Raw genomic sequence first — 288,358 nt, forward strand, 5'->3', positions numbered from 1 at the left:
TGAAAGTCCCTCCTCCATCTTGTTTTGTCTTGTCTAAGTACTTATATATACACATATGATATTATCATGAAGAATTACCATAAAAACTGTCAAGTTATCTTGGCTTTTCTCTCCATCCCTTCTTGACCCTTTTAGTCTCTATCTCCATGGTTTGACACTTGAATGTACCTGTTTTGGTCCCTTGAGTAAGGGTGAGGGGTTGGATGGTTCGTTAAAGTCACATTAGTTGTAGAGGAATTGAGAGGGAAAGCTTCAAAACGACTCCAGTAGTCAACGTTAATCCACACCACTTCAGGATAATTCTTATTGGAGGACGAGCTACTGTTTACCAGGGGTTGGAACCAACCAAAATGACTTTCCAATCATTTCGTTCTGAACAGAACCACTATTTATTGTATTCAGTTCCACTGTTCTGACCAGCAAAATAAAGTACTGAACCAGTTAGAACCCCCAAAAAGTACTGTTTTCTATCATTCCTTTTTGGCCTGTGGAATGAACATTTTTTTTTTTTTTAACATTTAGTTCATTAAGTTACCAATCAGTGCAGATAGAGCAGCTTGCTATGGAGCGGGCAAACTGGTTGTTTAAATGCGTGATGGACAGACAAGTGCAGGGGGCGAGATGCGATTCCCCCGGGTGGGGAGAGCGAGAGGGTGGAGGAGGAGGCTTGGCTTGTTATGACATGCATTATCCGAATTAAACCCACCAAATTATACCCTACCTACAGAGGAGCTGTTTCTATGGATGCGCTGGGCCTTGGTGATCGGTTGGGCCTTGGTGATCGGTTGGGCCTTGGTGATCGGTTGGGCCTTGGTGATCGGTGAGTCCGGTCCACTCTGAGAGTTCCGAGGGCTGGCTTAATGCTGGACCAGAGCTAGTTAACAAGCTTGTTTGTGCAGAGCGGCACCAGAATTAAAAACACGTCTTCCTTTTCGTAGTTAATAAATCCAATGTAAAACGTGATAACTATAGTATCCTTAACTAGCATTGAAAAAAGTGAATCAATTCTTCTCTAGCCAATAAAAAAATCTGTCCCCATCTTCTGAATCACCCTTGTAATGTCAGCACAGTAGCCTATGCTTCGGAGGGGCAGGTAGCCTAAACACGCACCGGCAAAGATTCCCAGCTTGCAGGCAGACACCGGAATACGTTTCTGAGTGACAGAGTGAGGGCTTTGCATAGGCTTTTGGTTACGTTTCTGTGTGTGCCTGGAAAAATCCCCCGAAACAGAAAATAAGCTTATTAACCGGTTCCCATGCTTTTAAAACAACAGGTCTGTTCTAGAACAATATAGATCATTTCCTCGCTTCTGTTTCACAAAAATGTTGTTATTTTCCGGTTTTCGGTTCCAACCCCCTGCTTGTTACAGTGGTCTGTACTTGAAAACACCTTTTTTGCTCCAAAAACCTTTTAGTCAAACAACTATAAACGCTAGCCTTTTCTCCCAATGGTGTCCTTACACAGATTTACCCAGTCACTTCCTCTCTCTCTTTCACTCACACACAAGCACACGCATGTACACACACACACACACACACACACACACGCACCACATAGTTCACAGCAACAAAATACATATAATCATGAGTACCAATATGCAGGGTCTTCGGCGACAAGAGGTGAACAGACATTCCATTATGCCTGCAGGGGCCAGGTTATGTGATCTGTGTCAAATAGTTATCAACACTCTTCAAATCCATCCAAAAATTACTCCAACAAAGATCTCTTAATGATACAATTTCCTTCCTTCAATCATTCCTCTGAATGATTTCTGATTGAAGAGGCATTTTTTTTTTTTTATACAAAAAACCAATCGACATGATGCTCATAAAACAGACCCTCAATTCCCATATAATCACGGATGATTTGCAAGCGGGACATGATCAGGGTGGAAGAACAAATGACTCACTTAACTATCTCCCAAAATTCTCCCATTGTGCAATCATCTCTGAAATGTCAAATTATGATTTAAACCTTTTGCCCGTAAGTAAAGTATTTCAATCATTTTTGACCTTCCACCTACCTAGGCATGCGTTGCTTTTTTACATGAATGGCATGTCAAGAGAGCTTGATGGCTTCACTCAGCAAACGCTGTGCATCCAACGTGGAAGTTCCTTTGGAGTATCTAAAAGCAAAATGTTACCAAGGTGTTTATCTTTCTCTATATAGGCATGGAAGCATTATCAGAGGGAATTTGTCATTTCATAAAACAGCACAATATAAACACAGTTTGGCTCCAACAGAGGACGACATGAAAGGAAATGTTCAAGCATAGAAATAAACTGTTTTAGTAGAGAGGGGAGGGGTGAGCCATTCATTTGGTTGATGCTTAATAACAATAAAAAGCTTTAAACTGATCATGAGCGTTACTGACAGACAGTACCGCTGTGCCAATGATATGAGGAAAACAACAACCAAACAAATACAATATACAATGTCCACCAGGTAAGCCTGCCTCTCTCAGCATCTTGGAATATCTCTATCCTGTCCAATGCGCCCAAAAAAGCCTCCACTGCCAGTCACTCAGTTTAGGTTACACAGTATGAAGCGGAATAGGAGGAGAATGGGGACTGGGAGAGTAGTACGGACACTGGGTCGTCTATGGGGACACAGTGTGTTTATGTTCACGGGCCTTGGTGATCGGTGAGTCAAGTCTACTCCGGTCTGCTCTGGGATGATCCACTCCTGGTCCTACATTATACTGACACTGCGGTTGAGCTCACTGAGGGCATTGTTGTTGTTGACGTTAGGGTTGGGGTTAACATTGGGGTTTCTGCGGCTCATGTTGGGGGTGGTGAGGCTGCTGCTGACCGGGTCATTGGGGCAGCCGTGCTGGAGCAGGATGTCAGAACACTCCTGGCTTCCTGCCCGCCGGGCGCAGGACAGCGGCGTCTGGCCGCGCGCGTCCCGACTCTTCACGTCTACTCCGTACTGAGGGAACAGATGAGAGGTGTGAGGAGGAGAAGAAGTGGACTGGACAGAGAGAGGTGTAGCTGACATTGTGGTCTAGCTAGTTGAGCAGATTCACTCAAAGAACTCCATTTTCCTCAACAGCCAGGAGTTTTTCCTGGTCATGTCAACATGCTTAGGAAACACTCCTGGCCCTGACCATAACATTTTCCCTATCTATCTAACTTTTTAACCATCTTATCCTATTCATTATCATTCAATCTTTATTCAACCAGGAAGATAATCAACCTTTAATCAAGGTTGAAAACCATCCCCTCTCAAACCCCCAACCTACTCACCCAGATGAGAAGCTGGGTGATGACCACGTTGGCCATGGCACAGGACAGATGCAGGGCGGTGCGTCCGTCCCCGTCTCCGTACGTCTCGTTGACCTCCTCCTTGGTGCCGTGGGCCAGCAGCAGCACCACCAGCCTCAGGTCGTCCTCCACCACGGCCCGGAGCAGCTGCTGCCCCAGGGGCACATCCGACTGGGGGAGACCCACCAGGAACAGCTTCTGCTCATACTTAGCCCGGATCCACCGCTCCCTCTCCTCCCTGGTGGTGAGGAAAGAGATATGACATAGAGGGTTAAAGAGGGTCAGTGAGGTTACAGAGGACCGGAAAACAAGAAACAATGATAAAATTGTGAAATGGGATTTTCTATTAAATAAATAGATAGTTTGTAATCTAAAGCCATGATAATTATTCACAAGAGGACCTTGTTTGATCGGCGGGAGGGTAGGGATCCAAGGAAATTCTGGCAGGTTTTGAAGTAACTGTATTCCGCAGTACTCATAGGGCCTAGACCACATGCGGCCACTTAAGAACGATCCTTAAGAACAATCCTAACAGTCCCGCCATTGTCTCAATCATGTATTTTCTCTAATTGGGAGCCTAGTGTAGCCTCTGAGTGTCAGGACACTGACGATGAAAGGGCTCAGTGGTAGGGGCCAGATGCTGAAACTGTATCCCACCTCCACTGATAATCGTCTGCAGCAGGAGAGTTACAGTCTAGCCAGCTATCTAAAGGTTACACATTGTGAACAGCATGTCTGCTGTGGACAATACAGGACAGGAGGAAAGGGGGACATGTTTTTATCAGTGCTGTCAGCCATCAGTCGGAAAGGGATAACTGGAGGATCCCCCACAAAGGAGACTTCCTGCGCTTGGACCCCGGCCTCCCCTGGGGTGCCCGGGATGGGAAGCCGATCGATGGGCCTGAATGGCAGACAGAGAGGCGGACTGGAGCTGGGGCTGGGCCTCCTTCAGTTATAGAGCCAGAGAATGGAGAGGAGCAGAGGAGGAGGGATGCATCTCCCTCCACTCTCTGCTAGTCAGACTTCTATCTCTACATCGCTCTACATCTTGAATCTTGACTCCCCAGGTCTCTTTTCTCCCACCCACACACAAACTGCAATACCATCCAAATAGCATTGGATTTAAAAACATAAAAATCAATACAGTGAATGGCTGGGCATGCTCAGTGTGGCTCTGACCCCGCGGCCCCGTCAAGCGGAGTGATAAGGGAAGTAGAAAGGGGCTGTTGTTTGGGCGTCTGGGTGAGTGACAGAGAAAAGGGGCTCACACTGATATGGTAAAACGACTCTGTCGCTGGTTGGAGTGACAAGGATCCCCCAGGACACTGACTGCCAACGAGTCTGTATGGACACTAACGTCACTTTACACTTCAAACTATCAGTAAGTAAGCCTAGAAAGCAGACAAAATTACAATAATTACAAATAGCTCATGGCAATGTGTTATGTTGGAATGACGCCATCGGTCTGAAGACACACCATCAGAAATCCATGGCCAATATGTTGCTTTATTTTAAGGGGTATGCTAGTATGGATATTGGACCAAAGTTTACAGCATACAGTGCATTCAGAAAGCATTCAGACCACCTGAAATTTTCCACATTTTGTTACGTAACAGCCTTATTCTAAAATGGATTCAATTGTTTTTATTATTATTATTATCAATCAACACACAATAACCCATAATGACAAAGCAAAAACAGGTTTGTTGATTTTTTTTTGCAAATGTAAAAAAAATGTACAACTTAAATATCACATTTACAAAAGTATTGAGACCCTTTACTCAGTACTTTGTTGAAGCACCTTTGGCAGCAATTACAGCCTCGAGTCTTCTTGGGTATAAAGCTACATGCTTGGCACACCTGTATTTGGGGAGTTTCTCCCATTCTTCTCTGCAGATCCTCTCAAGTTCTATCAGGTTGGAAAGGAAGCATCAGGTCTATCAGGTTGGAAAGGAAGTCCGGGCTCTGGCTGGGCCATTCAAGGACATTGAGAGACTTGTCCACTCCTGGAGCCGGTTTTCATCAAGGATCTCTCTTTACTTTGGGCCGTTCATCTTTCCCTCGATCCTGACTAGTCAAATCAAATCAAATGTATTTATATAGCCCTTCGTATATCAGCTGAAATCTCAAAGTGCTGTACAGAAACCCAGCCTAAAACCCCAAACAGCAAGCAATGCATGTGAAAGAAGCACGGTCTCCCAGTCCCTGCCGCTGAAAAACATCCCCACAGCATGATGCTGCCACCACCATGCTTCACCCTAGCGATGGTGCCAGATTTCCTCCAGACGTGATGCTTGGCATTCAGGCCAAAGAGTTCAATCTTGGTTTCATCAGACCAGAGGATCTGGTTTCTCATGGTCTGAGAGTCCTTTAGGTGTCTTTTGGCAAACTCCAAGCGGGCTGTCATGTGCCTTTTACTGAGGAGCGGCTTCCGTCTGGCCACTCTATCTTAAAGGCCTGATTGGTGGAGTGCTGCAGAGATGGTTGTCCTTCTGGAATGTTCTCCCATCTCCATAGAGGAACTCTGGAGCTCTGTCAGTGACCAACGGGTTCTTGGTCACCTCCCTGACCAAGGCCCTTCTCTCTCGATTGCTCAGTTTGGCCGGGCAGCCAGCTCTAGGAAGAGTCTTGGTGGTTCCAAACTTCTACCATTTAAGAATGATGGAGGCCACTGTGTTCTTGGGGACCTTTGGTTTTTGCTCCGACATGCACTGTCAACTGTGGGACCTTATATAGACAGGTGTGTGCTTTTCCAAATAATGTCCAACCAATAGAATTTTCCACAGGTGGACAAACATTTTTATATATATCTTTTGGGGTGTTTTCTTAAAACTGCATTGTTGGTTAAGGGCTTGTAAGTAAGCATTTCACTGTAAGGTCTACACCTGGTGTATTCGGCGCATGTGACAAATCAAATGTTATTTTATTTGAATCAAGTTGTAGAAACACCTCAAGGATGATCAATGGAAATAGGATGCATCTGAGCTCAATTTCAAGTCTCATAGCAAAGCGGTCTGAAAGCTTATGTAAATAAGGTATTTCTATTTATTTTTAATACATTTGCAACATTTTCTAAAAATCTGTTTTTGCTTTGTCATCATGGGGTATTGTGTGTAGATTGGTGAGGAGTTGTTTTTATTTAATCCATTTGAGAATAAGGCTGTAACGTAACAAAATGTGGGAAAAGTCAAGGGGTCTGAATACTTTACGAATACAATGTATAGTACAATATGTCACCTGCCAGGCCCACTAGCTATAAGCAGCATCAGTCTTACATAAGGGGTTAATTAGCCTACCTCTCCTCTCCACTGACAGACCTGGCCCACATCACAGCTGCCTTTGTCAGTGCCCGCACGGAATTTGATTAACTGCTAACCACCATTAATAGATCCTAAAGCTCAGCCTGGCAGATAAAGCAGTCACCCTGAACTCTTGCATTGTCCTTTACTCATTCAAGGATTGCTAATTACACTGGGAGAAGGGAAATTGTTTTTATGTTTAGTGAGGAGTTCAGTAATACCACAAAGCCTGCGTACATGCTTATAACCAGTTATAAAGCATTATACCTCAAGGTTAAGTTAAGTGTTACTTATGCGATTCTTCAAAATTAGCTCAATGGTACAGGCATAACTCTAAACTCGCCTTACGACTTCCTGTAAAGCATTAACACAGTGGAAAAAGGATCTCTCCCGTGGGTGAATAACTATTTTCTTAAGGATGGGCGATTGGAGCAGCGATTGGAGCAGCCAGCAGTTTTATGGTGTAAGCCCTCCATCAAACCCCAGTCTGTCATTATGTGAGAACAAGGCTGGTAGCGGATCAATGGCAGACCAGAACCAGCGGATTGCTCTGGTTAGGAGGCTGACAGCCCCACCCCCCCTGGTTTCCACTTTCGAACACAGGAACCAAGTCCTTTTAAAAACATTCCCCAGGCTTTTTCTGAGACCGAGAATCAAGTATGTGTCAAACGTTAAACTATATGTGATCGATTTGGTAATAGTCAGATGTACTGCTTAATATTTTGTTTTGGTAGAATCTGGAATTTGTGATGAAGTCAAATCGGGGCAGTTAGCCAAGGTTTGCCTCAGAGAGCTAACCCACTGAATGAATGGGATCCCAGATCTAGGGAGGAGAGCCCAGTGAATTGACATGAGCTAAATGAGGCAGAAAGTTAGCGCCAGGATGTGAAACAAAAAGGCTGAGAACCATTAAGAAGATGTCAGGTCCAAGAAAGGAGCCCAAGGCCCATACTCACAAAGCAGTCTCAAAGTAAGAGGGCTGATCTGGGATCAGGTCCTCCCTGTTAAATCTTATTCAATACGATCTAAAAGGCAAAACTGATTATATATCCTATTTGTGAACACAGGCCTTGAAGCCACAAAGAGACCTCAATCCCAGTAGTAGGGGTCCAAATGTAACCACGCTGGTACTATAGAGTTCCGTTTAAGAAAAAGGGAAGTGGCCAGTGGTGGTGACTCAGATCCTCAGCTGCTACACCACTTGAAAGGTAGTCTGTGAAAGGAAGTGAAATGGTAATCCCGCCTCTGTCTTTTGTTTGAAATAGAACAACAATCCAAACATAGGCAGGGTTTAGGCAGTCAGGGGGAAAGCCGAGATCCTTGAAAAGGACACTTCCTCTCCGCAGGAGGAAGAAAAATAAAATCGGCAGATTTAGCATGTCAAAGCGGGAGGAGAAAAGAGGGGGAGAAAGAGAGGGAAAAGGAGAGGAGATAGAGAGTGAACTTCGTAAGCAGGGGATGATATTCAGGAAATCAAGCCGATGGTTACCCTCGACACACGCACACACCGTGAAACACATACACTCACGCATGCACACACACACTGCTTTCGCCACCCTTGCACACATACTTGCTAAAAAAAATCCTCTGTTGCTTAGGGGACAGAGGGGACTTGCAGAAAAGAGACAGAGCAAAGATCTCAATAATGTATCTTTAAACGATAAAGCATTACTGCTTGGAGCAGCATGAACTTCCTCAGTAAGTCAGTGTTATATCTGTGTGCGATGACTATATTTTCTTTACCACCTTATAGCTGACATTTGTTCCAAAAGTTTGCTAAGAAACAAAGCAGAGATTACAGTATCAAGACTAAAGTCTAAAGGCACAGAGGACACAAAACTGTCAAATAGGCTGTTAGATTCTCTACTTTTCAATCCTAATTCTTAATTTATATAAGAGCGGCATCAGTTGCAGAATAACCTGTGTGAAAATAAGTGCTGAAGCCCTTTTATAATTCTATACGAGTTCTGCACGTTTAGTTCCTGAGCTGGGCACTGGATTCTGACCTCCCCTTAATTAAGTGGCAAATGGCGGAATGATTCTCCTCAACCCAGTCCACGAAGTCAACAACACATGACTGCATCCACATAAAGAGGAACAAACAAGGATAATTAGTCAAGCTCCAAAGACAAAGACAAATAGGGATTTATTGAGGGAAAGAGAGACTGAGACAGAGGGGGCGGGACCATGGTAGCATTGAGTAAAATAGTAGTGAATAGACAAAGACCAGAGAATGACCACTCCAGGCCTCCTTTAATAAAGGTGCCATTGATTGGTCCACACATTAAGGGAGGAATCAGGATGTCCGTCCCACCATTACCACCACCAAACGCACCCACATGCACACACACACACACACACACCACCCCATCCTTCAAACACAGTCTGTTCCTCCTAAACAATCAGGGTAAGCCCCAGCCCCCTACCTCCCTCCCTCCCTGCCTCTCAACATTCACTGCGGACACATCAAATAGATTCACTGAGAGTGAAGGAGTGGTGGAGGGGGGGACTAGGCAATCTAAACACCCCTCGCAGCGGGAGGGGGGCGGCTTGTATAGGACAGATTCCCATGCAACAGCCGGCCATTTCACTTCCACATATTGAGAGAGAGAGAGAGAGAGCTGGGCGAAGGGGACAGAAAGAGAGAAAAACAAAAGGGAGAGAAAAAACACAACAGAGCGAGAAAGCAGGGCCCCAGAGCTTCAAAGGTTGCTAGGGGCGAAAAATGAGAGAGCAACCCAGTAAATGAGACTCCCTACAGTCAACAACAGGGGTACAGTTTAGACGTTATCCTCAACCAAGAATAACAACTACATAACAAACATGATCTAGAATCTAGCTTTCTAGGTTAAACACTCCTTTACTCATGTACATACTGTAGAATGTTGGGCCAGAGATAGTGGTTCTATAGTATGGTTCTAGAATGAGACTGTTGTTTTGTTTGGGTTGAGCAGTCTGGTTGAACGGTCTGGCCAGTTGTTCTATTGAGAGGCCAGTAGAGGAGCATCTGTGAGCCTTGGGCTAGCAGCAGACAGGGCAGGACGAGTTGAATATATTGTGACATTAATGAGGTTGTCACCGTCCCCATGATGGAGCGGCTGTGTTTTTGTGCCAGAGAAGACTAACACCCTTAAATGCTCTCGTTGTTAACCCCCTACTGCCCCTGTCCTCTCCAACACAACGCTGGGACAATGACATGTACACCACACATGCACCCAGTCACTTACGACAAACACCACTTGCAGAATGAATTCATTTCACCCAGCTTGACACAAATGAGCCTTCCTTTAATCAGATGGATTTGAAATGAAATGAGTCATCAAATGTAGTTGCACTACATGACCAAACGTACAGTTGAAGTCGGAAGTTTACATACACCTTAGCAATTACATTTAAACCCAGTTTTTCACAATTCCGGAAATTTAATCAGAGTAAAACTTCCCTGTCTTAGGTCAGTTAGGATCACCACCTTACTTTAAGAATGTGAAATGTAAGAATAATAGAAGAGAGAATGATTTATTTCCGCTTTTATTTCTTTCATCACATTCCCAGTGGGTCAGAAGTTTACATACACTCAATTAGTATTTGGTAGCATTGCCTTTAAACTGTTTAACTTGGGTCAAATGTTTAGGGTAGCCTTCCACAAGCTTCCCATAATAAGTTGAGTGAATTTTGGCCCATTCCTCCTGACAGAGCTGGTGTAACTGAGTCAGGTTTGAAGGCCTCCTTGCTCACACACGCTTTTTCAGTTCTGCCCACAAATTTTCTATAGGATTGAGGTCAGGGCTTTGTGATGGCCACTCCAATACCTTGACTTAAGCCATAACGATGGAAGTATGCTTGGGGTCATTGTCCATTTGGAAGACCCATTTGCGACCAAGCTTTAACTTCCTGACTGATATCTTGAGATGTTGCTTCAATATATCCACATAATTTCCCTCCCTCATGATGCCGTCTATTTTGTGAAGTGCACCAGTCCCTCCTGCAGCAAAGCACCACCACAACATGATGCTGCCACCCCTGTGCTTCACGGCTGGGATGGTGTTCTTCGGCTTGCAAACATAACGATGGTCATTATGGCCAAACAGTTCTATTTTTGTTTCATCAGACGAGAGGACATTTCTACAAAAAGTACGATCTTTGTCCCCATGTGCAGTTGCAAACCATAGTCTGGCCAAACCACTTTTTATGGCGGTTTTGGAGCAGTGGCTTCTTCCTTGCTGAGCAGCCTTTCAGGTTATGTCGATATAGGACTTGTTTTACTGTGGATATAGATACTTTTGTACCTGTTTCCTCCAGCATCTTCACAACGTCCTTTGGTGTTGTTCTGGGATTGATTTGCACTTTTCACACCAAAGTACGTTCATCTCTAGGAGACAGAATGTGTCTCCTTCCTGAGCGGTGTGACGGCTGCGTGGTCCTATGATGTTTATACTTGCGTACTATTGTTTGTACAGATGAACGTGGTACATTCAGGCGTGTGGAGGTCTACAATTGTGGAGGTCTTAGCTGATTTCTTTTGATTTTCCCATGATGTCAAGCAAAGAGGCACTGAGTTTGAAGGTAGGCCTTGAAATACATCCACAGGTACACCTCCAATTGACTCAAACGATGTCAATTAGCCTATCAGAAGCTTCTAAAGCCATGACATCATTTTCTGGAATTTTCCAAGCTGTTTAAAGGCACAGTCAACTTAGTGTATGTAAACTTCTGACCCACTGGAATTGTGATAAAGTGAATTATAAGTGAAATAATCTGTCTGTAAACAAATTGTTGGAAAAATTACTTGTGACATGCAGAAAGTGGATGTCCTAACTGACTTGCCAAAACTATAGTTTGTTAACAAGAATTGTGTGGAGTGGTTGAAAAATGAGTTTTAATGACTCCAACCTAAGTGTATGTAAACCTATGATTTCAACTGTATGTGGACACCTGATCGTCGAACATCTCATTCCAAAATCATGGGCATAAATATGGAGTTGGTCCCCCCTTTTGCTGCTAGAACAGCCTCCACTCTTCTGGGAAGGCTTTCCACTAGATGTTGGACTTGCTGACTGCAGGGACTTGCTTCCATTCAGCCACAAGAGCATTAGTGAGGTCGGGCAATGATGTTTGGCAATTAGGCCTGTCTCACTGTCAGCGTTCCAATTCATCCCAAAGGTGTTCGATGCGGTTGAGGTCAGGGCTCGGTGCAGGCCAGTCAAGTTCTTCTACACCGTTCTCAACAAACCATTTCTGTATGGACCTCGCTTTGAACACGGGGGCATTGTCATGTTGAAACAGGAAAGGGCCTTCCCCAAACTGTTGCCACAAAGTTGGAAGCACATAATCGTCTAGAATGTCATTGTATGCTGTAGCGTTAAGACTTCACTGGAACTAAGGAGCCTAACCCGAACCATAAAAAATGATTCCTCCTTCACCAAACTTTACAGTTGGCACTATGCATTTGGGCAGGTAGTGTTCTTCTGGCATCTGCCAAACCCAGATTCGTCTGTTGGACTGCCAGATGGTTAAGCATGTTTCATCACTCCAGAGAACGCGTTTCCACTGCTCCAGATTCCAATGGCATCCTATGATGTGGACTCAGCAACGAGTGTGGCTGACATAGCAGAATCTACTAATTTGAAGGGGTGTCCACATACTTTTGTATATATAGTGTATATGTTGCTTTAATTATACTCTATAACGTAGAATAGAAGATAAAACACAAAGTAATTTGCTTCAGTTGGCCTTGCTGTAAACTGTGTACGTAACAAATAAAATTAGATTTGCTAGTTAATTTCCCCTATATACCTGGCTGGTGCTGAAACCCGTGACATGTTGGGTAATTAGTGACAAATCATTTCCAGGGCAGGCTGGGCTAATCAGTGACCTGTGGGTTTCATTTGGAGAGACTGCCACGGCACGGTGCTGAACTGGACGGGAGACCCCAGCTCCGCTCATTAATTAGTCTAAATGAATTACCCCACCTCCACCAGGGCTCCTGGCAAGGCCAGCTATTCTAAAGCCTCTTTGGAGAGTTGGATAGTTGCCGGTTGGCGCTCCTCGCACCCCTAACCTGTGAGTATCCGGAAAGGCTCAGCGCTCTTTGGTTTAGGGACTGGGGCTGTTCGACAGGAGAGAGGTTAAAGCTGGCTCATTATAGTTTGGATCCCTGAGCAGGCTAAACCACAGCCCTTTCTGCCATCCACACTGGGTTGGTGGTTCTAATAACAGCTGAGAATTAGGGATGAGAATGAGGGAAGAATATGAGGGTTGACAGTGGAGGGATGCAGTATCAATTCCATTCTCCCAGCCGTGTATCCATCCAGGAAGGACGGAGTTAAAAAGAGGGAGCAGTTTTGGAGAGGTTAGTGGTGTGATTCATTTTTATTACCGTGCAGACCCTGCAGGCGGCATGCAGGAGCGGCAAATTATTTCTGAAACAAAGTGGAGGAGGAGGCGGGTTCTTTTACTCGCTCTCTCTCCACTCCTCTGGTCGTCAGAGCAGAGCTATTACCTGGCCGTGGCCGAGGGCGCCGCGCGGCACAACAACCGACAGAGGGGTGACAGTGAGGTGGGCAGCACCGGTGAGGGATAGCCTTCCACATCCGTCTACGCTCCCAGACATCTTCCATCCCCAAATGAGACATGGGGGAGGAAGGAGAGGTTTGTGTGTGTGTGTGTGTGAGGTGGAGCCCCCCTCTTCCTTCCCCGTCAAAATAGTCAGTAGTGTTTTCCCTCACAAGTGTGTGTGTGTGTGCGCACATAATGTTTTCTCTCAGGAGTGTGAGTGTATAGTGTTTCCTCTCACATGTGTGCCAGACAATTAGAGGTGGCGTGGAAAACACGCCGACTGGCAGACACTAATTAAAGGAACAACTCCCTTCCAATATGCTGACTGGAGAAAGATTGCATTTCTCTATGAGATTTATGGCTCAGAAGAAATGTATGTCATCAAGATCTATTGATGTATACACACGCCTTTTATGGCACACCAATATCTACATCTTTCTTATTCAGACTTCATTCAATTATTGGGTGATACATTTTAAACTCTCTCTGAAAGCTGTTGATGGCACTGGAGAAGTCTGATCAAAAATACAAAATGCATTTTGGTTCTTTAAAGATACAAGCCACTACAAAATCCCACCACAACATTAGCCTACACGATGAGTACCGATATCTACATAAATCTGACTACAAAGCAAATCTGTGCAGACCTCTTTCACATAAGAATTCCTAAAAAGCTAAACTAATCTTGTGGATGAACACCTTTTAAGTTAACATTTCAAAACGCGAGCCGGCAGAACTAGTGTAGCAGGAGACATTCAATCAGATGTGAGGCTCGTCTTCAGGTAGTTACTGAGTCGTTTAGATTAGGTGTCACTAATGTTTAGGAGGAGGTGGGGTGGGAACGCTACACCAGCTGCCTGGATGCCATCACAAAGCTGCTCCATGTCACCACGGTGACACAATTAACATCAGAACCACTTCAAGTCCAGGGGGAGGAGCAAGTGTGGAGACAATAGAGATCTGTATATTTAATCTTAACGTTTCATCTGTATGGATGAGACAACAAAGTAACGGTGGGGATCAGAAGCAAGATAATATATTCATTCCCCTTTTTGTCTCCTAAATTTATGCAAGAGATGCTTTGAGGTGATGTAGAGGCAGGGCCAAGATAATGGTACCGCCTTTCTTCATCAGATTTCTGATCAAATAAATGATTCCTCGTTCGTCAAGCAAAATATATATCCGGATTTCGATCGATGATTACCGATGAGATTATGACAACAACCTCTTTCCTCTATGATAATAATGGGATTATTATCGTTATTTGTTTGACGGACTAAACAAAGACGCATGTGCTCACACAGAATGAGATGTGATTTTCGTGACAATGAAAAACATTCCTACCCAGGGCGATATAGGAACAGTGACAGAGGTGAGACAGAGGAATCAGTATCAATAATCTTTCATCAAGTCCGGGGTGGCGGAATACTGGAGCCCACAAACCATTCAATACGTAATCGTGGGTCATCACTCAACTCAAAGCTGCCCTGAGTTGGGTAGAATGGATCGAAGAGGATACGACATCTTTCTATGGACACAGATAACACACACACACACACACACACACACACACACACACACACACACACACACACACACACACACACACACACACACCGAGTCTATATTACTGCTTGGTATGGCAACAGCACCGCCCTCGATCGCATGGCACTACAGAGGGTGGTGCGGCTAGCCCAGTACATCACTGGGGCCCAGCTCTATGTCATCCAGGACCTCTATATCAGGCGGTGTGAAAGGAAGGCCCGGAAAATCTTTAAAGACTCCAGCCACCCAAACCATAGCTTGTTCTCTCTACTTCCGCACAGAAAGCGGTACCGGTGCATCAAGTCTGACACCAACAGGCTCCTGAATAGCTTCTATCCCCAAACCATAAGACTGCTAAATAGCTAACTAAAGGGTTAATTGGACAATTTGAGTTAACCCTTGTATTTTCTTATTTTCTTTTGCACTGTCTCTATGTACACTCCCAGGACTGTACACATGCACACTGACACTCCAACACTCCAACACACACACACTCACTTAATTTGCTCTCTCTAAGAGCTAGACCTCAGCTGAATCTGGTAATGAATGGTGTGGCAGTAGAACAAGTTGAGGAGACTAAATTACTTGGCGTTACCTTAGATTGTAAACTATCATGGTCAAAACATATAGATTCAATGGTTGTAAAGATGGGGAGAGGTCTGTCCGTAATAAAGAGATGCTCTGCTTTTTTGACACCACACTCCAAAAAGCAAGTCCTGCAGGCTCTAGTTTTGTCTAATCTTGATTATTGTCCAGTCGTGTGGTCCAGTGCTGCAAGGAAAGACCTAGTTAAGCTGCAGCTGGCCCAGAATAGAGCGTCACGTTATGCTCTTAATTGTTATCAGAGGGCTGATATAAATACTATGCATGCCAGTCTCTCTTGGCTAAAGAGTTGAGAAGAGACTGACTGCATCACTTCTTCTTTTTATAAGAAACATTAATGTGTTGAAAATCCCCAAATGTTTGCATAGCCAACTTATCCCACCAAACATGCCACCAGGGGTCTTTTCACAGTCTCCAAATCCAGAACAAATTCAAGAAAACGTACAGTATTATATAGAGCCCTTATTGCATGGAACTTCCTTCTATCTCATATTGCTCAAATAAACAGCAAACCTGGTTTTAAAAAACAGATAAAGCAACACTTCACGGCACAACGCCTCTCCCCTATTTGACCTAGATAGTTTGTGTGTATGCATTGATATGTCGGCTACGTGACATTAAAACTAACTTGAAACTTGAAACATATGTCCACTTGATACGCAATTCCAAGCAACAATAGTTGTCATCACCTTTATTACAAGAGCCTTTGAAGGTACATTTACAAGTTAGTTTACTCTTCTATAAATTCAAGTTTTATTGTCACATGCACAAGTTCATTGACATGCTTAACTTGCATGCTCTACCCAACCGTACAGTAATTAATATTAAAATAGTACAACTAATAAAAACATTTATTTAATTATATATATTGTGTATACTGTATATATATATATATATATAAAATCTCAGTAACTGCAGTACAATTTTTTTTTACAATGAGACCAGCAAATCAAAAACCAAGCCGTTTATCACTTAAGTAGTATATATTACATATTCTCTAAATTTAGTTCACCAACAGTACAGACACTACAGACCTGTCTTCTACAGTGGGACAGAGAGAGTGATGGGGGGCCTCTGTGTGATAGATATGTGACAGGGCCCTTCTGGGGCCAGGGGCTTGGCCCCTGGGGTGGGCTTAAACACCATAATGGGCTCCTTAATTACCTGCTCATCCACACACAGGGTCATTAGTCAGAGAGACGCGCTGGGCCTTAACTGTCACCCAGAGACAAACAACCCTCACTGGGGAGAGGAGACCAGACCTGGGTGCCCCAGCAGAGAGGAGAAGGAGGGGTGGGAACCAGGGTCTGCTCTAGGGGAGACCAGCTCACTATGTGGGGATTTTCAACCAGTTTGTTTCAAAATCCCTCCAACAAAGCTGGCAAATGGCAGATGGCAAACAAACACACACTAACAGAGAGATGTGGGGTACTGACCTGGTGCTGTCAGCGCCCACCTTGGTGTACCCCTCCAGGGCCCCCTCCCAGACACTGTTGGCCATAGCGTTGCCTATAGCCATCATCACCATGCTGAGCCCCACGGGCCAGTCATCCAGGTCCAGAGAGCGGACCCTTGACAGGTGGGTCCCCAGGTTCCTGTGGATCCCTGAACACTCGATACAGATCAGAGCCCCCAGGTTAAGACTGGCCCAGTCCGGGTCTGGGAGAAGGGTAGGAGGAGGAGGAGGAGGAGGAGGAGGAGGGGAACAAAATTAGCCCTATGTTAGTTACTAATAAGCAAGGATGATATCTGGCTCATCGCAATCTGAAGACATCATGTTATATACAATACGTGGCACGTAAAGTAGTAGGAATCATTGACATATAGCTTGGATGTTGAGAAAGTACTGTACTCACTGGCTGCATCACAGTCCACACAGATGCTGTTCCCTCTCACGTTCCTTATGGACTGAATGGACGCTGCATCACTTTGGCTGCCTAACCGGGACTTTGGGGGAGCAGAGAGAAGTTATAAACAGGTAAGCAAGAGGGACTCCGTGTGTGAGGCATCATTGCTTTGCAGTGAGAGAATGGAGGAGACCGGATTTCAGCTGGCTACACAGCACAAAACAGAAGGGGAGAGGGGAGGGGGGACTAGAGGCTTTGAAGGCCGAGTGATCATTGAGAGAGAACAAGGGTAAAGAGAGGGGAAGAGAAGAAAGAGAGGAGGAGAGCGAGCGAGAGAGAAAGAGAAGAGAGAGTGGGTATTATATGAAATTGAGTCGGTGTTGCATTGCGTCTCCTCCCCTGTGTTCTGACACAGGCCGTGTTCCCATCTCTGATGTCTGTCAGCTCTAATAAGAGCTCCCCCACGCTGCACTGCACCTGTCTGACACACAGCCCAACACATGGCAGCTCAGAGAAAGGAAGGATGGGGAGGGGATAGAGAGAGAGAAAGGGGAGGGAGGGCAAGAGAGAAGGGTGTGGGGAGAGGGGGGAGAGAGAGAATTTTGCATTCACACATCCTGATTAGCAACCAGAGATTTTCATAGCCAAGTCACGTGGTCAGGAAAAATTCCTGACCCTGAACTAATCATGACTCGACAGGCCCACAGTTTCCTCACTGTCTCTCATGCCCACCTTATTCTTCATGCTCTCGCAGGACTGCAGGCTGGCAAAGATCTGGCTCTCGATGGCTGTGACCCACAGCTCCCTCTCCTCAAACGTAGACGCCTCGAAATGCCACATCTGGCCCGTCAGAGACACGATGATGAACTCAAACGACTCCTCCGACTCTGGAAAACATAAACCCACATATACAGTGCATTGAGAAAGTGGTCAGACCCTTTCACTTTTTCCACATTTTGATACATTACAACCTTATTAAAAATGGATTAAATAAAAATGTTACTCAATCTACACACAATACCCCAACATTGCTATGAAATTTAGGTATGGTGCATCCAGTTTCCAGTGCTCATCCTTGAGATGTTTCTACAACTTGATTGGAGTCAACCTGTGGTAAATTCAACTGATTGGACATGATTTGGAAATGCACACACCTGTCTATATAAGGTCCCACAGTTGACAGCGCATGTCAGAGCAAAAACCAAGCCATGAGGTCGAAGGAATTGTCTGAAGAATATGTTTGGAACCATCAAGATTCTTCCTAGAGCTAGCCGCCCGGCCAAATTGAGCAATCGTGAGAGAAGGGCCTTGGTCAGGGAGGTGACCAAGAACCCGATGGTCACTCTAACAGAGCTCCAGAGTTCCTCCGTTGAGATGGGAGAACCTTCCAGAAGGACAACCATCTCTGCAGCACTCCACCAATCAGGCCATTATGGTAGAGTGGCCAGATGGAAGCCACTCCTCAGTGAAAGGCAGATGACAGCCCCCTTGGAGTTTGCCAAAAGGAACCTAAAGATTCTCTGGTCTGACTAAACCAAGATTGAACTCTTTGGCCTGAATGCCAAGTGTCACGTCTGGAGGAAACCTGGCACCATCCCTACGGTGAAGTATGGTGGTGGCAGCATCATGCTGTGGGGATGTTTTTCAGGGGACTGGGAGACTAGGTAAGGCTTGAGCGAAAGATGAACAGAGCAAAGTGCAGCGAGATCCTTGATGAAAACCTGCTCCAGAGCGCTCAGGACCTCAGACTGGGGCGAAGGTTCACCTTCCAACCGGACAACGACCCTATGCACACAGTCAAGGCAACTCGGGAGTGGCTTCGGGACAAGTCTTTGAATGTCATTGAGTGACCCAGCCAGATCCTGTAATCTCTGGATATGGAAATGTCTGCTCTACCCAAAATTACAACCAACTAATTGCAGCATTACCGCAAAAATGGAAGAGGCAAGTGGAAGGGGGAAACAGTAAACAACTTGTCTGTCGGCCCTACATTAAAGACCAAAATCGATTAAGGACAATTGGGATAAATACAAATATATACCAGTCTCCTTTAAGGACCAAAACATTGACAGCTGTGCTACATAAATTGCAAAATAGTTGGGAAGAGATTTTCGATGTACCGATTCCATGGCACATGGAAAACGACACCGGACTCAAAACATAGAATTTTTTAATAAAAATGTTATACAAAATTCTTGCACCCAATAGAATGTTATAAATATATGGGGGATACAACCATCCCAGCTCTGCAGATTTTGCTGCGGGGAGGCAGAATCATTAGATAATTTATTTTGGTATTGTCCATATGTAGCTTGTTTTTGGTCACAGGTTCAGGAATAGCTGACGAATTACAACATTTACCTAGAGCTAACGCTGCAGGTAGCAATACTGGGTGATTTGAAAAGTCATAGCCAATCAATAATATAATAATTATTTTAGCAAAAATGTTTATCTTGAATTTCATCCATGGGAGCAATTTCCAAACGCCTTAAGGTACCACTAAAATACTGTAAATTACAATTTCTTCTGTAATTGATTGTTTGCCATCGATAATAATAGCCTAGTAATAAATAGTGAATATCATGTAGCAAACACTTTTATCCAAAGTGACTTACAGCGACAATACCCACTGAAACCAGTATCAGTGTTCCTTTAGCTACTCAACACTGATTGTGTACTCTTGAAAATAATGGCAATCACTATAAATTCAAAACAGATTTCAACACAGTCTAATCAAAAATGCTCTGTGTATTTATTCTAGTGGATAATTCTCATAAGTATATACTGTATTTATACTATATATTAGTCTATGCCGCTCTGACATTGCTCGTCCATATATGTATATATTCTTTTTTCCATTCCTTTACTTAGATTTGTGTGTCTAAGGTATATGTTGTGAAATTGTTAGATATTACTGCACTGTCGGAGCTAGAAACACAAGCATTTTGCTACACCCGCAATAACATCTGTTAAACACGTGTATGTGACTAATACAATTTGATTTGATTTGAATACATTGTTCACGATGAAGCAGGCTTTATGAAAATGTCACCTGTCATCTGCCTGGGCAAGGGCTTTGAAACAACATATGCTATAATACATGTCATAATGCCTCCCCCGTTTACAAGTAATTCATTAACACAATGATAATACACTAGAAAATGACTGATGTAAATCGTCTAGTCCTCTGCACATGCTTTATCTCATAGCCAAACGATTTGTAATTACCTAATTATGGCTATGCAAATATAGTGGGCTAATTTGCATAACGCATGTTTCCCTGCCTCCAGCAGGAGACTGGGGAGGAGGCTACAGACAAGGGGGGATTGGGCTCCTCCAACACATCTCCCATCAGCCCTCTCTTTGCACACCCAGATTGTTTATTGCATACAGAGTTCACAGTCGTATAAAGAGATCAGAATGGCAAGCTCTGGTAAAATCAGTGTGTATGTAAAATGGGCTCGTGTGTGCTGGAGTTGGGAGGGAGTCAATACTGAGCTATTATCTGTAGACACCGGACATTTGGAGGTTGGCGACATGGACTCGCTAGTCTATCATCATACCCATTTCAGACAGAAGATGTGGTATGTTACCTTTTCAAACCGACTCTTATTTACCAGTTATTTGCAGGTATACCATTTTATACATATCAGTGGGTAACTGGCAAATTGGCAAGGGTGTTGGGTGTTGTTAAACCATGGGGGCTGTTTGCAGTTCAAATTAGGGAGGTGTTAATGAATTGTGACCAGTTTCAAGAAGCTAGGCATATGTCGCACATCACTACTTCACAGGAGAGGTATAAGAATGTACTTTTTTTTTTAAAATCAAAATGCTTTTTTTTTTGTTGCCAGAAATGCCTTCTGGAACATATGAACTTTCATGTGCCTTAATAACAAATGTGCATGCCATCTGTAAATATGTGCCTTAATAACAAATGTGCATGCCATCTGTAAATACAAATAAAATTGTTAAATTAGGAGCCTAGTTGGTTTTGCCAAAGAAAAAGTGAGGACCCTTCCCACTAGCCATGATTGGCTGAGATATCATGTAGAACTGCAAAAGTGTTGCTATTGCTCTCAACATTGCTGCCCTGAATTTAACAGGTGCTATCGACAAAGATCATTGAGAAGATGTGATGGACTACATTCTGGAGGACGATCGTGCCAAGCTCACTCTCTCTCTGAATCTGAAAATTAATCAGACGATGAGGGAATCCCTGATTTAGGTAAAATCATTTTTATTGAACCAGACATTGTAGAGTCTTCTGATGACAGTGATGGGGAAGAAACGTCAATCAACATTCCATGCACTCATGGCTCTGCATAATACTCTACTTCTCCTTGAATTTGTTCTGGACCTGGATACTGTGAAAAGACACCTGGTGGTATGCCTGGTTGCATAAGTGTGTGTGTCAGTGTTGTGTGTAAGTTGACAACGCAAACAATTTCCAACACATTAATGTTTCTCGTAAAAGCAAGAAGTGACGCAGTCAGTCTTTCCTCAACTCTTAGCCAAGAGGGGCCTCCCGAGTTGCGCAGCGGTCTAATGCACTGCATCGCAGTGCTAGCTGCGTTACTACAGATCCTGGTTCGATACCGGGCTGTGTCGCTGCCGGCCACGACCGGGAGACCCATGAGGCGACGCACAATTGGCCCAGCATCGCCCGGGTTAGGAGAGGGTTTGGATGGCCAGGATGTCCTTGTCCCATTGCACTCCAGCGACTCCTGTGGCGGGCCGGGTGCATGCACGCTGACACGGTCCCAGGTGTACGGTGTTTCCTCCGACACATTGGTGCAGCTGGCCTCCAGGTTAAGCGTACATTGTGTTAAGATGCAGTGCGGCTTGGCGGGGTTGTGTTTTGGAGGACGCATGGCTCTCGAACTTTGCCTCTCCCGAGTCCGTATGGGAGTTGCAGCGATGGGACAAGACTGTAACTACCAATTGGATATGACGTTTGGCGTGAAAAGGGGGGTAAAAGAAAAGTAATATTTTTTTAACTCTTAGCCAAGAGAGACTGCATGCATAGTACTAATAATAGCCCTTTGATTACAATGAAGAGCAAAACGCACGGCTTTGTTCTGGGCCAGCTGCAGCTTAACTATGTCTTTTTTGCAGGACTTGACAATTTGACAGGACACAATAAGATAAGATAAAACTAGAGCATGCAGGACTTGCTTTTTGGTGGGGTGTCAAAAAAGCAGAGCATCTCTTTATTACGGACAGACCTCTCCCCATCCTTACAACCATTGAATCTATATGTTTTGACCATGACCACGTTTACAATCTAAGGTAATAACAAGTAGTTTAGTCTCCTCAACTTGTTCAACAGCCAGACCATTCATTAACAGATTCAGCTGAGGTCTAGAACTAACAGTTGAAGTCGGAAGTTTACATACACTTAGGTTGGAGTCAATAAAACTCATTTTTCAACCACTCCACAAATTTCTTTTTAACAAACTATAGTTTTGGCAAGTCGGTCAGTACTTCTACTTTGTGCATGACACAAGTAATTTTTCCAACAACTGTTTACAGACAGATTATTTCACTTATAATTCACTTTATCACAATTCCAGTGGGTCAGAAGTTCGTATTCACTAAGTTAACTGTGCCTTTAAACAGCTTGGAAAATTCCAGAAAATTATGTCATGGCTTTAGAAGCTTCTGATAGGCTAATTGACATCATTTGAGTCAATTGGAGGTGTACCTGTGGATGTATTTCAAGGCCCACCTTCAAACTCAGTGCCTCTTTGCTTGACATCATGGGAAAATCAAAAGAAATCAGCCAAGACCTCAGAAAAACAATTGTAGACCTCCTCAAGTCTGGTTCATCCTTGGAAGCAATTTCCAAATGCCTGAAGGTACCACGTTCATCTGTACAAACAATAGTACGCAAGTATAAACACCATGGGACCACACAGCCGTCACACCGCTCAGGAAGGAGACATGTTCTGTCTCCTAGAGATGAACATACTTTGGTGCGAATAGTGCAAATCAATCCCAGAACAACAGCAAAGGACCTTGTGAAGATGCTGGAGGAAACAGGTACAAAAGTATCTATATCCACAGTAAAACGAGTCCTATATCGACATAACCTGAAAGGCCACTCAGCAAGGAAGAAGCCACTGCTCCAAAACCGCCATAAAAAAGCCAGACCACGGTTTGTAACTGCACATGGGGACAAAGATCATAATTTGTGGAGAAATGTCCTCTGGTCTGATGAAACAAAAATAGAATTGTTTGGCCATAATGACCATCATTATGTTTGGAGGAAAAATGGGGAGGCTTGCAAGCCGAAGAACGCCATCCCAACCATGAAGCACGGGGGTTGTGGGGGTGCTTTGCTGCAGGAGGGACTGGTGTACTTCACAAAATAGATGGCATCATGAGGAAGGACATTTATGTGGATATATTGAAGCAACATCTGAAGACATCAGTCAGGAAGTTAAAGCTTGGTCGGAAATGGGTCTTCCAAATGGACAATGACCCCAAGCATACTTCCAAAGTTGTGGCAAAATGGCTTAAAGACAACAAAGTCAAGGTATTGGAGTATCCATCACAAAGCCCTGACCTCAATCCCATAGACAATTTGTGGGCAGAACTGAAAAAGCGTGTGCGAGCAAGGAGGTCCCCAAACCTGTCTCAATTACACCAGCTCTGTCAGGAGGCATGGGCCAAAATTCACCCAACTTATTGTGGAAAGCTTGTGGAAGGCTACCCGAAACATTTGACCCAAGTTAAACAATTTAAAGAATTTAAAGGCAAATACTAATTGAGTGTATTTAAACTTCTGACCCACTGGGAATGTGATGAAAGAAATAAAAGCTGAAATAAATCCTTTTCTCTATTATTTTTCTGACATTTCACATTCTTAAGATAAAGCGGTGATCCTTACTAGGATTACATTTCAGGAATTGTGAAAAACTGAGTTTAAATCTATTTGGCTAAGGTGTATGTAAACTTCTGACTTCAACTGTATGTAATGATTTGTACCAAATACAATGCTCTTAATTTAAGAGATATTCAGGACCAGTTTATTATTGGTCACCCATTCCAAAAGAGACTGCAACTCTTTGTTAAGGGTTTCAGCGACATGGACACACATGCTTTGTTTAATGCCAGTGGCAGGTCATTGGTAAAATTAGAAAAGAGTAGAGGGCCTAGAGAGCTGCCCTGCGGTATACCACACTTTACATGTTTGACATTAGAGAAGCTTCCATTAAAGAAAACCCTCTGAGTTCTATAAGATAGATAGCTCTGAGGATGAAAAGACATAACAGATAAGTTTTCTCAACAACATGTTATGGTCAATAATATCAAAGGCTGCACTGAAATCTAACACTACAGCTCCCACAATCTTCTTATTATCAATTTATTTAAACCAATCATTAGTCATTTGTGTCAGTGCAGTACATATTGCTTGCCCTTCTCTATAAGCATGCTGAAAGTCTGTTGTTAATTTGTTTACAGAGAAATAGCATTGTATTTGGGCAAACACCAATTTTTTACAACAGTTTGCTAAGAGCTGGTGGCAAGCAGATAGGTCTGGTGTTAGAACCAGGAAAGGCCTCTTTACCACTCTTGGGTAGCGGAATGACTTTGGCTTCCCTACAGGCCTGAGGACAAAGATTTTCCTCTAGGCTCAGATTAAAGATATGATATAAAGGACTGGCTATAGAGTCAGCTACCATCCTCAGTAGCTTTCCATCGAAGTTGTCAATGCCAGGAGGTTTGTCACTATTGATCGATAACAAAAACATTTCCACCTCTCCCACACTAACTTTACAAAATTCAAACTTACAATGCTTTTCTTTCATTAAGAATAATTGGCAACATCAAATGGTTTTGTGATGAATAAGCCATCTGAGTCTATGAAAGACGGAGTTGAATTTGTCATTTTGCCCATAATTTAATTTAAACGTTTTTTGATCTTGGCTTCATAATACAGATTTTTCTTCTTTTTGTTGAGTTTAGTCACATTATTTCTCAATTTTCAGTAAGTCAGACAGTCTGATGTGCAGACAGACGTATCAGCCACTCCCTTTGCCACATCTCTTTCAAACCTACAGTTTTTCAATTCCTCATCAATGAATGGAGCGTTAACAGTTCTACCAGCCAGTTTCTTAACAGGTGCAGGTAAATCAATAAATTCATCAAGTGTAGCATCTGGATGCTCCTTATTAATCACATCAGACTAACAAATATTTGTTAACTTCAACACGACTCATAGCAAAACATTTTGTTTGATCTTTTATACACTATTTTAGGCCCAGCTTTTGGAACTTTGGCTTTCCTGGATATAGCCACTATATTGTTATCACTGCATCCAATGGGTACGGATACAGCTCTAGAACAAAGTTCTACAGTATTAGTAAAAATCTGACCGATACATGTGATTGATCTTGTTCCTGTAGTGTTTGTAAACACCCTGGTAGGTTGATTAATAACCTGAACCAGATTACAGGTACTGGTTACAGTGAGAAGCTTCCTCTTGAGCAGACAGCTTGATGAAAACCAGTCAATATTCAGGTCCCCAAGAAAGTAGACCTCTCTGTTTACATCACATACATTTCACACATCAAGCATTTCACACATATTATTTAGATACTGACTGTTATCACTTGGTGGGCTACAGAATCACCCCAAAAGAAAAGGCTTTAGATGTGCCAGGTAAACCTGCAACCACAACACTTCAATAACACTTGACATAAGATCTTCTCTAAACATTACAGGGAAATTGCTTTTTTACCTTGAACCGACCTAGTCATGATTGGGGTAAAGTTTTTTACTAGGCTGTTACCAGAGTATATATATATATATATATATATATATATATATGGCTCTGGCTGTTACCATCCATCTGGCAGTTCTAAACTTTGCTAGGCATGTCACTTCACCCATTTCATTGCATAGCCCACCACATGCACTGTTTTCTTAACCACAAATAATTACTGTGGAAATAAATATCACTGAATGACAAAACGATTATAATAAAGCGGGCTAATGCAATTGAAGGCATCAAACTGTTGCTTACTGAAACTCCCAACGTCATCCAATTGTTCTAATACATTTGAAGCAATAGCCTTCCTGCTGTTTCAGCACTGATTCACACTGCTTTGAGACAATGCCAGATTTTCCGTTTTACTGAATAGCCGTTTGAATATTGGTTAGGCTACAATTAGGCTGAATAAATCTTAGCTAAATTGAGGTGAGTGCTGCTCATGATCATCTTGTCTAGTTGGCTCATTTATAAGCACTGATGACAACATTTTGCTACCATGTTATGTAGCTTAACAAGTGGAGTCTTTTGCTCTTTACTCAAAGATGTTTAGTAGCCTAGGCCTATTACTGACCAAAAGCCTGTGACTTGTCTTAATCAATCAATGTGATTTTGTTTCACTGAATCTCTGTCCGTATATTTGGTTAATTCTCTGGCTGGGCAAATAAGTGGAGGTGGTATAGCTCAACTATTCGTTTTCTCATCTACTACTGATCACAAACATTTAGCATGCAATAATGTAGCCCAAATAAAGTGGAGGACTATTATTTTGCTCGATTGAGTATAGGCAAGTCCCCGCGGTGAAATATGAACACGAGACTCACATGCTTTTAAAAACATGATTGCTATTACTTCCTATCAGTATTATGATGAAGATACTCTCAATGTAAGACCCTACGCCTGCTCTCTAACAAAGCGGAGTGAGGGTAGGACAGAGATGAAACGTGGATTCTGTTCCAAAATAGTTGTGTGGGAAAAATATTATTTGTATTTTATTCTGTTATTCCATTGTAATCTTAGCCTACAAAAACATATATTTGTGTTGACTGTGATCAGGGTAAGCGTGTCTTGTCTTTTTAATGAACAAAATAACAATTGATTTCCTGTGCATTGCGCAGCCATGTAGCCTATAGGCTGCACAGACCAGTAACATAATTAAATTCAAAATATGCTGTTCTATTCTATTGAAAATACATTTTATTAGACGTATAATGTTTCTTAGGACCTGCCTAAACAAATTAATAATGCATTTCTTTGTGATGGTGTATATTCAAAGGATTTATTAAAATAGACGTCCACCCACATCGGCCCACATTTACACCCACTCCTAAACTTGCCGGCATGTGCATGGGCGGTATAATAGGCTTATCCCACCCATCAAATCTGTCCCCTCTCTGAATCGTGGCATTGAACGCTTTAGCAGGATTCATTCTCTTCACAACTGGCTACTTGATTATTGCAGCTCAATGGGTGTAATTTTTGTTGACAATTTCGGTACCTTTTGGAAACAAAACACGTTTTATAAGGAAGATGGGATCCACCCAACTCATTTGCATTCCTGGATCCTTTCACAACATTATAAGGCTGCATTGAGACAATGACTTATCAATGACCCAAGCCCAGCTCAGTTAATACCTACCATTGTGATGAGTTGTCATAATGCTTCAGCAAATGTACATTATACCAGGGGCATTGGTAGACACAATGTAAGTAACCTAATGTATGTCCCTCTAACTGCCCTGAATGCCTCAACAGCTAGTGTATACAGTAATCATGTGTCTATTGAACCTTTCTTTAATTAACTAGGCAAGTCAGTTAAGAACAAATTCTTTACAATGACGGCCTAGGAACAGTGGGTTAACTGCCTTGTTCAAGGGCAGAATGACAGATTTTTACCTTGTCAGCTCAGGGATTTGATCTAGCAATCTTTCGGTTACTGGCCCAACGCTCTAACCACTAGGCTACCTGCCGCCCCTATGAACCAGAAATATACTGTTGGTACTGAGGCGGTGTGCCCTAGTAGGAAGTCCGCTGTGTGCAGCTCACCCTGCACTAACATAAATGACATCAGCATACCTACTTCTGCTAAGCTTCCCAGTAAAGCAATGAAAACAAGTAAGCATCCAAGAAAAGTGCTCAAAATAGCCCATGTTAACATACAGTACCAGTCAAAAGTTTGGACACACTTACTCATTCAAGGGTTTTTCTTTATTTTTACTATTTTCTACATTGTAGAATAATAGTGAACAGATCAAAACTATGAAATAACACAAATGGAATCATGTAGTATTTTTTTTTAAACAAATCAAAATATATTTTAGATTTTTCGAAGTAGCCACCCTTTGCCTTGATGACAGCTTTCACACGCTTGGCATTCTCTTAACCAGCTTCACCTGGAATGCCCACATATGCTGAGCACTTGTTGGCTGCTTTTCCTTCACTCTGCGGTCCAACTCATCCCAAACCATCTTAATTTGGTTGAGGTTGGGTGATTGTGGAGGCCAGGTCATCTGATGTAGCAGTCATCACTCACTTTTTTGGTCAAATAAGCCTTACACAGCCTGGAGGTGTGTTGGGTCATTGTCATTGTCCCGTGGATTGATGAGGAATTTAAAAATTGTATGGTTGAGATGGATGAGGCAAAACGAATGGCAAATACGTCTGGCAGCACAACTGATTGGCAAACATAAGGCAAATTGAGAAATCATGTGACTAAACTGAATAATAATAATAAGAAAATACAATATGAAACAAAGATAAATGACAAAGAATGATAGTAAAAAGCATGGGAGTACATTAAATTACATTTTGGGAAAAAAGGCAAACTCAGCTCATTGAATCATTCATCACAAAACCGACTGATATTGCCAACTACTACAAAAGCTGGCACTACACATCCAAGTATATCTGACCAAATGATGAAAGACAAGCATTGTAACTTTCAATTCTGTAAAGTAAGTGTGTAAGAGGTGAAAAAATGGTTGTTGTCTATCAACAATGACAAGCCACCGGGGTCTGACAACTTGGATGGAAAATTACTAAGGATAATAGCGGATGATATTGCCACTCCTATTTGCCATTTATTAAATTTAAGCTTACTAGAAAGTGTGTGCCCCCAGGCCTGGAAGGAAGCAAAAGTCATTCCTCTACCTAAGAATAGTAAAGCCCCCTTTACTGGCTCAGCCGACCAATCAGCCCATTAACAACACCTAGTAAACTTTTGGAAAAAATTGTGTTTGACCAGATACAATGCTATTTTACAGTAAACAAATTGACAACAGCCTTTCAGCACACTTATAGGGAAGGACATTCAACAAGCACAGCACTTACACAAATGACTGATGATTGGCTGAGAGAAATTGATGATAAAAAGATAGTGGGGGCTGTTTTGTTAGACTTCAGTGCAGCTTTGACATTATCGATCACAGTCTGCTGCTGGAAAAACTTATGTGTTATGGCTTTACAACCCCTGCTATATTGTGGATAAAGAGTTAACTGTCAAACAGAACACAGAGGGTGTTCTTTAATGGAAGCCTCTCAAACATAATCCAGGTAGAATCAGTAATTCCCCAGGGCAGGTGTCTAGGCCTCTTACTTTTTTCAATCTTTACTAACAACATACCACTGGCTTTGAGTAAAGCCAGTGTGTCTATGTATGTGGATGACTCAAAACTATACACGTCAGATATTACAGCAACTGAAATGACTGAAACTCTTAAAGAGCTGCAGTTAGTTTCAGAGCGGGTGGCAAGGAATAAGTTAGTCCTAAATATTTATAAAACTAAAAGCATTGTATTTGGGAGAAATAATTCACTAAATCCTAAACCTCAACTAAACCTTGTAATAAATAATGTGCAAATTGAGCAAGTTGAGGTGACTAAACTGCTTGGAGTAACCCTGGATTGTAAACTGTGATGGTCAAAACATTTTGATACAACAGTAGCTAAGATGGGGAGAAGTCTGTCCACAAAAATGCGTTGCTCTACCTTCTTAACAGCACTCTTAACAAGGCAGGTCCTACAGACCCTAGTTTTGTCGCACCTGGACTACTGTTCAGTCGGGTAGTCAGGTGCCACAAAAAGGGACTTAGCTCAGAACACAGAGATAAAACATTAATAATATGCATGTCAATCTCTCCTGGCTCAAAGTGGAAGAGAGATTGACTTCATCACTACTTGTATTTGTGAGAGGTATTGACATGTTGAATGCACCGAGCTGTCTGTTTGAACTAGTGGCACACAGCTCGGACACCCATGCATACTAGAGGTCGACCGATTATGATTTTCCAATGGCAATACCAATACCGATTATTGGAGGACCAAAAAAGGCCGATACCGATTAGTCGGCCGATTTTTTGAATGTTTTGGGGGTAATAATGACAATTACAACAATACTGAATGAACATTTATTTTAACTTAATATAATACATCAATAAAATCAATTTAGCCTCAAATAAATAATGAAACATGTTCAATTTGGTTTAAATAATGCAAAAACAAAGTGTTGGAGAAGAAAGTAAAAGTGCAATATGTGCCATGTAAGAAAGCTAACGTTTAAGTTCCTTGCTCAGAACATGAGAACATATGAAAGCTGGTGGTTCCTTTTAACAGGAGTCTTCAATATTCCCAGGTAAGAAGTTCTAGGTTGTAGTTATTATAGGAATTATAGGACTATTTCTCTCTATACGATTTGTATTTCATATACCTTTGACTATTGGATGTTCTTATAGGCACTTTAGTATTGCCAGTGTAACAGTATAGCTTCCGTCCCTCTCCTCGCTCCTACCTGGGCTCGAACCAGGAACACATCGACAACAGCCACCCTCGAAGCAGCGTTACCCATGCAGAGCAAGGGGAACAACTACTCCAAGTCTCAGAGCGAGTGACGTTTGAAACGCTATTAGCGTGCACCCGCTAACTAGCTAGCCATTTCACATCGGTTACACCAGCCTAATCTTGGGAGTTGATAGGCTTGAAGTCATAAACAGCGCAATGCTTGAAGCACAGCAAAGAGCTGCTGGCAAAATGCACGAAAATGCTGTTTGAATGAATGCTTACGAGCCTGCTGCTGCCTACCACCGCTCAGTCAGACTGCTCTATCAAATCATAGACTTAATTATAACATAATAACACACAGAAATACGAGCCTTTGGTCATTAATATGGTCGAATCCGTAAACTATCATCTCGAAAAACAAAACGTTTTTCCTTTCAGTGAAATACGGAACCGTTCCGTATTTTATCTAACGGGTGGCACCCATAAGTCTAAAAATTCCTGTTACATTGCACAACCTTCAATGTTATGTCATAATTACGTAAAATTCTGGCAAATTAGTTCGCAACGAGCCAGGCAGCCCAAACTGTTGCATATACCCTGACTCTGCGTGCAATGAACGCAAGAGAAATGACACACTTTAACCTGGTTAATATTGCCTGCTAACCTGGATTTCTTTTAGCTAAATATGCAGGTTTAAAAATATATACTTCTGTGTATTGATTTTAAGAAAGGTATTGATGTTTATGGTTAGGTACAGTCGTGCAACGATTGTGCTTTTTTCGCAAATGCGCTTTTGTTAAATCATCCCCCGTTTGGCGAAGTCGGCTGTCTTTGTTAGGAAGAAATAGTCTTCACAGTTCGCAACGAGCCAGGCGGCCCAAACTGCTGCATATACCCTGACTCTGTTGCAAGAGAAGTGACACATTTTCCCTAGTTAAAATAAATTCATGTTAGCAGGCAATATTAACTAAATATGCAGGTTTAAAAATATATACTTGTGTATTGATTTTAAGAAAGGCATTTATGTTTATGGTTGGAGCAACGTGCACCTAAGCGATTATATGCAACGCAGGACAGGCTAGATAAACTAGTAATATCATAAACCATGTGTAGTTAACTAGTGATTATGATTGATTGATTGTTTTTTATAAGATAAGTTTAATGCTAGCTAGCAACTTACCTTGGCTTTTTACTGCATTCGCGTAACAGGCAGGCTCCTCGTGGAGTGCAATGTAAAGCAGGTGGTTAGAGCGTTGGACTAGTTAACCGTTAGGTTGCAAGATTGAATCCTCGAGCTGACAGGGTAAAAATCTGTCGTTCTGCCCCTGAACAAGGCAGTTAACCCACCGTTCCTAGGCGTCATTGAAAATAAGAATGTGTTCTTAACTGACTTGCCTAGTTAAATAAAGGTGTAAAAAAAAGAAAAGTTTTTTAAAAATCCGCCAAATCGGCGTCCAAAAATACCAATTTCCGATTGTTAAGAAAATATCGGCCCTAGTTAATCGGCCATTCCGATTAATCGGTCGACCTCTAATGCATACCCCACAAGAGGTCTCTTCACAGTCCCCAAGTCCAGAACAGTATATTGGAGGCGCACAGTACTACATAGAGCCATGACTACATGGAACTCTATTCCACATCAAGTAACTGATGCAAGCAGAAAAATGTGATTTAAAAAATATAAAAATACACATTATGGAACAGCGGGACTGTGAAGCAACACAAACATAGGCACCAAACACGTACATACACACACACACACAAGATAACATACACACATGTACACATGTATTTTGTATTGTAGATATGTGGTAGTGGTGGAGTAGGGGCCTGAGGGCACACAGTGTGTTGTGAAATCTGTGAATGTATTGTAATGATTTTAAAATTGTATAAATTATGTACATTTTGCTGGACCCCACGAAGAGTAGCTGCTGCCTTGGCAGATACAAATACAAATGTTGTAAAAATGGGACTGTATGAATTGGGTTCTTAAAAATATTATTTCAACAGGTTTGATTCTTTTTACAGGCACACTACATGACCAAAAGTATGTGGACACCTGCTCGTTGAACATCTCATTCCAAGATAATTTCAAAATCAGGGCTCTGTGTAGGCCAGTCAAGTTCTTCCACACCGATCTCGACAAACCATTTCTGTATGGACCCAGCTTTGTGCGCTGTGGCATTGTCATGCTAAAACAGGAAAGGGCCTTCCCCAAACTGTTGCCACAAACTTGGAAGCACAGAATTGTCTAAAATGTCATTGTATGCTGTCGCGTTAAGATTTCCCTTCACTGGAACTAAGGGGTGTAGTCCAAATCATGAAAAACAACCCCAGACCATTATTCCTCCACCAAATGTTACAGTTGGCACTATGCATTGGGGCAGGTAGCGTTCTCCTGGCATCCGCCAAACCAATGGCTGCGAGCTTTACACCCTTCCGGCAGACGCTTGGCATTGCGCATGGTGATCTTAGGCTTGTGTGCAGCTGCTCGGCCATGGAAACACATTTCTTGAAGCTCCCGACGAACTGTTATTGTGCTGACGTTGCTTCCAGAGGTAGTTTGGAACTCGGTAGTGAGTGTTGCAACAGAGGACAGATGATTTGTACATGCTACGCGCTTCAGCACTCAGCGGTCCCGTTCTGTGAGCTTGTACAACCTACCACTTCGCGGCTGAGCCGTTGTTGCTCCTAGATGTTTCCACTCAACAATAACAGCATTTACAGTTGACTGGGGAAGCTCTAGTAGGGCAGAATTTTGACGAACTGACTTGCTGGTAAGGTGGTATCCTATGACGGTGCCACGTTGAAAGTCACTGAGCTCTTCATTAAGGCAATTCTACTGCCAATGTTTGTCTATGGAGATTGCATGGCTGTGTGCTCGATTATATACACCTGTCAGCAACGGGTCTGGCTGAAATAGCCAAATCCACTAATTTGAAGGGTTATCCACATATTTTCGTATACATAGTGTATCATACCGTAAAGTCAGTGGTGGAAAAAGTACCCAATTGTCATACTTGATTAAAAGTAAAGATAACTTAATAGAAAATGACTCAAGTAAAAGTGAAATTCACCCAGTAAAAACTACCTGAGTAAAAGTCTAAAAGTATTTGGTTTTAAATATACTTAAGTATCAAAAGTAAATGTAATTGCAAAAGTATAAATCATTTCAAATTGCTTATATTAAGCAAACCAGATAGCACAATTGTCTTGTAAAAAGAGCGTGCCCCTGGCTACACTCCAATATTCAAACATAATTTACAAACTAATTTCCAGTTAATGAGTCCGCCAGATCAGAGGCAGTAGGGATGACCAGGGATGTTCTCTTGATAAGTGAGTGAATTGGACCATTTTCCTGTCCTGCTAAGCATTCAAAATGTAAATAAGTACTTTTGGGGGTCAGGGAAAATGTATGGAGTACAGATACAGATACCCAAAATACGACTTAAGGAGAACTTTCAAGTATTTTTACTTAAGTACTTTACACCACTGCATAAAGTCTGTCTGTAAAAGGTATAGGTCTTTAGGTGGCTTTTATTTTTCCATGTTTTTTACCCACTACCCCTTTCAGATATACAAACAAGCTTGGTAAATTATGCAGGCATGGTAAATTAGTGGGATTTGGGTCTGTGTATGAAAAGGATAATAAGACTATACATCCGTTCCCAGAACCAAAAGTAAGTAGTTGGTTCTGGCTGTGGGGATTCTAGCAATCCCAATGCTCTAGTGGAGGGTCTCCTCTTCAGGGGGAAAGCTATAATCCAATTAGCTCGACACCAACTTCAATTATCTGATCTTGTTTGAGATATCGACTACAGGTAACAGAATCAATAAAGACCTCAGAGCTTCTTATTTAAACATACAGTACAGTTAAGGGGTGTTTACATATGGAAGTCTGGGTTTCAGTAATGTTACAATGACCCTCAAAGGCTTAGACTAACATGATGTGATGCTTAGTTGGTGTCTTACTGAGTTCCTTTTGGTGTTAGAAGGTCCTATTATCATATCAAGAATCATTTGTTAAGAAAACTGAACAAACGATAAGAAATATATGATTGAATAAAGAAATTCAGACATTCAGTCAGTTTTATACAAGTATTGTACTTTAAAGAGTTCCTCTTTCTCCTCAACTGTCCCATAATTGTTCATTTAAAAAAAGTATGCCATTTAGATTTGCAGCCTAGTTTTCCTCAGAGTCCAATGACGTTACACTTCTACACTCAGCTTCTAAAAACCTGAACAAAGCTAATTATTTAGTTGACTAGCAATAAATTGGAGGCATTAAAACACGTTCATTACTGAGATTAAGAAATCAACAAATCGCTGATTTCTTAAACTGTTGAGGATACAAATTTAGCTCTTCATGCGCGGAACAGAACAGTACAGGTAAGACATGAGCACTAAAACGGCCAAACCACCAGACAAAAACATTGACCCAACCAGATAGTAGAAAAGGCAAATCCCCTAAGACCCATTGACTTGAATGGAAATATCCATTCACATAATTATATTTCTGTGGTAGTATCATAGTATCACGGTGGCAACAGTAGTATTATGATATGCTTATACAGTATGTTGATATTGCTTTTTAATGCAGGACCTGTCACAGCCTCACTGGAGAGGTAATTCCATTTTGTGTGAAGCAAAGTAATTTCGTTCCATCTAAGCATGACGATTAAGGTCAAAATGTCCTCCTCCAAGACGATAAATACCAGGCGTGAACGATACAATGAGGTATTACGGCCGCTATTTCAGAGGCAGCTGCTGCCATGATGATGACTGAGACAGCTAGCGCTAGGATCATTAGCACTCCTGATGTTCCCCAATGGGTACAGTTAGCCCACGGCTAACAGAGGAACGAATGGGGAGTTCAGTCACACATTAACACCAGCAATCAGCATTAACCCCGTGATCTGACAATATTTATCCAGCAGCTACACAATGAACAAGTCCTTTCCAATTAGATGTGGCCAGGTCAGTGGGTGGACGTGGAGCAACGTAATATGAATCCAATAGGAGGGAACAACTGTTACTGTGGAGAATCAAGAGGCAGATACGATGATTTTCCTTAATTAACATGACCACAATAAAAAAGAAATTATAGCCTAATGGCTGTGGTGACGTGGAGTGAAGCAAGGAGCGAAGGCATCTTCTCCTACAGTCTAGACTATACACGTAACTCCCCAAATAATGGAAACACTTAAGTAAATGAGGGATACAAAGTATATTGAAAGCAGGTGCATTTACACAGGTGTAGTTCCTGAGTTAAATAAGCAATTAACATCCCATCTTGCGTAGGGTCATGTATAAAAATCTTGGGCAGGCCATTTTTTTATCCCAATGGATAACAACGCCCCCATCCACAGGGAACGAGTAGTTGCTGAATGGTTTGATGTGTGTGAAAAAGATTCAAAGCATATGCCATGGCCGTCTCACGCACAAGATCTCAACCCAATTGAACACTTATTGGAGACTCTGGAGTGGTGCCTGAGACAGCGTTTTTCACCACCATCAACAAAACACAAAATTATGGAATTTCTCGTGGAAGAATTCAAGTGGTTCTGGCTCGTAGTGGCGGTGTTTCCTTTATTTTGGCAGTTACCTGTATGTCCTCCTGTCCACCATTTACCATGCATCATAAAACTGTTAGAGGGCTTTTTTACAGAGTCATGATTCATCAGCTGTTCATCAGACTGGATGTCTCAATAACAAATACATAACATTTATAAATAACATAAACTGCATATTTGGTAAATCAAGAAATTACCAAATTGGTATCGTTACAGATCAATGAAGAAGATCAGACCTCTGAGCATAGATATTTAGAGATCATTGGTACAGGTTTGACACAGAGCTGTCTCTACTCCTAATGATCGTCCCTCCACTCCACAGCAGATGCTCCACGGGAGAAGTGAGGACCGGAGGACCAGATTAGCACCTCTGGGGTTTGGGCTGAGCCCAGCTGAGCTGTCTACGGCAGGCAGAGAGGCAGGGCCAGGGAGAGACACATCTATCCTCCCTCACACTACCTCTCTCTGGAGAGATCGATTCAATGACCGCCTCAGCAAGGCCTCAAGGTGTGAGTGTATATGTGTGTGTGTGTGTGTGTATGCGGGTGCAAGTGTGAAACTAGTGCGTGTGTGTATTTGGACAATATATAGTAGAGACTTTGAGGTGGTGGGGGTGACATGTCATCCAAGGTGGGGTTTTGTATGTGTGATGGTATGTATGAGGTCTTGTGCTGGGTTGTGTATGTTGCACGCATCAGGCGGTCACTTAAAGAAGTGCTTTCTGTTCTTCTGAATTAACGAGCAGTTGGGAAGAACAGGCCAAGGCGGTGCCATCTGTAAATGTCACAGGCACTGCTTGCTCATTTTACACATCATTAAAGCCAATATTCCTAACCTGTATCAGAGCAATCAGGAGCAGGCCATTACTGAGACACACACGGGCCCCGGGGGGACCGCACCGCACCAAAACGCAGAGCGAGAGGAGAATACTGACACACACATAGGCGCACATAAACAGACACGCACACAAGCCACAACCTAATAGCAAAACTACATTTAGCGATACGCGAAAAGAAAACACTGTCAATTACACGGCGTATCTGTGGGCAGTGTGTTGTGTACAGAGGCGCACAAATGAGAATCTTATTATTCCTTTCTCTGCGACGTGCATTGGGTGGCGTTTGGTTTGGAAAGCCGAGGAACCATTACTGTAGCTGCTCTGGGCTCCAGGGACAGCTTTGCGAAATGAAACAGAGATGTACGGTATTGTCCGGGGAGGGAGTCAATGACAAAACAAAGTATTGAGATAAATACCCACTATTAGCACAGGGCTGTTAAACCTCCATTTCCTAATCCTCTGCTGGACTCCAGAAGACATTAACACACTGGTGGAGGAATCTGGGTATTTATGTACTATACTGTATAACCTTAAACATACTGAGGTAGAGAGTGGGAGTGGAGGAGTCTGAGCATCATAGTATATAGTGTATACTTTATATATAACCCTTAACACACTGAGGTAGTGGAGGATATTATTGAATGTACTTTATATCCTAACCTCACTGAGGTGGAGTTAGGGTTAGGGCTAAAGGATTAGGAGGGTTAGGGATTGTTGGCAGGGGATGGTTTTTCTCTGTGAGATGATGCAACCACATCAAGGTTTCTTCTGAACGCCCACTCTAAGAAGAGCAGGACATTTGCAACGGACATTTCTCACACCGACTCATTTTCATACATCAAGTTATACATCTTTCTCAAATTCACATGCAACTGACACGACACAACACGTTAAGAAATAAAAGTAACTTATGAAAAAAACAATTAGAAAACAATTTTAAAACTATTAAGAGACAAACTAAACACAAACAAACTAACAATTAAAACATTACTGCTATGTCCTTGACGAGAGCAAACGTCCTCATCTACAGTGTAAAACTGTGAAGGATCTGAACCTCCTTTCCTTCTCTCCTCATTTCCTCCCGTCTTTCTCCCTCCATCTCTGCTGCCACTCCCCACTGAACACGCTGAACCCCCCATTTCAAATAATGAACATTTGATACACTTTCCTTCCTTCTTTTAAAAGAGAAATACATTAATGAAGCTCCCCTCCCTGACAGTCTGCATTAATCAGAAGGGCCTCCCCTAGAACACAAGTCTTTATCGCCCATCGATTTTCCAGTGGGTTTTTTAGGCAGGTGGCATGCGAACGGTGTGCGAGTGGCGCGTACAGAGAGCCCCGATGCCAGGCGGCTGCTGAGAAGCGCATTAAAGGGCTGTCAGTTGTCTCGCTATGCATCCTGCATCATTCTTTAAGCACATGAGAAGTTCATTACACTGCACACGGTTCTGACAGTGCACTAGGATATTAGGGGCTGTGTCCATTGTGCACTTCCTCTGAGGAAAGCGTATAGTGGAAACGTAGCCGACACAGCAAAGAGAATTCACATTGCTGCCTCTGCATGTCATGCCTATACAATACTGATTTGGAGATGTATATGTTGAAAGCTAGATGCCATTGGAACTGCTCTTGACTTACATAGGAACAACTTGACTTTCAATCAATTGACTCACAATGCAGAAATTACTTTCCTGACTAAAGTCGCCCAAAATGAACCCCGGATTTCTTACATGGATCTGCGAGGTTCTGTGCTAACTTTGCCAGTCTGTCTCTTCTCTCTTCAATTGAAGGTTGGGAACGGAATTAGGATGTATGCCCTACTGTTATTTGTAGGGACCACAAGTTTTTCAATGGAAAAACTCTGTGGAGCCAAATTGAAGTCTAATTAAGGTTCAGTGGTTTTCCTGGTCATGTCACGTGGTCATTTACTAATTTATAAACATAACTGCCTGGCTAAGATATCTGCTTGGCTACAGCTCATGGTACAGACACACTGAGAAATCGGACTGCCGATAGGTATAGCACAGTAGGCCGCTCCTTCTCTTGCTAGAATAAAATGAGTCCATGCTGTGTACCGACTTGTTAACGACGAACCTGCCGTTTCTACGTGTAGAATCGCAAAGCAATGAACTTGACAATTAGAGAGCACAAACCTCCACGTCAGGGAGCCGACAGAAGTGACAAGAAAGATTAAACAAATGGGCACTTTTCCCAGTGTAATCCACCACCTTCTCATCAGAATTGTTTTTACTAAAACAATATAGCTGCATAAAATCTAGCTTTAGCTTTATGCTTGAAAAAATATTTGTCGGTTAGGTTCAGTTTGATCTTGTTAGTTAGCTCATTAGTTAGTTAGCTAGCTAACGTTAGCTTGCTAACTGAGCCAGGCAGTCACACACACACTTCATATAGATGAATGGGGTGGTAAATGTAGCACAATGCACACAACATTAAATGCTTTACCAAGCTAGCTATCTAGCAAGATGAAGATCCTTAAATTCAATCTCCATTATCCCATACTGAAACGGTTAGAATCGTCATTTAGCACAACATAGTTAGCTACTCCACCGACTATCCACAGCTAACATTTACATTTACATTTTAGTAATTTAGCAGACGCTCTTATCCAGAGCGACTTACAGTAGTGAATGCATACATTTCATAAAAACATTTTTTTCCCCCGTACTGGTCCCCAGGCAGCTGCTTCAATCAAAAATTAATCCATTGTGATTTTTATTATAATGTTGCTAGCTTTGCTAGTTATCTAGTTGTGGCCATCTGGTTAGTATCAACAAGGGTTACTACAAATTCTAGCTAGCTAGCAACAACATTAGTTAGCTAACATTAGCTACAGCAGGCACAAGCCAAACAACCTACTGCCACCTTGTGGCCTGGAGTACTTAAACGAAGCAAATCGGAGTTAAAACTGTTCTATGTGAATAACAAAAAGTTAGCTGCCGACACTGGGCAGATGTGCTAAGTACCTTTTCGGCAGTCAGATTTCTCAGTGTGACTGACCCTCTCAAGGCTCCCTCACACATCCTGTTCTTCCCATGTTGACAAAACTGATTGCTCACCTTAAAACGCTCATGCCCCTTTGATTTATGATGCTTCACAACAACTAAAATTCAATTTTGGACTGTATTCCAGGGCTCTGATTGCCCTGTAAATGAGATAAACTGATAGCAATTTATTCAAGGATCCAACCTCTCCTACCTTCCCTCCCTCCCTCCCTCCCTCCCTCTCCCCTTCATTCAAGAGACACAACCTGCATCCTACACTTGAGTGATTTCGATATTTAAGCAATATGTCTGTATTCCGGAAGCGTTCAGTAGAACAGACAAGCTGATGCTAATAGAAAATCTTAGAAGAGAAGGAGGTGTAAAAAAAAAGTAAGAAAAACACGTGCTTCTTCGACAGACAACAAAACTTTCTGAATCCGCACGTTTCCATTGACACCACACGCTGAACAGCATTTACAGGTCTAATTATGATCACTTATCCACAGTTAGAGCAGAAAGTTCGTCATATTAAAAGACGTGGACACATTTCAATGATTCCAAGCTACTGTATATGGAACAGAACAAAAGGTTGGGACGGACGTTGAGACGGGCTAATATCCACTAATGATTCCCTCAATGCAATGTGACGAGGTGAATCCCCCCAGTTTCCCAAGTCCCTAATGACAGCCATCACTCATTCAAGCCCCTGAGACCATTATTGGAGTGATTCTGATAGTGTTGGTCCATTAGGGTCTAAAATCTTGTTTGGTTTCTCTTTCAGGATGATACAGGGCATTGTGGGTAAGCTTACTTAGGAACAAATGGGGGCAAAATCATGGTGATGTGAATAAGGCTTATACACTGAGTGTACAAAGCATTGCGGACATCTTCCTAATATTGAGTTGTCTCATTTTATCGGGGCATGGACACACACACTGAACAAAAATATGAAAACGCAACATGGAACAATTTCAAAGATTTTACTGAGTCACAGTTCACATAAGGAAATCAGTCAATTGAAATGAATTCATTAGGCCCTAATCTATGGATTTCACATCACTTGGAATACAAATATGCATCTGTATAGTCAGATACCTTAAAAAAGGTAGGGGCGTGGATCAGAAAACCAGTCTATCTGGTGTGACCACCACTTGCTTCATGCAGCGCAACACACCTCCTTTGCATAGAAGCTGTTGATTGTGGCCTGTGGAACGTTGTCCCACTCCTCTTCAATGGCTGTGCGAAGTTGCTGGATATTGGTGGGAACTAGAACACGCTGTCGTACACGTCGATCCTGAGCATCCCAAACATGCTCAATGGGTGACATGTCCAATGGGTGACATGTCTGGTGAGTATGAAGGCCATGGAAGAACTGGTACATTTTCAGCTTCCAGGAATTATGTTCAGATCCTTACGACATGGGGCAGTGCATTATCATGCTGAAACATGAAGTGATGGATGAATGGCACGACAATGGGCCTCAGGACCTCTTCATGGTATCTCTGAGCATTCAAATTGCCATCGATAAAATGCAATTGTGTTCATCGTCCATACCTTATGCCTGCCCATACCATATGGAGCACTCTGTTCACAACCTTGACATCAGCAAACCGCTCGCCAACACAGCACAATACACGTGGTCTGTGATTGTGAGGCTGGTTGGACGTACTGCCAAATTCTATAAAACGACGTTGGAGGCGACTTATGGTAAAGAAATGAACATTCAATTATCTGGCAACAGCTCTGGTGGACATTCCTGCAGTCAGCATGCCAATTGCACCACCCCTTAAAACATCTGTGGCATTGGTTGTGTGACAAAATTGCTAATTTCTTAGTGGCCTTTTACTGTCCCCAGCACAAGGTGCACCTGTGTAATGATCATGCTGTTTAATCAGCTTCTTGATATGCCACACCTGTCTGGTGTATGGATTACATTGGCCAATGAGACATGCTTAGTAACAGGGAAGTAAACAAATTTGTGCACAGCAGAATATATATATATTCTTTCTTTTATCTTTTATTTTAGTTCATGAAACATGGGACCAGCACTTTACATGTTGTGTTTATATTTTTGTCAGTGTATTTATAATTTTGAGTTGCACCCCCCCCAAGTTACACACGGGAAACTGTTGAGCGTGAAAAACCCAGTAGCATTGCAGTTCTTGGCACAAACCGGTGTACCTGGCACCTACTACCATACCCCACTCAAAGGTACTTAAATCTTTTGTCTTTCCCATTCACTCTCTGAATGGCACACATACACAACCCAAGGCTTAAAAATCCTTCATTAACCTGTCTCCTCCCATTCATCTACTCTGATTGAAGTGGATTTAACAAGTGACATCAATAAGGGAACATAGGTGATCATCTGGATTCACCTGTTCAGTCTATGTCATGGAAAGAGCAGGTGTTCTTAATGTTTTGTACTCTCAGTGTATGTTAAATACTGTCAATTCAATACAAAGCATTCCTATCTACTCCTACGGAAAAAAGGGGTAAGAATGATGCAAGACAGGCCCAAATATCTGAGATAGAGAAGCACAATGACCACACTAACCTATCTTTGACATTGAAACTACTGTACCAACATATCAACAACAGTGCTGGTGATCCGTGCTTGAAACGATGTGGTCAGTGGTCCCATTCAAACTGGAATGGGCGTGTGTCAGTGAAACCATTATAAAAGCGTAATGATTATAAATACTAAGCGTCATTAAGGAGGCGTCGGTGCCAATGCTGTTGCTATGCAGCGTATCAATCATGTTGATTGATCATCTCTGGCTCCAGTGACATCAGTTTTATGGCCTTAGAGATGAGACTGTGTTTTCACAATGCCATCCAATTAGAGCTGTCCATTCATCATCAGACTGGAGAATCATTATTAATTGGGCAGAGGGGTGGCTGCCACTCCCCTGCTGAGCTGAGGAGAGATCCACAGCTTCTGGAGCTCAGGGCGGTTGGTTCACACTATGGCTAAAGACTGGAGAACATTAGGGGCGACTATACATAGACATGCACTTCAATAAGGTAGGCTAACCAGATGTACTAAGTTTGCACCTTTTTTTTCAGGAAGCTTGCCGATTCAGAATGTTTTAACTGGTTTTAGATTGTTTTGACGAGTTTGCAGAATGAGTGTCTTCTAGAACTCCTAGCCTAACTTCTGGCTTACCTTCATTGCCTGCAGATGGCCCGTCTGGCTTGGTGATGCCCGTGCTCTTTTTCCGTCTGTGTTTCTTGCGGTTGGCGTGAGGTGAGGGGGGAGGCTCCAGCTTGGGACTGGTGGCACTGCCCACTCCAGAGCTGCAGGTTAGGGGCTCGCTCATCCCGTTGGCTGTGGAAAGACGGAGAAAATCACTGATCAGTAAGAGAAACCATAATCAACTATACTTTTGACAGGTTAAGTACAAGATGTTTGATACTGTGTAAATAAACACACAGAAACATACTACATTTGGATTTCTAGAAGGGAAAGATGGAAGGCTATGATTCATGAGATATTGACTAGTGATAATGTACCATGTATCATAAGAAATACCAGACAGTGTTAATTCATACCAACCAAATGAATGCAAAGTGATCACAATGAAAAAGATGTCAACCCAGCACTCTGGTACTAGCGGTCCAAAAGTATCAGTACTGCTGTGGCTTTAGAGCAGATGAAGGAAAGACAGACAGGTATGGGGGCAGGTCAGCTAACAAATGGTTAGTTAGGTTAGCCTCAGGCCAAGCTCTCTATATGACTGTCAGTGAGTGACAGGGGGATAAGAGCCAGCTTAGTTTCTGGTAAGGTATTTTATAAATGTGATATTAACCTGCTCCACCGTTGGGCAGAGATGAGAGAGAGGGATAGAGGGCTGAAGGGATGGAGGGGGGTGTCAGCTTGCCATCTTTCTGGTTTCCTGACATTTGACATCACTTTCCCTTTTCTTTTCCCCCTCAGGATGCCATTATGAGTCCTGGGAGAGATGGGGGGGCCGGGGGCCTCAGGGGTCGGAGAGAGGGAGGGAGGCAGCGAGGGCCGGGGCAGTTCATGAGCCCCATATTGCTCTCCTCCTACCACCCCGTGTGGAGAGCAGGCAGGATCCTCCATTGTCTCCCATCAAAAGCTCATTGTAGTGTGGCAAACGCCATTCATTTTCCCTTCCCTCTTCCCTCCGCACCTTCCCAGCCGCAGGGGAGGAGGGCGGTAGACAAGAGAGAAGGCGGCTTGGATCAGGGATTATTGCTGTTGTTGTTGCCAGTTGCACATACTCTAATGCCGCCACTGTCGCTGGTTGTGCCATTAGCCACTAGTGTACAACATCAGACATTAGGCCTAATTTGGTCATTACCTTACAGGAGATGGGGCTGTGTTGGAGGGAGGAGAGGGATGTGGGTTGGGCTCAGCAGGGAGTGAAGGATGTTAAAGTGGAGGATACTGGAGATCTTTAAAAGGCCTCAGGCGGCCAGGTTGGAGCGTGGGATCACAAATATAGGAACTAACACACTACTAGGCATACATATGCTTGGGATTCTTTTAGTTATCATTGATGTACATCAAAAAACGATGCATCATGTGTCTCCACCAATACAGCCAGTATGCCTGCTAGTATAGTATGTATAAATGCTAGTTGAATTATCCGAATAATATTTACATTTCGATTGTTCTTGACCTTATTTCACATAGATAAGTCAAACGTGGACACATTTCTAGAGGAAAGACACAAAAAACATAAAAAGACGGATTATTGATTATAGCACCTTAATAGATGCCGCTGGTTTAATAAAGCATATAGTGACTGTAACGCTCAGTGCTGGCCTAGCCTACTCCATCACCAGTCCTCTCCCTCACTCTCCCCTCCTCTCCTCACCGGGTGGTTTTGAATGGCAGCAGAGCCATACATGTAGCCGTGGCGTCTGTTTCAATTTCCCTGCTTCTCCCACAACAGCCCCCCTGAGACCAGTCATTAGCTGGGCGCAGACAGCTGGGGGCACAGGGGTCCACAGAGTACCCCCCTCCCTCCCTCCCCCTTTACCCCAGCGTCTGTCCCGCCAGCACAGCTCCGTATGGCAGCTCTGAGAGGAGAACGAAGGGGCCCCAACCCTCCAACCTTGTCCAACTCTGGATGATGACGGGCAGCATTTGTTTAATGTGGCTTGAGGTGAAAGGGGAGGCCTCCCCTCTGGGGGCCCCGTCGTGTCATAAATACTTCTAATTATCAATTTTTGCCCCCAATGTTGTGGAACATGACTCATGATCCGCTGCTCTGCCTGCACCTGAAACATGGGTCATATTCATCAGGGCACACCGTAGCAAAACATTTTGCGACAGAAAACAAGTATGAGGTTGAAATACATTCCCCTTTGTCTTTGGCTCAGACTTTCCTGCCACTGACCCAATAGGTGAAATATGTTAATCTGTCAAGCTACATCCATTGGAGCCATATGATTACAAACTATTATAAAGCCATTGATAGTTGTGTGTAGACAAAATGCTATTACTCACTGATAAGAGGCTGTTAAACCACGCATACATATAAATGAGCAACGCCGTGACCCCACTCTCCGAGGGTCTCTCAGGGAGAGTTGTGACATGCAAAAAACGCATTTCCAATACACACATGCATATTAATACACACTTGTACATTATTATTTTTATAGTGCAGAGTGAAAGTAAACGCACACATTGTAGTCTTCACATTTAGCTGCCTTAAAATGTAATCTAAAAAGGGACCTACTCCACATTTTAAAAGTGAAAGAATGTTATTGAATGTAAAAAGAAATATTATAAACTAAGATGTCTTGATTGTTTTCAGACGGCTTTCCTTTAACTTTTCACCTGGGCTTTGCTCCTTTCATATTTATTTTGATCCGGACAAACTCCCCAGTCCCTGCCGATGACAAGCACACCCATAACATGATGCTGCCTCCACGATACTTGAAGGTACAAAGGGTTTCACTCTGTGTTGTGTTTTATTGGATTTGACTCAAACCTGTAGTTTTTAATTGAGGCCAAAAATGTATTTGCGGTGTTGTCTTCCAGTATTAAATCAACTTTTATTGGTCGTGTACATAGATGTGCAGAGATAAGCTAATGTTTCTAGCTCCAACAGTGCAGTAATATCTAGCAATACACACAGAATCCAAAAAACAAACAAACTACAGTATTAAGAAGTATCAGAATGAGCAATATCAGAACGAGTAAATTCAGAGACCTGAGTATATGTATGTATGTATGTATGTATGTATGTATGTATGTATGTATGTATGTATGTATGTATGTATGTATATACAGTACCAGCCAAACGTTTGGACACACCTACTAATTCAAGGGTTTTTCTTCATTTTTACAATTTTTCTGCATTGTAGAATAATAGTGAAGACATCAAAACTAATCAAAATATATTTTAGATTGTAGATTAATCAAAGTAGCCACCCTTTGCCTTGATAACACTTTTGCACACTCTTGGCATTCTTTCAACCAGCTTCATGAGGTAGTCACCTGGAACGTATTTCAATTAACAGGTGTGCCTTTTTAAAAGTTAATTTGTGGAATTTCTTTCCTTCTTAATGCGTTTGAGCCAATCAGTTGTGTTGTGACAAGCTAGCGGTGGTATACAGAAGATAGCCCTATTTGGTAAAAGACCAAGTCCATATTATGGCAAGAACAGCCCAAATAGGCAAAGAGAAATGACAGTAAATCATTACTTTATTAAGACATGAAGGTCAGTCAACACGGAAAATTTCAAGAACTTTGAAAGTTTCTTCAAGCGTAGTCGCAAAAACCATCAAGAGCTATGATGAAACTGGCTCTCATGAGGATCGCCACAGGAAAGGAAGACACAGAGTTACCTCTGATGCAGAGGATAAGTTCATTAGAGTTAACTGCACCTCAGATTGCAGCCCAAATAAATGCTTCACAAAGTTCAAGTAACTGACATCTCAACATCAACTGTTCAGAGGAGACTGCGTGAATCAGGCCTTCATGGTCGAATTTCTGCAAAGAAACCACTACTGAAGGACACCAACAAGAAGAAGAGGCTTGCTTGGGCCAAGAAACACGAGCAATGGATTTTAGACTGGTGCAAATCTGTCCTTTGGTCTGATGAATACAAATTTGAGATTTTTGGTTCCAACCGCCATGTCTTTGTGAGGCGCAGAGTAGGTGAACGTTCCCACAGTTGTCAGTGCATGTCAGAGCAAAAACCAAACCATGAGGTCGAAGGAATTGTCCGTAGAGCTCCAAGATAGGATTGTGTTGAGGCACAGATCTGGGGAAGGGTACCGAAAAATGTCTGCAGCATTTAAGTTCCCGAAGAACACAGTGGCCTCCATCATTCTTAAATGGAAGAAGTTTGGAACCACCAAGACTCTTCCTAGAGCTGGACACCTGGCCAAACTGAGCAATCAGGGGAGAAGGGCCTGGGTCAGGGAGGTGACCAAGAACCCGATGGTCACTCTGACAGAGCTCCAAAGTTCCTCTATGGAGATGGGAGAACCTTCCAGAAGGACAACCATCTCTGCAGCACTCCACCGATCAGGCCTTGTGGTAGAGTGGCCAGACGGAAGCCACTCCTCATTAAAATGCACATGACAGCCCGCTTGGAGTTTGCCAAAAGGCACCTAAAGGACTCTGACTATGAGAAACAAGATTCTCTGGTTTGTTGAAACCAAGATGGAACTCTTTGGCCTGAATGCCAATGTCACATCTGGAGGAAACCTGGTACCATCCCTATGGTGAATAATGGTGGTGGCAGCATCATGCTGTGGGGATGTTATTGAGCGGCAGGATCGAGGGAAGATGGGAGACTAGTCAGGATCGAGGGAAAGATGAACGGAGCAAAGTAAAGAGAGACCCTTGATGAAAACCTGCTCCAGAGTGCTCAGGACCTCAGACTGGGGTGAAGGTTCACCTTCTAACAGGACAACGACCCTAAGCGCACAGACAAGACAATGTAGGAGAGGCTTTGGGACAAGTCTCTGAATGTCTATGAGTGGCCCACCCAGAGCCCAGACTTAAACCCGATCGAACAGCTCTGGAGAGACCTGAAAATAGCTGTGCAGCAACACTTCCCATCTAATTGGCGTGAGAGGATCTGCAAAAATACAAAAAAATCGGGAAAACTCTCCAAATACAGGTATGCCAAGCTTGTAAATGTGATATGTCAGTTTTTTTGTTTTTAAAACATTTTCTTTTCTAAAAAACGGTTTTTGCTTTGTCATTATAGGGTATTGTGTGTAGATTGATGAGTGAAAAAAACAATTCATTAAGAGGCTGTAACCTAAAAAAATTTGGAAAAAGTCAAGGGGTCTGAACATTTTCCGAAGGCACTGTATTTATATATATATAGTGTGTATAGACAGTACGGACAGTATATGAATAGAAAATGTGTTTATGGCAGTAGTTATATTGGATGAGTAATGACTAGAATACAGTATATACATATAAAGTGGGTAAAACAGTACGTAAACATTAGTGACCAGTGTTCAATGACTATCAAATCAAAGTTTATTTGTCTCGTGTGGTGGGTGGCGGGACACAATGCAGATAGCCCGGTTAGCCAATGTGCGGGAGCACTGGTTGGTCGGCCCAATTGAGGCAGTATGTACATGAATGTATAGTTAAAGTGACTATGCATATATGATAAACAGAGAGTAGCAGCAGCGTAAAAAGAGGAGTTGGGGGGGCACACAATGCAAATAGTCCGTGTAGCCATTTGGTTACATGTTCAGGTGTCTTATGGCTTGGGGGTCAAAATTGTTGAGAAGACTTTTTGTACTAGATTTGGCACTCCGGTACCGGTTGCCATGCGGTAGTAGAGAGAACAGTCTATGACTGGGGTGGCTGGGGTCTTTGACAATTTTTAGGGCCTTCGTCTGACATCACCTGGTGTAGAGGTCCTGGAAGGCAGGCAGCATAGCCCCAGTGATGTACTGGGCCGTGACGAGCTAAATCGGGTTCAAGTCCGGGCTCTGGCTGGGCCACTCAAGGACATTCAGAGACTTGTCCCAAATGTATACATAGTCAATTAATGACTATGTCAGTGGTCTCTAAGGTGCAGGGTAGAGTACCGGGTGGTAGCCGGCTAGTGATGAATGTTTAACAGTCTGATGGCCTGGAGAGAGAAGCTGTTTTTAAGTCTCTCTGTCCCAGCTTTGATGCACCTGTACTGTCTCCACCTTCTAGATGGTAGCAAGGATGAACAGGCTGTTGTTCGGGTGGCTGGGGTCCTTGATACTTAACATTACAATTTACATTTTCACTGTCATCCAAGCCAGTAATGTGGAGTGAATGCAATGTTGTCGATCCCTAAGTATTTTCAAGTATAGCGGTGGCGGCATCACGTTATGGCTATGCTCGTCACCGACAGAGACTGGGAGGTTTGTTAGGATCAAAATAAATATGAAAGGAGCAAAGCCCAGGTAAAAAGTTTGAGGAAAACCCGCCTCAGTCATCAGGAAACTTAACCCTGGAATTATGCCAAAGACATAACAGAATGGCTTTCCAAGAGGTATTGAGTGTTCCTGAATGGTCCAGGTTTGAATATAGCTGTCCATCAAGGATTCCTAACAAAAGTTTGGGACAAAAACAACAGATATACAGTATGTTGCCCTAAGAGTTGTGCAAGGTTGGTAGAATCTTGCTCAAAATGATGCACAGCTGTAATGGCGTTCACATGTGATTCCACCAAGTATTAACTCTAGGGTGTTCAGACACACACAATCAATACATCCTCATTCTATATTTCTTAGTCATTTTGAAAATGTTCTATCATTTTTATTACACTTTGAAAATGCGAATTAGGTTGTGTAGATCTGTAGGAAACAAATATCCCTTTTTTGATCCCATTTTAAGGCAGCAAAATGTGAAGACTGTGCAAGGGGTGTGTAGGCTTTCATTAGCGACGGTATCAGGGCCAGCGCCAGAACGAATCAGTTGGACAGCCATTTGATTTCCATACTAGAACCATTGGGCCCCGAGGGACCCCCCTTCAAGCTAATGAGCAGTCATTCTGACTGCAACATTCTAAAAGTGTAATTAATACATTTCATATGTGCTATCGCAAAAATAATATGGTTGTGTTTATGAAGGTCTTAAGTAACATTAGAATACAAAATACATATATTTCAAACTTCACAAATGATGAAAACATCAGCAGCCAAAACATCAGCAGCCTAAACATCGTCATAAGCGTCAAGCGCACTTGATAATAGTGAAAATCTGCACCAAAGCAATAATGGCATTATAATGAATATAAGTGTAGATATGACAGCAGTCAAAAAATGGTCAATTATTGTCAGCTCGTGCTTACATGGTGTATGTCTTCACACAATGGCATCAGTTGGAGTGTGTCCACGTCACATAAAGAATAAAAGCTGGTGTGTGCATTGTCGATGTAGTTTTTTTAATTAAGACGTACGGCATGCTCTTTCAGTGATGATATTTTGGGCTGATAATTGTCCCGTAACATTGTCACCGGCTTTTTCTATCCAAGCAGTACCGTCCCTTCCTCTCTCTTATCTCATCGGTGGTGGCGCGGGCAACTGCTCAGTGTATACCGTTATGGCTTTTTAGCGCTTAGGCTTCGGAGGTGTAGGTTCAGGCTCAGAATCATCAGAGATGTCATAATGATTCATTTCTTCCCCACCATCGGAGTCATTTTCATTCAGATTTTGTAGCATGCTAACGCAGCATGTGCATCCATTTGTGTTGGTCTTGTTGCCATTGTAAATTATGCACATGTTCATTGTGTACTACAAGTAGGCCAGAGTAGACTGATAAGACTGCATGAATCTGGTGGACTGATATAGGGTACATACCATTTTCAGTTATAATTAGAATAGATCAATACAATAGAATGGCCCGCCCTGCTCTTCATTCACAATGGGCGATTACATAATTATGCATCGTTCACTTCCCCTCGCTCATCAACTCACCAATTCTTCTCCTTTCTCCTCATCATACTTTACTTCATTTATTTAATCTGTCGCTATATGTGTGAAATTAGTTTTGGTATAGTTTAGGTTCAGTTTTGAGGCAATTATCTGCGTGATTATCAACTGGGCACGGCACCTTCAACTATCGGGAGAAGGAGAGGAGCAGGCCCTATTGTCGTAAGGAGGAGGGGCAATGGGGGAAAACCATTTTAAAAAACGACATGCCCTCCCAAAACTGGTTATAACAACGAAAGTGTGTTTTAAAGAGAAGTCAAGGACAGAGTGGGGCATGACTTAAAAAATGTCAGAGTAATAAAAAAAAACAATGAGCAGTCCAACTGACTGCTTTAGTGGTTCTAGTGTGGGTTTTATAGTAAATACATGTCATTTAACTGTCAAATTACCTTTTAATGTGGCATGAACCCAACCAGTCATGATGGTCAAACACAACCAGTCTGGAGGTCAAACAAATCACTTCAAAAAGTAGGTGACCTTCGCACGTTTGTCCAAAAATAATTCCAGCGTCTGAACGCACCCACCAACTTTCCTTCAATTCCAATGTGGCTGAAACTACTATCTCACCAGAGAAAGCATCTGAGAGAGCGAAACAGCGCCCCTCTGTCTTACTATATGTAACCCATGTATCTGATGCTGTATGGACAAAAAGAGTATGATATGTTGCCGTCCTTAGCGTTTAATTAGCATACTTTTTTCATCCAGACAGCATCAGATACATGCGATACAAATACTGACAGAGGGCTGCTGTTTTGCTCGCCCTGATGATTTATATGAGATTGATGCGTATTTATGTCTGCGCGTATCTTGGTCAAATAAATAATTTGATATATTTTAATAATTTTATTTGGATGGGCAAAGAGATAAGGTAGAGCGGGAAGGGCCCTTTAAGGCCCTCCCATAACGCCAGCCCTGAACTGTATCAGAGATTACCTGGCTCATCTGAAGTCCTCCTCAAATCAAAGCGATCCAAATCTGATGGATCATATTCAATTTACCATAATAAAACTTAGCAGGAACGGCGCCGCCGACTGGCTCTCTGTTTAAAATGGAGGTCCTGTAGCCTACTGTTATGAGCCGCTCAGAGAGTTCACTTTGGCGTTATTAGCTAGTGGTTATGAGGGGCTGTCGGGAGCGAGAGAGCGAGGAAGCGAACAGCGGTAATGAGGCGCGCTGAGGATCAGGAGTCTCTCTCTCCTCTCAGCTAAGTGCCATGCAGCCTCTCTCAGCTTCTCCTCTGCTCTCCTCTCCTGGGCATGCGGGTACTGTGGAATAGGTATCAGGGCTAACCTGTGATTACAGTTTATTACACTCCCGCCAGGGACAGTTTAAACATGCTTCATGATGAAGACTGCGGACGAAACAAAGAGAGGGCTAACAGCTCGCTAACTGCCATAGAGAGTTGGAAAGAGAGAGAAAGTGAAAGAGAAAGATAGAGGGACAGAATGAGAGAGAGAAGTTTTCATTTCATTTGTAAACTCGTAATTCGAGAGGCTCTGGGAGCACTGTGATTTTGCCGGTAGGTCACTTGACACAGCAGCAGCTCACTGCCTGTCCTCAATCAACGACATCGGCTGCAATTAATGGCAAAAATTAGAAACAATCACCGCTTCCCCCTTATTATCCTCAATTAGAATTCACTAATCAAGGCCTGATCACGCTCTGCTGCTCTCTTAAAACTAAATGTAAAACTTCATCACGGACCTGGCGTGGAAATCAAACTCCACATGCAACACGCTCTCCAGTACCCGATGGGAGGGCAGAGTAGAGATGCAGCAGTACACAGTGAGGGAACATGACGAACAGAACTGCCTGGTCCTGCATTCACTTACGCATTGCCTTCGCACTGAAATACCTTCACCAGAGAAGCCTGGGTGAATATACCTTTAAAACATACACCGATGGTGTATACACCTACTTCAGCGTAAAAAAAATATAACTCTCACACCCTCAGACTTGGTCAAACTGTTTCCTGTTTCCCAGATGCTCCCTGTTAGCAGGACGCTTTTTGTACAACAAAACTTTGACAGGGGGTCACTGTTGGTAAAAATATCACAGTGCTTAGGTGCCTGTTGAGTCTAGTTCTCATTGAATCTAGGCGTAAAGGATGAAGTATATGAAGGAGGGAAAAAACAAGCCTTGTGCCGGCCCAGATTAAGAGTGTTCTCTTTTGAATTGCGAAGCAATAGACAAAATGGGGCTGAGATTTAATCAAAAGGCTGCGTTCAATATTCAAGAGATGTAGCTAGCTCCCCATGCGTCTCCTTCTGCCTCTCCCTCAATAGGTTTACAAATGAGGACATTCTTTAAATAATATGGAAATGGTTACCTGGGCTAAGATACATTTTATACTTCAGCCTATCTGCTTTTTTTTCTATTTTCATTTGGCTTCTCAGAAGAACCATGTTTTATGTTAACTTGAAACCGTGACGAAGGATAATGGAGTGATTAGGGGCGTGTTGACGTCTATTCAAATAGTAAAACATGAAGGGTCTGAACGGTGGACCGCCCACCTATTGATTATTGAAGAAACCACTAGGGTGAAAAATAAAGGGGCCACAATTAAATCAAGTATTATGTTGTTACCTTCTAGTCCTCCAGTCACATATCATATTAGATGACTGCATCCTGCTACACGTTTTAATTCAGATTCTCTATTTATAGGGGAGGCAAATAAATGAATGGCATACTCAAAGAATGCTTGTAAAATGTCAATAAAAACACACAAAAAATTATCCTTAAAGTCTACTTGTTTTCACGTTCTAAAGCCCTTCTGAATTTCCCCATTGTATGGAATAAGGCAATGCAAGAACAGGGGACAAAGTAACATATTTACCCTTTGATGTGACTTCTTTAAAATATCTATCATTTTCAGCTCATTTGGCTCATTGGTGGTTACCTTAAAGAGAACCATTTAAATAATTGAAAAAAAAGAGAGTAATGGAGGGAATTATAAATCTGGTCTAGGAGAAGTCTAGATAGTAGCTAATGAGTTATGTTAATAAGAAGTCAAGTCCTCTTAGTTTACCAAACAAGGAAATAGATTTTAGCTGGCTGTTTAGTAAGTAGACTGTCCATAGATTGGGATGACAGCACAGTGCTTGGCAATACACATATACAAATCACATCAACATTCACACACCACATTCACCAGACACGTGCTTCTTTCCTAAACAACATACACAAAGCATGTAGCCTAGAGTACAGACACAAAAACACATGCGAAAACACACAAATATGCACGCACACTCACAGCCACACATTTATTTGAGAGGACCCCACCACGCTCTCTCTTCTAAGTAATTCTGCTTTGGGCATGCTGCTGATGGGAGAGGAGAGGAGTAGTGGGTGATGATAGAAGTGCCTGCCTTCCTGCGTCCAGGCAGAATTGATCGTTTGGCAGTTCCAAATGAGAGACGGGGCTCGTCTGCGGAACCACGAGGCCGTACGCGCAACGCAGCGTTGGACTCCAGCAGCGCTCGTAAAGAGCGCTCTTTAAACTGCCGGGGCCCCTGGGAGCCCGTGGGGAGAGGGCCGCCGCCGCAACCGCACTAATGAGAACTAGCAGAGTGCAAACATGCATGGAAATGACTGTTATTCTGTTGATGTGCATTTAAGTGCTTTTTTACTGCCAACCACAAAGAGAGGGGAAATAACTGGTGATGAATGGTACCCCGGAAAGCATTCATTTTCCTATTGCGGAGAGAGAGAGGGGAGGGGGGAGAGAGAGCGCGAGAGAGAGAGAGGAGCCGACACGCATAGCGAATGTATTATTTTACTTCACTCAAGTGCGCTGACAAGGCTCTGTGATGGGGAGGGAGCGGAGTGAGGGTGCCGGGATGGCAAATAACCTTCGCTCACTTCCTCTCTTCCGCCGTCGTCTTTCGCTTCTGTCAGATAACAATATGCGGAAAAAGTCACAGCGACCAAAGCCCTGATCACCTCATTACGAAAACAAGCTTTGTTATATTCCACCAATTCCAGGTCCTATTTATTAGGCACCAAACGGAAGAAAACTGACTGAAACAAGGAGGGACTACCTGAACTTGCCCAATGAGAAATGCTCATTTTAGCTTTCTGTTGCAAAACATTTTGCTACAGTGTGGCCTAATGAATTCGACCCTGTGCACAGCTGTTGTACCAACACTGACATGACTGTACCTGATCTGTTCTGGATGTTTTCTATTGTTCGTTGTGTGTCTATCTATATCAATTACATTGAGTGGCTGAGACTTCATTGAGTAAATAATGGGAGTGGAGATGAGGAAGATAGAATGAGGGAAGAAAACAAGGAGAAAGGATGGAGAAAGAGGGCAGGGGGGTGCTCGTCAGTCTCACCGGCCCCGGTGCTTGCACTGGTGTTGATGACGGCCTCGTTCCATTGGTCGGCACTGGAAACAGAGAAGGAGCGTTGGTGCATGCTGTCCTTACTGCCCCCGAAGCCCACCAGACCTCCTCCGCTGACCGAACGCTCTGACTGGAGGGATGTATTGCTGTTAGAATGGGGCGCACCTGGAGAGAGAGGGAGAGAGAAAGAGGATTTAAAATAATGTAATGCATCATCATCTCATGTACCTGTACATGGAGGTGCATTTCACTGAAGTTACAAGTCTCTTTTGTAAATCCAAGTGTATGTCGCATCAAAGAAGCCATATACACTGAGTGGATAAAACATGACATAGACTGACAAGGTGAGTCCAGGTGAAAGCTATGATCCAGTATAGTAAAATTGCACAATGCTGCCGCCACCTTCCTTGTGTTCTTTCTCTGTGTTACATGTGTAAACCCTCCTACCCCGTCTGCCTCCCCTCATCTCCCCCTCTCCCTCCGCCTCGGTCTCTAATTAGCCCTTAATTAACAAGATACACTGATCGCTAATTATCTCGCCTCATCCTTCTGACTGCCACATCCATCTCTCCCGCCGTCGGCAGGCAGGTCCCCTCTTTCTCACCGACTTCCAATCAAGCAAGCCACGGATGCCTCCCTGCCTGCCTCCCTTTACTAATTCATGGGATAGGCAGCGCAGTGTGGGGTCCTTCCCTCCTGTTCCAGTCTCGACAGCCACACAGCACAACAGATCCTGACTTGACTTCTTCTACAGTTACAGCTATAGTTCCACAGAATGCATATTTTCATCTAGAGTGTATATATATAAATATATATATATATATATATGTTTATTTTTTATTTTATTTATTAAATTAAGCCTATAATAATGATTTTCTTTTGCAACAAAATGATGTCAATTAAAACTTAATTGATTAACTATTCCCGACACTAATTCACAATCAAAATAACCAAAATAAGTCCTCCTCGGTTGATTAGGTAAATTATCTACAGGGTATTCATCAGTAAATCAACAGCCTTATCAAGTATGGGTTTTTATTGTCAGAGCTGCAATAAAGAATAAATACATACTAGAAAAGTTGCCCATGAGAGTTTGTTACCACACACATTAAGCCCAACTAGAGATAATAGAGTGAAAGTGTAACAATATGACCTACTCTTTAGGCTGTACTAAAAACAAAAGAGAGTAATCAACTGTACTATAATCTCTACTGGATATTCTCCAACAAAAATGATAGACTAGAAGCAATAATTTAGCAACAGACTAATATAACTTAATCTACTCAAAGCAAAGACTTACGAGAGGGTAGCAGTCAAAAACGTTGTTTTTGGTAAAAGTAATATACTTGTTTTATTAAATTGTAATAAGATGACTGACAAACAGCACACACATCAGGGCCTTTTCATTTCACAATTACAAGACTTTATATATAAAAAAAAATGTTTGATTGAGGTTTAACAACAAGTTGCGAGATATACTGTAATGTGTGCCGTCTGAAAAGTAAACTAAGAGGCGCTGCGCTCTTGTTAGGATAATACGTCCTTCTCATTAGCGGGAGTAATAAGTGTATCAAATTCACATAATCATGTCTAATTAGTATCAGTGTTTATCTTGTTGGGCCCGGGAATATTTATCTTCAGGTCCCAGAGGGGAGGGAGGGATTGCAGCGAAAGAGGGAGTAGAGAGGGGGGGGAGAGGGAACCATGCTGGGGAGCGCTGGCTGAATTAGCATCCCCAAATCAGGGCATTGGAGAGAAGAAAGAGAGGGAGGGGAGTTTGAACCCCAGGAAACATTTATAAAAAATTTAACTTTCTAGACTGTAAGTGATAGAAAAATCATCACATTTAGTGAACAGGATAGAACACATTACAACAGATTAGAACAAAATGCCTTAAAATTTGCCTGGAAAATAGTGCCATCATTGAACAGTGCTTAGTATTATTAATGTGCAGTGCATTCAGAAAGTATTCAGACCCCTTGACTTTTACCACATTGTTACGTTACAGCATTATTCTAAATAGTTTATATTTCTAATCAAATCTACACATAATACTCCATAATGACAAAGCAAAAATAGAATATTGTACAAATGTATATAAAAAAATTGGAAATATCACATTTACATAAGTATTCAGACCCTTTACTCAGTACTTTATTGAAGCAGCGATTACAGCCTTGAGTCTTCTTTGGGTATGTCGCTACAAGCTTTGCACACCTGTAGTATTTGGGGGGTTTTCCCCCTTTTTCTTTGCAGATCCTCTCACGCTCTGCCAATTGGATGGGGAGTGTTGCTGCACAGCTATTTTCAGGTCTCTCCAGAGATGTTAGATCGGGTTCAAGTCCGGGCTCTGGCTGGGCCACTCAAGGATATTCAGAGACTTGTCCCAAAGCCACTCCTGTGTTGTCTTGGCTGTGTGCTTAGGGTCATTGTCCTGTTGGAAGGTGAACCTTTACTTTGCTCCGTTCATCTTTCCCTCGATCTTGACTAGTCTCCCTGCCGCTCAATAACATCCCCACAGCATGATGCTGCCACCACCATGCTTCACCGTAGAGATGGTGCCAGGTTTAGTCCAGACGTGATGCTTGGCATTCAGGCCAAAGAGTTCAATCTTGGTTTCATCAAACCAGAGAATCTTGTTTCTCATGGTCTGAGAGTCCTTTAGGTGCCTTTTGGAAAACTCCAAGCAGGCTGTCATGTGCCTTTTACTGAGGAGTGGCTTCCGTCTGGCCACTCTACAACAAAGGCCTGATTGGTGGAGTGCTGTAGAGACGGTTGTCCTTTTGGAAGGCTCTCTTATCTCCACAGAGGAACTATATAGCTCTATCAGAGTGACCATCGGGTTCTTGGTCACCTCCCTAACATCCCAAGAATGTTTTTGATAACAAAATGTTGTTTTTTTCATACATGTTTTACAATGAAATATCCTTGGAATGTTATGTGCACAGCATCTGTAACAACCACCACAGAACATTCCCCACACATTCTCATTAGGTTTCCAAGTATCTTAATAACACAATGTAGCAGTAATGTTTTTAGAACATACTGTGAGAGCAATCGAAATGGTTCTGAGAAAGCATTACGGGAACATTCTGCTAATGTTGATGGAGATATTATTAAAATACACTCATAACAACAAGTAGGGAATATTCCCACAATGCTCTCATTAAGTTATAGTGTGACATTATGACATGATTGTTCCAATAACGTTCCCTAATCATTCATGTCTGGATTCAATTAAATTGGTTCTGAGAAAACATTACTGGAATGTTCCGACAACATTAATGGATATGTCATCCGAGACACCTATATCAACAAGCAGGGAAGCTTAGATTTAGTAGGATCTCTATGAAGGGCAACTTTCCCCATTACTCTTATAAAGTTACAATGTGATGTTATGAAATGATTGTTCCAATAACGTTCCCTAGACATTCTTCAGCAATCATGTCTGGATTCAAATAAATTGGTTCTGAAAAAACATTACTAAGTCTAAAAGTATCTGGTGTTAAATGTACTTCAGTACGTACAGTGGTAGAAAAATCACTCAATTGTCATACTTGAGTAAAAGGAAATGGTATACATCAAATTCCTTGTATTAAGCAAACCAGACGACACGGTTGTCTTTTAAAAAAAATTATTTACGGACAGCCAGGGGCACAATCCAACACTCAGACATAATTTACAAACGCAGTATTTGTGTTAAATGAGTCCGCCAGATCAGAGGCAGTAGCGACGACAACGTGTTATATTGATCGGTGCGTGAATTAGACAATATTGCTGTCCTGCTTGAACATTCAAAATATAAAGAGCACTTTTGGGTGTCTGGGAGTAAAAAGTACATACTTCTTCAGAAATGTTGTGGAGTAAAAGTAAAAGTTTTCCAAAATAAAAATAGTAAAGTACAGATACCCCAAAAAACAAATAAAGTAGCACTTCAAAGTTTTTACTTAGTTACTTTACACCAATGCTGCAGGCTACTAAGTCTGGTGCGCCACCAGGATCCTATTGTTTCTAGTGGATTTCCCTTTGTACAGAAATTGGATGGCCTCAAAGCTCATCACTAAGCTAAGGACCCTGGGACTAAACACCTCCCTCTGCAACTGGATCCTGGACTTCCTGACAGGTCGCCCACAGGTGGTAAGGGTAGGCACCAACACATCTGCCACGCTGATCCTCAACATGGGGGCCCCTCAGGGGTGCATACTCAGTCCCCTCCTGTACTCCTTGTTCACTCATGACTGCATGGCCAGGCACGACTCCAACACCATCATTAAGTTTGCTGATGACACAACAGTGGTAGGCCTGATCACCGACAACTATGAGACAGCCTATAGGAAGGTGGTCAGAGACCTTGCCATGTGGTGCCAGGATAAAAACCTCTCCCTCAACGTGATCAAGACAAAGGAGATGATTGAGGACTACAGGAAAAGGAGGACCAAGCACACCCCCATTCTCAACAACGGGGCTGTAGTGGAGCAGGTTGAGAGCTTCAAGTTCCTTGGTGTCCACATCACCAACAAACTACCATGGTTCAAACACTCTAAGACAGTCGTGAAGAGGGCACAACAAAGCCTATTCCCCCTCAGGAGACCGAAAAGATTTGGCATGGGTCCTCAGATCCTCAAAAAGTTCTGCAGCTGCACCATCCAGAGCATCCTGACTGATTGCAACTGCTCGGCCTCTGACCGCAAGGCACTACAGAGGGTAATGCGAACAGCCCAGGGCCAAGCTTCCTGCCATCCAGGACCTCTATACCAGGCGGTGTCAGAGGAAGCCCTAAAAATTGTCCAAGACTCCAGCCACCCTAGTCATAGACTGTTCTCTCTACTACCGCACGGCAAGCGGTACCGGAGCGCCAGGCCTAGGTCCAAAAGGCTTCTTAACAGCTTCTACCACCAAGCCATAAGACTCCTGAACAGCTAATGGCTGCACAGACTATTTGCATTGCCACCCCACCCCCCTCTTTTAAGATGCTGCTACTCTATGTTTATTTCTATGCATAGTCACTTCAACTCTACCTACATGTACATCTGACCTCAATTACCTCGACTAACTGGGGCCCCCTTCACATTGACTCTGTGAAGGGGACACCGGTTAGTCGCAAATGTCGAAGAGTTAAAGCAGTTCTGCATAGAAGACTGGGCCAAAATGTATCCACAGCGAAGTGAGAGACTGATCAACAACTACAGGAAGCGTTTGGTTGGAGTCATTGCAGTTAAAGGTGGCACAACCAGTTATTGAGTGTAAGGGGGCAATTACTTTTCAGACAGGGGCAGTGGGTGTTGCATAACTTTGTTTATGAAATAAATTAAATAAATATGCAATTGTTGTGTTATTTGTTAACTCAGGTTACCTTTATCTAATATCAGGTTCTTTATCTAATATCAGGTTCTTTATCTAATATCAGGTTCTTTATCTAATATCAGGTTCTGGTTGAAGATCTGATAACATTCAGTATCAAAAAGATTCAAAAGTAGAGAAAATTAGAAAGGGGCCAAATACCTTTTCACAGCACTGTATGTCTTAGTACATATGCACATGCATGTACACCTTACCACAATCTGCTTTCCTAAGTTTGTAGGGAAAATAAGTCAAAAACTCCCAACTTTACAGTATACACTTTAAACAGGATTGGTAGAGTAATAGAGGATACTTATTTTTCTAGATTTAGTTATCCTATATTTTGAAAGACAAAGGATATGAAGCAACACACTTATTTTTGTGTTAGTCCCATCCCAGTGGCACAGGAATGTACAATAAATGTCTAATAAAATGGCATGCAATTCCAAATAATTGCCATATATGTTTCTACAGTACATGGGAGTGTTGTACAACTAACTTCATCAACAGTAAAATAACACTAACACATTAAGGAAACCTCCATGGACTGTTCAAAACAAAAATAGAAATCACATTCTAAGAACACTGAGGGAATGTTTTGTACACCCGGATACAAACATTGCAAGAATGTCATCACAACTGGACACATTTTGTGTTGTGGGAACCTAAAGAAATGTTTTACAAACTTTTAAATAACATAAAAAATGTGTTATGGGAACATTCTTTCAACAAATGTTTTTACAACCAAATAGAACATTTGTAATAATCAGCACAACTGAACAGTTTTTGTGTTTTGGGAACATATCTTCCCACCAGACTGTTCCCACAACCTAATGAAACATTATGGGAACCTTTAAAGAACAGACAAAATGTGTTCTGGGAACATTCTTGCAACAACAGGCAAATGTTTTATACAAACACTGTATAACCATCAACACAAGTGGACAGTTGTTGTGTTATGAGAACATTTGCCGCAACCTAATGAATGTTCTGGGAACTTTCACAAAACCAATTTTTGTTTGCTGGGATGATTGACAATTTTAAATCTGAAGTTACCTTTTTTGGCGACATGACTAAATTCCCATAGAAATGTGAGTTAACGATCTGTCATTCTCATTGAAAACAAATCTAAAAAGTGGTAGATCTGTTCTAAGTGTGTTATTTCTATGATTCCTGTTCTTACGTTTAGTTTTTGCATCTTTTACTTTCAGTTTTGTACACCAGCTTCAAACAGCTGAAAATACAATATTTTTGGATTATGGAAAAGATATTTCACAGCGGTTTAGATAGTACATTGATTCTCTACACTATTTTGTACTTGCTTGTTTTTTCCAATAAACTGAAATTATGCAAACTATTCAAATTTTTGCAACCAGAAAATGGTGGACCGATATCTGCATAGTGCATCTTTAAAGCAGAACAGAAAAACAACATTTACAACCTTTGATATTTTGACAAGACATAATACTGTCTAATAGGTGTGCTAATACTATTTCTATGGGGCAGATAGAGAAGAGTTCTCCCCTGATGCGACCAGCTGATTATAGCTCCAGTGTAATTACATTATCCGCTGCTTTATGCAGGAATGGTCTAGGTATACTCTGTGGGGACTAATTGATGAATACATGTTTAATTCATTAATCATTAGCATCACATTTGACAATTAGACATGATTGTTACTTGAATTTTAAATATGAATCCAAGCAGGGTTTGTGTATTTATATAGCGGGGGAAAAAGTCCCCTTTTGGAAGGCCAAGAGTCATACTACTTGTTAGAATGTGTCGGTGGCCTGTGTACTATCACTAAGAAAATATCTAATGAAAACATCAAAATCCTAGCAGAAGTACTTTGCCTTGTTAATCTGTTTCTGTGGTTCTGGTGTTGTTGTCGTGAATGTTAAAATGGTACACTCTCTATCCATGTTAGAATGTTCTATTTTCTAACACATTTTCTACACATTTCCAGACTGGCAATGGGGTATTCCACCTCCATGTCAAGAAACAATACAGCATTTAATCATGGTCATTTTGTCATTCTGTACTGTAACACATTGGAGGTGAACCCACCTAACTTTTATTGCCCCGGGCACTATTTCCAAACGTCCATTCTCCATTGGTAAATGTCTGGAGGTAAGTGTTTGTAGTATTGAAATACAGCACCATCCTGAGACAATCACACACCAATTACCTGTCAAAGCTATTCAACTGGCTATTCATATAGGCTGAATTTACACAAGGTACATTGCCTTCAGAAAGAATTCACACCCCTTGACTATTCCCACATTCTGTTGTGTTACAACCTGAATTTAAAATTGATTCAATTGAGATTTTGTCACTGATCTACACACAATACCCCATACTGTCAAGGTGGAATATTGTTTGTCTCATTTTCATTAAATTAATAAAACATGTAAAGCTGAAATGTCTTGATTAAATAAGTATTCAACCCCTTTTTTAATGGTAAGCCTAAATAAGTTCAGGATTAAAAATGTGCTTAACAAATCGCATAATAAGTTGCACGGACTCATACTGTGTTCAATAACAGTGGTTTACATTATTTTTGAATGACTACCCAATCTCTGTACCCCAGATAATTGCAAGGTCCCTCAATCAAGTATTCAATTTCAAGCACAGATTCAACCAAAAAGACCAGGGAGGTTTTTCAATACCTCGCAAAGAAAGACACCAATTGGTAGATGTGTAAAACAATAACAGAAGCTGAATATCCCTTTAAGCGTGCTGACGTTATTAATTAGACTTTGGATGGTGTATAAATACACCCAGTCACTACAAAGATACAGGCGTCCTTCCTAACTCAGTTGCTTTGTTGATTTTAAAACACTTAAGAGTTTAATGATTGTGATATGAGAAAACTGAGGATGGATCAACAATATTGTAGTTACTCCACAATACTAACCTAAATGGCAGAGTGAAAATAAGGAAGCTTGTACAGAATAAAAATATTAAGTAATACTGAAAAGAATGTGGCAAAGAACTTAACTTTTTGTCCTGAATACAAAGAGTTATGTTGGATTTGCCCCAAACATAATGTAACCGATGTGAAATGGCTAGTTAGTTAGCGGTGGTGCGCGCTAATAGCGTTTCAATCAGTGACGTCACTCGCTCTGAGACTTGAAGTAGGGTTTCCCCTTGCGTTGCAAGGGCCGCGGCTTTTGTGGCGCGATGGGTAATGGTGCTTCGCGGGGTGTCAGTTGTTGATGTGTGCAAGGGTCCCTGGTTCGAGCCCGGGTTGGGGCGAAGAGAGGGACGGAACCTACACTGTTACAATAACACATAACTGAGTACCACTCTTCATATTTTCAAGCATGTTAGTGGCTGCATCATGTTATGGGTATGGTTGTCATTGGCAAAGACTAGAGAATTTTGGGGGATAAAAAAGAAACCGAATATATAAACCTAGCTATAAGCTATAAGCCTACAGGCAAAATCCTAGAGGAAAACCTGGTTCAGTCTGCTTGCCAACAGACACTGGGAGACAAATTCACCTTTCAGCAGGACAATAACCTAAAACTCAAGGCCAAATCTACACTGGAGTTGCTTACCAAGATGATATTGAATGTTCCTGAGTGGCCTAGTTACAGTTTTGACTTAAATCAGCTTGAAAATCTATGGCAAGACTTGAAAATGGTTGTCTAGCAATGATTAACAATCAACTTGACAGAGCTTGATGAATTTGAAAAATAATAAATGGGCAAATATTGTATAATCCAGGTTTGCAAAGCTTACTGAAACTCCCAAAGTCATCCAATCGTTGTAATAAATTTGAAGCAATAGCCTCCCCACCTGTGGTCACTTAGATGATAGTTTCAGCACTGTTTTGATTAGGACAGCACGCCATCGTGCTGCTTTGAGACAAGTGTGTGGTCTCATCTTGATAAATCAATCAATGTCAGATTTTTGTTTTCACTGAATTGCCGTTTGTATTAGGCTACAATGTCACAAATATCTTCGTCTTCTGACGATAATGCGAAATCGTCATCGGAAAAGGTAGACCAATACGCAGCAGGTGTGCAGTTGTTCATTTTGAACATTTAATTAAATCAACACGAATACAAAACAACAAACAAGAAAACAAACGATAAACTGACAGTCCTGTTAGGCTTACTTACGCTAAACACGGAACAATCACCCACAAATAACAAACACAAACACACCCTAATATATGGGACTCTCAATCAAAGGCAGATAGACAACACCTGCCTTCAACTGAGAGTCCCAACCCCAATTAACCAAACATAGAACACACTCACCAGACTACACATAGAAATACATAAACATAGACCATCAACCAAAAACCCAGAAATACTAAATCAAACACCCTTTAAACAACCACACCACCCTGAACCACATAAAACAAATACCCTCTGCCACGTCCTGACCAAACTACAATACTAATTAACCTTTATACTGGCCAGGACGTGACAGTACCCCCCCCTTAAAGGTGCTAACGCCGGAAGCACCTTTAAAAAAATAAAAAATAAATAAAAAATAACAACCCCAAACAACAAAACAAAAATTCCCCTCTACTAAAGGGAGGGAAGGGAGGGTGGCTGCCGTCAACGACGGCACTGTGCTACACCCCCCCCCCTCCCCAACCCACCTATATCAGGAGGTGGCTCCGGTTCTGGCCTTTCCCGAACTGCCACTCTGGCAGTTCGGGGCAGTCTGGCCAGTCTGGCAGCTCGGGGCAGTCTGGCAACTCGGGGCAGTCTGGGCAGTCTGGCAACTCGGGACAGTCTGGGCAGTCTGGCAACTCGGGACAGTCTGGGCAGTCTGGCAGCTCGGGACAGTCTGGGCAGTCTGGCAGCTCGGGACAGTCTGGGCAGTCTGGCAGCTCGGGACAGTCTGGGCAGTCTGGCAGCTCGGGACAGTCTGGGCAGTCTGGCAGCTCGGGACAGTCTGGCCACTCCGGCAGTTCAGGGCAGTCTGGCCACTCCGGCAGTTCAGGGCAGTCTGGCCACTCCGGCAGTTCAGGGCAGTCTGGCCACTCCGGCAGTTGGGCAGTCAGGCAGTCTGGCCACTCCGGCAGTTCAGGGCAGTCTGGCCACTCCGGCAGTTCAGGGCAGTCTGGCCACTCCGGCAGTTCAGGGCAGTCTGGCCACTCCGGCAGTTCAGGGCAGTCTGGCCACTCCGGCAGTTCAGGGCAGTCTGGCCACTCCGGCAGTTCAGCGCAGTCTGGCCACTCCGGCGACTGTTGACTGGCGGGCAGCTCCGACGACTGTTGACTGGCGGGCAGCTCCGACGACTGTTGACTGGCGGGCAGCTCCGACGACTGTTGACTGGCGGGCAGCTCCGACGACTGTTGACTGGCGGGCAGCTCCGACTGGCGGGCAGCTCCGACGACTGTTGACTGGCGGGCAGCTCCGACGACTGTTGACTGGCGGGCAGCTCCGACGACTGTTGACTGGCGAGGCTGGGTTTACGCACTTGAAAGCTAGTGCGGGGAGCGGGAACAGGACGAGTCGGACTGGGTTGTCGCACTTCCGGGTCCGCACGAGAGACAGGAGCTGGAAACCCAGGGCTATGGAGGCGCACAGCCTGTCTCGATCTTACCTCTTGCACAACCCGCCTTGGCTGGATGGAACTAGTAGCCCTGTACGAGCGGGGTGCTCGTACAGGGCAGACTGGGCTGTGCAGGGGCTTGATGGTAGCCGTGCGTAGAGCGGGAGTTGGGTAGCCTGGTCCTCGGAGGCGTACCGGCGACCAGATGCGCTGCGCAGGCATCCTCCTACCAGGCTGGATGCCCGCTCTAGCACGGCACCTGCGAGGGGCTGGAGTAACTCGCACCGGACTGTGCGTGCGTATGGGTGAGATAGTGTGCTTCTCAGCGAAACATAGCGCTCTCCACCCCATACGCTCCTCCATATAACCACGGGTAGCTGGCTTCCGGCTCTTCCTACGCCTAGCCAAACTACCCGTGTGCCCCCCAAAAAAAATGTCTTGGGGGTGCCTCTCGTGCTTCTCCCTCAGCGCGTCCATGGCCTCGTACCTCCGCCTCTCTGCCTTGGCTGCCTCAATTTCCCACTGCGGGCGGCGATAATCCCCAGTATGATGCCAAGGTCCGGCCCCGTCCAGAATTTCCTCCCAGGTCCACTTCTCCCGCCAGTCCAACTCGAATTCCTTCTGCTCCTTCCTCTGCTGCTTGGTCCTTGAGTGGTGGGTGATTCTGTCACAAATATCTTCGTCTTCTGACGATAATGCGAAATCGTCATCGGAAAAGGTAGACCAATACGCAGCAGGTGTGCAGTTGTTCATTTTGAACATTTAATTAAATCAACACGAATACAAAACAACAAACAAGAAAACAAACGATAAACTGACAGTCCTGTTAGGCTTACTTACGCTAAACACGGAACAATCACCCACAAATAACAAACACAAACACACCCTAATATATGGGACTCTCAATCAAAGGCAGATAGACATCACCTGCCTTCAACTGAGAGTCCCAACCCCAATTAACCAAACATAGAACACACTCACCAGACTACACATAGAAATACATAAACATAGACCATCAACCAAAAACCCAGAAATACTAAATCAAACACCCTTTAAACAACCACACCACCCTGAACCACATAAAACAAATACCCTCTGCCACGTCCTGACCAAACTACAATACTAATTAACCCTTATACTGGCCAGGACGTGACATACAATGGGGTAATGGGGTAATGTTAGCTAAGTTGAGGTGAGTGCTGCTTATGATCATCTTGTCTGGTTGGCTAATTTATTACAGCATTTTGATAGCATGTAGTTTAACAAGTGGATTACTTAGTAGACTAGGCCTACGCCCGAACAAAAGCTTGTGACTTTACTGACTGATCTCCATCAATGTGATTTTGTTTCACTGAATCACCCTCTGTATAGCTATTTGGTTAATTGGTTTCTGGCTGGGGAAATAAGTGGAGGTGGAATAGCTCATCTATTACAAATTTTGTTTGCTCATCTATCACTAATCAGAAACATTTAGCTGGCATGAATGTAGCCCAAATCAAGTGTAGGCCTATTATTTTGCTCGATCGAGAATAGGCAACTCCAAAACCCCGAAGGGGTGACAGCGGTTCCACACGTTCCCGTGACACAAGTTGTGTGGGAAAATATTTTTTGTATTTTATTCTGTTATATTCCATTATATTCTTACTACAACATATATGTGTGTTGACTGTGATCGGGGGTAAGTGTGTCTTGTCTGTTTAAACCTTTTCATGCGTGAGTTCCAAATATCTCTAACGGTCACCCCAGCGTGAGTTGTTTTATGCACGTGATGTCAGAATGCACTCACTGTTCCAAAATGAGATTGTTACACAACAGGACAGTGCTGTCTGCTATTAATCTATAGGCTATGTTTCAACTTGTCAATTTCAAGTTTTATTTTCTAACAACAGTTGGAATTGAGGTGTGTTCCGCCTCCTCATTAATTCACATAGAAGTAGCCCATTTCACTGTTGCGGACAATTTATGCTTGAGGTTTTACTGAGCCAGACAAACTTCTCTCTTCGAGGAGACCCCAAGCACTTCCCCAGTGTTTCCGCAGATCAAGTATGCAGACATTTGCGCAGTCTTGCACAAGCGTTTTCCTCGTAGCACATTTTCTGTCTGATGCTCACATTGCCTTCATTCTTTTTTTACATACAAATAATAACTTTGGACATGTGTGCGTTCCTATCAAAGTAAGTGCCTTATTTTCTGTATTTTGTTGTTGTGTCTACTGTAGCATACAGTATGTGTGAATTTATGTAGCATAATGTATTTACAGTTTTATTCACACGTTTTCAAGTACTGGTGACAAATAATGCATTCTGATTGTAATGGACACCTATGGATGTGTGTAAAATCATTTTTTGAAGGTTGTACTGATTATGATGAGCTAATGATACGCTATTTGCCAGCTATGTGTGTGGCGCCATGTTTGTTGACATTATACAATGAATTCTGGATGTCACGTAAACATCTGTCAGACCAAAGATGTTATAATGAGGTGAAGGAATGGTTCAAGTAAACTTGCAGAAGTGAATAAAGGGAAGTGAATGATCGTAGACGACACACCCCCTTCAACATGCATACTGCAAACAGACCAAACTCATCTAGTCTCCACTTCTTATCTTTGGTTGACGTGAAAAAACAAACATGGTGGTGCGCACAAAATACTCATAATCGGATTACTTCAGATTTTGTGAAAGTGTTTTACTCAATTATTTCAAGGAATGGTGAGCTCACCCATGATGTGATGAATTGTACATAGTAATTGCTATTAGATCATTCATATTGTGGTTTCTGTCAGCCAAGAGTTAGCTAAATATGACAGCTTGTGTTACGTCAATCTTTCCTCAGTTAGCGCTAGGGCTGAAGTAGCCTACATTTTCCGGTTTGGATGATTGTGTTATGCTGTTGCTACTTCTATGTATGTCTGAACATTGCATCCAAAAATAAACTGGTCACATTCAGGACATAACTTTGTAAGGACTGGGTTTGTGCAAAATGTTTCTGTGAAAAAACAGTGTGGCCAGCTCAAGCGCCGGATGTTCTAAATAAGCGCTCTCATCACACCGGTTTGAGCGTAAGCTGCAAGGACGACTGTAGAATGATCAAACCCGTTCGGTGGTACGTGTCAAAGGGTTAATGAACAAAATAATTAACTATTGATTGAATTCATTTGGACGTAACATCATTTCAACTCAAAATATGCCATTCTATTTTAAAATACATTTTACTAGTCTTATAATATTTCTTAGGACCTGCATAAACTAATGAATAATGGATTTATTAATATAGACGGCCAACCACATCGGCACACCACAACAACCACTAATCGCCGGCATGCGCACGGGAGGTATAAAAAGAGAATGCAGTCAAGAATGAGGTAAAAAAATAAAATTTACAGGCAAAATACCATCAATTCTATGTGAAAGCAGCATAAGATTGCTAGTAAACACCTGCAAGTTAATAGAAATGTCCAAAATCTCTACAGCGATCATGTAGGCCTATACCGGTATTTAAAACAATTATAGAACTATGTTCATTTGACATGTTCATTTGACAAATATAAGTGCGTGGCAGAGAGAGAAAAGGAATGGTTTCCATGCTGAGTAGGAGCAGCAGCAGCAGGGCTGGCTCTTGCTGTGGCTGTTAGCTAAGTAGAAGCGATGGATTAGCGAGTAGCTACAGAGCGGCGGTAGCGGTAATGTCGTCTTGACTCTCATTTCTCTTTGGGCCGGCGCGACCATGCATGCCCTCAGAGGGCTGATGAGTCGTGACGCCGAGGCCTGACCCAACCGGGGAGTTGTTGCCATTATGTACAAGTAGAAGGATAACGAGGCATTAATGCTAATGTGGGGGACCGAAGGAGGGAGGGAGGGAGGGAGGAAAGGAGGGAGGGAAGCAGCACATCATCAACGGCTGTGGCTGTGCAATCCACCACCACTATCATCACTATCACTACACACTAACACCGCCTGTCTGATCGCCCGCCACCACCACCCCACACCCCCCTTTATGGCTCAGCCCTGTCATCTAACTATCCACCCCTCCTCAACCAGCCTCATCCTCTTTAGGAACCAGTAGGGGCCAGCCCCAGCCTCCACACCCACGCCGGGCTGGTGGCCAGTGAGACCGAGGCATGGTTGTGGTGGTGGTCAGTAAGTCAGTCCGTGCCCACTGGTTGGACTGTATGTATGTGTAGCCCAGAGCAAGAGGAAGAGTGGTTTACAATGTATAAGGAAGGAGCTGTACAGCGAGCAAACACAGGCACACACCAGCCCCTCCCTGCGCCTTTCCCACAGACGGTACATCTCTGCCGCCCATACGATTGATTAAAACTGATGGGCCTCATTAATACTTTGATACAATGCATCTGTCGTGGGTGACACCATCGGATGCGTATTAACGGAGAGGATCATATTTAAAACGGTTCCGCTGAACACTCAGAGAGAGGAAAAGGAATTAAGGTTGCACACTCTTTCACTCATAGACACATGGGTTCATTCATTTACTCTCTTTCTCTCCATCTCCTATCTCCCTCCCTCCCTTCCTCCCTCCACCCCCTGTGATTATAAAAGGTCTTTAGATCCATGGAAGTGAATGAATTACCAAAGGCAAAGACAGGGTTGTGATTCAGACGCCATGAATGACAAATTACCCCTTTGTTCCCTTCATCAATTGCATGCCTAATGAAATCAAACTCACGCCGATCGCATCAGGAGAGGAGAGGGTGCTCCAAACGGGAGAAGACCTGCCGTGATTTGTAACCTTTCTCCCCTAAGTGGAGATTAACGCAAATCGTCTTGTATTGTTCCCCTCCCGGATGCAAAAAATTGAACCTCTAGAATGGGGTGTCACAAAGATATCCTTTACTAGCTCTGCATTTACAGCTGAGTGAAACTACACTGAGTGGACAAAACATCTTTCCATGACATAGGCTGACCAGGTGAAAGCTTTGATGTCACTTGTTAAATTCACTTCAATCAGTGTAGATGAAGGGGAGGAGACCAGTTAAAGAATACATTTTAAGCCTTGTGACATGGATTGTGTATGTGTGCCATTCAGAGGGTGAACGAGCAAGACAAAATATTTAAGTGCTTTTGAATGAGGTATGGTAGTAGGTGCCAGGCGCACCGGTTTGAGTGTGTCAAGAACTGCAACGCTGCTGGACTTTTCACGCTCAACAGTTTCCCATGTGTATCAAGGATGGTCCACCACCCAAAAGACATCCACACAACTTGACACAACTGTGGGAAGCATTGGAGTCAACATGAGCCAGTATCCCTGTGGAGTCCATGCCCCGACGAATTGAGGCTGTTCTGAGGGCAAAATGTGGGGGCGTATATACCCATGCAAATACAGTAAAATAGTGAGAGAAAAATAAGAATTCATTATATAAGACAAAATCATTTTTTGTGGTTTTCCTCTTTCCGGCCCCCAGAACCACTCCTCTCCCTATCTCTCCTCTCTCCTTTCCCTCCTACAGATACATGGACACCTCTGCTCTCTTCTCCTCTACCTTTATCCTGAAGGTTAACTCTTGACCTCCACCCCCTGTCCTTCACTCTGTAAACTCCTATATCTTCTCTACCATTTGACTAATTAAGGTGGTCCAGTGGGGTCCTGATGTTCAAATCCTGGCCAGGACCCAAACAAATAAGAAAAGGCTGGGCCACAAGTGTTCTCTGCTGTCTGGTCTGTCTTTTCCACTACTGCACACTCCAATTAGCTACAGCCATGGCAGGAGGAAACATGGACCCCACTCCTCGGCCGATAGAGGACGCCCTCGTTACACACACCCCCCCCTACGCCCTCGCTATCCCCCCTCTGGGGACCACTCTGCTAATTAGTATTAATTACTCTTAATCCTAACCCCTAAATCTAATCACTGGCTTCTCCTCGCCTCTCTGGGCCTAGCTGCCAGAGCAGAGTAGAGCAGAGCAGAGCAGGCACCCTCGTAGCCAGCCATTCCAACCAGTCAGCTAAGTCTATTTATAGGCCTGTGTGGACTGGAAGGAAGGCATTGGTATTGGCAGGACACGCAAGTCAAGCCCCAACCTGATCATTGTTCCTGTGACATTACATACAACCTTGGCTGACGGAATTTAGGTCACAGCAAAAATATTACATCTGGACAAAATAAAATGTCTCTCGATGGATAATTCTTATTTTTTCTTTGAAATTGATTATTATGAACAAATGAATTCTATTTAACGGGGATCTCATTCATCAATTCCCTATTTAGTAATTGAAGGTAGATTCTAATAGCCTTACAAGCACTCCTTCAGTAATCCTATCATTGTTTTTATATTGTGTTGGCTCACCTGCATAATGAAAAATCATACATTGAGACAACTGGCTTGTAGGGACTCATTTTATGACATTGTACCATAATCTAAAGAGCTTTCACATAATTACAGCAACAAAATACATATTACATACATAAATTCACCTGTTAGGAGTATACTTTATTGTACCCTCTGGGCAGTGAATGGTATTAATGTGAAACCCCTCTGAATACTTTAGTGTCCCTAGTGTCTCTTTCAGTCCATTGAATAACCTCTATTGATTGTCTGTTGGACTGGACGTGAAGTCGATAGAGGTTTACACACAATTGGACTGGGCATCAGGTTGCTTAGCTTAAGCTATTCAGTTGATGTCCTGCAAATGACTTGGTCTGTGGTTGTTCACAGTGCTTGGTTGGGGTTTGGCTCGAGGTAGAAGTTGTTTCCTATAACCGCAGACCTAAAATCAGATGACCTTAATCCCAAACCTGACCATAACCGTTACGAGGAATATCTCACCCCCCGTTTCAGTCATTAGTGGGGAACTTCTACCTTCTCAGTTTGTCCATGTTAAAATACACCACATGACCAAAAGTATGTGGACACCTGCTCATCGAACATCTCCTTCCAAAATCATAGGCATTAATATGGAGTTGGTCCCTTTGATGCTATAACAGCCGCCACTCTTCTGGGAAGGCTTTCCACTAGATGTTGGAACATTGCTGCGGGGATTTGCTTCTATTCAGCCACAAGAGCATTAGTGAGGTCGGGCACTGATGTTGGGCGATTAGGCCTGGCTCGCAGTCGGCGTTCCAATTCATCCCAAAGGTTGTTTGATAGGGTTGAGGTCAGGGCTCTGTGCAGGACAGTAAAGTCCTTCCACACCAATCTTGACAAACCATTTCTGTATGAACCTCGCTTTGTGCATTGTCATGCTGAAACAGGAAAAGTCCTTCCCTAAACTGTTGCCACAAAGTTGGAAGCACAAAATCGTCTAGAATGTCATTGTATGCTGTAGCTTTAAGATTTTCACTGAAACTAAGGGGCCTAAACAGCCCCAGACCATTATTCCTCCTCCACCAAACTTTACAGCATTCTCCTGACATCCACCAAACCCAGATTAGTCTGTCAGACTGACAGAATGTGAAGCGTGAGTCATCACTCCAGAGAATTCGTTTCCACTGCTCCAGTGGAGGCGAGCTTTACACCACTCCAGCCAACACTTGGCATCGGGAATGGTGATCTTAGGCTTATGTGCGGCTGCTCGGCAATAGAAACCTATTTCATGAAGCTCCCAATGAACAATTCTTGTTCTGGCGTTGCTTCCAGAGGCAGTTTGGAACTTGGTAGTGAGTGTTGCAACCGAGGACAGACGATTTTTACGCGCTACCCGCTTCAGCACTATGTGGTCCTGTTCTGTGAGCTTTTGTGGCCTACCACTTCACGGCTGAGCCATTGTTGCTCTTAGACATTTCCATTTCACAATAACAGTACTTACAGTTGACCGGGGCAGCTCTAGCACGGCAGAAATTTGATGAACTGACTTGTTGGAAAGGTGGCATCGTTAAAAGTCAGTAAAGCCATTTTAATGCCAATGTTTGTCTGTGGAGATTGCATGGCGGAAGTGCTCGATTTTATACACCTGTCAGGAATGGGTGTCCACATATGAATGCACTAATTTGAAGGGGTGTCCACATACTTTTGTAGATATAGTGTACATTTGTCAAACACTTTCAAGACACTTCAAAGTATTTGAGGTGTGCTTCAAGCTTTTGGGATTATTTTAGTTGTTCTATTGTAACATGTAAACTAAATCAAAGCTAGCTTGACATATGTTTTTGACCCAGATCTGGTACAGAGGTCTAGAATGGACCCACGGTGTGGGGACTAGGCAATCCCTCTTACCTGTGGTGCCTACGCCCAGCTGCAGGGTGCTGCGGTCCTTGGTCAGCCCGTTTGTCTTGGGGCTGGCGGTGGGGGCGATAGTGGTGACCGCTCTGGGTGGTCGTTTCCCTGGCACCTTGACCGTGGTCCTCAACAGGTCAATCTCTTTCCCGTGCACGTTCTGCATGTAGTCCTGGAACACACAAACATCACAGAAACATACAGAGTCAATGTCGTCACTCTAAAACGTGGAGATTTCATTAAAAAAAAGAAAACGCAAACTGCCCCATTAGCCGACAAGAAATAACATCTCACTTTTGTTTTATGATATGACGCATATCTTTCATCCACTTCAAAGCAAAATAAAAAGTACCAAAAGCGACTGATCGACAGCTAAGAGAAGTCTCAGAACATTAGGTATCACCTGTGCTCATGCTGCCTCACAAGCTAGCTTGCTTTTAGAGGCTTAATGAGTAGACTAATGAACACAAACAGTCATTCTCTTTCAATTTGGTCATTTGATTTCCATTTAAAACAACATCACCATCCCAAGTGGATGAGGAAGGAAAGCCAAGGTGAAACGCATTGATATCAGCAGATATCAACGAGGAGAACTCTGCGCTCTGCTCGGCCTTTTACTGGGTGTGCCCCCCCATCTCTAAATCTCTCTCTTTTCCTTTATCACAGTGCCATAAAGCACTCATCTCTTCCCCTGCCTCTTCTCTAATTACCCAGCCAGCTAGCGCTCCTCATTCTCATTTCATTTTATTGCTGGAATTAACAGCCAGATCGAAGCGTGCAAAGCTATTAAGATGTGTGATTAAGCCACATTCAATTAGTTTCTACAAACAATTTAATTGATGTAGCAGATAGAATTAACAGAAGGTGATTGTGTGGATGGCTTGGCTGACTGCGAAATTAAAGGGATCCTCGCTCTCTCGTTCCATGTCTCGCTCTCCTACCCACCTTCTCTCTTTCCAGTTCGCTCTCGCTCCCAACCCACTCTCTCTCTCTATAACACCCTCTGTCTCTCTCTCTCTCTCTCTAACACCCTCTCTCTGTCTCTCTCTCTATAACACCCTCTGTCTCTGTCTCTCTCTCTATAACACCCTCTGTCTCTCTCTCTATAACACTCTCTCTATAACACCCTCTGTCTCTCTCTAACACCCTCTGTCTCTCTCTAACACCCTCTGTCTCTCTCTAACACCCTCTGTCTCTCTCTCTCTCTAACACCCTCTGTCTCTCTCTAACACCCTCTGTCTCTCTCTCGATATATAACACTCTCTCTAACACCCTTTGTCTCTAACACCCTCTGTCTCTCTCTCTAACACCCTCTGTCTCTCTCTCTAACACCCTCTGTCTCTCTCTCTCTAACACCCTCTCTTTCTAACACCCTCTCTTTCTCTCTCTCTAACACCCTCTCTTTCTCTCTAACACCCTGTCTCTCTCTCCCTCTCTCTCAATGCCCTCTCCCTCTCTCTCTCAATGCCCTCTCCCTCTCTCTCTCAATGCCCTCCGTCTCTCTCTCTCTCGCTCTATAACACCCTGTCTCTCTCTCTCAATGCCCTCTGTCTCTCTCTCTCTCGCTCTATAACACCCTGTCTCTCTCTCTCAATGCCCTCTGTCTCTCTCTCTCTATAACACCCTGTCTCTCTCTCTCAATGCCCTCTGTCTCTCTCTCTCTATAACACCCTGTCTCTCTCTCTATAACGCCCTCTGTCACTCTGTTTCTATAACACCCGCTGTCTCTGTCTCTCTCTCTCCCCTTCTCTCCCTCCCCCTCTGTCTGCTTGGTTGCTCAGAATGGGAATAAACAGGTGTCTAGTAATGTAACAGCAGTTCCTGTTCTGCCTCACCTCTGCTCAGTAAGTTAGCAGACAGACACTCCAGACAGAGCTTATAGACATCCCTCAGGTGACCTACGACCTATAATGATCTAGATCTACAGAGCTGCTAACTAGTCAATTACATACGGGTAAATTCTAAAATAAAGGAAACACTTGAGTAAATGAGGAACACAAATTATAATGAAAACAGGTACTTCCACACAGGTATGGCTCCAAGTTAATTATAAAAATGCCCAGTTGTTCTTTATTTTGGCTACCATGGATAGAAGAGAACTCAGTGACTTTGAATGAGGGGTCTCAAAGGAGCAGAGGGGGTTTAAAGTGTATGTGTGTGTGTGTGTGTGTGTGTGTGTGTGTGTGTGTGTGTGTGTGTGTGTGTGTGTGTGTGTGTGTGTGTGTGTGTGTGTGTGTGTGTGTGTGTGTGTTTCAGTCACCAGATCTCAACCCAATTGAACACATGGGAGATTCTGGAGTGGCGCCTGAGACAGCGTTTTCCACCACCATCAGCAAAACACAACATCTCTAGTGCAAGAATGGCGTCGCATCCCTCCAATAGAGTTCCAGACATTTGTAGAATCTACGCCAAGGTGCATTGAAGCTGTTCTGGCCCAACTCCCTATTTTGTCAGTTACCTGTACATCACTGTAATGCTACATTGCTCTGCTAACAATGGCTACTAAATAAATCCATTATCATGTCACGAGAAGAATATCATCAAATCAAATTGTACTAGTCTCATGCGCCGAATACAACAGGTGTAGACAGTGAAATGCGTACTTACGAGGCCCCTAATCAACAATGCAGTAAAAATGTTTTAAATAAGACATAAAAGTAACAAGTAATTAAAGAGCAGCAGTAAAATAACAATAGCGAGACTATATACAGGGGGGTACCGGTACAGAGTCAATGTGCAGGGGCACCGGTTAGTTGAGGTATTTGAGGTAATATGTACATGTAGGTAGAGTTAACTATGCATAGATAATAACAACAGAGAGTAGCAGCGGTGTAAAAGAGAGAGGGGGGGGGCAATGCAAATAGTCTGGGTAGCCATTTGATTAGATGTTCAGGAGTCTAATGGCTTGGGGATAGAAGCTGTTAAGGAGCCTTTTGATCCTAGACTTGGCACTATGGCACCGCTTGCCATGCGGTAGCAGAGAGAACATTCTATAACTAGGGTGGCTGGAGTCTGACAATTTTTAGGGCCTTCCTCGGACACCGCCTGGTATAGAGGTCCTGGATGGCAGGAAGCTTTACCCCAGTGATGTACTGGGCCGTACACACTACCCTCTGTAGTGCCTTGCGGTCAGCGGCCGAGCAGTTGCCATACCAGGCAGTGATGCAACCAGACAGTCTCGATGGTGCAGCTGTAGAACCTTTTGAGGATCTGAGGACCCATGTCAAATCCTTTCAGTCTCCTGAGGGGGAATAGGTTTTGTCGTGCCCTCTTCATGACTGTCTTGGTGTGCTTGGACCATGTTAGTTTGTTGGTGATGTGGACACCGAGGAACTTGAAGCTAATCTATGATCATAAAACCAGATTTAGTCTATTTAATGTATGTTGCAAGCAAATGACAATCCTTTTTCTAGTATGAATGTCTTTGCTGAGAAGTGTTTTCAAATTGGACTCTAAGGTCAAACAAATCTGGAGTTAATGTGTACAAATACTTCTCCAACTTTCACTAAACATATGCTAACATATGGAATTGTTTTAAGATGGTCCTACAATGGATCATTTAGCTATTTGAATTAGAGTTTTGGGGGTTATTTGATAAAATATTGAATTTGGCCTTTACTACTGTAGCCCATAGAAACGCATTCAATAACACATTCATAAACGGAAAAAAAATACAGCCAATAAAGAAATCCCCAGGAATACGGTTTGGAAGTGTGTGTCATATATAGGAGATTTACACTACCGGTCAAAGTTTCAGAACACCTACTCATTCAAGGGTTTTTCTTTATTTTTTACTATTTTCTAAATTGTAGAATAATAGTGAAGACATCAAAACTATGAAATAACACATATGGAATCATGTAGTAACCAAAAAAGTGTTAAACAAATCAAAATATATTTTATATTTGAGATTCTTTAAAACAGCCACCCAATGCCAAGAGTGTGCAACGCTGTCATCAAGGCAAAGGGTGGCTATTTGAAGAATCTCAAATATAAAATATATTTTCATTCAACACTTTTTTTGGTTACTACATGATTCCATATCTGTTATTTCATAGTTTTGATGACTTCACTATTATTCTACAATGTAGAAAAAAGTAAAAAGAAAAGAAAAACCCTTGAATGAGTAGGTGTTCTAAAACTTTTGTGTAAGTGTAGTGTAAGAAATCTCAGGAAATATGTATTTTTTGACACAAAACTACTTCCATCCTTCCCTCCGTTTGTATGAGTTACCTTCAGACGAGTCACATGACACTTTTGGAACTCGTCCATGTTCCTCAGTCTCCCCTTTCCATAGAGTGGTCATAACAGTTAGTAGCTCAAACGGTTTGGACGCTCGGTATCCCACTGATGCGAATGCGGTGGATTGAGACGAAGCCCATGCCAAAAACCTGATCTCTCTCTAGCTTAAACTGACGGATTTTGATAGGGATTTTTTTTATTATGTTGTTATGTGTCAATAGACTCTTAAGGATTAAATGCAAAGGCGAGAACTCATGAGTGGGAGTGGGAGGGGTTAGAGGTCTGTAGACCGGGACAAGCAGGGCATGAGGCAGCCGTGTCGTGCTGTGGGGGGGTCCTGACTGAGCTGTCTGCCGGCAGGCTGCAGCGGAGTGTTTAAGAGGTATTAGTGGCCCAGCGGGACTCTGACAGAGACGGATGTGGCAGGTCCCTCAGCCTCCAACAAGCGCCACGCACAGTGGCGAGCGCCATTATAAATACAAGCTAGCGTGGTGGCCCGGGCGTGGCAGGCACACAGCAGCTAGCGCCATGCATGTCTCCATTACCATAACTCCAGGACCGGGTGTAGCACGCGTGATATGAACCCGGGTCTCCCACGGGAGCAACCAACATCTTAGACTTAGACCACTAGACCAAGAGGGCAGACACTGGTTTTGCAGTTCGCAGGAAGGGCTACCTCATCACGTGACCATGAGCAACCATGCCCGACTCAAGCCCGCTACTCGGGCACCACAGAGGTGTGGGGGGGTCGAAATGACCACCATCTCTGCCTCTCTGTCCCCTCCTCCACCTTATGATCGTAATAACAGTCATCTAAGATGGACTTCTTATAATCAGAGGCTGAAAGATCTCTGCTAGCTTTTGTGTCTCCCTGGAAACCGTGTTTATAAATGTATCAATATGTGTACATAACGTTAATGTTAAATGGTTCATTTCAACTTTTTGTGAGGGACAAGCATGCACGTTGTCGTTTCTCTATTCCCTACATAGCTAAAACGGTCCACTGCAAACGGAACTATACCAAATGCAGGGATACTCACATGTAAACTTGGGTGGTAGGTGAGGAGGCCGTTGTCACAAAGTGTGACGTATTTCTTCTTCCACTCCTTATTCAGGGACTTCCCACTTCTCTTCAGAAGGATGCCCTGGAGGAGAGAGAAGAGGAGAATTAAAGGGTCAGAAAATGTCTTCCTCCAGCTAAACACAGTGGACTAAAACATATACTGCAACAAACTTGGGATGACAATGAGAACACTTGCTCTATCCTTAGATCTGACCAGAGGAGTGATTTTACAGGAGCAGGTTGCTTGTATGTATGTATGTATGTATGTATGTATGTATGTATGTATGTATAACCTTTTTCAACCTTCCAACTTATGATTCTCATTGGTCACTGTAACCTCATGGTCAATGCAACTCAACAGCGGTCACTTGAACCTTCATAATTGGTCCTGTCCTATCGCAAACTACACTCTTACAGTCAAAGTGAGCAGAGACAATCCAATTTGCCCCTTGTATGCATTCATCCCCATGTCCTGACCAGTTGAACTTTGGAGGACCTCTCCATCGAGGGATTAGGGTGTGTGATCTCCCCCTCTTCAAAGGCCTGACTTAGTCCCTCTCCTCTATTCCACCACCATTATCTTCTGGAGCCTCTTAAATCCTCAGATGGTTGGCCTTATCTGCTTGGACAATCCAGGGTAAACAATGGCAGTTCCTCTGCAGGAGTTGGCCAAACACTGGGCTCTGTGGGACTGTGAGGGTTCTCTGGGGGTATGGACCAGGGAGGACCAGGGGAGGGGCACGCTTAATTAGGGGATTACCAGGGGAGTGTTTGTGCTTTTACAGCCAGGGTTGTGTGTGTGTGTGTGTGAGTGTTAAATAGGGTAACCTCACCCTCCGATATTGTCCTAGGCTGGGCCGTCCTGCAGAGCTGTATAATTCTGATTAACACATCAGGAGCTGACCCTTGCTGACCCAGGCACCAGGCTGGGGGCCGACAATCATCCTAATCCCGGCCCCGCTCCCCCTGCCTTGATCTAGCCCTGACCTACTCATGCTGGGGCCCCAGGACAGCCTCTGTATGCCCAGAGAGAGGACCCCTATACCCTGCTGAACACATCCATAACCCCCCCCCCCACACACACACACACTGGAGGGCCCTAGCAGGCCTCTGATCATCACTTTGTGTGATGGTCTTTTCTTGAAGTTTGATAACCACTACCCAATACCTGTTTTGCCATTTTAACAATGACATACTGTTATTTGGGATACGTCAAAAGTATTCTCATGTGCAAAACCTGGTGTTTCACATACATACTGTTCATGATTTGGTCTTTGTGACCCGAAAGCTTGGTATATGAAATGACTGAAATTGATCTTAACGTGCACAGACTCTTTTCTCCATGATTTGGTCAATAAAAGAACTGTAAACACAATATAATGGCCTTATGATCACATGAAGTAAATGGTCCCGTCACAAGGCTTCTGGCGACGGCGTAATGCATGTTTTACACACAAATAATGTTATACATCTCCTGTCCTTATTGAGCCAGCCATAAATCTATACATGTAATCAGTGGACCAACATAAATTCATCACTGGTTTGAAAAGATCAATACTAATACTGAGAAGTAGTCCAATGTAGGGACTTTATACAACCCCTTAAATTCATCTGACTGTCAGAAACAAAAGCAGAATAACATTTTTTTTTAATCCTCTAATATATTTGATCAAATTGAGCTTCCATTTAAAACAATTAGAATAATTGAGTTATAATTCACATTTATATTAGAAGAATGATTTGATCACTTACAGCAACTACAGTGTTATTTTATCATGACCGAAATAGAGTCAATGGGTGCATGTCGTGAAGCCTTTTTTTATTTTTTTTAAAATTGCGTTTCACCTTCTGTCTCTCCTTCCTTCCCTCCCGCTCTCTCTGACTCACACTCAACCATGATCCCCATGTTCAGGCCTTGTGACAAAGGAGACCCGGCCGATCGCCAGACGCACTCTCCGTGTCCAGATAATTGCCATATCTACACAGAGGAGATAGCGTCTTCCCTTTCCATTGTCACGCTCCTGGAAGAAAAGCTGCATCCTGCCACAGTGGCTGAGTGATAGCCCGGGCCCTTTGTGACAGCCAGCCGGAGGAGAAAAGGAAGAAGAGAAGAGGGGTTTGGGAAAGGGGGAAATAGAGAGAAGAGAGCGAAGGCCAGAATAATTTTTTTTTTTAAAGTGTTGACAGCTCCACGGCAGTGAGTGTGTTGTTGCCTTTATTTCAAATGTTTACAGATAGGGAGGGGGCTCAGGGTCAGTGGATTGAGGGAGGGGAGGAGGTGGGGTGGGGGGTCAGTGTATAATTTGCCCAATAGGGGTAATTAAGGTAACATTGGCACTTTGATTTTCCGTATTGTACAATTGACTGGCCAAGGCAGGCCATAAGCTACTCTTAATAGCCCCCACCCACCCACCACTCTTGGGTAGATCATGGGACGAGAGTCTTATCTTATCGTCTTATTGTAAGTTGCTATGATACCTACCAAGGGAAGAGGCCCTACTTCAGGCCATCATCATATGAGTAGAATGAATGGCAGAGCTCACAGTAAGTATCTTTTGGGGGGGGGGGGGGGGGGGCGGGGGTGATCTTTAAGATCTCTGTCAACTGACCTCTCTCTCACCTGACCCTGCTGGTCTAATCCCCTTAAACCTGACTTAACCCTGGTCAATGATATGGAGGGAATTGCAATGGTCATTACAGTTACATTCTGATTGGGATCAAATGAGACTCAATAAAAAGGTTTGCATACATTATATTTGGCTTGTTTGGCAATGTTTCGTTGCCGATTTATTTATTTGGCCATTTCTACTATGTGTTTCATCTGTCATCTTATACTTGTAATCATTCTAAATGTACAGGAATGTGGACAGTGTCCTGAACAGCAGAGAATGCTTGGCCTACCACGTTGAAAGCCAAGTGTATACTTTGACCGTTCCCGTAATTCCCGGTTAAGAAGGATAATGCTAGGATTAGGATACTGACCCTTGCTGAAAGCCCTCATATAATCAGGAGAGAATAGTAATCAATGTGTCAATCACGCCTCATCCTGGTTCTTAGTACAAATTATGCCAACTCAGTGTGATGTTTGATTCCACTGTACTTCATACAGGCTATTTAGCTTCACTTGAAAGGAAAATGTATACTAAAGACTATTTCTTAACGTTTTCTGTTGAAAAACAACATCCAAAGTATAAAGTCGATGTACCTTTGAGAAAGACACTTAACCCTAATTGCTCCTGTGGCGGCAGGTAGCCTAGCGGTTAGAGCATTGGGCCAGGTTTCTGGATCGAATCCCCCGAGCTGACAAGGCAAAAACAAAACCTGTCGATCTGCCCCCTGAGCAAGCCAGTTAACCCACTGTTCCCCGGGCGCCGAAGATGTGGATGTGGATTAAGGCAGACCCCAGCACCTCTCTGACTCAGAGGGGTTGGGTTAAATACGGAAGACACATCTCAGTTGAATACATTCAGTTGGACAACTGACTAGGTATCTCCCTTTCCTGTAAGTAAGTAATGTGTACACACTTAAGGTTAAAAAAATATGTTGTTTTGAGCAAAATTGTTGTTTTTTTTTTAGACAACTGCAAACTTTAAGAGTTGGCAATTCAAGGAGTTGGTCTGATGTCGTCTGCCACCCTCCTTACTCGTGGGAACAATAGAGGAGTAATGGAGGAGTAATGGAGTCCACCCGACCACCTTGTGCAACGTCATGTCATACCTGAAACATCTATTGAGATGTGCCTTTAAGTAAATCAGGTGATCAATGAGGCGAAAAGGAGACTGGAGTGCATATTCAAAGACTATTAAAACTATATTTGAAGCTTGGTTACATAGACAAGCTTGTGATCCTTACACTTGCGTCGACAGTTTTCAGTGTTTTATTGGAATATTATAATTACTCAAAGTGTTTTCGGGAATTTATTTCTGGGGATGAGGAAAATATGGTGATTTAGAAGCTTACGTTTTGTTGGGAAATTAAAAGACAACAAAGTGAGCATTTTTCTAATAACATTTGAAGGTAAAATAAAATACATCGGATGGATATAACAAATACTGCCTTCAACCAAATTACAAGCCACAATCTCTAATGCTGAAAATAATGCCTTGTCAATATGACACCTAAATACTACAATGCGATTGCATAATATATTACAAATATATTACAAATATACAAATGTAGAGTCTAAATCTTCAAACCCATCCAACCTAACAGCTACACATCCAGAAAGGAAGTAATCTAAAGATTATGATCTGTATGTCTTGATACTTTGCAGGGAAATTCTCCTTTTGATGTTCCTTTTCCTTTCATTCTAAGAACCCTCAGGGCTCAGACAGCACTACTTGCAATGGGATTCTAATGATTACAAGCTTTAATGCTTTCTTTCATTTGTAATGTGGTATCACATCGCCATCTAGTGGTTGTAAAGTTGTATGATTCAGCCCACCCACAAAGCAAACATTACCTCAACACTAACATAAACACACTGGCCAGATAAGGAATAGTATGCTCAAAACTTTAAAAAATATACATACATTTTTAAATACACTCCCCCCTCCGTATGTGTTTGGACAGTGAAGCAAAAATGTCTAATTTGGCTCGATACTCCAGCATTTTGAATTTGAGATCAAATGTTGCATATGCAACAGTACAGAATGTCAACTTTTATTTGGGATATTTTCCATAGAGATCCTATTAAATTACAATTAAATGTAGTATTCTAATTCCTATGGTATTTGGACCAATTCACTCATACTGTATTAAAGTAGTCAAAAGTTTAGTATTTGGTCCCATTTTCCTTGCACACAATGACTACATCAAGCTTGTGACTCAACAAACTTGGTGGATGCATTTACAGCTTGTTTTGGTTGTGTTTTTCCCAATAGGAAGTGAATGGTGAATAATGTACTGTGTAATTTATGTAACTTTTATTGGAAGTAAAAATAGAAGACTTTTGTGAACAATTCTACGTGAACGTGGATGCTACCATGATTGTGAATAATCATCACTGAATAGTGAATGATGAAAGTTACAGAGGGACAAAGATCATATCCCTGAAAAATGCTAACCTCCCCCATTATTGGTAATGGTAAGAGGTTAGCATGTTTTGTTGTAGCCTCCGTAACTTTCTCACTCATCCTTATTCATGATTCATTCATGATTTTTCTTAATCATGGCATTATCAGGATTATTTAGAAGAAGAGTTCAGAAACATCTAATATACTCACAAAGAAAATGACTCCAGTCATCATTCAGTTCCTATTGGGCAAAACATCACTCCAGGTTAATTGCGTAATGCCGGTTCTCTGAGAATATGAGTGAGATGTCTCACTATGGAAGAACCAATCACACACATCTGCCGGAGTCACACATGTCGAGTGGCGAATGAGCTGAGCCCCTCCCTCTTTATAAGGAGCCACGTGCACTCGCCCCACCATCTGGTTATTCTCTCTTCCTTGTGCTCTTGCGAGCAGGGAAATGCGGTGCGACATCTCACTCATGTTCTCAGCGAACCGGGCTTACGCAAGTAACCTTGAGTTCTCTTTCAAATACTAGTTTCAATGTCTCACTGGATACAACCAACTCCCATATAGCAGACTCTCCGAAGCCAAGGCAGTCGCTACAGTCACCCCTCAAGAGGCTCTGACACTGAAGACTGTATGTGCCAAATAAGGTGCAGTGAAACTTTGTCAGTAAAACTGAAAAAATATATGCAGGGTGGCCCAACATGCCGCATCATAAATCTCTTGTACAGAAATGCCTTTGAAGAGTGCACAAGAGGTAGCGATACCTCTGGTGGAATGAGCCCTCAGGCCCTCTAGGGGCTGTAAACCCTTGCAATTATAACCCAGTATAATAGCCTCCACTATCCAATGGGATAGTCGTTGATGAGAGAGGAGCCTACCCTTGCAGGGAGGTGCCCAGGACACAAAGAATTGATCGCTCTTTCGTAATGCTCTCGTTCTATCCAAGTAAATGTGCAAAGCGCGAACTGGACACAAACGGTGGAGACGCTCCTCCTATGTAGAAGAGAAGGGCGGAGGGTGGAAAGCCAAAAGCTCTTGATGAGGCAATTATAAGTATTGCCGACCTTAGTCATAAAGGTGGGGTTAGGTAGAAAAGTCACCTTGGAAAACCCTGGGGCAAACTGTAGGCACAATTGGTGGAACTGACAGCGTGTGCATCTCACTCACTCACTTTGCAGACGTCAGGGCAATCAAGTAAAGCAGTTTTGAAGGAGATATTTAATCGACATGCTTTCCTACACCTCTAAAGGCTGCTGCGAAATACCCTGAAGCACAATAGACAGGTCTCAAGACAGGGCTAAAGGCTTGGAGACTGTAAGCGACGATCCCCCTTCATAAAACAGTATTGGTAAAGGAATGATCTGCCTTAGGTCACACCACTTCTCAAAACCGCAGCACTTGTTAACATACAGAGCATGTAGAAGGGGCTCTGGCACTCTGGACATTCTCAATGACTGAGTGGCAAGCTTGTCACATCACATTCAGATCCATCGTCTTACGGGCCAGGACCATATGGCCAGGGTTTCAGGGTGAGGGTGGTCAATCTCTGTTCTCTTAGGTCAGAAGATCCCTGCTTAACGGTAGCTGCCAGGGCTGGTCGTAAATAAGGAGAGTGATCTCTGCTAAGCAGAGCATCCCTGGCCATTGAGGGGCTACTAAGATGAGGGATAAGCCTGGTTCCCTCGCTCTGACTAGTATCAGGCATAGAGGAGGAAAAGCGTAGACCATCACCTATAGCCCGAGAGGGGATGGCCTTGCCGTGTTAGCTAGTCTGTTTTACGCTGTCTCGTAGACTGGATCACAGCAGGTTGGGACTGGTTCAGTTAGTAGGCACCAAGCAACTTAATACTAGGCAAACGAAATATGAGAGCTAATCTAGCTATCGGCAGATGGTCGTTAGCTAGCTAGCATTCGCTGTGAGGGCTAGTAGTGTAGCTAAAGCTTGCAAAGGCCGGTACTCGGTAAAACCTTACAACACTCGCAGGACTCGTTTGAGCTGCATAAGCATGTTTGTTTCCCATGGCATACGGGGGCCCATGATAACTCTGGGAGTAAAGTATTCAATTCAAATCAACTCAAATTGTATTTGTCACATGCACCGAATACACATCACCTTTCAGTGAAATGCTTACTTACAAGCCCTTGCTAACCGGGTTATGCGTGTGCGAGTCGACGCTTGGCCGTGATGTTAGCTAGCAAGTGTTCCCCTTGTTGGCTAGTGCCGCGGATGGCGAAGAAAACCATTTGAATAGCACTATAGAATAGATTATTTTTTTATCATAGCACATTGAGGTGTAACTGGTCAGTTTAGCCAACAAAACGAGTGAATGTTAAATGCACAAAACGAGAGAAGAAAGCTGGCTTTCCAGCATCATCGAGTCGCAAACGCAAGGGGGTTCAAGTGCCTGCCTGAGGCGGATTAGCAGTGGCCATAATTCATTGAACCAGAGTCTGACTGGTTTGCGGTTAAGCCACTGTTACCCTTCCTTTGGCCCTAATTCGTGGAAAAAGGCCTGCTAATCCAGTAGTGCCTGCTGCGAATTTAGCCTTGATAGGCATGAGATAGCTCATTAGATGCCTCGGGGTTAATGGCTAGCTGAAGTGAGCAGTGTGTATAAATACTGAAGTTGTGGGGCTAATGTAGGCGTTGGTTAGCTTGCTAACGTTCGCCTCATGGGCCAATAGCCTAGCTAGTTTAGCACAATGCTAGCAGAAGACAAGCGTGTTGCAGCGAAGTTCTTCGGTGAACATAGCGACTCGCTTGACCATCAAGCTGTAAAGCTGGGTCGGTCAGTTTAGTCAACACAAAATGAATCAACGTAGGTTGAGCTAAACGAGAGAGGAGAGCTAGCAATTCTACCGTCTGTACAGGTAGTAAGAGCAAGTGGTGGTTAGCTAGGCCTTGCGGCTTCAGCTGGACAAGTCTCAGTAGCTGGCCACAACTGGAGACTTAGAGCAAGTAGAAAATAGCAAAAAGCTAATTCTACTCTAAGCAAAAACATTCCTTTTGGTCAGTACTCAACATGAAGGTCGAGAGCGGGGGCACTACGTTGAGCATCGTTAACCTCGGGGTTCGCCTGAGAACAGTTAAGCAGGAAGACAGTGCTCAAGTCGAGCTGAAGAAAGCTTAGCGATCTTTGCAAGGAAGAGAACGAGAGTAACTAGAGGGTGGGGCGATGGGCGCCTTATAAAGAGGGAGGGGCTCACCTAATTCGCCACTCGATCTGTCTGTCTCCGACAGACGTTGTGTGATTGGTTCTTCCATAGTGATCCACCTATTCAGCGAATCCCAGAGTGAGACATCAAAACTAGTATTTGAAAGAGAACCCAAAACACAACCAAAACAAACTGCAAATGCATCCAACAAGTTTGTAGAGTCACAAGCTTGATGTAGTCATTGTGTGCTGGGAATATGGGACCAAATACAAAACTTTTGGGCTACTTTAATACACTAGGTAAATTTGTCCAAATACTTATGACTTCTTCAAATCGGGGGAGTAGATTTAGAAATGAAAACACTTTATATATGGTAAATCAGATCTGTATGAAAATACCCTGAAATAAAAGGTGACATTCTATATTGTTGTCTCATATGAAACATTTCATCTTAAATCCAAAATACTGGAGTATATAGCCAAATAAAAACATTTGCATCACTGTCCAAATACATACAGAGGGGAGTGTATGCACTAAAGGGTAGAAATGTCCTACTTACACAGTGAATGTGCTATACTTACCTGAATACCATTGGTGATCAGAATGTGGCACCCTAATCAATAAAGTGCACTACTTTCGACCAGGGCCCTGAGCAAAAGTAGTGCACTATATAGGGAATAGAGTGTGATTTCAGACACAATCTATGACTAGCGTAGGAGTAGAGAGACACTCACCTGTTTGATGGGTATGGCCCTTCCACTGCCTATGCTATCTGTTTTACTGTCAGTGGTCTTTGCCTGTTCACTGTTGGCTTTCCGTGACTGCAAGGAAACAAGAGAGTCAGTCGGTCACTGGAAAAAACATGCAGGGGGGGGGATGATGGGGAGATGGGAGTTGAGTAAGGTGCATGTATCAAGATGAGCATGTGGGTCAGAGGTAAGAATGTTTGGAGGTTGGGTTGTGTGGGATGTGTGTGTGTGTGTGTGTGTGTGTGTGGAGAGCGGTTGGGAGGCGAATTCAACGTGGCAAAACAAAATTCTCAACAACAACAAAAGCTTTGAAAATAAACAAACAAGCAGACCAGCGTAACATACAGCGGTAACATTGACATGCGTGCAGTAATAAAAAAAGACCAGACCAGAACAGACCAGACACTGAAGAAACATCCCAACACATAATAGGTAGTAAACCAAAAGACGACCACACATTGAGTCATGACTCAGTCCTGTAAACCCATGGGAGATCCATCCCTCTGTTAGGCCCACAGTGGACCCTTCCAGATCATAGAGGAACACCCCTCTCTTAGGTCCACATTGGACCTTTCTAGGTCAGTCCAAATCAAGTTTTAAGGCCCAGCTGGGCCGTTTTGCATAGATACATTGACAAGTCAAGTTGAAACGCAATAAAAAGGAGAAAAGGCAGGTTGGGGGGGAAAAGGTTATTATGAAGAAAGTTATCATATAGGAGTTTCATATAGGAGTTTCATATAGCGTTTCCCTTCAAATTCCTCTGAAATTCCTATTGGAACACCAGGAGGGAAAATACATTTCAAGGCATTCACAGTGTTAGGGTTAGAAGTACAGCTGCAGTTGAACATGGTCATTACAAACAACAGTGGAACACATCAGTGAACAGGTGCAGCAGCACATTTCACCAACATCTGCTGCAAACACATTACATTTCATATGACAGACTGTGGAGGGAAAAACAGTCGAGCAGTGAAAATAAAGTATTAACCTATTTTCTGACAAACACAGTACTTGTACACAGAATATCCCCAAAGCACGGACTAACAGGTGAAATACAGGAAATGTCACTCATAACCAACAGACAAGACTGTTATGGTCTCACTCAGAACAGGATGAAGGATGCCCAATCAATCACCAATGGAGAGAGGTAGAGTCTGAGTTCAAGTAAACCAACTCTGGTTTATCATTTTCAACATTTTATTTTTTTATTCGGATTATTTTTGTTTCTATACAGACACCATACAAATCAAGGTCACAGGTTTCACTCCCAAATAAGATCAACAGAATGAGCCAAACATTGCAGTTCCCACAAAATATAGGATGGACAATAAAGGCATTATTTTTATATATATTTCATATATGTATATAATATACTTTCTATAGAGTACCATTGTAAATAAAATACAATACAAGATATACAGAAGTCTTATATTTGTCAATCCGTAAATTATATAAAAGCGATTATGGAATAAGTTCATAATCTTCATACCAAACCCAAATTGAAATATATAAAAAATAAAATAAAGTAAATAAATAGCAATAATAAAGGATGGAGAAATGGATAATTCCAAATCATAGTCAAATTAAATAAATAGACACTACATTCATACAAGTCGGTGCAATCCATTTGCCATTAGTTATTCATTATTCTGTATGATACCACTTGTGCCTGACGCCCTACTCTAATTTTTATGAAGGCCTTCATAAAACTACCCAACTTCACCTAACATACCCTTATTTAAGTTTGCCACATATTCAAGTCCATTCAAGACTTTCCCTGAAAAGAAAGAGAAATGAAAGAAAAAACGATGAAAAGAAAGGGGGGTGGGGGGGGAGTAAACCACAATGTACTTGGCACCTCTAGTCCTTGAGTCCTTGTTTTATGGCAAAAGGCAGTGTGATGTCATGTAATGGGGCCGTGTCCTTTGAGTGGTTGAATTATAATTCCAAGCGTGACTTGACTGTACTGTACACAGACTGTTTGTAAGGATGTGAAGCAAGGTGGGCTTGAAGGACGTGGGGGGAGGGATGGGGGGCATTTCCAGCAGAGAAGAGTTCCTACAGTCTGTCACAATCCAGAGGGTGAATTTGACTGTTTTTACTTTGAGCATGAACTGACTCCCAGATCTACTCAGCAACTACCAATGTTACATGTTGCTTTTTTTGTCACAAAGTTCTATGGTTTCCATAGCGCACCTCCCGACCGAACATTTACGCAAAGGGGGCACTAGGGCAAAGCAGCAAAAACGCTCTAGTCCCCAGTCATTTCTCCTCCCTATTGGGTATGACAGGTCAGAGGGACAACTCATTGGGGTGAAATGTGCTTTTTTGGTAGCACAACGCTCTTAATGCGGAAGGAGTTGGGAAGCCCTTTTTGTCGAAGAAAGGTTGGAAAATTAGCACGGATCTGGAAATATCAACAACAACAAAAAAACATTCCAGGAGATTATTTTTTTGTTTCCTTTAGAGTGGACATCCAGTACAAAACGAACTAAAATGGCTGACAATTATACATGGGAGTTGATGGATATGGGATTTAGATGTGGCCAAAACAAATTGTAAAAAAATATGCAAGAAGGTATTGGTCATGATGGTGCTTTTGAACATAGCGAAAGAAGAAAAATGCCTCAAAACACCCCAGAAAATATATGAGATATGCCAAAACCTATTGATATGGTTACTAAACCATGGAAGCACTAGGAAAAAAATGTTTGTGTACTCAGCTGACACCTAGTGGCCATTACTAATCATGACAAGTGGGCTGAGGGTGATGATAATGGCAGGTGAGACTGACTGGTGATGAAGGTGGTGAAAAGACACGGTGGATAAGCCAACGTCTTTATGAGTAAAGCTTTTAGGATCTTTGAGAAATAAAAGCTCCAAAAGAGGCAGATTCACCAGTCAATTTGCAATGCACTATATAAAGAACAATATTTAAAAAGAATCAAAGTAGCCTCAGCTAATTCTAATATTCCAATGGTACCCAGTGCCCACTAAATCTATAGTCAGTAACCTAAATAAATTAGATTCATATTTTAATTATAGTTCAACATGAGTTGTTGGCAATAGCCTACACTTTAAAAAAAATGGAGTTTTTGAAATTAGTCTACTTAAAAGCACTTCAGACACCCAAATCTGACTAGAGAGCATGACATCTAATTAGATCGTGCACTGGGATACAGAGTAGTTTATGTGGTCACTGTTAGTACTCTGATTTTTTCCCTCAGCCACCTTCGACTACGCATGTAGAACAGTAATACATTGTGCTTTAGAATGTATCATACAGCCAATACACGGTCTTATCTAAACTAAAATATATCAAACAGAAAGAATATTGGGAAAATGTTCCTGGCATATTCTAACTAGCAATACTGTGAGTACAACACCTTGTGGATTCATGAATAGGACCGCAAAGTTAGCCACAGTGTTGTTTCTAATTAGTTGAGTGTGTTTTTGAAAGGTCTTTCTATCTGGTTGACAAGCCCACAAAACCCCTGAAGAGAAGGAAAGTGGACCCAAAAGGATTAGGAGAGAAATAGACACTACTGTGTTGTATTTTCTATCAAAATAACCCGCGACGTTAAGGCTTCTTCTCTATCCTGACTACAACTCTCCGACTGAATCAAAAACGGTTAGGGATCACAACTACCCAGTACTCTGATTAGAAGAGGTGGCATTGCAAGTGTTATAATACTGACTTGCTAACTATTTGTGGCCAGAGAGAGAGAGATGTTCAAGACTACGGTGATGTGTGCGGCGCGTTAATAATTCTGTTTCCTCAAGAGGTATTCCAAATTGAGATTGATGAAAAAGCAAAGTGAGAAAGAACGGATAGTCTTATCGTGGATGCAGCTTGGTTAACAAAACTTTAATTTGTCTCTTGTATTGTAAAAAATGGCAAAAATCCTTCCTCTCCTGTGCTCTTGAAGTGTCATTTGGAATATGGAGAGTAGTCGACCCCCCCCACCCCCCCACCCCACCCTCTGTTTCTCCTCCCTCCACCCATCTTCTGCCCCACCCTGTCCCGGCTTGCCGCTCCTCAGAAGGTCATGAGCTGAAACTCCCGCTCAGCCTGCCAGTCGGGCACCCACACGGGATAGGTGGCATGCTTGGGCATCTCCATGATGCGGACAGGCAGAGGCTCATGTCTCTGGTGAACAGGGTTAGTCACTACCTAGCAGGGGGAGGGAGAAGACAAGGGGAGCTACTAACTGACAGACAATCTGCACTGCTCTGCTGCCCAGAGCCCCGCGATGGCTACCACAGTAGCTGGGGTAGGGGGAGATGGGAGAGGTTAGAGGAAGTGAGGCGGGCTGGGGTAGGGGGAGATGGGAGAGGTTAGAGGAAGTGAGGGGGCTGGGGTTATGGGGTAGAAGGGAGAGGTAGAGGAAGTGAGGGGGCTGGGGTTATGGGGTAGAAGGGAGAGGTAGAGGAAGTGAGGGGGCTGGGGTTATGGGGTAGAAGGGAGAGGTTAGAGGAAGTGAGGGGGCTGGGGTTATGGGGTAGAAGGGAGAGGTAGAGGAAGTGAGGGGGCTGGGGTTATGGGGTAGAAGGGAGAGGTAGAGGAAGTGAGGGGGCTGGGGTTATGGGGTAGAAGGGAGAGGTAGAGGAAGTGAGGGGGCTGGGGTTATGGGGTAGAAGGGAGAGGTAGAGGAAGTGAGGGGGCTGGGGTTATGGGGTAGAAGGGAGAGGTATGAAAAAGGGAACCTGGGAAAGGGATGGTGGTAGGTTGGAGCAGGAGAGGCTGGGGTAGAGGTAAGAGAAAGGGAGGCTAAGGATAGAGGGGAAGAGGTAGAGATGGGGTAGCTGAGGAAAGTACAGCGGTTAGTGAAAGGCTCTCATAGGTAGGGAAGGTTAGAGCTGCGTCACGGGATTGAATAAGGGAAATTCAGGTAGAAGCTAGAGTAAGGACAGAGGTTTAACTAAGGCTATCAGAAGTATGGGTAATTGGAAGAGGGTCGAGCGGGGCAAGCTGTGGTAAGTACACTGGTTAGTGGCCAGAGGACAAAAGTAAGAGCTGGGATATCTGGGGTTAGGGCAAAGGTTAGAAAAGGGATATCTAGAGTAAGGTAGGGGCGGAGGGAGAAGCGAGGGAGAGCATGCATTATCTGACTCTGTAGTGACTGAAAGGGTTATAGTCTGTCCCCGACTGTTAGTTTAGTGTGGTTGGGTAGGGTAGGGGGGAAGTTGCATTGCTGGCTTTGCTGGGGTGTAGCCTTGCCTCACCCCTTCTCTCCCCCAATAGGGAGTCACTGCAAAGAAAGGATCTAGTAAAAAATAAGAGGGGTAGGGAGGGATGCCAAAGATTGAGACAGAGGGGCCAGGAGGAGGGGATAAGTGAAAGATGAGTAACTCATGAGCATTTACTTTCAATTGGAAAGGAAAGGGATACGTTACCAACATAACAAACGTTTTAAAAAGCTGAGATATTTTTCCACAGTGCTTATAGCTTTGATATTTGCTTTAAAATAACAAAACAAAAAAATAAATGAAGCATTTTTTTCATAGTATGGGTTCAAAATATAACCCAGGTGGCAACCATCAACTGTTATCCTTATAATTCTTTCTCTCCTTTGCCCATTTTTGTTGCTTGTATAAGGAGTAAACCAGGAAGGCTTTCTGTGCCTGTATCTGATACAGCCAGGAAGTGGGCGGCTTTGTCTTTGTCTCCCTCTGGTGGACAGTGTGTGTGCGGTACTGCGCCCTCTAGTAGTGCGAGTGGGTGTTGCTCTGCATCAGCTGCCGCATACTTACTGTGAAGATGTTGGAGCGGCGCTTGGACTGCTTGCGGATGGGTGTGGGCGTGTTGGAGGCGGCGATGGTCTCGATGCGCATCTCCCTCTGGCTGATGCTGGGAGTGGAGGGCACCGAGGAGGAGTAGTCGCTGAACGCACCCCCGCCGTTCGCCGCCTGGAAGAGGAGAGACGGAGACGAAGAGAGAGAGAGAACAAACTAGTCAGTTAAAGAAGGTAGGATCTGGGAAAACTGAATCATAATATATAGTTCATGAAGGCTACTGTACGCTCTGTATTTTCAGTAGTTTACAGCCTATGACTTGCTGCATGCGCCAATTGCACAGAAGAATCTCATTGTTTTTCCCGACTACGTAACCTGACAAGTAATATCCTAAAACTAGGGCCCTGAATTTTTTCTGGTCAGGTCACGTGGTCAGGAAAAACTCCTGGCCCTAGTTAGAAATATTCTGGTAGGGGGTGTGGCCTCACCTGGTTAATATGCACAGAGGGAAGGGATGCGTTGGGGACTGATGAGTGGCTAGGCGAGTTGGGAAGGGACTTGCACGGACCAATAGACAGCTGCTGCTTTTTCCTCAGAGCCACCACCTTCTGGGCGACTGGTGGGAGAGAAAGAGAAACAGACAAACAACAGAGGGTTAGGAATCAAACACAACATCAACAACAAGTCCACTGATATTAACCACGTCATAGCAATTCTCTTTTCAATCAGGTAATACATTACATATGGGGAAATCAACCTTATATAGTTCTCCAGAGATACAAAACGTCTCCATTTCCAAGGGAAAATACTCCTGCCATATGATGTTCAGAGAAATGAGCCGGTCTTAAGCCCAGGGAGATATGTGGTGTGATGTTAACCAAATGAGACTGTCAGGTTTAGTACAGAGGGACCTGATTGGCCATGCAGACAGAGTAGGCAGCCGCCCGTCACTTCGCTGTAGACTCCAGCAGGAGCGGGATCTGTGATTCTGCATGACGTGAATGAGGGCCGAGGGAGAGAGAAGAGTTTAAGTCTGTCTGACAGCTGGGGAACATTTTGGTATTGATAGCTAAAGTAGCATGGAAAAAAATGGGGAACGGAGGAGACGCTCGATCTCCAGACACAAACACTTTCCGTTTTTTGTTTGTTTGTAATTCTTTCAAAGCAAGCAATTAACACAGCGGGGAGACCTGCAAGGCTCCGTGTGTCAACAAGCAACGAAAGTGAAAGCTGCGTTATGTATTCATAAAGTTTGGGAAAGAGAATGTTTGGGGACTGTTTAAAAGTTGTCGTTAAAAAGATGTACTGAACCCGGCAGGGTATTGTAGTGTGGCAATCAGGACAGGATGTTGTTCAAACTAAGGTTGTCATAAAGTTCAGAGATGTTTTCTCATTGAACACACACGTTTCTCTCTCTTAAAGCAGACATGAGTTTCTTCTTGGCTCTTGGCACTGTGTTGAAAATAGTCATATCTTTCTGCCCATTATACATTTCTTACCAATAGCCTTTCCATTGACATCACATTGCCATTTATAACATGAAAGGCTCAAGCATCTGCTAGGGAAGGTTGGATACTGGATAGCAGTAGAAACACTATGGGCGGACATTGGCCTATACAATGATACACTGTAGACCATTACATTGTGATCCTGATCGCAAGGATCCACAGGGGTCCACATTCTACTCAGAGAGGTTGGGTTAAATGCGGAAGACCCATTTCAGTTGAATACATTCAGTTGGACAACTAACTAGGTATCCTCCTTTCCCTTTCTAGTCCCAGCCCAGCACACTGACACTTCACATTCAGCTTATCAAGGGGAGATTCATTAGTTAATAGGCTAGCTACATTATGTCCCCAATGCCCCAGCCCTTACCATCTTGGAAGACTCTCTCCACATTGAGGCCGTAGGTGGAGCAGGTCTCGTAGTAGGTGGAACGCTTCAGGTCGTTGGACAGCTTCCTGGCCCGTGAGTCATCGATCACTCTGGGGTTGGCAGCACTGATGGCATCTGGGGAAGGACAAAAAGGACCAACGAGAATGTAATATTGTTCTGAGAACATGTAATTTGGGGGATTATGTACAGTGCATTCAGAAAGTATTCAGACCCCTTGACTTTTTCCACAGCCTTATTCTAAAATGTATTAAATCGTTTTTTCCCCCTCATCAATCTACACACAATATCTCATAATGACAAGGTAAAAATGTTGTTAGAAATTTTTGCAAATGTATTAAAAATAAAAAAAGTATTCAGACCCTTTACTCAGTGCTTTGTTGAAGCACCTTTGGCAGTAATTACAGCCTCAAGTCTTCTTGGGTCTGACACTACAAGCTTGGCACAGCTGTATTTGGGGAGTTTCTCCATTCTTCTCTGAATATCCTCTCAAGCTCTCGTCAGGTTGGATGGGGAGCGTCGCTGTACAGCTATTTTCAGGTCTCCCCAGAGATGCTCGATCAGGTTCAAGTCCGGGCCACTTAACGACATTTAGAGACTTGTCCCGAAGCCACTCCTGCGTTGTCTTGGCTGTGTGCTTAGGGTCCTTGTCCTGTTGGAAGGTGAACCTTCGCCCCAGTCTGAGGTCCTGAGTGCTCTGGGGCAGGTTTTCATCAAGGATCTCTCATTGGAAAGGGTCTGAATACTTACGTAAATAAGATTTCTGTTTTTTCTCAAAACCTGTTTTCACTTTGTCATTATTGGGTATTGTGTGTAGATTGATGAGGAAAAATGTTAATTTAATCCATTTTAGAATAAGGCTGTAACGTAACAAAATGTGGAAAAAGTCAAGGGGTCTGAATACTTTCCGAACGCACTGTATGTGAACATCCACACTAAAGTCTCAAGTCGATGCTAAAACTAAGGCCCAGAGTTCTTCCTGGTCAGGGCACAAAGTCAAAACTCCCAGCCTACTTACATCTTCATGTCTATTTATGTCAGGTGTACGGTAACAACTGGCTACCTCCAACCCACAAACTACCACTATGGTAACAATCCAAACAATATCCATCCATTAAGGAACTGGCTAGTTAAATCAAAGTTCAATAGAAATACCTTGCGTCCCGACCAGGACCATGGGGACCTCTGCTGTGTTCCTGTAGCTGGACAGACGCAGGAAGTAGTTGTAGACCGTCTGGAAACTGATCTCATCCTCCAGACTGAAGACAAACACCACAGCGTCTACCCACGCAGCAAACTGCAGGGGACACACAGACAGAACACAGGCTTGATAGGATTCCAAAAAACACCAACATACTGAATGTGTGTGTTTGGGTGGGTGGGTGGTACTGTCTGGATGTGGGAGGACCGGAGTGTGTGGCCGAGAGGTGCCGGGTAACCGGATCGGCTTCACTTGTGTATAAGATGTGTATTTATTCATTTTTGATGTCAAAGAGAGAACCAGCTTGTGAGAATAGAAGAGATAATGCCGTTTTTCCACGCTGAAATAAATCTAGCCCTATTGAGCTGTTTACATAAAAATGAATTTCAATCAATTGATCATGGTGAACCAGAACCACCTGAAACATAATTATATTATGAATCCCCTGATTGTTTTTTTTTTATTAAATAACCACAGCAATTTAATGTCAACTTAATGAACAAGTGAAGCTTAATGAATAAAGTTCCTTTGTAACAGATTTGAAATATGCATTACTCTTCTGACTCATTATTATTATTATTATTATTATTATTAGCATGCCAACAGTGGAGGCTGCTGAGCGGCTCATAATAATGGCAGGAATGCTGCAAATGGAATGGCATCAAACACTTGAAAGCCACGTGTTCGATTAATTTGACACCATTCCACCGATTCCGCTCCAGTCATTATCACAAGCCCGTTCTCCCCAATTCAGGTGCCACCAACCTCCTGTGCATGCAAAACAATTCCCTTTTTATATTTTTATGGGAGTGGCTTCAGTTCCATATCTGTGCAGGAGAGGGCAGTGTAGCAACAGCATTGTAATGACGGGGCCTGTGTTGCCAGTTACTAGTGGGAATATCAATGAAATCTCAAACAGGGCTATTACAACCCAGTGTCCCATGTTATCGGAAGATGGAACCTGTTTTCCCCTGCACCATTCCACAAACCTAATCTCCTAGTGCATCACCAGGGAGAGAAGAAAGGAAGAAGGGTTTCCCTTGGGCAGCAGAACAAGGTAATCATAATCACAACTGCTTCTGAGAAAGTGGTTAAGGAGGAGAGCGAGCCCAAGCACTAACAGTGTATCAACCTTCACCTCCCCCTGCCTCCATTTAGTCATTCAGCAGCGTTCATATCTGTGGAATTAATCACACCTGGGTTTAAATACTACTTGAAAGAATGTATCTGTGCTTGATTGAGCTTACCTGTTGCAATGGAACCAATAGAATAGTCACAAAAGAACAAACCCTACCCACCTGGCACTTCAAGCAGGTAAACACCATAAAAACACTAAAAACTCCATAAAGCAAACACTAAACGTATTTTGGAAGATTTCAAAAAGTATTTGAACCCAGGTCTAGAATGGATGGGGAGATCAAGTTTTCGGTTTAGAGTCACAGCTTCAACTGAGCCTCCAGTAAGTGGGAACGTAATGAAGGCCTTTAATTATGCTGCGCTAATTACACCCAGCTAGGAACGAAGCTACAGTCATTTCCATTCCAATCTCTGGGACTGGGAGCAACATTAGCATAATGCTAGCATAACTCTGCCTGTGAGCTAACCTTGCTAAGCCAGGGAGAGGGCAGGTATCAATGACTGTTTCATCATCACAAATCCCCAACGGAGGGGTTGGAGTGCCAGGATGCTTTCACTCCAAGGCCTCTCCAGAGAGATTCCAAAAAATAGGAAAATGAGACCTCCAGAGAGAGAGACATGAAATGGCTCAGCCAAGAGCATCACCACACCATGTTTTCCCTAATTACTGAATGAGTACCTGGCATAGAGGCACATTCGCTAGTCCTATCAGACATTGTAATTTGTATCATATAAAGAACAAAAGCTAGAGTCTAGTAACCATATTTATTTTAGAAATGTTTAGCTTGGTATTTCTTTGGTTTGGTAATGCCAACCTAGCCTCGTGAGCCATCCGGATTTTGCAAGGTTAAAGCCAATTTATGCTTTATCTGAAAATGTGTTCGGAGGCTCCATATTGAGAGTGTGACACAATTGCGGAACCTCCAGAGACATGCAGAGGCCAAATTGAGCTCCTTACCGCATCGTGCACCTACCAAATTTAGTAAAATGCGGAGGGCTCCATATAGCTCCGCATTGACATAATTGGCTGATGGTAGGCAGTGGTGGTTCTAGCTTGTATGGCTCCCTGGGCGAACCCCCCCCCTTCAGCACCCCCCAGGCAAAACAAAAAATGCACCATTCTGCACTAACTGTAATTGTTATTCAGACATTTGGAACAACACAAACAAATAATCATAACATTTAAAACTATATAAATATAATAATATATACAAAAATAAGACTCATAAATATCAAAAAGAAGTAACAAAGACAAATAGAAACACATTTGTGTTGATTTGGCACTCGAGCATCAATACATTACCCATCCCCCAACACTGTCAACCATGAGTCAAGACTAAACCAATTCACCTTGGTGGTGTGCAGACTGGTTTTATATTATTCTTAACAATTTTGCTCAAACCAGAAGAAAATTCAACAATATGTCTGTGAAACTATATATTCACAGTATTATGAATGAATTGTGGTTTATTTGGTAGCATTTCGTAGTGTGACTGATTTTACTAATTGCATTAGTACTGTACAAAGTTAGAGGTGCGCTGTTTGATAGATTTCCCCGCTCCCCCTACCTCAGGCTTCCAGTGGGGAGATCTGAGGTCAACCTACCCCCACCGCCCTCCCCATCTCGTACTTCTGAGTGGGAGACCCTCCCAGGCAGTAGCCTGCCTAGCTCACAAACTAGAATCAGGGCGCCCACTCCGACAAGGTTAACTGACCCACAGTCCCACATGGTGACATGATATCATTGACGTGACGTGCAAATGAGCGATAGGAAACTGAATGAGCAAATGTCACCATTCCCCCCAAAAATGCGTGCGGGCGCCCCGTGCCGCCCCGGCACGATGCCGCCCAAGACTGCTCCTACAGTCTTGCATCGGTAATGCAGTTTAACTGATGCCTGGCCCAGAAAGACAAAATCCATAGACTGCCACAACGAGAGAAATCCTAATAAGACACTTTAGTCATCACCTTTGTGCACAAAATATCCATTAAATTATTCAAATAATTGTAATTCACAGCCGAAGATATTAGCATTTTATTTTCATCCAATGTCTGCCATGTTTTTGGATGACGTGATGACGTCGTCGTTGCCCCCTGTGCGCACTGAGTGCTGGGGCGCATTGTGATGTTGGTCCGTGTAAACCGGATGCAACCTGGATATAGACAGTCCATGAAGGATATACAGTGGGGGGAAAAAAGTATTTGATCCCCTGCTGATTTTGTACGTTTGCCCACTTACAAAGAAATTATCAGTCTATAATTTTAATGGTAGGTTTATTTGAACAGTGAGAGACAGAAAAAATCCAGAAAAACGCATGTCAAAAATGTTATAAAATGATTTGTATTTTAATGGAGGGAAATAAGTATTTGACCCCTCTGCAAAACATGACTTAGTACTTGGTGGCAAAACCCTTGTTGGCAATCAGAGGTCAGACGTTTCTTGTAGTTGGCCACCGGGTTTGCACACATCTTAGGAGGGATTTTGTCCCACTCCTCTTTGCAGATCTTCTCCAAGTCATTAAGGTTTCGAGGCTGACGTTTGGCAACTCGAACCTTCAGCTCCCCCCACAGATTTTCTATGGGATTAAGGTCTGGAGACTGGCTAGGCCACTCCAGGACCTTAATGTGCTTTTTCTTGAGCCACTCCTTTGTTGCCTTGGCCGTGTGTTTTGGGTCATTGTCATGCTGGAATTCCCATCCACGACCCATTTTCAATGCCCTGGCTGAGGGAAGGAGGTTCTCACCCAAGATTTGACGGTACATGGCCCCATCCATCGTCCCTTTGATGCGGTGTTGTCCTGTCCCCTTAGCAGAAAAACATCCCCAAAGCATAATGTTTCCACCTCCATGTTTGACGGTGAAGATCGTGTTCTTGGGGTCATAGGCAGCATTCCTCCTCCTCCAAACACGGCGAGTTGAGTTGATGCCAACTGATGCCATCTGACCACAACACTCACCAGAGTCATTCAGATGTTCATTGGCAAACTTCAGACAGGCATGTATATGTATTCTTGAGCAGTGGGACCTTGCGGGGGCTGCAGGATTTCAGTCCTTCACGGCGTAGTGTGTTACCAATTGTTTTCTTGGTGACTATGGTCCCAGCTGCCTTGAGATCATTGACAAGATCCTCCCGTGCAGTTCTGGGATGATTCCTCTCCGTTCTCATGATCATTGCAACTCCACGAGGTGAAATCTTGCATGGAGCCCCAGGCCGAGGGAGATTGACAGTTCTTTTGTGTTTCTTCCATTTGCGAATAATCACACCAAATGTTGTCAACTTCTCACCAAGCTGCTTGGCGATGGTCTTGTAGCCCATTCCAGACTTGTGTAGGTCTACAATCTTGTCCCTGACATCCTTGGAGAGCTCTTTGGTCTTGGCCATGGTGGAGAGTTTGGGATCTGATTGATTGATTGCTTCTGTGGACAGGTGTCTTTTTTACAGGTAACAAGCTGCGGTTAGGAGCACTCCCTTTAAGAGCGTGCTCCTAATCTCAGCTCGTTACCTGCATAAAAGACACCTGGGAGCCAGAAATCTTTCTGATTGAGAGGGGGTCAAATCCTTATTTCCCTCATTAAAATACAAATCAATTTATAACATTTTTGACATGCGTTTTTCTGGATATTTTTGTTGTTATTCTGTCTCTCACTGTTCAAATAAACCTACCATTAAAATTATAGACCGATCCTTTCTTTGTCAGTGGGCAAACGTACAATATCAGCAGGGGATCAAATACTTTTTTCCCCCACTGTAGACGGTCCATGAATTGGCGTATACGAACGCGAGTAGATTACCTTGAAAACAACAGTCGGAGATCTTGGACGCAGTCTCCAGGACTTTATACCTCAGTGGTTCTGCTCACCAGTGGGCTCCTCCTCCTAGTAGGTGAGTTTCCACCTTTAAATGCCCAGGTGGCTCGCCTCTCATTAGGTTCATCTCGTTTAAGGGGTGGGGTGTTTCCAAAGTTGATTGTAAACGCTCATGTTTGAGCATATTTTGTCTTTGTTTTCAATGACGTGTAAAGTATTGACCATTATTCTGAAAATGTGTGTTAGTGTCGTTTGAGAATGTAGCCTACCTTTTTTAAAGGGTCGGTGCTATTCGGGATCCATGGGACGTCCCAACTCTGAAGTTACCCGATTGAAGTTGACATTTTAAATGATTTAAGGTAAGGCTTCACGTTAGGTAAGGGTTATGGTTGGGGTAGGAGTTAAGGTTAGGGATGTCCCAAGGATCCCAGGTAGCACTAACTCTTTTAAAAGGTGTGACTGGTTTATGCCAGATTACCGCTCTCCTCATCCATCAGAGCTATTGGGCATGTTCCTCTGCCCAGGCGTTGCTGACGCATGCCAGATCTTACAAATGCCTGGATAGATTATTATAAGTATCAGCTAACCACATCATATGTTGTAGCAATCTGGTTCCCGATGCACAGTCAATGATGCAACCATTGGTCGATGCATGCAACGTTTGAGCAAGGGAACGCGACCGTTGTGTTAGTGAGTTAACATGTTGTTACAGAGCCCTGACAATTTATACACAAATGTGTGCGTTTTATGGGAATTTTTCTCTGTGTTTACGGTGCATTTGCCTTTGCACTCCTGTTGAGTTATTGCAGTATTGGCCAATTAAGTTCAGTGTTTATCAACTAAGTATTTTTGCCAATTCCTTGTCATTATCTGTATATTTTGTGTATAAACACTCCCACTGGATCTAGTCTTCCCTCCATCACCTGCACTGTAAATACCACCTATTTTCTTCCTTGAATGAATGACTCTGGCTCAACGCTTGATGCTCCACACCAACTAGGCTGCTGGGTCCTCTATCTTAACAAGAGTGTGTCTGTTCTGTCTTGTCTTTCCACTATAAAATGGCTTTTAGCTAGGTTTAATTGTTGGTAAGTTCTCAGGGCACGATGACTTGGTAAAAAGCAGTTTGAAGCACTGCTGAGAATGGGAGCGCTGTGCGGCATTGAAACGAACCCCCCCAACAGAGAAGTGTTTATTAGTTCGTCTGGTTGTTGTGGAGGAGATCTTGCAGACGTTAAGTGGCATTAATTGGCTGCGCTGAGGCATGCAGGATCAGAACGCAAGCTGAGCGTACGTACCTGCAGCTCCGGGGGGCCTCCCTCGTCTCTGATCAGCAGCAGGTAGCTCTGTCCATCAACCACCATCTCCTTCTTGAACCGACCACCTGAGGAAGAGGAGAGAAATGTCAGGGTGACTTATTTGGTGGTGCATTGCCTAGAATCATGCTTCGTCAGTATTAATACAACCAATGTGAACTGATCTACTTCACCCTGCCTATTGAAGGGGTTGGCAAAATGAAGGTAGAGGGCTAAACACAGGCCCAAAGTGGTGTAAAGCACTTGCTACTCTACTCATTGTCACTGAAAACGGGTTTGGTTTCGCTACAGCTAAATCACCAAAATGCAATATTAATTCCAATATACTTCACCAACACAAACCAGTAGACCTAAGCATGAGTCAAGACTTAGAACTTCCCATTTATGACTTTCCATTCTGATAAGGGTTTGATGATGGTCCATCCTGCATGTGATTGTGAATATGCTGCGGTTTGATTTGGCCCCGCTATCTCAATAAAACAAAAAAAATCAGAAGCTGGGGAAAGAAAACTGGTCTCTAAAGTCAATTACAATGCAGGGAAACTGCCATTTAGAAAGTTTAAACGCACACAGCTGCTGAGAGAACCTGCTCCACTATACCATCACAGAGCACCGCCACAAGCCTTAGACCCAGCCCCCCCCCCCCATCCAAATTCACTACACAACCACCAGCTAGCCTAGCCTAGAGATTCGTCATCCATCACTGACGCAGAACTCCATAAAATATAGGATAGCGTGCTAGTCTATTAGCCAGCACAGCAGGCAGTAAGGAAGTGATAAGGCACATACACTAGAATGGACGTAGCCTGGAGTCTGCGATGGAGAGAGGGAAGGAGGGGATGGAAGATAATAGGAGAAGAAAAGAGAGAAATCTAAAGTTGGTGTAGTTCATGGCCACAAGATAGTGGAGACTAGAGAAGCTCTACAGTAGAAGGGTAGCTACTATAGTCAGCCTTGACTTTTTACCCCTCATCTCTTTGAACGCATGCTCGTATTCCTTGCCTCTGGCAAGGCTGGCTGCAGATAAAATACAGACCGATGGGAATACCTCGCACTAAATTGGATTTTGCATAACATTGGAATAGTTTGAGATCCTGCAGAGACTTCAAATATTAAAGTGAGAAAGTTGGGGAGCTAGGCAAAATAAAACCTTGCTTTTTCAAAAGCAGAAAATCTGCTTCAAGCCATCTCAAACAATATTGAATAATGTACGACTGCCATGAAAGGAGTAAGAGTGGGCATATTAACGTATATCAAAAAAACTACAGACACAAAATAAATATCTACCGCTGCGGCAACACCCGATATTTAACAATCGGCCGTGTTATCTGAACTCCCTGACACTTTGATGTGCAGATCCCACCTCTGCAAAAGAGCGAGCGAGGACACAGCGACTGGCTCCGCCTGCAGTCTTCAAGGGATAGGTAGGCAGTGTTCTAGCTAGCGCCAACATGCAATACAGATCCACTTGAGACACACTTGCTACCCATTAATTCCACTTTAGCCCAAATGGGGAAGGGGGATTCTCCCAGACATCAGTTGAGTTGTGTAAGAGCCAAAGAGAGAGACTCAAGGAAGCCAAGCCAGCTTTCCTCCACTGAAGTAACAGAGCTTGGAGCGCTGATCGGATTGATGAGTCGCCATATGCCAGGAAATTCCCATTTAGAGGAAATGTCAGAAAAGTGATACACATAGTAATACCCAGTATAGTCATATCTTATGAGAAAATGACTGTATCTGGACCAAAAGGTCAGACTTCAGAGGACATTTGAAATGATTCTGGAGGATATAAATGCGAATAGCCCTTAAACTGTACAATAAGAGTGTTATACCAAATAGCATCTTCTGTTGCCATGGTATGAAATGGATGTGCATTTAAGTAAAGACCTACATTTAGATTACATAACATCAACATCCTGGCTGTGTCTGTGACTGTTCACCGGCAAGCATAGACAAAAACATATCCTGAGGTCGGAGGAGAAACCATCTGTACTGTGAAACGTCTGTTGAATCTCAGTGCCAAACGAATTAAGCAAAACTACAGTAATTGTACAGCAATAATGAGAGACACTCAATCTGTATTAGGGAGGCAAGCAATTTAAAGTATAATGATTTTGACTGGACGTGGCTAATGAATAGAGTGTTTATAGCTTTTCTATCAAGCTGTTGTCCAACACACACAGTCACACACACACACACACACACACACACACACACACACACAGTCACACAAACACACACAGTCACACACACACAGTCACAGACACACACACACACACACACACACACACAGTCACACAAACACACACACACACACACACAGTCACACACACACACACACACACACACAGGTTCTGAGATGGTAGCTGAAATGGTGGGCTTGGTGAGCAGGCAGTAGGCAATAGGCATATCCAACTCTAGAATGGAATGTGGATGCTCAGAGACCTTGACACGGAGCCACAATTCAAACAGAGCCATTTTCGCTGTCGCCATGGCAACACCTCCCTCCCCGTCCCGATACTGCCTTTTTTCAGATATCACAGCAACTAGCAACATAGTAGAATGAAACACCGTAAAGTAGAACTGCTGGGTTAATGAATGGTACGGACAGAACAGACAACATTAGTACCACTACCAACTCTTCCCATTAGCGAGATAGAAACTGTAGATTTAAAAGAGGCTATCTGGGCTAAGCAACGTGCTAGAAATGAGACTAAAAGGAGACCCTTTGCCACCTGTTATGGATGGATGTTGTATCACAGCAACAATGCAGTGATCTGTATAAAATGTTTCCAGAATTACCAAAACCAGCACTCAGGTTTTTTCATTCCAGCATTTTTGTCATTGACTTCTCTAGGCCTAATTAGACATTGAGGATTGTTTCTTTCCCTCGGTGAAGCAGCATCTTAATGCCAGGAACTCATTATGCGCTTCATGTCTCATCATCCTCAGTATACAGTAGTTACATAAAAACAGACACTACAAACCATCCAAAACCCCCTCCAAGATTGTCACTTGACCCTGGCTTTACCAACATCTTCACGGGTTCGGACAGCCTTCGCTTCGGATTTCCGCCTGATAATCAAAATGGAGAATTCTTCACTTTTGATTCTGTGAAGTCATAGCGGAAGGCTCCAACTGTAGAAATAAATACAACCTTCTCACTGAGCTACGACCTCTCGTTCAGAACCTCACAGCTCCCTAAACAGAAACTTGTTTATGTTCATGGCAGCAACTATAATCCCCTTTCTCTCTGAAATGAAGGGTTATAGTAGGATTTAGTGCTTTAAGCCCAGGTCTTAGTTTTACCTTGATGTGTTTGGGAATGATCATTCTAACGCAGCACCCCTCTCTCTTTCATAGACAATGCTTTGCTCTAGCTGTCATTCATTTATGCTAACGGATAAAAAAAGCCAATTATCTCAGAGTCATCTCTCTCCACACATCCTTGGGTTTGAGATAAATCGGACACTGCGTCGACTGATACAAAATAACAACAGAAAACACACCAACGCACCTGGCATACCGTTAATGATAAGCAACGATTTATCTTTTCTCTCCATACACCATGTGGAAAACACTCAAACTAACTGCTAATTATGAATTGACTTCCTCTTTCTTACTGCAAGCATCAACCCTGTCTTTGTATTTTGTCAGTATCTATCCCCAGCTAGAATAACATCAGCCAAAATGCAGACTGGCTTGCCAATTGATCATTCCAGGTGGTATTTCAACAGGTTTTGGGCAGACAATAATCTGGTAAAACCTTAAATAACTTTATGAATTATTATAAAGATCTCAAATGACATTTACATGTGATGCAGCAGGGCCAGCAGATGGACCAGATTAGCAAGATATCCTCACAGCTATAAGAAGAAACAGACAGCTCTGTCTCAAGTGATGTGTTCATGTGTTGACTGACAAGACCGTCTAGTAAAGTTGACAACCTTTTAGTTTTTTTGAACGTGTGATGGTGCTCTCCTCCCTCGGGATTTCAGCAGCAGGCTCTGTCTCTTACCTTCAGGGGATTCCTCCTGCACGTACGTGCCTGTCAGGTACCGGTGGACAAGGGCCGATTTCCCGCTCGACAGATTACCCACAATACCCTGCAGAAACAACAAAAACACATGACACCACACTCACACCTAGTTCATTCCAGGACATGTATGTTGTATGGATGGTTACACCTGCAATCATAGCCAGAGCCTCTACAGCTTGACCTATATACAGTACAGATGATGATTGGTGAAACAGCAAGACAGCAACATACTAGTACTATTAAAAGTCTAGTAACAGGACTAGTAAAATGTTCAGTTGGTGGCGGCAATATGTTGTAGAGACGGTTACACTACTAACCAATGCCAAAGGCCTCAGCCTATGGACTTTCACATGAACAGATGGTGTTTATAGGGTAAAGGTAAGACACCAAGGGAACAGTACTGTATATGTTCAGCTAATGTTTTCCCTACTCCCCCTGGTGGGTGTCTAGGCCAAGGCCCCAGCCCTGACTGCTGTTTGCCCCCAGGGGTAACCTGACGGAGGGTGGGCTGGGGCTGGGCCACTCCCAGGCTGGGGTGGCTGATGATGCCAGGGTGTCTGGGGGAAAACAAAGGCTCCTCCAACATGCCCTCATCCCCCCACACTCTTCCTTCATCCCCCTCTTCTTTAGATCATTAGTGGGTGGTAAAGTCAGGATTGGTTTAATTACAGCGGACTGTGTGTGTGTGTGGTGGGGGGGGATTAAGCTACCTATCCTCTCCCTCATAATACTTATGTTCTTCGTAAGGAGGAAGTTGGCTTTGGAGAGGACATGAAGTAGTAGTCTATCAAGAACAGAAAAATAGGCCGAGTGGCGCAGCAGTCTAAGGCACTGCATCTCAGTGTTAGAGGCATCACTACAGACCCTGGTTCGATCCCGGGCTGTATCACAACTGTCTGTGATCGGGAGCCCCATAGGGCGGCGCACAATTGGGTTAGGGGAGGGTTTGGCAGGGGTAGGCCGTCATTGTAAAATAAGAATGTGTTCTTAACTGACTTATCTAGTTAAATAAAGGTTAAATAAATAAATACAAATAACAAGCTAGGAGCTACTCATAACCAAAACTAACTACAAAAGGAGCAGGGTTTGTGTGGGAACTGTAAAGCTTTGTAACCTGCTGGGTTGTAAGCCCATCATTAATAAGGCTGCTTTATGAGCATAGTTCAGGCAGATGAAAGCAGAGCGGGCACTGTGTGTAAATTCCAGTAAATGCTTTTTTTTAAGGATCAGTCTGTGGGTTCATTATCAAAGTCCAGGTTTGAATACGATGTTTTTAATGCAAATTTTGGGGAAGCCCCTACTACACAGTATCAGCTCATGTCCCCCATGAGCGCAATAGCCTACATGTTGAAACGATAACATCTGTCCATGCTTTTGGGAAACATAACTCATATGAATGAACTACTTCTGTCCAATACTGCCATATGGAACTGTGGAAGCAACTGAAGTTCTGTCCCTTCTCTGACAGCAGTCCTTGTCTTTTTCCTGTTGAGTTCAGCAGCAGTTCACTTAACCTCTGAAGTGTGTGGCGCTAATGAACACCTTCTACTATATAAAAGACAATGAGCTCGATCAAAATCTCCCTGTTTAGAAAGCATGTTCTTCATAAAAGTTCCCCCATCTGATTTGTCTGATTCCCATAGGATCTTTCTGATGTGATGCACGACCCTAAACAATTTATAGAAGACCAAATTACTATGAATACTACTACAGTATTTAACACCAGAACGGTGGAATGAGGCTTTGTGGTAATATCCCTATTTATTATGTGAGTCAAGCATCCCTTTCTTCAAGTGAGGACGTGAGCAGTGTGTGTGTGTGTGTGTGTGTGTGTGTGTGTGTGTGTGTGTGTGTGTGTGTGTGTGTGTGTGTTTGGCAGTGGTAAGAACTGTTGTGCCAGCGGCTGGATCAGACCCAGGAAGTGTCACTCGTCTAGCCCAAAACCGTCACTCATCTCTTAGTCTACTGCAAGCCACTCCACTCTCCGCGTCACCATGCCAACGCAAAAAAAACCCCGCATCATTAAAAATCACCCACAATCTCGTTTGGTGCCAGGGAATATTCCAGCCAATTTCTGTACTCTACTCTCTCTCTCTCATGCAGAATGAGAGGAAATGTGTTTGACATGCATAGAGCATGCACAGGCATTGACGTTTAAATCAATCCAATGCTAATGCTGAATTTATCTTCCTCTTGCGATACCAATGTCAGCCGATTAACACGGGCTGAAGTTATGATGAACACTACTCACCACTTTGAGCTCTGGCACTGATCGACTCAATGTCCATTCTTGGCTGTTGACGAAAGAGTCTGGAAGAGAAAAAGACGCAGAACAAACAGCATTTAGTTAAGGTTACTGAAGGGTAAAGCAGGGTGTTGAATCCCGATCACTGTTTCGAGTCATCACCGTTTATTTCAGTGTTCTGTTGAACCAGAGGGAAAAAAACATGCTCTGCTCCCCCTCCTTGACTCTTTGTCCAGACAATGTTTGATGTTTGTTTACATTGCACCGAACATGTACTGTCTGTGGCTTGAAGGGAAGTGGTGCAATCGTGATTTAAAAAGAGACCTCTGGCGCACGCAGGAACGAGCAACCAAAAACGCACACAGCGAATTCAATTTAATAGCGAGAGAAAACCAGACTTGTTCCTACATGTTCATCTATTAATGGCAACACATATGGACATTTGACTGGAAAAATCACCATTTAAAAACTAAGTCTAGAAACCCATTCAAGAGAACAATTACAAACTGGGCGAAAGTCAGTAGCATTTTTCAGGTCATAACCAAATACACAGAGAACTCTTCTCCCTCAGGACATTATAGTAAAAGACTCAGGATCTGTCACAACTGTTTGACAAAATACCCCCTTCCTGTTTCGGGTCGCAGACCCTCTATTCCAAGCTAGCGACCCCCATGGAGATACCATCAACAACAGAGAAAGGTGGTGCCGGTGCAGACACACTGTCTCCAGGCAACAAGGGGCAAAACCAGGTGGGACCCAGTGTCTACACCAGGATAATGAAGACCTACAACACCAAACAAGGCAGCATCATTTAAGTGCACGTTTGGTGCAGCAACAATGTTTTCTCGTCTTGCTCAAAGCAAACAAAGAACATTGATCATCCAGAACAATAATCCAGAAAAATGTATTGAGGATAAACCAATGTTTCGATGACTGGAAAATATACAGTTGAGATTGAAATCATTTAAACAGCCTACAAATAGCGTTTTCAAACTATTTCATAATATCTGGAGATTAAACATTTAAAAAAAGAAAAACTTGGTTAATTATTTAAAAATGTGTCAACTTAAAAAAAATATATATATTCGCAAATGTTGTAACTTAGACTCATTCTAAGGTTTTTGTGTTGTGCCCAGCATCGGTTCAGACGCAACATTTGCATTTATTATGGATCCCCATTAGCTGCTGCCTTCTTCCTGGGGTCCAGCAACATTAAGGCAGTTACACAATAAAAAAAGAAAATATATATACATATATAGAGATATGTGTGTGTGTGTGTATGTATATATATATATTTTTTTTTTTTTTTGAGCAGTATATATATATATATACTGCTCAAAAAATAAAGGGAAAACTTAAACAACACATCCTAGATCTGAATGAAAGAAATAATCTTATTAAATACTTTTTTCTTTACATAGTTGAATGTGCTGACAACAAAATCACACAAAAATAATCAATGGAAATCCAATTTATCAACCCATGGAGGTCTGGATTTGGAGTCACACTCAAAATTAAAGTGGAAAACCACACTACAGGCTGATCCAACTTTGATGTAATGTCCTTAAAACAAGTCAAAATGAGGCTCAGTAGTGTGTGTGGCCTCCACGTGCCTGTATGACCTCCCTACAACGCCTGGGCATGCTCCTGATGAGGTGGCGGATGGTCTCCTGAGGGATCTCCTCCCAGACCTGGACTAAAGCATCCGCCAACTCCTGGACAGTCTGTGGTGCAACGTGGCGTTGGTGGATGGAGCGAGACATGATGTCCCTGTCGCGCTTGTCGTTGGAAATGGAGGACCAAAACGCAGCAGGAACATGTATACTCATCTTCTTTATTTATGGGAAAAGAAGGGAAAAACCAAACAAACACGTATACAAAAATAACAAAACGATGAACGACAAAATAACAGCCTTGAAGGCAACACAGCAATCCAAGGACAATCTCCCACAAATGCACAGACAAACACACCCAACTAATATAGGACTTCCAATCAAAGGCAACACCAAACAGCTGCCTTCAATTGGAAGTCCACCCCAATTAACCCAACATAGAAACACACTCACTAGACTACACATAGAAATACATAAACATAGACCACAACTCAAAACCCTGAAATAATAAATCAAACGCCCTCCTAACTAACACACCACCCTGAACCACATAAAACAAATACCCTCTGCCACGTCCTGACCAAACTACAATAACAATTAACCCTTATACTGGCCAGGACGTGACAGTCCCAGATGTGCTCAATTGGATTCAGGTCTGGGGAACGGGCGGGCCAGTCCATAGCATCAATGCCTTCCTCTTGCAGGAACTGCTGACACACTCCAGCCACATGAGGTCTAGCATTGTCTTGCATTAGGAGGAACCCAGGGCCAACCGCACCAGCATATGGTCTCACAAGGGGTCTGAGGATCTCATCTCGGTACCTAATGGCAGTCAGGCTACCTCTGGCAAGCACATGGAGGGCTGTGCGGCCCCCCAAAGAAATGCCACCCCACACCATGACTGACCCACCGCCAAACCGGTCATGCTGGAGGATGTTGCAGGCAGCAGAACGTTCTCCACGGCATCTCCAGACTCTGTCACGTCTGTCACGTGCTCAGTGTGAAACTGCTTTCATCTGTGAAGAGCACAGGGCGCCAGTGGCGAATTTGCCAATCTTGGTGTTCTCTGGCAAATGCCAAACGTCCTGCACGGTGTTGGGCTGTAAGCACAACCCCCACCTGTGGACGTCGGGCCCTCATACCACCCTCATGGAGTCTGTTTCTGACCGTTTGAGCAGACACATGCACATTTATGGCCTGCTGGAGGTAATTTTGCAGGGCTCTGGCAGTGCTTCTCCTGCTCCTCCTTGCACAAAGGCAGAGGTAGCGGTCCTGCTGCTGGGTTGTTGCCCTCCTACAGCCTCCTCCACGTCTCCTGATGTACTGGCCTGTCTCCTGGTAGCGCCTCCATGCTCTGGACACTACGCTGACAGACACAGCAAACCTTCTTGCCACAGCTCGCATTGATGTGCCATCCTGGATGAGCTGCACTACCTGAGCCACTTGTGTGGGTTGTAGACTCCGTCTCATGCTACCACTAGAGTGAAAGCACCACCAGCATTCAAAAGTGACCAAAACATCAGCCAGGAAGCATAGGAACTGAGAAGTGGTCTGTGGTCCCCACCTGCAGAACCACTCCTTAATTGGGGGTGTCTTGCTAATTGCCTATAATTTCCACCTGTTGTCTATTCCATTTGCACAACAGCATGTGAAATTTATTGTCAATCAGTGTTGCTTCCTAAGTGGACAGTTTGATTTCACAGAAGTGTGATTGACTTGGAGTTACATTGTGTTGTTAAAGTGTTCCCTTAATTTTTTTGAGCAGTGTATATATATAATGAGAGATTGACATGCATATTATTATATATATATATACACTGTGTGTGTATATATATATATATATATACACACACACACACATACATAGATATATATATATATATATATATATATATATGTATGTGTGTATATGTATGTATATATATATATATATATATATATATATATATATATATATATAATATATATATATGTGTGTACACACACACATACATAGATATATATGTGTGTGTGTGTATATGTATGTTTTTTATTTTAACCTTTATATATTTAACTCATTCTTATTTACAATGACGGCCTACCCCGGCCGACGCTGGGCCAATTGTGCGCCGCCCTATGGGACTCCCAATCACGGCCGGTTGTACAGCCTGAAATTAAACCAGGGTCTGTAGTGACGCCTCTAGGACTGAGATGGAGTGCCTTAGACCGCTGTGCCACTCGGGAGCCATTCACAACAGATTTCACAACACATTAAGTGTGTGCCCTCAGGCCCATAATCTACTACCACATATCTACCACACAAAATCCATGTACATGGTATGTGTGTGTATAGTGCATATGTTAGTGTGTGTTTGTATGCATGTGTCTGTGCCTATGTTTGTGTTGCTTCACAGTCCCTGCTGTTCCATAAAGTGTGTTTTTATCTGTCTTTTAAATCAATTTTACTGCTTGCATGAGTTACTTGATGTGGAATAGAGTTTCATGTAGTCATGGCTCTCTGTAGTACTGTGCGCCTCCCATAGTCTGTTCTGGACTTGGGGACTGTGAAGAGACCTCTGGTGGCATGTCTTGTGAGGTATGCATGGGTGTCCGAGCTGTGTGCCAGTAGTTAAAAACAGACAGCTCAGTGCATTCAACATGTCAATACCTCTCATAAATACAAGTAGTGATGAAGTCAATCTCTCCTCCACTTTGAGCCAGGAGAGATTGACATGCATATTATTAATGTTAGCTGTCTGTGTACATCTAAGGGCCAGCCGTGCTGCCCTGTTCCCTCGTTGTGGTACCTGACCACACGACTGAACAGTAGTCCAGGTGCGACAAAACTAGGGCCTGTAGGACCTGGCTTGTTGATAGTGCTGTTAAGAAGGCAGAGCAGCACTTTATTATGGACAGACTTCTCCCCATTTTAGCTACTTTTGTATCAATATGTTTTGACCATGACAGTTTACAATCCAGGGTTACTCCAAGCAGTTTAGTCACCTCAGCAATTTAGTCACCTCAACTTATTCTTTACAAGATTTAGTTAAAGTTTCGAGTTAAGTGAATAATTTGTATCAAATACAGTGCTTTTAGTTTTTGAAATTTAGGACTAACTTATTCCTTTCCACCCATTCAGCTCTTTGTTAAGTGTTGCAGTCATTTCAGTCGCTGTAGTAGCTGACGTGTAAAGTGTTGAGTCATCCGTATACATAGCTTTACTCAAAGCCAGTGGCATGTCATTAGTAAAGATTGAAAAAAGTAAGGGGCCTAAACAGCTGGACTGGAGAATTCCTGATTCTACCTGGATTATGTTGGATAGGCTTCCATTAAAGAACACCCTCTGTGTTCTTAGACAGGTAACTATTTATCTACAATATAGCAGGGGGTGTAAAGCCATAACATATATGCATTTCCAGCAGCAGATTATGATCGATAATGTCAGAATCCGCACTGAAGTCTAACAAAACAATTTATTTATCATCAATCTCAGTCAATCATCAGTCATTTGTGTAAGTGCTGTGCTTGTTGAATGTCCTTCCCTATAAGCGTGCTGAAAGTCTGTTGTCAATTTGTTTACTGTAAAATAACATTGTATCTGGCCAAAAACTATTTTTTCCAAAAGTTTACTAAGGGTTTGTAACAGGCTGTTTGGTCAGCTATTTGAGCCAGTAAATGGGGCTTTAATATTCTTAGGTAGCGGAATTACTTTTGCTTCCCTCCAGGCTTGAGAGCACACACTTTCTAGTAGGCTTAAATTGAAGATATGGCAAATAGGAGTGCTCTTGAATACAGGGTGGTTGTCATGTTTTTGCTGACAAATGTACTAAAATGGGAATAAAATAGACATTTCAACTTTCAAATGGTACCACAAAGATGGTTGGAGGTCCACACATCAGAGAATGTAGACTTGAATGGGAATATCTGTTGTTTTAAATTATACTGTCAATCCTCCATAGGAAACCTATTGAAATCATAGAAATATAGATAATAGAATAGACATGACCATTTATGTTGACATTCAACGGTGGGTGGACCGGCAGTCATCTTTGTGGTAGTAATTAGAAGTTACATTTCAATTAAATTTCAAGGTGTACTAACTCAATTTCAGTGGTCTGAAGCGATATATAATTAATAGAACAGACTTTTCTATGATTGAAATGACGCCGACCCTGTATTCAAGAGCATATTCTGTCTCAACTGATGGAGGGCACAACACAAAAACCTCAGATGATGTGAAATACGGTCTAAGCTACAACATAATTATTATGTGAATTTTCTGTCAAAAAAGTGATTTAATTCAAATGGATCAACACTTGAAAATAATTTCCTATTTACCCTTGAAAATAAGTACCTATTTATAGGCATCTAAGAAGTGCACTTTGCCATAAACAAAATGTTTCATTATTTGAAAGCGGTTGTCCAATCCATAAGTAGTCGTGTAAATCGAGAATAAGGGCCTCTTACATGATAATTAAAACATTTGCAGGATGTAGGATCAATTGTTGAAGAACATTGATTTTGTGTTCCTCCAAGGCTAATCGAAGCCATTCCAAAACACCATTAGACTTCACTTGAGCCCCTTTTTCCAATTAAGAAAGTAAATAGATTTGTTCACTAGATTCTTCCTTGACAAATGTAGTTTTAGAAGCAATAAGGTTGACTTAATACACTGACAATACTCCTGTATACAATAACAGGCCTCGTTGTTATGGTTATTTCACTTTAGTTCAAGATTGAGGAGTGCATCACCCGAGGTGGATTCAATCTGTGTTACACAGAGTGGTTCTGAATAGCAGTCCTTGTGTTGCTAAGCCCTCTCACTACCAGTTTGACTATCTTCTTGAACATGTTAGTACATGCTCTTCAAGGCCGATTTATACCCTACAGAGACGGACCATACGGAGCGTAGCGCAGCGTCGCAATGTCGTTTTTCCTCACAAAATGGGCGGCTCCTTGCAGCGCACTCCGACATTCAACGTACTCCCGTGCCAAATGAAAATTGGAACTTGCTGTATCATTCCTTGCGAAGCCGTGGAGGCAGTGTTGTGTAGTAGGCAATGAAGCTCGCTTGGTTCCTTGAATCTATAGGCTGATTCTGTTTGTAAGCTTTTAAATGATATCAAAAAGTCAACCATTTATATTTTCCAGTGATGAAGACATGAATCTCATGGTATGGTGGATATGCAAAATGGGTCAACTTTGAGCACCTTTTATCTCCTGAATGTTTTGGCATTCAGGTCCAAAAAGTAACTTTCTGACCACTTCTACCATGGGCAAACATGTAAGGAAAGTTTTGTTTAAATCAAAAGGTTTTCTGTCAAAAAGTGATTTAATTCAAATGGATGAACCCTTGAGAATAATTTCCTGTATTCAAGTACCTATTTATTGGCATCTAAGAAGTGCACTTTGCCATAAACAAAATGTTTCATTATTTGAAAGCGGTTGTCGAATCCATAAGTAGTCGTGTAAATCGAGAATAAGGGCCTCTTACATGACAATTAAAACATTTGCAGGATGTAGGATCAATTGTTGAAGAACATTGATTTTGTGTTCCTCCAAGGCTAATCGAAGCCATTCCAAAACACCATTAGACTTCACTTGAACCCTTTTTTTCCAATTAAGAAAGTAAATCGTTTTTTGTTCACTAGATTCTTCCTTGACAAATGTAGTTTTAGAAGCAATAAGGTTGACTTAATACACTGACAATACTCCTGTATACAATAACAGGCCTCGTTGTTATGGTTATTTCACTTCAGTTCAAGATTGAGGAGTGCATCACCCGAGGTGGATTCAATCTGTGTTACACAGAGTGGTTCTGAATAGCAGTCCTTGTGTTGCTAAGCCCTCTCACTACCAGTTTGACTATCTTCTTGAACATGTTAGTACATGCTCTTCAAGGCCGATTTATACCCTACAGAGACGGACCATACGGAGCGTAGCGCGGCGTCGCAATGTCGTTTTTTCCTCACAAAATGGGCGGCTCCTTGCAGCGCACTCCGACATCCGACTACTCCCGTGCCAAATGAAAATTGGAACTTGCCGTACCATTCCTTGCGTAGCCATGGAGTTTTTATTTTATTTACTTCTTTCACCTTTATTTAAACAGGTAGGCTAGTTGAGAACCAGTTCTCATTTGCAACTGCGACCTGGCCGAGATAAAGCATAGCTATTCGACAGATACAACAACACAGAGTTACACATGGAATAAACAAAACATACAGTCAATAATACAGTAGAGCAAAAGAAAACAAAAAGTCTATATACAGTGAGTGCAAATGAGGTAAGTTAATGCAATAAATAGGCCATTGTGGCGAAGTAATTACAATATAGCAATTAAAAACTGGAATGGTAGATGTGCAGAAGATGAATGTGCAAGTAGAGATACTGGGGTGCAAAGGTGCAAGACTTGCGTTTAAGAGCAGTTGGAGGCCACGGAAGGAGAGTTGTATGGCATTGAAGCTCGTCTGAAGGTTAGTTAACACAGTGTCCAAAGAGGGGCCAGAAGTATACAGAATGGTGTTGTCTGCGTAGAGGTGGATCAGAGAATCACCAGCAGCAAGAGCAACATCACTGATGTATACAGAGAAGAGAGTCGGCCAGAGAATTGAACCTTGTGGCACACCCATAGAGACTGCCAGAGGTCCGGACAACAGGCCCTCTGATTTGACACATTGAACTCTATCAGAGAAGTAGTTGGTAAACCAGGCGAGGCAGTCATTAGAGAAACCAAGGCTGTCGAGTCTGCCAATAAGAATGTGGTGATTGACAGAGTCGAAAGCCTTGGCCAGGTCGATGAATACGGCTGCACAGTAATGTCTCTTATCGATGGCGGTTATGATGTCGTTTAGGACCTTGAGCGTGGCTGAGGTGCCCCCATGACCAGCTCTGAAACCAGATTGCATAGCGGAGAAGGTACGGTGGGATTCGAAATGGTCGGTAATCTGTTTGTTAACTTGGCTTTCGAAGACCTTAGAAAGACAGGGTAGGATAGATATAGGTCTGTAGCAGTTTGGGTCTAGAGTGTCACCCCCTTTGAAGAGGGGGATGACCGCGGCAGCTTTCCAATCTTTGGGAATCTCAGACGATACGAAAGAGAGGTTGAACAGGCTAGTAATAGGGGTTGCAACAATTTCGGCAGATAATTTTAGAAAGAGAGGGTCCAGATTGTCTAGCCCGGCTGATTTGTATGGGTCCAGATTTTGCAGCTCTTTCAGAACATCAGCTATCTGGATTTGGGTGAAGGAGCAATGGTGGGGGCTTTGGCGGGTTACTGTGGAGGGTGCCGGGCAGTTGACCGGGGTAGGGGTAGCCAGGTGGAAAGCATGGCCAGCCGTAGAGAAATGCTTATTGAAATTCTCAATTATAGTGGATTTATCGGTGGTAACAGTGTTTCCTAGCCTCAGAGCAGTGGGCAGCTGGGAGGAGGTGCTCTTATTCTCCATGGACTTAACAGTGTCCCGGAACTTTTTTGAGTTAGTACTACAGGATGCAAATTTCTGTTTGAAAAAGCTAGCCTTAGCTTTTCAAACTGCCTGTGTATATTTGTTCCTAACTTCCCTGAAAAGTTGCATATCACGGGGGCTATTCGATGCTAATGCAGAACACCACAGGATGTTTTTGTGCTGGTCATGGGCAGACAGGTCTGGAGTGAACCAAGGACTATATGTATTCCTAGTTGTACATTTTTTTGAGTGGCGCATGCTTATTTAAGATGGTGAGGAAGGCACTTTTAAAGAATAGCCAGGCATCATCTACTGACGGAATGAGGTCAATGTCATTCCAGCATACCCGTCCAGGTCGATTAGAAAGGTCTGCTCGCAGAAGTGTTTTAGGGAGCGTTTGACAGTCATGAGGGGTGGTCGTTTTTTAAAACAATAAACCAAACAACATTGTAGCCTTATTAGAATCCCCCCCCAAAAAAGTATTTTACTGATTGACTACCTAAAAACAGCCATAAACCATGTACTTTTTCTTCCTGAGCATAAATGATGGCATTCTATTTTTAGCTGATATGGGTGTGAATACATTCCAGCAGCATATTAAACTGTGATGATCCTGTAGGTAACACTGGCAAGTAAATAATATTTGATATTTGCATATTATTTAATGATACATCGGATTATTTCATATAGGGGTGATGTGGGAAGCTAAAAGGATAGCTTACTTGCTGTTTTTAGCCATTTCATTGAAATTAGCTAACAGTGGTGATGTTTTAAACATGATTCTTCTTTGCTTTTACCACACATGGGAATACAACAACAAGAAAATCTCTCTCTGCTATTGCCCCCTTGTGTATGTTGCTATTGGGGGGGTCTAGGATCACATGGACCAGCGAGGGTATCATGTTACAGAAGGTGCATGTTGTTCCAAAAAAATCGGAAAACTTAAGGCTCTGCAGTTCTGAGTGAGGGAGTGTTTTTCACAAGTGGTAGAGAGCAGTTTAAATGAGGTTGCCACTCATTTTGTCAAGATTACTTAATTTAAAAAAATATATATAGACAAGAGGACAAATAAAAACACTGATTGTAGCTTTTTTACGCAACTCTTCAGAAACCTGTTACAAGAGCACTCTGACTTGAAGAGCTTTGTTGTAAACCGCAACGGTAGATTCCACTTTTCTTGAATCTCTGAAAGAGAGAGGGCCAAACACACAAAAGAAGACCCCGGAAATAGACAGCCTATCCAGTGGAATTAGGGGTCATCATACAAATGGGTCTCTATAGTGTTGTTGACCACTTAGAGAGTTAGGAGACTGGGGTGCCACACCAGAATGGAACCTTACGTTATTACTGACCATAACACCACCACTCATTTTTAAAATAACTTTAAAAGGCATGAAATACAGAGGGCAGAAGAACAGAGGAGAAATGGAAGACAAGTAGCAGTTATTCACTCAAAGCTTTACCTATCTATCTTTTATAAAACCATGCGACACATTGTTTGTGCTACACATGTTACATACTAGGCTGATATGCTGTGGCTATCCAGATTGTAACATACAGGGTGGCAAAAAAAAAGCACCCCATCGCTACCCAGAATGCCTGTGGAAACAGAACAGAACGAGTCCCAACGTCAGTGATGCACCCTCCAGAGGACACCGGAGCCCTTGTTTGTGTGAGATGGAAAACTGCAACCGCTTGTTTGTCGTGTTGTTTTTTTACCTCACCGCTCATGTCCACTCTAATAAAAATTACTATTCAATCCGAGGGCAGTGAGGCACGATTAGTACCCCCCTAATTGAGTTCTGAAAACAGAGGGAAGGAAAATGTGAGGAAAATACCACTCTGTTTGAGTGTGTGCGTGCGCGGGAGTTTTGTGTGTGTTGTGTTGTCGTCAGTGGGGAATGAGAGGGGAGGACAACCATGAGGTCTAAACCTCCACGCCGCTCTGAGGCCAAGATATTTTTTCCCACCAGCTAGAAATTACAGAGTGTGAATTTAGCTTGGAATAAGTATTTTTACATCCTTCATTGGTAACCACATAGTGGGTTGTTACCCACTGCCATTGCCTCTGACTAGGCCTAGGGTATAATTACCCTGAGCAGCAGCTCCATTGTCATAATTGTTCCTGAATCATATCCCTATCTTGTAACTGTTATGGCTCTGCAGCCCAATTCACAAAGCTGTCGACTCAATTCTGCTACGGCTCTTATCTGTAGAGCTCTGTAAATCTCTGAACAGCAGAATGTAATTTCACTCTAAGGGGATAGGTAAGTGACAAACAGAATCACTAGTGATGCAGACAGAGCGGTGGATGAGGTGGATGCTTGCCGACCTATCTATCCCATTGTGGAGGGCTATAGCAAAGCTGACTTAAGGGTCTCATCTAAGCTTTCTGTTGCTGAAGGCTTGGTATCAACCATTTCCTCTGAGCTAAATTGGACACCGGTGTTGATATGAATTCTTATTTAACCCGAGGTAGACAAATTGGATTTTTGAGAGATCTTTTGTTCCTTGGGTTCAGTCTTAGCTGACTCGACTTAGTAGAATATGTAGCAATGAAAGTTAAATTGCCATATAAGCTAACATTTTCTGTAACCCCAACCCCACGTTAACAACATACCATAAACATGGTTATGCACAAAGGAGGGTTGTCCAACTCTCAATCAAATCAAAGTTTATTTGTCACGTGTGCCGAATACAACAAGTGTAGACCTTACAGTGTAATGCTTACTTACAGGCCCTAACCAACAGAGCAAATTTAAGTACAAAATAGGTATTAGGTGAACAATAAACAAGAAATAAAAAACAATAGTAAAAAGACAGTGAAAAATAACAGTAGCTAGGCTATATACAGTAGCTAGGCTATATACAGTAGCTAGGCTATATGCAGTAGCTAGGCTATATACAGTAGCTAGGCTATATACAGTAGCTAGGCTATATACAGTAGCTAGGCTATATACAGTAGCGAGGCTATATGCAGTAGCGAGGCTATATGCAGTAGCGAGGCTATATACAGTAGCGAGGCTATATACAGTAGCGAGGCTATAACAGTAGCGAGGCTATATACAATAGCGAGGCTATATACAGTAGCGAGACTATATGCAGTAGCGAGGCTATATGCAGTAGCGAGGCTATATGCAGTAGCGAGGCTATATGCAGTAGCGAGGCTATATACAGTAGCTAGGCTATATGCAGTAGCGAGGCTATATGCAGTAGCGAGGCTATATACAGTAGCGAGGCTATAACAGTAGCGAGGCTATATACAGTAGCGAGGCTATATGCAGTAGCGAGGCTATATGCAGTAGCGAGGCTATATACAGTAGCGAGGCTATATACAGTAGCTAGGCTATATGCAGTAGCGAGGCTATATGCAGTAGCGAGGCTATATACAGTAGCGAGGCTATAACAGTAGCGAGGCTATATGCAGTAGCGAGGCTATATGCAGTAGCGAGGCTATATACAGTAGCGAGGCTATATACAGTAGCGAGGCTATATACAGTAGCGAGGCTATATACAGTAGCGAGGCTATATGCAGTAGCGAGGCTATATGCAGTAGCGAGGCTATATGCAGTAGCGAGGCTATATGCAGTAGCGAGGCTATATGCAGTAGCGAGGCTATATACAGTAGCGAGGCTACATACAGACACCGGTTAGTCGGGCTGATTGAGGTAGTATGTACATGTAGATATGGTTAAAGTGACTATGCATATATGATAAACAGAGTAGCAGTAGCGTAAAAGAGGGGTTGGCGGGTGGTGGGACACAATGCAGATAGTCCGGGTAGCCAATGTGTGGGGGCACCAGTTCGTCGGGCTAATTGAGATAGTATGTACATGAATGTATAGTTAAAGTGACTATGCATAATAGTCCGGGTAGCCATTTGATTACCTGTTCAATGCAAATAGCCTCAGGAACTCAACTTTGACCTGTGTACTGATACAGAAAGGCAGTTCTTTAAACCCAGCCTTTATGTCTATTGTGCAATTCTGTCATCACCATAAAATTAAAGTGGCAATCAGCAGTTGAAAAAATAACAAAGCATATTCACCGCCCCTGTTTTGATAAAATGGTGAGGGATGGGGCTGGAGAAATGTAACCACTCTCAAATTCATAGACAGGGCTATGGATGCAAGGACTGACTATCCATGATAAAAACAAGTATAGTTTTTGTTTACATTTACCTTGTTTACAAACATTGGAGTAAGGTTCTATTTTGTTTTATATATATTTTAATATTTTATACAAGTTTATATTTTGGGTTCTGATAGGGTACAACAGTGGAACTATGCTCCTGAGCCATTTATAAGTTATATTCTTCAGGAATCAATGGGTACATATCATTAATTTTATTAGTGCAAAAAATGGATGTAGCAACTTCAGATTGGCCCTTTAAACACCCCTAACACATCATTTGGGAGTGGTCTCTCAGACTCCAGCATGTCAATGGGTTTTGATAACTTGATTCTGAGAAGCTATTTCCCCTGAGAGGTGAGTTGCAGCAGCGTAGTTTGAGTCTCAAGCAGTCCTGGGGAGCAGAAAAATGTAGCTGGGGATCTGTGTGGCAGCAGACGCTCAAATAAGGAGTCATATTCAAGTATTAACGGGAGCCTCCATATCCCATCTCCTTCTCGACTGTCTCTGACTAACTCATTCAAACCCCCTCCCCCTCCCTCCACTCCTCTCCCAGCAGGTGGGTTTGCATTATCACACTGTCAGTGCTGTTTTGCTTGGGAGTGACACATTCTGTTTGTCATAATGGTAAACCTAATCAGTAGTGAGGAGCTTGGCTCAAAAAAAGGTCTGCTGAGGGAATTCAATAAATCATATACATCTTTCACACAACTCTGACAGAGAGTCTTCAGAGGTCAGATTCAAACTCAAGAATAGTAGAAAGACAACATTTAGGGAAACAGAAATGCTGTGGGCCATGATTCACAATGGCTGAACATTTTGTATGAACAGAGACATCACTCCAGATTTAAGTTGACATTTTTCATATTTGCAGGTCTCAGGACATCAGGAGACAAACCTAAAAACATCCACAATGAGTGCCCAGAGTTGGGATTGAACCAATGATACAGTGCATTCGGTAAGTATTCAAACACTTTGACTTTTTCCAAATTTTCGAACGTTACAGCCTTATTCTAAAATGGATTAAATCGTTTTTTTCCCTCATCAATCTACAAACAATACCCCATAATGACAAAGCGAAAACAGGTTTTTAGACTTTTTTGCACATTTATTAAACATATAAAACAGATATATTTACATAAGTATTCAGAACCTTTGCTATGAGACTCAAAATTGAGTTCAGGTGCATCCTGTTTCCATTGATCATCCTTGAGGTGTTTCTACAACTTGATTGGAGTCCACCTGTGGTAAATTCAATTGATTGGACATGATTTGGAAAGGCACACACCTGTCTATATAAGGTCCCACAGTTGACAGAGCATGTCAGAGCAAAAACCAAGACATGAGGTCGAAGGAATTGTCCATTCAGCACCGAGACAGGATTTGAGTCGAGGCAAAGATCTGGGGAAGGGCACCAAAAAAGTTCTGCAGCATTGAACGTCACCAAGAACACACTGGCCTCCATCAAAAGATGAATGGAGCAAAGTACTGAGAGATCCTTGATGAAAACCTGCTCCAGAGCGCTCAGGACTTCAGACTGGGGCGAAGGTTCACCTTCCAACAGGACAACGACCCTAAGCACACAGCCTAGAAAACGCAGGAGTGGCTTCGGGACAAGTCTCCGAATGTCCTTGAGTGGCCCAGCCAGAGCCCGATCGAACATCTCTGGAGACCTAAAAATAGCTGTGCAGCAACGCCCCCCCATCTAACCTGACAGAGCTTGAGAGAATCTGCAGAGAAGAATGGGAGAAACTCCCCAAATACAGGTGTGCTAAGCTTGTAGTGTCATACCCAAAGGTGCTTCAACAAAGTACAGAGTAAAGGGTCTGAATACTTGTGTAAATGTGATCTGTTTTTTAAATTTGTATTACATTTGCAAAAATGTCTAAAAACCTGTATTTGCTTTGACATTATGGTGTATTGTGTGTAAATTGATGAGGGGAAAAAAGAATTGAATCCATTTTAGAATAAGGCTGTAGCGTAACAAAAATGTGGAAAAAGTCAATGGGTCTGAATACTTTCTGAATGCACTGTACATATAAACCCTGGATTTCTGTTGCTATGTATTGGTCAGTGAGAGGCTTTGAAGCCACCGGTCGGCCATGTTGGCACACCCCAGAAGGAGCAGTCTTACATAGATATTAATGGGATTCTACAGTATTTCAAATAAATGTTTCATGGACCAAATTTACATTTATACTGATCAAAAATATGAATACAACATGCAACAATTTCAAAGATTTTACTGTTACAGTTCATATATAAGGCAATCAGTCAATTGAAAAAAATGTGTTAAGCCCTAATCTATGGATTTCACATGACTGGGCAGGGGTGCAGCCATGGGTGGGAGCCAGGCCCAGCCAATTAAAATGTGTTTTTCCCCACAAAAGGGCTTCATTACAAACAAAATACTCCTCAGCACCCCCCCAACCCCCTCAGACAATCCCACAGGTGAAGAAGCGGAGGTCCTAGGCTGGAGTGGTTATACGTGGTCTGCGGTTGTAAGGCAGGTTGGACGTACTGCCAAATTCTCTAAAATAACGTTGGAGGCAGCTTATGGTAGAGAAATTAACATGAAATTCTCTAGCAACAGCTCTGGTGGACATTCCTGCAGTCAGCATGCCAATTGCACGCTCCGTAAAAACTTGCTACATCTGTGGCATTGTGTTGTGTGACAAAACTGCTCATTTTAAAGTGGTCTTTAATTGTCCCCAGCACAAGGTGCACCTGTGTAATGATCATGCTGTTTCATCAGCTTCTTGATATGCCACACCTGCCAGGAGGTGGATGGATTATCTTGGCAAAGGAGAAATGCTCACTAACAGGCATGTAAACAAATTTGTGCGCAACACTTGAGAGAAATAAGCTTTTTGTACACAAAGAACATTTCTGTTTTATTTCAGCTCATGAAACATGGGACCAACACTTTACATATTTCTGTTTTTATATAGTGTGAACAGTCACATTAGAACTTTCAAAAAATTATACTTTAAGGAAAATGTTGAAATATATTTTTACATTTCTATGTTAACTCACATAATATAATTTAAAAGTATGCATTAAGGTGTCTGTAATAGAACAAATGTAGCAAAAACAAATCTAGACATTAATAAATGCATTTCTATAGCTTCCAAAATAGTTTTTACAAAGGTGGGGGAGTGCCAAGATGGAGGTGCTGTACCTTCAAAACAGCACCTCCTGTCTGTCATCTAGTGTATATATATGAATAATTGGATTGAACTCGCAGTATATGGAGCAGGAGCTGGCTGATTAGACCGCTGCGCCATCTGTCCACAATGAGTTAGAAAGGCCAATCTTAATTAATGGCTAAACTTAACCGTGGAGTTGTTTTCTGTTTTAACCCTATTCTAAACCTGCAATAGAAAAACTTTTCATGAATGAACTTCAGTTCTTCTGTGGGACTAAAAATAATAAATGCCAGGGCATTCTTAAACGCTCCACAAACAATTTAATGGATCTCTTAAAAGAGAGCAGTCATGAGATGAACGAATAGAGACTGCACATTGACACACAGGAGACTTTCGACAAATCTCAATGAGTCATGTCAATTCTAGGCAAGATAAATGTACCACAGTGAACATTTTGCCAGCCTGACTAGACCTAAAAAACAATGACGCGTACGGCATGTCAGATAGTCTAGTCTAAAGCACATTGTGTTTGATGGAGCAGGCCTGGGTTCAAGTACTATTTGAAATCTTCCAAATACGTTAAGCATTTGTTTGAGTCTGCCTGGAGTGTCAGGTAGGCGGGGTTCACACTTTTTTTTTTTTAGATCATTCCATTTGTTCAATTGCTGCAGGCAAATCCTATTTGAACCCAGGTCTATGATGGAGTGCAGTGTTGACTGACTTATGACTTCATTACACACCACCCCTCCTTTTGAGTGGGGACAGGGGCTTCAATACCTCAGCCATGGTGTGGGGTTACACCACCAAAGGGAAAAAAGGCATCCTGGAAAACAGCTCATCAATAGCCAGAGAAATGATATTGTAATGCCGACTAATGTGGCTATTGCAGTTGTGTGTGTGTGTGTGTGTGTGTGTGTGTGTGTGTGTGTGTGTGTGTGTAACTAAGGACTGGACTTCAGAGCTCTTAGGATACATTTTGCAGCCATGCAGGTAAGGTTGTCAAACACTTAGGCAGGCAGAGACAGGCAGTTAGGCCCGCCCTTGGCTTTGAACACTAGCTTGTAGTCAGTGTGATCGACACACCTACATTCCTACTGCCTGACCGACTGCCCTCTCCAAGTTCGACTACACTACATAGACAGTCACAGATATCACTAAATGTGCACTTAACACTACTACAAAGACTTTGGAGACCTTGGTAAAAAATCTTACAGGGAAAACAAAGAAAATTGCAAATCATGACGTGTGCACCCTTATTAAGAGCCAAGGATCAGAAGGGAACAAACCTTTGCTAAAGCTTATCAATCCAAAGTACTTCTAACGTTTTCAGGCTTGGTAAGTGTTTTTTTTCCACAGAGAAAGTGTGCATAACAAACTAAGACATGCTTCCCTACAAGTTTTTGTTTTCAATCTGAACTTCACCAAATTTGAATAAACCTTTCAAACTTTCATCTTTCATCCTTCACTTGTAGATTACCGAGGTTTGAGTGGCGGGTTTTGCTTAATTATGTAAATATGATGTAACACTAGAACGTGTGTTGTGTCATGCGACGCATTTGGAGCAAACCTGTCAGATACAGGTTTTCAAGTTCAACATTGTGCAACGTGTCATCTGCTAATGCCTTTATGAAAAGAGCAATGCTTAATTCAGATTTTAACTAAACTGCAAGGGATATACAGCAAACATAAAGTCTTTTCAACACATGGACAAATCGCTATAGCTCATTGTTGCATTTCTCATTCAACTTCGATGAGTAACTTCTCAAATGCACACTGGATCCCACATTGTCAACGCTAAAAGAGCAGCACTAGGAGACTGAAAAGATTTGGCATGGGTCCCCAGATCCTCAAAAAGTTATACAGCTGCACCATCGAGAGCATATTGACCGGTTACATCACCGCCTGGTATCACAACTGCTCGGCATCGGACCGTAAGACGCTACAGAGGGTAGTGTGTACAGCCCAGTACATCACTGGGGCCAAGCTTCCTGACATCCAGGACCTATATACCAGGCGGTGTCAGAGGACTCCAGACTCCAGCTACCCTAGTCATAGACTGTAATCTCTCCTGCCGCACGGCAAGCGGTACCGGAGCGCCAAGTCTAGGTCCAAAAGGCTCCTTAACAGCTTCTACCCCCAAGCCATAAGATTCTGAACAATTCATCAAATGGCCACCCAGACAATTTATATTGACTATTTACACTGCTGCTACTCGCTGTTACCTATCTATGCATAGTCACTTCACAAATTACCTCGACTAACCTGTACCCCCGCACATTGATTCGGTATCGGTACCCCTGCATATAGCCTCGTTATTGTTATGTAATTTTCTTGTGTTACTTTTTGATTTTATTACATTTCTTTAGTTTATTTTGAATTTTTTTTTTAACTCTATTTCTTGAACTGCATTGGTTAAGGGCTTGTAAGTAAGCATTTCACCGTAAGGTCTACACCTGTTGTATTTGGCGCATGTGACAAATAAAACTTGATTTGATTTGGGCTAGCTAAACACAGTGCTTAAAATGTCGCTCTCTCAGTTCCCCATCATTACAGTGTGTAAGCCCTCTTAATTTAGCCCTGGTTGGCTGCCAAAAGCATCTCGATGGCACGTCACCACCGTTGACCATTTTAATGCCTCCTGCTTTTAGCTGTGTCCCTACGAGGCCAGCGGCATTAGCTAGGGCATGCATTACCAACCACACTGGCTCGGTCTCTGGGAAAGCAGACTGTATAGTACTGTACCAACCACCCATACTGTTACTAATCAAACAGCTAATGTTAACTTAAAGCATCATAAAGGCAAACTCATATGAGAGAACAGGCAGAAGTAATCCAAATGACATGCATACACTCTATGATGCAAAAAGTTTTCAGTGATTACTAGCCAAATAAGAACACAACTGCATTTGAAACGGAATGCACGGAGGGAAAAGTAAATGAACAAAACACAAAAGCTAAAAGAGGAATGGTTTCTAACCTCTGGGGCCCGAAGCCTTGAAATGCCACCTCAACCTAAAGTTTCCCTTCCATGTGTTTTCAATTTGCCCTTTTTCCTAAGCGCAGCATACCCCTGTTCTTGTTGAACTATAAAAGGGAACTTTTTCACAGAGTGGTTGAGGGGGGGGGGGCTGTACAGAACCCGGGGCAATAAGTGCTGGAGAATATATTCATCAATCTTACAGGGAATCTTACCTTGACCTTTGCTGCAGTCGATGCCTGCCAGAGTCTCTATGGAAACTAACTGAGGCTTCTTATTCCCAGCCAGGGGATATTTGCCAGTCTGAGTCTCTTTGCTCGGGGGTTGGGGCTGGAGTTTACATTTACCGTTGGGCGGTTGTTGCTGCTCCTTCCTCCTAAAGCGGCTGGCTATGAGCTGCCACACGCTGGGCTCCTCATGGGCTGGTTTAGTGGAGGATGACAGTCTGGCTGGGTAGAGGGGCACCTCCATCACCTTGACCTTGCCCTGGCTATGGTACTGAATGTTCTGCATCCCTCCATCATTGTCTCTCTCGTAAGGGGGTGGCAGGGACCTCCCGGTGAGGTAGGAGAAGGGCCGCGAGGGGAGAGATGGCTCTTGCCCGATACTTTTAGTGCGTGAGCGTTCCTCTGCTGTCACTTGGGATATTTCCACTCTCCCCCGCGGCCGGTTCCTCCTGATCCGCAAACTGAGACTCCGGCGTAAGGAGCTCAGGGTCTTCTTGGGGACGTCCAGCCTGCTGGGGGGCTTGGAGCCTAGGGCTCGGGCTCCCTCCTTATCCTTCTCCTTGTCCTGGGCTGGTCGGCCAAAGAGCCTCCAGCGGCTGAACAGACCTCCCCCCTGGCTTCCCCTATGGCTGTCCAGCTCGTCCTGAGACCCAGAGGCCTTCTTCCTCAGCTCCAACATTGTCATACTGACTGGTCTCTGTTTCCAGGTCTGCTGCCGGACCCTAGAGACCTCCTTCTCCTCAGCCACTGTCCGCTGAGGGAGCACCCCTGGCTTGAGGCCGTCCACCGTCCGCAGCTCTGCCCTCCTGGTCCAGCACTGCTGGGGGGGACCGTCCAGAGATCCTGTAGCCACCCTTCTGAAGCTCTGCTGGGAGTGGGACCTGTGGGACCCGGGCTGCAACAGGGCAGGGTTGAGGTTGGGGCCTCCCAGCATGCACACACTCCTGGGCCTCCTGGGTTTGTCTGTTCTGTCCTGGTCACTTAGCGAGCCTCGTTGCTGCCCGGCTGGGGCTCCATACATGCTCACCACCCTCCTGCTGTCTGGCGCAGCACTGTCCTGGGATGGCTTCCTGCGGGGCACAGCCCGGGGTAGACGGCCACCACCAGCCAGAACACCACCATTATGCCCAGGGGGAGACCCTTCGTACTGGGGAGAAATGTCCTGTCCCTGGGTCTCTACCTGGGTCTTCTGTTGCTCTGGAGCTGCTGTGCCTGTATCTACCTCTACTCCTACCGCTGTAGTCTCCCAGTCTGACTGAGAAGGTTGGGCTGCTGCTGGAGCTGCTGAGTTATTGGAGGGCTGTTGCAGTTGGAGAAACCGGTCTGTTGTCATTTCCCCCCCATCCTCCTTCTCTACCTCCTCCTCCTCCTCCTCCTGCACTGCATCCTCCCTCCTCCTCTCCACTCTGCCTGTGTGGCTCAGGGAGGGCCACCTGCCAAGATCCTGCCGTGTCCTGCCCAGGCTGAAGCGTCCCTCCTCCCCCTGCAGCGCCTGCTGTCGTGCCCTAGTGCTCCCGGCTGCAGGATGACTTTGCTCCAGTGCGGCATATCGGGCGGCCTGGCCTGCCACCACCCTCGAACCCACCTCCTCACGGCCCAGAGTTCCATTCAGGATGACAGAAATGTGGTCCACCGTGGTCTTACCTCCTCCTGACTGGTGGGCTGTTCCAGCTTTACTTGTGGCCCCGGGGATAGTCCGCTCCGTTGCCTGACTGCTCAGCAGTAGCATGGCACTACCCTGCACTCCCCCACACACACAGGCATGCACAATCTAGCCCAATTGAAACACACACGCATGTGCACACATACACGCGCACACACACACACACACACACACACACACACACACACACACACACACACACACACACACACACACACACACACACACACACACACACACACACTCACTCACACTCCTCTCCCCGGTGTGGTGGTGTTTACGGTTGCTCTCCGAGTCCCTCACTTCCAGGCTGCATTCCAACCCCAGGCATAATCTTTAACCTTTGACATGAAAAAAAAAATAAGTCAAAACAAGCCTGAGCAAAGCTTCTGTGCCACCTGCATAACCCTAGAGCCTTATACTCAGCATTCAGCAGCAGCACTGCAACAGGCTGCAGGACGGTGGGTCGCTGGCTGCACTCTCTCCTCATTTCTACTTTGTTCTACTTCTACCTGTCCGACGTGAGGGTGAGCAACAGCTAAAACAACCATTCCAGTGTTTGCTTTGGAACAACCAAATGCATGTTGGTCATACCTGCGAGGCCTTGAGCAAAATTTGAAAAACTGAGACATCCTTCTTGGCAAGTTATGAGCAATCCTTTTTCTGCCGACCGGTGCAGACAAAACTGTTCATCTCTGAGCCCTTGCCTGCCGTACATAGCTTGAGGGAGTATGTCTGTTTGAACTTTCCAGCAGCCTCCCTACCCGTCGGGACAGTTGGAAAACAAGGACCGGATCCAAACGGGGTCGTCGCTCGGCATTAAAGCACACTAACTCCCTGAGCCGAGTTTCCCCTCGGGATCTCTAGAGGCATTTCAGTCCCCACAGAGTAAAATGGACGACGGTGAACAGTAAGAACAGGATCCAGGGAAGAGGGAGCTTAGCATCCGCTGCTGCTGCAGTCAACAAAGACAGGATCCCCAAAACAAACTGCTATGAAAGAGAACTCTGTGTCTCCAGGGCCTCTCTCGGCCTCCCTCCCTCTCTGCCTCTCTCTACCTTCCCCCGTCTCCTTTTCGCTCTCTCTCTCCCAGTCTCCCTTTCCATCAAGTACTCTACAACCAAACAAACGGGGAGAGGGGACACAAAAAAGGCAGAGATTTTCCCATGGCTCACAAGAGAAACAGGGAGTGGAAGTACCAGTGAATTCCTGGCACACAACTTCCATACAGCCAGGTTTTAGACGTTACTTAAAGCACTGCTAATCCTAGGGTCCGCCAAAAGCAGACCACATGGGTTGCACACAGGTGGGTCGGATAGCTTTAAAGGGCAAGACTGGAAAAAAAAAATCTGTAGCTCTCACTGAAAAAACAAACTAGGAAAGCTCAAGGCAGAGGAGCCTAATTGTGTGAAAGTAAGATTAAATCGCAGTCACCTAACCTGACAGCACTAAACGTAGATATATTTTATGGCAGGGGGCATTTTATTTTTCACAGTTTTGTTAATTACTGAAAGACTTTGTTTTCATAGAAAAGTCATCACTAACTAACTAATAATAATCACAAATCTGGTTTTGGGACCATCTCTGACGAAGTAAATTAACCTTTTGAGCGGGAACAATTAATAGCTCATAAGTCATTGTTAGGAACAGATTGGTTGCAATAAACTTGTTTTTTTAATGTCATTTCACTGATTAATTTGCCACATTCCAGCACTACATTCTGCTTTGGCAGAGCTTTGGTGTTCAATTAGGCTTGGTCAATCAAATGGGAACCAGTCAATAACGGCACAGCACAAATTCCGTGAGACACTGAGGCAATTGATGGTGCAGTCAAAAGCAGTGCACTATGTGGTTACAGAGATAAACATACTGTTGAGGGCCACTAGAAAATAGCCTCACTTTAGATTAAGCCCCTTATATGTAAGCTATAACTGCAAAATGAGGTACCTGATTTAGGAACACACCTTGAACATTCTTCTAAAAATCCATACATGGCACCAAAAAACAGATCAATATATTATGGTAACTCTTTAGTTGCTTTTATACCTTTGTAGTTACATTGCAATTATACTAGTAACAACATTATATGAACATGTCGTTACAAAATACTATAGTAATTAGTCCTCAGAGCACATGTAGAGAACCAGGGTTGTATGAGGCCATGATTCTGACAGGACATCTGCACAGATTATATCTGACTGACTGACTGATGCAAAACAGCACCCAGACATCATGTGTCAACTGAATCACACAAAGGAAAACAACCAACTGTTCTCTATACAGAAAAACACAAGGCCTTCGAAAGATTCAGACACGTTCTCAAACGGTTGCACTACTGTATTCAAAATAGTAATAGCCTCATTTTCCAAAAGGTGACTTTAAACCTAACATGGAAACTCTATTTCTCCATCTTGGTGTTAGCAAGTGTCGTTTTTGCATAACACGTGTAGATACTGAGTATGAGAATGAGTGTGGTAGAAGTAGTGGATGTTCTCACACTCATACAGTACAATGGTCACTGTCATCTCATACACTGTCATGCCATTGTCTAGTACAGTTTATTGATATTTGGTGAAGGCCCCCTTCAAGACCTCCCAAGCATATTTCCAGGAAGTCTGGGTTGTGGATACTGTCTTTCAGACAGGCTTCTCAAATACGAAACAAGCCAAAGTTTTCTGATTTGGCAAAAATAGCCTCACAAAAGCACAAGGTAAATGTTTAAAAAATGGTCAGAAACAAATTAAATGAAAACACTGCTCAAATAATAGCTAGCAAATAGATTCATACTCCAGATAAGAACTGCTTTGAGAACTTGCTGCTTCAACTCAGCTGTTAGTCATAACGATCTGCTGACCTGCTGCTGAGCAGTGTGTAGTGTACAGGTTTCTGTTACCTGTGTCCAGGTAGGCAGGGTTGGAAATAACCTGAGTCTCATTAGCCAGTAGACAGTCCTCTTCACTCCAGTGGATGTGGTGGTGCCTGTTCCGTCTACGGCCCCCAAAACACAGCATCATTGTCCCAGACTTTCAAGGGGCACAACTTAACTTACTTGTCTTACTCCTTCAGCTCCTAGTGGAGCAAAGGGCCCACAAGCCACAACCTAGCCATACAAATCCACCTTCCAACCCTCACGCTTCAAAATGACTGACAACCCAGCTCATATTTTCCATCATCATCTTGTTTCTTTTTCCTATTTTCTTTAATATTCTCTCTCTTTCCTCTCAGGTTTGTATTTCAACTTCCACTGGAGACAAATTCTGGATCCAAAAGATAGTAATTGCCCTGGTCCTGTGTATGATGTAGTCGCAGGAGACTTCGTGGCAGACAGCCCTGAAGTGTTGTGGCTGTGCTGAGTTGTATCCTAACACACTGACCTGGTCAGGAAGACAACAACCATGCATCAGGTGATGGAACTCCTCCTGGTAATCCGCTGAGCTGAGGAGGAGGGGTCTATAGGTCCTATACCTAAAACAACACTCTGATTGGATTATTAGGCTAATCCTTTGCCCCATGGCCAGAATGGACATTCATTAAGCTCTGGTCAGCCATAGGATCTCTCAGTCTTAGTTCATTCCCTCCGGGCTGTGGTAACAGGAAAAGCTGTGTTGTGTGTTTCTCTCTCTCTCTCTCTCTCGCTTTGTAGACAGAGTGCTGCTACACACATCCTGTAACTCTTGATTGACTGGCCATGTCTGGGGGTTTTCAATGAGAGTCAGAGTGTGTGTTAGTGTGTGTGTGTGTGTGTGTTAATGTCTGTGTTCTCATGTGTCCTAGTCACTAACCACGTTTCCATCCAACAATTTCACGCGGATGAATTACCTGGACGCATGAAACAAAAGTAATGACCGGGCTGATGGAAACATGAAATGCCGGTACAATTTTATAAACGCCAACAAACATTTTGTTCGACATAGTGGGATATTTTTGTGTAGGTAAAATGTATTATGCAGGTAAGGGAGGTGGAAGTGCCTTTATGTGCAAATATTGATATAATAACCATCATATCGAAGTAAACTTGGAGTCAAACAATGATATGTTGTGTGGTCCTCCCACTACGACTCGGGAAAGCATGTCGTTTATTAGGCTACAGATGATATGTTGTGTGGTCCTCCCACTACGACTCAGGAAAGCATGTAGTTTATTAGGCTACAGATGATATGTTGTGTGGTCCTCCCACTACGACTCAGGAAAGCATGTAGTTTATTAGGTTACAGATGATATGTTGTGTGGTCACTACGACTCGGGAAAGCATGTAGTTTATTAGGTTACAGATGATATGTTGTGTGGTCCTCCCACTACGACTCGGGAAAGCATGTAGTTTATTAGGTTACAGATGATATGTTGTGTGGTCCTCCCACTACGACTCCGGAAAGCATGTCGTTTATTAGGCTACAGATGATATGTTGTGTGGTCCTCCCACTACGACTCAGGAAAGCATGTAGTTTATTAGGCTACAGATGATATGTTGTGTGGTCCTCCCACTACGACTCGGGAAAGCATGTCGTTTATTAGGCTACAGATGATATGTTGTGTGGTCCTCCCACTACGACTCGGGAAAGCATGTCGTTTATTAGGCTACAGATGATATGTTGTGTGGTCCTCCCACTACGACTCAGGAAAGCATGTAGTTTATTAGGCTACAGATGATATGTTGTGTGGTCCTCCCACTACGACTCCGGAAAACATGTAGTTTATTAGGCTACAGATGATATGTTGTGTGGTCCTCCCACTACGACTCCGGAAAGCATGTAGTTTATTAGGCTACAGATGAAATACATTATGAACTTCACAGGGTGGTGAATCTGCAAGGCTTGATGCTCTTTTCCAATAAATATCGAAGGTCTTAATCTGGTGACGTGATGATCGATGCTTGGCTGCCGCTTGACAAATACTAATTATATCACTGTTCTCCATAATAATCTCAAAATGTAGGTAGCCTACCTGCACTGTAGCTGAGAGCTGTTGGTTAAAGTGCCAAGACCAGAGTGGGCACATTTGCTATATATAACCCAACATTTTTTGTGATACAACTATCATTAGAGTTGAAAATGTGATGGAAACCCATTTTAACTTGTATTTTTCTTTCGGTACATGGGAATTTAGTGGCAGAAGTTATTTTTATGTGCACTAGATCATCACGAACAGACTTTTATCCGCAAAAAGTCTGTTTGATGGAAACACATCTCTGGTGGAAAATGTGCATATTGTTTGATGCAGATTTTTGAATATTGGCATGAAAACCTATTGTAAATTGGATGGAAACCTAGCTATTACGATGTCTACAGTGTATAATAGCTGACACACCGGTAGGACTGTCAAACGTTTGCCTGCCGACAGAACTAAACACCTCTAAACAGAGTGTTGGCAGTCAATCTCGGTGTTCACGCAGCAAAGACCATGAGGTCGTCAGCCACTCAGCCTTGTTAAAATATTCCAAACCAGAAGGTGGCAGTAGCGTAGTTTGGCAAAGGAAGTCCATGTGTGTTGCTTTATGGTCTAGTCAATGTTAGCTAGCTAGCTGTGCGAATGTTGCTATTGCTGTAAAAAGTAGAGGTGTGCCAAGTAGTCAGACAAAATGAGTAGAGCATGGTGTTTGCAACGCCAGGGTTGTGGGTTCGATTCCCACGGGGGACCAGTACGGGGAATTTTTTTTTTGAAATGTATGCATTCACTACTGTAAGTCGCTCTGGATAAGAGCGTCTGGTAAATGACTAAAATGTAAATGTAAATATATGGCCAGTTTTCTGGATCCGATTATGATCAGAGTATTTTTTGCAATTATCCGTGATTTAAAAAAACAACAGGATTTTCAGATGTCAGCACGCATCTTTCTCATGTCAGCCAGTCAAGTGAGGTGCTGCGTGGTCTAAATAACTCAACTGGCTAGTTTTCCTGTCTGTAAAGAGAAGGGTGGGCAGTGGTCTAAGGCACTGCATCTCAGTGTTAGAGGCATCACTACAGACACCCTGGTTCAAATCCAGGCTGTATCACAACCAGCCGTGATTGGGACACATAGGGCGGCGCACAATTGGCCCAGTGCCATCCGGGTTTGTCTGGTTGTAAAAGAATAAGAATTTGTTCTTAACTGACTTCCCTGGTTAAATTTAAAAAAATTAAACGATCTTGCTGGCATGATTGGATAGAGTGAAGCAGTATTTCTCTGTCCACCTACACTGAACAAAAATATAAACGCAACAATTTCAAAGATTTTACTGAGTTACAGTTCATAAAAGGATAGCAGTCAATTGAAATAAATTCATTAGGCCCTAATTTATGGATTTCACATGACTGGGAATACAAATATGCATCTGTTGGTCACAGACACCTTCAAAAAAAAATATGTGCGTGGATCAGAAAACCAGTCAGTATTTTGTGTGACCACCATTTGCCTCTTGCAGCGTGACATCTCCTTCGCATAGAGTTGATCAGGCTGTTAATTGTGGCCTGTGGAATGTTGTCCCGCTCCCATTCAATGGCTGTGCAAAGTTGCTGGATATTGGCGGGAACTGGAACACACCGATCCTGACCATCCCAAACATGCTCAATGGGTGACATGTCTGGTGATAAAATGGAAACGTGTTTGTAGCTTATGCCTGCCCACACGATAACCCCACCGCCACCATGGGGCACTCTGTTCACAACGTTGACATCAGCAAATCACTCTCCCACACAAACACACACTGTCTGCCATTTGCGCAGTACAGTTGAAAGTGGGATTCATCCGTGAAGTGCATACTTCCCCAGCGTGACAGTGGCCATCGAAGGTGAGCATTTGCCCAATGAAGTCAGGTACCACACCAAACTGCAGTCAGGTCAAGACCCTGGTGAGGACAACAAGCACACAGATGAGCTTACCTGAGACGGTTTCTGACAGTTTGTGCAGAAATTCTTTGGTTGTGCAAACACACAGTTTCACCAGCTGTCCGGGTGGCTAGTCTCCGACAATTCCACATGTGAAGAAGCCAGATGTGAAGGTCCTGGCCTGGAGTGGTTACACGTGGTCTGCGGTTGTGAGGACAGTTGGACGTACTGCCAAATTTTCTAAAATAACATTGGAGGTGGCTTATGGTAGAGAAATTAATATTAAATTCTCTGGCAACAACTGTGGTGGACGTTCCTGCAGTCACCATGCCAAAGCAAAAACAAGGTTTTTAGAAAAAGAAAAAAAAACTGAAAAATAACATTTTAAAAAAGTATTCAGAACCTTTACTCAGTGCTTTGTTGGAGCACCTTTGGCAGCGACTACAACCTCGAGTCTTCTTGGGTATGACGCTACAAGCTTGGCGCACCTGTATGTGGGGAGTTTCTCCCATTCTTCTCTGCAGATCCTTTGAAGCTCTGTCAGGTTGGATGGGGAGCGTCGCTGCACAGCTATTTTCAGGTCTCTCCAGAGATGTTCGATCGGGATCAAGTCCGGGCTCTGGCTGGGCCACTCCTGCATTGTCTTGGCTGTGTGCTTAGGGTTGTTGTCCTGTTGGAAGGTGAACCATATCCCAGTCTGAAGTTCTGAGTGCTCTGAAGCAGGTTTTCATCAAAAATCTCTCTGTACATTGCTCTGTTCATATTTCCCTCGATCCTGACTAGTCTCCTAGACCCTGCTGCTGAAAAACATCACCACAGCATGATGCTGCCACCACCATGCTTCACCGTAGGGATGGTGCTAGGTTTCCTCCAGACATGACGCTTGGCACTCAGGCCAAAGAGAGTTCAATCTTGGTTTCATCAGACCAGAGAATCTTGTTTCTCATGGTCTGTGAGTCCTTTAGGTGCAGGCTGTCATGTGCCTTTTCCTGAGGAGTGGCTTCCGCCTGGCCACTCTACCATAAAGGCCTGATTGGTGGAGTGCTGTAGAGATGGTTGTCCTTCTGGAAGATTCTCCCATCTCCACAGAGGAACTCTAGAGCTCTGTCAGAGTGACCATCGGGTTCTTGGTCACCTCCCTGACCAAGACCCTTCTCCTCCGATTGCTCAGTTCGGCCATGCGGCCAGCTCTAGGAAGAGTCTTGTTGGTTTTATAGCTACTGTTTACAGGCCTCCTGGGCCATATGCAGTGTTCCTTACTGAGTTCCCTGAATTCCTATCGGATCTTGTAGTCATAGCAGATAATATTCTAATTTTTGGTGACTTTAACATTCACATGGAAAAGTCCACAGACCCACTCCAAAAGGCTTTCGGAGCCATCATCGACTCAGTGGGTTTTGTCCAACATGTCTCTGGACCTACTCACTGCCACAGTCATACTCTGGACCTAGTTTTGTCCCATGGAATAAATGTTGTGGATCTTAATGTTTTTCCTCATAATCCTGGATTATCGGACCACCATTTTATTGCGTTTACAATTGCAACAAATAATCTGCTCAGACCCCAACCAAGGAAGATTAAAAGTCGTGCTATAAATTCTCAGACAACCCAAAGATTCCTTGATGCCCTTCCAGACTCCCTCTGCCTACCCAAGGACGTCAGAGGACAAGAATCAGTTAACCACCTAACCGAGGAACTCAATTCAACCTTGCGCAATACCCTAGATGCAGTTGCACCCCTAAAAATTAAAAACATCTGTCATAAGAAACTAGCTCCCTGGTATACAGAAAATACACGAGCTCTGAAGCAAGCTTCCAGAAAATTGGAACGGAAATGGCGCCACACTAAACTGGAAGTCTTCCGACTAGCTTGGAAAGACAGTACCGTGCAGTATCGAAGAGCCCTCACTGCTGCACGATCATCCTATTTTTCCAACTTAATTGAGGAAAATAAGAACAATCCGAAATTTCTTTTTGACACTGTCGCAAAGCTAACTAAAAAGCAGCATTCGCAAATGGAGGATGGCTTTCACTTCAGCAGTAATAAATTTATGAACTTTTTTGAGGAAAAGATCATGATCATTAGAAAGCAAATTACGGACTCCTCTTTAAATCTGGGTATTCCTCCAGGGCTTCATTGTCCAGAGTCTGCACAACTCTGCCAGGACCTTGGCTCAAGGGAGATACTAAAGTGTTTTAGTACTATATCTCTTGACACAATGATGAAAATAATCATGGCCTCCAAACCTTCAAGCTGCATACTGGACCCTATTCCAACTAAACTACTGAAAGAGCTGCTTCCTGTGCTTGGCCCTCCTATGTTGAACATAATAAACGGCTCTCTATCCACCGGATGTGTACCAAGCTCACTAAAAGTGGCAGTAATAAAGCCTCTCTTGAAAAAGCCGAATCTTGACCCAGAAATTATAAAAAACTATCGGCCTATATCGAATCTTCCATTCCTCTCAAAAATTTTAGAAAAAGTTGTTGCGCAGCAACTCACTGCCTTCCTGAAGACAAACAATGTATACGAAACGCTTCAGTCTGGTTTTAGACCCCATCATAGCACTGAGACTGCACTTGTGAAGGTGGTAAATGACCTTTTAATGACGTCAGACCGAGGCTCTGCATCTGTCCTCATGCTCCTAGATCTTAGTGCCGCTTTTGATACCATCGATCACCACATTCTTTTGGAGAGATTGGAAACCCAAATTGGTCTACATGGACAAGTTCTGGCCTGGTTTAGATCTTATCTGTCGGAAAGATATCAGTTTGTCTCTGTGAATGGTTCGTCCTCTGACAAATCAATTGTAAATTTCGGTGTTCCTCAAGGTTCCGTTCTAGGATCACTATTGTTTTCACTATATATTTTACCTCTTGGGGATGTCATTCGAAAACATAATGTTAAATTTCACTGCTATGCGGACGACACACAGCTGTACATTTCAATGAAACATGGTGAAGCCCCAAAATTGCTCTCGCTAGAAGCCTGTGTTTCAGACATAAGGAAGTGGATGGCTGCAAATTTTCTACTTTTAAACTCGGACAAAACAGAGATGCTTGTCCTAGGTCCCAAGAAACAAAGAGATCTTCTGTTGAATCTGACAATTAATCTGGATGGTTGTACAGTCGTCTCAAATAAAACTGTGAAGGACCTCGGCGTTACTCTGGACCCTGATCTCTCTTTTGAAGAACATATCAAGACTGCTTCAAGGACAGCTTTTTTCCATCTACGTAACATTGCAAAAATCAGAAACTTTCTGTCCAAAAATGACGCAGAAAAATTAATCCATGCTTTTGTTACTTCTAGGCTCGACTACTGCAATGCTCTACTTTCCGGCTACCCGGATAAAGCACTAAACAAACTTCAGTTAGTGCTAAATACGGCTGCTAGAATCCTGACTAGAACCAAAAAATGTGATCATATTACTCCAGTGCTAGCTTCCCTACACTGGCTTCCTGTTAAGGCAAGGGCTGATTTCAAGGTTTTACTGCTAACCTACAAAGCATTACATGGGCTTGCTCCTACCTATCTTTCCGATTTGGTCCTGCCGTACATACCTACACGTACGCTACGGTCACAAGACGCAGGCCTCCTAATTGTCCCTAGAATTTCTAAGCAAACGGCTGGAGGTAGGGCTTTCTCCTATAGAGCTCCATTTTTATGGAATGGTCTGCCTACCCATGTGAGAGACGCAGACTCAGTCTCAACCTTTAAGTCTTTACTGAAGACTTATCTCTTCAGTAGGTCCTATGATTAAGTATAGTCTGGCCCAGGAGTGTGAAGGTGAACGGAAAGGCTGGAGCAACGAACCGCCCTTGCTGTCTCTGCCTTGTCGGTTCCCCTCTTCCCACTGGGATTCTCTGCCTCTAACCCTTTTACAGGGGCTGAGTCACTGACTTACTGGTGTTCTTCCATGCCGTCCATGGGAGGGGTGCGTCACTTGAGTAGGTTGAGCCACTGACGTGGTCTTCCTGTCTGGGTTGGCGCCCCCCCCTTGGGTTGTGCCGTGGCGGACATCTTTGTGGGCTATACTCGGCCTTGTCTTCGGACGGTAAGTTGGTGGTTGTAGATATCCCTCTAGTGGTGTGGGGGCTGTGCTTTGGCAAAGTGGGTGGGGTTATATCCTGCCTGTTTGGCCCTGTCCGGGGGTATCATCGGATGGGGCCACAGTGTCTTCTGATCCCTCCTGTCTCAGCCTCCAGTATTTATGCTGCAGTAGTTTATGTGTCGGGGGGCTAGGGTCAGTCTGTTTCATCTGGAGTATTCTCTTGTCTTATCCGGTGTCCTGTGTGAATGTAAATATGCTCTCTCTAATTCTCTCTTTGTTTCTTTCTTTCTCTCGGAGGACCTGAGCCCTAGGACTACCTGGCATGATGACTCCTTGCTGTCCCCAGTCCACCTGGCCATGCTGCTGCTCCAGTTTCAACTGTTCTGCCTGCGGCTACGGAACCCTGACCTGTTCACCGGACGTGCTTGTTGCACCCTCGACAATTACTATGATTATTATTATTTGACCATGCTGGTCATTTACGAACATTTTAACATCTTGACCATGTTCTGTTATAATATCCACCCGGCACAGCCAGAAGAGGACTGGCCACCCCTCATAGCCTGGTTCCTCTCTAGGTTTCTTCCTAGGTTTTTGGCCTTTCTCAGGAGTTTTTCCTAGGGAGTTTTTCCCAGCCACCGTGCTTCTTTCACATGCATTGCTTGCTGTTTGGGGTTTTAGGCTGGGTTTCTGTACAGCACTTTGAGATTTCAGCTGATGTACGAAGGGCTATATAAATAAATTTGATTTGATTTGATTTGGTTCCAAACTTCTTCCATTTAAGAATGATGGAGGCCACTGTGTTCTTCGGGACCTTCAATGCTGCAGACATTTTTTGGCTCCCTTCCCCAGATCTGTGCCTCGACACAATCCTGCCTCAGAGCTCTACGGACAATTCCTTCGACCTCATTGCTTGGTTTTTGCTCTGACATGCACTGTCAACTGTGGGACCTTATATAGAAAGGTGTGTGCCTTTCCAAATCATGTCCAATCAATTGAATTGACCACAGGTGGACTCCAATCAAGTTATAGAAACAACAAGAATGATCAATGGAAACAGGATGCACCTGAACTCAATCTCATGTCTCATAGCAAAGGGTCTGAATACTTATATAAATAAGGTGCTTCTGTTTTTTATTGTTAATCCATTTCTAAAAAGCTGTTTTCGCTTTGTCATTATGCGGTAAAATGTGTTAAAAATTTTCGTTATTGTGTGTAGACTGAGGAAAATGTTTTATTTAATCTATGTTAGTATAAGGCTGTAACATAACAAAATGGGTTCTGAAAACTTTCTGAATGCACTGTAGGTATTTTGCCAACATCTACTTAGGCATTTTAAAGCATTTCATTTTTTTCTGATCATGAGTATCACGATGATCAATTGTCAGATATTATAACGAATATGAGTATGGCCATGTCGACACGCCCTTCTTGATACTAGCCAGATGGCCACAGCTAGATAACTAGCTAGCAAGTTGACAAAGAAAATTGAATTCACTATCTATAATCTTATATAGCCCATATATATTTTTAGCTTGCTGGCTAACGTTAGATAAATTGTTAGCATGATTCACCAGCTAACTGTTATGCTACCTAGGTAAAGTAAAAACACTGCATTGACTATCCATTGTGATTTAATTATAACGTTACTAGCTACAGTTTCCAGATAGATAGCTTGGTAAAGCATTTAGTGCTGTGTGCTGCACTTATTACTGTCCCATTAGTTTCATATGAAGTGTGACTGCCTTGCTCAGTTAGAAAGCGAACGTTAGCTAGATGGATAGCTAGCGAGCTAACTAATAAGCTAGTGCACATTATCACACAAAAACATTTTTCAAGCACAAAACTTAGACGGCAAAAATTAAGTAGAAACGGCAGTTTCTTTGGTACCAGGTCGGTACACGGCAGGGACGTCTTTTGTTCTAGTGTAACAGGGTTAGTTATGTTTCCACTTGACACTGCAGAAATATGTATTCAATGTTTACAGTATGTTTTCCTATTGGCTGCTTGCAGATAGGGGGAGATCGTATGTGTATGGTGCCTGTTAGATATTGGGGGCATCCTGGGATGTGCTTTTGTATGTTATTGCTGTATGAGCAAGATAGCTAGTATGCTCTAATTGTAATTGTCGCATTAGCTCCCTGCTAATTCAGTTATTTCCATGCTAACAGATAAATCACGAATCTACAGCCATTATAACATACTGTTATCCTGCACATCTATTGTGCTTCCTTGTGTCTATCATCAGGTACTTAGATTTATTGTATTTTGAACAATTTTCATCATTGTTGTTTGATTACTAAATCCCCAGTCTGATATTGACATGCAAGCAACGAATCACAAATCTCCAGCCATCAACATACTGTTGTCCTCCACATCTAATGTGCTTCCTTGAGTCTATCGTCAGAATAAACACCAATCTACTGGGATCGTAGGCTGGACAGTCCTTTCTTTAAAAACACAACGCAAGAGAGTTACAATGTATGATCACATCTGTTACACTGGTCCCGAGACCAGTCTTCTTCTCTTCGCTGGACAGCTGTTACACTAGCAAGAGAAGGAACAACCTCAGACTGTGATAACTACCAATAGACAATCTATAGGCACTCCGATTATCCTTGTTTCATGCTTAAGGTTACCAAGGTAAAGCTTTTGTTATGCATACATGTTGGCCTAATTCTCTCCATCGCTCCTGTGTCACTTTCTAGGTGCTAGATTATATAACACTTCCTGGCCAAAGGCAAGACTCATTTTTGGTTTAGAGACACTCTCATAGAGACACTAAAGACATAACAAACACTAAGCATATAATAGATAGCTATATAGATAGTTACAGGGCCTTGCAAAAGTATTCACCCTCTTGGCGTTTTTCCTATTTTGTTGCATTACAACCTGTAATTTAAATGGATTTTTATTTGGATTTCATGTAATGAACATACACAAAATAGTCCAAATTGGGGAAGTGAAATGAATTATTTATTTTTTAAATGTAAAACTGAAAAGTGGTGGGTGCATATCTATTCACCCCCTTTGGGAAACTGGTCAGAATTGAAGGAATGATGGATGGCGCAAAATACAGGGAAATTCTTGAGGGAAACCGGTTTGTCGCCCAGCGATTTGAGACTGGGACGGAGGTTCACCTTCCAGCAGGACAATGACCCTAAACATACTGCTAAAGCAACACTTGAGTGGTTTAAGGGGACACATTAAATGTTTTGGAATGGCCTAGTCAAAGCCCAGACTTCAATCAAATTGAGAATCTGTGGTATGACTTAAAGATTGCTTTACACCAGTGGAACCCATCCAACTTGAAGGAACTGGAGAAGTTTTCCCTTGAAAAATGGGCAAAAATCCCAGAGGCTAGATGTGCCAAGCTTATAGAAACATACCCCAAGAGAGTTGTAGCTGTAATTGCTGCAAAAGGTGGCTCTACAAAGTATTGACTTTTTGGGGGGGGGGGGGGGAATAGTTACGCAAGCTCAAGTTTTCAGTTTGTCTTATTTCTTCTTTGTTTCACAATAAAAAATATTTTGCATCTTCAGAGTGCTTGTTGTGTAAATCAAATGATACAACCCCCACAAAAAAATACATTTGAATTCCAGGTTGTAAGACAATAAAATAGAAAAAATGCCAAGGAGGTGAAAACTTTCGTAAGCCACTGTATATTGTTTAAGTTTTATCATTACCAACAGCAATGCTTTAGTCAGTATTAGAAGTGGTGGTGGTAGAGGGAATGAGAACACTTTCTAGAGTTTAGACTTACTTATTTTTATTACTTCTGAAGTAATAAAGTACAAAAAAATTCAAGACGTGCATCATTATGCACAGCATCTCATTATGTTCTTAATAACTATGTTAGGACTAGGGAATGAACGTTTAGACAGCCAAATGAATTTCAATTACCAATGAAATAGACGTAAAAGACAGTATTGGCCTGGCAAACTAACTCCCTAAAATAAATTTATATTTACAGTCTGCAAACTGTACCTCCAATTAAATTATGGAATCTGTCAGAAATAAATGTCTCTCTCTGAAGGAAGACAGTTTTCACTTTGAACCAACTTGAGGGCTTTGGGCTATCTTCAGGGAAATAGCATCTCCTGCAGTTAATTCAGCACAGGTCTAATTAAATAGTTATATAAAAACTCATTATGGCCCTCTCTCTCCTCTCTACTATGTGAAATGCCAGGCGGGAGCAGTACATCTCACCACCAGAGGGCAGTCACATCCCTCTGACTCCTGTTGGATCCAGTCTTCTTCTAGGGCAACTCTGCTGCTTGAGACACTTCAAAGGCTTCTGTTCTGTTACATAAGCCCACCCTTTAACAGTCTAGGAGGCTCTGCTCTGCCAAGGATGAGAATCTAGAGCATGCAGACAGTTTGCACAGAGTTGAGTTGAGAGTCATGACCACAATAGAAGAGAAGCCAGAGGGTGAGCAGGTAGTGAGGTGATTTTACAGTGCCTTCAGAAAGTATTCATACCCCTTGACTTATTCCACATTTTGTGTTACAGCCTAAATTCAAAATCGATACAAAAAAGTATCACCCAACTACACACAATACCCCATAATGATAAAGTGAAAACATGTTTTCAGACATTTTTGCAAATGTATTGAAAATGAAATATATAAGTATTCACAACCCTGAGTCAATACTTTGTAGAAGCACCTTTAGCAGTGTTGCCAGCTGTCTCTTTTTTATTTATTTGTATTTATTTTTATTTAACCAGGTAGGCTAGTGGAGAACAAGTTCTCATTTGCAACTGCGACCTGCCCAAGATAAAACAAAGCAGTTCGACGCATACAACAACAGAGTTACAGATGGAATAAACAAACATACAATCAATAATAGAGTAGAAAAATCTATATACAGCATGTGCAAATGAGGTAGGATAAGAGAGGTAAGGCAATAAATAGGCCATGGTGGCGAAGTAATTACAATATAGCAATTAAACACTGGAATGGTAGAATGTGCAGAAGATGAATGTGCAAGTAGAGATACTGGGGTGCAAAGGAGCAAGATAAATAAATAAATAAGTCTCTAAGTAAGTCTCTAAGAGCTTTCCACACCTGGATTGTGGAACATTTGCCCATTATTCTTTTCAAAATTCTTCAAGCTCAAATTGCTAGACAACCATTTTCAGGTCTTGCCATAGATTTAAGTAAAAAATGTAACATTCACTGTCTTCTTGATAATCACCTCTAGTGTAGATTTGGCCTTGTGTTTCAGGCTATTGTCCTGCTAAAAGGGGAATTCATCTCCCAGTGTCTGGTGGAAAGCAGACTGAACCAGGTTTTCATTTAGGATTTTGCCTGTGCTTGGCTCAATTCCATTAATTTTGTATCCTGTAAAACTCCTCAGTCCTTAACAATTGCAAGCATACCCATAACATGATGCAGCCACCACTATGCTTGAAAATATGTGGAGTAGTACCCAGTAATGTGTTGGATTGTATTTGCCCCAAACACAAAACTTTGTATTCAGGACAAAAAGTGAATTACTTTGCCACATTTTTTGTAGTATTACTTTTGTGCCTTTTGGCAAACAGGATGCAAGTTTTTAAATATTTTGTATTTATTTTGTGAAGACTTCCTTTTCACTCCGTCAATTAGGTTAGTAATGTGGAGTTACTACAATGTTGTTTATCCATCCTCAGTCTTCTCCTATCACATTCATTCAACTCTGTAACTGTCTTAAAGTCATCATTAGCTTCATGGTGAAATCCCTGAGCGGTTTCCTTCCTCTACAGGAACTGAGTTAGGAAGGACACCTGTATCTTTGTAGTGACTGGGTGTATTGATAGACCATCCAACGCATAATTAATAACTTCACCATGCTCAAAGGGATATTCAATGTTTTTTTCTTCTTCTATCCATCTACCAATAGGTGCCCTTCTTTGCAAAGCATTGGAAAACCTTCCTGGTCTTTGTGGTTGAATCTGTGTTTGAAATTCACTGCTCGACAGAGGGACCTTACAGATAATTGTACGTGTGGAGAGATGAGGTAGTCTTTAAAAAATCATGTTAAATACTAATATTGCACACAGTGAGTCCATGCAACTTATTATGTGACTTGTGAAACACATTTTTACTCCTGAACTTATTCAGGCTTGCAATAACAAAGGGGTTGAATTCTTATTGACTGAAGACATTTCAGCTTTAAATGTTTTATTAATTTGTAAACATTTTGGAGAAGAAAAAAAATCCACTTTGACATTATGGGGTATTGTGTGTGTGTGTAGGCCAGTGACCCCCCCAAAAATCTCAATTTAATATTTTTTTTATTCAGGTTGTAACACAACAAAAAAGTGGAAAAAGTCAAGGCGTGTGAACACTTTCTGAAGGCAGTGTAAATAAGGCGATCCGAGAACTTCAATGGAATTTGAAGCTACCAGAGTTCTATCACAGATAAATCCTACTTCCTGGGGATACAATCTGTGAAGAGCACCCTCCTAACCTTTTAGTCAAAGGTTTTCACTGGGTGGAAGGATTAAACTGCCAGTTTAGTATTATGATCACATCTATCCATCTCATGTGCTACTCATTGAACAGGCTGATCTGATATAACATAATGTGGGTCTAACACTTACACAGCACAATGTATCCCTTTTATATATCCAATACTATACAGTAGGCTATAACTCATATGCAAAGCCTCAGATCAACCAGCAGACACAACATTCTGGTGGTTACAGGCCATAGATGCTACAAATGTCTACAACTGTAGTCTAGCAGATGTATGACGTGTTCTCTCCTCGCGACCCTCAGTTTTAGGATGATTTGAGTCAGTGTGAAAATGACAGACACACGCTGTTCCACTGACAATCAACAGCAGGCTGCTTCCTGGCCGGGTGGGAGAGGAGACAGTCTCTTACTCATCATGGCTATCAGTATTCAGCATCCCCCATTAGCAGCATCATCATTATGACCAAGAGGTACTACATATGTAGACGTTGATCCCTCATGCACTTTTTCTCCTAGCTAATGACTGACCTCACACACCTGTACAGTGGTAGGCTGACTACTGATGGAACCCATACAGTACATTACAATTATCTGAATTTCAGAAACTCAAGGTTACTTTTGTAATCTCGGTTCTCCAAAAATACGAGTGAAATATCTCACTATGGGATTCAGTCCAGGCGGATCACTACTAGGACGAACCAATCACACAACGTCTGTCGGAGACAGACAGGTTAAGTGGTGAAATAGATGAGCCCCTAGATGAGCCCCTCCCGCCACCCGTCCCCTGGTCATTAAATGTTTTTTTTTAAATATGTATTCTTTTTTTTGTTGGGGAAACTGGATGGTCTGATCTCCTTCTGTTTTTTATTATTTTCCTGACAGGACAGTAGGAAGCAGAGAGAGACAGGTATGTACAGGGAGACAGAGAGGAAGGGCACAGACAGTTGCCGAGCCGAGGCTCAAACCCCCGTCACCAGGGTCGGCAATGTGGTCGGCAGGGTTGGGTAGGTTATTTTCAAAATGTATCCGTTAGTTACTAGTTACCTGTCAAATTGTAATCAGTAATGTAACTTGGATTACCCAAACTCGGTAAAGTAATCTGATTACCTTCTGTTACTTTTAAGAGGCATTAGAAGAAGAAAAACATGAATATTACCAATTGAATGACATCTATTGCAGGAAACATCTATGTTAGAGTTTACATAGCTGACCATAAATGGATGTTGCATTTTGCTTTATAGGTTGGTTATGTAGGCTTCTTCTAACCCCTTGCTTTCTACTACAGATAATAATATGATTAGGCTGTAAGCCTACCTTCAAATGAAAAACCAAAGTCTGTCAGATTTCCAGTCATTCAAATTAACTTAATACCCCTTGATCTTCAAGAATAGGACTTGGAAATATAGAATTAGTTAGTGTTTTACTTGAGCATAACCCCAAAACTGAGGACTTATTAGCCTACTCTGTTCTTTCTGATTTTTCTGATTGGGCTCATTGCTTCAAGATTGAAAAATATATACTGCTCTTGGAATGGCATGCTTTGAGCCCCACCTAAGTGGGGCTCATATTTGCATGTGAAAAATGCAAATATGATGCATTTTCTATAGGCCAATTGATAAAATTTCTGTTGGTGACACTTAGATATCACAATAATTGGCTACTGTTTAAGGTCTATCAAAAGTGTGCAAGTTTGAGCATGCGTCCATTAGGCCTATTAATAAAAAAATTTAATCAGCACAAATTAGATTGACAAATACAAGTCTGACTCTAGGTCTCCTTAAATTAAACTCAATACCAATGGAGGAGTTTAGAAGGGTAGAACTCCCACAAACATTTATTCCATTGCTGGGATCAGTATTATTCAGCTGTTGCAAGAACACATTTTTCAATGGCTGTCCACTGGTCACGAAATCAATGATTGACAGGCAGACTAAACTTCTTAAATTCAACAATTTTGGGGTTAAAATACAGATATACATGTGAACAGCCATCCACAACAACCACAATCCATAAGGTGCAAATAGCTCAATAAGACAGCAGCAGGTTGATTCACATCAATGCGCTATATAGTTAGCAATTATAAGTGATATCCGTATCACCCATAGGCTACATCACTGCTGTCGTCCTTACCTCCAAGAGTTTATTCAAGTTGGATAAGCTTTGGATGCCGACAGCAGTCGCACCATTAGAAGACATAAATTGGACTGTAGCCTACAAAAGCTTGTTCTTGCTCCTTTCCTGCGATCCATCAAACACATTTGGTGTGTAATCATAGGGATCTCTGACTTGTGATGAGACTCGCTCAGGCGGAACAAATTTAAACGCCCTTTTTAAATGCTGATTTGGATGACATGGAGAAAAAGTAATCATAGAAATAATCATCTAGTGTTTTGATAGTATCTGTAATCTGATTACAATATTTTTGCTGGTATCAAAGGAGCTCCATTTTGGTCTCATCTGACCACAACACTTTCACCCAGTTGTCCTCTGAATCATTCAGATGTTCATTGGCAAACTTCAATGAACATCTGGTCTTGGCCATAGTGGAGAGTTTGGAATCTGATTGATTGATTGCTTCTGTGGACAGGTGTCTTTTATACAGGTAACAAGCTGAGATTAGGAGCACTCCCTTTAAGAGTGTGCTCCTAATCTCATCTCGTATAAAAGACACCTGGGAGCCAGAAATCTTTCTGATTGAGAGGGTGTCAAGTACTTATTTCTCTCATTAAAATGCAAATCAATTTATAACATTTTTGACATGTGTTTTTCTGGATATTTTTGTTGTTATTCTGTCTCTCACTGTTCAAATAAACCTACCATTAAACTTATAGACGGATCATTTCTTTGTCAGTGGGCAAACGTACAAAATCAGCAGGGGATCAAATACTTTTTTCCCTCACTGTACTTTACACCACTGTTCACTTCTTATTCCCCACTAATATGTACCAAAGTAGTGCAGTGGAGGTACAGTGCATTTGGAAAGTATTCGGACCTCTTGACTTTTTCCACATTTTGTTACGTTATTCTAAAATTTATTACAAAATAATTCTCATCAATCTACACACAATACCCCATAATGTCAAAGCAAAAACAGGTTTTTAGACATTTTCGCAAATGTATAAATATATATTTTGTTAAATATACCATTTACATAAGTATTCAGACCCTTTACTCAGTACTTTGTTGAAGCACCTTTGCCAGCAATTACAGCCTCGAGTCTTCTTGGGTATGACGCTACAAGCTTGGCACACCTGTATTTGGGGAGTTTCTCCTATTCTTCTCTGCAGATTCTCTCAAGCTCTGTCAGGTTGGATGGGGAGCGTCGCTGCACAGCTGTTTTTAGGTCTCTCCAGAGATGTTTGATCGGGTTCAAGTTCGGCCTTTGGCTGGGCCACTCAAGGACATTCACAGAGACTTGTCCTGAAACAACTCCTATGTTGTCTTGGCTGTGTGCTTAGGGTCGTTGTCCTGTTGGAAGGTGAACCTTCGCCCCAGTCTGAGGTCCCGAGTGCTCTGGAGCAGATTTTCATTAAGGATCTCTCAGTAATTACTCCGTTCATCTTTCCCTCGATCCTGACTGGTCTCCCAGTCCCTGCCGCTGAAAAATCTCCCCACAGCATGATGCTGCTACCAACATACTTCACCATAGGGATAGTGCCAGGTTTCCTCCAAACGTGACACTTGGCATTCAGGCAAAAGAGTTCAATTTTGGTTCCATCAGAACAGAGAATCTTGTTTCTCATGGTCTGAGAGTCCTTTAGGTGCCTTTTGGCAAACTACAAGTGGGCTGTCATGTGCCTTTTACTGAAGAGTGGCTTCTGTCTAGCCACTATACCATAAAGGCCTGATTTGGTGGAGTGCTGCAGAGATGGTTGTCCTTCTGGAAGGTTCTCCCATCTCCGTTGGGTTCTTGGTCACCTCCCTGACCAAGGCCTTTCTCCCCTGATTGCTCAGTTTGGCCGGGTGTCCAGCTCTAGGAAGAGTCTTGGTGGTTCCAAACTTCTTCCATTTAAGAATGGAGGCCATTGTGTTCTTGGGGACCTTCAATGCTGCAGACATTTTTTGGTGCCCTTCCCCAGATCTCTGCCTCGACACAATCCTGTCTTGGAGCTCTACGGACAATTCCTTCGACCTCATGGCTTGGTTTTTGCTCTGACATGCACTGTCAACTGTAGTGCCTTATATAGACAGGTGTGTGACTTTCCACATCATGTCCAATCAATTGAATTTCCCACAGATGGATTCCAATCAAGTTGTAGAAACATCTCAAGGATGATCAATGGAAACAGGATGCAATTTCAAGTCTCATAGTAAAGGGTCTGAATACTTATGTAAATAAGGTATCAGTTTTTATTTGTAATACATTTGCTATTTTTTTTAATATTTAAACCATTTTAGAATAAGGCTGTAATGTAACTAAATGTGGAAAAAGGGAAGGGGTCTGAATACTTAACGAATGCATTGTATATGACGTTTCAGTTAATTAGGTTCATGGAACAGATCATAATGTTTAGCTTAAAATGTTTATAAACTATTATTTCTTCATATTTTAGGCACAGCAATGTACTGACGGCGGTAGACCTTCGCGTGAATGTTCCAAAGTGAAAACATGTTTTTAGACATTTTTGCAAATGTACTGAAAAGGAAATACAGAAATATCTAATTTACATAAGTATTCACACCCCTGAGTCAATACATGTTTAACAGCGATTACAGCTGTGATTCTTTCAGGGTAAGTCTAAGAACTTTGCACACCTGGATTGTACATAATTTGCACATTATTCTTTTTAAAATTCTTCAAGCTCTATCAAGTTGTTTGTTGATCACTGCTAGACAGCCACTTTCATGTCTTGCAATAGATTTTCAAGACAATTTAAATCATAACTGTAACTAGGACACTCAGGATGAGTCAATGTCGTCTTGGTAAGCAACTCCAGTGTATATTTGGCCATGTATTTTAGGTTAATGTCCTGCTGAAAAGTGAATTTGTCTCCCAGTGTCTGTTGGAAAGCAGACTGAACCAGGTCTTCCTCTAGGATTTTGCCTTTGCTTAGCTCTATTCCATTTATTTTTATCCTAAAAAAACCTCCCTAGTGCTTGTCGATGACAAGCATACCCATAACATGAGGCAGCTACCACCATGCTTGAAAATATGATGAGTGGTACTCAGTGAGGTGGGTTACAAGGGAAGCCGTGTCTCACACTGCTTGCTCATGTCACGGGGAGCAAAGCAGGTAATCGTCTATGCAGGGGGAGACTCTTAGTCCCCTGATTCGCAGAGGTGCTAGAGCCGCCTCCACACTTGCTGAATGTCAGGGGAGCTTGTTACCTAAAGCCTTGCAGCGTGGGCTTACCAAGTCTTGATAGCTAGCCCATGCGATGCTAGCTACTACTGGAGACTGATAAGTAGAAACCAAATTCTACTTGAAGTAAAACTTTCCTTTCGGTCAGTACTCATAGCCACGTGTGGGTAGACCATTTCAGATTGTCAGTGATGTGTACCCCTAGGAACATGAAGCTTTTCACCTTCTCCACAGCCGCCCGTCGATGTGGATGAGCGCGTGCTCCCTCTGCCATCTCCTGAAGTCCGTGATCAGCTCATCTGTTTTGTTGACATTGAGGGAAGAGGTTATTTTCCTGTCCCCCTTCTGCCAGGGACCTCACTTCTTTCCTGTAGGCTGTCTCGTCATTGTTGGTAATCCGGCCTACCACTGTTAGGTCAACTACAAACTTGATGATTGAGTTGGAGGCATGCGTGGCCATGCAGTCATGGGGGAACAGAGAGTACAGGAGGGGGCTGAACAAACACCCTTGTGGGGATGTTGAGGATCAGAGTAGTGGAGGTGTTGTTGCCCCCAAAAAATTTTTTACCTTTATTTAACTAGGCAAGTCAGTTAAGAACAAATTCTTATTTTCAATGATGGCCTAGGAACAGTGGGTTAACTGCCTTGTCCAGGGGCAGAACGACAGATTTTTACCTTGTCAGCTTGGGGATTTGATCTTACCAACCTTTCGGTTACTAGTCCAACGCTCTAACCACTAGGCTACATTCTTACATAGGTATTCCTCTTGTCCAGATAGGATAGAGCAGTGTACAGTGCAATGGCGATTGTATCATCTGTGGATCTATTGGGGCAGTATGCAAATTGCAATAGGTCTAGGGTGTCGGGTAAGGTGGAGGTGATATGATCCTTAACTAACCTGTCAAAGCACTTCATGATGACAGAAGTGAGTGCTACTGGGTAAAAGGTTGACACGGGAGTGAAAATTAATTCCTGTCCCGTCATGTTAATCTTTTTCCTGTACTGATCTCACAACAGTTCTATAACACCTGAACTTTCCTGTCCATTCCTGATAAAAGTCAGTCTCGTCCCGTGCTCATTTTTGCGCGCAGAAATATGAAGGCTATTGTGTTTGTTTAGGAAGTATTAAAAATGATTTCTTATAATAATAATAATAATCGTAACTATTTTCGTTAAATGCACTGACTGTAGGCGTGAGTCGCCTGGATAAGAGTGTATTCTATATTACCTAAATGTAGATCGATTTAGGCTGGAGGATGAGGACAGAGATCCCAGCAGGCTTGACAATAAAGTTGTTAGGAGTAGAGCAGCTATGCCGCTTCAGGCCGCTTGTCTATCACTTGCCCGGTTGGTAGCCTATTTGATTAAAGCGCAGATTTTTTTTTACGGCATTTAAAACGTCGCTCTATCCTTAGCTCTAATGTTAATGATGGGTCCTTGGCTGCAACAAGACATTGCAATTCCTCTATTGAAGGCTTCTTCATTTAGCCTACTAATGTAGGTTGGCATCTGAGGTCAACGGAAAGTTGAGTGAGTCAACGGAAAGGGGAGGGGGAAATAATACATTTTTTATATATTTTTATTAAGTAAACTATATTAGGCCTAGGCTACACAGTTGTTGTTTTTATGAAATGTTCCACCCATTACATATTTATACCGAAAAAAACCCTCACCTTTACAACTATTCCTGTACTGCCCGTTGATGTAGACTGTTGATCCTGTCCCGAACTTGACTCTAGAACTTCACTCCAATTCCTGCCAGAATCCCACAAGACCCACAGGAGTCCTGTTCCCATGTCAACCTCTACTATTGGACGATAGTCATTTAGTTCAGTTACCTTCGCTTTCTTGGGAACAGGAACAATGGTGGACATCTTGAACCAAGTGGGGACAACAGACTGCAATAGGGAGAGATTGAATATGTCCGTAAACACTCCAGCCAGCTGGTTTAGGGATGTCATCTGGGCCAGCAGCCTTGCAAGGGTTAACACGCTTAAAATGTCTTACGTTGGCCACGGAAAACGAGAGCTCACAGTCTATGGGAGCGGCCCGAGGCCCCGGCACTGTGTTAACCTGAAAGCGGGCTAAGAAGATATTTAACTTTGTCTGCGACGTGGCTGGTTTTCCTTATGTAATCCATGATCGTCTGGAGTCCCTGCCACATACGTTTGGTGTCTATCGTTTTGCCTGTTTGATTGCCTTACGGAGGGCATAACTGGACTGTTTGTATTCAACTATATTCCCAGTCACCTTGCCGTGGTTAAATGCAGTGGTTTGAGCTTTCAGTTTTGCCCGAATGCTGCCATCTATCCAGGTTTTTTGGTTTGAATAGGTTTTAAATCGTCACAGTGGGAAGAACACCCGATTTTAGGTTGGGGGAACAAAAGGACTTGAGTTCCTGTACGTTACCACAATCACACCATGAGTAGTTAATCATGAAACCTACACCACCACCTTTCTTCTTCCCGGAGAGTTCTTTATTCCTGTCTACTGAGAACCCAGCTGGCTGTATGGACGGGGACAGTATATCTGGAGAGAGCCATGATTCCATGAAAGAGAGTACGTTACAGTACCTGATGTCTCTTTGGAAGGAGATTCTTGCCCTGAGCTCGTCTACTTTATTGTCCAGGGACTGAACATTAGCGAGTAATATACTCTGAAAAAAGTCCAATCTGCAAACCTCTTCTTCGCTGGCGGCGTCTTGGAGCAGCCTCTGGGATAAGTACAATCGCCTTGGGGGGTACGAACAAAGGATCCAATTCAGGAAATTCGTATTGCTGGTGAGTTACTGCCGCTCTGATATCCAAAAGTTCTTCCTGGCTGTATGTAATAATGCAAAAAACTTTCTCGGCTAATAATGTGAGAAAAAAATATATATATAATAATAATAATGCAAAGTTGCTTAGGAACCAGAAACAGAGCGGCCATGTCTATCAGCGCCATCTTGTATTTTATGAGTGTGTTTCCTCCTCCACTACAGCAATATGTGCATCAAACACTACTCACACACACAGAAAGTCCACAACACACATTCCCACACAATGTACAGCCAACAATTCTCTACCCAGACAAACCCACCCACGCACACAGCACCAAAATAAATAAAAAATCTCTACCCCTAACCAACCAATCTGGAGAAAATAAAAGATCAACCGTGTCATTGATTGCACACTGACCAGTCAATTCGATAATCAATGCGGCAGACTTATTAACATAATTCTGTCCGTTGTGCATTTACACCGAATTAATGTAGGCACATGAATAAGTCAAAATACCGATAAACAGAGACAGTTACACACAGCAGAAGGGGGCTACGGAGCAAAGTTTAGGATAATGATGCTTGCAGTAGTGATATCGAGCGTGGGTGTGTGCGGCTTTTTAAAATTCAGCTGCACCACAGACTAGCGTTCATCACAATTCTTCCACTGCAGAGAAAATTATAGGTTTGAGGAAGTCTGTGGGAGGCTGCTGCGGAGAGAAGAAATTCCAGACGCTTCTCTGTCTCTGAAACGTGCTTAGATTTGAATGTGTATTTAGCATTGTGTGTGTGTGTTAGTGTACATGTACTGTTCTTGAGCAGATAGATGCATAGGTGGGGTGGGGGTTGGGGGGGCGGGGGGCAAGAATCGGCGCCCAAACTCCCTCTTCATAACCATCAAACCACCACACTCCGTGCCTACTGCGTCAGCTGATTACATTCAGTACCATATCTACAGTTCTGGGTTGCTTAAAAAACATGTTTATCTCACTAAGAAGAACAAGACAAAAAAATCAGTGTTGTTTTTAAGAGAGAGAGAAGGGTTCAAATCTCCTTGAATGCTTGGTTGGTTGGGGCTGAGGGCTGGAGCCTGACGGGGAGGTGAGGCTTTCGGCTGGTCTATGGAGGGAAGCTGCTAGGAGAACAGCCAGAGGACGGGGGAGGATTCCATCTTGAATGCACAGTATTCACAGCTTTGGCTGCGTGGGCTGGTGGCTCCCAGTCCTCCTCCTCCTCGCTACACTACAGCACTTAGTTTTTTTTTAGGTGTGTGTGTGTGTCCTCCTCGTCCTCCTCCTCGCTACACTACCGGCCCCGCTTCAAATCAAAGCCTCTTAGAAGAGTGAGACAGAGAAACACACAGAGAGAGAGAGAGAGAAAGAAAGAAAATCCTCAAAAACAACATTCTCAGCCATGTGTGGGGATGAAAAAATAACATTATTTTGAAATCAAAAGGTTCTTCACACCAAAACATTATGTTGAGGCCTTCAGATGCTACTGAGAAATAATGATGTGAAATACCTTTCCTTTTCTGTCCATGCCCTGTGAGGTATGATGAGATGGGCGGTAACCATTGACAACCCTGACCTTCACATGAATGTTGCTGGGAGGACAGAGTTCGGACACGGTCCCAATGTATTCTCAACGTACAGTATTTCAAACATATTCTCGGTCATTTCAACACACACGGGAGAAAGAAGACCGAGTCACAGCACACCAGCGGTTATGAAATGTGTTTAAGGCTGTTCTTCCTCTTAAATAAAAACGTTCTGTCACAACAACATTTATTGATGCCCTTCCCTTTCTGACAGCTAGCAATGTTTTCCTACCTATAGGACAGCTAACCAACTAACTGACGAATGAATGATATAAAGAGCTATATATACATATATAGCTCTTTATATCTGTCTCTTTCAATCCCTTTCAAGGTTTCAGTGACGCCTGAAAAGGATGCCCGGAATAGCTGTGCGAGCATATTTTGTCTGTGTCCCTGTGCCGTGCTTTGCCACCCACCCACACATGTCAAGACAATGAGCTGGGTGCATCATTATGTTAGCTGACAACAGTGTTCACAACCCGTGCTGAGTTGCGGCTAGGGTTGGGCTGTATGCAGATTTTCAAACCGTTCCTGTACCATACCGGGGTATACGGTATTAACGGCAGTGCACACAACCGCCGGTATTTCCCCCAAAATTAAATGAGATATATATGACACACACACACACACACACACACACACACACACACACACACACACATACACACACACACACACATACCAGTCAAACGTTTGGACACACCTACTCATTCAAGGGTTATTTATTTATTTTCCTATTTTCTACATTGTAAAATAATAGTGAAGACATCAAAACTATGAAATAATACACATGGAAACATGTAGTAACCAAAAAAAGTGTTAAATAAATCAAAATATATTTTAGATTGCTTAAAGTAGCCACCCTTTGCCTTGATAACAGCGTCGCACACTCTTGGCATTCTCTCAACCAGCTTCATGAGGTAGGCACCTGGAATGCATTTCAATAAACAGGTGTGCCTTCTTAAAAGTTAATTTGTGGTATTTCTTTCCTTCTTAATGCGTTTCAGTTGTGTTGTGACAAGGTAGAGGTGGTATACAGAAGATAGCCCTATTTGGTAAAAGACCAAGTCAATATTATGGCACGAACAGCTCAAATAAGCAAAGAGAAATGACAGTCCATCATTACTTTAAAACATGAAGGTCAGTCAATCCGGAACATTTCAAGAACTTTCAAAGTTTCTTCAAGGGCAGTCGCAAAAACCATCAAGCGCTATGATGAAACTGGCTTTCGTGAAGACCGCCACAGGAAAGGAAGACCCAGAGTTACCTCTGCTGCAGAAGATAAGTTCATTAGAGTTACCAGACTCAGAAATTGCAGCCCAAATAAATGCTTCAGAGTTCAAGTAACAGACACATCTCAACATCAACTGTTCAGAGGAGACTGTGTGAATCAGGCCTTCATGGTCGAATTGCTGCAAAGAAACCACTACTAAAGGACACCAATAAGAAGAAGAGACTTGCTTGGGCCAAGAAACACGAGCAATGGACATTAGACCGGTGGAAATCTGTCCTTTGGTCTGATGAGTCCAAATTTGAGATTTTTGGTTTCAACCTCCGTGTCTTTGTGAGACGCAGAGTAGGTGAACGGATGATCTCTGCATGTGAAGCATGGATGAAGAGTTGTGATGTCGTGGGGGTGCTTTGCTGGTGACACTGTCAGTGATTTTATTGAGAATTCAAGGCACACTTAACCAGCATGGCTACCACAGCATTTTGCAGCAATACGCCATCTCATCTGGATTGCACTTAGTCCCACTATCATTTGGTTTTCAACAGGACAATGACCCAACACACCTCCAGGGTGTGTAAGGGCTGTTTGACCAAGAAATATTGTGATTGAGTGCTGCATCAGATGGCCTGGCCTCCACGATCACCTGATCTCAACCCAATTGAGATGTTTTGGGATGAGTTGGACAGCAGAGTGAAGGAAAAGCAGCCAACAAGTGCTCAGTATACGTGGAAAATCCTTCAAGACTTTTGGAAAAGCATTCCAGGTGAAGCTGGTTGAGAGAATGCCAAGAGTGTGCAAAGCTGTCATCAAGGCAAAGGGTGGCAATTTTGAAGAATCTCAATATAAAATATATTATGATTTGTTTAACGCTTTTTTGGTTACACCATGATTCGATAGTTCTGATGTCTTCACTATTATTCTACAATGTAGAAAATAGTAAAAAATAAAGAAAAACCCTTGAATGAGTAGGTGTGCAAACTTTATATAGGTACATTTTTGATGTTGGACGCACAAAATCAATTTAAACACCAGGGATCTTGATCCAGGAACTGATTGATTGCGTTAACCTATAATTTTCTATCTTGCAATCTAGCCACTAGCAAGTTACCAAACCAAACACATAGCTGGAGCCCTGAACGGAAATTATTTTATATATCTGGTACACCTTAGATAGTTATAGTTAAAAGCAGTGGCGTAGCACACACCCAATCAAGCTATTGTTGACGCCATTGACATTTATACCGTTAGCATTTCATAATACCCCAGTGTACCGCCCGAGCCTAGTTGCGGCACTACAAATCAGGAGGAATCATATAATTACTAGCCCATCCTCTTCATGCACTTAACATAGAGATCTACAACAGCAGCTTGTCTGGGAGACACGGTGCTACGGTGATACGGAAATGCAGGTCACGCTATCAACAATAGGCATCAGGTGCCGTCATTTATTGTAATGTGGTTATAATGCATCACAAGACTTAAGCATCAATGACCACTTTAGAATGTGTTATTATCATCTCATGAAATCCTGACAAATAACAGCTACTTTCAGTCAGTAGTAATAGTAAATTATAAACATTATAAGGGCTTATACCTGAAGTATTACAAATATGCATATTTGTATTCATGTATTATCCACTGAGGATGCTTTGTATTGATCACATGATAAAAAAACACATTTAATACTAAACCAAAAATATAAACGCAACATGCAACAATTTCTAAGATTTTACTGAGTTACAGTTCATGTAAGGAAATCAGTCAATTGACATCCATTCATTAGGCCCTAATCTATGGATTTCACATGACTGGGAATACAGTTATGCATCTGTTGGTCACAGATACCTTGAAAAAAAGATGGGCGTGGATCAGAAAAGCAGTCAGTATCTGGTGTGACCACCCTTGCCTCATGCAGCACGACACATCTCCTTCGCATAGAGTTGATCAGGCTGTAGATTGCGGCCTTGTGGAATGTTGTCCCATTGTGGCCAGTGGAATGTTGTCCCACTCCTCTTCAATGACTGTGCGAAGTTGCTGGATATTGGCAGGAACTGGAAAACACTGCCATACACGTCGATTCAGAGCATCCCAAACATGCTTAATGGGTGACATGTCTGGTGAGTATGCAGGCCATGGAAGAACTGGGACATTTTCAGCTTCCAGGAATTGTGTACAGATCCTTGGGGCCATGCATTATCATGTTGAAACATGAGGTGATGGTGCCGGATGAACGGCACGACAATGGGCCTCAGGATCACGGTATCTCTGTGCATTCAAATTGACATTGATAAAATTAAATTCTGTTGGTTTTCCGTAGCTTATGCCTGCTCATACTATAAACCCACCGCCACCATGGGGCACTCTGTTCACAATGTTGACATCAGCAAACCGCTCGCCGACAAGACGCCATCTGCCTGGTACAGTTGAGAACCGGGATAAATCCGTGAAGTGCACACTTCCCCAGCGTGCCAGTGGCCAGCGACGGTGAGCATTTGCCTACTGAAGTTGGTTACGACGCTGAACTGCAGTCAGGTCAAGACCCCGGTGAGGACAACAAGCATGCAGATGAGTTTCCCTGAGACGGTTTCTGACAGTTTGTGTAGAAAATCTTTTGTTGTGCAAACAAACAGTTTCATCAGCTGTCCGGGTGGCTGGTCGCAGACAATCTTGCAGGTGAAGAAGCCGGATGTGGAGGTCCTGGGCTGGCGTGGTTACATGTGGTCTGCAGTTGTGTGGCCAGTTGGACATACTTCCAAATTCTCTAAAATGACATTGGAGGTGGCTTATGGTAGAGAAATGAACATTAAATTCTCTGGCAATAGCTCTGGTGGTCATTCCTGCAATCAGCATGCCAATTGCACGCTCCCTAAAAACTTGAGACATCTGTGGCATTGTGTTGTGTGACAAAATTGCACATTTGAGAGTGGCCTTATAATGTCTCCAGCACAAGGTGCACCTGTGTAATAATCATGCTGTTTAATCAGCTTGTTGATATGCCACACCTGTCATGGATTATCTTGGCAAAGGAGAAATGCTCACTAACAGGAATGTAAACACATTTGTGCGCAGCTTTTGAGAGAAATAAGCTTTTTGTGTGTATGGAACATTTCTGGGATCTTTTATTTCAGCTCATGAAACCAACACTTTACATGTATTGTTTATATTTTTGGTTTAGTTTAAATATGCAATCAAATTCAACACTCCAAATGTAAATGGTTTTCATATGAATTAGAGCCCTGGCTGTTGCGTAATTATTTTCAGAATGGAAAAGGCTCTTGGTTTTCCAGCTGCCCATTTAGTGGTGTATTTCATGCTGCGTTCAGGGTTGTTGTGCTGCTGGCTTTTAAACGTGGCACATCTGTGAATGATAACAATCCTCAACCATCTCGAAAAGAGGAGCTGAGACTAATTTGGTTTCACTTAATTAGTTCCATAGGTGACTGACAGTACTGATACACTATGCTGTAAGTCACACACACAAACTCTCTATGGCGTAGCCTTAGTGGCGGCATTATGTTAAATGATTAAAAACAATTATCATGGCCTAGGGTGAGTGATGGGCGAATAACAGCAGAGGACAGCTCGGTAAATATATAAATAAATGTGATGTCCAGGGCCTCTGTTCAATTCCTTCTCTAATGATATCTGAATATCAAAGACACCAAATCAACAGATGCTTATTCCTTATTCCTCCATCCTCCAAAAAGCATAAAATCTCCTCCAGGCTGCTAAGCAGAGGCATCTGCCCGCCCCGCCATGAAATTGAATAACCCCCAAAATAATTTAGTGGAAACTCTAAGCATCTGTCCCACCAAGATGACATGGCATTACCCTGTCTATTATAGTCTTAATGATGGGTATCATCATCATCATCATCATCATGCCCCATAGCACCATCAGGACTGACATTTCCTGACTCCAACACAGTATTACTCATAGTGACTGACAGTCAAGGTGATTTAACCAGAAAAGAACATGGTGAAATCAACAAACCTACAAGTGACCATTGAGTTACTGTATTCTGGCAGGTCAGAAGACTTTATCCTAAGCGGGTGTAATACATAACAACATGGTGCCAGTAAGAAAGTTGCTGCTCACTAAAAGATTGTTGCTGCTATGTGATTTATAATCTGATTGGAATGGAAATGTGATTGTAATGCTGCTTTAAGGAATTACCGTATCAATGTTATGCCATCAGCAATTTTCAAATTCATATGCTGATGTCAAAAAGACCTTATGCTGCAGAACAGTAAAAAAATCGCTGTCGTCACAGTCTTATAGAGGACGGTGACATCGATGAGAACATTGACATCATGGACAGAAGGGTACCGGTCATGTGGCTAGTAGTACACACTAAAACAACATTATTGACAACCTGATTTGTAACTTTGGAGATCGTTTCAAGGCCTAATTCATTTCATTTCTTAGGCTACTCTATCATTAGATCCCTTAAAGTATTATTATTATTGTTATTTCATAGACTACAGACAAAGGCAGTATTTTTTTAATCAAATAAACCAACAAAAAGAACAGAGAAATCGAATTTGTTCGCTAAATAAATAAATTAAGCGTTCAAAGGGACGAACAGCATTAGTATCCTGAGAAGATCATAAACCCGGCCGTGCCTCTCTAGTACACCATTCCTCTCTAGTACACCATTCCTCTCTAGTACACCATTCCTCTCTTGTACACCATTCCACTCTAGTACACCATTCCTCTCTAGTACACCATTCCTCTCTAGTACACCATTCCACTCTAGTACACCATTCCTCTCTAGTACACCATTCCTCTCTAGTACACCATTCCTCTCTAGTACACCATTCCTCTCTAGTACACCATTCCACTCTAGTACACCATTCCTCTCTAGTACACCATTCCTCTCTAGTACACCATTCCACTCTAGTACACCATTCCTCTCTAGTACACCATTCCTCTCTAGTACACCATTCCTCTCTAGTACACCATTCCTCTCTAGTACACCATTCCACTCTAGTACACCATTCCTCTCTAGTACACCATTCCTCTCTAGTACACCATTCCACTCTAGTACACCATTCCTCTCTAGTACACCATTCCTCTCTAGTACACCATTCCACTCTAGTACACCATTCCTCTCTAGTACACCATTCCTCTCTAGTACACCATTCCTCTCTAGTACACCATTCCACTCTAGTACACCATTCCTCTCTAGTACACCATTCCTCTCTAGTACACCATTCCTCTCTAGTACACCATTCCACTCTAGTACACCATTCCACTCTAGTACACCATTCCTCTCTAGTACACCATTCCTGTGTACTCAAACAAGAGAGAAACGCATGAGGATGAATTTCCTTCCGGCAATTTTGCTTCATATATTCTGACAATCGTCGAAAAATAATAAAATCAAACTACTTTTCCCAGGAAACATCCTAGACCTAAAAGAGACAACATCAGAAAATCTAAAACCGCTTGAATCAAAAAAACAACAACTTTTGAGTTACACCAGCCCCCCTGCCAGCCGGGCGGGCGGGCTGTCGGGATTGAATTGTTGAATTGTTCCAAATGCTGACCAGAGCAGTCAGCTGTATTGCATTGGAGGGAGAGGTGATGTCCCCTTGGGTGGTGTCAAAGCATTGCCAGTTTAATGGAAGCACAGAGCCGCCGTGCCAAATAGACTTATGTTATACACTGTGCTGCTCCAAGGCAAGGCACAACACCGAGACCGACAGCTGCCATAGAGGCTATATTCCAATGACCATACTAGCACAGGCCTACTACTTAGCATGCGTACCCAATACTCCTTAGAATTCATGCCCAATAGTTTGCTCATTCTAAGTAGCATGCTAGTGTGGACGTGCTTCTACACCTGCATTGCTTGCTGTTTGGGGTTTTAGGCTGGGTTTCTCTACAGCACTTTGTGACATCAGCTGATGTAAGAAGGGCTTTATAAATACATTTGATTGAAATTTGATTGATTAAGACAAAGAGTTGCGAATCCACAGAGCCACACTGGCCATAGTAAGGACGTGCCGCAGTATATTGGACCCTATATATGCAAATGAGGAAACTATTTTGCCCTGCACTGTGAGTGTATTTAAACTATTTGATATTATGCGTCTACCTGAATTTGTTTGATGATGACATGCCGCGGGAACAAATTGCCTGCTGGGGGACAATAAAGCAGGGCTCTACAGAGAGAAAATGTGCTGCACTGAAGATACCAAGCTCCCAACACACACACACACACACACACACACACACACACACACACACACACACACACACACACACACACACACACACACACACACACACACACACACACACACACACACACACACACAGAGAGACCCTTTGAACACATTCAATGCCACTGATGTGGTATGCTGGACAAGTAAAACACTACTTAGTCTACCCATAATGCCTTATTTGACATGTCATCACCTCCTACACATACTCTGGGGTCCAATCTCTGTTAACTTTTACGCAACAGATTTTTATACTTCACTGACGAGTAGTATGCACACACACACACTCCCGCAGACGCAAACACACACACACAGTGATCCTCCTTCCTACAGCAATCCGGAGGGAGCGACACGGGCTAATGAGCAGAGAAGTTGGGCCACAGGAAAAAAATCTTAGGCAGCAGAAATGAGATCAGAACCTCTCTCTCTTTTCTCCCTCTCCATCCCACCCTTCATACACCTCTCTCCATCCTCCCCTTACTTCCTCTTCCCTCCATCCTACCAGTCTGATGAATACTGCATCAGCAGCACCTCAGGAGAAGGGGAGGAGAACTGTTCTTGACATTCACTAGATCATTAAGAACTACCTATCAGCCCAAACCCAAAGAAATATCTAACCAACCAACTTTATCATAATTAAAAAGAACTACCAACCCAAACCAAACCACAAAAGATGTCTACCTAACCGACTTCATGAGCAATATACTATTGTACGCGATCCTGTCCCCTTCAAGAGAGAGATGAGATTGAATAAAGCGATTCTGTTCTGTAATCTAAGCGTGATAAATAACTGCAGCAGACATTCTAGAAGAATAACTAATGTATTCAGGGAGGCCTGGGAAGCCCTCTGCACCGCCTGTGTCAAGACAGCAGGGATTGTTTCAGCAGTTTTTACTCTGGCATCTTCACAGGTCACATGGTTATGGGCCATTGGTACCGCCACACTGCTGTAGTGGGATATTTCTGGGGCTCTGCCAGGATACTGGGCAGGAGGGCAGAGATGGGTGTGAGGGCACGTGTAGGGAGGAGTTGGAGGACAAACCATGGAAGGTACAGTACTGAAGCACTCCACCCTGCACCACTAGGGCCGAACGGTAGAAAGATGCCGTGCCCAAGCATAATTGGGATACCAACCCAATTACAGTACTTTGCTTTCTGCTTGCGTAGCCAAACCAGGGGCCAATTTAGTAAAGTGAAATGTTCAGAACATTGCAGATATAAATGCTATGTGCTAAATAGAGCAGAAATCATGATCGCTTACTATCCATGACAAATAGTCAGGGTCACGTTCTGTAGCGCACACTAGGGAATACAAAAATCCGTGTTACATTTAGTCAAGTTTCGGTAGGTAGTAGCCAACCTGTTTCAAAACGTTTTGTCCCATTTCATGCCTACTGAACACGACCCAGGTGCTGCTTAAAGTGATGAGAAGTGAAGTGGGGGATAAGTGGTTAATAAGTGGCAGTGCTGTGGCTAGCCCACCGTTGTTTCTACATATTCCCCTCGGCAGTATTGTCTGTGACCGCTGGGCTGAATGCTGAAATCTGCATGCCAATGAGATGAGCACAGTAGTCGTGTCAGTCTCACAGAATGACGCCTCATGTCATGGCAGAGAGAGCAACAGCTGCAGGTCCACTGGCGGGCAGGCTGGCAGGCGTCACCCCACACTGACCCTACCTCAACAGCCTCTCTCTCTGCAGTGTGCCCCCACCCAACCCCGACAGCCATTCTCTGCATGCCCCAGTCAGTCAGTCAGTCTGTCAGTCAGAGGACCGCATCACCCCGTCTGAACCCCATCCCACCACAGGCACAAACCCGACAGCGTGCGCCCCACTGCACCCCATCCTGACAACCTCTCTCTCTCTCTCTCTGCGTGCCATGCCCCAGTCAGTCAGTCAGTCAGTCAAAGGACTGCTAGGCTGGTGGCCTAATCAAGACAGAGAGAGCTAAGAACATAATTAAATACAATAAAAATCTCTCTATAGGCTTTTACTCCATACTTCCTCGAACTTTGAAAGTATGGAATCACTATCAAGAGTTATAGGCCTAGATGACAACTTGCTCCGAATCCTGTGCCAACTTGATTTCAAACTTCAGGAACAGAAAAGAGCTAAGGGTGTTCAGAGTTTCCATTCCCTCAAGGACAGATATTCAATAAGATTGGTGTATTAGACTAATATGCCCACAGGAAAAATGTGTTTGGCCATTTACAGTAGCTTCTGAAAAACCTTGACTCTGGCACATCCGAGCCAAGACGCGACAGTCACAGACAGCAGAAGTTTTCAATCAGTTTTCAAGAGATAAAACTAGACTGACTGTGAATATCTACTGCTCCATTGAAAGGGATAGCAGCAGGGGAGAGGAGACACAGCCTCTCGTGAAGTCTTTGCTCAGCATACTGTACAACAAAGAAGTGTTCAAGCCATTATTTTGCCGGCTTGTGTTCAGCAATCTAGTGCACCAGGTACCAGTGACTTGGTCGGCTGAATTTAAAATAGCAGTTGACACCCAAAATCATTTCTGGAGTTTACATCCCATGCCATCTGTGTAGCTCCTCCTAAAGAACGTGTCAATCCCAAATGAAGTTGAAAGATATGCATAATCTTGAATACAAAAATGGCGTCTATTTTCCCCATTCTTTTCAGATTGGAGCATATTGCTGGATCTACCTAAACAGATGGCATGGGATATGGACTCCTCTAGATATAACATGGGTATTGTGATCTGAAAACATCTGGCGTCCTTGGATTTCGCAATGAACCATCACGTCAATATCGAAGACCATCTTTTCAGGTTGCAACATGCCACCGTCACCAATTAACAGTCTGAACTGGTGAACCCCGTCACCCAATATCTGGTAATAACAGACAGGAAAAACAAGGGGCAATGAAAGAGAAATGAGTGATAATTTCAAAGTCGGGATCATCATCACTGCCTCAGCCTACTATTGTGTCGCTGCTCATATGTGAATTGGGACTAACCTAAATTCATTTTGTTCTGATAATTGAGTGTAATTATCCTGGTGATGATAACGTGCGTGCTCCATGCTCTCGAGTGGCTCAAGGCCCAAGGCCAAGAATAAGCTCTTAGATAATGGAAGGTAATGGAGCCCCAGTGCATGTCAGTGATTGAACACTTGTTTTGTCCACGGTGGCCCTGGTGACGGAGATAACAGGATTTTAAATGGTACGGGAATGACCTCAGGGATGGTCATCTGATGATCTCATGACCGTATTTGACGAAAAGCAGCTAATATACACCAAACGCTCACCAAGGCATGATCAGGCTGGGCGTGTGTGTACATTGGAAAGAAACTACATGCCAAGGCATGATCATATATCCTGTCGAAATGATCTCTGACGCCTCTTATCAACAGTGATGCATTTGGTTATTCGTGTCTAATGTATTTCAACACGAAGACAAGTCAGCTGGTGAAACGCTTGGTCATTGGTCAGCTGCTTTCGCAGTATAGGCCTAGACTTATGGATAGTGTAGCTACCTTCCTTCTGCATCGGAGTCCCTTGAAAAGGTTCAGTTCAGAGCACTTCTTCCACAAATGAACAGTGACACCAGGCCACTATACACCATTCCAATAGATCTGATATGAAACAAAAAGACCCATTCACTTTACTTTCTCTCTCCTCCATTGTCGTGGAATAGGCTAAGAGCCAGCTAGTCAAAGGCTTGGTGCGGTTGTGTTATTGAGGGGGGTCGGTGACCCCGCATGGACTCATCTGACTACTCTAAGAACAAAGGCAGGTACATGGGGACAGTGAGAGAGAAAGAGGGAGGCAGCAAGCAAATTGTTTTCCATGAGTACACACTGCGCTGCCTACCAGTTTCACAGGTGACTCAACATCTCCCGCTGCTAGTCAGCAGCATCGCAGGTCAACTGCACAGAAATGTGAGCATGAGGAATTCCCACTTCTATATCAGCAAACATTGACCTGGAATAGCTGAATCATTGTTTTCACAGTGGGATGAAATAAGTGATGTGAGTCAGCTAGAATGGCCAATGTTAAATGCATGCACATTAAAAACGCAAGTCACTGCAAATCATGACAGTCCCGAGGAGATGAAAAATGACAGTCCCGAGGAGATGAAAACTGACAGTCACAATCACCAAGTGAGAGGGTAAGGAAACAGCACTTCACAGTTTCACTTTGTGTTTTGGAAAGATCACTTTTCAAACTACAGAAATAGGTGACACCGGGAAAACAAAAGTATAGCGGCAGTGTGGCACACACCGTAGCCTTTTGCAGCGGTGCAGCAGAGACCAACAGATACGATCCAGAGAAAATAACTTCAAATCATAGCAACATCTCCAGCCCGCTACAGGCTCCCAGAGGGGAGGACAGCTGAGCTGAGGAGGGTAGACAAATAGCTAATCTGACATTAGTCAACGATTGAACGCTGCCGTTGCCGTGACACAATAAACGGAGGAGATCCAGCTAAATCTCAACGTAAGCTCTCTCTGCCCACGTGGAGCACAGAGCCAAAGCACGACAAAACAACACACTTTCTGCAGTGGTTCTATAATGGTCTCTCCTTACATACTGCTGGATAGCAGCCATTCTAAGTCTGGAATTAGAGCATCGTTCAGGAAGATGATGCTCTTATAGGACTGCATCAAAGCTGGACCAGTGGTGTTGTTACACACTAACCAGAAGGTGTCGCTGTTGCTACATGCAATTAAAAATCACATTGTTCAGTTACAAATACAGCACGTTTCCTCCTAAAGAAGGACAATGATGTTTAATGGCAGTTCTAGGAAATCGGAAGAATGACTTCAGCCTAAATCAGGGTGGCAGGGAGGGTTTGTTCACAGCATTTCTCTGTACGTGGGATAATTAAGTGTCAGTCAGACACCCCTAACTAGCAGAAGTAAGGAACACATTCCAGTCAGGATGAAAGAAAGCTAGGAATTCATTTATTTATTTTTTATCTCCCATCTCACAGACATCACCTAATCCATTAAATAAGGCAATATAATATTGTGCTCAACAGTATTCCATGGTAACTACCATTACATGATTAGCACCACACAAGTAGATGAAATATAAAGACAATTTTTAAGAAACTTTTGTTATTTATTGTTTAGTTTATCAAATCATACAGACGACTCAATGTACAATACAGAGTCCACAAAACAGTTCTCCTAGAATCTTGCTGTTCACATCATTCCTTTACTTTGCCCTGAGCGGGCGAGTGACAGAGATTACATAACAGGCTCATCAGTGGGGTATGGTACGGCTAGCCCACGCACCCCATCCACAATCCTCAGCAGCCAGCCCTCAGTGGATTGGCCTAGGGTGAATCTCAACTGTATTTCCTTCAGTCCTTCCGTCCTCTTTGCTTGTCTCCTCTCAAAACACATTGGAGGAGAAGATCAATGGATCTTCTGCTCCAATGTGTTTAGAGAGGGAGAGTTAGCCTAAAACCAAAATGTTCTCAAAAGTTAGGATTCAAACAAAATAGCAGAGGAAGACCGCTTTGCTGAAGAACAAAAAGGAGCAAAAAGAAACATTTATTACCATGAATAATCACATACTGTAACGGGAAGATGTTCCAAACGTCTCAGTGTTTCAATGCAAATCATTTTGGATGATGAGCGTAACTATGCATTGTTAAATAAATGTCTCTCACCATATATAATGAACAAAAATATAGACGCAACATGTAAAGTGTTAGTCCCATGTTTCATGAGCTGAAATAAAAGATCTCAGAAATGTTGTATAGTCACACAAAGCATATTTCTCTCATTTTTGGGGGAACAAATTTGTTTACGTTGCTGTTAGTGAGCATTTCTCCCTTTCCAAGATAATCCATCCACCTGACAGGTGTGGCATATCAAGAAGCTAGTTAAACAGCAGGATCATTACACAGGTGCACCTTGTGCTGGGGGCAATAAAAATACACTCTAAAATGTGCAGTTTTGTCACACAACACCATGCCACAGATGTCTCAAGTCTTGAGGGCACAGGCAATTGGCATGTTGACTGCAGGAATGTCCACCAGAGCTGTTGCCAGATAATTTAATGTTAATTTCTCTACCATAAGCCACCTCCAATGTCATTTTAGAGAATTTGGCAGTACCTCCACCCAGCCTCACAACCACAGACCACATGTAACCATGCCAGCCCAGGACATGATTAGGGCCTAAAACATTTATTTCAATTGACTGATTTCCTTATATGAACTGTAACTCGCAAAATCGTTGACATTGCTGCATGTTGTGCATCAATGGGGCAGAAGTCGGAGTTGTTGTGATTCTGGATGGCCAGATAGCCAGCAACAATGACAAGAAAACTGCCATGTGGGGAATTGTTTGAGCTACTTTTATCATATTCTTGATACCATGTATTGAGGTGTTTTGACTGATTTCATGTCAACGCTAAAATGGTTAAAATTCGCTAGCTAGCTAACCAACAACTGTAATGATGTATTTGAAACAACAAGTGCTCATTGTGAAAATGTATTTATGTTTTCAATAAACATTGGAGACAAAATATAGTTTTGTCAAAAATCTAAGCCAACCCGGTCTGTTTTGCCCTGTAGTTGCACACGTGTCGGTTTTGTTGCTAAACAACCAACCCGTCTATGCACATTCACTGAACATATTTACACACATGCCCCAATGATGCGGCCTAGAATACAAATTTGGGTTGCCATTTTAGCACAGACATTACATACTATACATATCCGTAATCAATATTTGCCTATGCTGGAGACAGTTTGTAATATTTGCCGGTTGTAAGTTCAACTTGTCTCAAGGGAACAGCTATGTGAGTCGCACTATACAATACACTATGTATTTATTCCTTGAATTATTATTTTTCTATTATTTATATATTTTTTCTCTCTGCATTGTTGGGAAGGCCCCATAAGTAACCATTTCACTGTTAGTCTACGCCTGTTGTTTACAAAGCATGTGACGAATAAAATTTCATTTCATTTGGCTAAAGGTCATAGGAAGATAACCAGAGGTATTATTCAGTGATAAACGCTGTGTGATTTGAGGACAACTGTCATGCCCACAAGGTCCTTGACATTTAATAATGGATTACATTCATATAGCACCTTTCACTAGCACTTTCTCCAAGTGTTTTACCGTGTGTGTGTGTGTGGGGGGGGTCCTTTACTACTCAACAGTACAAGAGTGGTGTGTTTCAAGTGGGACATGAATCAGCTACCAAAATCAGCTAACACGTCAACATGGAACATGGGGGCCGGGAGAAAGCTAAGAAATGCTTTAAAAGAAAAAAGAAGAGCCAACCTTTTCATTAAGTGCTTCATTGACACGCAATGACGTTTTCACAAGCCGCCGCTAACTTCCACAATCCCTGACTAACTACAGCAGAGGTGTGTGGTGATACTGTATGTGGCATATCGCAAACGTTGTGACTGTACTTTGATTGTGTTAGTTTGAGGGGGTGGAGGCGGGGCTGGGGTGGTCACCCGTAGGAATCCCAGGCATCTTTGCCGTTGGTTGGTCCCTGTGTGTCATGCCGTGCACCGCGCGCCAATCGTCTTCGCCTGCCTCCACTCCAGCAGCCCCTAGTGACTCCTGCACACCCACTCACCCCTTCTTCCCTCCATCCACCCCGCCAACAGACAGAGAACCTGTTGCCTAGGCAACCCCAAAGCACTCACATCTACTCTGTCTGAGAGTGAAAACAAAAAAATGTCAATATCTTATTTGTTTAACCATGTATGTTTCATTCATCTCTCCCTTTCATCCATCCATCCATGTAGGCTATTAAGCCCTCCCCTTCCTCAATAATACTTTCATCCAATTTTTTCCCCCTCCATCTGTCCACTACTCTCTTTATGTGGATTCCATCAAAGCAGACACACTTACAACGTAGACTCTCTAACCTCTTCTGCTCTATAAACCTCAATGTTTAGAGACCGATTGACATAGTAAAACTGATATTTTTTTCTCCATCAAGGCTTAATCAAGAGAACGTTTCTCCGTCTAACGGTTACAGCATGGACAGATAATACTGATTGTCCATTTCCACTGCAGTGCACCTGTCCCCACAACAGCTCCATTTCCTTCAGCGTCCATCCAGGTCTACCCAGCCGTTTTGCTTGTGTCAGAGTTGTACCTTCTGGTGTCAACCCACAATGACAAAGCTGTAACGAAGTCTGGAAGGAGATATGACAGGGGGATGTGAACTGCATTGGCGGTGTTCAATGGGCTGAATCACAAATCTATTCATTGAGGGAGAAATAGAAATGAATGGAAGACTGAAAAGGAACGCACTTAAAATTCTACAGAAAGGAAACCTAATGTGCTGCTTAAAGAGGCTCATTTACATGTTTTAGTGATTGTTGATGCTCACTGTTAAACTGATGGGTCCTGCTCATTTCCTAATTCCTCTGTGTCAGAGAAATAAAGAATCCCAGCAAACAGCAGCAGAAACTCGTACATCAACTGTGTGCGTGTCACAGCAAACCTACTGCTGGAGGCTGATGCTGCATGAATCAATGCTGTTAAGAGGGTGTGACACACACACACACACACACACACACACACACACACAGCCTAGCCTTTGCTGCACAGAGAACAACAGGAATGTTGCCCACAAAAGAAAAAAGGATGCTTACATAAAACCAAGCTACCATAGAAATGTACCTGGAAGAGGGTGACACACACACAAGACATTAAACACACACACACACACACCTTTAGTATTATCCTCTGACCTATATGGATTATATTGTACTATGTATGCAGGTCTTTCTCAGTATTTCATTAGCAGTGTATTTCTTTCCTTCTCCTCTCAACCCTCCCTGCATTCAGAGAGATGCTGCCACGCTCTGAACAACCGCCCACGTCCACCCTCACAGAGAAAGAAAGAGACGGAGAGAGAGCGAGAGAATGAGAGAGAGAGAATGAGAGAGAGGGTGGAGGAGCCGGAAGTGCTTTCACAGTAAGAGAGCAAAAAATACACAGTAGGAACACAAGGTTTATTCCTCCATGCTGTGCTCCTAACAAATGACAGCACGAGGGTGTGCACGAAACACGCGCACACACACACACACACACACACACACAAAGGTCAAGTGTGTGTGTGCCAGGTCTTGTTTGTAGTGGCCATGGTTAAAGGGCTGACATTATAGATAAATACACACGGGATATAATTGTGTTGTGGATTCCACCGGACACCTGGTGGGTGAATGCTCACACTGTTTACTGTACACCTCAGTTTGTAATAGCTCAATAGATGAAATACCTATAACAACAAAAAAGAATTAACCACTGTTTGTTTGCTTGCCAGACCCCTACAAGACAGACAGGTACTTTTGGATCCTCAGGGCACATAGCTACAACAATATTGATTGTGTTGAAAAGAATAGCAGAGCAGCTGAGGTATAGGTAGCGTGTAGCTTCTCCTTGGTATACTGTAACATATTGTAGGAATCTCCACTTGCTTCATCTATAGGTTCTTCCTATTGTACATCTCTGTCTTGACAACAACAACAAAAATCAACAAAAACCCTCAGAGGAATATGTAAAGTACTTTCAAAACCAAACAGCTGAAAAAAATGTACTTGGCTGCAAATCTTCTCATTTTAAAAGGAATTCCTTGAAACGAAGAACATCAAGAATTTATGACAACAGTAAAGTAAAATGCCAAGGTTTAAAAACACCAAAACAATTATGTTTCCTCCCACCATCCTTCTGTTAAAAGACTTCAGATCCCAAAGCAGAGGAGGAGAGGAGGGCACTATAGGGACTGTGGGAAGCAGGAACATTAGCTCAAAAACAGGTTTGTCTGTATACGGATACATACATTTGAAGCCGGAGGTTTACATACACTTAGGTTGGAGTCATTAAAACTCGTTTTTCAACCACTCCATAGTTTGGCAAGTCGGTTAGGACATCTACTTAATTTTTCCAACAATTGTTTACAGACAGATTATTTCACTTATAATTCACTGTATCACAATTCCAGTGGGTCAGAAGTTTACATACACTAAGTTGACTGTGCCTTTAAACAGCTTGGAAAATTCCAGAAAATGATGTCATGGCTTTAGAAGCTTCTGATGGGCTAATTGACATAAGTTGAGTTAATCGGAGGTGTACCCATGGATGTATTTCAAGGCCTACCTTCAAACTCAGTGCCTCTTTGCTTGACATCATGGGAAAATCAAAAGAAATCAGCCAAGACCTCAAAAAAAGTGTAGACCTCCACAAGTCTGGTTCATCCTTGGGAGCAATTTTCAAAACGCTTGAAGGTACCACATTCATCTGTACAAACAATAGTACGCAAGTATAAACACCATGGGACCATACAGATGTCACACCGCTCAGGAAGGAGACACGTTCTGTCTCCTAGAGATGAACGTACTTTGGTGCGAAAAGTGCAAATAAATCCCAGAACAGCAGCAAAAGACCTTGTGAAGATGCTAGAGGAAACAGGTACAAAAGTATCTATACCCACAGTAAAACGAGTCCTATATTGACATAACCTGAAAGGCCGCTCAGCAAGGAAGAAGCCACTGCTCCAAAACCACCATAAAAAAGCCAGACTACGGTTTGCAACTGCACAGGGGGACAAAGATCGTAATTTTTGGAGAAATGTCCTCTGGTCTGATGAAACAAAAATAGAACTGTTTGGCCATAATGACCATCGTTATGTTTGGAGGAAAAGAGGGAGGCTTGCAAGCCAAAGAACACCATCCCAACCGTGAAGCACGGGGTGGCAGCATTATGTTGTGGGGGTGCTTTGCTGCAGGAGGGACTAGTACACTTCACAAAATAGATGGCATCATGAGGCAGGAAAATTATGTGGATATATTGAAGCAAGATCTCAAGACATCAGGAAGTTAAAGCTTGGTCGCAAATAGGTCTTCCAAATGGACAATGACCCCAAGCATACTTCCAAAGTTGTGGCCAAATGGCTTAAGGACAACAAAGTCAAGGTATTGGAGTGGCCATCACAAAGCCCTGACCTCAATCATATAGAACATTTGTGGGCAGAACTGAAAAAGCGTGTGCGAGCAAGGAGGCCTACAAACCTGACTCAGTTACACCAGCTCTGTCAGGAGGAATGGGCCACAATTAACCCAACTTATTGTGGGAAGCTTGTGGAAGGCTACCTGAAACGTTTGACCCAAGTTAAACAATTTAAAGGCAATGCTACCAAATACTAATCACTAATGTGATGAAAGAAATAAAAGCTGAAATAAATCATTCTCTCTACTATTATTCTGACATTTCACTTTCTTAAAATAAAGTGGTGATCCTAACTAACCTAAGACAGGTTTTTTTTTTACTAGGATTAAATGTCAGGAATTGTGAAAAACTGAGTTTAAATGTGTTTGGCTAAGGTGTATGTAAACTTCCGACTTCAACTGTACATGTCTGAGAGAGAGTCTGTTAGCTGGGTTGTGTTCATTAGGCACCAAACGGAAGAAAACTGACTAACAGGGAAGGACTACCTGGATAAGTAACACTTATTTTCAGTTGCAAAATGTTTTAAAACAATTTCCAATGCATGCCATAATGAACACAACCCTGATGACTGGGTACTGCTGTGAGAGTCAGAGACACATCATCATCGGAGATGAGCTCTCCTCCTGTGACGAGGCTTCTGGCTCTCTGTCAATGCTGATCATTTGTGTAAACAAACACAAACACAGGCTGGGTCCCAATAGTTTAACAGCTTCCTGTCCTCTCCCCTCCACGTCACCAACCACTGATCTGATAAGACATGAACGTGAAAGCAATATGGAGGAAACCTATCCATTCTATTCAACCTTTCATTGATCAAGAAAGGAAAACAGGTCATCTCTGTTTATTGGGACACAACCAGTCGCCACTGCCTGAAAAGTCATCTACAGACCTTAATTTGACCCTACTTCACTTCTTATTGTGTAGATTCAAATTAATGGACATTTGTGTAGGGGGTCGATGCATTTTTCCGTTAGGGCAAATCAAGTCAGGAAAATTCTCTGCGACAACAGAGTGATCAAATTAAGATGGTAGATCTGTAGCTGGCAGACAATGACATCCATTCGAAACAAACATATGCCGCATTAGATGGCTCCATCAATATGAGAAGCAGCAACTCAAAGCTGGATACTGGTTACCATGGGGAAAGGGTGCGTTAGGAACTCTACCACCGCCCTATTACGAAATACATGTAATGAATGAAAAGACTAGATGGGCAGATAAAAAGACATCAGCAAAAGACTAGAGCACTTTCCATTATTCCTTTAAAGAGTAGGTTGGAGAGTGTTATCCATTTACGAAAAATAACTCACACGCATTAAGCACACACTCCCTATTAATAGGTATAGAAACGCTGACATAGACGGACACACACTTCTCTTGGTGCTTTGGGCTCCTTATATTAGCAGGCAGCCTGTGTTTTCATTAAGTAGACTCTGCAGCAGAGCACTCCCCTGGGAAAAGAGAGAGAGAGAGAGAGAGAGAGATAAAGAAAGAAAGCGAGAAAGAGAGATAAAGAAAGAGAGATAAAGAAAGAGAGATAAAGAGAGTAGAGAAAGAGACTACCACTACCTGAGACCTGACCCTGAGTGCTGCTTTAGATTAACAGGTTAAGTAACAGCAGAGGTGATGTTAGCGCTCCATTAACATTACATGGGGAATATTTGCTTGTTTGCACTTCTTAATTAAAACATGAAGACATCTTCTTCTGGGAATTTGTAATGTACTGCTCAAATAAGCCAACGACCAGACCAAGTTACAGACAGACAGAGCACGTGCGTTGGTCCAAGTTCCCATGTCGAGCATGTCTCTAAGAGATCACAGCTTGATGTCGTTGTGTAGTCGATGAGATGAGACTAGCTACAGTATATGTTGACGTGTAGAAAACCAGCCAACAGCGGCCTACGTCAACACTTTGGGCTGCTGTCCAAACCAACAGAGTAAGAGGGAGCAGGAAAGACATGGCTTGAACTTCAAAATGGCCTTTTCCCTACAGGATTTTCCCCCTTGCCTTGGCTGTGCCCTGGCAGCAGTCCTGGCCGTGGCGTGATTCTAATTCTGCCACCATGCAGGCCAGCGAGGCCATGGCAACCTCTCCAGATGGTGCTGCTGGGGGTGAACAGAGAGAATTGGAAGTGAGTGATGACTCTGGGTCCTGACTACACATCCGGCAGGCTGCACACATAGTGCCCAGGCACACACTCCTCCTCATACTGGGCCCACACTCCTCCTCCTCCTCCTCTCTTCCACCTCTCCTCCTCTTCTTCATACGTCAGGCAGGGCCAGAGAGACCGGATGCTCCTAGAAGATGCTTTGGCAAAGTGCTGTGAGCTTGTTATTTGTACTCATGGCTTTATGATGTTTCGGTGGCCCCATAATATTAGACAAAATATGTAATGTTAATATAGCTTGATGTTAATGCAAAGCTGCAACTGTTATGGAGGAAAATAGATAGAAACATGGGTCCCTCCGAGTTCCATAAGGTGCAAAAATTTGTACATTTCTTGTATCTAAGCTTGATTTTTCCTCATAATTCTTCTTCACTTAAAATGGCTGCAGAAACGCTGCAAACATTCTGCATTAGGGGTGATGCTAATACGTTGCCAAGTGAAAAACCAATTGGGAGACTTTTGAATAGATTATGTGATTTAGCCAACAACTAACAAATCCCTTCTTTGCAAAAATAAATCCCTTCTTTGTGAAATCAAAGCACAATGCAGATTTGACGTGACTTACTGTGTTCTACTGTAATCTCTGAAACAGTAAGTAGAAAATCACAAGTGCAGTAAAGTGATAAATCGGCAAAAAGGGGACAAACACCTGTGCTTTTTTCAGTGTGTGCATGAGAGAGTGAGAAAGAAAGAGAGAACCAGAAAAAATGAGAGAGAGAGAGAGAGAGAGAGAGAGAGAGAGACAGAGAGAGACCGAGAGAAAGAGACAGAGAGAGACCGAGAGAAAGAGAGAGAGAGAGAGACCGAGAGAAAGAGAGAGAGAGAGAGAGAGAGAGAGAGAGAGACCGAGAGAAAGAGAGAGAGAGAGAAAGAGAGAGAAAGAGATCTGAGAAAGTGCCACAACACATTTCACACTCTCAAGCTGGCAAAGCGAATCATCTGGCCCAAAATGTCAAACGCAACTAGTGTGGAAAGAGTTGCATCAGCTCCCATTCTCCAAGTTCTGGAGCTTTTTTTCAGGAGATTCTCCCCGCCAAAAACTCTTTTACACTGCGCTCCAAGAATGTTTAGAAATGGCAGGAAAAGCGTCTACTTTTGTGATGACACCAGGGAAAGTAGCAACGCTCCTTAAAAGACTGTATAAAAATGTATAAAATGAGGGATCATCGATTGCCACAGTGAATAAATATTGTCACCGGGTCGACTTGTTACATTATTCATCAGAATAATTGACCTGTTCAACTTCATAATCATCCTTCTCAGCATCATCGAAAAATCCTTTGGAATGATTCAAATCAGCAACCAAACCTCTGTACCATAACATTACATAAGCTGTACCATCACATCATCATCACGATCCATCTCAGGATCATTTCCTTGACCTTCTGACTCTCTCTCTCTCGCTCTCTCTCTCTTCCTGATTTGGCAATAGCTATGTTTCCGTTAACTTGTCCAGTGATTTTTTTTGTCGACATTAAGAAAGTTTGCATAGAAAATAGATTTTGCAAGCAGTAGGCATTTAGAATTAAATGCAGAGTGGAACTTATAGTTATGTGATGACATCAGGTGCCCCAAGTACTTTCAAAAGTATTTGGAGATCATAATTTATTCAAAAAAATCTGTTTCCATCATCATCATTTGAGGCAATAAAGAAAGTTAGACAAAAGGCAAATCCATCACTGTCAAACGTATACAAATTTCGATAATTAGAACATTTCTCCTATATCTGCCATTTAAATTACACATCGCAATTATGTTTTTTGTGACATTGCTTTTGTCAAATAAACCTGGGTCAACGGAAAACTGCCTAGTGTTATGGAGGATGGAGGATAAAGCTAGAAGGAAGAGATAAAAGGTACCCCTAAATACTGATACGGGGTCAGATATGTTGTCATCCCTCCTTATGCTTAAGGTTAGAATTCAGGGTATGCCACTCTGATCCAGGCTTTCTCCTAGAATATTCAGGATAGGAACAATTGAAACCAATGGAAGCCAAACTCTTTGAGGTGGGAGGCAAGAAAACTAAGTGCAGGGTAGAAGAAACGCTGCTCTGATCCTAGATGTGTTGTGAGGGTGGACAGAGAGAGAGGCGGAGGAGGCGAGCAGGCATCGTTGGCGTTGGTGTTGTCATTGTGCATGCACCAGGTTGATTTATGACTGGTGTTTAAGTAGGAGCTGCAGCCTTACATAACGCCACTCATTTGGAGGAGCCACACGCACACACTGCTCTCCATAGGGTAATAATTAATTAATCTCTGCCTTTCGCCCGCCTGCATCCATGCCTCTCACATTCTTTGATATGACCATTATTACATTGACAGAGAAGGGAAGGGACGTCTTTAAATGTATTATAGAAGCCTCTGGTAGTATACATCTTTGTCAAGCGGATCGTAAACATGAAGATCAGTAGACTTAACTAAATAGAATACTTTTATTTTACCAGGTAAATGAGAAGACATTCTCATTTACAGCAACGACCTGGGGAATAGTTACAGGGGGGAGGAGGGGGGATGAATGAGCCAATTGTAATCTGGGGATGATTAGGTGACCATATGAGGGCCAGATTGTGAATTTAGCCAGGACACCGGGGTTAACACCCCTACTCTAACAATATGTGCCATGGGATATTTAGTGACCAGAGAGTCAGGACACCCGTTTAACGTCCCATCCAAAAGACAGCACCCTACACAGGGCAGTGTCCATAATAACTTCCCTGTGGTATTTAGTTTATTATTTTACCAGAGGAAAGGGTGCCTCCTACTGGCCCTCCAACACCACTTCCAGCAGAATCTGGTCTCCCATCCAGGGACTGACCAGGACCAACCCTGCTTAGCTTCAGAAGCAAGCCAGCAATGGGATGCAGGGTGGTATGCTGCTGGCAATTGACTACTTATGGAGTAAATGCAAACCATATGCAAAAGTACCTAGCCATAGACTGCTTATCCAAAACCAACTAACGCATTGCTCATTTCTTACTGCATCAGCTGCATCTAAGGGATAAATAAACTTCAACATGACATTATTTACTACTGCACTGGAAGTACTTTGGTCTGGAAATGGGCAGTGCTCCACTGGCCAACAGCCACCCAGCTCAGAGAGACAAATAACTGCAGAGACAGATAGGACAGAAATGGATAGATAGTGCTGATTTGGGAGTGTGTGGGGTGGGTCTGGTCTATAATCCTACTGTTTGACTCTCACTGCTCTCTGTTGTGGCTGTCCCTCCCAATCCCACACAGGCAGCATTGGGCTGAGGAGACAGTCTGGTTTAGTTTGGCATAGTGTTGGAGAGGCAAACAACAATAATAATAGATTTTAAAAACTCAAGTGGCACAATTCTCTGCTTTCTGTGATACTCTGTGTTCGTGTTTCTGTGCTACTCTGTGTTCGTGTTTCTGTGCTACTCTGTGTTCGTGTTTCTGTGCTACTCTGTGTTCGTGTTTCTGTGCTACTCTGTGTTCGTGTTTCTGTGCTACTCTGTGTTCGTGTTATGGGAGCAGAGCAGAAGAAGTTCTATCTCACCAGAGGACGACTTATAAAAGTACAATTCTTATGCAGTAGGTAGAAAAATAAGTCTACAGCTCATAACCTTTATTGCTACTCGCCATGTTATCCCACTGCGGTAAGAATGATGACAGACAAATGCGTAGTTCGTGGGTACTTTTATTATTACGCATTTTATTTTGATATTATCTCTCTATTTTCTCTCTCTCTGCATTGTTGGGAAGAGCCTGTAAGTAAGCATTTCACTCTTAGTCCACACTTGTTCTGGAAGCATGTGACGAATACAATTTGAATTGAGCCCATCCTCCATAAAACACAGTCCAGGGTAACACTTTATATGAAGTTAAAATCATATTTGTCACATGCGCCGAATACAACAGGTGTAGACCTTGCTGTGAAATGCTTACTTACAAGCCCTTAACCAACAATGCAGTTCAAGACTTAAGAAAATAATTGCTAAATAAAATAAAGTAAAATGTTTTATAAAAAGTACAGTAACGAGGCTATATACAGGGGGTACCAGTACCGAGTCAATGTGCGAAGGTACAGGTTAGTCGAGGTAATTTGTACATGTAGGTAGGGGAAAAGTGACTATGCACAGATAATAAACAGCGACTTACTGCAGTGTAAAAACAAATGAAATAGTCCAGGTGGCCAATTGATTAATTGTTCAGCAGTCTATGGCTTGGGAGTATAATCTGTTAAGGAGCTTTTTGGACCTAGACTTGGCGCTACTTGCTGTGCGGTAGCAGAGAGAACAATCTATGACTTGGGTGACTTGAGTCTGACAATTTTTGGGGACTTCCTCTAACACCGCCTAGTATATAGGTCCTGGCTGGCAGGAAGCTTGGACCTAGTGATGTATTGGGCCATATACACTACCCTCTGTAGGGCCTTACGGTCAGATGCTGAGCAGTTGCCATACCATTCTCAATGGTGCAGCTGTAGAACTTTTTGAGGATCTGGGGACCCATGCCAAATCTTTTCAGTCTCCTGAAGGGGAAAAAGGTGTTGTCGTGCCCTCTTCACAACTGTCTTGGTGTGTTTGGACCATGATAGTTCTATGGTGATGTGAACACCAATGAACTTGAAACTCTCGACCCACTCCACTACAGCCCTGTCGATGTTAATGGCCTGTTCACGATCATCTCCCTTGTCTTGCTCACATTGAGGGAGAGGTTGTTGTCCTAGCCAGGTCTCTGACCTCCTCCCTAAAGGCTGTCTCATCGTTGATGGTGATCAGGCCTACCACTGTTGTGTCGTCAGCTAACTTAATGATGGTGTTGGAGTCGTGCTTGGCCACGCAGTCATGAGTGAACAGGGAGTACAGGAGGGGACTAAGCATGCACCCAAGGGGCACCTGGTGTTGAGGATCAGCGTGGCAGATGTGTTGTTGCCTACCCTTACCACCTGGGGGCGGCACGTCAGGAAGTCCAGGATCCAGATGCAGAGGGAGGTGTTTAGTCACAGGGTCCTTAGCTTAGTGATGAGCTTTGTGGGCAGTATGGGGTTGAACGCTGAGCTGTAGTCAATGAACAGCATTCTCACATAGGTGTTACTTTTGTCCAGGTGGGAAAGGGCAGTGTGGAGTGTGATTGAGATTGTGTCATCTGTGGATCTGTTGGGGCGGTATACGAATTGGAGTGAGTCTAGGGTTTCCAGGATGATGGTGTTGATGTGAGCGAGTGCCACGGGGCGGTAGTCATTTAAGCAGGTTACCTTCGCATTCTTGGGCACAGGGACTATGATGGTCTGCTTGAAACATGTAGGTATTACAAAGTCGGTCAGGGAGAGGTTGAAAATGTCAGTGAAGACACTTGCCAGCTGGTCCGTGCATGCTTTGAGTACACGCCCTGGTAATCCGTCTGGCCCCACGGCCTTGTAAATGTTGACCTGTTTAAAGGTCTTGCTCACATCAGCTACAGAAAGTGTGTTCACACAGTCGTCCGGAACAGCTGGTGCTCACATGCATGCTTCAGTGTTGCTTGCCTCGAAGCGAGCATAAAAGGCATTTAGCTCATCTGTTAGGCTCGCATCACTGGGCAGCTCGCAGCTGGGTTTCCCTTTGTAGTCCGTAATAGTTTGCGAGCCCTGCCACATCCGACGAGCATCAGAGCCGTTGTAGTAGGCTTCAATCTTAGTCCTGTATTCATGCTTTGCCTGTTTGATGGTTCGTCTGAGGGCATAGCGGGATTAGTGTCCTGCTCCTTGAAAGTGGCAGCTCTAGCCTTTAGCTCGGATGTTGCCTGGTTGAGATATGTACATACGGTCACTGTGGGGACGACGTTGTCAATGCACTTATTGAGGATGAAGTCGGTGACTGAGGTGGTATATTCCTCAATGCCATGGGATGAATCACGGAACATATTCCAGTCTGTGCTAGCAAAACAGTCCTGTAGCGTAGCATCCTTGTCATGGGACCACTTCCGTATTGATTGAGTCACTGGTACTTCCTGCTGTGGTTGCTGCTTGTAAGAAGGAATCAGGATATAATTATGGTCAGATTTGCCAAATGGAGGGTGAGGGAGAGCTTTGTACGCATCTCTGTGTGTGGAGTAAAGGTGGTCTAGAGTTTTTTTTGCCTCTGGTTGCACATGTGACATGCTGGCAGAAATTAGGTCAAACGGATTTAAGTTTGCTTGCATTAAAGTCCCTGGCTACTAGGAGCGCCACTTCTGGATGAGAATTTTCTTGTTTTCTTATGGCCTTATGCAGCTCGTTGAGTGCGGTCTTAGTGCCAGCATCGGTTTGTGGTGGTAAATAGACGGCTACGAATAATATAGATGAGAACTCTCTTCGTAGATAGTACGGTCTACAGCTTATCATTAGGTAATCTACCTCAGGCGAACAATACCTCAAGACTTCTTTAATATTAGACATCGCGCACTAGCTGTTATTGACAAATAGACTCCCCCCCACCCCTCATCTTACCAGACAAAGCTGCTCTGTCTTGCTGATGCACGGAAAACCCAGCCAGCTCTATATTATCCGTGTTGTCGTTCAGCCATGACTCAGTGAAAGATAAGATATTACAGTCCCGTTGGTAGGATAGTCTTGACCGTAGATCATCCAGTTTGTTTTCCATCGATTGCACGTTTGCCAATAGAACCGATGGTAGTGGCGATTTAGTTACTCGCCTACGAATCTTCACAAGGCACCCTGACTTTCGCCCCCTGTATCCTAGTCTTTTCTTCACACAAATGACAAGGATTTGGGCCTGGTCTCCGGGAAGCAGTATATCCTTCGAGTCGGACTCATTAAAGAAAACATCTGTGTCCAGTTCGAGATGAGTAATCGCTGTTCTGGTGTCCAGAAACTATTTTTCGGTCTTAAGAGACGGTAGCAGCAACTTTATGTACAAAATAAGTTACAAACAATGCGAAAAAACAAACAAAATAGCACAGTTGGTTAGGAGCCTGTAAAATGGCAGCCATCCCCTCCGGTGCCATATTGCTATTGAGCATATATTGATCTTTCACCTGCAATTACTACACTAACAATATTGTTGTTATTACCAATCACAGCCCTAGCTCCAATCCCATACCAGCCTCATCGCCTAGTCACAACTAATGCGAGGAAACAGTCTTTAAATCATCCCATGTAGTTTGCATCCCAATGTTTGTGCCATACAGCCTGCAATGTAAACTAGAGGAGCCTACTGCCTGCTGCCTGTGGGTATTGGGTCGTATTGATGCGGTATTAAAAAGTCTTAAGACCAGGGGGGCGATTGCATCTGCCTGGCTGATCCGGGGAGCCTGATTGCTCTTGCCCTCAGCCTCCAGAGGGGCTCGGCTCCCAGATGTTGGTTGCCACCCACCCCCTTACCCCCTCCTGTCCTGCCTGTCCTACTTCTCCTCCTCTCCACCACAGCAATTTGTCCAATCCTCCTGCGCTTCTCTCCTTTCTCTTTAAGCCAGGCATGTAATTACTGTGTATGCTCGGGTCTCGCTCCAGTGGCATAGAGGGCGTCTTGCCGTCCTTCTCCCATCCTTGGCGTGCCACCCCGGTAGTGACACATTGCTACTGCTAGCTACTCTCTAGGGCTCCAACTGTGTGGTCTAGCTGTAGCACTGCACACCACAACAACAGGCAATGTGGCAGTGTTCTAACAATCTGAAATACAGAATGTGCAAGAAGAAATACCATTACACGCTTTACCCACTGTAAATATGCATCTCCAATATTATTCTCCATGGGGGGGTCGCACATCATAAGCCAGTGGGTCAGATAGACAGCACAGCGGCATCTCGTAACTTTTTAGCCTTATTTTCCCTCTATTCATCTAGAGTCAACATAATGTGCTTATGGCGTGTGTTTATGGCTAATTGGAAGGTTGGAATGCCTCTCAGAGGGAGACGTGACGTTTCATACGTACCAATTGAACAAGCCTCAAGGCTGAGACAATGCATACGAAATGAGAGAAGTAGTTTGGCCAGTAGCATTAGTATTTCTCAGTCTTGTCCGTGGCTGTAACCTTGTGTACAGCCCCTGTTCCACAGCATCAGGATCATGAGCGAGGAGACGGAACATAGCGTTAGGCCCAGGTGGAAAAGCACAGAGCTGTTACTTTAACAGCTGGCAATCTGAACTGCGGACAGAACAGGGCAGGGCACAGTCTGGTAGGGTTACAGCAGGGCACACTAAGGTGAATGCTTATATGTGGCACATCATAGGAAAAAATAGCCATATGTCCCAAACGGTTGTGTCAATTTGTTCTGTGTAGCTTCATTTAGGAATAAACTAGTGCTACTTACCGGCCATGTGCCTTGCTATGACACCAAGTAAGCTTGGCACGCAAGGCTAGAGATAATCTGTGATGATTCAGAGTAAGACCTAAATATCTCCTAGGTACATTGGACATGGGCCTGGAATATACTGTATTCACACAAAGTAAGACTTACCTTCAGGGTTGAATGATGGTGAGAATCCATCATATAGACCAGGGACAGGGCATGGGGGAAAAGAAAAGACATCAATCAATAGGTTTGACAAATCTGTGTCATCACAAAAACATGAAAGAGAATGAATCCTTCCAGACATGGGTTGTTGTGGGTTGACAACATTTGACAGTTGGTGGGGATCAACTCTTCATATTGTACTACGAATAACAATATCCATATACACTGAGTATAGAAAACATTAGGAACACCTTCCTAATATTGAGTTACACCCCCTTTTGCCCTCAGAACAGCTGGCCCATGTTGACCTCAATGATTCCCACAGTTGTGCTGCCAAAGTACAATGCCAATGTACTTTGTAACGAAACAAGACTCTTAAAACAAGCCTGTATGTGCATCTCAGAGAACATGATTTGAATGATTCATGAATTGGTCACAAAGTGTTGGAAGCTGTCAAAATATGATTTATCATTGTCTATGTTACCATGTGGTTAACATGTTGATATTTTGCCATTTTGTCAGATGTAAGAACGCACAGAAATAGTTTGAGAGGGTTTTCATGTAGCCTCCTCATAACAAATGCTTTGTTGGGCAGTATTTGAATGATAGTTTGCCATGGATATCCTTTATGTTTATCAGACCAAACTAGACCAAGCAATTTCAGTCTTTCTCCGGTGTGCAAAATATTTTTGGGAATATTTGGATCATGGTTTATGATCAATCTCAGGCTCTCTCTATACTTGACAGTTCATGCAGCTTTTGTATTCTGATCAAGGAATTCTCATCATGGAATTCCGAACACGTCATGCATCTACATTTAAATGTGTCCACCATGTCTACATTGTCTCCGTTCCCGCACTATATTCAAATGCCAGTATTCATTCTACAAATGATGGAATAGGCAAAATATGTTAATAAAACAACAGCTGATGGCAGTACCTAACTATTGTAGCTAAGTACAGTGGTGGAAAAAGTACCAAATGTTCATACTTGAGTAAAAGTAAAGATACCTTCATAGAAAATGACAAGTAAAAGTCACCCAGTAAAATCCTACTTGAGTAAAAGTCTAAATGTATTTGGTTTTAAATATACTTAAGTATCAAAAGTAAATGTAATTGCTAAAATATACTTAAGTATCAAAAGTAAAAATCATTTCAAATTCCTTACATTAAGCAAATCAGACGGCACCATTTAAAAAAAAAAGTTTTATGGATAGCCAGGGGCACGCTCCAACAGTTAGATATTATTTACAAATGAAGCATGTGTTTAATGAGTCCGCCAGATCAGAGGCTGTAGAGATGACCAGGGATGTTCTCTTGATAAGTGTGTGAACTAGACCATTTTCCTGTCCTGCGAAGCATTCAAAATGTAATGAGTACATTTGGGTGTCAGAGAAAATGTATGGAGTAAAAAGTACGTAATTTTCTTAAGGAATGTAGTGAAGTAAAAGTTGTCAAAAATATAAATAGTAAAGTACACATATCAAAAAACGACTTAAGTAGTACTTTCAAGTATTTTTTATTAAGTACTTTACACCACTGGCTAAGTAGCCAGCTAACCTCTGTAGCTAGCCAGCAAGCTAGCATAGCAAGCAACGCTAAAGGGATTGCAAACAAGTTACCGTAACTTTAGCCAAACAAAAATATATATATTTTTTACATTAGCTAGCTGGCTAGAATTTGAGGCCAGCAAACACGTTCCAACGTTACAATGAAAAGGTGCCTCTCATGCACAAAACACACGTTTTCTGGAGACTTGTGGGAGGAGTGCTGATGACATCATCCACTGTATGCACGCTCGGTAGCCTGAATGCGTCCAGCCTAAGGATAAATCCGAACACAATGCATCCCTGACCACCTCCTGAAGTGGTCAGACACATCTGAACACAATCAGACCACAAAGCAACTTTTGTGCGTCTAGACCCTTCTTTTCAATGCAATCTTCGTATTTTGATAGCAGAAGTCTCATGTAACTGTTGACACAACCTCAGGCAACTAGTCAGCAAAAAGAAATCCCAGAATGTGTAAAGTCAAAATGTGATGTCAGCTTACTGCCAGCCAGCATGACATTAGTTAGAGTGGACAGTTTCAATTGAGTTTAAGTAAGCCTGGTTAAGAGGTGCTACCTTCAGTCCTCTGAATCTGCTGACTACTGGAGGCTAAATTAAGTTACTGTAGTCTGGCACTCAAACTACTTTCTGATTCTGGACCCAGATCTGATCTCAGACATAAGAATTTATTCTAACCAATTGTAGTACCAGAGCCTACTGCATTATTCTGCACAAAGGGGAAAAAAAGATAATTGAATCAAGGTCCGTCCGTAGTTCTCTTTCCAAGTGTGTGGTTTTGGATACTCAATTGTTCCTGCCAGAATCGGCAGCTTGAACAAGACGTACTGCTGTGCATTGGGCCTGTACTTCTTTTTTTGTGGTACTGGGGCATTGGAAGAAAAAGAGGAATGCCAATGGAAACAGAATATATCTGATTTTATTCAGGGTTTCCATCTTTTCGTGATGTTCTGCAATTCACTGTCCATCCACCCACCCAACCACCCACCTATACACACACACACACACACACACACACACACACACAAGTCTTCATGATGGTAAATGACTGTGGCTGAATACAAGCCTGAAATCGTGTTCTCTTCAGAAATGAAAATGATCTGAATAATGGATATTGGACAAGCAGCTCAGTTTTCTGAGCTATTTGCTGTCGTTCAGCTGATACTTTTAGTTTTTTATAGGTTCGAAGTGAGGAGCAGTTTTAATTTACCTCTATAAAAATGTATTTCTTTAAAGGCCGGGGATTCCAAAAAATGTTTCACAATGTTTAGTTCCAACTGGCAAGCCAATGCAGTCATTTCTATCTCATTATCAAATAATTTATTGATAACAATTAAGTACCATACTGTAATAGATTTATTAAAATGGGCAAAAATTGATTTTTAGCAAAGGACTTTCTAAATCAAGAATTTTGCTAGGACTGTCTGGGAGCAGTCGGGAGTGGGGAGGGGTAAACTGAAAACTAGCAGTTTTTGGCAGAGAGGTTTGGAACTGTTTGTCATTGGTATATTAAAAAAGGCCCAGGGCAGTCAAAAATGTGACGTTCCTGTGTTTTAAATATATTCCACACATTGAGGTTGGAATAATACTGTGAAATTGTGAAAATTATGAGAATTACCTTTTAGTGCAAAAGCTGTTTGAAAAGACCGCCTGAGATTTTTGCCTGTTTTGGTGGGAGGGAGTTTTGGCATTCCATGGTGACATGACCATGCGGTGAATTAATAAATAGACCAATAAGAAAGGTAGTTCCTAACCGCTCTGCCAATAACAGATCTTTTTCAGTTTTCCCCTCCCCATTCAAACCACTCCCAGACAGTCCCAACACAATTCTTGCTTGAGAAAAATAAGCTATTTTTTTAAATGTTTAATTGAAAACAATCAATCATAGTATGGTACTTAATTGTTACCCATTGGATGTTTAACCAACATACCACATGGTGATGTCACCATGCAAACCTGCTGATTAGAAGGTCTTGTGTAGATTGTATTTTCAACCAGCATCTATCTGGAAAATACACTGATCAAGTGTTTTCACACTTTTACAGTGTTAGTTTCATCAGCTGTTGTACAATATGATATAAAAACACAGGCAAAACTGAATTTGGCTGCACTGGGCCTTAAGAGAACTCGCACGGGAAGAGGTTCAGGTAGGGTTCAAAACATAGCTCCCAACACACCAAGCTTCTTCTTCAACAAATGGAATTAAAGTTGAAAGGGTGGAATGGTTCTTCTCATAGCATTTCCAACCATCCAAAAACCTCCCATGTTTGGCTTTGCCGTTGTCTTCCACAGACACACACACACACACACACACACACACACACAGTCCTTGAGAATGTGCAGGCTAAAAGAGTAGCATAGCTCAGCTAACATTTTAACTGCGACATACATCATTTTCACCTTATCATGAGCACACTGTATATACACACGTTTAGAGACACTCCTTTTTCACACTTTCATGTACGTTTCCTCCTGCACCTTTGAGTCTTTTGGTTGGGTCTGCAGCAGATCACCTCATTACATACTGTACGTATAGAGAGCGAGTGACTCCAACAAAGTGGTGCAGCCTTCAAGCAGCCATGACATTGCCATCTCTAGACAGTCCAAGGACAAGTCAACAAGGCCCGAGGCCTACACAATCGGACAAACAATAGCCCCAGTCAAAACAAAAACATCCAAGCTGTCATATACAGTGAGTGCTTCAATAGGAATTTTGCAGAGAAGTGTGTTGCAATTGCAGTCAGAGGCCTTGTTATGAATGCAGTAGAGACAATAGAATCCATTGATCGGCCCTCCTGAACAGCTTTGAGCTGCAACCAACCACTCGCTGCATGACGTGTGATGCCTTTTAATAAAATTTCTATCTACAGTTACTACTTTATTTCTAAGGCCACTGATTTATTCATCGAGGCAGTGCCATGAGGACAAGAGTCAGACTGCCCTCTGTACTGATGGCACCGACAGACATGGCAGCTTTGAACTTAGCTCCTAAGTAACTTTGCAGTATTTAGGTTTTTGGGGTGTTAATTATTATTTTATTATATTATTAGCCCAGAAAGTTTGTTAATACATACAGCCGGAAATAACTTTTGGATATCAGAGCGGCAGTAACTCACCAGCATTATGACCAGGAATACGACTTTATCGAATTAGAACCTTTGTTCGTACCCCCCAGGGCAATTTAACTTATCCCAGAGGCTGCTCCAAGACGCCGCCGGCATCTTGAAGAGGTATTCGGAGTGGACTGCTAGTCAGACTCAGGAGGCGTGCACAGCATCCACCGCTTCCGAGTATTATTACTCGCTAATGTTCGATCTCCGGACAATAAAGTAGACGATCTCAGGTCGAGGATCTCCGTCCAGAGAGAAATCAGGGACTGTAACATACTCTGTTTCACGGAATCATGGCTCTCTCCGGCTATACTGTCCCCGTCCATACAGCCAGCTGGGTTCTCAGTAGACAGGAATAAAGAACTCTCCGGGAAGAAGAAAGGTGGAGGTGTAGGTTTCATGAGTAACTACTCATGGTGTGATTGTGGTAACGTACAGGAACTCAAGTATTTGTATTAATCTGACCTAGAATACCTCACAATCAAATGCCGACTGTATTACCTCCCAAGATAATTATCTTTGGTTATAGTCACAGTCGTGTAAATTCCCCCTCAAGTAGAAACCACGACAGACCAAGGAACTACACTGGACTTTTTGCAAACTGGAAACCACATATCCTGAGGCCACATTTATTGTAGCTGGGGATTTTAACAAAGCAAATTTGAGGAAAACACTAACAAAGTTCTATCCACACAGACTGTAGTATTTGTGCTGCTAAAACACTCAATTACTGCTACTCCAACTTCCGGGATGCCTACAAGGCCCTCCCCCACCCTCCCTTCGGCAAATCCGATCATGACTCCATTTAGCTCATCCCTTCAGATAGCACATGTACTTTCTGTTTGAGATTCTGCCTAAGGTCTATTCAACGCTGGTCTGACCAGTTGGAATCCAAGCATCAAGATTGTTTTGATCACATGGACTGGGATATGTTCCGGGTGGCCTCTGATTAACATTGACGTATACACCGACACGGTGAAGTGTACACGAAGTGTAGCGGATGTTGTTCCCACTTTGACTATTAAAACCTATCCAAATCAGAAACCGTGGATATTTTGTAATTTTTTTTAGGGGGTGGATCAGCTTTCAATATTGCGGATAGATTGTAGCTTCCATCAATGTAATTGTCTGCATTATTTCCAATCCCCCATATAAAATGTATTATTTTGGTAAATACAGTGGGGAGAACAAGTATTTGATAACCTGCAAAATCGGCAGTGTTTCCTACTTACAAAGCACGTAGAGGTCTGTAATTTTTATCATAGGTACACTTCAACTGTGAGAGACGGAATCTAAAACAAAAATCCAGAAAATCACATTGTTTGATTTTTAAGTAATTCATTTGCATTTTATTGCATGACATAAGTATTTGATACATCAGAAAAGCAGAACTTAATATTTGGTACAGAAACCTTTGTTTGCAATTACAGAGATCATACGTTTCCTGTAGTTCTTGACCAGGTTTGCACACACTGCAGCAGGGATTTTGGCCCACTCCTCCATACAGACCTTCTCCAGATCCTTCAGGTTTCGGGGCTGTCGCTGGGCAATACGGACTTTCAGCTCCCTCCAAAGATTTTCTATTGGGTTCAGGTCTGGAGACTGGCTAGGCCACTCCAGGACCTTGAGACTGTGTGTTTCGGGTCGTTGTCATGCTGGAAGACCCAGCCACGACCCATCTTCAATGCTCTTACTGTTGTTGGCCAAGATCTCGCGATACATGGCCTCATCCATCCTCGCCTCAATACGGTGCAGTCGTCCTGTCCCCTTTGCAGAAAAGCATCCCCAAATATTGATGTTTCCACCTCCATGCTTCACGGTTGGGATGGTGTTCTTGGGGTTGTACTCATCCTTCTTCTTCCTCCAAACACGGTGAGTGGAGTTTAGACCAAAAAGCTCTATTTTTGTCTCATCAGACCACATGACCTTCTCCCATTCCTCCTCTGGATCATCCAGATGGTCATTGGCAAACTTCAGACTGGCCTGGACATGCGCTGGCTTGAGCAGGGGGACCTTGCATGCGCTGCAGAATTTTACTCCATGATGGCGTAGTGTGTTACTAATGGTTTTCTTTGAGACTGTGGTCCCAGCTCTCTTCAGGTCATTGACCAGGTCCTGCCGTGTAGTTCTGGGCTGATCCCTCACCTTCCTCACGATCATTGATGCCCCACGAGGTGAGATCTTGCATGGAGACCCAGACCGAGGGTGATTGACCGTCATCTTGAACTTCTTCCATTTTCTAATAATTGCGCCAACAGTTGTTGCCTTCTCACCAAGCTGCTTGCCTATTGTCCTGTAACCCATCCCAGCCTTGTGCAGGTCTACAATTTTATCCCTGATGTCCTTACACAGCTCTCTGGTCTTGGCCATTGTGGAGAGGTTGGAGTCTGTTTGATTGAGTGTGTGGACAGGTGTCTTTTATACAGGTAACGAGTTCAAACAGGTGCAGTTAATACAGGTAATGAGTGGAGAACAGGAGGGCTTCTTAAAGAAAAACTAACAGGTCTGTGAGAGCCGGAATTCTTACTGGTTGGTAGGTGATCAAATACTTATGTCATGCAATAAAATGCAAATTAATTACTTAAAAATCATACAATGTGATTTTCTGGATTTTTGTTTTAGATTTCGTCTCTCACAGTTGAAGTGTACCTATGATAAAAATTACAGACCTCTACATGCTTTGTAAGTAGGAAAACCTGCAAAATCGGCAGTGTATCAAATACTTGTTCTCCCCACTGTATATACACTACCATTCAAAAGTTTGGTGTCACTTAGAAATGTCCTTGTCAAATTGATCAGAAATACAGTGTAGACATTGTTAATGTTGTAAATGACTATTCTAGATGGAAACAGCAGATTTTTATGGAATATCAGAGGCCCATTATCAGCAACCATCACTCCTGTGTTCCAATGGCACGTTGTGTTAGCTAATCCAAGTTTATCATTTTAAAAGGCTAATTGATCATTAGAAAGCCCTTTTGAAATTATGTTAGCACAGCTGAAAACTGTTGTTCTGATTAAAGAAGCTATAAAAAACTGGCCTTCTTTATACTAGTTGAGTATCTGGAGCATCAGCATTTATGGGTTTGAGTACAAGCTCAAATTGCCAGAAACAAAGAACTTTCTTCCGAATCCCGTCAGTCTATTCTTGTTCTGAGTAATTTGAAGGCTATACCTATGTAAGAATGCTGTTCATTGACTATAGATTAGCCTTCAACACCATAGTACCCTCCAAGCTCATCATTAAGCCCTGGGTCTGAACCCCAGCCTGTGCAACTGGGTCCTGGACTTCCTGACGGGCCGTCCCCAGGTGGTGAAGGTAGGAAACACCACCTCCACTTCACTGAACCTCAACACAAGGGCCCCACAAGGGTGCGTGCTCAGCCCCCTCCTGTACTCCCTGTTCACCCATGACTGCGTGGCCACACATGCCTCCAACTCAATCATCAAGTTAGCAGACAACACAACAGTTGTAGGCCTGATTACCAACAACGACGAGACAGCTTACATGGAGGAGGTGAGGGCCCTGGCGGAGTGGTGCCAGGAAAATAACCTCTCCCTCAACATCAACAAAACGAAGGAGCTGATTGTGGACTTCAGCAGACAGCAGAGAGCAACCCCCTATCCACATCGATGGGACCACAGTGGAGAAGGTGAAAAGCTTGATGTTCCTCTGCATACACATCACCGACGAGCTGAAAGGGTCCACCCACACAGACAGTGTGGTGAAGAAGGTGCAACCTCAGGGGGCACACTGCCACCTACACCACCCGATGTCACAGGAAGGCCAAAAAAGATCATCAAGGACATCAACCACCCGAGCCATGGCCTGTTCACCCCACTACCATCCAGAAGGCGAGGTCAGTACAGGTGCATCCAAGCTGGGACCGAGAGACTGAAAAACAGCTCTATCTCAAGGCCATCAGACTGTTAAATAGCCATCATTAGCCGGCTACCACCCGGTTACTCAACCCGGCACCTTAGAGGCTGCTGCCCCATATACATAGAATCATTGGTCAATTTAATAATGGCACACTAGTCACTTTAATAATGTTTAAATACTGCATTACTCATTGCATATGTATACACTGTATTCTATTCTACTGTATTTTAGTCAATGCCACTCCAACATTGCTCGTACTAATATCTATAAATTTCTTAACTCCATTATTTTACTTTAGATGTGTGTATTGGTGTGAATTATTAGATATTACTGCACTGTAGAAACACAAGCATTTCACTACACCCGCAATAACATCTGCTAAATATGTGTGTGTGACCAATACATTTGATTTGGATGATCTGTCCTCAGATAGGGTGGCAGTAGCCTGTCTGACAAGATCCCATTTCTTTGTTAGGAATGGGGTGTCTGGGAGGGCTGCAAACAAAGGGGAGTCATACCAACACTAGTCAGTGTGATAGGGGAGCGATTACAGAGGAGATTGAGGAGAGAGAAGGAGCTAGAGATAAAAACGAGAGAGAGAGCGAGAGAGAGAGAGAGCGATAGCAAGAGAGAGTGTGCAAGGAGGGGGTTGTTAGCAGTGGAAGTGGTGTGTGAATTGGCCCTGTCAGGCAACTAGGGTGAGGGGAGGGGAGGGGAGGGCTGCTGAGGCGGCAGACTCCTCTATTGCCCACACTCAAACTCCCCCCAACCAACCCAAACCCCCATTACATCCCATTCATCAAACCCCTCAGGGCTTCGCACTAAACAGCCTTCCTTCCACCCAGACAGGCAGGAGAGGAAGGGAGGGGGATGTCAAGAGATGGCCAAATCCTTTCTTGCCGGTTACATAACAGGCAGCCGCACCTTGCTACCACTCACCAGCGGCTTCGCACTGTCCTCAAACACAGTTAGAAAGACAGAGATGCACAGATAGATGCAGATATCTCAATATTTGTGAATCTCTATTTATGGATAGTGAGCACATGGAAGATGCACATTCCTACTCAAACTGACAGCTAGGCAGATCCTACCTCCTGCAAGAACAGCTATGAATGGAGAAGGCTGTGAGGTCGAAACGTTGGTACAAAATACATGTTAGGCCTTTAATAGGCAAGCTTGTGCTTTGGGTGGGGTTTCTTTTGCTTTACTATTCAATATTTCCTACTGCGCACATCCCTATATGTACTACTGACTGAGTGCATTTCACTATGATTCTGGTTCACATCAGACAAACTGGCAAGCTATGACACTCCCAGGATTTGCATTGACACAGGAGGCTAATGTTGTTCAAAATCAGTCTGCATGTCCAGATACTGTCTGTAAACTGAGCTGCCCGTCTGTCAGATGGCTTCCCTCAACCAGACATCTGGCCCTCCTTCAGGGTCTATTTGATTTGACCCTCACCCCTTTGTTTTCAAAGCTGAGGAACAAATAATCGCCAAACCAACTCTCACTCACCTACGGTACACCAGAGCTCCAGGGTTCTGTACAAATACAACAAGCATTAATGGCGTTCTCTAAATACAGGCAAATATATTGATAAGTCACCGTAGAGAGATTTACACGGTTATCAAAATGTCACACCAGGGTAAGCCTACATGAAACACAGCCCTAATTTTACATGTTTCTAAAATCCCCTATGGGAAAAATAAATGGTGGAAAAACGATTGGAACCATTTCCCTGTTTGACCACTAGGTTTTATGGGTATTATGACTCATACTGTGGTACTCTATGCAGCAAATGCAACAATGTTGATGACAATGATGTTATTTTAACTTTGCATCTTAATATAAATCCACAGGCATAGTTAGCCACTAATGCTAATCGCTAGCTAATAAATGTACAGTACTGAATCAAAACAAACGTAGCTAGCTAATACAGCCTGATACCAGTGCTGGTGTAGGCTAAATCAGCATGTTGCTTGTGCAATAGTATCTTCTAAATCAAAGAAGAATAGGCGAAGCATGAGTATGTTGGCTACATGAAGAAATATTTAATGGAGCCAAAGATTATAGGGTCCCCTAGGAAACACTGACCATCATTTTTGTTCCTACCCTATCACAACAACTCCTCCCTGGCATTTTCATTCGTTGTCATGTCACACAACACTGTATTCAAAGTGCCCACTATTATTTAGAGTATATTCTAACTATAGAATCAGAATAAACATTCTATTTCCATGATTCCAACGGTTCACCCAAGTGTTTTTCATCTACATGGCAAGTCAAATCGCAATATTTGGTTAAAAATAAGGCCTCGTTTTTTGGCCCATATCATGCAGCCCTACGTGGCAGTGTGGAAATTATCTGAAATTAGTGCAGGAAATGCAGAAATGTATGGAAATGCAGGATATTCTTTGAGGTTGAAGTTGAATTAAACAATATAAAACAATTGGAATGGCGAAAGACCCATTAAAATCACATGTTGCCATCGTAGAGTCACACTAGTCAAATTTAGAATTTTTATTGTTCAGAACATAAAATACCGTCATCAATTACAAAAATACCGTGATATATTTTGGCAATATCGCCCAGCCCTACTAGCCACACATGACAAAACACACACACACACACACACACACAATTTAAATGGTAAGACGTTCACAGCTGGCAAAATCTTGAGCCCTCTCCCAAATTGCAGTCAGATAATAGGAATGATAAACAGTGGTGGCTAATAGGGTCAATTCCTGACAGAATATCTTGCAAATTGAGATGAAAGATCTCAATGTCCTCATGCAGAAAGAAAAACAAAAAATATTTTGACTATACTCAGTCCAAGGATTATGGCACCACTTGTTCCTGAGCTGTACCAGAGCAGACTGATCTGTACTGTGTGATAATGCAAGTGTCATAATTCTCTCTTTCATTTAACCTTACAGTATTTTCTGTGAGGCTAGCAGTTTGGCCTAGGTGTGAGAGAGATGGCCGAAAATAGAGGAGAGCTCATCTTCTGAGAGCTGTTTTCTGCAAAGCCTGCTGAACACTGCACTTTTTCTGCCAGCTCTCTCCCTCTCTTATACCAGCCGCTGAGGAGAACCTCATCATCCAAACTTGTCCTCTTGCATAAATAAAACAAGTTGAGCATTTGAGCTATAGTCTCTAAGACTTTTTTTTTAAATGGAGAGGCGAGTTGGCATATTATTTTGCGGAATATGCAGCGTAGAAGAGCCATTTGCACAGCGAAAATAGGCCTACATTTAATCTCAAGTTTTGTCATGTGCATTTTTGCATTGAAAGTTCCGCCTCAGAGCATAGTATTCCACTGGCAACGAAAGGATGGCAAAATCACAGTGTTTAGAGAAAGTGTGATCAGAATAGAGTCGGTCTGTGCGACACGGCTGCTCGTTCAATGCAGAGTTCGGAGGACCTTGTTGTGCCCAAATCGCCATAGTAACAGCTTTCTTAATCGCCCCGCAAAACTATTGAGGAGCGGGTCATTCATATTAATAACTTAGGATGCAACCCAAGCTTTGGCTCCAATCTTTAATCATATTTGCCTACTGGCCCTTCTTATAGCCTCGCTTTTTGTTTCTTGTTGGTGCTTTTTTTATTTCTATACACAGTACATGTGGTTGATCCCCTTGAATAATGTATTGTTGTTTTGCCAGTAGGGTCTACTTATTTAACACAGCACAGGGTCTCTTAGTGCTCTGTTTGATATATATATACACACACACACACACACACACACACACACACACACACACACACACACACACACACGGTCAAAAGTTTTAGAACACCTACTCATTCAAGGGTTTTTCTTTCTTTTTTACAATTTTCCACATTGTAGAATAATAGTGAAGACATCAAAGCTATAAAATAGCACATATGGAATCATGTAGTAACCAAAAAAGTGTTAAACAAATCAAAATATATTTGAGAATCTTCAAATAGCCACCCTTTGCCAAGATTTGGCAAAGCTGTCATCAAGGCATTCTCTCAACCAGCTTCATGGGGTAGTCACCTGGAATGCATTTCAATTAACAGGTGTGCCTTCTTAAAAGTTACTTTGAGGAATTTCTTTCCTTCTTAATGCGTTTGAGCCAATCAGTTGTGTTGTGACAAGGTAGGGGGGTATACAGAAGATAGCCCTATTTGGTAAAATAGGTCCATATTAATGGCAAGAACAGCTCAAATAAGTAAAGAGAAACGACGTCCATTATTACTTTAAAACATGAAGGTCAGTCAATACGGAAAATGTCAAGAACTTTGAATGTTTCTTCAAGTGCAGTCGCAAAAACCATTAAGCTCTTTGATGAAATTGGCTCTCATGAGGACCGCCACAGGAATGGAAGACCCAGAGTTATCTCTGCTGCAGAGGATAAGTTCATTAGAGTTACCAGCCTCAGATATTGCAGCCCAAATATAGGCTTCACAGAGTTCAGTTCACAAGTAACAGGCATCTCAACATCAACTGTTCAGAGGAGACTGTGCGAATCAGTCCTCCATTGTCGAATTACTGCAAAGAAATAACTACTAAAAGGACACCCATAACAAGAGACTTGCTTGGGCCAACAAAAACGAGCAATGGACATTAGACCAGTGGAAATATGTCCATTGGTCTGGAGTCCAAATTGGAGATTTTTGGTTCAAACCGCAGTGTCTTTGTGAGACAAGAGTAGGCAAAGCTGTCATCAAGGCAAAGGGTGGCTATTTGAAGAATCTCAAATATATTTTATTACTACATCATTCCATATGTGTTATTTCATAGTTTTGATGTCTTCACTGTTATTCTACAATGTAGAAAAGAGTAAAATAAAGAAAAACCCTTGAATGACTAGGTGTTCTAAAACTTTTGACCGGTAGTGTATATATGTCTGCAAAGCTGCAGTGTTGCATTCATTACTATGCCTTCCCCACCTTAACTAATGGATCTTTAGAACTGTTAGAATATAATGGCTTAGAATACAAAACCACCTGTGTGTAATGCATTGTGGGTGCGTTAAGGCATACAATAGGATATTCTAAAGGGGTATGTTCTGTAATTCATTCTTATAGCGTTCTTATGATGTTCTATACCTCCTCTGTGAAAATATAGTATAGTATGAACAACATCCAGCCAAGACTGACAGAGACAGGAAACAAACAAAAACCTCCTCACAGCTTGAAGCTTGTCAGTGCCCTGGCCCCTACCAGTTACCCAACCAGTGCTAACAGATGAATGACCATCCTGGAAACTATCTCAGAGGTGGGGTCCAAAATGGCTGCCAACCGTGTACGTGTTCCTTCCTGGGTCATAGTTACAAACAACGTTCACATTCTACACCACATGACACGGGTCCCGGGTCAGAGCCAAAGGGAGTGCAGTGGAACGGCTTTGGGTTATTCCTGTCAGGGAATGCAGGAAATGGGGGAATAAACAGTAATGGGGTCCCATTACACTTCCTCTCTGGTGTGATTCTCTTTGGTCCTTTAGACTGGTAACTGTATTACAAAAGCTTAGCGTCTACAGTAGTGATAATCTCATGGACAGATCTACGTAAACATAACTGGTACTGTAGAAACTGTCGGGAAGGAATGGCATGCATGGGATAACTAGCAGCGGAGTTCCAGTGTTTGGGATTTTCGACACTGGTTATTTGGACAAATCACGATTTTGCATTTCGGAAGGGGATGGGACATTCGGCCCGTAACTTGCAAAGGAAGAGGATGGAGGTCCTAGTTCCAGTTCCGCCCCTTGTTCTAGCATCTCTTCATGTCTTCTCTTAACACGTATAGACCCAGAACATAATCAAGCAGCTGACCAATTACGCAAGACTATAGTTCTGGGTTAAGCGAGATTACAGTAGCAATAAACAATCCATGGACGGAATCCAAAAATATACATGTTGGAGAGAAGGACCACGTGAAAAGCATTTTGGGTTCAAGACTCTCATACAGCATTTTTTTTTACAAATGTTTACATTTTCAAATCAAAATATCTATGAAAATTACCAGTTAATAATCTAAGTTTACAGAAGCCACACCTTTTATGTTTCAGCCTGCAATGTTACTACGGTCACTGAAATGTACCTCAAGTTTGTCAAAATAGCTCTAAATAGGAAACTTGAAAAGAAACAGTTTGTGTTTGTAGTTAGTTGCTCTATTTGGCACATTTCCAACGGAAGTCCTTTGAAGGCAGTGCGCACAAGGCCACAGGGCTGGCTGCTAGGCCTTTAACATGATGACATCTACACCAGGAATGTAGGACTGAGGCGATAATACAGCTCTGACAAATGTTAAACAAGCTCTACTGACAACGGACTTGCCTCAATAAAACAACCCCAAACACCTACACACAAAAAAAGAAACAGATATACTTTGGTGTGCTGTTATACAATACATTTAAACTGACAAGAAAACAGATATGCTTGTTGTGTTGTCTTATATTATTAAAGTCCTCACCTCAGAAAAGCCACAACCTACACTTATATCTAATTCCATCAGAAGAATAAGTGTCCTTGTGTTGTGTTTGTGTAATATATTATTATCTAATTCTATTTCAAATATTGGACTGTATCTTACCTAGAAACTACACCCAAAGACCAAATATCCCAAGTGATTTTGCCCATATAGTGTTAGGGAATGTGGGCGTCTTCTTGGCTCTGTACTTTCTGGTGGAAAACAGATACATCATTTCATGGCAACGTGACCTCTGGAATTTCCACTGAGACTTTCAAATGAGAGCAGACCTTTTCGGAAATCCGGGCGGCACACTCAACTGCACTGAGGTGTTAGTAATGCTGGCAGTGAAGGGAGCAATAAGACCCTCCAAGAACATTACCCTTCAACGAAATCCATTCCCATCCTTCAACATCAACTCATCAAAACAACTCCACCGGCTAGCTATTCGTCGCCCTTTTGGTAGCATGGCAACACTCAAAACGATCAACAAAATGTCCTTGAGAGGTGATTGACGCATAAGAACTGTGACATGGCCTAGTGCTATAATTGCTACTTAAGACTTTTGATTTAATTTCCAGTTCCACAGCATGAAACCCTTAAATAGACTGCCCATTCCCAATTAGCTTTCAAGTAGGGGAAGTTAGACTCCTGACTCCAATTCAATAACCAGCACCAGGTTAGCCCATGCTGTCATGATACTACTCTACATTATGGCCCTGCATATGCTGCTTCCGTCTTGGCTTTCCTTATCCAGCATTTTCTAATCAAGGAGGAAAACATGGTGGACCTTGAGGGAAAGAGGAAAAAAATGTTACGGTGTGAAGGTCCTCCCTCTTCAGAGGCTGAGTAAAGTAAAGCCCTGTGCCTGTGGTTCAGCCTATCACCACAGCTCTCCGCTACACGTCCGTCCCCGACCTGCAGGCCTGGATCTCCCCACAGTGAACCACGGGACTGCTGGCACTCTGGGGGAATTGGAGGCATATGCGCCTTTCCATCTGTTGCTCCCTCCCCCCTCAGTCACTGCCTTCCAAATCAAAACCCCTTCTCTTCCAGAGACACGTGTGTGTGTGTGTGTGTGTGTGTGTGTGTGTGTGTGTGTGTGTGTGTGTGTGTGTGTGTGTGTGTGTGTGTGTGTGTCAATGTTTTCCAAAGCCCCTTCCCTTCTCTTCCCTTCCTGTCAGTGGCCATCTGCTTGCAGGTCCAGCCCCGATCTCTGGCAGGAGAGACAGAGAACTTTCATGATGTGATCTGGATGGATAGAACACAGCCAGATTGAGAAACCAGGACAAATTCATTTGACTACCGCCTCATCCTCTCGAAAAAAAAAGGTAGCATTGGCGACAAGGTAATTACAGGTATCAAGTGACGATACACTAATTTGTTCATGCGGTGCACACAGATAGTGCCGAAAGGACAAGCCTTCTACAGAGGTAAATTTCTAATCATAATGCCTAACCAGCAGTAATTGTAAATATCAAACTAGCTTTTAATGTAATACCACATCTAAGCTCCTCTCCACACTCATTCTGCTTCTATTCCTGGTGTGGTCATACATTCCCGAAGAAATTGAGTATATGGAAACAGACTCAGAAAGGATTTTCAAGTTTTCCTGGAGATTAGGCATAGACAGAGTAGATCATATTACAATTTCCCTTAAAAAAAAAAAAACACCCTCCTCACCCCAACTCTCCGCAGTCGAAACCAGAGAAAAAAAAAACTACAAAAACTACAAAAAAACTGTCCATCAATGGGAGAGAGAACCTTTGTTCCACAGAACAATGGAGAACATTCTGCTGCGGAGGAGGCATAGCGTCATAGAGACACTGCACACAGGCAGACCTACCACAACCTCAGACGCATTCATACCCCGTGATTGGCCTGTCGTTGGGCACGTCGCTGATGAGTGTCGAGGTCAGAGGTCAGATGTTGGAACTCATCTGAATGAGGATGGATGTAATGAGCGTTTTGACGCCGTGAATGAGTGGAATCGTATGGAGTAACCACGGGACAAAGGGGCTTTTGAGACTGAGGGCGAGGCGTGTGCAAGCGCCATGTCAACTGACACCCATGCATCTGTCAAAGCTTATGGGGAAAGTCTCTTTCTGTACTCCTAGATTAAATCATTAAACGTTACAGGAGGCCCACTGCAAAAACCCATTAAGAGGATCTTCGAGACTTCTCTTCAAGATTCAACATGGATTAAGGAAACTTCATTTTCGTATTTTTCCCTCCAGAAAATCAACACCGAGCCACTGGGTTGGTCGATATTCTGTAGCAGGTATCTAAACTGAAGGTAAAAAGCAACAGTAGAGAACACCGTACAATGAGCAATCCCCACAAGGGTGATTGACATGATGGTTTCATAGACCTTGCAGGAGTTCAATCCAACATTTTTTACATCACATCAATGAAAGCAAGGGGACGTTTGACACTGTACATTAAGGCTGCACAATTAATCAAGTTCACATTGAAAATTGCAATATTGGCATGTGCGATATCTATATCATAAGAGATCTACAGTACCTTCAGAAAGTAATCATATCCCTTGACTTTTTCCACATTTTGCTGTGTTACAGCCCAAATTCAAAATGGATGAAATGTATATATTTTTCCTTCACCCATCTACTCACAATACCCCCTAAATGACAAAGTGAAAACATGTTTTTAGGACATTTATTGAAAATGAAATACAGAAATATCTAATTTACACCCTTGAGTCGATACATGTTAGTCACCTTTGGCAGCGATTACAGCTGTGAGTCTTTCTGGTTAAGTCTGTGGCGAAATCCTGCACGGAGCCTTCACAAGTCTTTAAGAACTTTGCACACCTGTACAATGTTTGCCCATTAATATTTTTAAAATTCTTCAAACTCTATCAAATTGGTTGGTGATCATTGCTAGACAACCATTTTCAAGTCTTGCCATACATTTTCAAGCAGATTTAAGTCAAAAATGTAACTGGGCCACTCAGGAACATTCACTGTCTTCTTGGTAATCAACTCCAGTGTAGATTTGGCCTTGTGTTTTAGGTTATTGTCCTGCTGAAAGGTGAATTCATCTCCCAGTGTCTGGTGGAAAGCAGGCTGAACCAGGTTTTCCTCTAGGATTTTGCCTGTGCTTAGCTCAATTCCGTTTATTTTTTTTATCCAGAAAAACTCCTCAGTCCTTAACGATTACAAGCATACCCATAACATCATGCAGCCACCACTATGCTTGAAAATATGGAGAGTGGTACTCAGTAATGCGATGTGCTGGATTTGCCCCAAACATAGCACTTTGTATTCAGGACAAAAAGTGAATTGCTTTGACAAATCTTTTGCAGTATTAATTCTCCATATGATAAAACTCATGTCATATACAGTATCAACATATGTTCAGGGTTAGGTAGGTTACTTTCTAAATGTAATCTGTTACAATTACTGATCACAATTTTGGACAAGTAACTAGTAACTTTTGGATTACCCAAACTCAGTAACATAATCAGAGTTCTTTCAATTACTTTTGGATTATTTTTTACCTTAAGAGGCATTAGAAGACAAAAAGGATCCATCAAACATTTGATGCGTCATAATAGTGGTATCTTACTTGTGGTCAGGCTCGCTCAGGTGGAGCAAACTTAAAACGTGCACCTTTTTTCAGTGCTGAATTGAATGTCATTGAGAAAACAGAAAGGTGTCATAATGTATATTTTTTTCACAAATATCACTTCTGTATTTTAAAGTAGTCCAAGAAGTAATGATGTAGTTTAAAATATATATATCTGTAACCTGATTACAATATCTTAGCTGGTAAGGTAACTGATTAGTTAAAACATGTTGTAATCAGATATACCCTGAATATGTTTGATGTACAGTTACAAGATGGCATGCCGTCATACCCTGGGTTGTTCTGAACAGAACGAGCCTGTTTGTCTGGTTCTGCACTTCACAGCGCTGTATGGACTTTGACTGGCAGCCGTTCTGAATTTGAGCACCTCGTGAGACAAGAAGTTGCCTCCATCCCTCCCGCTAATTGGGCAACATCAGCACATTTTTTGTTGTCTGAGTTTGGAAATCCTGTAAATGAAGAGGACTATGTATTTTGAAAGATGAGACATTGAGGATTATAGTAAATACTGCTTTGATGCCAAACACCTGTGAGTCCAAATGTGCACTTCACACCTCCATATCAAAACCATGTCATGTACATTGTCAACGTTTATTATTACTGTTTGATGTACAGTTACAAGATGACATGGCGCCATACCCTTGGTTGTTCTGAACAGAATGAACCTGTTTGTCTCTTGTGAAGAAAATTCTCTCCTGCTCACGCACCTCTATGCACTCATCACTCCTTTCTATGCGCACCAAAATTATCTGTTTCCCTGAATTTCATTGTTAAAGCCGAACACTGTAATATCATATTTTATAACTTAGCTATGTTGGCAGTAGAACAGGCTTTGAAATGATGCCCACCTGACCCAGATTGCAATTTATAATGGACCGTTTTTGCATTGTGTAAACAACAGTAATTGTGTGAAGGCGGGGATGCAGGGTTGTGGTCCAAACAACTACAAGTCTGCTCTCTAGTTCCTCAATGGCACAGCTGAGAGAGCTCAAAAAGAGCACCTTATATTTCAAGACTCTTTTTAGTCATAAAAGTGATTTAAATGACTTAGGAACTGTGTCCACTTTGGAGAGGTGTGTGGCCACGTCGAGACAGCAGTTAGTCCTCTCACTCAATCCCTTGTCATTTTTTTTGTCTTACGATCAACAAATGCAGCGAAAAGTACAGTAAATGTAATAAATGCACATAACACCAACAATGTAATGTTTGGATTCAGTCTTGTGTCGGGTGAACTGATGCGCCCTCAACTTTAGTCAAAAATATTTCCCATAATCTCCAAACTGTTCCCTTTCAATTGCTACCATGCTTTTCCTATTTCTTCTGTAAGAAACATTTCAATTTATGCCTATTCATATAGGCCAACTCCCACAAGTGTAAAGGGTTAATGTAAATCATTCTATTTTAATGATTCCAATAGTTCACCCAAGTGTTTTGATCTACTGTATATCGCAAGTCAAATCGCAATATTTCGTGAAGAAAAATTGTAATCGCATATCGTGCTGCCCTACAGTACATCACTTTGATGAAAAAGTAAGCTTTGCAGCCAGGCTTTTGAGCCCTCAAACTCACCTCTGGACCTCGAAGCCAGTTCCACTGCATTTTTTTCATTGTTCCCCTATTACCAGGGACTGATTTAGACCTGGGACAGCAGGTGGGTGCAATTAATTATCAGGTAGAACAGAAAACCAGCAGGCTCCAGACCTCGTAAGGTAAGAGTTGAATACCCCTGCTTTAGAGCATAACGCTACCAGCTTCCAGTATGTAGTACAGCGTTTCCCAAACGTAGTCCTCAGGACCCCAAGTCCCAACACTACACAGCTGATTCAGACCATGAAAGCTTGATGATTAGTTGATTATTTGAAATCAGCTGTGTAGTGCTAGGGAAAAAATCTAAACCTGCAACCTTGGGGTTCCAAACAGTTTGGGAAACCCTGCTAAAGTAACAACCGAGGAGCATTGTGCATTTTGTATTCCTTTCTTCCTTAAACGAAACACAATTTGCCCAATGATAGAACATTTCAAATTCAAAACCGTGGGTGTCAAGATAAATAGTTCAAACTGTCAGAGAAACAAAAGTGAAGATTGCTTGAAGTACAATGTGTCTGACAGACAATCTAAAAGTGACCGTTATAAATTTGTTACAGTTTATGCTTCTCTCGGTGGTTGAATACATGAGAAATCCAACAAGCTGCGGGTTCATTCCAGGGCATACTAGCGTCTCAGGCACATGTGTTTATACACCCGGCTTTACTTAGGTACAGATCTACAGCCAGTAAACAGTCTCCCAGCTTCCCCATAAACACAACATTCCACATTAAAACACTTCATAAGAGATGCAGGTGGTGGGGTTGACTGACTTTCACTCTGCTCTCTAGTAAATGACTGGTTCTGTGATGAAAAACTGAAATATATTGGGCTTTATACACTATAGTAGCAGGATGCTCTATAGTGATCAATACCTTTGGATGTTATATCCCATCAGTATCTAGGCAAACTACCGCCTAGCTGAGCTCCTGTGCACCAAACACTCGGTAACTTCAATCTCCGCTCAACAGTGTGTAAGAAGAGAAACAGGTGCCTCGATTGGCATACACAAACCACTTTGTCCATACTACCCCAGGATAAATAAAATCTAGAGGAGTAGGCCTTACTGCCTTTAATGTTTGTTTAATTATCAGCCTGATAGGCGGTGTCAGCATCACCCTGAGAGCATTGACAATGCAAACAGTAATTGCCACTTAAATGATTGACATCACTGAATAGGACTGCAATTACAGTCATTTCAGTCTCATTTCAACATAATGGTTATGAGGAGAAATCAATAACTTTTTCCATTGCAAAAAGAGGGAGAGACGCAATGTTGTCACTAGGTTCTTACAGGCCTGCAGAGGCGCTACGTTCAGTCTGGTAATTGACTTGGAGAGATGCATAGTGTATGGGCAGGCTGCTTGTGCCAGAGGACAACTTATGTCATGTGCCACACTCTGGCAGCAGGCTGGGCTCCCCTGTGTCTTCTCCCTATCGCTCCCTCTCTATGTGTGTCTCCTCTGTATCTCTGTGTCCTCTTGATTGGCATTTCTGTACACAATGTACCATTGTGCTCGACTCAGTATTGAAGTGAGTGCAGGCTTGTTAGCCCATGCTTGAGATCCCCATTCTGCATCCCTACTTGCGCCGTTGTGGGTTCAAGAGGTAAAGCCACTGCCCTTTCTTTAACATTGGATGCCAGGGTTAGTGTGTGGATGATTCTCTTAGAGCCAATGCCAGTTACAAACACAAATTAAGGTTAATGAATAGTAATAAAAACAATGAACATACAGTGCATTCGGAAAGTATTCAGACCTCTTTATTTACATTACAGCCTTATTCTAAAATGGATGGCGTAGATTGAAGATCCATCAGTCTTCACATAATGACTTGTACTGGGGAGTTTCTCCCATTCTTCTCTGCAGATCCTCTCAAACTCTGTCAGGTTGGATGGGGAGCTTCGCTGCGCAGCTATTTTCAGGTCTCTCCAGAGATGTTCGATCGGGTTTGTGTCTGGGCTCTGGTTGGGCCACTCAAGGACATTCAAAAACTAGTCCCGAAGCCACTCCCGCGTTGTCTTGGCTGTGTGCTTAGGGTTGTTGTCCTGTTGGAAGGTGAACCTTCGCCCCAGTCGGAGGTCCTGAGCTTTCTGGAGCAGGTTTTCATCAAGGTTCTCTCTACTTTGTTCCGTTCTTCTTTCCTGACTGGTCTCCCAGTCCCTCCACCTGAAAAACATCCCCAAAGCATTATGTTCCCAACACCATGCTTCACCGTAGGGATGGTGCCAGGTTTCCTCCAGACGTGACGCTTGGCATTCGGACCAAACAGTTCAATCTTGGTTTCATCAGACCAGAGAATCTTGTTTCTCATGGTCTGAGAGTCTTTAGGTACCTTTTGGCAAACTCCAAGTGGGTTGTCATGTCTCTTTTACTGAGGACTTTATGGCCACTCTACCATAAAGTCCTGATTGGTGAAGTGCTACAGAGATAATTGTTTCTCCCATCTCCACAGACGAACTCTGGACCTCTGCCAGAGTGACCATCGGGCTCTTGGTCACCTCCCTGACCAAGGCTCTTCTCCCCCGATTGCTCAGTTTGGCCAGGCAGCCAGCTCTAGGAGGAGTCTTGGTGGTTCCAAACTTCTTCTATTTAAGAATGATGGAGGCCACTGTGTTCTTGGGGACCTTCAATGCTACAGAAATGTTTTGTTACCCTTCCCCAGATCTGTGCCTCGACACAATCCTGTCTCAAAGCTCTATGGACATTATCTTTGACCTCATGGCTTGATTTTTTCTCTGACATGAACAGTCAACTGTGGGACCTTATATAGACCGGTGTGTGGCTTTCCAAATCATGTCCAATCAATTGAATTTGCCACAGGTGGACTCCAATTAAGTTGTAGAAACATCTCAAGGATGATCAATGGAAAAAAGATGCACCTGAGCTCAATTTCGAGTCTCATATCGAAGGGTCTGAATACCTGTGTAAATAAGGTATTTCTGTTTTACATTTTTTATACATTTGCAAAAATGTATAAACTTGTTTTCGCTTTGTCATTATGGGGTATTGTGTGTAGAATATTTTAGAATAAGGCTGTAACCTAACAAAATGAGGAAAAACTCAAGGGGTCTGAATACTTTTCAAATGCACTGTATGCTATTGTAATAAACTGCTGTTTCATGGTTGTTTTGGTTCTACTCTACAACCGTCAACTACAACAACATTGTTGGACATACCTCAAATACAAGACAACTGAAAACCTGAGATTCTTTACTATAAGAAAGCAGGGCAACCTCAAGAGAACTTTCCAGTTTAGTATGAATGCAGAAGGTAAGTTGAAACACAAATGAGGGTAGCAATTAGAACGGCCGTCGCCAAATGAAACCAGGGAAACAAAAAGAAACTAGCAATATTCCCAAGGCAAGCAGTCTTATTAATGGAACACTACCCCGGCCCTCGTTGGAACGACTGTCTAAAAATAACACCGAAATCACATTAGAGATAACAATCTGTGAGGAGCTGCTTCTGTATCTCAACAATCTGGATGTTACTTTCACACTTTTCACAGCTAACACAAAAGTGCTTTTTCCTTTCTAAAGCAAGCATACCCTGATTAAAATCCTTCCTACCGGTAATTCCATTGAGGTTACGAGGTGTGAATGATACTACAGTTTCAAAAATAACAAGCCTCTCTTCCCAGCCTTTGACCTAGAAAAATCTCATTCACACCTGAGATGAAGTCTTAACTCTGGTCGGTGTCCCCCTCTCTTTAAAACGAATCAATTATACAGAGGGGATGTAATATCATATCTTGCCTGATTATTATCAGCTGTATATTAGCATAGTACGCATAACAATCAGTTCATTAAAGATACATTAAAACAATGAATAAGTCATCTCTTCTTCTAATTGGATAAGAAACAAGGCCCAGAAGTCAAACAGAGGATATTTTAATGACCGACTGATCAGATTCAGCTTCTTTTTTAGATTTAGGTAACAGTCTACTGCACATGATTATCTCTCTGGCCCTTCTGTATTACTACCAGGGACAATGAGCCATTGGCCATATTGGTTATTATACATGACAATCACAAACTGACCCAAATTCATCTTCTGCTTTGATCCTAACCCCTCGGAAAGACACACAAACATACGCAGGTTGGAGCAGGTTGGAGAGGGTAATGTTATGTGTTCCACTTAAATCTATGGAATCTTTGACAGAGGCTTCTAGTAGAACGCACATTGTGTTCTTCCCCTTAACACGCTTTTATACATGCATTACACGCTTCTCAAAAACTCACATTCATAGCTTATCATCTTCCTCAGTACCAGAAAATGTTGCAATAATGGTTTGTCTGTTATATCAGACTGATCTGCAAACAAACAAGATTAAACATTCATATTAGCTAAGGGTCATTTTAAACCATGTCTTGTGCACTATATTGTTTGTATGATGGTGAAAAGCCTTGGTTATACTGCATTTGCTAAACCAATAAAACTTTGATCACAAAAAAAAGTCAAAGCGATCTCTTGCTGCACCTTTGTCTCGGGTTCTTGTGATTGCAGTAAATTTGCTCACTGAGACCAACTAGTGCATGGAATATCAACCACTACTGCGAAGGGAGTGGTGACAAGAGAAACATCACCTAGTACTATTACTACTCCGTACGATCGGTCTCAAACAATCATTTAAAAAGGTGTTTTCCACTAGGTGAAAACCTCAATTCACAAAGAAGATATGTTAAAAAGGAGGCTGCATTTTTCTGAGGGTGGTAGAATTTTTATTCTCTCTAGTACTTTCAAATGAAGGCATCAGAGCCAGCGGTTTCTTAGCAACAGAGACTCAGCAATGATGCAAGATTGAAGGGGAATGTGCAGTTCTACAGTACAGGTGAATTCTGTAGACTACACTAATGTCTCCTGTTAAAGCTTTCTGCAATGGGGACATTACAGCACTGCAGGGTACATTTAGAATGCTAAAACACATGTTATGTCAAAGATGAATGCATCTTAAAAAATGCGGAGCTTGCTGACAAAAGTAATCATAGATGTGCATTGTTCTTGGGGCATTCGACGTTGTCATAAGGTACACAAACACACTATTAACTGGCTTTCAGCTCAAATCAAATAACTTTTTTGTATAATTGAAGATGCTCAAAACTATCAGGTTTTAGAAGGAAAATAATAGATACTAATTTGTGTCACACACACTACGATTAGGCAGTGAACCAGAAAACTGCTCAATCTCATTAAAACAAATATGCTGCATTTTTTAAGAGGGCGACATAAAAGGATCTAGTGTTACCCTATCCAGCCATTGCATAAAGCCTTGCCTTCATTGAGAAAATTATGTAACAATTTGCATCAAACCAAGTCGGTGCTATTCCTCAAAGCCTAAAAGGAGGCACTTCCCAAGCTGTGACTTCACAAGTCACAGGTTTTATCTTGACACATCCATGACAAGTACTAGAGGACCAACCCCATTCACTGAAACAACACTGCTGTGTCAACCAAGGTGAATGTTATGATGGTACGAGGCACCGGTCGTTACATCTCATCATATACCAATGTAACAGTGTTGCTTCGGTCCCTCTCTTTGCCCCAACCTGGGCTCGAACCAGGGACCCTCTAAAAACATCAACAACTGCCTCCCACAAAGCATAGTTACCTATCGTGCCACAAAAGTAAGGGAAACAACTACTTCAAGGTCTAAGAGCGAGTGACGTCACCGATTGAAACGCTACTAGCGCACACCGCTAACTAGCTAGCCATTTCACATTGGTTACACTCACCCCCCTTTGACCTTCTCCACAGGAACCCCAGCAGCTGGGCAGGCCAAACTTTAGCAATCTGGGTCAACAGCATCAATGTAACAGTGTTATTTCCATCCCTCTCCTTGCCCCTCGAACTAGGGGCCCTCTGAACACGTCGACAAGTCAGTCAGTCAAGAAGCATCGTTACCCATCGCTCCACAAAAGCTGCGGCCCTTGCAGAGCAAAGGAAACAACTACTTCCAGGTCTGAGCGAGTGACGTCACCGATTGAAATGCTACTAGCGCGCACTGCTAACTAGCTTGCCATTTCACACCGGTTACACCCACGCCGAGGGAACACGTCTCATACACTAGTGGCTCACGCCTGAGTACAGTTGCTACTGAACCGCCACTGTGAAGAAATTTCTCAGTTTCTCAAGAAAAATGAGGTCATTGACATTTAAAGAGGGAATAAGGAAGTGTTTGTCCATGTAACTTGGAGGTTGAATCCGATGGAAACAAGGTTATGGTTAGTGACAATACACAGCGTACCCTGTCTAATCCAAAGATCAAATCTAATATAACTGCAGCTCTACTCAATAGTAATCAAAACCATACAACAGTAAGTGTCACTCTAGCAAGTCTAGCATAATGGTACAGGTATTGATTTCTGTCAAACAACCAAATCGATTCTACCTGTTCTGTTACTGCTTTGTTGATAAGTTTATACCTGTGAATAATAGCATTGCTCCAATGTATTGATACGCAGCACTGTCTGAGACATGGGAAAATTCTTTCTCGGTGAAAGTGAACCTGTGGCTTTCTCATGGTCACACAACACAAGAGTTCCACATCAAATCAAATTGTATTTGCCACATGCTCCAAATACAACAGGTGTAGACTTTACCGTGAAATGTTTACTTACGAGCCCTTTTCCAACAATGCAGAACTAAAAAGTAAGAACATTTCATCACACAAAAAAAGGAAATAGTAACACAAAATAACAATAAGGCAATATACAACGAGTACTGGTACCGAGTCAATGTGCTGGGGGTACGAGGTAGTTGAGGTAATATGTACATGTATGTACACCTCTTACTTTTTGGAGGGTATTTTCTTAAAACGGCAATGATGGTTAAGGGCTTGTAAGGAAGCATGTCACTGTAAGGTCGACACCTTTCAACACCATAGTACCCTCAAAGCTCATCACTAAGCTAAGGATCCTGGGACTAACCACCTCCCTCTGCAACTGGATCCTGGACTTCCTGATGGGCTACCCCAAGGTGGTGAGGGTAAGTAGCAACACATCTGCCACGCTGATCCTCAACACTGGCGCTCCACAGGGGTGCGTGCTCAGTCCCCTCCTGTTCTCCCTGTTCACCCACGACTGTATGGCCAGGCACGATTCCAACACCATCATTAAGTTTGCAGACGACACAACAGTGGTAGGCCTGATCACCGACAACGACGAGACAGCCTATAGGGAGCAGGTCAGAGACCTGACCGGGTGGTGCCAGAATAACAACCTATCCATCAACGTAACCAAGTCTAAGGAGATGATTGTGGACTACAGGAAAAGGAGGACCGGCCACGCCCCCATTCTCATTGGCTGTAGTGGAGCAGGTTGAGAGCTTCAGGTTCCTTGGTGTCCACATCACCAACAAACTAACATGGTCCAAACACACCAAGACAGTCGTGAAGAGGGCACGACAAAGCCTATTCCCCTTCTCAGGAAACTAAAAAGATTTGGCATGGGTCCTGAGATCCTCAAAAGGTTCTACAGCTGCTACATCGAGAGCATCCTGACTGGTTGCACCACTGCCTGGTACAGCAATTGCTTGGCCTCTGACTGCAAGGCACTACAGAGGGTAATGCGTACTAGAGGTCGACCGATTTATCGGAAGGGCCGATTAATTAGGGCCGATTTCAAGTTTTCATAACCTTCGGTAATTGCCATTTTTGGACACCGATCATGGCCAATTACATTGCACTCCACGAGGAGACTGCGTGGCAGGCTGACTACCTGTTATGTGAGTGCAGCAAGGAGCCAAGGTAAGGTGCTAGCTAGCATTAAACGTATCTTATAAAAAACAATCAATCTTAACATCACTAGTTAACTACACATGGTTGATGATATTACTAGTTTATCTAGCTTGTCCTGCGTTGCATATAATCGATGCGGTGCCTGTTAATTTATCATTGAATCATAGCCTACTTTGCCAAACAGGTGATTTAACAAGCGCATTTGCGAAAAAAGCACTGTCGTTGCACCAATGTGTACCTAACCATAAACATCAACGCCTTTCTTAAAATCAATACACAAGTATATATTTTTAAACCTGCATATTTAGTTAATATTGCCTGCTAACATGAATTTCTTTTAACTAGGGAAATTGTGTCACTTGTCTTGCGTTCTGTGCAACAGAGTCAGGGTATATGCAGCAGTTTGGGCCGCCTGGCTCGTTGCGAACTGTGAAGACTATTTCTTCCTAACAAAGACAGCCAGCTTCGCCAAACGGGGGATGATTTAACAAAAGCGCATTTGCGAAAAAAACACAATCGTTGCACGAATGTACCTAACCATAAACATCAATGCCTTTCTTAAAATCAATACACAGAAGTATATATTTTTAAACCTGCATATTTAGTTAAAAGAAATTCATGTTAGCAGGCAATATTAAACTAGGGAAATTGTGTCACTTCTCTTGCGTTCATTGCACGCAGAGTCGGGTATATGCAACAGTTTGGGCCGCCTAGCTCATAACTAATTTGCCAGAATTTTACGTAATTATGACATAACATTGAAGGTTGTGTAATGTAACAGGAATATTTAGACTAATGGATGCCACCCGTTAGATAAAATACAAAACGGTTCCGTATTTCACTGAAAGAATAAACGTTTTATTTTCGAAATGACAGTTTCCGGATTTGACCATATTAATGATCTAAGGCTCGTATTTCTGTGTGTTATTATGTTATAATTAAGTCTATGATTTGATAGAGCAGTCTGACTGAGCGGTGGTAGGCAGCAGCACGCTCGTAAGCATTCATTCAAACAGCACTTTCGTGCGTTTGCCAGCAGCTCTTCGCAATGCTTCAAGCATTGTGCTGTTTATGACTTCAAGCCTATCAACTCCCGAGATTAGGCTGGTGTAACCGATGTGAAATGGCTAGCTAGTTAGCGGGGTGCGCGCTAGTAGCGTTTCAAACGTCACTCGCTCTGAGGAGTAGTTGTTCCCCTTGCTCTGCAAGGGCCGCGGCTTTTGTGGAGCGATGGCGATGGGTAATGATGCTTCGAGGGTGGCTGTTGTCGATGTGTTCCTAGTTCGAGCCCAGGTAGGGGCGAGGAGAGGGATGGAAGCTATACTGTTACACTGGCAATACTAAAGTGCCTATAAGAACATCCAATAGTCAAAGGTATATTTAATACAAATGGTATAGAGAGAAATAGTCCTATAATTCCTACAATAACCTCAACCTAAAACTTCTTACCTGGGAATATTGAAGACTCATGTTAAAAGGAACCACCAGCTTTCATATGTTCTCATGTTCTGAGCAAGGAACTTAAACGTTAGCTTTTTTACATGGCACATATTGCACTTTTACTTTCTTCTCCAACACTTTGTTTTTGCATTATTAAAACCAAATTGAACATGTTTTATTATTTATTTGAGGCTAAATTGATTAAGTTAAAATAAAAGTGTTCCTTCACTATTGTTGTAGTTGTCATTATTACAAATAAAACAAATATATATGTTTTTTTTAAAGGCCGATGAATCGGTATCGGCTTTTTTGGTCCTCCAATAATCGGTATCGGCGTTGAAAAATCATAATCGGTCGACCTCTAGTGCGTACGGCCCAATTCATCACTGGGGCTAAGCTGCCTGCCATCCAGCACCTCTACACCAGGCGGTGTCAGACGAAGGCCCTAAAAATTGTCAAAGACCCCAGTCACCCCAGTCATAGACTGTTCTCTTTACTACCGCATGGCAAGCGGTACCAGAGTGCCAAGTCTAGGACAAAAAGGCTTCTCAACAGTTTTTATCCCCAAGCCATAAGACTCCTGAACAGGTAATCAAATGGCTACCCGGACTATTTGCATTGTGTGCCCCCCCCAAACCCCTGTTTTTACACTGCTGCTGCTAATCATATATGCATAGTCACTTTAACCATATCACATGTACATATTACCTCAATCAGCCTGACTAACCGGTGTCTGTATGTAGCCTCGCTACTTTTATAGCCTTGATACTGTTATTTTTCAGTCTTTTTACTGTTGTTTTATGTCTTTACTTACCTATTGTTCACCTAATACCTTTTTTTGCACTATTGGTTAGAGCCTGTAAGTAAGCATTTCACTGTAAGGTCTACACCTGTTGTATTCGGTGCACGTGACAAATAAACTTTGATTTGATTTTATCTGTTGTATTTGGCACATGTGAAAAATTTCATTTGATTTGATGTCGTTAGGGGTAAAAGTGACTAGCCAATCAGGATAGATAAAAATAGTAGCAGCAGGGTGTGTGAAAGAGTGTCTGTGTGGTGTCAATATGCATGTGTGAGCGTTTGTAGTGTGTGTATGTGTGTGTGTGTGTTGAAGTGTCAGTGTTGTATATGTCAGTAGAGACTAGTGAGTGTACATAGAGCCAGTGCAAGAGAGTCAGTGCAAAAAAAGGGGGTCAATGCAAATAGCCATTTGATTTACTGTTCAGCAGTCTTATGGCTTGAGGGTAGAAGCTGTTCAGTAGCCTTAGCGCTTGCCGTACGATAGAACAGTCTATGACTTGGGTGTGTGGAGTCTGACAATTTTTAGGGCCTTCTGACACCGCCTGGTATAGAGGTCCTGGATGGCAGGGAGCTTTGTCCCAGTGATGTACTGGGCTGTACACAGTACTCTCTATAGCGTATTGCGGTCGGATGCCAAGCAGTTGCCATACCAAGGGGTGATTCAGCTAGTCAAGATGCTCTCAATGGTGCAGCTGTAGAACTTGAGGATCTGAGGGCCCATGCCAAATCTTTTCAGCCTCCTGAGGGGGCAGAGTGGTTGTCGTCCCCTATTCACGACTATGTTGGTATATTTGGACCATGAGAGGTCCTTAGCGATGTGGACACAGAGGAACTTGAAGCTCTCGGCCCACTCCACTACAGCCCCATCGATGTGAATGGGGGCGTGCTCAGCAGTCAGTTTCCTGTAGTCCACGATTAGCTCCTTTGTCTTGCTGACGTTGAGGCAGAGGTTGTTGTACTGGCACCAAACTGCCAGGTCTCTGACCTCCTCCCTGTAAGGCGTCTCATCGTCATCGGTGATCAGGCCTACCAACATTGTGTCGTCAGCAAACCTAAATGATGGTGTTGGAGTCGTCCGCAGTCATGCAGTCATGGTGAACAGAGAGTACAGGAGGGGACTAAGCACACACCTCTGAGGAGGCCCTCGTGTTGAAGGTCAGCATGGCGAATGTGTTGTTGCCTACCCTCACCACCTGGGGGCGGTCTGTCAGGAAGCCCAGAATGCAGTTACAGAGGTGGGTGTTTAATCCTAGGGTCCTTAATTTAGTGATGATATTGGAGGGCACTGTGGAGTTGAACTCTGAGCTGTAGTCAATGAACAGCATTTTCACATAGGTGTTCATTTTATCCAGGTGGTAAAGGGCAATTGGGAGTGCAATAGAGATTGCGTCATCTGTGGATCTGTTGGTGCTGTATGTGAATTGGAGTGGGTCCAGGATGTCTGGGATGATTGTGTTGAGGTGAGCCATGACCAGTCTTTCAAAACATTTCATGGCTACAAATGTGAGTGCTACAGGGCAATAGTCATTTAACAGGTTAATTTGGCATTCTTGGGCACAAGGACTATGGTCATCAGCTTGAAACATGTAGGTATTTTAGGCGGTCTGGGAGAGGTCGAAAATGTCAGTGAAGACACTTGCCAGCAAATGCTCCGAGGACACGTCATGGTAATCCATCTGGCCCTGCGGCCTTGTGAATGTCAACCTGTTTAAAGGTCTTACCTACATAGAAAGTGTGATGACATAGTCATCCGGAACAGCTGGTACTCTCATACATGGTTCAGTGTTGCGTGCCTTGAATTTAGCATAGAAGTAATTTAGCTCATCTGGAATGGCTCGCTTAGCAGGATCCGTCCAAATTAGTGTCCCACTCCTTGAAAGCGGCAGCTCGAGCCTTTAGCTCAGTGAGCAGTTGACTGTAATCCATAGCTTCTAGTTGGGATATGTACAGTACCAGTAAAAAGTTGACACACTTACTCATTCAAGGGTTTTTCTTCATTTTTTACATTGTAGAATAATAGTGAAGACATCAAAACTATGAAATAACACAAATGGAATCATGTAGTAACCAAAAAAAGTGTTAAACAAATGAAAATATATTTTATTTTTGAGATTCATCAAAGTAGCCACCCTTTGCCTTGATGACAGCTTTGCACACTCTTGGCATTCTCTCAACCAGCTTCATGAGGTAGTCACCTGGAATGCATTTCAATTAACAGGTGTGCCTTGTTAAAAGTTAATGTGTGGAATTTCTTTCCTTCTTAATGCGTTTGAGCTAATCAGTTCTGCTGTGACATGGTAGGGGTGTTATATAGAAGATAGCCCTATTTGATAAAATACCAAGTGCCATATTATGGAAAGAACAGCTCAAGCCACAGAAAAGGAAGATCCAGAGTTACCTCTGCTGCAGAGGATAAGTTCATTAGAGTTACCAGTCTCAGAAGTTGCAGCCCAAAAAAATGCTTCACAGTATTCAAGTAACGGACACATCTCAACATCAACTGTTCAGAGGAGACTGCATGAATCAGGCCTTCATGGTCGAATTGCTGCAAAGACTACTAAAGGACACCAACAATAAAGGACACCAATAATAAGAAGAGACTTGCTTGGGCCAAGAAACACGAGCAATGGACATTAGACCAGTGGAAATTTGTCCTTTGGTCTGCTGTGTCCAAATGTGAGATTTTTGGTTCCAACCACCGTGTCTTTCTGAGACACAGAGTAGGTGAACGGATGATCGCCGCATGTGTGGTTCCCACCGTGAAGCATGGAGGAGGTGTGATGGTGTGGGGCTGATTTGCTGGTGACACTGTCTGTGATTAATTTAGAAATCAAGGCACACTTAACCAGCATGGCTACCACAGCATTCTGCAGCGATATGCCATCCCATCTGGTTTGCGCTTAGTTCGACTATCATTTGTTTTTCAACAGGACAATGACCCAACACACCTCTAGGCTATGTTAGGGCTATTTTACCAAGAAGGAGAGTGATGGAGTACTGCATCAGATGACCTGCCTTCCACAATCACCCGACCTCAGGCCAATTGAGATGGTTTGGGATGAGTTGGACCACAGAGTGAAGGAAAAGCAGCCAACAAGTGCTCAGCATATGTGGGAACTCCTTCAAGACTGTTGGAAAAGCATTCCAGGTGAAGCTCGTTGAAAGAATGCCAAGAGTGTGCAAAACTGTCATCAAGGCAAAGGGTGACGACTTTGAAGAATCTAAAATATATAATATATTTGGATTTGTTTAACACTTTGGATAGTACATGATTCCATATGTGTTATTTCATGTCTTCACTACTATTAGACAATGTAGAAAATAGTAAAAATAAAGAAAAACAAACCCTGGAATGAGTAGGTGTGTCCAAACTTTTGACTGATACTGTAGTCTCATCGGGTATCCCGCATGCCGGCCTCTATAATGCCGCCTGTTCTTCCTCAGAGTGTCAGGGATTTGGGCCTGGTCCGAATCATAGGTTTGTTCACAGTTCCTCATATATTTTACAATGACTTTAAACCTTGACCTATGTAGGTCCTTTCAATGCATAATGATTCATGTTACAGGTACTATTACCACACACACACACACACACACACACACACACACACACACACACACACACACACACACACACACAGATTTGATCTCTGTGGCTACTTTTTCTTTCAGTCTCCTATGCAAGAAACAAAATACGTTGGTAAACACTTGTTGTTATCATAAGCCTTTGCCGCCGCTAAGACCAGCTCTTTATCTTAAATCCTTAAACATGAGTGTGCGAATTAGTTTCTAAATCCAAATGAAGATTTAAGCCAATTGAGACTAATTCAACCATTTAGAAAATGGATAGGGTGGTGTTGGAAACGTGCATTAGATCTTTGTGTAAGTGAGTTGTCATAATCCCTACATCTCTTTAAGTCTCAGCACAGTTTATAGTGTTGGACAGAATCAAAACCCCCTATTTCACAGGTGATGTGGAGGTTAATGGTTTGAGTGGCATGCTAAGAAATAGGTGCCCTTACTGTTATACAGGATACTGCCCTGTATTTGAGAGAATTAGTGTGTGCTGCTGGCAGTGAGGCGTCATTGCGCAAATCTGTAGGCTATTGAACTCAGATTGCAATGTACAGCAAGTACCCATGCATGTATGTTTTTGTTGTTATTCTCATTCTGTACGTGTTGTTTGGTGACTTGTTATTGTGTCAATTGTGGCATCTATGTCTCTGTGTAGGCCTACTATATGTCACAACTAAGCCATATTCTGTGTTGTGCTGAGAAGCAATAACAAATAAATGCAAAGGAAATGGTGGTTCAACACCGTTCTGGTTCAGGAGCAACATTTTTATATTCACCACTAATGACAAGAGAAAAATCTGGCATATCAAATTCAGATATAATAATGTATCTGCCTGTATCAGAACGTGAGACTGTTGTCACCAAACAAAGAGTTGTAGGCTACCTCCATGGCGACAATGTTGCTATTGCCCATCATGGAGATGACCGACAATACTAGGGCTGACTGCGAGTACTTGTGACAATTGCTGTGTACCACAATATATGCTTTCCCTGCTGCTCACCTTCAATAGAGATCACATGTTCTCGGATCTGGTTCTGGAGGGCCAGGTCATCAATGCGTTCGATCAGGTCGTAGATTGAGTAAATGTTCGGGTGGACCGATTCGAACCGATGGATCTCAGCCCGGATGGCTGCCGAGTTGGACAAAACAAACTGCTGGTTGCCTTGTTGGCCGGCCTGGGAAGCCTGGCCCGATACTGTTCCCGAACCGAACTGACCCTGCCCTGAGCCTCCGGATGATCCTGATCCGAACTGGGACGGGATGGACTGGGGTACTGGTACCGGAACGGGCGCTGGGACCGTGCCTGGTGTGGACATGGCGGGTTGGGACTGCTGCGAGATACCGGACACCGACCCCGATTGGAAATTCATCTTGGTTTGAACAAATAACTCTTTACAATAGGAAAATAAATGAATAGACCCGATGTAACGATTTCAAAATTATGTGATCAAAAGGAGTCCGCGGGAACTAGTGGTCTGAAAACGAGACGGCACAGATGCATCAATTGGTCGCCAATTGCAACACAACGCGGTTCTTACTCATATTATTAAAACTTGATGTGGTTCATTTTCCGTTATAAGCTATGTACTAAGCGCTTTGGCCGTGTCCTGCCCTTTTCTGTAAATCACAAACCGCAATGCCTACCTACCACTAGATACTCCTTTTCGTGGCTATCCGCTCCCTTTTAGTGATTTAATCGAACGGTTTTCCTTGACTGCTCTGTCAAAAGCAGACAATGGGCTTGGCTTCGGCGAGACGCCCGGGTCCACTGCCTACTGAATCCGTTGTTTCTGCGTTGAAATTAAATCACGTCGAGTCCTCTTTGGTCCAAGTGGTCCCTGCCCAGCGCCCTCCTCCGCATTTTGTAACGTCACCCATCACGTAATTGTAGTCTACTTGAGATGGGGGAGGATGTACTTTGATTGGATGCTTATGTGGAGGAAGAATAAAGCAACGTGCTCATCATTTTTATAACCTAGCCTACCTGACAGTTACGCAACCAAATCATTGGGATGATAAGGGGAAAAAAATGACTCTAATACATTTTATGTAGGATACTATATTTCTATATTCCCTTGCACCACCTCCGCAATAGGCCACACACACACGTTATGCACTCGGCTGTCAGTTGTTCTGGTGTCTCCTCTCTTACAGTTTACCTAAAAAACAATGTTGTTATCATCTTTGTGTTTCTTCAACATTTTTCATCCTTTCATTTGACACAATACCATAAGGGAAATCTTGTCAGCCATACCAAACAATCAACCCTATTTTGACCTATATAACATACAACCAAATGTGACATACAGACAATTTCTGCTTTTATATATTGAGTTCAGACTATTCTCTGAGGAGGGACCTTCCCTCTATTGCTTATCCCTGAAAGGACAAAATAAATCATGATTCTCTAAGGAAATGATGTGAGCAGTGTTAAAGTAAAAAAAACACACAGAACACTCAAATATTTATAGATACGAGGTAGCAAAATACACTAACCAGCTTAACAGAGAGATATTCCATTACAATAAATCAAAAACATACCATTGGATACTCCCAACCCACATTGGCTAAATAAAGGTTAAATAAAGGTAAAATAAAATACAAATATATTTAAAAAAAAATTTGCTTCACATACTGTATAGGCTACAACAACTGGAGTAGTACATCACATGAGAAAGGATGCTTCAATCAAATTATTTCTCAAACAGTTGAAAAATGTAATCTATTTCTCATTCAAATGTATTTCAGCCAGAACAATGGTATAGGCCTATGAGACATTAGGTATTCTTAGTTAGAATTCACTCCAAGGGAAGAGAAAGAGCCATCTACTGGTTTGTCTGTAAAACACCCATTCTGCAGTGGGGAGGTGTGTTGTGGGGTGGTGTGCGAGTCTGGAGAAAGAATACATGACAATAAATCAAGAAACTGACTGCTATAGCTGAAAAATCCCCATGGATAGATGATGAATTGAAAAACTGCATGGCTGAGAGGGATGAGGCAAAGGGAATAGCAAATAAGTCTGAAACACAGCAGATTGGCAAACATACATTAAACTGAGAAATCACGTCGCTAAACTTAACAAAAATAAGAAGAAACTATACCATGGAATAAAGATAAATTATATAAAGAATGATAGTAAAAAGCTCTGAAGTACTTTAAATGAAATTCTAGGCAAAAAAAAGATGGCTTGTTTGTAACAAAACCCTTTGATATTGCCAACCCCTTTAACATTTTTTTGTTGACAAGATTAGCAAACAACAAAAGCCGAGCCTTCATATTCATGCATAACGGACCAAATAATGAAAGATAAGCACTGTAGCTTTGAGTTCCGCAAAGTTGGTGTGGAAGCAGGATTTTTTTTTCTATCTTTAAATAAGGACAAGCCACCTGGTACCAACAACGTGGATGGTAAATTGCTTGGTTGCGGAATACATTGCGACTCCTGTTTGCCACGTCTTCAATTTAAGCCCAGAAGACGCTGTGTGCCTTCAGGCCTGGAGGGAGGCAAAGGTTATACCGCTGCCCAAGAATAGCACCCTTTAATGGTTCAACAGCCTGCAGCTTTTTTGTTAGATTTCAGTACATAGGTGTTATAGATTTACATCCTCTGCCTTATCATGGATTGAGGGTTACCTGTCTAATAGAACACAATGGGTTTTCTTTCATGGAAACCTCTCTAATTCAAAACATTTTGAGTGTGGTGTACTGCAGGGCAGCCAGCTCGGGCCATTATTGTTTATAGTTTTAATAATGACCTTCCACTGACCTTGAATAAAGCCTGTGTGTCTATGTACGCTGACGACTCAACCTTATAAATGTCAGCTACGATAGTAAAATAAATAACTGACACCCTTAACATAGAGTTCCAGTCAGTTTTAGAATGGGTAGCTAGCAATAGGCTGGTGTTAAATATCTCAAACACTAAAATAATAATTTTTGGGGACAAATCCCTCACCACTCAACCCTAAACCTCATCTAGATCTATTACTGAATAATACAATAGAGCATTTCGCATTATTCTGTACATAACTCCGAGATATCCATTTAGTATGATATTTTACATTTTGTATGGTATGTATTAATTTGTGGATGTCCGTCATCCATTTCGTATGATATGCTGCGAGTTGCAATTCGGGACAATATGTTACAAATTGCAAATCGTACATTATGTTACGAATTTGCAAAAAGTAAAATATTTTAACTAATTTGCTAAACGTATGATATGTTAGCTAGGTGGCTAACGCTAATGTTAGCTAGTTCTAGGGGTAAGGGGTTAAGGTTAGGGTTAAAGTTAGGAGTTTTGTCTCACCTGAACTACTGCTCAGTTGTGTGGTCATGTGCTGCAAAGAAGGACATAGGAAAATTGCAGTTGGTCCAGAACAGAGCAGCACGTATTACACTTAGATGTACACAGAGGGCGAATGTCAGTGGTATGCATGTCAATCTCTCCTGGCTCAAAGTTGAGGTATTGTTGGGTTAATGGTACCAAACTATCTGTTCAAGATGTTGGCACACAGTTCTGACACTCATCGGTACCACACAAGACATGCAGCCAGAGGTCTCTTCACAGCCCCCAGGTCCAGAACAGAGGCTGGAAAACTCATAGCAATAAATAGAGCCATGACTACATGGAAGAAACAACTATTTGACTTTTTTATTTACCAGGGAATACATATTGAGACTTAAGTCTATTTTTAAAATGTGCCCTGCACCATACAACACAAATATACACATTATACACAACAACAACAAAAAATGCTTTTTCCATATGCACAAAAAGCTTATTTCTCTCAAATTATGTGCAGAAATTTGTTTATATCCCTGTTAGCGAGCAAGTCTCTGAATGTTCTTGAGTGGCCCAACCACAGCCCGGACTTCAACCCTATCGAACATCTCTAGAGAGACCTGAAAATAGCTGTGCAGTGACGCTCCCAATCCAACCTGACAGAGTTTGAGAGGATATGCAGAGAAGAATGGGAGAAACTCCCCAAATACAGATGTGCCAAGCTTGTAGCGTTCCCAAGAAGTCTCAATGCTGTAATCGCTGCCAAAGGTGCTTCAACAAAGTACTGAGTAAAGGTTCTGAATACTTATGCAAATATGATATTTCCGTTATTGTTCTTTTTTTTTTAAGTCTAAAAAAACAGGTTTTGCTTTGTCGTTATGGGGTATTGTGTGTAGATTGATGAGAGGGGAAAACAATTTAATCCATTTTAGAATGAGGCTGTAACGTAACAAAATGTGAAAAAGTCAAGGGGTCGGAATACCTTTTAAACGTCAAATCCATATCAACCCAAATGCCTAAGTATTTACTGTAGATGCGGGAACACGTTCAATTGGAAAACCATCTAATGAGTTAACATGTAGTTTATCTGAAGCATTCTTACGCAAGATTAAAAACAACATGTATTTTATTTTGCCCGTTTTTAAGTTTTAAATCAGCAGGGGATTCCTGCATAGCTACGTATTACATCTGACTGTAGTTTTGGCCAATAGCATATATAATAGCATCATCTGTATATAGATGAAGTTTAATCTTTTTTTACAGATTGACCAATGGTGTTTATATAAATAGTGAACAGAACAGGTCCCAAAATCGACCCCATCAAAATCAGATTTAACCCTATCAATCACGATGGAGGGGGTTCTGTCACTAAGATCATCCTGAAACCATAAACAGGCGTCAGAGCTCAGACCTATCGAGGACAACTTATTCAATAAAATAGCATGATCAACATTATCAAAAGCTTTTGAAAGGTCCACATACAAAGCAGCACATTTCATTTTAGTGTCTAAAGCATTGAAGGATCATTAACAACTAAAGTGGTTGCTGTAATAGTGCTGTGCCCAGGCCTAAACCATGATTGGTTTACATCAAAATACATTTCTCAGATAAAAAAGAGCAAGGTTGTACATTTACCAAGGATTGTAGAGTCTTAGCTAGACACGGAAGCCTTGTAATGGGGCAACAATTATTAACATCACTACTATCCCCACCCTTATGGAGTGGCAGGATAAGAGCTGATTTCCATACTTTTGGAATATGTCCTGATAACAATGTTAACTAAAAATTGTGGGTTATTGAGCCAACAATGATGGGCGCTGCACACTTAAGCAGACCAGGATCCAATTGGTCGGCCCCTGTGGATTTCTTGTTGTCTTTTGCTAGCAAATCATCCAGGACTTTTTTTCTGTAAATAGCCTAAAATAAAAGCTTTGACTATAATTTCTCTGATCATTCAGCAAGTTTCCCTTATCAGCATCCAGCCCAGTATCATGGTGAATAGGCTTAGAAGTTCTTTCAAAGAGATAGCCTGCTTAAATAAAATGGTGATTAAATGCATCAATGATGACAATTTTTCCTGTAATGAGTCCGGTGTCTGAATTAATTTGTTGTGGCAGAGAGGAGGAAGTAGAACCCTTCAGGGATTTGACAGTATTCCAGAATTTAGCCAGGTTCCCATTACAATCCGAAAGAGCGGATACATAATAATCAGATTTAGCCTTTCTGATTTGTCTTACACAATGATTCCTCAGTTGCTTAAAAGCTTGCCAGTCCGGGCCTAAGCCTGTGTTCCTTGCCTTGACCCAAGCATCATCTCTTTTATGAATGACTTCTGATAACTCGGGGGTGTACCAGGCATTCGACCTACCTTTAACCCTTCGTTTTTTTTAATGGACCATGAAACTGTTGAAACTGGAGCAGCAGCACGGCCAGGTGGACTGGGGACAGCAAAGAGTCATCAGGTCCAGGTAGTCCTAGGCATGGTCCTAGGGCTCAGGTCCTCCGAGAGAGAGAGAAAGAAAGAAAGAAAGAAAGAAAGTGAGAGAGAGAGAGAGCGAGAAAGAGTGAGAAAGAGAGAGAGAATTAGAGAGAGCATACTTAAATTCACACAGGACACTGGATAACACAGGAGAAATACTCCAGATATAACAGACTGACCCTAGCCCCCCGACACATAAACTACTGCAGCATAAATACTGGAGGCTGAGACAGGAGGGGTCGGGAGACACTGTGGCCCCATCCGACGATACCCCCGGACAGGGCCAAACAGGCAATGGTCACAAATATCTTGAGCGAAGACACTAGTAGAACCATATTTCTCTGGTGTATTCGTTAGAATAGGATCTATCAGAGTTGAGTTTGAAGGATCTTTAAGGTCGGGCCGTGTAGGCTTAGTCAGCAGCTGGGTTAGGTTTAGATCATTACACATGTCTTTTAGATTGTCTGAAGCCTGCATTTCCCAATCATAATTTAGGTCACCCAGGATAATAACTTCTGATTTAGTAAAATAAGACAACAAACTAGTTAACTTCTTGAGTGCACTAAGGTTAGCCGAGGGAGGACGGTAAAGACCCCTATAACAGACAAAGACTTAAATACAGTATCAAAACAATTTGGCAAGGTAAATGGATTTCAGTAAATTATTTTTCCTACGAGTGGCCACTCAACCACCTCTACCCTGTCTGTCAGCTCTGAACACATTATAACCCTCAATATTAATACCAGAGTCCAGAATGCCCCCAGAAAACCAAGTTTCAGTCAATGCCAGAATGTCCGGATTTCTCTGCATAGCCCAGATCTTAATGTAATCCAGTTCAGGAACTAAGCTCCTAATGTTCAGATGCATCAACCCAAGTCCTTTATGATTTTTAAATTCACATGGAGTCGCAAACTCAAACAAGCTATGTTCAATAGGTGGTTGCAGGCCCTGTCTAATAGTTGATATTGATATAGTTGGTATGGCTATAAGATTGCATAGAACTGCACCGTTTGTTCTATCCCTATTTGTAATAGAGGAGAGAGTAGATATTTGAATTACTTTTCCAAGGACGGCACCAAAGGGCCTGAAGCCGCAACCAATGTCAGTATGAGGAACTCTCAGAGTAACAAATGATGAAATGTTGTAAACTGACTTACATGGGCTTTGGTTGCTTTTGTGCAACAGCCCAAGCCCTCTACGTAATTTGAAAACCGAGGGGGTATTCAAGTTTATGGAATTCACATTTGAACTAATAGTACTGGGTGAGCAGACCACAGTGGTCTTCTCTTTTGAGCTAACAATAGCAGATCTAAGAGCAGAGTTTAAACAAATGGCTACAAGATTACAAGTGACAAGGAGTCCAGTTGTGGTCAATTAAATTGATTTGACATGATTTGGAAAGGCACACACTTGTCTTTATAAGGTCCCACAGTTGACAGTGCATGTCAGAGCAAAAACCAAGCCATGAGGTCGAAGGAATTGTCCACAGAGATCCGAAACAGGATTGTGTCGAGGCACAGATCTGGGGAAGGGTACCAAAAAATGTCTGCAGCATGGAAGGTCCCCAAGAACACAGTGGCCTCCCTCATTCTTAAATGGAAGAAGTTTGGAATCAGCAAGACTCTTCCTAGAACTGGCCGCCTGGCCAAACTGAGCAATCGGGGGAGAAAGGCCTTGGTCAGGGAGGTGACCAAGAACCCAATGGTCACTCCAGAGTTCCAGAGTTCCTCTGTGGAGATGGGAGAAACTTCCAGAAGATCAACCATCTCTGCAGCACTCCACCAATCAGGACTTTATGGTAGAGTGGCCAGACGGAAGCCACTTCTCAGTAAAAGGCACATGACAGCCTGCTTGGAGTATGCCAAAAGGCACCTAAAGGACTCTCAGACCATGAGAAACAAGACTCTCTGGTCTGATGAAACCAAGATTGAACTATTTTGACTGACCAAGCGTCACGTCTGGAGGAAACCTGGCACCATCCCTATGATGAAGCATGGTGGTGGCAGCATCATCCTGTGGGGATGTTTTTCAGCGACAGGGACTGGGAGACAAGTCAGGATTGAGGAAAGGATAAACGGAGCAAAGTACACAGAGAGCCTTGATGAAAACCTGCTCCAGAGCGCTCAGGACCTCAGACTTTGTCCAACGGGACAAAGACCCTAAGCACACAGCCGAGACAACGCAGGAGTGGCTTCGGGACAAGTCTCTGAATGTCCTTGAGTGGCCCAGTCACAGCCCGGACTTGAACCCGATCGAACATCTCTGGAGAGACCTGAAAATAGCTGTGCAGTGACACTTCCCATCCAACCTGACAGAACTTAAGAGGTTCTGCAGAGAAGAATGGGAGGAACTCCCCACGTACAGGTGTGCCAAGCTTGAAGCGTCATACCCAAGAAGACTCGAAGCTGTAATCACTGCCAAAGGTGCTTCAACAAAGTACTGAGTAAAGAGTTTGAATACTTATGTAAATGTGATTTATTTATATATTTTTACAAATCTGTAATAGTTTCTAAAAAACAGGTTTTTGCTTTGTCATTATGGGGTAATGTCTGTAGATCGATGAGGAAAAACAACAACAATTTAATCGTGTTTAGAATAAGGCTGTAACGTAACAAAATGTGGAAAAAGTCAAGGGGTCTGAATTATTTCCGAATGCACTGTACATACATGAATAGTGAATGGTGTGTAATGAAACAGTGTTATTTCATCTAGGTTTGCCATGCATAAGATTACCACTTTGAGTCAGATGTTTTATACATTTTGCATTGCCTTAAGAGTGAATTTCAATGGCACAATGTAAAACTGAGCATTCAGATGATCAAGGCAACTTTTTCACATCAATTCCCAAGAGAAGCACATTTTTTGCCTTTAGAAACAGAATAGAAAATGTAATTAGGGCTGATTTGTAGTAAATGTAGAAAATGGTACATATATATATATATACAGTATCTATAGAATGTGCATATTGTTATTTCTTCAAACAGTCAATCTTTATTATACGAATTGCAATAAGGGAGCTGGTTGATACCACACGTGAGTGTAAGACCGAGAACTTAAAATCATACAGAGAATACAGGGTATTTTGTAGCAGACCTACAAATGCTTAGTCATGGCTGGTTCCACCCCTCCCGGCAGATCAGGGAATCATAAGTCACCTTGTTTTCTTCTTGTGGCTATGTGTTGTTAGAGTTCATAGAGTTCATTACTACTTTCTGCTTATAGAATTCTTAACAGTGCTCAAGTCAGCCTCTGATCACCTCATATCTCCACAGTTGTGCCCTTGAAAGATTATGAAAAGAACAGGGTGGATCAAAGAACTATGGTCACTCTCAGAGGCTCTTTGTCTCGTGTGCCGCGTGACCAAGTTACTCAGAGACAGAAAAGGATTTTGTAACAGTACAGATCTATTTTGTTCCTCAAGTTTATCTCTATCCCAAGCCGCCCCGTGTCATTGACTATACATCTAAACCAGCTGCAGGGAGCTAGAGTGGAACCATCCCTTTAAATAAACACAGCATTAGTAGAACAGAAATGTCTTAATATTGTTAATAAAGATCCGTCCCTTTTTTTCAATTTTCACCTAAAATGACATACCCAAATCGAACCGCCTTTAGCTCAGGCCCTGAAACAAAGATATGGATATTCTTGATACCATTTGAAAATAAACACTTTGAAGTTAATGGGAATGTGAAATTAATGTAGGAGAATATAACACATTAGTTCATAACTGTCAGGGGTGCGTACTGGTGGCAGAGAAGTCAGACGCATGAGAGCAAAACTAAGTTTAATCATCAAAACCCACCAGATACAGAACAATAAAATAAATGGGTACATAACCCGACGCACACCAGAACATAACGTGCACAAGCACTGACAACAAACAATTACGGACAAGAACATGCGGGGGGAACAAAGGGTTAAATACACAACATGTAATTGATGGAATTGGAACCAGGTGTGATGGAAGACAAGACAAAACCAATGGAAAATGAAAAGTGGATCGGCGATGGCTAGAAGGTCGGTGACGTCGACCGCCGAACGCCGCCCGAACAAGGTGAGGGACGGTCTTCGGCGGAAGTCGTGACAATAACTGTGCACTCTCCTCAAGGGTAGGGGTGTCAATCAGAAAACCAGTCAGTATCTGATGTGACCCTATCCTTAGCATAGAGTTGATTAGACTGTTGATTGTGGCCTGTGGAATGTTGACCACTCCTCTTCAATAGCTGTGCGAAGTTGCTGGATATTGGCGGGAACTGGAACACGCTGTCATACACATCAATCCAGAGCATCCCAAACATACTCAATGGGTGACATCAATTAATCAATCAAATGTATTTATAAAGCCTTTTTTACATCAGCAGATGTCACAAAGTGCTATACAGAAACCCAGCCTAAAACCTCATACAGCAAGCAATGCAGATGTATAAGCACAGTGGCTAGGAAAAACTCCTAGGGAACCTAGGAAGAAACCTAGAGAGGAGCCAGGCTCCAAGGGGTGGCCAGTTCTCTTCTGGCAGAGCTGGGTGGAGATTATTAGAGTACATGGCCATTAAGGCCAGATTTTTCTTCAATATGGTCAAAGTTAATAGATGACCAGCAGGGTCAAATAATAATCACAGTGGTTGCAGAAGGTACAACAAGTCAGTACCTCAGGACTAAATGTCAGTTAGCTTTTCATAGCCGAGCATTCAGAGGTTGAGACAGCAGGTGCGGTAGAGAGAGAGAGAGAGAGAGAGAGAGAGAGACAGAGAGAGAGAGACAGAGAGAGAGTGAACACGTCAGGGTTCCACAGCCGGAGGCAGAACAGTTGAAACTGGAGCAGCAGTACGACCAGGTGGACTCGGGACATCCAGGTGTCATCATTCCAGGTAGTCCTGAGGCATGGTCCTAGGGCTCAGGTCCTCTGGGACGAGAGGGTGAAAGGGAGATATAGAAGGGGGAGCATAATTAGAGGGAGCATACTTAACATACAGGACACCAGATAAGACAGGAGAATTACACCAGATATAACAGACTGACCCTAGCCCCCTGGCACATAGACTATTGCATTATAGATACTGGATGCTGAGACAGTGGTGTGTCAAGGAACACTGTGACCCCGTCCGACAATACTCCGGACAGGGCGAGCCAGCCAGGATTTAACCCCACCCACTTTGCCAAAGCACAGCCCCCATACCACTAGAGGGGTCAACAGACCACCAACTTACTACCCTGAGACAAGGCTGAGTATAGCCCACGAAGATCTCCTCCACCGCACGAGCCTGCATGCAGGCCATGGAAGAACTGGGACATTTTCAGCTGCTGAAACATGATGTGATGGCGGTGGATGAATGGCACAACAACGGGCCTCAGGATCTCGTCACGGTATCTCTGTGCATTCAAATTAAAATGCAACTGTGTTCGTTGTCCATTGCTTATGCATGCCCATATCATATCTCCACTGGCACCTTGGGTTCACAACTATGACATCAGCAAACCGCTTGACCACAAGATGCCATACCCGTCATCTGCCCGGTACAGTTGAAATCGAGATTGATCTGTGAAGAGCACACTTCTCCAGCATGCCAGTGGCCATCGAAGGTGAGCATTTGCCCACTGAAGTCGGATACGACGCCGAACTGCAGTCAGGTCAAGACTCGGATGAGGATGACGAGCATGCAGATGAGCTTCCATGAAAAGGTTTCTGACAGTTTGTGCAGAAAATCTTCGGTTGTGCAAACCCAAAAATTCATCAGCTGTCTGGGTGGCTGGTCTCAGACGATCCTGGCAGGTGAAGAAGCCGGATGTGGAGGTCCTGGGCTGGAGTGATTACATGTGGTCTGCGGTTGTGAGGCCGGTTGGAAGTAGTGCCAAATTCTTTAAAACAACGTTGGAGGCGGCTTATGGTAGGGACATGAACATTCAATTATCTGGCAACAGCTCTAGTGGACATTCCTGCAGTGAGCATGCCAATTGCAAGCGCCCTCAAAACTTGAGACATTTTGGCATTATGTTGTGTGACAAAACTGCACATTTTGGAGTGGCCTTTTATTGTCCCCAGCACAAGGTGCAGCTGTGTAATGATCTTGCTGTTTCATCAGCTTCTTGATATGCCATACCTGTCAGGTGGAAGGATTATCTTGGCAAATGAGAAATGCTCACTAACAGGGATGTAAAGAAATGTGTGCACAAACTTCGAGAGAAATAAGCTTTTTGTGTGTTACGAACATTCTGGGGCTCTTTTATTTCAGCTCATGAAACATGGGACCAAGACTTTACATGTTGAGTTTATATTTTTGTTCAGTATAATAGCTTCCACAATGCAATGTGATAACTTGCAGGGCGGTGACCAGCACACAAAGAGATGGTCGCTCTTCGGCAAAGCTCTCGTTCTATCATAGTAAATGTGCAATGCGTATACTGGACAGAAACGGTGGAGAAGCTCTTCTTCCATATAAGGGAAAGGTCGACAGGTGGAAAGCCACAAGCTCCAAGCCGAGACAATTGTCGTTACCTCTGACCTTAAGAATAAAGGCGGGTTGGGCAACAAGGAAACTTTGGAAAAACCCTGGGCAAACTGTAGGCAGAAATGTTGAACTGACAGTGCATGCAGCCAGTGGTGGAAAAAGTGCCCAATTTTCATACTTGAGTAAAAGTAAAGATACCTTTATAGAAAATGACTCAAGTAAAAGTGAATGTCACCCACTAAAATCCTACTTAAGTAAAAAAGTATTTGGTTTTAAATATACTTAAGTATCAAAAGTAAATGTAATTGCTAAAATATACTTAAGTATCAAAAGTAAAGGTAAAAATATAAATCGTTTCAAATTCCTTATATCCAGAAAACCAGATGCTGCGATTTTCTTGTTTTTTAAATTTACGGATAGCCATCGGCACACTCCAACACTCAGACATTATTTACAAACGAAGCATTTGTGTTTAGTGAGACCGCCAGATCAGATGCAATAGGGACGACCAGGGATTTTCTCTTTAAGTACGTGAATTAGACCATTTTCCTGTCCTGCTAAGCATTCAAAATGTAACGAGTACTATAGGGTGTCAGGGAAAATGCATGGAGTAGAAAGTACATTATTTTCTTTAGGAATGTAGTGGAGTAAAAGTAAAAGTTGTCAAAAATATAAATTCTAAAGTAAAGTACTAGTAAAGTACTAGTAAAAAACTACTTAAGTAGTACTTTCAAGTATTTTTACTTAAGTACTTCACACGACTGCATGCAGCTCACTCACTCAGACTAGAGTGGGGAGTATGAGGCTTAGAGGAGAAGAACTGTTTCAGCACTTGGGGATGGAGTCTCCATTCCTGGTGATGGGGATTCCCTCTGGACAATAAGTCCGCTCCTACGTTTAGTACGCGTGGGACATGAGTCACACGTAGTGAAAGTAGGTATGCTCTGCTCAACAGAATAATCTTTACGGATAGTCTGTGTAAGCGCAGGGAGCGAGTGCCACCCCGACGGTTGATGTAAGCCACCACAGTCGTATTGTCCGTTCTGATCAAGACGTAACAATTCCGAAGGGAGGGTCGAAAGTGTCTCAGCGAAAGAAACAATGTCAGCAATTTGAGGTAATTTATGTGAGTAATGTGGAGTTGTGGGGTCTCCACTCCATTTATTGCATTCCCTTCGTGAACTGCGCCCCAGCCTGTGAGTGATGTGTCATCACCACCTTCCTCGTTGCCACTACCCATATGGGACTGCCAGAAACGAAGATCAAGAGGCTCTTCCAGTGACAAAGAGCCGAGGGACAAGCAGAGGTCACATTATCTGACGATTGAGGTGACGCAATGTACACAGGCAATGGGCAGACACCCAGTGCTGGAAGTCTCTCATCCTCAGTAGTAGTGGAATTTTAGCATTTAAATCTTGTGGGATGCACGCCAGCAAAGCCACTACACAACACAACACTAAACAATACATTCATTGCACTATAACAGTGACAAACGGTTCCCACAAACTGTTAGGGCCTACATAAAGCTGTCCCAAAAGCAGAGTCCCCACAGCAGTCCCAACACCTTACCACTGCTACACCTAGCTATTGTCTGGCAGTGAAACAGTTCCTTCAGCCTCATTTACTGCCTTTTAAAAAAACATAGCTGATATGGCTGTCTTGCTTAAACAAATGTGGTTTCTACTGACAATTGAGATGTACAAACTATGGCATAAGGGGACAACAAGCAGATAAGAGGCCATCTGCAATTTCGATTAAGACAATAATGAGCGAGGCAGGATGGACGTAGATAGTGTAACTATTTCTTCAGCACTTTTGAAATGTACAGCGACAGAATTCAGAACATGGGCCGTTCTTACAGTGTTCTCCCTGTACAGCAAGTCAGAACCGTAGGATAAATAAAGGGAGCATGAAAGCAGACAATGAAAGCTCTTACAATATTCGATGATTACATTTCTCAAACAAAGGTTATAGGCTGCAGGTGCACCACCGAGTCAAAACAGTAGGTGAAATTAAGAGGTGAAAATAGACCAAATTGTTAGGGTGAAGCACATGGGCTGGTTACTACACAACATACACTTTGTATTACTTTCTCAGTTACAGTATACATAATTTGTCATCAAAGAAAAAGAGGCCGGATTTACAATTCCAAATTGGATGACCATTCAAAACATATTTTTCCAGTCTGAGCTTGCTTATTCCTGACATCCCAGTTGCAATGCTTGCAGTTAGCCACTGTCACCGATTCCTTCCAAATCACTCATTGTTGAATTTGCGATTTCCAACTTGTTGTGTAATGTTTAAGTCCAATGGCAGATGAACACTGAAACGTCTTATCTATAATTTCTCTTCATTATTTCTCTTCATATAACAAGGTTTAAAAAAGATTTTCCAGTAGATTGTTGACTTGATTCATGATGATGACTGCTAGCTAAGATTTTGAAGGTAAGATGTTGACATGATCAGTCCAATCAAAGCTACTGTACATATTACGTGATTTGACGTCATTTTATCCGTGGCCAATGAACTTGAGCCTTCTTGGAAGGGTACTACTAACGTAACTAACGTAACTCTAACCCTTACTAAGGACTTACACTTGGCGGTGATGTAGTGTCCCAATGAGTGACAGAACACTGAGCCAATCACAGCGCAATGCTCCTATTTTCTGCTGGCTTGCCCCACCACCACAGAAAGCACTGAGCTAGGCTGAAACACCTGCATTTTGGAGCTGCCTTACTCAAGAAAACAAAAAAGAGACCATGTTTGTATTCGGCTTTATTAACTCAATGATATAAGTATATATTTTATACATTGTTTGCAAACTGACATGTGACTCGTATTAATGCCAAAATAACATGCAAAACAGGCAAGCACAAGAGAAAAATATATATATGCACTGCTCAAAAAAATAAAGGGAACACTTAAACAACACAATGTAACTCCAAGTCAATCACACTTCTGTGAAATCAAACTGTCCACTTAGGAAGCAACACTGATTGACAATAAATTTCACATGCTGTTGTGCAAATGGGATAGACAACAGGTGGAAATTATAGGCAATTAGCAAGACACCCCCAATAAAGGAGTGGTTCTGCAGGTGGGGACCACAGACCACTTCTCAGTTCCTATGCTTCCTGGCTGATGTTTTGGTCACTTTTGAATGCTGGCGGTGCTTTCACTCTAGTGGTAGCATGAGACGGAGTCTACAACCCACACAAGTGGCTCAGGTAGTGCAGCTCATCCAGGATGGCACATCAATGCGAGCTGTGGCAAGGTTTGCTGTGTCTGTCAGCGTAGTGTCCAGAGCATGGAGGCGCTACCAGGAGACAGGCCAGTACATCAGGAGATGTGGAGGAGGCCGTAGGAGGGCAACAACCCAGCAGCAGGACCGCTACCTCCGCCTTTGTGCAAGGAGGAGCAGGAGAAGCACTGCCAGAGCCCTGCAAAATTACCTCCAGCAGGCCACAAATGTGCACGTGTCTGTTCAAACGGTCAGAAACAGACTCCATGAGGGTGGTATGAGGGCCCGACGTCCACAGGTGGGGGTTGTGCTTACAGCCCAACACCGTGCAGGACATTTGGCATTTGCCAGAGAACACCAAGATTGGCAAATTCGCCACTGGCGCCCTGTGCTCTTCACAGATGAAAGCAGGTTCACACTGAGCACGTGACAGACGTGACAGAGTCTGGAGACGCCGTGGAGAATGTTCTGCTGCCTGCAACATCCTCCAGCATGACAGGTTTGGCGGTGGGTCAGTCATGGTGTGGGGTGGCATTTCTTTGGGGGGCCGCACAGCCCTCCATGTGCTCGCCAGAGGTAGCCTGACTGCCATTAGGTACCGAGATGAGATCCTCAGACCCCTTGTGAGACCATATGCTGGTGCGGTTGGCCCTGGGTTCCTCCTAATCAAATCAAATGTATTTATATAGCCCTTCTTACATCAGCCGATATCCCAAAGTGCTGTACAGAAACCCAGCCCAAAACCCCAAACAGCAAGCAACGCAGGTGTAGAAGCACGGTGGCCAGGAGAGGAACCAGGCCATGAGGGGCGGCCAGTCCTCCTCTGGCTGTGTCCCGGGCGGAGATTATAACAGAACATGGCCAAGATGTTCAAATGTTCATAAATGACCAGCATTGTCAAATAATAATAATCATAGTAGTTGTCGAGGGTGCAACAAGACAATGCTAGACCTCATGTGGCTGGGGTGTGTCAGCAGTTCCTGCAAGAGGAAGGCCTGCCCGCAATTGAGCACATCTGGGACATCATGTCTCGCTCCATCCACCAACGCCACGTTGCACCACAGACTGTCCAGGAGTTGGTGGATGCTTTAGTCCAGGTCTGGGAGGAGATCCCTCAGGAGACCATCCGCCACCTCATCAGGAGCATGCCCAGGCGTTGTAGGGAGGTCATACAGGCACGTGGAGGCCACACACACTACTGAGCCTCATTTTGACTTCTTTTAATGACATTACATCAAAGTTGGATCAGCCTGTAGTGTGGTTTTCCAATTTAATTTTGAGTGTGACTCCAAATCCAGACCTCCATGGGTTGATAAATTGGATTTCCATTGATTATTTTTGTGTGATTTTGTTGTCAGCACATTCAACTATGTAAAGAAAAAAGTATTTAATGAGATTATTTCTTTCATTCAGATCTAGGATGTGTTGTTTGAGTGTTCCCTTTATTTTTTTGAGCAGTATATATATATTTTTTTGTTGTTGCAAAAAATGTGGGTGTCAAAACAGGTGGGGCAGAGCCTTGAATGAAGGGTCGCCACTGCTCAGTAGGCGAAGAGGTACTACTGAGATGGTGGACACTGTTAACCCCAGCACTCTGAGACATGTCCTGAGCCTGACCGAGCAACCCCTGTGGATCAGGGAGAGGCGCTGTCTGAACTACGCGGTGTGGTCGTCCAAGAGTGTTGCCTGATAAAAGAGAGAATCCGGAATTACGTCGAGGTATTGTATTCTGTGTGTTTGCACCAAACTCTGCTCTTTATCTGATTGATCTATTACCCCAGCTCTGAGAGGTGGGTTAGAAGGGAAGCTGTGTCTCATACCGCTTGCTCCTGGGATGGGGAGCATAGCAGGTAATCATCTATGTAGGCAGAGACTCTCAGCCCATTGTTTCTGAGGGGTGTGAGAGCTGCCTCTACACATTTGCTGAAAGTTCGGGGAGATAGTGCTAGCGCAAATGCGACAGCGAGGTATTCGTGGGCTGTGCCCTGAAAAGCAAACGCTGAAAGCATTATGCATTTTTTGGGTCCGAGTGTGTATAAATTCACACATTCATTATAGATTTTTCAGTTAGGAGACCTGGTTATGTTTGATTGAATAATGATCCCCATTATTCTAGTTACCACAAAAGTTTAGAGTAAGGTTAGTGTATGAGGATAACAGACATACTTTTCCATTGATATTTGTAAAAATGACAGAAGTTGTGCAAAACCCATCATAGCCGTGGTAGAGCCAAAAGTAGAGCCAAACTATGGGTTAGTCACAGACTTCTGCCACCATCTGGTGACTAAATCTGGAACTCTTTCAACCACATTCTAATCTAAACACATCATTACACTCACATGTTTGGGATACAATTGTGTTAGCAGTATAGTATGATCTGATCAATGTGGCATGAGGAGGGAAGAGAGGGGGATAACTAAATTGTAGAGAATATGAGTGGATATAGAGAGATTTTTTTATCTTATTTTTAATCCCATTTTCAAGCATATGACTCTCAAAACTGAAATAAAACGTTATGCAGTGCATCTGGTCTATAAACTGTGTGTGACATGCCTGTATAAAAATACTTATCAAGTAATCGGCACAGCCCTAATCAGCATATTTCTGTACATTCTGTACATATCAGTATCACATAGAAACCATGCAGCCCATTCCTCTTATACCATTTATATCCTGATGGCAGATGGCTTTATTGGCATGACTATTATGGAGTGCAATCTCATCCAACCAATGAGGGATATGAGTAGCTAGTCGGCAGGGTTTTCCTCTCTGGCATTGGCCAACTTCCATAACCAGCTGTCAGGACTACAACAGTCCAAAACGAACTTCCTTCCAACCACCTGCTCTCTGACTGAGGGTGAGATCTGGTAGCATGGTGATATGGTGTGTATGTCTGGTGTATGGTGATATGGTGTGTATGTATGTATGTTACTGTATGTATGTATATTCAATACATCATATTCCATTATCTGGGATTTTATATTTAGGCCACGTATTAACAGATTTTACTGAAAATGACTCTATGGTTAAGCCAGTGTTAAGCGCTTTCTGAATATATACTGTATGTGCTAGGCATTTTTGCCGAGCACATACAGTATATGTAGCTTACTTACAGAAAAACACACATGCGCACACACACACACACACACACACACACACACACACACACACACACGTAGGTGCGTACGAACACAAATACATGCACAATATTTTTTATAGACTATGAGTTTGCTCCCATTTCCACCTACCATGGTATTTATGGTCTCAGTAGATGAAGAGAGTCTCTGTTGTACTCCTTCCTCTTCCTCCCGGTGTTTCCGGGGGAGCCTCCTGGAGCATGCTCCAGGACACTGAGAGCTGACGTGAATACAGAATCATCAGCAGGGGTTAATTGGCACAGAACAAAAAGGCCTGCTGAGGCCTGCTGAATTATTGATCTTCATTGTTCCCCCTGTAGGAATGGAGACTAATTATTCAAATTCAAGAGGACTTTAGTCCCTGTTTAAAAGGTCTTCAAGTGTCCAAACTTGACTGTTAAATGTTTAATGTGTTCTCCCATTTCCCAGCCATGAATATGAAGTATGAATTGGAACCTTTTATTAATTAAGTGGGGAACTCTAATTTATGACGACACCTGTAAAGCCTGAAGGAGCTCTATTCTGTGTACCCAGTTGAATGGGATAGAGCGGGTGGGTTAAGTTCCCAACTGACTTCTATGAATTTGTATGAGGCAATGGTGCAACATACATAGACCAGGGTCCAATATTTAGTCACACTTTACATTAAGTGGCAAAGAAATCTAGTTATTACATAGGTAGGTCAATGATAACCAACAATCTGCTTTTTTGGTGTAAATGTTTTTATACATGAGCTCTATCTGCTGGATATTCTGATAATTACACCCTGCTCTGAGAAGCTATTGTAGAATGAGTACTGTGTAGCCTACAATACAATCCAAAGAAAATAGTACTACTGTATAACTGATTCAATATTGTTCAATATAGAACTAACAACAAGTTATAGGCTATGTATATTGCAACAGTCTGAAGCAGATATACAAAATACAAGCAAAGTTTATTAAAGGACTGGGGTTTAAGTTTGCTTGTAGTAATAGGTAACTGTAGAAAGCATAGACAAGATGGAATAGGCTACTCATGATGTTCTCAGTTCTGCTTCTGCTGGAGGGTTACCTCACAACAGTGCAACAATGGTTTCTGACCCAGTACACTAATAAACTGATCAAAATCTCAGACTACTGAGATGAACAATCAATATTTCTGATCAAATAAAAGAGATTTAGAAATAAACAGTAAATATTGCATTTTAATTCATTTAAATCTAGGTATACAAAATGTAAAACAATCACCTTAGTTTACTTGAGGATGGGTTCATTAGTACTTGAATAAACTGCAAACAAAATACATTATTGCAGTGGCATAACGTTCAAACAATAGGCCTTAAAATCTTGAATTATTGTACAATGTAAATACAGAAACACTGATAACAAAATTCTACACATACCTTCTCATAACATTCGACCACACCCCAAACATTTCTTCTAAAAGACTGCATGGTGTCACGTCCTGACCAGTAAAGGGGTTATTTGTTATTTTAGTTTGGTCAGGACGTGGCAGGGGGTGTTTGTTTTATGTGGTTCGGGGTTTGTTTGTCTATGTGTTTTGTAGAGGGGTGTTTGTTTAGATTAGTCCAGGGTTTTTGGTTAGGTTCTATGTTGTGTATTTCTATGTTAGATCTAGGGTGTTTAGTTCTATGTTCAGTTTATTGGGATTGGGCCTTCAATTGGAGGCAGCTGTTCCTCGTTGCCTCTGATTGAAGGTCCTATGTATAGGGGTGTGTTTTGTTATGGGAATTGTGGGAGGTTGATTTTGCATTACTGTTTGTCGGCTGTTCGTTTTCTTGGTTTTGTTTAAGTGTTCAATAAATGTTAAAAATGAGCACTCAACCCGCTGCGCCTTGGTCCACTTCTTACGACGGCCGTTACACATGGCCCTTAAAATAGTCAAACAGACACAGAACAGCAACGACACCACACAGCCTCGACACACCTCCAGGATAAAAAAACTCTCACCTGGGCAGGGGTAAGGCGCATGGTTTTATACTTTCTCAGCTGTGCCTCCATAATCAGGGACTTCTCAGAAACATTGACCAAAACAAAAGTTCTATCGTTTCGCATTAGCTACGCAATCAATTATGTGTCATCATATTTAATCCCTAATGCTACAAATACTATATAAATAGATGAAACCCAGATGAAATATTGAGGCATGTTAATCCACAAAATCCTTTACATCGATAGATGTACTAAACAAATATGCGTTGAAAAAAACAGCTACATTTGTCATTACAGTAATGTATCAAGTTCGCCTATCACATTGATATAAGTCCAATAACAAATAATATCAAAACCATGTGCCATCATGCAAAATAGTATATGTATATATTTGAATAGTTGAATAGTATATTTCACATTTTGGACAGATACTGCTCATTACCAGTGGACGGCTGCAAAGATACGTTATAATGAGCTCAAATTGCTGGAAGGCAAATTAAATACATTGAAATGTTCTCTCCCAGCCTGCCTAATCAACCGGAGCAACACCTGTGCTTTACATCTCCTGGGTCATCAAAGCAACACAGTCTCTGACATCACCGTCCATCCACAGTCTGGCTGCACCACAGAACTGACCATATTTGCTAGTATAAGCCTTCTTGTCTGTTTATTTTCAGGGCTTCTCACCCTTTGTAGATTTTTATTGTTGATTGAAATGATTGTTAATATGGTCTACAACTCAATATATGATTGCTAGTTACCAGTAAATGCTAATATGACTACTACTTTCCCAATCATATAAGCCTTGTAAAAGCTCCTCTAGTTATTTGTCAAATGTTTTATTGTAAATAACCTATCCTGAGTTGTATTGTCAGATGGCAAACAGTATGACTACGTGTAGGCTGGGTGGTATTTGTCAAGAGCAGCTTCTGCCTGGACCTTCACTAGGTGTGTCACGTTCTGACCTTAGAAAGCTGTTATTTTCTATGGTAGAGTAGGTCAGGGCGTGACAGGTTTTTTTTCTAGTTTAGTTTTTCTATGTTGTCAGGTTCTAGTTTTGTATTTCTATGTTGGGTTTGTATTTCTATGTTGAGATTGGCAGAGTCAGGGTGGAGACCTGAGCCAACTCGCCGTGCTTACCGTGGGGAGCGAGTGAAGAAGCAAGCACCGTGTTATGCGGTGACGCGCACTGTGTTGCCAGTGCGCATTCACAGCCCCGTGCGATCTGTGCCCGCGCCCCGCATTTGTCGGGCTAGGTTGAGCATCCAGTCAGGACGGGTTGTGCCAGCTCTTAGCTCGAGACCTCCAGTACGCCTCCACAGCCCAGTATATCCTGTGCCTGCCCCACATACCCGGCCTCCAGTGAGTCTATCCAGCCTGGTACGCCCTGTTCCTGCTCCCAGCACTCGCCCTGAGGTGCGTGTTACCAGTCTGGCACCACCTGTGCCAGCCCCACGCATCAAGCCTCCAGTGCGCATTCCCAGTCCAGAGCTTCCGGCGACAGTTCCCAGTCCAGAGCTTCCGGCGACAGTTCCCAGTCCAGAGCTTCCGGTGACAGTTCCCAGTCCAGAGCTTCCGGCGACAGTTCCCAGTCCAGAGCTTCCGGCGACAGTTCCCAGTCCAGCGCTTCCGGCGACAGTTCCCAGTCCAGAGCTTCCGGCGACAGTTCCCAGTCCAGAGCTTCCGGCGACAGTTCCCAGTCCAGAGCTTCCGGGCGACAGTTCCCAGTCCAGAGCTTCCGGGCGACAGTTCCCAGTCCAGAGCTTCCGGCGACAGTTCCCAGTCCAGAGCTTCCGGCGACAGTTCCCAGTCCAGAGCTTCCGGCGACAGTTCCCAGTCCAGAGCTTCCGAAACCTCCTGAGATGTCCTACAGTCCGGAACCTCCTGAGACGGCCTGTAGTCCCGAACCTCGTGAGACGGCCCGTAGTCCGGAACCTCCTGAGACGGCCCGCAGTCCGGAACCTCCTGAGACGGCCCGTAGTCCAGAAACTCCTGAGACGGCCCGCAGTCCGGAACCTCCAGCGACGGTCCGCAGTCCGGACCCTCCAGCGACGGCCCGCAGTCCGGACTCTTCAGCGACGGCCCGCAGCCCAGAACCTCCAGCGGCGGTCTGCAGTACAGAGCCTCTGGCAATGATCTACGGTCCGGTTCCTCCGACGACGATCCACGGTCCGGTGGCACAAAAGCAGAGGGATCAGCGGGCGGAGCGGGGGTTACGCCCCGAACCGGAGCTGCCTCCTCTGTTGGAGGATCCGCAGGATGAGAAGGTTCTGTCTACTGCACCAGAGCCGCCATAGACATTTGTCACCTTCCCTAACCCTCCATTTTTTTTGGTTCTTTTGTTGTTTTGGTGCGTTCGGAGTCCGCACCTTTGGGGGGGGGGTACTGTCACGTCCTGACCTTAGAAAGCTGTTATTTTCTATGGTAGAGTAGGTCAGGGCGTGACAGGGGGGTTTTCTAGTTTAGTTTTTCTATGTTGTCAAGTTCTAGTTTTGTATTTCTATGTTGGGTTTTGTTTGGGAGGATCTCCAATTTGAGGCAGCTGGTCCTCGTCTCTAATTGGAGATCATACTTAAGTAGAGGTTTTTTCCACCTGGGTTTGTGGGAGATTGTTTCTGAGTTAGTGTATGTTTCTACTCTGTGTCACGGTTTGTTGTTTTTGTTGGTGTATGTATTGCAAAGTTTCACAGTGAAAATAAAATGTGGAACGACACACACACTGCACTTTGGTCCGCTCCTTCCTACAACAACCGTGACAGGGTGTGTACTTGTACTCAATCATCATGGTGCTTTTTGATGGTAAGTTTACAAACATTGATTGTGGTAAGTATAACTGAAACTCATTATGGTAAGTGGGGAAATAAGTATAGCCAATTACAATTGTAATGGCTTAGCAGATCATAAAAAAAGAAGATACATTTTTACCTGGCGAAAGATAAAGAATATAATATCTATCTTTTCCAGGGAAACTCACTTTTCAACTATAGATGAGGTTGTGTGGAAAAAGGACTGGGAGGGAGAAATATATGTTTGTCTTGGGCAAAGAAACTCAAAAGGGGTGATTATATTAATTAACAATCATTTTGATCCGATTGTGCAAACAGATCCTCAAGGAAGATAGATCCTTTTAAATATTATATTGGACCAAAAACTGATTTTAATAATTCATCTACATGGACCAAATAGTGATGATCCACACTTCTTAAAAAATATATATAATAATCTATTGAGCTCACAAGTAACAAATTCATCTATTTTTTTGGAGATTATAATACGGTTTTAAGTACCTCAAAGGACCGTGAAGGAAATTATTCACACTACACACTATCACCCTCATGCGCTTTTAAGGAGATCATGCATAGCATATCATGGATACATTAGAACTAGTGGATATATGGAGGCTGAAAAATCCTGACCTAGTGAGATATGCATGGAGGAGGCTTAATCAAGCTAGCCGTCTTGACTACTTCCTTGTGTCATTCTTGCTGGCATCATAAGTTTAAAAAGTATTCATAGGAGACTGAATGTGATCGGACCAGCATCTAATTGGCCTCCACATAACTCTTACAGAATTTCCGCATGGGAATGGATATTGGACATTTGGTAACACTTTACTTGACACCCAGTGTCATACAGTAACACGTTAACTATGTCATAACGACTGACATAACTTGTCATAACCTGTCACAATATGGTCATAACACTGTCATGACCCATATATTTACACCTGTTGTAACATACACTACATGACCAAAAGTATGTGGACACCTTCTCGTCGAACATCTCATTCCAAAATCTTCTGGGAAGGCTTTCGACTAGATATTGGAACATTGCTGCGGGAACTTGCTTCCATTCAGCTACAAGAGCATTAGTGAGGTCAGGCACTGATGAGCGATTAGGCCTGACTCGCAGTCAGCGTTCCAATTCATCCCAAAGGTGTTAGATGGACTTGATGTGGGGGCTCTGAGCAGGTCAGTCAAGTTGTTCCACACCCATCTCGACAAACCATTTCTGTATGGACCTCGCTTTATTCACTAAACTGTCACCACAAAGTTGGAAGCACAGAATCATCTAGAATGTCATTGTATGCTATAGCATTAAGATTTCCCTTCACTGGAACTAAGGGGCCTAGTCCGAATCATGAAAAACAGCCCCAGACCATTATTCTAGCTCCACTAAACTTTACAGTTGGCACTATGCATTGGGGCAGGTATCGTTCTTCTGGCATCCACCAAACCCAGATTCGTCCGTCGGACTGCCAGATGATGAAGCGTGATTCTTCAATCCAGAGTACGCATTTCCACTGCTCCAGAGTCCAATGGTAGCGAGCTTTACGCCACTCCAGCCGACCTTTGGCATTGCGCATGGTGATCTTAGACGTGTGTACAGCTGCTCGGTCATGGAAACCCATTTCATTAAGCTCCCCACAAACAGTTTTTGTGCTGATGTTGGTTCCAGAGGCAGTTTGGAACTCGGCAGTGAGTTTTGCAACCGAGGACAGACGATTTTTACGTGCTACTTGCTTTAGCACTCCCGTTTTGTGAGCTTGTGTGGCCTACCACTTCGCGGCTGAGCCGTTGTTACATTTACATTTACATTTAAGTCATTTAGCAGACGCTCTTATCCAGAGCGACTTACAAATTGGTGCATTCACCTTAAGATATCCAGTGGAACGACCACTTTACAATAGTGCATCTAAATCTTTTAGGGGGGGGGGTTAGGATTACTTTATCCTATCCCAGGTATTCCTTGGGATAGGATAAAGTACCTAGACGTTTCCACTTCACAATAACAGCACTTACAGTTGACCGGAGCAGCTCTAGCAAGGCAGATATTTGCCAAACTGACTTGTTGGAAAGGTGGCATCCTATGTCGGTGCCACATTGAAAGTCACTGAGTAAGGCCATTCTACTGCCAATGTTTGTCTATGGAGATTGCACTGTTGGAACTAGAAGCACAAGTATTTCGCTACACTCGCAATAATGTGTTCAGTCAAAGTGTCAAAACCCACATTTATTCAAATAGGTTTTTCCCTGCCAAGAAGTTTCCTTTAGTTTGAAAGTTTGATTCGTAAGTACTTTGATGTTATTGCAATGACTTCTTCAGTCATGCTTTTTTCATCATATTTTAAATAACTTGTAGAAAATCATTTATGACTGTGATAAACCATTATGTCCATCCTGTGTTACTTTACTTGGACTAAGAAAAGGCACATTATGACACTGTCAAGAAACATTATAACCATCATGTATCACTTTACTTGGACTAAGAAAATACACTTTATGACACTGTCAAGAAGCATTATGACCATCATAATTCTAAAAGCCAGATAGGCCTATCATGTACAAGCCCTTATATTAGTCATCAGTCAAAAAGAAGGTGTCTTGTCCTGCTCCTGAAATCTGCTCCTACTATCCCGTTTCAGGTAAGACCCAGATGCAGACAGTCTCGAATAACAAAAGTGTATTACTAGTACAGGGGCAGGCAAAATGACAGGTCAAGGGCAGGCAGAGGTCAATAATCCAGATGGGGTGCAAAAGGTCCAGAACGGCAGGCAATCTCAGGGTCAGAGCAGGCAGGGGTCAATAATCCAGTGTGGTGTAGCAAGGTACAGAACGGCAGGCAGGCTCAGGGTCAGAGCAGGCAGGGGTCAATAATCCAGTGTGGTGTAGCAAGGTACAGAACGGCAGGCAGGCTGTGTCCAGGATGTCCCTAGCGGGGACCCAGCACCTCTCCTCCGGGCTGTAATCCTCCCAGTCAACCAGGTACTGGAACCCCCTGCCCCGAGGTCGAACCTTCAGGAGACACCACACCGTGTACGCTGGTTGGCCGCCAATGAGACGGGGGAGAGGGGTGGGCCTGGAAACAGGAGACAAAAGGCTGTGAGACATGGGTTTAATTCTGGAAACATGAAAAGTGGGATGTATATGAAGGGTACGGGGCAATAGAAGACGAACAGCAGAGGGGTTAATGACATTGGAGATGAGGAAAGGGCCGATAAACCGTGGGAAGAGTTTGCGGGAATATACCCCGAGGGCAGATCCCAGGTGAACAGCCATACTTTCTGCCCGAGACATAGCCGGGGTCCGTTGGCGATCCGCTTGTCGTCGATACCTGGAGGTGGTCTTGAGGGGGGCTGACCGGGCTCTCTTTCAGGTACGACTACAGCGGCGGACAGGCGTCTGGGCTGAAGGTATGCCGACCTCTTCCTCCTGCTCAGGGAAGAGTGGGGGTTGATATGCCAGGGAACACTCAAAGGGTGATAGAGAAAGGAAGAGTGTTGCAGACGTATTCGACCCCACACTAGTTGCAGGCTCCAGGTGGTGTGGTTCGCGGAGACCAGGCAGCGCAGAGTCGTCTCAAGTTCTTGGTTGGCTTGCTCCGACTGCCATTGAAATGGGGTGGAGATCGGAGGACAGGCTGGCCGACGACCGAAATAAGTGTGCAGAACGCCTTCCAGAACTGGGTTGAGAACTGAGGACCCCGGTCGGAGACCGTGTCCACTGGCAGTCCATGGATCCGGAAGACGTGCTGCACCATGAGCTGGGCCGTCTCATTGGCAGAGGGTAGCTTGGGGAGAGGAATGAAGTTGGTGGCTTTGGAAAACCAATCCACTAAGGTCAGGATTGGTGGTGTTGCCATCAGACGGGGGGAGACCCATGACAAAGTCCAGGGATATGTGAGACCAGGGACGGTGAGCGACAGGCAGAGGTTGAAGGTGACCAGCCGGATCTTGCCGGGGTGTCTTGTTCCATCCACAGATCGTGTATGCGGCGACAAACACGGAGACGTCAGGAACCATGGTAGGCCACCAAAAGCGTTGTCGCACAAAGGCCAGGGTCAACCGGGAGCCCGGGTGGCTGGCAAGCCTGGAGGAGTGGGCCCACTCCAGGACCGAGGAGCGGATATCCGGATATCCGGGGTTCGGCTGTGAACGCTGCGCCTCACGAACATGCTTCCCTATTCCCCAGCTTAGTGCCGTCGCCAGGCATGAGGTGGGAAGGATGGTCTCGGGTTCCGGGGTTGAAGCCGTGGGGCTATAGCGGCATGATAGCGCATCCGGCTTAACATTCTTGGATCCCGGCCAGTATGAGAGGGAGAAGTTGAACTGGTTGAACAGCAGGGCCCACCTAGCTTGCCTGGAATTGAAGTGGTTGGCGTTGCAGAGATATTTCAGGTTATTGTGGTCGGTCCACACAATGAGCAGATGTTCCGCCCCCTCCAGGCAGTGCCTCCACTACTCCAATGCCATCTTCACCACGAGAAGCTCACAGTTCCCCACATCATAGTTCCTCTCCATGGCGTTGAGTTGGTGGAAGAAGAAGGTGCAGGGATGTAACTTGAGGTCCAGGGCAGAACGCTGGGATAGGACAGCCCCAACTCCGACATCCGAAGCATCGGCCTCCACCACAAACTGGCAGGACGGGTCAGGATGAACCAAGATGTGAGCTGTGGTGAAGCGATGTTTGAGATCACGGAATGTCTGGTCAGCAGCTGGGGACCACGTGAACAAAATCTTGGGAGAGGTGTGCAGACAGGGGGAAGCCAGGGTGCTGTAACCCCGGATAGAGCGGCGATAAAAGTTGGACAATCCCAGGAAACGTTGCAGCTGCACCCTGGATGTAGGCTGGTGCCAATCCACCACCGCTCTCATCTTTCCGGGATCCATCTGTACATTCCCTGCAGTGATGATGTAACCCAGAAAGGTGGTAGTGGTTTAATGGAATTTGCACTTCAATGCTTTTACACAAAGCTGGTTCTCCAGGAGGTGTTGGAGAACCTGTCAGACGTAGAGCACGTGTTTTTGGCGGAGCAGGGAGAAGATGAGGATGTCATTGAGGTAGATGAAGACGAACATCATTAACCAGAGCCTGGAGCACAGCCAGAAGAATCCCAATACCACGGGAACCTGAGGAGACTTAATGAGCAGGAATTGGATCGTCTCGCTGTGGTTCCCTGACACACATATGGGGGTGGTATTGGGGGGTGACCTGGCCTATATTAAATAAAGGTAAAACATTTTTTTTTTAACTAGGCAAGTCAGTTAAGAACAAATTCTTATTTTCAATGACAGCCTAGGAACAGTGGGTTAACTGCCTAGTTCAGGGGCAGAACGACAGATTTGTACCTTGTCAGGGATTTGATCTTGCAACCTTTCGGTTACTAGTCCAACGCTCTAACCACTAGGCTACGCTGCCACCTATATAGTACCTGTCCAGTGCTCTAACATCCATGGGAATGGAGAGCGGCTGAGTGGGGATGTCCAGCTCAGAAGCCAGAGAGAGTCCATAAAGCTCTAATCGGCCCCAGAGTCGATGAGTACCCGGAGAGATTTAGACTGTTTCATGCCAACGTGCGGAAATCCACCGCATAGTCTGCCACACTGCCGGAGTCTTGCTGAAGCTAGAGTAACTTCTGGGCAGCCTCTCTCCCAGATGATGGAGCATCAAAATCTTTACCTCCGCCACAAACTCCTCCAGACTGAAGCATACGGCCAACTGTTGTTACCATACTGACGTAACCCAGGCGAGAGCCCTCCCGGACATCAGCGTGATGAGGTTTGCTATCCTATCTTAGCGTGGTCCGAGGCAATGGAGGAGGGCTGCAGCTTGATGAGGGAACACTGAGCGAGAAACGCACGACATGTGCCCAACTCTCCATTGAAACGTTTCAGAGGAGGTAAACTGGGTTCCCGGGAACAGCCGGGTTACTGAGGGGCTGGGAGGTTACAGTAGGGGTAGGCTGCCTAACAGACAACTCGCGGAATTGCTCCACCAATGTGTTCAATGCTTGGTCATGGCGTTCGGGCAAGGTCTGGAACCCTTCCATGAGACCACGAAGCCACATCTCGTGCCTTCCAATGGTGGCTCCTTGAGAGGAGATGGCGTTGCGGAGCTGGTCCAAGTATGCTGGGTCAGTCATGGCCATTTCGTACTATCACATTTCAGGTAAGACCCAGATGCAGACAGTCTCGAAGTAACAAAAGTGTATTACTAGTACAGGGGCAGGCAAAACGATAGGTCAAGGACAGGCAGAGGTCAGTAATCCAGATAGGGTGCAAAAGGTCCAGAACGGCAGGCAGTCTCAGGGTCAGAGCAGGCAGAGGTCAATAATCCAGTGTGGTGTGGCAAGGTACAGAATGGCAGGCAGGCTCAGGGTAGGGAGAATGGTCAAAACCGGGAAAAACTAGAACAGACAGGGGCAAGGGGAAAACCACTGGCAGGTTTCACGAAACAAAACGAACTGGCAACAGACAAACAGAGAACACAGGTATAAATACACTGGGGATAAAAGGGAAGATTGGTGACACCTGGAGGGGGATAGAGACAAGCGCAAAGACAGGTGAAACAGATCAGGGTGTGACACCTACATTCATCCAAGTAATCAGAAACAGAGCATTGGAATAGGTATGTAAATATCTGTCATCAATATGATCAATTTAAGGAAATGTTATACTAACATACTGTTGACAAATAGGCTATGGTGTAATTTAATGATTTGCCTTGTGTGGTAGGTTTTGTGGGTTTTGACACTCTTATGTACATGTCATAACCAGCCATAAAAAAATATTTACAACAGGTCTAAATATATTTGTCATGACCATATTATGACAGGTTATGACAAGTTATGTCAGCTGTTATGCCATATTATGACTTGGTTATGTCAAGTAAACTGTTACCGGAAATGTTTATCAAACCTACTGGATGACAATTTGTTCTTAAAAACTTCTTCGGAATCGGTGTCCCTTCCACGGAACGGTTGAGCTAACGTAGGCTAATGCGATTAGCACGAGGTTGTAGGTAACAAGAAAATTTACCAGGACATATACATATTTGATATTGCAGAAAGCTTAAATTCTTGTTAATCTAACTTGACTGTCCAATAAACAGTAGCTATTACAGTGAAAGAATACCATGCTATTGTTTGAGGAGAGTGCACAATTTTGAACATAAAAAGTTATTAATAAACAAATTAGGCATATTTGGGCAGTTTTGACACAAACTTTTGAACCGAACTGCAATGGATCAGTCTAAAACTTTGCCCATACACTGCTGCCATCTAGTGGCCAAAGTGTATATTGCACCTGGGCTGGAATAATACATTATGGCCTTTCTCTTGCCTTTCAAAGATGAAAAAATACAAAAGAAAGTTTTTTTTTTCTTCTTTGTATTATATTTTACCAGATCTATTGTGTTATATTCTCCTACATTCCTTTCACATTTCCACAAACTTCAAAGTGTTTCCTTTCAAATGGTACCAAGAATATGCATATCCTTGCTTCAGGGCCTGAGCTACAGGCAGTTAGATTTGAGTATGTCATTTCAGGTGAAATTTGAAAAAAAGGGGCGGATCCCTGAGAGGTTTTAATTAAGACAAAATCATTAATAATTGACTTTATTCTGCACAACATAGGTACAGCAGATCCTTTTATTGTATTGGACACTTTTCAATATACTTTTAGAGGCCATTCAATACATTAATCATGAAAACAAAAGCAGTTTCAGTTAAAAGAGATTAGACTAATAAAGGAAATATAGGAAATAACAGCGCAGGTAGATAGCAATAAAAACTGTACTATAGAGGCACAAAATAAGTTCAAGGAAAACTAAAAGATTTGTAGGAATTTATTCAAGAATTTATTACAAAAATAAAGCGAACTGGATGGAAAATTGTGAAAAATGCATTACATTTTTCTTGAATCTTCAACATCAAGCCCTGGGTGAAAAACACCCAGGGCTTGATGGTATACCAGTAGAGGTATATAAGACCTTTTTTGAGGTAATGAAAGATCCATTATTGGCATGTTTTAACTAGACCTATAAAAATGGTAGACTATCAGATACTCTGCAAGAAGGTCTGATACCATTACTACTGAAACAAGACCCAGGTGGTAGGTATAAAGATCCAGTCCAAATAAAAATCTGGAGGCTTCTTACATGTTGTGGTGTGAAAATCCTGGCTAAATGCATAGCACAGGTTTTTTACAGGGACAATATATTGGAGATAATATATAACAACTACTTGAAACAATTGAACGTTATGAAACATCAAAGAAACCAGACCTGGTCTTCATAGCAGATTTTGAAAATGCTTTTGATAAAGTACGACTAGAATTAGACTATTTTAATTTTGGTGAATCTCTTACTGTATAGAATGGGTTAAAGTTATGTACAGCAACCCCAGGTGTAAAATAGTAAATAATGGTTACTTCTCAGAAAGTATTGAGCTGTCAAGAGGAGTAAAACAAGACTGTCCATTGTCTCCATAACTCTTTGTTAAGGCCATCAAAATGCTAGCTATTAAAATCAGATCCAACAAGAACATGAAGGGGTTAGAAATCCAGGGGTTAAAAACAAAAGTGTCAATATATGCCAATGACACAATTTTCTTCTTAAGTCCACAATCTGGATCCCTGCACGGTCTCATTGAAGATCTAGATCACTTTTGTAGCCTCTCTGGGCTAAAACCCAAATATGGTAAGTGTACCATATTAAGAATCAAATCGTTAAAAGACAACATTTTGACACTACCTTGTAGGTTACCAGTAAAATGCAGTGATGAAGTAAATATCTGTCTATTTATGTAAAAAATCCCATTGATTCACTCTTTGTTCTTATCACAGTTTACTTACTTATTTATGGCGTTGCCTACTTCAGACGGCTCGTTTTTTAAAATCATATGAGCAAAAAATATTTCACTTTATTTGAAATGCTAAACCAGACAAAATGAAACATGCCTATTTATATAATCAATATGAGTTTGGGGGGCTGAAATGATAAAATATTAAAGAAGCTAAACCTCTCACTAAAAGCTTCACTCATACATAAGTTATATTTAAACCCGAACTGGTTCTCCAGTAGATTATTAAGAAAGGCTCATCCTTTGTTGAAAAATTGCCTTTTTGTCATTATACTGATTACTGAAAAAAATGAAAAAAGGTTTATAATGTTGGTTTGTATTAATTATATTATGAATAGGAATGGTGGTATGTCACATATACATCTATCTAAAATATATGGGAATGTTTGTTCAATTCAAAGTTACAACCCACTGATTGCAGCATTACCACAAAAATGGAAGAGGCAAGTGGAAGAGGGAAAAGGTAGGGAACTTATTTGCCCTGCCATATATTAAAGACAAAAATTTGCTGAAAAAGATGGGCATAAATAGACAAATATACCAGATTCATATGAGGACCATTTTTGACAACTGTGCCATAGAGGCTGCAAAATAGCTGGGAAGAGATTTTCTCGATGTACCAATTCAGTGGCACATGGTATATGACCTGATACAAAAAACAACACTTGATTCAACACTTCAAGGTTTTCAATTTCAATTATTATGCAAAATTATTTTTCAACAATAGAATGTTATATATATTGGGCATACAACAATCTCAGATTTTTTCTCAGATTTTTCTGCGAAGAGGCAGAACCATTTATTCTAGTATTGCCCATATGTATACTGAACAGAAATATAAATGCAACATGTAACAATTTCAACGATTTACTGAGTTACAGTTCATATAAGGAAATCAGTCTGCTGTTGTGAGGCCAGTTGGACGTACTGCCAAATTCTCTAAACAAAGTTGGAGGTGGGTTATGGTAGACAACAACTCTGGTGGACATTCCTGTAGTCAGCATGCCAATTGCATGCTCCCTCAAAACTTGAGACACCTGTGGCATTGTGTTGTGTGACAAAACTGCACATTTTAGTAGCCTTTTATTGTCCCCAGCTCAAGGTGCAACTGTGTAATGATCTGTTAAACAGCCATCACTAGCACATTAAATGCTGCTGCCTACAGTATAGGCATAGACTAGGAATCACTGGCCACTTTAAGGAATGGAACACTAGTCACTTTAAAAATGTTTAAATATCTGGCATTACTCATTGCATACGTAAATACTGTATACTATGCTATTCTACAGAATCTTAGTCACTTGATAATGTTTACATATCTTGCATTACTCATCTCATATGTATATACTGTTTATCTATAGTATTCAACTCAAATCAAATCAAATCAAAATTTATATAGCCCTTCGTACATCAGCTGAAATCTCAAAGTGCTGTACAGAAACCCAGCCTAAAACCCCAAACAGCAAGCAATGCATGTGAAAGAAGCACAGTGGCTAGGAAAAACTCCCTAGGAAAAACTCCCTAGAAAGGCCAAAAACCTAGGAAGAAACCTAGAGAGGAACCAGGCTATGAGGGGTGGCCAGTCCTCTTCTGGCTGTGCCGGGTGGATATTATAACAGAACATGGTCAAGATGTTAAAATGTTCATAAATTACCAGCATGGTCAAATAATAATAATCATAGTAGTTGTCGAAGGGTGCAACATGTACGTCCGGTGAACAGGTCAGGGTTCCGTAGCCGCAGGCAGAACAGTTGAAACTGGAGCAGCAGCATGGCCAGGTAGACTGGGGACAGCAAGGAGTCATCGTGCCAGGTAGTCCTGAGGCATGGTCCTAGGGCTCAGGTCCTCCGAGAGAAAGAAAGAAAGAAAGAGAGAAAGAGAGAATTAGAGAGAGCATATTTAAATTCACACAGGACACCGGATAAGACAAGAGAATACTCCAGATGTAACAGACTGACCCTAGCCCCCCGACACATAAACTACTGCAGCATAAATACTGGAGGCTGAGACAGGAGGGATCAGAAGACACTGTGGCCCCATCCGATGACACCCCCGGACAGGGCCAAACAGGCAGGATATAACCCCACCCACTTTGCCAAAGCACAGCCCCCACACCACTAGAGGGATGTCTACAACCACCAACTTACCGTCCAAAGACAAGGCCGAGTATAGCCCACAAAGATCTCTGCCATGGCACAACCCAAGGGGGGGGGCGCCAACCCAGACAGGAAGACCACGTCAGTGACTCAACCCACTCAAGTGACGCACCCCTCCCATGGACGGCATGGAAGAACACCAGTAAGTCAGTGACTCAGCCCCTGTAATAGGGTTAGAGGCAGAGAATCCCAGTGGAAAGAGGGGAACCGGCAAGGCAGAGACAGCAAGGGCGGTTCGTTGCTCCAGCCTTTCCGTTCACCTTCACACTCCTGGGCCAGACTATACTTAATCATAGGACCTACTGAAGAGATAAGTCTTCAGTAAAGACTTAAAGGTTGAGACTGAGTCTGCGTCTCTCACATGGGTAGGCAGACCATTCCATAAAAATGGAGCTCTATAGGAGAAAGCCCTACCTCCAGCCGTTTGCTTAGAAATTCTAGGGACAATTAGGAGGCCTGCGTCTTGTGACCGTAGCGTACGTGTAGGTATGTACGGCAGGACCAAATCGGAAAGATAGGTAGGAGCAAGCCCATGTAATGCTTTGTAGGTTAGCAGTAAAACCTTGAAATCAGCCCTTGCCTTAAAAGGAAGCCAGTGTAGGGAGGCTAGCACTGGAGTAATATGATCAAATTTTTTGGTTCTAGTCAGGATTCTAGCAGCCGTATTTAGTACTAACTGAAGTTTGTTAAGTGCTTTATCCGGGTAGCCAGAAAGTAGAGCATTGCAGTAGTCCAGCCTAGAAGTAACAAAAGTATGGATACATTTTTCTGCGTCATTTTTGGACAGAAAGTTTCTGATTTTTGCAATGTTACGTCGATGGAAAAAAGCTGTCCTTGAAACAGTCTTGATATGTTCTTCAAAAGAGAGATCAGGGTCCAGAGTAACGCCGAGGTCCTTCACAGTTTTATTTGAGACGACTGTACAACCATCCAGATTAATTGTCAGATTCAACAGAAGATCTCTTTGTTTCTTGGGACCTAGAACAAGCATCTCTGTTTTGTCCAAGTTTAAAAGTAGAAAGTTTGCAGCCATCCACTTCCTTATGTCTGAAACACAGGCTTCTAACGAGGGCAATTTTGGGGCTTCACCATGTTTCATTGAAATGTACAGCTGTGTGTCGTCCGCATAGCAGTGAAATTTAACATTATGTTTTCGAATGACATCCCCAAGAGGTAAAATATATAGTGAAAACAATAGTGGTCCTAAAACGGAACCTTGAGGAACACCAAAATTTGCAATTGATTTGTCAGAGGACAAACCATTCACAGAGACAACCTGATATCTTTCCGACAGATAAGATCTAAACCAGGCCAGAACTTGTCCATGTAGACCAATTTGGGTTTCCAATCTCTCCAAAAGAATGTGGTGATCGATGGTATCAAAAGCGGCACTAAGATCTAGGAGCACGAGGACAGATGCAGAGCCTCGGTCTGACGTCATTTACCACCTTCACAAGAAGCAGTCTCAGTGCTTCAGTCTGGTCTAAAACCAGACTGAAGCGTTTCGTATACATTGTTTGTCTTCAGGAAGGCAGTGAGTTGCTGTGCAACAGCTTTTTCTAACATTTTTGAGAGGAATGGAAGATTCGATATAGGCCGATAGTTTTTTATAATTTCTGGGTCAAGATTTGGCTTTTTCAAGAGAGGCTTTATTACTGCCACTTTTAGTGAGCTTGGTACACATCCGGTGGATAGAGAGCCGTTTATTATGTTCAACATAGGAGGGCCAAGCACAGGAAGCAGCTCTTTCAGTAGTTTAGTTGGAATAGGGTCCAGTATGCAGCTTGAGGGTTTGGAGGCCATGATTATTTTCATCATTGTGTCAAGAGATATAGTACTAAAACACTTTAGTATCTCCCTTGATCCTAGGTCCTGGCAGAGTTGTGCAGACTCAGGACAATGGAGCTTTGGAGGAATACCTAGATTTAAAGAGGAGTCCGTAATTTGCTTTCTAATGATCATGATCTTTTCCTCAAAGAAGTTCATCAATGTATTACTGCTGAAGTGAAAGCCATCCTCCATTTGCGAATGCTGCTTTTTAGTTAGCTTTGCGACAGTATCAAAAAGAAATTTCGGATTGTTCTTATTTTCCTCAATTAAGTTGGAAAAATAGGATGATCGAGCAGCAGTGAGGGCTCTTCGATACTGCACGGTACTGTCTTTCCAAGCTAGTCGGAAGACTTCCAGTTTGGTGTTGCGCCATTTCCGTTCCAATTTTCTGGAAGCTTGCTTCAGAGCTCGTGTATTTTCTGTATACCAGGGAGCTAGTTTCTTATGACAGATGTTTTTAATTTTTAGGGGTGCAACTGCATCTAGGGTATTGCGCAAGGTTAAATTGAGTTCCTCGGTTAGGTGGTTAACTGATTTTTGTCCTCTGACGTCCTTGGGTAAGCAGAGGGAGTCTGGAAGGGCATCAAGGAATCTTTGGGTTGTCTGAGAATTTATAGCACGACTTTTAATGCTCCTTGATTGGGGTCTGAGCAGATTATTTGTTGCAATTGTAAACGCAATAAAATGGTGGTCCGATAATCCAGGATTATGAGGAAAAACATTAAGATCCACAACATTTATTCCATGGGACAAAACTAGGTCCAGAGTATGACTGTGGCAGTGAGTAGGTCCAGAGACATGTTGGACAAAACCCACTGAGTCGATGATGGCTCTGAAAGCCTTTTGGAGTGGGTCTGTGGACTTTTCCATGTGAATGTTAAAGTCACCAAAAATTAGAATATTATCTGCTATGACTACAAGATCCGATAGGAATTCAGGGAACTCTGTGAGGAACACTGCATATGGCCCAGGAGGCCTGTAAACAGTTGCTATAAAAAGTGAGTGAGTAGGCTGCATAGATTTCATGACTAGAAGCTCAAAAGACGAAAATGTCATTGTTTTTTTTTTTTGTAAATTGAAATTTGCTATCGTAAATGTTAGCAACACCTCCGCCTTTGCCGGATGCACGGGGGTATGGTCACTAGTGTAACCAGGGGGTGAGGCCTCATTTAACACAGTAAATTCATCAGGCTTAAGCCATGTTTCAGTCAGGCCAATCACATCAAGATTATGATCAGTGATTAGTTCATTGACTATAACTGCCTTGGAAGTGAGGGATCTAACATTAAGTAACCCAATTTTGAGATGTGAAGTATCACAATCTCTTTCAATAATGGCAGGAATGGAGGAGGTCTTTATACTAGTGAGATTACTAAAGCGAACACCGCCATTTTTAATTTTGCCCAACCTAGATTAAGGCACAGACACGGTCTCAATGGGGAAAGCTGAGCTGACTACGCTGACTGTGCTAGTGGCAGACTCCACTAAACTAGCAGGCTGGCTAACAGCCTGCTGCCAGGCCTGCACCCTATTTCATTGTGGAGCTAGAGGAGTTAGAGCCCTGTCTATGTTCGTAGATAAGATGAGAGCACCCCTCCAGCTAGGATGGAGTCCGTCACTCCTCAACAGGCCAGGCTTGGTCCTGTTTGTGGGTGAGTCCCAGAAAGAGGGCCAGTTATCTACAAATTCTATCTTTTGGGAGGGGCAGAACACAGTTTTCAACCAGCGATTGAGTTGTGAGACTCTGATGTAGAGCTCATCACTCCCCCTAACTGGGAGGGGGCCAGAGACAATTAATCGATACCGACACATCTTTCTAGCTGATTTACACGCTGAAGCTATGTTGCGCTTGGTGACTTCTGACTGTTTCATCCTAAGATCGTTGGTGCCGACGTGGATAACAATATCTCTATACTCTCTACACTCGCCAGTTTTAGCTTTAGCCAGCACCGTCTTTAGATTAGCCTTAACGTCAGTAGCCCTGCCCCCTGGTAAACAGTGTATGATCGCTGGATGATTCGTTTTAAGTCTAATACTGCGGGTAATGGAGTCGCCAATGACTAGGGTTTTCAATTTGTCAGAGCTAATGGTGGGAGCCTTCGGCGTCTCAGACCCCACAACGGGAGGAGTAGAGACCAGAGAAGTCTCGGCCTCTGACTCCGACTCGCTTAATGGGGAGAACCGGTTGAAAGTTTCTGTCGGCTGAATAAGCGACACCGGTTGAGCATTCCTACGGCGTTTCCCTCCAGAAGCCATGAGAAAGTTGTCCGGCTGCGGGGACCGTGCGAGGGGGTTTATACTAATGTTACTATCTGTACTTGCTGGTGGCACAGACGCTGTTTCATCCTTTCCTACACTGAAATTACCCTTGCCTGACGATTGCGTCTGAAGCTGGGCTTGCAGCACAGCTATCCTTGCCGTAAGGTGATCGTTCTCCTGTATATTATAAGTACAACGACCGCAATTAGAAGGCATCATGTTAATGTTACTTAGCTTCGGCTGTTCGAAGTCCTGACAAACCATGTCCAGATAAAACCTCCGGGGTAAGAAAGTTGAATGAAAAAAGTTGAGTGAGGGAAAAAGTAAAAATATACGGTAATGAAAAAGTAAAAACCGTCAGGTAGCAAAGTAAGATCGGCAACAAAAACGCACAGCAGCGTAAACAAGTCTGCAAGTTGTGACCGGAAAACCACATCAGATGGAGACCTTCAACTGTATATTAGTCTGTTCTGCTCTGACATCTCTCGTCCATATGTATATAGTCCTAATTCATTCCTACTTAGATTTGTGTATATTGGGTATATGTTGTGTTATTTGTTAGATATTACTTGTTAGATATTATTTCCCTGTCGGAGCTAGAAGCACAAGCATTTTGCTACACCCGCAATAACATCTGCTAATCACATGTACGTGACCAGTAACATTTGATTTGATCATACTGTTTAATCAGCTTCTTGATATGACACACCTGTCATGTGGATGGATTACTTTGGCAAAGGAGAAATGCTCACTAACAGGGGCGTAAACACATTTTTAAAAATGTGTGCATTTGGAACATACGGATATGCATTTGTTGGTCGCAGACACCTTTTCAAAAAAGGTAGGGGCATGGATCTGAAAACCAGTCAGTATCTGGTGTGGCCACCATTTGCCTCACGCAGTGTGACACATCTCCTTCGCATAAAGTTGATCAGGCTATTGATTGTGGCCTGTGGAATGTTGTCCCACCCCTCTTCAATGGCTGTGCGAAGTTGCTGGATATTGGCGGGAACTGGAACACACTGTCGTACACGTCCATCCAGAGCATCCCAAACATGTCTGCTGAGTATGCAGGCCATGTAAGAACTAGGACATTTTCAGCTTTCAGAAATTGTGGACAGATCCTTGTGACATGGGGCTGTGCATTATCATGCTGAAACATGAGGTGATGGCAGTGGATGAATGGCACAACAATGGGCCTCAGGATCTCGTCACGGTATCTCTGCGCATTCAAATTGCCATCGATAAAATGCAATTGTGTTCGTCATCCGTCGTTTATGCCTGCCCATACCATAACCCTCCCCTGTCACCATGGGGCGCTCTGTTCATAACGTTGACATCAGCAAACCGCTCGCCCACACGACGCCATACATGCGAAGAGGATGGGTTAATTTATTTTTTATATTTCTTTAAAATTGTGTGCACTTCTTCAGATTTTTCTGTATCTTTAGTATGTGTATGTGTATTTTGTGAAAATTCTTTGTCTATATATTCTGTCAGTAAATTATGATTGTTGTGGTCAGCACCATTTCACCACGTCAAATTCTTGGTACATAGGCCCATTGGTGAATGAAAGTAAAGCCAATGCTTTACTACTTGAAATGTTGATTGCAATTATACTCCAGTGATGCATTTTTTTTCATGCATGCTAATGCTGCATGGATGTCTGGTTTCAAGTAGAGGTAGAGAGTGAGTGCATCAATCTCTCTCTACATTCAATGCCATATGTGTTCAAATCAAATCCAATTGTATTGGTCACCTACACATTTAGCAGATGTTATTGTGGGTGTAGCGAAATGTTTGTCGTTGGATGTTCAATTTGGTGGGTTAATTAATTAATAATACATTTTAAAAAATACTATTGTATCCTTTGTACTATTATGGGCCCTTCTCTACTGCATTTGGACAAACCACACCCCTTCCATGTTGCACCAAAACACAGCCATTACTTGTTCTTCTCCCAGAATGCACCTCGCTGTGCAGTGACGATGAGCACAACAACAAAACACAGCTAGCTGCAGAATAGGGTGTTAGCTTGCTAGCTACTTGAAATAAACATTAGCTGGTGTTACACAACCCATGGCGAAGAACATAGATCAGTGACAAGCGAAATGAGAAACCAGAAAGATGTGTAGATAGCAATATGAATCCACCGTAAAAACTAAGATTGAGTCAGCTACATTAAATACTAGATAATCATACATCATAGCTAAGTAACAACATTTTCGGCTAGTTTTCTAAAACTAGCTAGCGTTAGCGCTATGCCATTCAAGCTAAACCAAGTTAGCCAGCTAGCTCGCCAAGGCGGTGGAAAGGATTGGAGTAAACAACAACGGTAAGAATTGGTTTCTCATTGTTAGACATGTCAGTCATATGAAATTACATTTTTTGTAAATACTGACGGCTTCACTGTCATGGGTGTAAACTTACAAGAAAAATATGGCTAGTTAGCTAAACTAGCTAACGTTACCTAAGTTGATGAGAAACTGCTTTAGTCTAGCCAGCTATTAAAACTGTCAGAGGAAACTAAATGATTTAAACTAGACATGTATTAGTTAATTCGTTAACCAGCTAGTTATGTCGATAGTAATCGATGTATGTTATATTTGCATGTCCCTTTATCGTCTTTCCTTTGTCCATCTAGCTAACGTTAGTTAGCTGGCTAGCTACTAGCTAGCTAATGGTCTAATGTTAAGTTACGCAAGCACATAAAGTACTAGCGAACTAAAGCTTTCTAGCCACCGACAGTGTCCATTAGCTAACGTTAGCTTTCCCCGCAGGTACTTGCCACATTCGGTAACTAGCCAACGAACGTTAGATTGCTACAGCGCATTCATTGACATAGGGCGTATTTCCCAATACTTTTACGTGTGTTGTGTTGGGGCCGACCAAACAGCAGAATGTCATTAAATTACCTAATTTAGCTGTCAGCTAGCCATTGTTTGTGATAGTGTTTAGCCAAGTTTCAAGGTGAGAAAGGCGTTCTCTTGTTTACAACGTGAACAGCTGACTTAGAATGCTAGTTCGCCGACGTTAGCTTTTGCTAGCTTGTTACCTAACCTAGCTAATTTAATAGCCAACATGACTCAGCCTGTAACGTTAGCTACAGCACTTGACTGCCTATATATTATAGTGAGTGTGTCCATTTACATTTTTCCTGAGAATCATTTTGCTGGGCAAAGCAGCAACGTCTATATATTAATGTTACAATTAGCCAGCTGCTCTAAAATTGGAGTAAAACGTATATGGTTGAGTTCAAGTAACTAGTTTAGGCTAGAAGCCCCACGTGTGTGGCTGCTTTTCAGTTCTCACTTTTCAAAATATTGAAATACATTGCTAAAACACGTGTATACAATCTCATGTAGCTAGAAGTTACACGTTAGTTAGGTAAATGGCAAATTATTCCAAAGTCTTTTGTAACAAGTATGTTTGATTGTTTATGTTTTGGATAAGCCTTATGTGATACAGGCCACTTAACGTTAGATGTAGTTTATGTGTCAATACATGTATTTGGTGGACCTTGTAGCTTCCAGTAGGGAATAGTATATAGTCACAACCAAAAGTCAATACTTATTGTACCTTTTTTGTCTTACACAGGGTGGTGTTGAATGACTAAATGATCAAGATAAAGGAGTGTGACGATCGCTGGAGGATTCAACATGAAGTTGTATGTGTTCCAGGTCAACAATGGAAGCACTCTGGCATTTGACACAGAGCTTGCTGTCCAAACGTAAGAGCCAATTATTTAATATTTCAGATTACCTACATCCATTTTCAATTTATCTCAGTCTCAACAGAAAATGTAATTTATGCTGAAATCAAAAAGTTGTCTGAATTTGATCATATAGCCTACATGTGTTCTTGCAGAGTGTTGGACCTCAAACATGCCATCCAGGTCAAATACAAGATTGCAACCCAGCATCAAGTTCTGGTTGTCAATGGAGGGGAGTGTATGGTTGCAGAGAGGAGAGTCTGCAGCTACAGTGCCGGCACTGTAAGTTTGCATCATTTGGAATGATTGTTTGTTTTTTTATAACGATTGTGTTGCATAAATGAGGTGGTTTTGACGTAAACAATTTTGGTGACAGTTTTCTGAAGCCACTGTACAAGATGTTGAAAAAAAGAAAACGTTGTTATTCCAGACGGGTTCAAGTGCCTTGACAGATTGTGTGTTTTTTGCCCAGGACACCAACCCCATATTCCTGTTCAACAAAGAGATGATTTTGTGTGACCGGGCTCCGACGATCCCTAAAACCACCTTCTCTATTGAGAATGAGATGGAGCTCAAGGTGGAGGAGTCACTAATGATGCCAGCAGTCTTTCACACCGTTGCCTCGCGAACACAACTTGCTGTGGTAACTGTTTTGTTTGTTCTGGTGCAGAACCTACTTTCTCAAAATAAGCCATCAATGTTGCTGTACCTTGTTTCATCATGCTACAACATTAAATAGGATTTGATAATGTAATGTGAAAAGGAAAGCTAATGGAACTTATGATTGTTTTGTAATTTCTAGTGTGTTCTAACTTCTGAATACCGTTCTTTTGCTTCTCCAGGAAATGTTTGAAGTCGCCAAGAAACTTTGCTCTTTCTGCGAACGCCTGGTTCACGATGAACACCTCCAACACCAAGGTTGGGCTGCCATCATGGCCAACCTGGATGACTGCACCCTGTCTTATCAGAAGCTACTGTGGAAATTTGACACGGCGTACATTAATTATCAACAAGACTTTGAGGATATCAAATTGAAACTGACAAGGTAAGTGTACCTCTGCATAAATATTAAGTTGAGTGCAATTTGAAAGGGGTGGGTGGGGAATGAATGAAACAAATATATGGAAGGATTGTCCTGCTGTGACAGTACAGTCAATAGGTTACATTTCAATTAATTATTCAGGTTAAATACATATTTCTCGCAGATAATGTGCCTTTTCAGGTTAGAGATTTTTGCAGGTGTGTGGCGTACCACACTGGCACGTGTGGAATCATCAGCTAATTACGTTTCCTATCTCTCTCCTCTGTGCCACACTTAATTAATCTGTATCCAAATACCGTGCCACATGTGAGCGGTATCCAAAGATCTAAATTCTATGGGTGTGAACTGACATTTGACATGTACTTTTTTAGACTGGGGACAGCAGTTTCAGTCATGGCCAAGATCCCCCTGCTGGAGTGTCTGACCCGCCACAGCTACAAAGAATGCATAGAGAAGTCCTGCTCCACTCCAAACAAGGACTCTGACGAGACCGTGGAGGAGAAGTCCACCGACTCGGTGCTCTGCCCCACCCCCACCAAGCTACCTGCATCGTTCTCTGCTCCGGGGGCTGGGTGCTCGCCCGACACCGCCGAAGGCCAGGAAAGCAGTGAGATGACGGACAGTAGTGGGCTGAGGGCAGCCCTGCAAGAGGCAGACTCTCCAGAGAGGGTCAACCCCCTGTCCTTCAACGTCACACTGCTGGACTGGATCAACGTTCAAGACAGGCCCAATGACGTTGAATCAGTCGTGAGGAAATGCTTTGACTCCATCAATAGGGTGAGTTGCTGTTGTATGTTTCTGTCTGTCTTCTCTGTTGTGTTTGTCTCTTTGTTTCTGTGTGGCTGAATTGGCCACTGTTTCTGTCTGTCTTCTCTGTTGTGTTTGTCTCTTTGTTTCTGTGTGGCTGAATTGGTCTCTGTCAGTGGCCTTGCCATGACTACTAAATGTATCAACATTGGGTGTACATTTATTTCATGAGAGTCTATTCAGTGATATTTCTTGGTTATAAAGTGCAAAGAAACACAGACAAAATGGAACCATAATGTAAATGTCCTTTCTGTTTCAGCTCGACCCACGGGTCATTCAACCATTCTTAGCGGAATGTCGAGACACGATTGCCAAACTGGATAATCAGAACATGAAAGCCATCAAAGGACTTGAGGACAGGTTATACGCTCTAGACCAAATGATAGCGAGCTGTAAAAAGTTGGTCAATGAACAGAAGGAACTTGCTCAGGTAGGCAAAATAAGGTGTTACATCTAAATGATGTAATATCAATGGTGAATAACACACTGTATAAAATGTGCCTATTCATTCACATACTGTATGATGTACTGTATAATGCAATCCAGCTGAAAATGTCTGAATGAAATATATAAAACTAAACTCACTTGTCTATCTGTTGGCTATTAGGGATTTCTGGCCAATCAGAAGCGTGCTGAGAACCTGAAGGATACGTCCGTGCTGCCTGACCTGTGTCTCAGTCACGCCAATCAGCTGATGATCATGCTGACCAACCACAGGAAGCTGCTGGACATCAAACAGAAGTGCACCACTGCCAAACAGGAGCTGGCGAACAACCTACAAGTTCGTCTCAAGTAAGGCATCTGTTAATTCCTCTCATTTCTTATTTCTGTGTCTCTCTTGGGTCTTCTTTATTCCTTTGAGCAATGCAGCAAACCAAAATCACTCCAATAAATTCAAAATCACTCCAATAAGTGGTCATGTACAAGCCATGTAAATCACTTTTCTATATATGCAAGCTAAGCTAACACTGACCCTAACCACTGTGAATGTAGATGGTGCTGCTACGTGATGCTGCACGCGGACCAGGATGGGGAGAAGCTGCAGGCCCTGCTGAGGCTGCTGACCGAGCTGATGGAGAGAGTCCGGGTGGTGGACGCCCTCAGCACCGTGCCTCAGATGTACTGCCTGGCTGTGGTTGAGGTGGTCCGCAGGAAGCTCTTCATCGGCCACTACAGAGAGGTCAGTCAGAGCACAGGACCCACTCATGACCCCTTTTCAAAACCCAAGGCCAACCCACGTCTCTCTTCAGTCCCTACATGCAGACCTACTGTAACACAAGCCTCAACCTCCAGCCAGGCCTACAGATATGCAAGGAACTCAAACAATTGGATGAAAAATGGTGTCAATGGTGCTCTTCTGTTATCTCTCTTCTCAGTGGGCCTGTGCTCTGGTGAAGGATGGAAAGCATCTCTATGAGACTGAGAAGTATAAAAGGGAAACGTTTGGCAAGTTGTTCAGTAAGTTCCAGTTTTTAAAAGTCCTATTTGGTGATTTTTTTAAATTTATTTTTTATTTTTTTAACAAGTATCCCCTCTGAAATGAGCATACATTAATTCAAACCCAACAGCTGAGCTTTGTGATCCTCTTTGCAGGGAAATCTTTTCTCCGAAATCGGTTGTTTAGAGGACTTGACTCATGGCCCCCCACTTCATTTTGCGTAAGTAGTCAGTCACTTACTGTGTTCTATGAATGTCTATTTCATTTCCAAAATATTATAATCCAACCCATCTCTCTCTTGTTTTTGTTGTCTCTTTCTTTTATTGTGTAGACAAGAAAGCCCAGAAAGTTTGACTTTGAGCTTCCAGATATTTCCCTTGGTGACCTGCAGTACTTAAAGACCTGTTGTCCTACAGAGGTGCAGCCTTTCCTCAGGTAGGCCATGGTTTCCCTCATGTGCATAGTAAAGAAATAACCGTGTCTTGTAATGACATTTTTACCTACACGGATACAGTGAGGGAAAAAAGTATTTGATCCACTGCTGATTTTGTACATTTGCCCACTGACAAAGAAATTACCAGTCTATAATTTTTATGGTAGGTTTATTTGAACAGTGAGAGACAGAATAATAACTAAACAATCCAGAAAAACACATGTCAAAAATGTTATAAATTGATTTGCATTTTAATGAGGGAAATAAGTATTTGACCCCCTCTCAATCAGAAAGATTTCTGGCTCCCAGGTGTCTTTTATGCAGGTAACGAGCTGAGATTAGGAGCACACTCTTAAAGGGAGTGCTCCTAAACTCAGCTTGTTACCTTTATAAAAGACACCTGTCCACAGAAGCAATCAATCAATCAGATTCCAAACTCTCCACCATGGCCAAGATCAGGACTGAAATCCTGCAGCGCAGGACTGAAATCCTGCAGCGCCCGCAAGGTCCCACTGCTCAAGAAAACACATATACATGCCCGTCTGAAGTTTGCCAATGAACATCTGAATGATTCAGAGGACAACTGGGTGAAAGTGTTGTGGTCAGATGAGACCAAAATGGAGCTCTTTGGCATCAACTCAACTCGCTGTGTTTGGAGGAGGAGGAATGCTGCCTATGACCCCAAGAACATCATCCCCACCGTCAAACATGGAGGTGGAAACATTATGCTTTGGGGGTGTTTTTCTGCTAAGGGGACAGGACAACTTCACCGCATCAAAGGGACGATGGACGGGGCCATGTACCGTCAAATCTTGGGTGAGAACCTCCTTCCCTCAGCCAGGGCATTGAAAATGGGTCGTGGATGGTTATTCCAGCATGACAATGACCCAAAACACACGGCCAAGGCAACAAAGGAGTGGCTCAAGAAGAAGCACATTAAGGTCCTGGAGTGGCCTAGCCAGTCTCCAGACCTTAATCCCATAGAAAATCTGTGGAGGGATCTGAAGGTTTCGAGTTGCCAAACGTCAGCCTCGAAACCTTAATGACTTGGAGAAGATCTGCAAAGAGGAGTGGGACAAAATCCCTCCTGAGATGTGTGCAAACCTGGTGGCCAACTACAAGAAACGTCTGACCTCTGTGATTGCCAACAAGGGTTTTGCCACCAAGTACTAAGTAATGTTTTGCAGAGGGGTCAAATACTTATTTCCCTCATTAAAATGCAAATAATTTTATAACATTTTTGACATGGATTTTTCTGGATTTTTTTGTTGTTATTCTGTCTCACTGTTCAAATAAACCTACCATTAAAATTATAGACGGATCATTTCTTTGTCAGTGGGCAAACGTACAAAATCAGCAGGGGATCAAGTACTTTTTCTCTCACTGTATACCATGACATTTTAAATTGTACATTTAATAAAACAAACTTTTAAACCTTTACACTCGTACCCCTATACATATTGAAAATGGCAGATTTGTGCTCTGATAAACACCTAAATTGGAACTCAGTGGCTGTACAGTAACATGCGTTACATGACGTCAGAGCTTTGCACTTCACAGCGCTGTATGGACTTTGACTGACAGCCATTCTGAACTTCAGCACCTAGCGAGGCAAGAAGTTGCCTCCATCCCTCCCGCTAATTGGGCAATTTTAGCAAATGTTTTGTCTGAGTTTGGAAATGCTGTAAATGAAGAGGACTATGTATTTTTAAAGATGAGATGTTGAGGATTATAGTAAATACTGCTTTGATGCCAAATGTGCACTTCGTATTTCCATATCAAAACTCATGTCATGTACATTGTCAACGTTTATTATTACTGTTTGATGTACAGTTACAAGATGACATGGTGCCATACCCTTGGTTGTTCTGAACAGAATGAACCTGTTTGTCTCTTGTGAAGAAAATTCTCTCCTGCTCACGCACCTCTATGCACTCATCACTCCTTTCTATGCGCACCAAAATTATCTGTTTCCCTGAATTTCATTGTTAAAGCCGAACACTGTAATATCGTATTTTATAATTTAGCTATGTTGGCAGTAGAACAGGCTTTCAAATGATGCCCACCTGACCCAGATTGCAATTTATAATGGACCGTTTTTGCATTGTGTAAACAACAACAGTAATTGTGTGAAGGCGGGGATGCAGGGTTGTGTTCCAAACAACTACAAGTCTGCTCACTCTAGTTCCTCAATGGCACAGCTGAGAGAGCTCAAAAAAGGACCGTACATTTGAGGATTCTTTTTAGTCATAAAAGTGCATTGAAATGACTTAGGAACTGTGTCCACTTTGGAGAGGAGTATGGCCACTTGGAGACAGCAGTTAGTCCTCTCACTCAAACCCTTGTCATTTTTTTGTCTTATGTTGCACCTACCTGACATTTTCCAGGAACATTTTTATCATGTTACTGAATGTATCTGTGGAGGCTGCTGAGGGGAGGATTGCTCATAATAATGGCTGAATGGCATTAAACACATGGAAGACATGTTTGATGTAGTTTATATCATCCCACTTAATCCGCTTCAGCTATTACCACGAGCCCGTCCTCCCCAATTAAGGTGCCACCAACCTGCTGTGGAATGTATACTAAGTATTTTCAAATTTCGTTATCTACAAATGCGGTGAAACTTACATACATTTAAAATTCACATAAAATCAACAGTGTTACGTTTTGGATTCAGTCTTGTGTCAGGTGAACTGTTGTCCTCACCTTTGGTCTAATAATTTTCCCACAGTCATATGCTTTTCATATTTCTTCTGTAAGAAACAATTTTAAATGTAGCCCTATCCCTATAGGCCAATTCCCACACGTGTAATGGGTTAATGTAGTTTCTATTACGGTGCGTTGAGTTACTGCCCTCAAGGCTGCCCTGACACCGGTATGCTTTTTCCCACACTTCAAATAGCAATTACAGGCGCTCACCTAATGGAGTTTCCACAATACCTGACATAGATCAATGAGAAACACTCAACAGAAAACCTTTTTGGAAGAGAATCCGTTATATCGTGGTGAAAATCAGACTTCTCTTTCGCTGTTAGCCAAACTACCTGAGAAAAGCATCATGTCCACTGTTTACCTCTGGCATGTGCATTTGCTTCATTATGAGAGTCAATAGCCCAAAAATCGTTCTTTCTCGAATTTCTACTATCCGGATATCTGAAAAAATGTCAGGATATTATTTGAGTAATATAATCATTTCCAGTGTGCATCCCAACTTGTAACAGGCCTACTACCTGTATGATTAGTTTACTTGTGAACACTTGGCTGTATTCTCTGTTGCAATATTCAGTGCAATAGCCCTGGGAGACTGTCCATTTCGTATTGATTAAAGTTAGTCCCATGTTTCTTTCCCCCAGGGTTCCAACACTGTGTGATTTTGAGCCTTTGCATCTGCATGTGGAGATGCTTCAGCAGTTGGTCCTTGCTTCTCAAGCTGCAAGTGTGGACGAGATGTCTCAAACTATCACCGATTTACTGAGCGAACAAAGGGTAATAACAAATTACAGTGGAATATGGAATGGCAGCTATCTAAAAGCACAGTAAACACTGTCCCTTTATTGCATATTCTCCACTCACTCCCCTTCTTATTTCTGTTCCTCTAGGGGTCGTGCAGCCAGAGTGCTCAGAGATCCACGGCAGCGGTTACCCCACGGTCCGACAGCACCCCAGGGACTTCCTCCTCCAAGACCCCCTCCTCTCTCAGTCTCCCGGGGCCCCCCTGCCAGCCCCTCCCTGGCCCCACCGCCCTGGAGGACCTGTCCCCGGACAGCATCGATGCCCAAACTTTTGACTTCGAGACAATTGGCCACCCCAACATGGACCCCGTCCTGCAGCAGGCTGGCTCCCTGGACCTGGACTCCCTGGTTGAGAGCCCCGAGTCAGACTTCTTGTCGGCGGTCAACGAGTTTGTGATCGAAAACTCGCCCACCCCCATCAGCGACCCCACCAGCCCAGAGATGATGGTGGAGTCGCTGTACTCGTCGGTCATCAACGCCATCGACAGCAAGCGCATGCATGACACCACCACCTTAGAGAGGGAAAACTCCAAGGTGGCTATGTTGAAGCTGAGCATCGAGAAGTACCGCTCTGCTGCCGAGGAGTCCCAGGCCAACTTGCGGAGCGTCAAGGATGACCTGTACCGCTTCAGAGGCCTGGTGCTGAAGGAGCAGCGAGACTTTGGCTTCGCCCTGAAGACCATGACCATTGAGGTGCGCAACATGGTGGACACCATCCGTAAGAGGGAGGAGGAGGAGCTGAGGGAGCAGCACCAGGCCGAGCTCCTCTCTGTGCAGCAGGACCACAAGAAGCAACTTCAGGCCCTGACGGAGGAGAGCCGGGTGAACCGGAACATCGTGAAAGACGTGCAGCGGGCCATGCTGGAGCTGGAGGGGCTGCTGGAGCGCAAGGAGAAGGAGCTGACCCAGCTCGAGGCTGAGAGGCAGCGCTGGACCGAGGCGGAGAGCGGACACACTCAGAGGCTCAGGGTCCTGGAGCAGAAGATCAGCGATCAGGCCCAAGAGGTGCTGACCGTTGCTGCCTCCAGAGACTCCCTGTACAGCCAGCTGGAGACACTCCACATTGAGATCGAGCGCGGCCAGCAGAAGATCCGCCAGGAGCTGGAGGGGGCCGAGCAGTCCCACCTGCAGGAGCTGGAGGAGAGGATGAGGCAGCAGCACCAGGCCCAGCTAGACACCCTGGCCCGGGAGAACCAGGAGGCCATGGAGTGCCTGGCAACGGTGAACAGTGTCAAGCTGAGTGAGGTCGCAGACCGCCACGCCGCCTCTCTAACAGAGAGGGACGGCCAGCTGAGGGATCTGGAGGCCCGGGCAACCGAGCTGGCTGACCTACGCTGCAAGCTGGAGGTGGAGCTGGCCCTGAAGGAGTCAGAGATGGAGGTTGTGAGGCTGCTCTATGAGGAGGCCAAGCAGGGGCAGCAAGAAGCCAACGTGAGGAAGGCCACTGTAGAGGCAGAGACCCAGTCCCTCAACGAACAGCTAGTTCAGGTCAACGGGCAGCTGCATGCTAAGAACGAAGAGTACGAGAAGGGCCTGGCCGAGCTCCGGATGCTGATGCGCATGGAGAAAGACCAGTGCATCTCGGAGCTGGTGGGAAGGCACGAGGAAGAGAGGAACCAGCACCTCAGCGAGCTGACCACCCTGCAGCAGCAGGCCCAGGACGCAGGAAGGAGCCACGCAGAACAGCTGCAGAACCTCCAACTAGACCTCGACCTGCAGACGGCAGCACTGCGCAACGATAAGGAAGTGCAGCAGAGGAGGTTTGAGGAGCAGGAGCAACACTTGAGGACTGTTATCTGCGATTTGCAGACAGAAAATGATCTGCTCACCAAAAGATTAGAGCAGGACACCCAAGCAGCCCAGGAACCTTTGGAGAAAGAGGAGTCTTTGAAGGCTGCAGTACCAGATGCCTTCAAAGACTTTGAGCAACAAAAGGAGGAGATGGAGAAAAGACTTCTAGACAAAATTAGACAACTTGAAAATGAGCTTCAGGAAAGACAATCCTCAGAAAGGTAAGAGAGACGCATGTACCACTGTTACCAGGTAACAGATAACTGTGATTTGTAATAAACATTTAATCAGCCTTGTAATGAACAAGATGCCTAGTTTTAGAGTTCATTCTACACATTTTGCCATTGGGCTGAGAGATAATTTAGCAATTTTATAGCTAATTTCAGTCCATTCTCCAAATTTTGCCATACGCTGGAGTGAAAAATGTCTTGTTTAATAGCTAATTTCCTGTCATTCTACACATTTTGCCATAGGGTGGAGAGAAATGTTTACAGTTTTTTTTTATAGGATATCTGAGTGAGAGTGACTAACAAAATCAATGGGGCGACACCGGTTGATGATTCGTCCATGATTACAAGTTTAGTTTAGATAGCTGGCTAGACTAATTTACCAATCTACAAAATGTTAGCTGACATGGGCTAATTGAGTGACTGTCACTAACCATGTTTCCATCCACAGTTTTTATGCGAGTAAAGTAATACTGCATATAAAAAATACAAAAATCACGACAGCTGTGATGGAAACAGAAAGTTTCGGTACAATTTTATAAATGCCGACAGAATTTATTTGTTCGACATGGTGGGATCTATTTGTCTGTAAGATTAATTATGCAAGAAATGGCAGTGAAAACGCCTTTTATGTGCAAATATTGATATAATAACCATCATATCGAGGCCAACTTGGAGGGTCTATGATATGGTGTGTGATCCTCCCGCTACGACTCGGGAAATGCAGTTTATTAGGCTACATATGAAATAAGTTATGATCTTCACAGGGTGGTGAAAGTGTATGTTGATGAACTTGATGCTCCTTTAAAAAAAAAAAAATATCGAGGGTCTTATTCTGATGACACGATAATTGATGCTTGCCTGCCATTTGTCAAGTAAAAATATCCATAATAAACTCATCATGTAGACTAGCCTGCTATTTAACGCAAAGGTTTTTTGTGACAAAACCTTCGGTAGTGTTTAAAATGTGATGGAAACACATTTAACTTTTAGATTTTTATTCGGTACTTCAAACTTAACCTCTTTAGGATCCGCCCCCTTTTTTCTTTTTTTTTGGCCTAAAAGGACATACCCAAATCTAACTGCCTGTAACTCAGGCCCTGAGGCAAGGATATGTATATTCTTGGTACCATTTGAAATGAAGCACTCTGAAGTTTGTAGAAATGTGAATGGAATGTAGGAAAATATAACAATAGATCTGGTAAAAGATAATACAAAGAAGAAGAAAAAAAAACTTTTTGTATTTTTTTTGTACCATCTTTGAAACGCAAGAGAAAAGCCGTAATGTATAATTCCAGCCCAGCTGCAAATTAGATTTTGCCCACTAGATTTGAGAATATTTGAATGAAAATCGGTTGCCAAATTAATGGAGACCTAGCTAGAGACTAACATAAGAGGAAAAACTGATACACAACCAAATTAGAAATGTTCCCTTGTGCGTTCTAACTCAACAGTAAGTTGAGACCCCGACTGAGTTCAGATGACACAGACTTGTGTTGACTTCAATTAGCTTTAGTATACACTGAAAATAGCTGTTTAGTATACACTGAAAAAGTCCCAGAGGTGAACACTTAAGTAAACCATAACATGTACTGCATGCTTTGTCAAGCTTGCATGCTGTCAGATATTTAAAGGGAACATAAAATGATGGGCACTGAGACGAGACAAAAACTCACCAGGAACTTTCTTAGCCCAAGAATCATACCTAAACTAACTTGTGAAGAGTATTTAATTTGACCTGTTAACCTACCTGATGTCTACTGTGTGTGACTTGTCTCTGTTACTTATGTCTCTTTCTATCTCTGTGTGTGTGTGTGCTACAGAGAGGCAGGGTTGTCGAAGGTGCAGACAGAGGGTCGGGGATCCGAAGCAGGAGCTCCTCTCTCCCTGGACTCTGCCTTGCAGGAGCGTCTGCAGCAGGAGACAGCCTCCCTGCACACCCAGCTGGAGCTCCTGGAGAGGAGGAAGGACGAGGAGATGCAGAACCTCAAGACCTCCCTCATCGCAGAACAACAGGTCAGTGTTGGATTGGTCCTCACATCCTATTCAGAGGGTTCTTCTGTCAATATTGACCAGCACTGAATCTAGTAGCAGCACCATATCGAGATGCACTGTAATGTACTTCCTATACTTTGTACTGTAGTTGTTTTTCCTAAAAAAAAAAAAAATTTTAGCTTTTAGCTGAGTGTTTAGCTAAATGTTTGAGCTTTTTAGCATTTGTCCCGTTACCTTTCTTCTAAGGAGGTCTAATTGTGATTCACTGGCAACTGCAAACAAACTGACTACAAGTGACCAACAACTGAAATGCCAAAAATACTCCATTACCTCACTACTACCACTATGTGCCCATGAGGCAGCCTTAGTCAGACCCTAAATGAAATCAGGTCTGTGAGGCAGTGTGTGTGTCATAATTATAGCACACAGTGTTCTCATGACCTCATCTTACTGGTGAGCAGTCCAAATGGGAATGTGATACAGGTCGCTATGTGACCCTCTTGGCGGAATTTGTTAGAACACAATGTTTTGCCTCTCAAATTGAAAACTGCACCACAAATATAAACATTTACAACGAAATGTTACTTTTTCCATAAATTAGTATTATCATAGGTTATCCTACCAGCCTAAAACCCTGTGATCCTCCAAGCCTAAGATCTTATGGTAAAGCGAGCAGGCTTGATTGAGGTCTGTTGTTCTGAGCCGTGACTCAACCCTCAATTGACTCACTCAGCCGCAATTGTCTCCTGTCTGGTAGTTCTTTGTCTTCTGTGACTGCCTCGTTGTGTTTTACTGCTGCTCTATTGCCTGGGAGGTGTCTGAAAGCCTTCATGTCCCCCTCCTCCCTCCCCAGACTAACTTCAACACTGTTCTGATGAGAGAGAAGCTGAAAAAGGAACAGATCATCAGTGACCTGACAGAGGAGCTACGGAATGTTACCCAGCAGCAGGAGAAGGACAAAGGTACACGACAGTCACGTACAGCTAGCACACTATGAGGGAACAGAATGATTTCTGCCTTTTGAACACTTAATGGGCTGGATGTGGTGGAACTAGATAGCATTTTCTATGCTGTTATTGTTTTCAGAGGTTATTTTGTTGTTTGTATGGAAAGTAAGTCGTGCTGCAGTTCATTCATTAGGGGCAGCAGGTAGCCTAGTGGTTAGAGCGTTGGACTAGTAACCGAAAGGTTACAAGATCGAATCCCCGAGCTGACAAGGTAAAAAAGAATCTGTCGTTCTGCCCCTGAACAAGGCAGTTAGGTGATTTTCTGACCCTGAACTAAGGCATTGTTCCTAGGCCGCCATTGAAAATAAGAATTTGTTCTTAACTGACTTGCCTAGTTAAATAAAGGTAAAAATTAAAAATGTATCTTGATATGTTCATTGTGTGTCTTCAGGTCTGATAGAGATGCTGTCTGAGGACCGGGCCATCGTCATGCAGGAGAAGAAGCAGTTGGAGGAGGAGCTGAACCGGCTGCGCAGCACAGCCCTGGTATCCTCTGCCTACTACAGCCCTAACCCCTTAGCTCTAGAGCCCACTGGAGCCGGGGCTAGACTTGGACCTGGAGCATTTCCTGGACCTGGGACTGAAGTTGAGGTTGGGGCTGGAGCCTGCTCCTCTGAGCTCTTCCCTGACCCAGACAGACTGGCCTCTGTGGCTGCCACCAGAGAGGACGACAGAGTGGACTCGGCTGTGGAGGCCAGCATGGTGACTGTGCAGTAAGCATCCCCCAAACATAAACAGTCCAATAAACAGTGATTCAGAAGAACCCCCTCCCGTCACAATGAATCTGTCATTTTATAGAAATAAGCGTTGACAGATATACTTTGGCAAAATATTGTTTAAACATATATAGTATGGAGACATATTTGGTGATACTGAGGACAGTGAGTACTTTGAAGGTGCTCCTTATTGGATAATGAAGATAAATTATGAATATAAGTTGTAATCTTTCAAAGAATGTTGTCAGTTTTAATGTGTAAAAGATTAAAAAGGATGTTGAAAGTGCTTGTTTGAGATGGCCAGACAAGGATGGACAAAGTGAGGACAAATAACAGAGAGCGAGGGAGGCTAGGATTGGGAAATGTAAGTTATATTGTTTGTTTTCTGTTAACTACAGTTGTGCAGGCTAGCAGTCATCATTGCCATCTCAAACAAAAGTCACTTTAAATTCATATTCATGCTTGTTGAATCTTTTATTTTATTTTTTTTAGAGTAACTATTTGTTTGAATGAATGTCAAATGTGTTAAAAGCTGTCGCCAAATTGGTCTGATTATTGGCCCTTTGTCTCTTTATCAGCGATAACATCCTGATGATGTCGGAGGAGAAACAGCGGATACTGTTACTTGAGAGGGTGAGTAGACGCCTCTGTGACATCGAAATGGAACCTGAGGAAGTTGGGGTTGGATTGTTATAGAATTTGACTTGAGCTGTAACATCTTCTGTCATATTTCAGACTTTACATATGAAGGAAGAAGAAAACAAGCGCCTCAGTCAAAGACTGGTAGGTTTTTGTTAACTTTGATGGCTGATTAGAGGAGGAGGAAATGTTGATTTTAATATCATGTGATTGTTTAAGCCAACCATTCTAGCCCCCCCCCCAAAAAAAAATGAACATGTTTTTTTATATTCGTTTTTCACATGGTTACCATGTGTATTGTTTACTTCTAGATATACACTGAGTGTATAAAACATTAGGAACACCTGCTCTTTCCATGACAGACTGACCAGGTGAATCCAGGTGAAAGCTATGAACCCTTATTGAGGTCACCTGTTAAATCCACTTCAATCAGTGTAGATGAAGAGGAGACCGATTTTAAAGAAGGATTTTTAGGCCTTGAGGCAATTGAGACATGGATTGTGTTTGTGTCCCATTAAGAGGGGGAATGGGCAAGACAAAATATTTAAGTGCCTTTGAAAGGGGGTATGGTAGTAGGTGCCAGGTGCACCAGTTTGAGTGTGTCAAGAACTGCAACGCTGCTGGGTTTTTCACACTCAACAGTTTCCCATGTGTATCAAGAATGGTCCACCACCCAAAGGACATCCAGCTGTCATTGATGGAAGAGGACAAAGGAGGCTGACACGAATTGTGCTGAGCAACAGACGGGCTACAGTTAGTCAACTGACAGTCCAGTACAACATTGGTGCACAAAGACCCATAAAATAATTCATAACTCGTCGTGCCTTGACATGAATGGGGTATGGCAGCTGATGACCTTACACAGTTCCACTTCTTTCAGCAAAAAACTAAAAACTGCGTTTGCAGTGGGCTGAACGAAAACAAGGAACGAAAACACTGGAGAATTGAAAAAACATGGTCTGAGTCCCCGTTCCTGCTGTTTCATGTTGATTGGATGACTAGGGTATGGAGAAAACCACGAGTACATGCATCCGTCATACCGCGTGTCAACGTTGCAGACTGGTGGTGGGGGTGCGATGGTGTGTTTTCATGGCACACATTGGGCCCCTTGATAAAAGTTTGAAAGCCACAGGAAGTCTGAACATCATTGCTAATCATGTGCATCCCTTCATGACAGCAGTGAATTTTTTAGCAGGATAATGCCCCATGCCATAATGCTAGGATCGTACAGGAATGGTTCTGCGAACATGAAAGTGAATTCAGCTTACTGCAGTGGCCTGCCCAGTCACCAGATCTCAATTCAGTTGTGTATCTGTGGGAGGAGATGGAACAAGCTATTAGGATTAGAGCTCCACTACCAGCCAACTTGACACAACTGTGGGAAGCATTGGAGTCAACATGTGATAGGTGTTCCTAATGTTTTATACACTCGGTGTATAGGCCGATATAATTCATTTAGCTTTTGACAGGCTTTGTCAGTGTACCCCAAGCTATTTTACCCCACTACCACTAGATGGCAATAGCATCAATGCTTCTATCCCTGTTCAGCAGACCTAGGAGCTTTCTGAGCTGCAACAGTAACTTCCTCTATCAAAAACCTTCTAATAAAGGGCCATCAAAACAATTATACAGGCAGTTTGACATATTGCAGCACTATTGCTCACATACCTAAACAAAAGCATAACAATGCATGCCAAAATGTGTCCGTTCCAGCAAGTGCATTTCACGGCGCACGACATACGGTACTATTGATGGCTGCTATGCAAAGATCAGTCGGTATACATTTTGGCCAGGAACGCATCCATGACCAGCAGTGTCAAGAAGATTATCATCTCACTCTTAACAACCATTGCCGTTCTCTCTTTGTAGATGTCTCAAAGCATGTCCTCGGTGTCATCACGGCATTCTGAGAAAATTGCCATCAGAGAGTAAGCATACAAAGATTGACACACAAAAGTGCTGATGTATAGTGTATATAGACTCAGTGGTTGTATGTTTTCTCTAGCAAATCAAAGTATTTTATTTGTATTTCATTTTTCTCTCTTAATATCGGGTTCATTTTTTTGTTGTATATAGAATCTAGCACCATTTTGTGTGAAGGTTGACCGCTGTGTCCGTTTCAGTTTCCAGGTTGGCGACTTGGTTCTGATCATCCTAGATGAAAGGCATGACAACTATGTGCTATTCACTGTGGGTCCCACCCTGTACTTTCTCCACTCTGAGTCCCTCACGGCACTGGACCTCAAACCAGGTCAGAAAATCACCGTCGGCTTTTAATTGTAGGCCTCAATTCTTAAAAACCATTAAGTTATTATAGAATAAAGTTATAATATACAAAAATGTACAATTTCACTTTTGTTGTATATAATAGACAATTATACTAAGTTATTGTGTAATGCGGTTTTGTTGAGCAAGTTATGTGCCAAAACAAGCAGGTATCTCTTTACAAACTGTATATACTGTTGAATTTATTAACTTGGACAGATAAGTGATTTTGAGTAACCCGTGTCAAAGTTTGTGTACTGAGCATTGGTTTTATTGTGTCGGTCACTGACAGATCCTATGTTTACTTCAGCATCAGGAGCCTCGAGACGGCCGTGGGTTCTTGGAAAAGTTATGGAGAAAGAATATTGCCAGGCGAAAAAGGTAAAGTATAGTAGTATATAGGTAATGAATTGTAATAGTCTAGCAGTAGAGCACAGTAGCTTTTCTTAATATAGATGGTCATTAAAGGAGGTCAAGTAATCAACAATTAAAATAAAATAATGAACAATCAAAGGGTGACTTTCTAAGAGCGTGTATGTTGTGTGTTTCCCACCTTAGGCTCAAAACCGGTTCAAAGTTCCTTTGGGCACCAAGTTCTACAGGGTGAAAGCTGTTCCGTGGAACAAGAAAGTATAGTACAGCCAAGTTATGAGCTGAAATGTATATTTATATTGCATAAAGTTTTAAACACTCACATCATACATCATTTATAGACCTCTTATCAGCTTGAAAATGAAAAGAAAGATCATAATCATGGTATTATTTTGGCCTTCAGTTCAACATCTCATCCAACCCCCTCTTTCTTTTTAATCTAGAGTATTTGTTGTTGTGGACCAAACGCTATTTCTTTATTAGGGCATGGCCCTAAACACTGGCAGAAAGCATTAATACCTGTGTGTTAATTGAACAAAAACTATTTGAATGTTTATATATTTAGTTCTCATTCATTATCAGCATTTGTCCTCTTTGTGGAAAATACTTCATCATTATCAGCAATATAATTCAAATGAAAATATACATTTATTGTAAATGTTTATGGATGAATGTTCATGGCATGCATATTGATATATTTTCTTTGATTTTACTTATCCAGATAAATGTTGTAGTTGGAAGTGTAGTCAATGCTGTTTGTTACTCATGACGCAGTATGGCCCTCAGTTAATACTGAAATGTACATTTTGGCTGACTGACGAATGCAGTCATCATTGCAATCATTGACAATGCACTTTCCAAAAACAATGCTTTTTGTTCATTCAAAAGGGAAGGAATTGTGCTATTAAATAAAATAAATACAGAAAAAACTAACAGCGCAAAACTTCCCACTATCATAGAATATTGATATGTAGAAAGGAATACTTTGTTTGACTGTGTTTCATTATTGGATGACATTGTACATTACCCATCACTCAAATCACGGAAGTAACAATAAAGGACTGTATTGTAAAATAATTTAGAGTTTTGAAACAATAAAGGATTGATCCCAAATAACTTTACTGCACTTAGTTATTTCAACATAGCAGTTACACAACTGACATACTTGCCCATACAAAGCATTGGTGGTTTACAAAATATACACATATAAGATGTAAAGCCAGGACAGATATGGAAAATAGTAAAAAATATGTTTCATAAAAATATGACACATTTAACACGATGAGCAACACCTCAAAGTGCAGCATTGGAGAGAGTATCATATATCGAATATACCTCAATGACCTGCATATGGGGATTTCAGTGGACACTAATTTATGTAAATCATGTCACTGAGCCGAGCCTGCCTTTGGAATGCTGTTAATTAAGGACATAGGAGGAAATGCTGCTTCTGTAGTTCAAGGACAATCAAGTCATTCAATACGCACCGTGACCACCTGCCTGTTTAAAAACCAGGCCTGTTGGCTCTTCAAGAAATATAGTAGGCCAATATCTATGCTCACTATCTAAGAACATTTAATTAGAGATTTTCATTGTACTACACCAAAAACATTGAACGTTAAGAGACCAAAGAAAAAGGCTCTTTACTGCTATTGATTTATTTTAATGGAATGGTGTAGCGCCCCCACCCCCAGTATGCTCAATTTAAAATGTACAAATAGACAAAAGAAAATATGTAACATTTTGATAATAGCGGTTGTTTCCGAAATCGTTGGTTTGTAAATCCATGTAAGTTCGCACAAGCTATAAAGAAATAAATCTTATTTGATTTAGAATTTCTTCCTTTTGTGGAAAGCATTAGCTAATGTGGTTGTAGTGTTGGCATGCTATGGCAGGAAACAGACTTCAAAAAGGCTTCAAATCAGGAAGAACGGTGCGGCCCTCATGGAGGAGGAAGCACATCAACATCACTTTCCCAGATCACAGTAGGGTGCATCGCAGCTCTCCCTAACCATGTGGGTCTAGGGGTGTTTTAACAATGTTTAGCTCTATTTTCTCCATTAAGCATAAGCCTGTTGTCACATTTGGACGGCTTCTTCATAAATTGATGGTGTGATTCCTACAATTTTTTTCAGGACGGGCCTGAATGAGAAAATATGCGACTCTAGACACAGCATTCGATGATACCGTGGTGGCCTGGCACACACCAACCATGTGCACTGGATAGGCTCTTAGTGTAAATGTTTACGACCCCCCTCTGAGCATGGCATGGAGGGAGTCGCTCTCATCAGGCTCAATTGGATTTTAGCATTGCCATGTTAACATTCAGCGGTTTAGGATTGTACTCAAACTACACTGAACAAAAACTAAAATATGAATGCAACATGCAACACCTTCAAAGATTTTACTGAGTTACAGTTCATATAAAGAAATCAGTCAATTGAAATAAATGCAATAGGCCCTAATCTATGGATTTCACATGACTGGGAATACAGATATGCATCTGTTGGTTATAGCTACTGTACCTTGATTATTTTTTTTAAGTAGGCGTGTGGATCACAAACCGGTCAGTGTCTGGTGTGACCACCATTTGCCTCATGCAGCGTGACACATCTCCTTCGCATAGAGTTGGTCAGGCTGTTGGTTGTGGCCTGTGGAATGTTGTCCCACTTCTTTTCAAAGTCTGTGTGAAGTTGCTGGATATTGGTGGGAACTGGAACACACTGTCGTACTCGTCGATCCAGAGCATCCCAAACATGCTCAATGGGTGACATGTCTGAGTATGCAGGCCATGGAAGAACTGGGCTGTTTTCAGCTTCCAGGAATTGTGTACAGATCCTTGCGACATGGGGCTGTGCATTATCATGCTGAAACATGAGGTGATGCCGGTGGATGAATGGCACGACATTTGGCCTTAGGTTCTCGTCACGGTATTTCTGTGCATTCATATTTCCATCGATTAAAATGAAATTGTGTTGTCTGTAGCTTATTCCTACCCATACCATAACCCCACCGCCACCATGGGGCACTCTGTTCACAATGTTGAGATCAGCAAACCACTCGCCTACACAGCACCATTTCTTATTGGTCACATACACATGTTTAGCAGATGTTATTGCGGGTGTAGCGAAATGCTTGTGTTCCTAGCTCCAACAATGCAGTAGAATCACAGCGTGCCAGTGTCCATCAAAGGTGAGCATTTGCCCACTAAAGTAGGTTACAATGTCGAACTGCAGTCAGGTCAAGACCCTGGTGAGGACGACAGGTGAAGAAGCCGGATGTGGAGGTTGTGAGGCCGGTGGGACGTACTGCCAAATTCTCTCAAACGACATTCTCTGGCAACAGCTCTGGTGGACATTCCTGCAGTCGGCATGCCAATAGCACGCTCCCTCAAAACTTGAGACATCTGTGGCATTGTGTTGTATGACAAAACTGCTAATTTTAAAGTGGTCTTTTGTTGTCCCCAGCACAAAGTGCACCTGTGTGATGATCATGCTGTTTAATCAGCTTCTTGATATGCCAGACCTGTCAGGTGGATGAATTCTCTTGGCAAAGGAGAAATGCTCAACAACAGGGATGTAAACAAATTTGAGAGAAATGTTTTTGTTTAAAAAAAAAAATCTGTGATCTTTCATTTCAGCTTATGAAACATGGTACCAACACTTTACATGTTGCGTTTAGTTTTTTGTTCAGTGTCGTTCCATCAGTATCAGTTTGACTGATACCTCGCTCAAATGTGGCTCAACACATCAGCTAAACTATTACCCCAGATAGGCCTATCCTTTATTCAAGTCAATAGGCCTTGTGCTGCTCCAAATGCATCAGAATAGAGCTATACCATACAAAATATTCAACAACTCACAAGTTGTAAGGCGAATGAGGAGCTCAAAGTAGCTAGCAGGGAAGAAAGTGTTGTCTGTCTGAAAACCAGATTGTTCTCTGTATGTGGAGAGGCATTTGAAGGCAGGAAGGTGACCGTGGTTGTCTACTACAGTATTTAGTCGGCCACAGCAATATGAACGAAGAGAAAATGATTGCAATGCAGGAACTTTGAGAGTTATTTGTAAAACTATACAACTGCAGTAAATGTACAAACTGTTTTTCCAAAAACATACAAGAAAGAACATTAGAGATTGGATAGCTACATTTTTTATTTATTTAACTAGGCAAGTCAGTTAAGAACAAATTCTTATTTTCAATGACGGCCTAGGAACAGTGGGTTAACTGCCTTGTTCAGGGGCAGAACGACAGATTTGTACCTTGTCAGCTCGGGGATTCGAACTTGCAACCTTTCACTTACTAGTCCAACGCTCTAACCAGCAGGCTACGCTGCCGCATGCATCATACTCTGAATGTTACCTATGCATAACATAGTAGCAGCTTGTCATATGGAATTGGTCTCTTTAATAATACCATCAGCGCAACAAGTTGATTTGAAAGAAGCATCTCCTCTTGACTCTGCTCATGTATGAAAGAACAATAATAATCATCAAATATACTCCAAACTGTAAAATGCAAGGGATAACCAACTACCCCTGCTTTTAAATGGCATGTATGAAGAATTATTTCCTCCAGGCTTTTATGTACTTGTCATCAGATGCGATTCAAACACTCTAATGTTGTAGTTATAGTGACATATCAAAAAGATGAAGTGAAAGAGAGCACGCACAATGAATGTCATATTTAGACTGTTAGATTCTACCCTTTGTTACTCATCTCTCTATTTCAAGATCATACATAAGTTGAATGTGATTTTCTTGCATCTTTGACACTGTAAATTAGATAGAGGGGCAGCAAATAAACAAGTATTATTCACTGAGTAAATATATGCATGAACTCAAAATGGGTAAATGAATGGGAATGCATTATAGCAATCTTATTTCTTCAAAATCTAAATGAAACGGGTCTGTTGGAGAAGAACCAGTGGCATCGCAAAGGCTGAAACTGCAAACCAAGGAGTAAATAGACTTAATGCCATCAAATTTTCCCCTATTCATGATATAAGAATGGGGTTAGGGAAAGAGATTAGGTTATACATCTGCTGTCAGAGACTGGAGAGACCAAGCAGAGAACTTCACCTAAACAGAATGATCATCAAACAGGCATGTCTCCTATCTTCTCCTTTATTGTCCCTTCTTTCATTCGACTACAGGCACAAACCCAGACAGGTGCAGATTTAATACCTGATGAAATGAGCGAGAAATATGAGGGAGTAAGCAGCAATATCTGGATCCTACATTTTCTACCCACCACATAGGAAGAAAAAACACTGTCACCATTTAGTAACACATTCACATAAATATGGATATTTTGTCATTCAACACTGCTATTTACTGTGTTGCTACTGCAAATGTACTTCTGATGGCATAGTTTTGTACGTAATTACTACCGTAGAGATAACTCACCATAGGAAAGCTGAGGTTTTGGGGCTCCTGCACTCACTAGGAAGAGACAGTGCGTAGGTTTATAGTTGAGTAGCTGTGCTGTGCCCTAAAGGCAAATATGAGGCAAAGTTTGGTAAGTAACATTCTAACGTGTGGTTAACAAGATTTCTTTCTTATCTTGAGTGCAACAGAAAGTATAAAAAAGTATACTATATGCATTTGACGTGCTCCTTAAGTAATTTTCACATTCAGTTCAGAATCGTATGTAATCCTCTCAAATATAGAGTGAACTATTCCAGTTGCAAATGAGAATAATTATTCAAATACCACACACAACACTAAATCCCATTGATTTCAGTGCATGACACCATTTTTCCATTTCCTCCTCCCCCGAAACAAAACAGCAAAGAAGCCAGTAAACATTAAATATCTGTTGTTTTATTGGGGTAATCTGGCTGCTTAGTAACTGACAAGTAAAAAATCTATACAAATAGTTTTGGAGTGTCTGAAAATAGATAGTCATTTAAACTGTAACTAACAGCCATGCGTTTTCCAGCTGCAGTGGCAGTGTTGAGGAAATGACACCAGCTTTGATGGGTTGTATAGCTTTTGAGATGAGCCTCTTTATGCCGCTTGCAGTTCCATTATGGCTTTGTTCGAAAGCTTGTTTACCTGCTGATAACATACACTGGTGGATTCAGGAGCACCGATCCAAAATCTGCTGCCAAAGTCACTCAAGTCTCATTGTACCGCAGGAGGAGAAGAATGAAATGTTTACGCGGAGGGGAATGCAAAATGCTAAATGTGAAATCAAACTATGGGACCAATAAGGGATCAGAATAACTTTGCCAAGGTTTTATTTTTAGGCCCAGTTGCAATGCTAGCTTTCTGGAAAACTGTATATTTTTTTGCCTGTGTGCTCTCTATGGCTAAGCTTGCACTCTATATTGGGGGGTTTCTATCATTTTTACAAAATGGACAAACAACAAGTTTTCATGATGAAATTGAATTAAATCATGGATTCCACCAAACAATCTATTCTATACCGTGCATCTCATTTGGTCTGCAGGTGTTTAATTTTAGAGAAGAAGCTATGTTTGCAGATCAAAGGCCTCCTTTTGCTTTGTATATATAATAACATGGGCATGCAGGACCAGGGCCTCTGTGAGTCGTGGCCCCAACATTGGGCCCTACACCCAACCACAGGCAGGTCTCCAGGGGGCCAGCAGGGCCCCCAGACGGCCATCCATGAGGGCCAGGTGACCCTGTCTCTGGGGTTAGCAGGAAACACTAAAGAGGGATGGGTAGAGAGGCTGAGGAGCTACTGAGTGTGAGTGTACGAGGCTGGTGACGGCAGCTGTCAATGGTTTGGAAGGAGAAGCCAGACAGATTGTGCGTTCTGCTGGTGCAGCCAGTTCGCCACCTGGCAGGCTTTTCCTTGTTAGAACTTCTTGCTGTTTCTGTTCTCGTCGTCAGAGAGATGTTTTTTCCCTCTCTCCTCGTTTGCGTTTTCATCCAGGAAGAAGATTTGAGATTTGCCAAATGGTTTAGAATGCTTTTGTATGAAATTATTGGAAATGTGCACTCTACGTTCTAGACAAAGTAGGCAGGTTAATCAGTGGCACTATGTCACATCACATCTAAAGCTATAGAAGTATCTCATTGATTCCACAATAACATGAGTGATCAGCTTCTCCATGCCCATAAAGCACATTACCCATTATAGCTTATTATGACAGTAATTAAGCAGTTTGATCATTTTAATATTGTCCTTGTCATGATATCGTAAGAGGCATTAATTACCATTAATTAATGAACATGTACAATATTGATTAATGATTATTTCAAGTAATCGGTCACCTCTCCCTCTCCAGGCATCTGATTGACAAGATAAAGTATAGCACGTAGATTTTTATTTTTTTCAAAAGCTAACAGCCTGATGCAATTAGTTAGTCATTCCCACATGTACTGTATCACACCCGGAATCTAGATGTGGCTTCCCAATTTCCTCCTATAATGCGTATGTGGCTCTCACCACCGCTCACTTCACAACAGCCACTGCCATCTCACAAGTGAATACAGAGGGACGCGATTCAGTTCCAGGTTTTAGCTATTAACAGCGAGAGTCTGAAGCTGGAGGTTCTCAATCCATTCTAGGATTTAGAATCACGGTGTAGCCCGCCAGTCGTCTATGGTAAGATGTCTACAGAAGATTTATTGTAGACTATAAATCTGATGTCAGTATAAGTACTAGACCTTTTCCTCAAACACTGCCTAACAGGTAACAAACGTGTCTTTCCAATAGCTGAAACCTCTTCACGTGCACTTATAATAACCTCTTAATTCCTTAAAGAGATTCAGATATGAAAATGCTATACTGTGTATTGCTCTCTCTCGCTCTTTTGTGTGTGTGCATCTTGCTAGCTGTCACTCAAATGGCGAGGGACTGAAGCTTATTGATTAGAATTGGAATTGCTAAGAGGCTGCCCCACGTGGGATAAACGTAGGGAAAATGCTGCAGGACAGCTTCCAGAGAAACTGTGGCTTTCAAACTACTGATTTTGTGTCTAATTGAGGCAAAACAGTAATTCTGCTCATAGATTAGGCATTTATGAACGACACGTTGACACATCCAGCCCAAAGTGGCAGGTTTAAAAAAATACTAAGTAGCCGCCAAAGTTCCAGAGCATGTCTT

General features: G+C 42.9%; 2 protein-coding genes across 4 annotated transcripts; one reads left to right on the plus strand and one right to left on the minus strand.

Moving 5' to 3' along the window:
• Positions 1-499: 499 nt before the first annotated feature.
• Positions 500-222,757, minus strand: LOC115169596 (arf-GAP with GTPase, ANK repeat and PH domain-containing protein 3). 2 transcript variants are annotated; one of them, XM_029725358.1, is made up of 18 exons: positions 221,914-222,757; positions 110,007-110,065; positions 107,735-107,822; positions 103,699-103,784; positions 97,411-97,552; positions 96,238-96,372; positions 94,851-94,978; positions 94,381-94,536; positions 88,612-88,698; positions 79,675-79,779; positions 74,393-74,564; positions 55,350-55,523; positions 43,249-43,410; positions 17,848-18,002; positions 17,125-17,215; positions 16,705-16,927; positions 3,249-3,504; positions 500-2,931 (listed from the first exon to the last, which is right to left on the minus strand). In XM_029725358.1, exons 1-18 carry the CDS (start codon positions 222,281-222,283, stop codon positions 2,692-2,694), a joined length of 2,829 nt encoding a protein of 942 aa, XP_029581218.1. In that variant the 5' UTR covers positions 222,284-222,757; the 3' UTR covers positions 500-2,691. The 2 variants fall into 2 exon arrangements, with proteins under 2 accessions (XP_029581218.1, XP_029581217.1); XM_029725357.1 differs by lacking the exon at positions 221,914-222,757 and adding an exon at positions 129,510-131,309.
• Positions 222,758-262,226: 39,469 nt separating this feature from the next.
• Positions 262,227-281,395, plus strand: rb1cc1 (RB1-inducible coiled-coil 1). 2 transcript variants are annotated; one of them, XM_029725359.1, is made up of 23 exons: positions 262,227-262,655; positions 263,918-264,050; positions 264,188-264,314; positions 264,505-264,675; positions 264,875-265,077; positions 265,446-265,851; positions 266,141-266,311; positions 266,489-266,673; positions 266,875-267,061; positions 267,258-267,339; positions 267,475-267,539; positions 267,651-267,754; positions 271,109-271,241; positions 271,355-273,279; positions 275,109-275,301; positions 276,134-276,242; positions 276,679-277,000; positions 277,582-277,636; positions 277,739-277,786; positions 279,512-279,570; positions 279,766-279,893; positions 280,200-280,288; positions 280,466-281,395. In XM_029725359.1, the coding sequence occupies exons 2-23, from the start codon at positions 263,980-263,982 to the stop codon at positions 280,541-280,543; spliced, it is 4,911 nt and encodes a 1,636-aa protein (XP_029581219.1). In that variant the 5' UTR covers positions 262,227-262,655; positions 263,918-263,979; the 3' UTR covers positions 280,544-281,395. The 2 variants fall into 2 exon arrangements, with proteins under 2 accessions (XP_029581219.1, XP_029581220.1); XM_029725360.1 differs by having other exon boundaries at positions 262,228-262,655; positions 280,218-280,288.
• Positions 281,396-288,358: the final 6,963 nt, after the last annotated feature.

The sequence above is a fragment of the Salmo trutta genome, chromosome 31, assembly GCF_901001165.1.
Source record: "Salmo trutta chromosome 31, fSalTru1.1, whole genome shotgun sequence".
Lineage (NCBI taxonomy): Eukaryota > Metazoa > Chordata > Actinopteri > Salmoniformes > Salmonidae > Salmo > Salmo trutta.

Coding starts and splice junctions, on each gene's coding strand:
- LOC115169596 (XM_029725357.1), bottom strand. CDS start 131,250: ATGCTACTGCTGAGCAGTCAGGCAACGGAGCGGACTATCCCCGGGGCC. Junction 107,823..110,006: donor CAGTGCCAGAGCTCAAAGTG/GTGAGTAGTGTT, acceptor TTGTTTCTGCAG/GGTATTGTGGGTAATCTGTC. Junction 88,699..94,380: donor GCCGCTCCAACATCTTCACA/GTAAGTATGCGG, acceptor GTTTCCTTGCAG/TCACGGAAAGCCAACAGTGA.
- rb1cc1 (XM_029725359.1), top strand. CDS start 263,980: ATGAAGTTGTATGTGTTCCAGGTCAACAATGGAAGCACTCTGGCATTT. Junction 265,078..265,445: donor ATCAAATTGAAACTGACAAG/GTAAGTGTACCT, acceptor GTACTTTTTTAG/ACTGGGGACAGCAGTTTCAG. Junction 265,852..266,140: donor GCTTTGACTCCATCAATAGG/GTGAGTTGCTGT, acceptor TTTCTGTTTCAG/CTCGACCCACGGGTCATTCA.